Source organism: Cervus canadensis, chromosome 14 (genome assembly GCF_019320065.1).
Source record: "Cervus canadensis isolate Bull #8, Minnesota chromosome 14, ASM1932006v1, whole genome shotgun sequence".
In the NCBI taxonomy this organism is placed as follows: Eukaryota; Metazoa; Chordata; class Mammalia; order Artiodactyla; family Cervidae; genus Cervus; species Cervus canadensis.
In genome coordinates this window covers 44,492,904-44,781,261 of record NC_057399.1, presented here as the reverse complement: position 1 = coordinate 44,781,261, position 288,358 = coordinate 44,492,904, and the positions used below count along the sequence as shown (strand labels likewise).

The window sequence follows — 288,358 nt, the reverse complement described above, 5'->3', positions numbered from 1 at the left end:
GGAAAGGGCATTTTTTAAAAAAGACAGGCCAAACTCCTTGGCCAAATTTGGATTATGCGCTCAATAAAATCATCAGCAAGTCTAAGTGGAAATAGACATCGTGGCAATCAATTAATCTGGAGTTAGATGAGGTGAATACATAATGTCACTGAACAAGTATCTCTTGAAGCCTGAAGTACATACTCCGCTGTGATTTCTAAATATATTTTATTTGAACCATGTAGAGATGGAAACAGATTTCCCAGGTTAATTAACCACCCAGATAATGTGACCACTAAAAATTCAGCAAGGCTTAGGCAGCATTAAAAGAAGTACAGAAACTTGAAAGAGGAAGGTGATGTCACTGCACCTTCTAGCGCTGTGGGTGCCACACCGCATCAGAAAAGGGAGGAGCAATAACCTGGTGCATGTTCAAAGAAGATGCAAAACCCTGTCACACAGAGATTGTTCAGGAAGGGGACAACTGGGGGGGACAGGGAAGGTCAAGGGGCAAAGGGACACAATACCTCTTCTTGTTTTGTTCTGTTTTTTCAATTTGAAAATCAGTTATGTGGTTTGACTTGTTTGTATAGAAGTTTCAGGACAAATAACTGAATTTAAGCAGCAAAAAGTTCCTTGAACATTAGGTAAGAATTAGGTGCCCTGAGTTTCTTCCCTCGGTGAGGATGGATGGCCTATTGACAGTGCTATGTGGAGGGATTTGAACAGTGGATAAAACTGGATCCAGATGAGAGGGACATTTACAGCTCAGCACTAGAGACAGCCAGATTTGGGGGCCTCACCACTTATTTCATATGACCCTGAACACTCTAACCTCTCTGAGCTTCATTGCTTTACTAGGAAATGGAGATAAGAGTGCCTGTTCCGTAAAAGTGTTTTGAAATATAAACACATGAATGCATATAGAGACCTTCACATGCTGAGTGCGTACACAGTGTTTAATAAATGGCATCTATTCTTATAGTTAGTCATGAGTGTTAGGCATTTTATTACCCCGATAGTCAACTTTCCAAATTCTCTAGATTCAAGGAACTTCCCTATAATATTACACTTCCAACCACAATGAGACCGACAACTGATACCCTAATTCATGCTCTGGGATCTAGCTTGGAGGTGAGAAGCAGTAAGAAAGCAGTAAATGATGAAAGAGGAGAAAGAAATTAACCTGGAGCCACATGTTCACAGCCAGAATCAAAGCAGGGTGGGACCCATGAAATCAGGCCATGAATTTACAGGGAGTTCACTAGACTTTGACTTTTATGTGATTATTTTTTTGTTTGGCTTTTGTAGGAATAAAATATCTGTTGAATAACAAATAGGGGTTTTCCTGAAAGCTGATGCTTGTGGTGATTTTACTCAGTGACAGGGAGATTCGTGGGGAAACAGTGGTTAAAAAAGGGAAGTATGTGTTTACAGTTGTGCAATGAGTATACTAGACATATAAGCAACACCCTTCACACGATCCTCAGATCCAGGCTCAGATCCAGCCTTGCATCTGTTTGCAAGGAGATATAACCCACACATACCGGCACTTAATAGTCCTTTCTTGTCTACTCTTCCTCCAAGTTCTGTTCCCCCAAACCTGAGTAAAATAAATAAAATAAAATAAAGGACAACACGGGCTTTCCCTTGAGCAAGGACTCTGACTTTAGGACCAGGTGAGTGCACTGTAGTCCCAATTGGTTTACTTAAATAACTGGTTTGACTTGAACAAGTGACTTAATGTGTCAGTGTTCTAACTCACATGGCAAATGGAGTAACCTAGCCCTGATTGATCTTCAAGAGGTTCTCCCATCCTAATGATCACTTACTCTCTAAAGCAGAGAGAAACAGCCTTCTCTGAAGTCTAGTTACCTGGCCCATGAATCACAATTCACTTGAAAGCATCCAGATATTTACAATGTTAGAGGAAGTGGAAGAAGTCCTGGAAATAAAATAGCCTTGACTTTTCAGTTTATAAATGAGGAGACTCGGAATGACAAAGATGTTTTAGCAGAGAGAGACAGCCAATTAGATAATCAGGCCAATACTGACTCAAACTCCAGTAAATATGATTCTAGCTGTAGATTTTTCACAGAATCCCTTTATCAAGTGGTGGTGGTGGTTTAGTCGCTAAATCATGTCCAACTCTTGCAATCCCATGGACTATAGCCCGCCAGTCTCCTCTGTCCATGATATCTCCAAGCAAGAATACTGGAGTGGGTTGCCATTTCCTTCTCCATTATCAAGTGGAGAAAATTCTTTTCCATTTCTAGTTTATCAAGAGTTTTTATCATGAATGGGCATTAGATTTTATCAAATTTGTTTTGTGCATCTATAAAGATGATCGTAGAGGTTTTGTCCTTTACTTATATCATCCTATTAATGTGATATTGCATCAGTTTTGAGAAAATTAACCAACTCTGTATTCCTGGGAGAAATCCTCCTTGGTCATGGAGTATAATTTTTATATATAGATGAATGCATTTTGCTAATATTTTGTTGAGAATTTTTATATCTAAACTCATAAAGAATATTGACCTATAGTTTTTTGGTGATGTCTTTGTCTGACTTTGGTATTAGAGCAATATTAGTTTTATGGAATTAGTTGAAAAGTGGAAGACTTTGTGGAAAACTTTTTGAAGAATCAGTATTATTTTTCCATCGAATGTTTTATACAATTTACTAGTGAAGATATCTGGTCTAGACTTTTCTTTGAGAGAATATTTTCAATTACTAATCCAATTCTTTATTTGTTATGGGTCTATTCAGATTTTAGTTTCTCCTTAAGTCAGTTTCATTCATTTGTGTCTTTGTATGAACCTTCTTAATTTAATCAAAATTGTCTTATTTGTTAGCATAAAGTTTTTTCATAGTATGCCTTTGTAGTCCTCTTAATTTCTATAAGGTTGGTAGTGATGTCTCCTTTTTCATTTCTGACTTTGATAATTTGTTTCTTCTCTGATTTTTATTTGCTTTGGTCAGACTAAATCAGGTTTCTCAATCTCAGTGCTATTGATATTTGGGCCCAATAATTTTTATTATGGAGGGGGCTGTCATGTATCATAGGATGTTTAGCAGAATCTCTGGCCTCTACCTCTAGATGGCAATAGAGCCCACACCCCCTCCCCAGCCCACCCCCCTCCCCCAACCCCAGCCCCAAGGTATGACAATTAAAGCTATCTCTAGACATTGAAAAGTGTACCCTGATGCGCAAAATTATCCCTGGTTTAGAACCACTGGTCTAGATAAAGTTTTAATTTTATTGATCTTGTCAAATAATCAACTTTTTTTTTTTCATTAATTTTGTCTTTTTTTTTTTTTGGTTTGGTTTTCATTTCACTGACGTCTGCTCTAATCTTAAACATCGTATCTTCTACTTGCTTTGGGTTTAATTTACTCTTTTTTTCTAGTTTCTTAAAATAGCAACTAAGCTATTAATTTGGGGATACATGAGGTAATTTTAAGACAGATTATATTTTGGACAACTTGGATTTTAAAAAATGTAGCCTCTTAACTAGAAGAACTGTTGGTATATTAATAAACAGAAACTGTAAATAAGAGCTTTTCCCCAGTCCTAAATCTTGCCTTCTCTAAGCAAAATATTATGGAAAATAAACTTAGATGTGAGGCATTTCCAGTCAGCTTTTTTATCTAATAGTACTGGTTTCTCTAAATGACATGGTTTGTCAGTTTTTCTTAAAACTTCTTTTTCACCTCCCATCTACATCTTGACCCTTTTTAACTCACTCATGTTGATTAGCTAATGTGATTGAACAATTGCTGTTCCTTATATAAGAGAATTTTATCTTTTCTAAGTGCTATAAATAATGAATAGTATATGTAAGTAAGGAATAAACAGTGATTAGTAATGTAACTACTATCATAGAAGATACAGGCAATGAAGGAAGTACCTTTTGGAGTAATTAGACTTTAAAACAAGGACATTTTCAATCATGCAAGGGCAGAGAAGACAGAATGAGGCACACTAGAAAGGAAAACTCAGTTTAGTGGCCAGACTGATGGTCAACTTCCATTCCAAGAGCAAGTGCTAAAACTAGGATGGAGTTACTGCCAGGAGCTAAAGGGAGAGAGGGCATTTGAGCCAAACCATGGCAACTAAACTTAGTCAATGAGCACCAAGGTCAAAGCAGAGCTGACAACAGGAAAATGGATAAAGATGAGAAGCAGGAAAGAATGTGACAAAATAAAGAAAGCCTTGAGTGGAGAAGATTTCCAGTTAGTTTGCAGGTTGCCATTCCAGGTTCTCCAGGCATGGAGGGTGTGTCAGTGGACCGGTAGGCTCATAGGTAAAAGGAAAGCTGCGTCAACTGGCAGCCCGCTCCGTCTGTGTGCTACGCACAGGCGGCCGGTGCTGCGCTCTGTCTATTTGTGAGGCACGGGCTTGGTCTAAAGGCCAGGTGGGAGGAAGGCAGCGCGGCTCCACATTGATCCCACTACCTCTCCCTCTCCCAATCTCTATCCTTGACACAGTCCTTTTACCAGTCCCAATTCATCTTCTTTCATCTTCACCCTTTTAGTCCTTCTCCCTTGGTCCAGACCCAGCTTCTCTCTTACCCATGCTAACTTCAGGGCCTCAGGAAACATTCTTTCTCTACCTCAAACTCTGCTGATTTTACACGAAATATAAATTCTTCTTGTGGTGCCCTGCTGTTTACAGTCCAAAAACATATTGTAGCATTACCGAGTCACATAACTTGGAAAATGTTGAAACAGGAAAACCTGGGCTGCAGCTGAGATCGTGTGGGTACCTTTGCTCTGGGCTATGAGACATGTCTATGAGCGTGAAAATAGAGGAATGTCAGCAGAAAGAGATTTAAAGGAAAGAGAGAAGGGAACCTAGAAGGTCCAACCTTGTGATAGGAGCTAACATGGATTATCTGATCTAAATTTTGCAATTCTGTAAATGAGATCTCATATTCCTTATTCCACAGAGGGAGAAAGTGAGGCTCACAGACCCTAAAGAACCTGCTTACTACGGGTATGTGGCAAAACTGGGATTCCAACCCCAGGCTGAATTACCCCAAAGTTTTCCTCTGACACCACACTGCTTCACATACCACTCAACAGGGAACATTATGGTTACCTTAGTAACCTCTGTGGTCAGTTTTCCTTTGTCTCACAGTGGTCCTTAGAGTAGAAAATTCCTGAAGAATGGCAGCTTGAATATGCTCTGACTCCCTTCGCTCCAGTCCAGCTCCTTCTCCTGGATTAAACACTGCCATGGCTGCAGTTGACCATGATCAAAGCGGAGATCACTTTGTGTGCAGGACTTTTTCCACCGAAGCAAGGTGAGAACCTGGACATAGCAATAGAGACCTTAAGTTCAAAGATTAGAATATTGTGGATCCATGAAGAGAACTTAGTCCCCTGAGATCTGTGGAACCCCCACCTCTCACCCAACAATACTACCAAGGGAATAACAACTAGGCCTGGATCTGGATGTCTGGGCTCCTTGCCTCTGAAATGCTTAACAGGAGCTAAAAGGGGGATTTTCTTCTTTTTTGCTCCTAGTGTGGGAGAATTCAGGGAGACTAAGAAACAGAATGACTTCTTCCTGACACTGACACTTTGGAAGAGGATGATAAAGTGCCTGTTGTCCTACCACTGTCCTATCACTGAGCAGAGACCATCAAGCTTTCCATCACTCATGGGACAGTCCTACTTCAGGTCCATCAGCAGCTGAACCTGAGCCTAAGTGAGCAAACCATCAAATCAATGAACAATTATGTGTAATAATGTCTGGCAGTTAGAGAGAGGAGAACAAGCAGAACCATTCTGAATAGGCCCTAGTGAAACAAAGCTGCTGAAGGAGACTAACAAAAAACTGAACAGGAAAAACAGTACTAAAGGTATTCAAGGCTAATACAGAGACGTTTGTCAGTACTAAAAAAAAGTGAGTAAGAATTAACAAACTCAATAAATGAACTGACAAAAGAATCATTATGAGATTCAAATCATAAGCCAGACAAATGGAAGAAATATTTCAGTGAGCTGAGCAACAGTACAAAAGATAAAAGCCATGAGGTAAATGATAAAAGGTTTGGAGAAAATACTGAGGCAACTGGAAAAACAAATCTGTCTCACAAAAGGAAAAAAAGATGAGAGAGAGGTGAGGCCATCATTAAACATAATTAAATAATAGAAGCACATATTTCTGAGCTAAAAGATGATTTGTGTCTGCAAAGTAAAAGGGTTCACATAATTATATGTTTAAAATATAAATTAAAGCAATGAATTGTGTGGTTATATACACATTAAAGTAGAATTTCATGCAACAGCACAAAGGAAAGAAAACGTACAGGGGAGTATGCTGTCAAGGGTCTTAAGTTGTATATGAAGTAGTATACTGGTTTTTTTTTCATTTATTTTTATTAGTTGGAGGCTAATTACTTTATAATATTGTAGTGGTTTTTGCCATACATTGACATGAATCAGCCATGGATTTACATGTGTTCCCCATTCTGATCCCCCCTCCCACCTCCCTCTCCATCCCAGCCCTCTGGGTCTTCCCAGTGCACCAGCCCTGAGCACTTGTCTCATGCATCCAACCTGGACTGGCAATCTGTTTCACCCTTGATAGTATACTTGTTTCAATGCTATTCTCTCAGATCATCCCACCCTCGCCTTCTCTCACAGAGTCCAAAAGTCTGTTCTGTACATCTGTGTCTCTTTTTCTGTTTTGCATATAGGGTTATCGTTACCATCTTTCTAAATTCCATATATATGCGTTAGTATACTGTGTCAGTGTTTATCTTTCTGGCTTACTTCACTTTGTATAATGGGCTCCAGTTTCATCCATCTCATTAGAACCGATTCAGATGAATTCTTTTTAATGGCTGAGTAATATTCCATTGTGTACCACAGCTTTCTTATCCATTCATCTGCTGATGGGCATCAAGGTTGCTTCCATGTCCTGGCTATTATAAACAGTGCTGCGATGAACATTGGGGTACACGTGTCTCTTTCAGATCTGGTTTCCTTGGTGTGTATGCCCAGGAGTGGGATTGCTGGGTCATATGGCAGTTCTATTTCCAGTTTTTTAAGGAACCTCCACACTGTTCTCCATAGTGGCTGTACTAGTTTGCATTCCCACCAACAGTGTAAGAGGGTTCCCTTTTCTCCACACCCTCTCCAGCATTTATTGCTTGTAGACTTTTGGATAGCAGCTATCCTGACTGGTGTGTAGTGGTACCTCATGTGGTTTTGATTTGCATTTCTCTGATAATGAGTGATGTTGAGCATCTTTTCATGTGTTTGTTAGCCATCTGTATTTCTTCTTTGGAGAAATGTCTGTTTAGATCTTTGGCCCATTTTTTGATTGGGTTGAAGTGGTATACTTATTAACTCATGGTAGAGTGCAATTAGTTAAGAATGAACACTTTAATCCTGGAAGCAACCACTAAAAAATAGAGCAAAGAAGTATGACTAAAACCAGTTGAGTATACAGAAATAAACATTAAGCTATATATTCAGTTAAAGAAAATTAAACCAAAAACAGATAGGACAAATAAATAGCAAAACAGTAGGCTCCAACCAAACTGAGTCAATAATTACATTAAATGTAACTGAACTAAATAATTTTTAAAAGTGATTGTCATACTGATGTTCAAAAAAAAAAAAAAAAAAAAAAGGAAAAACAACTATACGCTGTTCACAAGAAATGCACACTAAATATAAATCCACAGATAGGTTAAAAGCTAGAGGATGAAAAAAGATATACTATGCAATCATTATTTATATATTGTTTAAAGGTTAGAGTCATTATATGAATATCAAATTAGACTTCAAGACAAAGTGCATTGTCAGAGATAAAGGGACACATAAAAGGGTCAAATAATTAAGAAACATAAACATCCTAAATATGCATGCATGAGATAACAGTTCTAAATTGTATGATGCAAAATCTGACAGAACTAAAGAAAAAAAAATCTGCAATTAGACTTAGAGATCTTCATACTCCTGATAGAAGAGGTAGACAAAAAATCAGTATGGATAGAGTGTACGATATTCATGTGTAGGCTGACTATCACTGGGGGTCCCTCAAACCCTTTCAGAAAGTCTATAAACTCAAAACTGATTTTATAGAAATACTAAGAGGTTACGTGCCTTGTACTCTGACTCTACACTAGAATAAAGCACAGGTGAGCATCTTCACAATCAGACCAAATTTCTTGGATGGGATATAGAAAGTACTAATGCCACAAGAACAGAATGCACAAAGCTAATTACCAAAATGTAAAGCCTTCGCCAAAATTAAAAACTACTACTGGCACAAACAAAAGTTGATCAATTATTTTAGTGGAAAAATAATTTAAATAGATCCTTCACAAAAGCAGATATACAACTGAATAAGAAGCATATTAAATGGTAAACACCATTAGTCATCAGGGAAATGCAAATATAAATGCTAATGAAATACCATCTCACTACAATGACTGAAATGAAAACATCTGACAACATCAAATGTTGGCAAGGATGTGGAGCAACCGGAATCCTCACAGACCACTGGTTGGAGTACAAAATCATACAAACACCTTAAAAAACAAATTGGCAGCTTCTTAGAAAGTCAAACATGTACCAGTTCACATCATCATGAATGCATCCCAAAGCATTGTGATAAGCAAAAAGCCAAACACAGAAGAGTATATTCTGTTATTTCTATTACTTTTAGAAGTTCTATAAAAGGTAAAAATTATGGTATCTCTGGTATATTTTAGTTTTATAAATTATATTTCAATAACAAATTAAAAGGAAAATCATTTCACTATCTTCACCATACAAAAACCCCCAGATAGTACAATCTATAAATTGACTAATCCAGGCATTCATGGATTACACTAGATCAACTCTTCCTCAATTTGGAATTCCATCTCCTTCTTCAGACTCTTAAACCTACGGGAGATTTGATTGCCTTTATGAGGTATGAGGACTGATTGAATCCACCAGGGTCAATTTTTACATTAGAAAGTGAGTGAAGTCGCTCAGTCGTGTCTGACTCTTTGTGATCCTGTGGACTGTAGCCCACCAGGTTTCTCTGTCCATGGGATTCTCCAGGCAAGAATACTGGAGTGGGTTGCCAGTTCCTTCTCCAGGGGATCTTCCCGACCCAGGGTTCGAACCCAGGTCTTCCGCATTGCAGGCAGACGCTTTAACCTACACATTAGTAAATTTAGTTGTCTCACTTTTTAAGAAGTTCTCATATTTTTCCTTGTAGTCTAATGGGTCATCTTGCACACACTCTAGATATGTGTCTGTCACTTACAACATCACTGGTTTAAGTCCTTTGCATCATGATTTTCTGCCACTTGAAGCTGAAAGAATCTTAACTGATAAATCTTGACATTGAAGAAGCAGCCAGATTGTGAAGGTGCTTCTATCATGCTAAGGAAATAAGACTTCATCCTGCTGACAGTGAGCAGGTTCCAAAGTCTTTCAGAAAGGAGAGGGAAGTACCTAATAGTGTTGTGCAGAGACTAAAGGCAAGGCAATCATTTTTAAGTCCTAGAAGAGGAATATGGCCTGAATCAAGGCAGTGACAATGGAATGGAGATGAGGAGATGGAATTAACAGGCTTAGCAAGAAGAATCCAAAGATGTTCAGGTGCAAACATTGACAGGTCTTGGTAGTGAATCCGATATGGGAAGTGAGAGCATAAGAGCCATCATGAATGATACGCAGATTCCCAGCTCAGGCAGTTCATTATGGGACAGAACCTTCACTAAGGAGGAACCCCAGGAGGTAGAAATGATGACAATGATTCCAGCTTTGGGCATCTCAAATCTGAGGTGCCCCAGAGATATCCACTGAGCCATTGGGACTACAGTTCTGATGCTCAGCAAGGAAATCCTGGTTATTGAGTTGCCCCTTAGGTATCCTCTCGAGGCCGAGGCCCTTGTCTTAATGGCCACAGTATTGCAGCCCTTCCTTAGCACACACTGGTGTCTGCAAAAAAGCCCCATATTTACCCCCAGTGTCATTGCTGGTCTCTCCCTGCTCCTCACTATACTTGAGGAGAGCTGACGTAGATGGCATCTCCCTCTCCTGCTCCCATTTATTCTGTCTCTGGGTTTGATGTCACCCCTACTTCCAGTGGGAGGGCCCTAATGAAGCCTTCAAGTCTGCAGGCCTGGTGACTGACTTTCCGTTTTCTTCATCAAGAGCACAGACCTGCATCCATTCAACATTTACTGACCTTTGCAGCATGCCATGCTTTGTGCTAGAGATGAGATACACAGAAATGTAAAAGCATGATTTCTGCCCTCAAGGAGCTTGCTATGAGGAGACAGACATATACAACTATAACGTGATACAGTGATTAGATTGACCTGTGTATGGTTAAAATTCAGGAGGGCTTGAAAGAAGGGAGAGTGAGTCAGGCTGTAGAAATCGAGAAGGTATCCAAGGGGTGACAGCCTTTGGCCTGACACTGAAGAGTGTATAAGAATCAGCTAGATGCAGCAAGATGCAGCAGATACTCTAAACAAAAGGTCTGTGTGAAAACCCGAGGTGTGAGAGAGCCTGGTGTTGAAGAGCAAGTGGTTGCAGACAGCTCAACATGACTGGACAGGAATGGGCAGGGATAGGAATGTTAGAGGTGGGTCTGGAGGGAGAGAAAGTGATCTGCAGAGCAAGTGCTAAACTAATCCTAGCGTGGTGTTTAAAGCTTCACAGGGCAGTAGGCACAGGCTTTCTCTCATTTGGATTCTCTCCTATAGGAGAAGCTCATTAAGAGTCTGGAGTGGGAGAAACACAGCTTTGTCAGCGTCATCATGAGGTGATGGAGGAGGACACTTTGCTGGCCAGTTGGGGTATTTGCAGCTAGAGCAAAACAGGTTGTGCATTCAAGGTGGGGCATTCCTGGGAGAGTCTAGAAAAGTGGTAACCAGAATTGGGCCCAGATACCAGTACCAGCTTGGGCTCGAGATGGCCAGACTGCCTCAGTGCAGTACCAGGGTTCAGGTTGAGGTGAGGCCATCAGACCCAGATCCCAAGCCTTGGCCCAACTGTGGTTTCTGCCTGGAATAGGCCTAATTAACTCTAGTGGATATGGCAAGGTGACTAGGGTCCCATGGGAAGCAGTAGTCACAGCAAGAGCCAGGGGACCAGCAGGAATCAGACAGGCAGAGAAACTTTGGCTTCCAGCATTGAAGCAGCAGTTACAATGGCCATAAGATGGGGGGTGAATATAGGACAGAGAGAGGGTCAAGAGTGATGGCCCAGGACCCAGCTCCTCCCATTTACATGCAAAAGGCACAGCCTTGACCCAGCAGCACCCATAAACACATCCTGTCGCTTTCTGGAATAGTTTATTGGCTAGGAGTGTTTTTATGACCTTAGACTTTGATTTTTACCTGATGTGTTGGTGGGGCTCGGTAGAAATTTATTAATAGTCTCATGCATGTTTTTGAGTGCTAAGTTGCTTCAGCCTTGTCCAACTCTGTCCAGAGTAGCCTGCCAGGCTCCTCTGTCCATGGGATTCTCCAGGTGTCCATGGGATTCTCCAGGCAAGAATACTGGAGTGAATTGCCACGCCCTCCTCTAGGGGATCTTCCCGATCCAGGGATCAAAACCGTGTCTCTTATGTTCCTGCATTGGCAGGTGGGTTCTTTATCACTAGCTGGCTACCCACTTCAGTATTCTTGGCTGGAGAATTCCAGTGACAGAGGAGCCTGACAGGCTACAATCCATGGGGTCACACAGAGTTGGACACATTTGAGCAACTAACCCTTCACTTCAACAAATCCATCAAAATAACATTTCACAGAATTTAAGAGACCACACATTGTAAGAAGCACCATTATTTAACCTATTACTAATAATGTGAAATATTGCTGATTAATTATAAGATAACAACCAATTTTAAGGCATGTTGTTGGCATTAATCTTGTTGTCAAGTATTTTCTGTTCTCCCCCATTCCGAATAAATGAGAGGACAACACTTTCTGGTAGCTTTGTTATTGGTGAAGTCACATGAGTAATTCTGGGCTAATGAGTTGTGAGTGGAAGTGACTGACTAATTACTTGCAAGTTTGAGACCTTCTAGGCAACTTTTTCTAACCTGTGCAAAGTTATCACGTGGGTTAGAGGCAGCAGTGGACATGGTACACAAATGCTCGACACTAAGATCACATTGAAATCAAGCCCTGAGTTGGAAGTTAGCTCTGACAAGTCTTCTTTGTGCTTCTGCTTCCCTGACATTTGAAAAGGTTATGGTTTCTGAGATTAATGAAAACTACTATCACCCTGGGAAGACATTTCAGGATATACTACTGGCATCAACTAACACACATGTCTAAACAAAGACATGTGTTTTCAAATGAAATGATAACAAATCACAACTTTAAGACACAACAAAAATGCCAGATTTGACCAGGGAAAACTTTCAGGACTGAGATAATGAAATGTATACATTACATTTTTTACTTTTCCTATTCACCATCATTTGCTGTATTTGGTCTTCTTTTGGAGGGTTGATATTTAGAGCATTTGGGAATTCATATGGAGAGTAAATGCTTTGACTGGGTCCTAACTCAGTTTTGAGACACCCAAGATGAGAAAGAGAAAAGGATTTATGGACTTTAGTCCCAAGAAGTAAAGAGGCATAAAAGGCAAAGACAGTACCTGAACCTTCTCAGATAAATGTTGGGAAATACAGACCAGGGAACAGGCTACAGATTCACAAACCATGTTCAGAAAGGTTGAACTCTACCCACACTTGCCAATCTTGTTTCTTCACATCTGTGTCCCTATTTGAAGAAGATTAGGAAGGTCTTTGCACTTGTTGATGGACAGAACTTACAGAACTTTCCTGATTTCAAAGGCCTTGATCCATTCTATCCATAAGAATATTTAAGTTTGGGAGCTTATGTATTGAAATTTCCTAGTTTGGGGTTCATGGTTGCTATAGAAATTGACTGGACAGATAGAAATTCTGAGGGGCTTGCATCCTAATTTATAGCCACTAGAAGAGATGTTACTAAGGAAATGACAACAGGCAGGTAGAATCTGCTTCCTGGAAAGCAGAAGGCAGCACAAGAACTAACCTGGAAGTGGAAAAGTGAACCATGAGTCTTCCAGTAGAAAGGCCTAGCAAGTTTCATAGAAGTGAAAAGATGAAAATAGTGCTTATAAAAGTGTCATTTGGGATATCATGGTAGAAATAAGCAAACTAAGCACCAGATCTGAAATTCCAAATACCATTCTCCACTAAAAGGGATCAGGGTTCTTTGAAAAATAGTTGATTTTAGGGGTAGGGCTCAGAAAGTACAAGAGAAACATGGAGCATCTTGCTGTACCTGAAAGTGGAGATGTGCTACAAGAATACGGGGACAAGTCAAAAGGATAAGGAGTCAGCTTAAAGGGACTCAATCTGGGACAATTTGAGCCTCAAAATACATACTGATAGTACAGATTATAACCCATGGAATGAAATAAGAATCCATGTAACCTGTACTTATGCAAATACATAAATAAACAATGACAAAGAATAATAATCTCTTCCTTAGATTAGAATGGCACCTAATAGATATGGAAAAAATGATGGAAATAAATATGGAAAGAGAAGTGAAACTAGAAAATAATTAGCATTGGGCACAACCAAGAATCACCATGATACTAAAACCAGTGAGTGAAAGTTTGATAAGAAACACAATTGTTATGTAGTCTAGAAGTATCTCTCACAAGACCCTTACTAACAAATGGAAAAAAAATTTACTTTACAGTATAAAAATATCACAGACACCACTTTCTCCAACTGCTCAGTTGTAACCTATAATGGGCAATAGGTATCATTTGCCTTTTGAGATAATGTATTAAGAAAAACATATTATTTCTGTAGCATGCTTTCTGAAAATGTATAAACTGAATCTAATCACAGGAAACATGAGATAAACCAGAAATTAAAGACATTCTACAAATCAACCGTCCAGTAATCTTCCAAAATGTCTAGGTCGTAAAAAGGCTGAGGAAATTGAAGGATATTATAGAGATGTGCTACCTAAATGCATCATGTGATCCTAAACTGGATCTTATACCAGACAAATACATTTTTCTTTTGCTATAAAGCACATTAGTGTGACAATTGATGGATTGTGAATGTAGATTAGATAACAGCTATATGAATGTTAATTTCCTGGTTTTGATGAGTGTACTATAGTTATGTAAAAGAATATCCTTCTTTCAAAAATACACCTTGAAGAATTAGGCATAAAGAGGCCTTTGTACTTTCAAATGATTCTGAAAGAAAATGATAAATCAAACTGATAAAACATTAACATGCTGAGAATCTGGGTGAAGGGTATATAGGGATTCTTTGCAATTTTTTTTTTTTTTTTTTGCAATATAGGAATCCTTTACAAAATTTATGCAATCTTTCTACATGTCTGAAATTATTTCCCCCAATTTTTTTTTCAAAGAATGAATGAATAGAATAGAATATTACAGAATAGAATGTTTAAGGGAGTTTCTACAGAAAAAGAAAAAGTGTTGCATGGAGTATCATAGAGGAGACGCAAGGAGGGCTGGGGGCAGGGAGACCTTTCTACACACGCACCTAGTTTAGGTCCAGAGCCACCTTTCCTATTTCCTAATATCGGATTCCACGATGTTCAGGTTCTCCAGCTCACACAGGAGCCTACGTGCTTAACATCAAGGTAGCTCTTCAGATAGGACACCTGGAATCATCTCTGAGCATCCCGAGATTAGATCACCTGAAGGACAACACCTACCTCTAACTAGAGACACGTTATACTGCTGATTGTGTCCATACTGTCTTCCATCTACAGTCTTTGCCCCACCTCTGAGCACCTAACCAAAGTTTTACAAGGTTTCAATACGGCCAACACACAATCTCCTCTGAGTTTTAATCATATACTATTTGAGTTCATATTTAATCATAAATCAATGAAGGAAAGAATCCCAAATTCAGAGAAACTGCATGCTATATTGAGAAAAGTGTAGAACGTGGAGTCTTGCCTTTATTACTAACCAGCTATAGGTGAGCCTGGGTGAATTACTTCTATAGTCCTCACCCATAAAACTGGAAATATGAATTAAACCTTCTTAACAGTGGTCTTCTCCACTTCTAAAAAAGATTATAGCTATTTAAGAAAAGGTCCTTCTAAATCTGATAGTTTTCATACCCATAAGAATGAACTTTTCCTCCTGAATTAAGAAGTTAAGATCTTACACTTGATTCTCAAGGTTGACCTAGGTTTGAGTTGATAGCATTGACTTTGCTTTACCCAAGAAGATTACAGCTAAGAGGTAGCACTGCTACACCCAAGTTCTATTTTATATCAACCTTTGCCAACTATGCTATGTTTAGCTTAAACTATTTCTGGATGCACAACAGTTAATCACCTTTTCAAGTGAAAAATTGCAAGAGGAAACAAAAAAAAAACCACCCCAAAAAAATCCTATAATCTCTCCTAAATACCCTAACTCTTCTCCTGGATGCCTGGACCCCCGCCCTTCATCTCCAAGGTTTCTCTGTAATCACTGTAACAGAAGGCACATAAGCTGTCCCCATGTCTGTTGTATTCAGGGATCTATTTCCTTCGGGCCTGGCTCAGATTCAGCAGCTCTGAGTCAACAAGGAGCTGGTAAAGAGAGAGTCTCACTGTGCCAGGCCTTGCATAAGAGCAGGACTCAGGCAAACCCACCGGACACTCGTTCTCCAGGCTCTGTCCTCCCGCTCGGGCTGCCCATCTGTGCCAAAAGTGAAGTCGCTCAGTCGTGTCCGACTCTTTGCGACCCCGTGGACTGTAGCCTGCCAGGCTCCTCTGTCCGTGGGGTTTTCCAGGCAAGAATACTGGAGTGGGTTGCCATTTCCTTGTCCACATCTGTGCTAAAGTCTTTGCTAAAGGCAAAGAAGGCTTTTCCCCAAAGTCCCAAATTTCCAGAACACAGTCTCTCCTACGAGTGAACACTAAGCACGACTCCATGTACTTTTTCAGAGTTTGCTCTGATGTGATTGTTCCTTTTCCCAAAGCAAAAATAATCCAAGTAAGAGAGAGAGAGTTATGCTAAATTTCCCTTGTGGGGCCAGACAAGGGAATACAATGGGGGCCTTATATCCTGGAGGAATGCAAGGAATCCCGAAGATGGGCAAAGGCCTCCTGAGCCGAGCACGTTTATAACAGGAGGTATATGAGCACTGAGCTCGGACTGTGTCCAGTTGGAGCAGGAGGATAAACTGGCTCTGAGACCTAAAGGGGTCCCTGAAGTCATGGAATTTCTGTGAAAAAAAAGCAGGCAAAAGATATTTTAATTCTCCTTAGATGCCAACTTTGTAAAATTATAAAAATAAAGTAGGAAAAATGTCAAACATACAAAAAGTGAAAAGATTAGTACAATAAACATCCATAATATCTTAACTGTATTTGTTTTCTTATACTTGGATATGTTTCCACTATACATATATGTGTGCATGTATATATACATGCACATATGCAAAAGGCTGAAGTATTTTAGAGGAATCACACACTTCAAGATATTTTACTTCTAAATATGTAAGTTTTTATAGTCCCCAAATAAGAACATTTTACAGTTTACAGGAATAACATTGCTATTCTTAAAAGTAACAATAACTCTATAATCTCATGTAATACCCTGTCTCCAGTAAATGGTCCCAGTGGTACCAGAAATGTATTTCATGGTTGATTTCTTCAAAATAGTATATAACCAGACCAGGCCAACTATCTGGTTGGCTGTAACATTTTGTATTTATATAATGGTTTCCTCATGGTGTCATTTAAATTATTTCTCTAGCCCTTGTGGTTTTTTTCTTTTTCTTTTCTTTCTTTTAACAGTGGAAGTTAAATCTAAAGACTTGATTAGCTTCAGGCTTAAGATTTTGGGTAAGAAATTTTCACAGGTGATGCTGTATAGTTCATATTGCAACATTTCAGGAGGAACATAATGTCTAGTTGTACTATTAGGGAGAGTAAATTTCAGCATTCAGCACAAAAAAATAACAGTTTTGCTATAATGCTACTTATACATATATCCTTAAAAATCACCATGTTAAGCAAAATTACACAGTAAAAACCACAAGGCTTGTGGAGGAAATGGAAATATGGGTACAACATTCAAAAACTTTGTTGGTGACACATAACAGAAAAAAAGATAGGACTCTATTAAAAAATGGTAGCAGTTTTATACATGTGAAATGGTTAAGAAATACATAAATACTACAACAAATATGACACTTAATAAACTATCTGAAGCTTGCTTGTGGAAGTGGGCATCAGAAAAGTTACAGCTCAAGAGTTATAAAGTGATGGAGGTAGAGGTACCTAAAATTGAACAGGAAGATCCAATACCAGATGTAGACAGCTGCGGTTCATCACACATGTGGTGAAATAAGGTAGCTGGTATACGTCTGAGATGTGCACAGGTGTGCATTTTGTGTATTTCTAGGTGACTGGTTCAACTGAGTTCAACATTCACCTGTTTCTTGTGCAGAGAATCATGCACAAGTAAGTGCGAAGGTGTGCCACACTCAGGGTTCCATAGTTCACCAACTGCATTGGAAAGAATTCACGTTTCAAAGCAAATGTTATCAAAATTGAATGTATTAGCAATTTACATCTTCTCTGTTTCCCTGATCAGTCTTGCTAAAGTTTCATCAATTTTGTTGACATTTTCATAGAAAGAGCTGCTGATTTCAATAATTTTTTATTCATCTGTTCTCTAATTCATCTAGTGTGCTCTTTGTCAACTCCCTCATTCTAGCTGAATACATCTTTAGGTGCTCTGTTGCGTCGGACTCTGCGACCCCATGGACTGTAGCCCACCAGGCTCCTCTATCCATGGGGCTTTTAACAGGATACTGGAATGGGTTGTCATTTCCTCTAGTTACTCTGAGTTTAATTTGGCCTTCTTTTTCTAGCTTCTAAGGTGGAGGTTTAGATCACCAATTATAGACCACTTTTATTTTCCAATACAACTTTTCAGCTTTATATATTTCTTGCTAAATACTACTTTATCTGCATCACACAAATTCTGATAAATCACATTTCATCATTACGCTAGAAATATTTTCCAAGATTTCCACATCTGCAAATATAAAGTAGACATACTTTGCTCTATCTTTTCTATTAAGTACAGCTGAAAGTCTGGGACACTTTGTTATAAAAGAAACGCAAGAAGACTCTGAAAGGTGAAGGGCAAAAGGCCAACAGGCTAGGGACCTTGAGACTTGTCTAACGACAGGGTAGAAGGGGCACTGTCAGTGGGAGTCACCCCACATCTAGAGTCATTAGAGGCCAACTGTAAACCTAGAGTTCCAACCCCACCGGTCAGCAACAAGTCATCAAGTCATGCCTCCCTTCTCTAAGCAGGGATAAGTGATAAAAGAGGGGATCTTGGAATGTCAGGAAGAGAGAAAGAACAATGAGAAGAGCAGAAATAGGAGTAAAGAAGGCTTACTTTTCCTCTCGAGTTTTTAAAATTGTATTTGACATTTGAAGCAAAAATTACCCTATTTGGTTCTCAATATACGTAAAGGAACTTTTAAAATAGTTAAGATAGTTATATTAATATAAATGAAAGAGAGCAAAAGGATATAAAGTGAGAGAAGATTTCTATACTTCATTCTAAATGGTAAATTGTTAACACTAGCAGACTATGCATCATACATATGAGATAGATATATATATAATCTATATATATAGAGTATATATAATACCTTAAACAATTGACTTGAAAGTTATATAAAATACTATGATTAATAAGTAAAAATGATAAATAAAAATGGAAGTCTAAAAATTGTTAAAATAACCCACAGAGAAGCAGAAAGAAAAAAATAGAGAAGCTGAAATTAGGAAGAACAGACAAAAAACAAAAAATAAATGGAAGACTTAAGGCCTAACATTAGCTAAATAAGTTATCTAAACACTCAATTAAAAAACTGACTAGTAGAGTGGATTTTTTAAAATGGATAAATTTTAAGGATTCTTTATATGCCATCTGGATAAACAAAACCAAAGCACTTGGCCTAATTGGTCCTCTAATAGCTAACTCTTTTCACGATCTGTCACCTAAGCCACAGCCAGGTGCTCTTTGAATTAATTCAAATATCACAGCTCCTATGAGACACATGCTGCCATTTTACAATGTTCAAAAGTAAACCAATGGTGTAGGCCTATTTACAACAGCTCTAAATAATATATATGAAGAGAAAAATCACGCTGGACCCAAATACAAAATATGCTTATAAAAATAAAAAATTTTCAGCTAGGGCTTCCCTGGTGGCTCAGTGTTAAATAATGTTCCTGCAATGCAGGAGATGCAGGAAATGCTGGTTCAATCCTGGGTCAGGAAGATCCCCTGGAGGAGGAAATGGCACCCCACTCCCAGTATTCTTGCTGGGAAAATGCCATGGACAGAGAAGCTTGGCAGGCTACAGGCCATGGGGTCACAAAGATTCGGACATGACTGAAGCAACAGAGCATGTTGTTTTATTATGTATCATGAATGTATTAAGTAACTGCTCTTTTTCTCTAATCATGGTTGGAGAACATAGCAAGTAATATTTCAATCTTGAAACGTATGTCCTAGCAAATAGTCTATTTTGGTGGAAGTCCTACATGCACTGGGAATGAACATGCCTTCTGCAGATGTTGCATGTAGTATTCTGACAGTGTTAGGTCAAGGTGTTGTTCCCATCTTAATCTGTCCCAAATTTGACAAATATTCTATCAATTACTGAGAAAAGAAAATCTCTAATGATAACTGCTGATATTTCCATTTCTCTTTTTATTTCATGTATTTTGAAATTATTGAATATGTACACATTTATGATTGTTTTATATTCTTAATGAATTAATCTTTTTATCAAGTGTTCCTCTTTATCTCTGTTAATCTGTTTGCTTGATGTCTACTTTATTCAATATTAAAAATCTGTACCACCTTTCTTACACTTCTGTTTGTAGGAAATGACTTTTCCTTTGATTTTAGTTTTATCTATTGGTTTCCTTACATTAAACTGTATCTCCTGTAATCAACATATAGTTGAAATGATTTTTATCCATTCTGACAATCTCTGAATTTTAATTACAGTGTTTAGCTCATGTACATTTAATATAATCACTGGTACAGTTGACCATAAGTTTATTAACTTGCTGCTATCTAAAAAGATGTTTTCATTTTTCTATTTTTAATTTTCTACCTTCTTTTGAGTTAAATAGTTTTAAGTAATCTTTTTGAACTCCTCTATAAATCTTTTAGTATACCTTTCTATAAGTTTTTATTTATGTATTTTTAAGTGTTCACTCTAGACATGATAAACATTTTTAACTTATAAGAGTTTACTTTGAAATAATATAAGCAGTCCCCACTTTCTATGGCAGTGTACAACTGTAAAAATGATCCTGTAAGCTGAAACTGCAAAGCAATTTTAATAATCAATGGGGAAAATTACAGTTGTTCTGTGACCTTTAAAAATTTTATCAAAATATAAAAAACTCTCCCACTGTTGATTATAAATGGATAGGGAAATGGAAAGAAATGGTAAAACTAATGTTTATTTAGTACACTGTAATTTAGAATATTAGGAACATTGAACATAAACATGTTTTATTTGTTCATTAAAAAACCCTGCCAAGAACAATTTAAACAGTGTTTGCCTTCTCCTTTTCATCACATACTTTATGATATAGAGCAAGCAGTGTTTACGTGTTGACAAACTGTGACACTCCTTTCTGTGTTAGGATCCACTGCCAATATTATATCCTTTGTACTTGCAAATGTCATTAACAATCTCTGAGAGTTTCTCTATTAAGAAATTATTTGCCAGGTACCCCTACTTCCTCTGGGGTACCTTCATCCCTTTTGTCACTTTCTTTAATTTAGATACATAATTTCACCTTCCCTAAGTTTCTTCAGCTGCATATTTAGAATCTTTCAAACAGCAGCCCTATCAACATTTCCATAGTCAGCAATACTTCCGTAACTCCACTTAAGTTTGACCCAAATTTCACTTCCAGGGTTATCACTTTCATTTCCTCTTTGCACATTTATTCTTTGTTGGCCAATTCCTTTTTTGATTATTCATTTTTATAAAATGTCATGTCGGTTTATCACTAGTAGACAAGAAGCCCCTTTGCTGACTGTATGAACTAAAAAATGATGTGTATAGACCAATCCCTGGCAGACTTTGAAATAAGTGGCATGCATGATCATGTATGTGTTATTTACATAGTTATTTGTTGGCTGAAGAGTTAGGAGCAAATTTATATTATGCAACACAGTTAGTATAACATGGTAATGGAATTTGAATCATATTTTTTGTGGCACTGGTGTTATTTAACTAATAAGTTCACGCATCGTGGAGCCATGCACAGGGAAGGCTGCCACTACTTCACATAAGAACCTTGATATGGACCTTCTTCTCATTCAACCCTGAATTCACTGAGCTATTCCAGAGATTGGCTTGCCTTGACATCTACATAAAGAAATCTGTCTACAATCTCTTTCAGTGTTATCACTTAGGCGTGGAAGTTTTTATTTTAACAGAATCCCAATATGGACAATTAAACCGCCAATTTCACTGTAATTTCATGTTCTCTTTAGCAATAGATAACTTTCTAAGTAGGCTCAAAATTGTGGTATGTAGTGTTAGTCAATTTAGAATTGTTTTTTTAAAAAAATAGCAAATGTACTTTGAGCACCTGTTTGTGTAGCCATTAACCTCTTGGAGATCTTAAAGAGCTATATATTTTATGGTCCCCGGGTCTGAGGAACCAGATTAACAGACCTCAAAAGATGACTAAGTACATAAAGGGAGAAACAGATTCTGTAAGTATTCAGATATTGGAGAGGACTTTGCTTAATCATATATTCAGTGGTCTCATGAAAGATAAGAAATATGAGAAGAGTTGCAATTTAAAAAAAGAACATAGAGAAAATCACCTAAATTATGAGCATAAACAAAACACCTATCTGAAGAGGGGGCATGGCATGGCACAGTGCAATTCTCAATCTTGGCTGACCGTCAGAAAGACCTGGTAACTCTGAACAACGTAGATTGTTAAGGGCCCACCAGAAAGCTCCCCAGATGTTTCCAATGATGAGCCAGGTGTGGGTAGCTGCAGTAAAAACAAGTTTAACACGTGTTCACTGCTTCAATAACTGTGAAGCAACATTTGGCTGTTTCCATATAATCATTTGATTCCTATAAAGCAGATTTAGTCCAAAGACTACAAAGTCCATCATGAATATAACACTAACTTTGTTTATAATTGATTAGAAGATTCACTTCTCCATGTATAGAAAAGTGAGCCCAGGGACAACACCATGTTTATGAAAAAGCCTGATAGGAAGATATACACAAAAAAATATTTTCGGTTTGTTTCCAGATGGCAGCTTTTGCTTCCTTTTTTGTTGCCATTAGCTCTTTCCACCCTGGAAAGCCCTCTGGAATTCCTAGGGTGTGGGCTGATTCAACAGGCTTCTTCAGGCGAATGGGGAACTCTTGCTTAGAAAACTTCCCTCGGCATTCAGCAACTTCTCTTCCTTGAAATACTTTTCCTTGAGCTTGCTCTTCCTCCCCCGTAAGGGTGAGTCTCAGAGACCCTAGATTTCAGTGTGGGGAGAAAAGGAGCCTAGGAAGCCTCCCCTTCTGCTGTGGAACAGGACCTTAGGCCAACACACTTCCAGTGAGAGAGACACTCAGGCCACCAGCTGCCCAAGCTCAACACCAGGTCAGGACCCAACCAGCCCTTTGCTTGTCCTCACAGTCTTCCCCCTCAGGTTCCAAGGGGCCTGGAGGTTGGGACAAGATAGGTTCAGAACTTCCTAGGTTGCCTAATGACCTATAAATCTCCTTCTACAAGATGCATGAGAAGAAAACTGAATCTACAGAATTCCCTGTATTCATGATGTTCTTACAATCCAACTGTATAGCAACCCTTGAAACTTTTCAGAGTGAAGGGGAAAATTTTCGCTTGCTCTCTATTTTTCTACTAAAATATTTTAAATTGCACAAGGGAGAAGGGGAAGGGGAGACAATAACTGAGTTATTTATTTAGCACACATGTGACTCGAACCTCACAACACATTGGATAACTTGATTACATTTCATCTTATTATCCAAAACGTGTTAAATCTAACAATGATTGCCAGAAAGCTGGAAATGCTCTTAATAAGACAGAAAGGTAAGTGGGTTTTCCCTCTGTGGTTTATAGACCATGGTTTATAAAGTGAGGCATTCCTCAAACCTCATCCCAGTGAAAAGGGGCATATTTTAGTCTTGTCAGAATTCTTATGGGAACTCTTACAAAATCTTACAGGAATTCTTACAATCACCAGGTGGTGCTTGAGAACAAACAAGGTCAAAACCAAAATCTTTGGGTCTTTAACCAATGGGAAATTTATAAGCATCTGCTGTGCCTCTGGTATATTACTAAACCCTGAAAGGTTACAGAATGTAAACACATCTTGATTCTCAAGGTGTCTTGCTTGAGACATATATTCACGATTTTGTTGAGACAAAGGATCTTAAGGAGTCCCTGGCACATAGCAAGCCCCTAACCAAGAGGAGCTTGGTGATTAACCTCTGCGCTGGAACAGAGGCACGGGAGGCTATAAAAGCTGCTCCCGCAGCGCTGGAAGAGCCTGTCACAGGGACGCTGTGTAAGATCTCACAGATGCGGTGTTCTGAGGCGAAATTTAGAGGGTCAGCCAAAGTCTCCAGGGGGAAAGAACATTCCAAGCAGAAGGAATAGCAAGGACAAAAGCAAAGGCTTACATGTGCATTCTTACTAAAGGAACCTGAGTGTGGCCAATGCCAATAGAACATAGGGTTGAAAAGATGGGGTAGGGGAAGATGCGGATGAGAAGATCAATTGGGCCAAATTATGAAGGGCTGGAAGTTCAGGATTTATTCTGTAGATAATGGGGGGCAAAGTGTGGATGGGGAGAGAGATTAGACCAAACTTGTGATTTAGAATAATCATTTTGGGGATAAAGCAGGAAATGCAATTAGGAGGCTGGTGATATGGGAATCCCAGGCGGCTCAGCAGTGAAGAATAAAGCTGCCAACACACAAGACAGGAGACACACGTTTGATCTGTGGGTCAGGAAGATCCCCTGGAGGAGGAAATGGCACACTCCAGCATTCTTGCCTCGAGAATCCCAAGGACAGAGGAGCCTGGCAGGCTATGGTCCATGGGGTCGCGAAGAGTTGGACATAACTGAGTGACTGAGGAAGGATGGATGAATATGGGAAAGGGGGAAGACATGATGAGGGGACCTAACATAAGCAGTGAGCTCCAGAGAAGGTGGCAGGGAGATGTAGAGAACGGACATGTGAACATGGGCGGTGGGGGATGCAGAGCGTAGGACAAACTGGGAGATTAGGATTGACACATATAGCCTACTATGTGTTAACATGTCCTGAGAGTGGTTTTCCTGGTGGCTCAGATGGTAAAGTATCTGCCTGCAATGTGGGAGACCTGGGTTGGATCCCTGAGCCGGGAAGATCCCCTGGAGAAGGAAATGGCAACCCACTCCAGCACTCTTGCCTGGATAATCTCATGGACAGAGAAGCCTGATAGGTTACAGTCCATGGGGTCGCAAAGGGTTGGACATGACTGAGTGACTTCACTTTTATGAGTAACATAGCTAGTGGGAATCTGCTGTATAAACTGAGAGCTCACCTTGATGCTCCAGATGACTTAGTGGGTTGGATGGGGGGCGAGGTTTGGAGGAAAATCTAAGAGGAAGGGGATATATATATTTACATACAGCTGATTCATTTTGTTGTTCAGCAGAAACCAATAAAACATTGTAAAGAAACTATACTCCAATAAAAAAACAGGCTTTTTCATTATGAATTACTGCACTATTATTTTTTCCAAGTTATAGGGTATAGTTTTAAATGAGGTTCATTTCTACAAACTGAGCGCTCTTTGAAAAAAAAGACGACTGGGTTTTCCTCTCCATTCCTACCAGCTCTGTATGTACCCAGAGAGACCTAACCCACTAGACTCTCGCAAGCACCACCTGGTGGCTGCTCTCTGAATTACAGGCACAGAGCCAGAAGTATTAAAATCAGCCCTGAACAGGATTTCCCAAACTGACTTGTGCGTGCATGTGTGCTAAGTCACTTCAGTCATGTCCAACTCTTTGCAACTCCATATACTGTAGCCGGCCAGGCTCCTCTTTTCATGGGATTCTTCAGGCAAGAATACTGGAGTGGGTTGCCATTTCCTTCTCTAGGGAACCGTCCCCACCCAGTAATGGAACCTGCACCTCCTGCATTGGCAGGTGGATTCCTTACCACTAGCGCTACCTGGGAAGCCCAAAATAATGACAAATACCACACTGAGGTTTCATTGCACTTTTTCAGAGATGACATAAAAATGTTATTTCTTGGGTTATGAGTAGGAACATTTAAAGGTGGCTTGCTTCAGCTAACAAAAATGAAAGGCTTCATTCTAGATAAAAGAGCAGAAAGAAGATTGGGGGAAAACAGAGGCCACAAAGGGAAAAACCCTCAATACTCATGATACATCTTGCAGATCATCCAAACCTGACTGACAGACTGCCATCAATCATACATAGAACAATGAAGGAAGCTACTACGCTGAGGTCCTGTTACTTGAAATCAGAAATCCTCACTGTTTACAGCAGCATAAACAATAGCTGTCCAGTGCTAGGTTGGCATTAGGAATACAAGAGTTTAAGATGGTTGATGACTATCTGGCTTATATTTAAATCCATCCTCAGAAAAAACTAAAGGGGGGGTGGGGGAAGGGAAACGAGACCCTGGATTTGGCCACTCTCTCTTTTACACATGCTTCATATAATTGATCCATTGCAAACCTCAGGAACTCTGTCTTTAAAGTCTTTCAAATATAGCCTAATTTGACCATTACATACCACCTCTGTTGTCACCACCGAGGTCTTGCCACCAGCATCTCTTGCCTGGACCCTACATTAACCCTCAGGCTGGTCTCCTCACTTCCACTACTGAACATCCTTCTCATGGTTTCTCTAACTCCTTACCAGGCCCCCCAGTTCTCCCTGCCTGACCCCTGCTACCTCCCCAATCTCATCTCCCACCACCACCCTCTCAGAGCCCTGTTCCTGCTCCTCTGGCTTCTTTCACCCATTTCAGCACACCAGGCACTCTCCTGCTTTGGGGTCTCTGCCCTTGCTGAACTCTCTGCCTGGAATGTTCTTTCCTCTACTGCACATACCTAAAGCAAAACCCTCTATTTTTTTGTCTTGGGATATTTCCTTACATTTTATTATATATATTTAAATTTAATGCTATATCCCTCCCTGGAATCTAACCTCCATGATGTCAAGGATTTAATCTGTTTCATTTATTGCTATTGTCCAGTGATGAGAATAGTGTTGGTACATGGTAGGCTCTCAAATTACTTATTAAATGCGTGAAAGACTTACCGAATGAATGAATGATATGTTGCCGTCACTTCCTAACCCAGGCTCATCCCCCCTCCATTCCTGAAATAATATTCACTTGTAGTCTCACAGCTCATCAAAACACCCAGCCAACCTGGCTAAGTGATTTCCCTCAGAGTGAGGGGCAGAGCTGGATTTGGGGCTGTGAAAGGTTAGTACATTTTCAAGACACCAGATTATGCTCTTCAGACCACTTCAGCTACTGTCAAGAACTCAGCAGCTGCACCCACTCTGCCTACCGAGGGGAATTTAGAGGGTGCATGGATTTCACAATAAACCTCAGACGATTAAGTGAAGGTGTGCCATCACTTTAAATGAACTCGATATATTCATACAAACAAGATCTAGCTTTAAATAACTAATGCATGATTTCAGTCTTTTGATTAAGGAGACTTAAAATTAGTATCTCTATGGGGGAAAATGAAAAAAAAAAAGCAAGCTTAAGCCTGGAAGAATCAAATTACCGCCAAGGGGCACTCTAGTCAAAGGCCAGAGCGCCCTCTGCTGGCTCTGGCAGCTAACAAAACTATGGGGAAAAAGTCTCCAAAAGGAAGCAGCTTAATATTCAAATCCATAAATGGGATTATTACAAAATATTTCAGTCTCTTCAAAGAAAACAGACTGTGGCTATAATAGGGGGAAATATGTAGTCCCAACTTTCAAGACAGTTTAAGATTTCCATGAGGAACAGAAATTTGGAATTAGAGTAGGATAAGTAACGTAATTTAGAACACACAGTGGACGTATAACCCAGCAGGCAGGGGGGTGGAGTGGTGCCTGAGCGGAGGATTGTAAAAGGAGGAAGAGGCAACCGGGTGAAGGGAGCGATGTGTACACGTGTACACGAGGAGTCAGATCCAGGTGATGGATCCCTAAGTGTAGAGGCATGGAGGTGAGAGAACATGCCCAAGGGCTCGAGGAGTTGAAAGTTGTGACAACTGCTCTGTCTTTTAATTGAAGTGCAGTTGATTTACAATCATGTGTTAGTTTCAAGTACACAGCATAGTGGCTCAGGATTTTGCAGATTATACTCTATTATAGGTTTTTACAAGATAGTGGATATAATTCTCTGGGCTATACAGTATATCCTTGCTGCATGGTGGTCTGTATCTATTAATCCATGTATTTCTATACACTAATAATGAAATTTCAGGAAGAGACAGTTAAAAAAAATTTTTTAATTCCTAGGAGTTGAAAGACCTATACTCTAGAAAATATAAAACCCTGATGAAGGAAATTTAATATGATTTTTAAAAATGGAAAGATAACCCATGCTCTTGGATTGGAAGGGTTACTAAATTGTTAACATAGCCATACTACCCAAAGCAACCTGCAAATTTAATGCAATCCCTATCAAAATACCCATGACATTTTTCACAGAATTAGAACAAATAATCCTAAAATTTATATAGAAGCTCAAAAGACCTCACATTAAAAATGGCTCTTGGTTGACTATGCATCAGCCATTGACAGATCTGTTTTCCTTTGCAGGTCTGTTTTCATTTTGGTGGCAGGAAGTACCAGTTACCAACTTTCCTAACTGCTCTTCTGGCTGGAGATGGCCACTCGACCCAGTCCTGGCTGATGAGATGTAAAGGACATGTGCGGGCAGATGGCTAGGAGGTAACTGCCTTCATGATAAGGGAGGAGACACCCAGATAGCCCCCCACTCTCAATGTGCTTGTGGAAGCTGTCAGGTAAGGATGTGGTCCTTGCAGCTTCTGCAGCTATCTGGTGGCCACAGGTGGAGACGATGACCCCACAGTGAGGGTGACCATCCCTGACGACAGGACAGAGCTGCTGAATCACCCCTGAGAACACACGTTGCTGATTCCTCACTATGAAGGAGAGAAGAACCCTTAGGGCTTAAGCCACTGCTGGTTACATATTCTGCTGTTTCTAACCAAAGAATGCTCATCGAAAACACTTATATTATTATAATATTGAAAATACTTAATTATTGAAAACACATATTATTATATAGTTGAAAACACATTATATTACATGATATGAGAAATAATGGAAGATTTTAATAAGACTGTAACAAAGAATTTCGCACTTCAGAAACATGAGGCTGATAACTATCAGAGAACAACAGAAAGGGCAAGATGAGAAACCAAAGGGCAGTTAGGGTACTTGTAAAAGCTCGAGTGTGGATGAGGGGCAGGGAGAGGCAGAGATGAGGCCCTGACCTCTGAACTAAGAATGGAACAGAAGGGAAGTATTTTAAAAAAATGTATTTAGAAAGCAAAATGGACAGGATTTGGTCAGTTATGGGGGAAGTCGGAAGATGAGCTGAAAGGAGAAGTCAGGAGCGAATTCCAAGTTTGGGGCTTGGATAATAAATAGGTGGGTCACTCCTAGATATGCAGAATTTCAGAGAAGGAGCAGGTCAAGGATGGGGAGGAAATGATGAATTCTTTTTGGCTGGGTTTTGGGAGCCAAGTGAAATCCAGGGAGCAGTTGAATTTTATATCTGGAGTTCAGATGATCTAGATTTAAGATAGAGATTTTCAACATATCTACAAGGACATGGTAACTGAAGCCATGGAAACAGATGTAGTCAAGGAGCATATTTAGAGTGAAGGAGACAGGAGGAGAGGGCCTTGTGATGGCCAATGTTCAGAGACAGATAGGAATGAAAGCTCCATTGACTCTAAGAAATGGCAAGGGGAGAAAGCAAAGAGAATGAAGCCTTTCCAATGGCAAAGAAACAAGGTTTTCAGTGGGAAACATCCTCCTTCAGAGGAGATGAGTGAAATGACACCCTTGCGGACCTTAACCAGAGTGGTCTTGTGGAGCACTGCAGCCAGATTCGGTGATGTTGAAGAGGTGACATGGATATGACCCAAGCAGATGTCCTTTCAGGGAAGAAGCCTGTGAAAAGGAGGAGAGAGGAAGAGAATAATCAGGGAAGGCTTGGGGCATAGGGAAAGGTATCTCTTCAAGATGGCAGTGGGCGGGGGCTGGGGGTTGGGAGGATTTTGAATGTGTTTCCATATTTAGGGGAGGGTCCCAGCAGAGGAGGTGAGCAGAGGTATAAGAGAGGGGGTTGAGGGGATAATTGAAGAGGTGAGGACCTTAGGTTTCTGGGGAGACTGGGAAGCATAAACTTGCAAACCAAGTCAGATCACAGTTCAAATTAACACTTTGATGGAAACTTCAATCCCAGTTAGTAACAGAACCCTTCTCCCTCCCCAAATCATGCAAGGGCCCTAGTATTAGGACATCTAGGAGCTACTCTGGCTGCTGACCACACTGGTTGGCACAGAGCACAGAGATGCTTACCCTTCAAGCCTGCAGGGCCCAACCTGTTTTGAGGGAGACTGTGAGCCCACAGGCCTGGGGGTCAGCATCCTTAGATTTATCATACAGACAACCCAGCAGTCCCCAGGGCTCTGCCACTGACTCCTCATTACTGGTGGGAATCCTCCTTTTCTTTCTGCCTTTAGGCTCCTCCTGATCTGTGGGAAATTATTCCCCTCTCTTCTTGCCTTTATGGGCCATCCCTTCTCTACCTGCCCTCTCTTCCATAAACTTGGGTGTTTATAGAAAACAGGGATTCCAGCTACCTTTCTAATTCCATTTGCCACAAAGCATTCCTGAAACAGGAGGCTGTGGGTTGAGGATGAGTCAGGAACACAGGACAAGCACAAATTAATATCACAATAAATTATTTTGTCATAGAGATAGAATCCAAAATTAGTGTTGAAAAATGCATCAATCCTTCACAAGAGGAGAAAATCTCTTCCACTGGCTATTGCTAACGCCATCAGTTATGAGAGGGCAGGAATTTAATGATTTTTCCTGCTGAACAGAAAGGATTCTATTAAAAATGACAGATATGGCACAGAGGAGGGACAGGTACCCCGAGGACTGGGGTACAAGTCCAAAACCGCTGTTGAGGAAGGGGAGCGGCAACACAGAAGTATTGCTAGGCAATGGTAAGTCCTTGGCTAGGGTTAGAAAACACACTCTGTCATGGCATATGTCTGCATCGCTGTGGGGCTCCCTCCAGTGTGCGTGGCGGCCCCGGGCAGGGAAGACAGTATACAGCTGCATCACGGGATGGAACGGGGTGCTGCCAGAGACGTGGCAGAAGGACAAACAGACAAAGCAGACAAGGGTACTGGCTTGAGGCCGGTTAGAGTGGGGACCATGGAATGTCGGTCAGGAATAGACTCCGCCAGTTCAAGATCTTTGAGGCAGAGTGCTATTTTGGGTGGTGGTCATGGAGTAGAAGTGAAGATCACTGGAGGTGAAAATACCAAGGAACTAAGAGGATAGGAAGATGAATTGGCTATTCCTGCAGATAGCGGGGGAAAAACAAAACAAAACAGGATGACCAGGAGACAATGAAAAGTCTCTGAGCCACCTGTTAAAATCATCAGTGAATGTGGTGGGTGGTGAGTGATAGAAGGGAACAGTGGACATGGAGAGAGGCAGCAGACACAGGAGCCTCACGTCTCGTGGGAGGGTTGGTTATGAGAGCACAGAAGAGCGTGGCTGGGAAGCCCCAGGAAACGTGGAGGACGCTGACCTTACTTCTCTCAGGAAGCAGTTATCAGCACTGCCTCTCACCCAGGGAGTGTCTTCAGATGATTTCAGGATCACGTCCCAGAGATTCTGATCAGGACTCTGGTCTAGCCCAACACATCTTTCTAGATGAGGAATCAAGGTCCAGGAAGAACAAACTGATGTGCAAGTTCTCATCATCTAGACCCTACCCAGTAGCCTTTCCACTATGCCTCCCTGATGCTCAAATCAAGCTCCCTTGTTTTAGAGTTGCCCAACACTTAGTGAAGGAGAGATGGGGGGAGAAGAGAGAGGAAAGAGAAGAAGGATGGGGGAGGAGGGAAAGGGGTAGACAAAGAAAGAGAAGGAGACATTCCCACTCCTTTCAGAAAGTTACTCAGTTACAAATTGTGATCACCAGTAATTACAGCCTGCCGGCAGGAGGGCTAGCTTTCTGGATGACACAGGTCTAGAAAGGAAATTTGATCTCATGGTAATTGTCAGTGAGGCTGAACTCAGAGCTGGGATTCTCCCGTGGCTCTCCCAGCACCCAGAGGGTGAGCTGCCAGATACAGTGGGGCCATGAGGACTCTGCAGAGGCAGGACAGGTTCCAATTTCTATTGTCCTGAAGCCCACCCTTGTTTTATAGGGCTTTTTAAGGATGATGTCCCCTCCTCTCAAACACAGCTGTTACATGGGAAATAAAATCCTCAGAGGCTGAAACAATCCCAAGGACAAAAGGGTCCTTTAAGAGGTTCGGACTGTCTGCAGCTCAAATTCTAGCTCTGCTACTCGCCCTTGTATGATCTTAGGGAAATTATTAAATCTCTGTACCTCTGTTTCCACATTCATAGCATGAGGATTCCTAATGGTTATCTTATCAGATCATTGTAAGGACTTCCGTGAAATAATCCAAGTAAAATGTACAGCACAGTTTCTGGCACACAATGTGAACTCAGCATAACTCGATTCCTCTGCACCTCAATTTCCTCTGCTGTAAGGTGGGGATTGTTATGGACTGAATATGTTTCCTCCCAAAATCCACAGGTTGAAATCTGAACTTTCAGTGTGCTAGGGTTAGGAGGTGGGGCTTTGGGGTGATTAGATCATGAAGGTGGAGCCCTCTTAAATGGGATTACTGCCTTTATAAAGCAAACTCCAGAGAACTTTCTTGCCCCTTCTGCCCTGAGGACACAGTGAGAAGATATCCATCTAGGAACCAAGAAACAGCCTCTTACCAGACACCACATCTGCTGGTGCTTTGGTCTTGGACTTCTCAGCCTCCAGAACTGTGAGAAAGAAATGTTTTTTGTTTAAGCTGCTCAGTCTGTTGCATTTTTGTTATAGCAGCCTGAATGGACAGACAGGGATCAACAACAGCCCTTACCTAATTGGGTCATTATAAGGAAGTGTGAGAAACCATCCATGTAAAATATTTAGCACTGTTCCTGGCATATAACATGCACTCAATCAATGTTGGGTATAATTCATTTATCTGCCCAGAAATTCTGCTCTCACATATGCTTGTCTAATTGTGTCATTTTTTGGGGGGGCCCAAATAAGCTCCCTCTCCTCCATAAATTGATGTAAGGAAAAGATGAAAGGTCTGTGCTTGCTCAGAAGTAAAGCAGTGTAGCCAAGCTCCTCAGTAAAAATACCATAGGAATATGCTTTCTCCATAGGGCACTAGCTAGGCACTTAAGAGTTGCATTATTAATGTTGGCTGGACTTAGGATGTACACTATCTCAGGGTCTGATCATCAGTTAAATTTATTCACTCCAAATCCTTAGTCTGACATTGGTGATCACCCCAAACATGCAACTGTAATCTAACATTCTCACCCAGAAGCCAAACAGTTCTATGAATTGGATGTTCCTTCTGAAAAGTCCACTGTCCATCCTCGGGTCCGAAGCATGAAGTGAATCATTTTTGAAAAGCAGAGTCAATGGCCTTCTTAAGACGTGTGGATGAGGGCCACTCAAAGTCTTCACGCACCTAAAGCATGAGGCCTAGAATTCCCCCAGCTACAGATTCCAGAACTCTCTAGTTGACTTGCATCAGAAAACACATAAAATGCCATATTTCAAAGATAAAAGGGGAGGTGGTGGTGTGAACTCACTCATAAAGGGGAGTGTGGCTCTTTACACAACTTGAACAGCCTCCAGCCATGTCAGGGGAAGGGAACTTGACCAGTGGAAAGGTGCATTCCAGACCTCCTGCAGGAACAGCCGGCAGCCCCAAGGTGGAAATAACGGCAACAGGCTGTTAGAGCACAGCTAGCTGCACGTTACCACCACCAACTAGCTGAAGTCAGACTAAGCGCCCTGAGATAGCTTTCTGCCCAGCTCAGCCATGCAAACAAGAAAACCACGCAGCTGGGCTGATACAGTCTATTCAGTCTGTGTGATAGCTTTCATGCTAGCTGGCATCCAGTATTGCTTGGGTGAGTGTTTAACCATTGTTAAATAAATAAACCCAAGCTGCCAGTCCTCCTGAGACCTATTACATAGGGCTGCCCATGTGTAAAGCAGCTTGCTCGCACAAATCAATGTCTGCAATTTGAAGCATCTGGCCCAGTGACTTCAATTTTAGGCTTATATCTGAAACCACTGTTTGATTTCTCTGTTCATTTAGCACATCTCACCCAGTTGGCAGTCCCAGGGGCCACTCATCACACCTTGGTTTCAGCCCTTCTAGAGGATAATCTCTAAAAAGCCCCTGAAGGCCTTCTTTAAATGATTAGGGATCATTTCACAAAAGTATTTAAACATACCCTTGTTGTCAAACATATTCTCTGTGATGTTAATTTTGTGTGTCAACTTGACTGTGGCCACCAGGCCAGATGAAATAGTATTTCTGGGTGTGTGTCATCAGCATTTGAATGTGCGGATTCCTTACAATAGCTAGCCCTCCCCGGTGTAGGTCCAGTTTAGTTCAGTCGCTCAGTCATGTCCGACTCTCTGTGACCCCATGAATCTCAGCACGCCAGGCCTCCCTGTCCATCACCAACTCCCGGGGTTTACTCAAACTCATGCCCATCGAGTCGGTGATGCCATCCAGCCATCTCATCCTCTGTTGTCCCCTTCTCCTCCTGCCCCCAATCCCTCCCAGCATCAGGGTCTTTTCCAATGAGTCACTCTTCACATGAGGTGGCCAAAGTATTGGAGTTTCAGCTTCAGCATCAGTCCTTCCAATGAACACCCAGGACTGATCTCCTTTAGGATGGACTGGTTGGATCTCCTTGCAGTCCAAGGGACTCTCAAGAGTCTTCTCCAACACCACAGTTCAAAAGCATCAATTTTTCATGCTCAGCTTTCTTCACAGTCCAACTCTCACATTCATACATGACCACTGGAAAAACCATAGCCTTGACCAGATGGACCTTTGTTGGCAAAGTAATGTCTCTGCTTTTTAATATACGCTGTTCCCTAGGTTTGGCATAACTTTCCTGTCCAAGTGAGTATAGCATCTTTTAATTTCAGCTGACTGCAAATCACCATCTGCAGTGATTTTGGGGAGCCCCCAAGCAAAGTCCAGCCACTGTGTTTTCTTACTATTTCCCGCCATCTATTTCCCAATGAAGTAATGGACCAGAATGCATGATTTGAGTTTCTGAATGTTGAGCTTTACGCCAACTTTTTCAGTCTCCTCTTTTTCACTTTCATCAAGAGGCTCTTTAGTTCTTCACTTTCTGCCATCAGGGTGGTGTTATCTGCATATCTGAGGTTATTGATATTTCTCTCGGCCATCCTGGTTCTAGCCTGTGCTTCCTCCACCCCAGCATTTCTCATGATGTACTCTGCATATAGGATAAATAAGCAGCGGGTGACAATAACAGCACTTGAATGTTACTCCTTTTGCCTATTTGACCACGTCTGTTGATCCTGTCCAGGTTCTTAACTGTTGCTTCGCTGACCTGCATAATAGAATTTTCTCAAGAGAACGGTCAGGTGGTCTGGTATTCCGATCTCTTTTCAACGAATTTTCCACAGTTTACTGTGATCCACACAGTCAAAGGCTTTGGCGTAGTCAATAAAGCAGAAATAGATGTTTTTCTGGAACTCTCTTGCTTTTTCAATGATCCAGCGCATGTTGGCAATTTGATCTCTGGTTCCTCTGTCTTTTCTAAAACCGGCTTGAACATCTGGAAGTTATGGTTCACGTATTGCTGAAGCCTGGCTTGGAGAATTTTGAGCATTGCTTTACTAGCATGTGAGATGAGTGCAATTGTGCGGTAGTTTGAGCTTTCTTTGGGATTGGAATGAAAAGTGACCTTTTCCAGTCCTGTGGCCACTGCTGAGTTTTCCAAATTTGCTGGCATATTGAGTCAGGCACTTTCACAGCATCATCTTTCAGGATTTGAAATAGCTCAACTGGAATTCCATCACATCCACTAGCTTTGTTCATAGTGATGCTTTCTAAGGCCCACTTGACTTCACATTCCAGGATGTCTGTCTCTAGGTGAGTGATCACACCATTGTGATTATCTGGGTCACGAAGATCTTTTTTGTACAGTTCTTCTGTGTATCCTTGCCACCTCTTCTTAATATCTTCTGCTTCTGTTAGGTCCATACCATTTCTGTCCTTTATCGAGCCCATCTTTGAGTGAAATGTTCCCTTGGTATCTCTAATTTTCTTAAGCGATCTCTAGTCTTTCCCATTCTGTTGTTTTCCTCTATTTCTTTGCATTGATCGCTGAGGAAGTCTTTCTTATCTCTCCTGGCTATTCTTTGGAACTCTGCATTCAAAAGGGAATATCTTTCCTTTTCTCAGCTTCTTCCTGCCTATCTGCTTAAACTGGAGCTTCCGGCTTCTCCTTCTCTTGGACTGGGGTTTATACCATCAGCTTCCCTGTTTCTCAGGCCTTCAGACTTGGACTGGAATTACATCACTGGTTTTCCAGCTGGTGGACTGCAGACCGCAGGGCTTCTCAGCCTTCATAATCATATGAATCATTTCCTCATTAAAAAAATCTTCTTTATATGTATGTATGTACATATGTAGCAACCCACTGCAGTATTCGTGTCTAGAGAATCTCATGGACAGAGGAGCTTGGTGGGCTACAGTCCATAGGGTCACAAAGAGTTGGACATGACTGAAGTGATGGATGGATGGATAGATAAATAGATAGATAGGTAGATAAATTATTGGGTCTATTTTTTTATTTTTCTGGAGAACCTTAATATACTGTCCAAAATTTCTGAAAATCTATAGGGCTTTTTCGTAGAACTAGTAAATTTCTGAGTCTTTATATTACTTAACTAGATCATAATTAAATAACCTTGCCTTCCTGTTAATTTAGAAGATAAAATAACTTCCTAGCACTTCAGCTGTGCTCTTGAGATCTACTGCTCAAAGGAACCAGGGCTTCTTGAAGAAATGGTCAATTCCAGTTTGGGGGCTCAACCTACCAGATGAACCCATATATCTCATTACACAAAAAAACAAGGAAGTTAGCAGAGCCGTTTCTATTAAAAGGACTTAGACACCAACTTAAAGGGATTCACATTGCCAAAATAGGGGCAATTTGAGTATCAATAAGGTTAACTTCCATAGACTGAAACATGTTAAATATATTTAACATGAGTTCATAATGATCCATGAGTTCATAATGATACTTACAAAAAACTATTGGTCACTATTAGAAAGATGTTAATGAATCAACTACTTTGAAAACAGGTAGAGTGAAAAAATCAAGAATTTTTCCTGCCTTTTATGCATAAAGTGTATCACTATGAAAAAAAAATTAGTAGGTAAAAAGAAGTTTCTCTTTATAAAAGTACTCTAGACAATAAGTGAAGAAGGAATGACAGAATTAGAATATCATTACTTTGGAACTTCTATTACTGTATCCACAGAACAATTATCAATGACTGCCAAAATCACAGACGGATAAATGATCAAAGACTAAATGCCTCCTGATGAAACAACACACTACCTAAGAAATAGTCTTGCTAAAACCTCAAGCTTGGATTTGATCAAGTCACTTGTCTAGATCCAAATACCAAATTACTGGAAACATAGAGGACACTCTACAAAATGAATAATCCAGTGTCTTCAACAAATTGCAAAAAAGAAATAGAGAGGAAACCTTCAGTTTAAGTGAATCTTAAGGGACATATCAGCCCCTCTTCTCAATAAAGGAAAGCTATACTGATGTTCCCATGTTTCTTATTGCCTCTGGAATAAACGTGTTCCCTTTTAATCTCAAAGTCTCACATTTTTCCCAGGACCTATAGAAAGGGTCAAGAGCTACAGAAATGCTTGTATTTTGAGCTACTGTTAATCCTTAGGTGCCTCCTATTTCAAAATGCCTGAGATACCACTCTTCAGTGGATCATATAAACTGAAGGCTTGATGTTTACTATCAGACACATGAACTCTACATACACCCTCATATCACACAAAATCTCTGATTCTGGGAAGCTCAACAGGATTGAGAAGATGAAACTGGTGCTAGAATCTGGGCTCCACAGGATTTGCCAAGAAAGGAAATCTTACTTAAGGCAGTTGTCCAAAGTATGAAGAATGGAAGAAGACATCTGTGCCACAATTCTGCAGGGGCAGACAGGAGTCCGGGGATCAGATTTAAACATTAAATCTAAGGGTGAGATGATGAGAGGTATTAAGCCAAGAGCCAGACACCACTTGGGAACTAGACTGGAGGGAAGAGGAGAAAAGCACAGCTGAGAGTGCCTGAGATTCTATATAAAGGGCAAGGAACATTGACTGACTTCTTTTTGTCTAGTATTCCTCCTTTAATTAGAAGTTGTTTCTTCTCCAGCCCAAAGTCCTGACTCTCCTACTCCATAACGCAAGGCAATAACCAAGGCTAGGATTCTCATGGGATATTATCCAACTAACAATAGAGACTGGACCATTGTGACTGGTCCAAGGATGGACACAGAGCGAGGCAGGGCCACGTGGAGTTCTCCCATGAGATTTTTGTATTTAAATATGAGAGATAAAGTGCTCTGTTTTCTGTAAGGACGAAGACAAGGATGTGTCAGCAATCATTTCCCCCATGACATACAGCAAAGAGTTGTCTGTGGTAGAAGAGAATGAAGCCAATAAATTATTTGGAAACAAGAAGAGATGAGGGGGGAAGAATGATGTGATCAGTCCCAATGATGTTGCTTGGGCCCCTAGATCTAGTCTTGCCTGTAGTGAGTGCCATCCTTGAGCCTACTGATTATATGTGCTAATTCATTCCTTTGTTTTTCTTTTGGTGCATATTAGGTTACTGTCACTTGCAATGAAGACTTTCACCTCTACAACACATAGAACAAATATGGATTGTCCAACCTGCTCAGCCTCCATTTACCCAGTTTGCTACTTTCATTAAAGACACATTGACTCCAACCTTACAAGCTCCTGCTCACTCCCTGGCATGAACGATAAAATGGTCTCCTAGTGAATGGATTTGAATTATTCTATGCTGAATATAATGTCTAAATAACCAAAGACATAAACTATTATTTTTAATGTTACAAATGTTCATTGAAAAGAGGCATGTAAACAATTTGGAGAGTACAACTCATTTTCCCACTGACTTTAGTTACCATTTCAAAACTGTATTTCACAGAAGATGACTTCAGTGCAAGAGTCAGAACTGATTTTAGCCCAGGAACCTTGGTTTGGTTTTGTTAAACCACACATCACGCCCACTTTGTGTCACTCTGTTTTAAACACTTCATGTCTGTTAACTCATTTAATCCTCAACAACCTACCACAACAATGAAGGAGGTATTATTTTATTGTCATTTTACAAAGAAATGGAGGCACAGAGGGTCTGAGTAGGCTAATCAACCTAACAAAATGAGCAAATGGAGAGGGCCGTGCGTTTTCAATTTGGGGACATATGTCCCTCATCCACAAAACACAAGCTATGTGAAATGCTGTGTCCTAAGGTACCAGGAGAGGGTGGGCTTTGGACTCAGAAAAAACTGAGTTAGAATTCTTGAGTCTCAGTTTCATCATATGTAGACCTGGCTGGCAATGCTTTTCTCTTGGGTTTGTTGTGTGGATTAAATGAGATAGTATATGTCAGGAGCTGTGAGAAACCCTTGAAAAAACCCCTTCCTCTTGTGAATTAGAAGAGATTGACAGACTATTTGGACTTTTGAACAAGATACTTGAAGCATGTGAGTCTGTTCCTAGGAAACAGGCCACTCATGTGCAGCAATGAAAGAAAAAAAAAAATGTTTAAAAGTCCCTCTTTGACTAGAAATCATGCTCGCTTGATTTTTATATTTCTATAAAAGCACAGGGAGATATTTGCCACAAATGAGGTAAGAGAGTTGCAATCAGATATCACCGCGGGCCTGTATTTTCTACTCTGAGGAAAAATAATAAAAATATGTCAGAACATGTATCCCCCGCCCCCAGGGAACACTCACCCGGTGGTCACCACAGAGGCTTGGCTGGGCACACAGACAAAGGCCCACCGAGCATCTCCAGGGGAGCCAAGCCAGCTCTGGGGGCAGAACTGTGGAGACAACTGAGATTTTCTGCCTTCCACAGGGGCTGCGGTCAACAAGGTTAGAATCTAAATAGCGTTTGGCCCTGCATGGATAGTTACATAGGAGAACGTGGAACCTTCTCATTTCAGCTCAGGGACTTGATATTTCCATCTTTGTGTGAATAAAACAATCAAGAGTAGGAATTCCGGGATCAACACGGCGGCATGAGATAGAAATTTCCACTTCTCCTCCAGGCTGTCATACAAGATTAATGGAAACAGGAGCAGTGTGAGTAATGACATTTTGAGCAGAATTAGGAGGGGTATAGTCCTCAGCCTCAAAAAACATCCAAGGGTCATCCAAAATAACCAGATCGGGTGAGGAGCTATTAAGGAAGAAGCTGTGCAGTGTGATACGCTCAATAAGCTGGTTCAGGGACTCAAAAGAAGCCAGTGAGAATATACTTCCCCCAGGTAAGAGGCTTATCCCAATGCGATAGATACACACCCCATGAATATAGCAAAAGCTGTAAAACCTGGAGAGAGAAGGGCAGAAACTGGCTGAGTAGAAGCTGCGTGGGGTGGAGGGTGGGTATAGTGTGCTCTTCAGAACCCTCTAGGCTCTACTTCCTCCTGCAGCCGAAGCTGCAGCATCCACTCCCGTGCAAACCTTGACTGGTTTTGCACAGATGCAGAGACAGAGCGCCTTGCCTCGGGTTAAGGAGGCTTACTTCTCTCCCTGGGAATCCACTCTCGAATTTAGCCATGAGAAACCCAGGAGTGTAGGGAATAGGAGCCAACAGATCAATGCCTACCCCTTTCATCCCCCAAGAGAATATTTCTCCTGGATCAAACACTAATTGCAAAGCAGTAGAGTACCTCCAAAAATGTATCTTTTGTTTGGCCTTTTTCCTAGTTTCCTGCTTCCTGGAATCACAGCCCCCTCCAAGTCCACCCGCAGGGAAGGCTTTGTTTCAGTCTCTGGATATCTGGGTACCAGGCTGAGAAAGTCAGTATCAGAAGAGGCCCTGGAAAAGCAAACTCTCTGAGTAGGATTTGGCAGTTGATTGCTTACCCGTGCGTCAGATGGCAAGGACCTCATCTATGGTGACCATTTGAGTGACAAAGCGTCACAACTCTTACCTTGGGGTGACAGGATTAAGTACTGGTGGAAGATGAAGAGAGCTTGAACAGCACAGGAAAACGGTAATTAAATGACAATTGTGATGTTCACTGCTTTGGTAACTGTGAGAATATCTTAGGGAAGAAGAAAGCTAGCTACAGGTCAACCAAGCATAAACTGTGAAAAACAGAGGGCCTTGAGGGAAGCCCGTATGAGACCTTTATCTCATAAGGCAACTGCACGGCAGACTGTACCAGAAATCAACTCAAAATCTGCCAAGGAGGCAAAGCTACGAAGAAAACTTATTATGCAGTCCTGACAGTTCCCTTCTGTCACAGCCAGGAAGAGTGGGACCCTGAGGATGGAGTCGTGGAGGTGGACCAGGGTCAGAATTCTGAACTCCCAGGTTCCCTAAATCACCCCATCTAAGAGAGGGCCACCCTCCCTTCACTTTGGCAGAGGAGGGCCACCTCCCCTCCCAGGAGCCCCCGCCAAGACTCCACCTGAGGCTGCTGATCCTCACTGCTTCCAGGCTAGTGAAAAGCATCGGAGCTCAGCACACCCAGAACTCAGAAATGCAGCCCCCACTCCCGGGGAGAAAGTGTCCACAGTGAAGGAAGAGGAGGCTGGTGTGAACTGGCGGAAACTACAGGAAGTCTCGAAGGGACTGGATCTCCTGTGTCCTGAACTGGGATGGGTGTGCAGGATGTAAGGTCAGCGGGGGGAGGGGGCAGGCATTGGGAGGACTCTCTTGTGACCCTGCACTCAGCACCTTGAGCCATCCTAGCTGGTCGCTGAGGAAGTGCTAGAAGCTTGGTAGGTGATGGTCGAAGGTAAGTGAGGTGAGAAGCCAGAGCTGTCAGGCAGAGTATTACGGAAGAGATGACAAGATTCACAGAGGTGAGCAAGTTAGACAGGATATTTTCCAGATGGATAGCTGACTATGCCAGTATCATTTATCAATTAAACCATTATCTATTCCACTTAACTAAAAAGTCTCCATTTTTATACTTTAAAACAACTCTACTCACAAATTAAAGGTTGCCTAGATGTGGGTGTAGAAGCAGAATTGACTGCAAATGAGAACAAACAATCTTTCTGGGGTGATGGAAATGTTCTAAAACTAGATTGCAGTGACGGCACACAATTCTATAAGTTTACTCAAAATCCTCAAACTGCGTATCTCAAATAGGTAAATTTTATGGTATATAAATTACATCTCAGTAAATCTGCTTTCAAAATTACTCCAAGTATATTGATTAGACTTGGTAACTTTTGTTATTGTCTCTGGACATGGCATTTCTTGAAGACTGTTGTTCAAGGTGAAATACTATGACCTACAACTTATTTTCAGCTTAGCTTCAGAAACCTGGGTTTGGGGAAAGGGTGGGCGGGTGGAGACCACAATTTCATTCCTATACTGCAAACACACATCATTGTAAATTGCCCATCATTGTGTTTTAACTGGACAATTACACCGTGTGATCCACAACCAAGCTTTCTATGACAAGAGCAGGATCTCAGTTCTCTACTTGAACACTGCCCATTATTTCATTGGGTATCAATTTGATACTGAGATATGCTAAAAATGACTAATTGATTCAAAGGGCAATAGCTTAAGCATCATGCCACTGGGATGAGACAGATCTTAACATTTGTTTATACATCATGATTATGAAACAAAAATTTTGTCAGATTTTTATCTGATTAAAAACATTTTTTTTTGGCCAGCAGAGGGCAATCTAGTTCTCATGAAATGGGGGAAAATGAGAAGAACAAAAGTGGGGGGCGGCGGGGGGAAGAACATAAACAAATATATAATAATCAGATTACATTAGCATCTAAGTGATTGGGTTGCTTAAAACATTCAGTCTAGGTTTCCTCAGACTCATGAACCACTTTCGTCCTTCCCATTCTCTGCCGTCCTCCTTCCATCTGCATTTCCTACATAATAAATTCAGATGCATTTATTTTCTAAACAGGAAAATTAAGGCAAGAGAAAGGCTGTGTCACCATTCCTGCCAGGGGTTAGCCTGTGCATTTTGCAATACTTTTAACCATCTCTTTTCACGGGAAACACTGGCACTACATGGGAGAGGAAGCCGCTTCGTCCTTTCCCCTTCTTAGTTGCCAACACGCGTCTATTAAGGAATCCTCTTCCACGGTATTCACAAGCCTGAGGATCCCCAAGCCTGAACCGGGGTCCCTCCATGTGCCCTGAAGACTGCCCGCAGAAGCCATGGGGGGTGGGACAGGGTGCCCGTCATAGCTGCAGGTACTGGGCCCCACTCTCGAAAACACAGAGTCTCAGGCATCGGGACCTGCCTTTGGCACCTCTGCCTGTTCCTGATAGGAATGCAAGTGTGATTGTTGATCTAAGGAAGAAAAGCAAGGGATCTGACATCAGCCCCATCCGAGGCATTCAAGTCTCACTTCAGACGTGCCTCTCTCCAAGCCCCTCACAAGATGTGCAGTGAGCAGTAAAGCAGGAGGAATGTCCAAAAAAGAAGGTGGGGATCTTACATGAGCACAGACACAGGCCTAGGATGTCTGTCCTGCCATCAACACATGTAGGGGAAACGGGGAGACACTGGGTTTGCAGGATCTCTCTGAGTGAGGAGGAAACACGGGTATCAAAGGTTACGTCTTCTGGCAGCGTAACTGTCTTTCAAAAAGCAAAGCGAACACAGAAAATAAGAAAAAGTCAGCAAACAGCTGGCCATGTATTTCAAACATTTTTATAGAGACTACTGCTTCCCCAATCTGAGAATCACTGGAAATTATTTGCTAAAAATACTAACAAGGAACCTCCATACTGTTGAAAAACTAAAAATAGAACTACCACATGCCCCAGCAATCCCATTTCTGGGCATAACCCCAGAGAAAACCATAATTCAAAATACCATATGCACCCCAATGTTTACAGCTGCCAAGACCTGGTAGCACTCGAAATGCCTATTGATAGAGGAATGGATAAAGAAAATGTGGTTCATATATACAGTGGAATATTATTCAGTTGTAAAAAGGATTGAAACTGGGTTATTTGTAGAAATGTGGATAGACCTAGAGAGTCACATAAGGTGAAGTAAATCTCAGAAAGAGAAAAACAAATATTGTATATTAATGTGTATATGTGGAATCTAGAAACACTGTATAGATGATATTATCTGCAAATCAGAGACACAAATATAGAGAACAAATATAGGGATACCAAGTGGGAAAGGGGATGTGAAAGGAATAAGAGATTAGGATTAACATATATACTACTGATACTTTGTATAAAACAGGTAACTAATGAGAACCTACTGTATAGCCCAGGGAACTCTAGTCAATGTTCTGTGGTGAGCTAAATGGGAAGGAAATCCAAAAAAGAGGAGCTATGTGTATACATGTAGCTGATACACTTTACACCAGAAACTAACGCAACATTGTAAAGCAACTATACTCCAATAAAAATTAATTAAAAGGAATAATTGACAAAACTGTCAATTAAACAAACATCCATATAAACAAAGATGGTTAAGGTATATAGTATCAATGGAAGTAACAATCTACAATAGGAAAAAAAATTAAAATAAAAATACTGACAGAGTTCCCAGGGCCTGTTTAATCAACCACCTATCCCACAAATGATTTGGGATTTCTCAGGTCTACAACCAAACGCCTGGACATCCCCCAAGCTATCCTTCTCCACAGAAAGTTCTACTCAGTGTGTGAGCACAGAGAACAATTTAGCTGGGGACAATAACTGATTGCTGCATCTATGTCTTGCCATCTTTCATGACACCAAGGCCTGGGCCTAAATATTAGGAAGCAGCCGACTCTGCCTAAGAAGTGTATCTCATAGAGCAATACTACTCCGAGTGTGGTCCAGGACCGGGACACACAGCATTTTGGAATCTATTGGAAATGCACACTCTCCACCACCCCAGACCTACTGGGTCAGACTCTCTGGGGGTGGGGCCCAGGCATCTGTCTGAACAAGCTCCAGGGGATCTTCATGTATGTTCCAGTTTTAGAGGCACTGTAGTTCAGATTGCTTCCTAAACTTTCCTGATGTTATATATACTTTTCCAGGTCCCTCAACAGGCAATTCTGGTTAAGAGCAGCTGAAAAGAGAACCTGGGAATTTATGCAAGTACCCCCACATGACTCTTAGCATCAGGTGAGTTTAGGAGGCTCCCACCGGGACCTCCCTGATTTCTTCAATTTTATGAGCCCTGATGGGGGAAGATGCTTTGCTGAGAGATGCTGGTAAGAATCACTGGTGGAGCTTTTTAAAAATACAGTTTCTATGGACTTTCCCCCAAGTCTAGTCAATCACTGTCTTCTGGGACGGGTCGTAGAGCAGTAAATGATGTGTCTTGTTCTACTGGAGTAAGTGACTTACATGAAGAAACAGTGGCTTTTCAGTGGGGATGGCCCTGTGCCCAGGGATGCTGGGTCCCAGGGCTCCAGCTTGGGATTCTCAGCAATGACTCAGAGCCGAGCTCAGGCAGAGAGGGCTGGAGCTGTGCTTTCCAGCAGACTACAAAGGCTTGGGCGAAAGAAGCTGGCAGCAGCCGCAGCACCTAGGCTGAGAACCAGAGGCTCTTCCCACAGACAGAACCGAGAGTGCACTGCCTGCCAATTCTGATGGGAGCAGAATGAGAGCCATACTTAATTGGGTTTAGAAAAATCAAGCAATGTGGTGTGTTCTTTTTTTTTTTTTTTTACCAGTCACACACAGAAAGATTTTAAGGAAACTGAAACACTAGCATGGAAATAAAGTGTGAAAACAGTGCTTTTAAAACTTCTCTCTTTACTTTCTTCACTTCCTATGTCTGACATCCCATAAGATCTGCCCTTTATAAGACCTGATAGTTGCTTTATTTCACCATCAAGAAGCTCACTATTTCTTTGTCTTGCTACTAAGATATTTCATAGTGTTGGTAAATTCTTTTTTTTTTTTTTTCAAATTCTTTTTCTTTGTTAAGCTTTAAATACCAGTGAACCTGAGACACTACGCTAGGTAAACAGTCAACCCATTTAAAAAGCTATCTTTCTTCCAATGTCTAACCCCAAAGAGCCAAGTGTTTTAGGTTTAACACCTTAGTCTTCAATTGAAATCACATCTATTGACCTTAACCAAGTGCTCAATACAGGGCAATAAATAATGGTGTTTCCCATCTCTTTCCCTTTCAATTACAAGCATCATCTGATAAAAGTGCTGAGTGTGTTTGATTCCCTGGTGAGGAAAGGATGATACAGGAAACAAACACAGCTGTAAATACACCTCTCTTTTTATTGCTTAAAAGGCTCCTAAAAGACTATAATCACGGTAGCCTCTGCCAGGTGAAGAAATCTACATTTTGCCTGCCTGGAATATAAAGAAAGGACAATTCTTAAAAGATTCTTTCAGATTTCATGAACGCTGAGAACATTTTCAGATGACATCCAAAAGCAGATATGAGATCACACTTGACAGGGAGACCAAGATCAAGAACCGAGATTCCAGAAAGAGCTCCAAATACCTTCGAATTTTCCTGATATTCACTTGATTCTCCACCCCTCTATAGTGAACCATTTTGCTATTTCTCATCTGAAGGGACTTACCCAAATCCTGGCCTAGGGACATATGGATGCATAATCACAGAGGGTAGTACAACAAAAGTCCAGGGCTCCTTCTGAGAAAGTGAGATGTTGCTCTCCATTCTTTTGCATCAAAAGTTAACAACATGCCTCACTCCCATCAAGAATCACAGCTCTAGTTTTTTAAGGAATTTACATACTGTGCTCCCTAATGGCTATATCAATTTACATTCCCACCAAATAAAACTACCATATGCCCTAACAATCCCACTACTTGGCACATACCCTGAGGAAGCCATAATTGAAGAAGACACATGTACCCCAATATTCACTGCAACACTATTTACAATACCTAGGACATGGAAGCAACCTAGATGTCCATAGACAGATGAACAGATAGAGAAGCTGTGGTACATATACACAATGGGATATTCAGTTCAGCTCAGTTCAGTTCAGTCCAGTTCAGTTCAGTCACTCAGTCGTGTCCGACTCTCTGTGACCCCATGAATCTCAGCACGCCAGGCCTCCTTGTTCATCACCAACTACCAGAGTTTACTCAAACTCATGTCCATCGAGTCGGTGATGTCATCCAGCCATCTCATCCTCTGTCGTCCCTTTCTCCTCCTGCCCCCAATTCCTCTCAGCATCAGGGTCTTTTCCATTGAGTCAACTCTTCACATGAGGTGGCCAAAGTACTGGAGTTTCCGCTTCAGCATCAGTCCTTCCAATGAACATCCAGGACTTATCTCCTTTAGGATGGACTGGTTGGATCTCCTTGCAGTCCAAGGGACTCTCAAGAGTCGTCTCCAACACCACAGTTCAAAAGCAGCAATTTTTCGGTGCTCAGCTTTCTTCACAGTCCAACTCTCACATCCATACATGACCACTGGAAAAACCATAGCCTTGACCAGACGGACCTTTGTTGGCAAAGTAATGTCTCTGCTTTTTAATACGCTATCTAGGTTGGTCATAACTTTCCTTCCAAGGAGCAAGCGTCTTTTAATTTCATGGCTGCAGTTACCATCTGCAGTGATTTTGGAGCCCCCCAAAATAAAGTCTGACACTGTTTCCACTGTCTCCCCATCTATTTCCCATGAGGTGATGGGTTCAGATGCCATGATGTTAGTTTTCTGAATGTTGAGCTTTAAGCGAACTTTTTCACTCTCCTCTTTCACTTTCATCAAGAGGCTTTTTGGTTCCTCTTCACTTTCTGCCATATTGGTGGTGTCATCTGCATATCTGAGGTGATTGATATTTCTCCCAGCAATCTTGATTCCAGTTTGTGCTTCCTCCAGCCCAGCATTTCTCATGATGTACTCTGCATATAAGTTAAATAAGCAGGGTGACAATATACAGCCTTGATGTACTCCTTTTCCTATTTGGAACCAGTCAGGTTCCATGTTGTTGGACATGTTGTTCCATGTTCAGTTCTAACTGTTGCTTCCTGACCTGCATACAGGTTTCTCAAGAGACAGGTCAGGTGGTCTGGTATTCCCATCTCTTTCAGAATTTTCCAGAGTTCGTTGTGGTCCACACAGTCAAAGGCTTTGGCATAGTCAATAAAGCGAAATAGATGTTTTTCTGGAACTCTCTTGCTTTTTTGATGATCCAGTGGGTGTTAGCAATTTGATCTCTAGTTCCTCTGTCTTTTCTAAAACCAGCTTGAACATCTGGAAGTTCACGGTTCACGTATTGCTTAAGCCTGGCTTGGAGAATTTTGAGCATTACTTTACTAGCGTGTGAAATGAGTGCAGTTGTGCGGTAGTTTGAGCATTCTTTGGGATTGCCTTTCTTAGGGATTGGAATGAAAACTGATCTTTTCCAGTCCTGTGGCCACTGCTGAGTTTTCCAAATTTGCTGGCATATTGAGTGCAGCATTTTCACAGCATCATCTTTCAGGATTTGAAATAGCTCAACTGGAATTCCATCACATCCACTAGCTTTGTTCATAGTGATGCTTTCTAAGGCTCACTTGACTTCACATTCCAGATGTCTGGCTCTAGGTGAGTGATCACACCATTGTGATTATCTGGGTTGCGAAGATCTTTTTTGTACAATTCTTCTGTGTATTCTTGCCACCTCTTCTTAATATCTTCTGCTTCTGTTAGGTCCATACCATTTCTGTCCTTTATCGAACCCACCTTTGCCTGAAATGTTCCCTTGGTATCTCTAATTTTCTTGAAGAGATGTCTAGTCTTTCCCATTCTGTTGTTTTCCCCCATTTCTTTGCATTGATCGCTGAGGAAGGCTTTCTTATTCTCCTGGCTATTCTTTGGAACTCTGCATTCAAATGGGAATATCTTTCCTTTTCTCCTTTGCTTTTTGCTTCTCTTCTTTTCACAGCTATTTGTAAGGCCTCCTCAGACAATCATTTTGCCTTTTTGCATTTCCTTTCCATGGGGATGGTCTTGATCCCTGTCTCCTGTACAATGTCACGAACCTCCGTCCATAGTTCATCAGGCTGTCTGTCTATCAGATCTAGTCCCTTAAATCTATTTCTCACTTCCACTATATAGTCATAACAGATTTGATTTAGGTCATACCTCAATCAGTCTAGTGGTTTTCCCTACTTTCTTCAGTTTAAGTCTGAATTTGGCAATAAGGAGCTCATGATCTGAGCCACAGTCAGCTCCTGGTCTTGTTTTTGCTGACTGTATAGAGCTTTTCCATCTTTGGCTGCAAAGAATATAATCAATCTGATTTCGGTGTGGACCATCTGGTGATGTCCATGTGTAGAGTCTTCTCTTGTGTTGTTGGAAGAGGGTGTTTGCTATGACCAGTGCGTTCCCTTGGCAAAACTCTATTAGCCTTTGCCCTGCTTCATTCCGTACTCCAAGGCCAAATTTGCCTGTTACTCCAGGTGTTTCTTGACTTCCTACTTTTGCATTCCAGTCCCCTATAATGAAAAGGACATCTTTTTTGGGTATTAGTTCTAAAAGGTCTTGTATGTCTTCATAGAACTGTTCAACTTCAGCTTCTTCAGCGTTACTGGTTTGGGCATAGGCTTGGATTACTGTGATATTGAATGGTTTGCCTTGGAAATGAAGAGAGATCATTCTGTCATTTTTGAGATTGCATCCAAGTACTGCATTTCAGACTCTTTTGTTGACCATGATGGCTACTCCATTTCTTCTAAGGGATTTCTGCCCACAGTAGTAGATATAATGGTCATCTGAGTTAAATTCACCCATTCTAGTCCATTTTAGTTCGCTGATTCCTAGAATGTCAACATTCACTCTTGCCATCTCCTGTTTGGCCACTTCCAATTTGCCTTGATTCATGGACCTAACATTCCAGGTTCCTATGCAATATTGCTCTTTACAGCATCAGACCTTGCTTCTATCACCAGTCCCATCCACAACTGGGTATTGTTTTTGCTTTGGCTCCATCTCTTCATTCTTTCTGGAGTTATTTCTCCAATGATCCAATGGGATATTACTCAGCCATAAAAAGGAACACATTTGAGTCAGTTCTAATGAGGGGGATGAACCTAGAACCTATTATACAGAGTGAAGTCGGAGAGAGAAAAACTAATATCATATATTAATGCATATATATGGAATCTAGAAAGATGGTATTGATGAACCTATTTGTACCACAGCAATGGAAATGCAGACATAGAGAAGAGACTTGTGGACACAGTGGGGGAAGAGGAGGGTGGGATGAATTTAGAGAGCAGCATTGAAACATATATTGAAGTGAAGTGAAGTGAAGTCGCTCAGCCGTGTCTGACTCTTTGCGACCCCGTGGACTGTAGCCTACCAAGCTCCTCCGTCCATGGGATTCTCCAGGCAAGAATACTGGAGTGGGTTGCCATTTATATGTAAAATAGGTAGCCAGTGGGAATTTGCTCTATGACACAGGGAGCTCAAACCTGGTGCTCTGTGACAATCCAGAGGGTGGGATGGGGTGAGAGATGGGAGGGAGTTTCACAAGGGAGGGGACATACATATACCAATGGCTGATTCATGCTGAGGTATGGCAGAAACCAACACAATATTGTGAAGCAATTATTCTCCAATTAAAAATAAATTTAAAATTTTTAAAGAAAAAAAAAGAATCATAGATCTTCCTGACACAAGTGGGAGGTCACCATCTCTTAGGCACACATAAGAGGTGAGAGACATTCAACAGCCTGACCCTTAAGTGGTTAGCTTTCATTGGATCCTTTCAAAAATGGCTTTGTTCTTTTCCTTGGCATTGACTTTAATATGGGGACTTGTAACAGGTCCCAACAGGTGGATCTAGAAATTGCTGGTAGCCACCTCTCCATGGAGCCCAGTAAGTCTTCACCAATTTCCACACAGTGTTCCTAATGGAAGCTTCAGGATGTCTCTTTCTTTAGCATTAAGTCCTTCCTGTCACCATCACCACCCCCCATGGAATGAAAGGCAGTCTGCAAAGTTTTTAACTTTATAATCATAAACCTACTTTTATTACTGAGGGATGACTTTCTTAAGTGGAGTTGATTTATAATGTGTTAGTTTTCTTTACCCATTCATCTCTTGATGGACACTTAGATTGCTTCCATCTCTTGGGCTATTGTAAATAGTGCTACTATGAACATCGGCAAACTTTCAATATCACAGTAATCCAAGTCTATGCCCCAACCACTAACACCAAAGAAACCAAAGTTGAATGGTTCTAGGAAGACCGACAAGACCTTCTAGAACTAACACCAAAAAAAAAAGATGTCTTTTTCATCATAGGGGACTACAATGCAAAAGTAGGAAGTCAAGAGATACCTAGAATAACAGGCAAGTTTGGCCTTGGAATACAAAATGAAGCAGGGCAAAGGCTAATAGAGTTTTGCCAAGGGAACGCAATGGTCATAGCAAACACCCTCTTTCAACAATACAAGAGAAGACTCTACATATGGACATCACCAGACGGTCAATACCAAAATCAGATTGATTATATTCTTTGCAGCCAAAGATGGAGAAGCTCTACACAGTCGGCAAAAACAAGACCAGGAGCTGAGTGTAGCTCAGATCATGAACTCCTTATTGCAAAATTCAGACTTAAATTGAAGAAAGTAAGGAAAACCACTAGACCATTCAGGTATGACCTAAATCAAATCCCTTATAATTATACAGTGGAAGTGACAAATAGATTCAAGGGATTAGATCTGATAGACAGAGTGCCTGAAGAACTATGGACAGAGGTTCGTGGCATTGTACAGAAGGCGGTGATCAAAACAATCTGAATGCAACATTCCAAAGAATAGCAAGGAGAGATAAGAAAGCCTTCCTAAGTCATAAATGCAAAGATATAGAGGAAAACAACAGAATGGGAATGCTAGAGATCTCTTCAAGAAAATTAGAGATACCAAGGGAACATTTCATGCAACGATGGGCACAATAAAGGACAGATTGGTATGGACCTAACAGAAGCAGAAGATATTAAGAAGAGGTGGCAAGAATACACAGAAGAACTATTCAAAAAAGGTCTTAATGACCCAGATAACCACAATGGTGTGATCACTCACCTAGAGCCAGACATCCTAGAGTGTGAAGTCAAGTGGGCCTTAGGAAGTATCACAATGAACAAAGCTAGTGGAGGTGATGGAATTCCAGGTGAGCTATTTAAAATCCTAAAAGATGATGCTGTGAAAGTGCTGCACTCAATATGCCAGCAAATTTGGAAAACTCAGCAGTGGCCAGTTTTCCAAGGTGGTAAAGGTCAGTTTTCATTCCAGTCCCAAAGAAAGCCATTGCCAAAGAATCTTCAAACTACTGCACAATTGCACTCATCTCACACACTAGCAAAGAAATGCTCAAAATTCTCCAAGTTAGCTTCAACAGTACCTGAACCAAGAACTTCCAGATGTTCAAGCTAGATTTAGAAAAGGCAGAGGAACCAGAGATCAAATTGCCAACATCCATTGGATCATAGAAAAAGCAAGAGAATTTCAGAAAAACATATACTTCTGCTTCAATGACTACAGCAAAGCCTTTGACTGTGTGGATCACAACAAACTGGAAAATTCTTAAAGGGATGGGACTACTAGACCACTTTACCTGCCTCCTGAGAAACCTGTATGCAGGTCAAGGAGCACCAGTTAGAACCAGACATGGAACAACAGACGGGTTCCAAATTGGGAAAGGAATACATCAAAGCTGTATATTTTCACCTTGCTTATTTAACTTATATGCAGAGTACATCATGCGAAATGCCAGACTGGATAAAGCACAAGCTTGAAGATTGCTGGGAAAATATCAATAACCTCAGATATGCAGATGACACCATCTTTATGGCAGAAAGCAAAGAGGAATTAAAGAGCTGCTTGATAAAATTGAAAGATGAGAGTGAAAAAGCTGGCTTAAAACTCAGCATTCAAAAAACTAAGATCATAGCATCTGATCCCGTCACTTCATGGCAAATAGAAAGGGAAACAATGCAAACAGTGACATATTTATTTTTGAGGGGCTCCAAGATCACTGCAGGTGGTGATTGTAGCCACGAAATGAAAAGATGCTTGCTCCTTGGAAGAAAAGCTATGACCAACCTAGATAGCATATTAAAAAGCACAGACATTACTGACAAAGATCTGTATAGTCAAAGTTATGATTTTTCCACTAGTCATGTATGGATGTGAGAGTTGGAGCATAAAGAAAGCTGAGTGCCAAAGAACTGAAGCTTTGACGGTGTTGGAGAAGACTCTTGAGAGTCCCTTGGATTGTAAGGAGATCAAACCAGTCAATCCTAAAGGAAAACAGTCCTGAATATTCATTGAAAGGACTGATGTTGAAACTGAAGCTCCAATACTTTGGCCACCTTGTACAAAGAACTGCCTCATTAGAAAAGACCCTGAAGCTGGGAAAGACTGAAGGTAGGAGAAGAAGAGGATGACAGAGAATGAGAAGGTTGTATGGCATCACTGACTCGATGGACATGAGTTTGAGCAAGCTCCAGGAGTTGGTGATGGACAGGGAAGCCTGGTGTGAGGCGGTACATGGGGTCACAAACAGTCACACATGACTGAGCAACTGAAATGACTGACTGACTGATGAACATTGGGGTGTATGTGTCTTTTCAAATTAGTCTTCATCTTCTCTGCATATATGCCTAGGATTGGGACTTCTGGATCATATGCTAACTCTTTAGCTTTTTTAGCTTTTGAGGAATCTCCATGTTGTTCTCCATGTCTCAACTAATTTATATTCCCATCAGCAACTTAGAAGTGTTTCCTTTTCTCCACACCCTCTCCAGCATTTAGTGTCTGGAGACATTTTGATGATGGCCATTCTGATTGGTGTGAGGTGATGCCTCACTGGAGCATTGATTTTCATTTCTCTGATAATCAGCAATTCGGTTCTTAATCTGGTTAATAAGATGGTCTTCAAATGAGTCTTAAAAAGTGCCCACATGGTTTGATTTAGAACTCTAGAAGCTGTCTTGAAAAGAGCCTTGGGATAATCTTAATATCCTAAACCATTGCTAAATGGATACAGAATAAGAGTTGACAAATTCCAGGGTGTATGTTATATACTATAAACAGTGTAAGGGAAACTTCAATTCTCAGTCATGCCATTCTTATTGTTCACTTTTTTTTAGCAAAGAAAAACTAAAGGAAAATACTTTCCCAGGAAGTTTTCTCTTTAGAACTTATGAGACATATTACAAAAAAACCAAAATGACACAACTGCCTCATAATTTGTCATATTGGTTCAGTTTAGTTTCGTCCTGCTTCTCTTTCCACCTCAGACAGTTCATTCTATGATTAGACTTAGGAAAACACATATATGGGGGTAGATTCAACTTCTCAATGGTGGTCCACAAAGTTGCCTGCTGTTTTCTGTATGTAAAGTTTTATTAAAAGGAATTTATTATTCTTCAATAAAAATAAGGAATTCAGATAGTTCCAAATCTGGTAAGTGTATTGTTAATGATCTCCAAAAGACTCCCTTAAACATTGAGTTCTTCCTGGAAGCTGTGGTTTTTAGTTTAATTTGACATTAAAGCATTATGAGATTACTCTATGTGGTGCTGGGTCTTGCTGTTAGTTTCCCTTTGATGTTACAGAACTACTACGACACAGGCACAGTCATATTGGTACGTGTAGCATTAAAGACAACAGAAAGCTTTGCTGGTTCAAATATTGCTTGAATATAATAGGCTTCTTTCTGAACTTGCTCTTCTGTAGGGATCATCTATTGTCCTGTCACTGTATCAACATCACACTTTCTTAATTACTGTAACTTCATGTTTTATATCGAGAAAAAGTCCTCCATCTTTATTGCTCTTCTTTAGGAAGAAATATACACTTGCATTTTCACATAACTTTTATGATATGCTTGTCAATTTTCAAATACACACAAAAAACTTCCTGAGATTTTGGTTGAAATTGTGCTAAGCCTATAGGTCAATCTGAGTAGAAATAACATATTTACAGCATTGAGTTTTCCAATCCATAAATATCTCTTCACTCACTTAGGGTCTTCTTTATTTTTTCTCAAACATGTTTCATAAATTTCTACCTAGAGTTCTTACATAATTCTTATAAGATTTATATCTATGGACTTAAATTTTTAAGCCTTTGTAAATAACATATATTTTAATTAATTTTTTCTAATTGACCATTACTGGTATATTAAATTTTTGGATATTGATTATACTTCCAGTAATCCTATTAAATTTACTTATTGAGTCTAATAGTTCACCTGTGATTCCTCTGGATTTTCTCCATTCACAATAAAGTCATTGGTAAATTTCTTTAAATTGGTTTGAAGAATTGATCTGTAATACTCTAACTCACAGGGTGAAAAAAATATTTCAGTTAGAGAAATTGATATATAATATATATGTAGTAGTGTATCTTCTGTAAATCTTTAGGAGTTAGATTAAAACTATTTGCTTTATATTAGAACATTTGCATTATTGCCCTCAGCATGGAAGAATACAAGGACACCCAGTACACAAAGAACATGTTTATTTTCTCAGGAGCTCAGGTAATGCATATTCTGTATGCACTGCTCCCCTCCTCCCACACCACACCCCCAATATACACCCCAAGGGAAAAGAATGCTGGCTTTTGGCCAATCTGTATTTCCATGTCCATTCCTTTCTCTTCAAGCATGAAAGAAAACAAAAGACTGATTGAAATGATATATTTTATTTGCTCCTCTGAACATTATATTCTTCTCATGATATCAACATGATGCTATCTTATTTAACTTTTATAGAAGTCCTTTTCTTCCTACTTTCTTATCCTTTTTTTTTCAAATCTCCTCCTTCCTGGGGTTACCAAGAAGTTACCAGTGTCCAAGCTAACTCCTTCTTGATAATGGAACTTGCCCTGCTTACAGAGAAGTAGGTCTGAGGTTGGAACCAGGTCTGCTTTGGCTGTGGCAGAAGGCAATGAAGACTAGTCCACCCACTGCTGGACCCAGACAACTAACACAAAATAAAGCACCAGAGCCTTTGGTTCTGTCTTCAGCAATATTTATTGGAAACAGCAACGCTTCCTGTGGGAAGACTTTATACATTAAGCAGTAAGATTTGCCTTTCACTCCACATGATCCACAACCGCAGGTGGCACATCCGAAGCAGCACATTAAACCTCTGAAAGAATCTGTACAGCTAGATAAATAGAACTCTGGATACCTAACAAGACTTTAGTGACTGATACAAAAAAAAAAACAACAACAACTCATAAGCATACGCATAGCACTGTACACACAAAATGAAGAGGAGATAGAAGAGACAGAAACAAATGTCGTTACTGAACTATGAAAGAGTCTTGCATATGCAGCCACACATCTTAAACTGCTAAGCACAAAAATCATCTTTATTTGGTCCTCATTGAGGGCAGAATATGCACAAACGATGTTCAAAGAACACAAGGTGAAAGTGGAATGGGAAGATAGTTACTGTTTCTTGGTCTGTGAACTAGTCGGGAAATGGTTTCGAGTGCTCTTCTTCTTGTGTTTCTGTACCAAATGGATTCATGAAACATGTAATTCATAAACAGAACTGAAGTGAAGACATCTGTTCCCCCTTCCGTGTACCTTCAGAAATGCCCTGTATACATATCTGGTTTCTGTACAGCAAGAAAGGAAAGCTTGGAGACCAGGTCCTTTCCAACTCCTCATAGCAGAGAACCTCTTCAGCTCCTCCCACAACATGATGACCATCTTACTTAGAGATAAAATGGGAATCACCCTCTGGCTTTAACAGCAGGGAGGGAAGAAAACCAGCTGAGCCTCAGAAATAGGCATAAGCAGGGGAACAAAGGAGACTTTTCAGAGAAGGCTTTGAACCCACACTCAACACTTTCTATGAGAGCGTCCAGGGATTCACTCATTCAGACAAGAAGATAATTTGCTGGTGAGGGAGACTTTCTTGGACAGTTCTGTGACTCACACGTTTGGGAGGGGTTGATGTGAAAACAAGAACTTTCTCTTCTACTTAAACGGAGAACCTGAGACCTTGAGATGGCCCACCAGTGATAGATAATATCTTCAGTAGGATGGTGGATCTGTGATGTGGCGCATGGTCAAATTCTCAGAGGCCACAGCCTCCTGAGAACTGTGTAAACAGCAGTTCTGTGACTACTGGCTGGTCTCAAATGGTACTGGAAAAGCACACGCCATGCCCACCAGGCTAAGAAGATACCATCCATCACCATGACTCCTGTGGGGTCACACAAGCCAACCAAACGTACTCAGCGGGGCTTGACGACTTGGACCACTGCAGCCTGCACTTGGGATGTATTGTAAGCGGCATTACCAAAGCAGTGGTTAAACCTAACTATCTGGGACAAGAAGAGGTGAGGCAGCCAGCGTTAACATCCTAGTGGGGCAGAGCAACCAGAATCTCCACATAGTTGATGGGGAAGAAGCCTGACTGGCCGTGGAGCATGCCCTCATACCAGTTCTCATCAATCTGGTTAGTGAGTGTGATGACATCACCCTCTTTAAAACCCAGCTCCCCTTCATTCTCAGGTTCAAAGTCGTATAGAGCTCGGCAGCAGGGCTGATCCATTGGGGCACCTGGGGGGAAGAGCAGGAGAGAAGAACACAGAGAGACAAGGGGAATTTAACACACGCGACTACTGCCTGCCGCACCTGCCTGCCTGGCTGCCCCCCGGGTTCCTCCCTCACTCCTCTTCCTGCTGAAGCGTCCTCCTGGCACTGGTCCCCAGTGTCTGCTGCATGGCACCTTGCTCTCTGCCAGTCTTCAGAAGTTTTCTCACGTTTCTGGGAGTTGCTGAATTCCTGTTTCTTTTTCCAGTATTAAAATTTGGTCACATCTATTCTTTTGATACATACAACACAGTTCATCGAGGCTGGCCTTCCTAACAATGTGCAGAGATGGAAGACCCAATGACTTAAGGAGTCTTAGTGAGATTTGGACTTCCCAAGTGGCACTAGTGGTAAAGAACCCACCTGCCAATGCAGGAGACCTAAGAGACAAGGGTTCGATCTTTGGGTCGGAAAGGTCCCCAGGAGGGGGGCATGGCAACCCTCTCCAGTATTTTTGCCTGGGAAATCCCGTGAACAGAGGAGCCTAGTGAGCTACGGTCCATAGGGTTGCAAAGAGTCAGACACAACTCAAGTGACTTAGCATAGCACAGTGAGATTTCGGTTCATCATGGAGCATGGCCGAAATTCTTTCCACACTAGCACTTTACGATCTCTGCCTATATGAAATAGTACAGTTCATTACATGGACAATGTTTTGCAGCATCAGAATAACAGTGCAGTTCACACTTCTTAAAGACCTCAGTCTCTGGAAGTTGCTATAATATAGCGAAAAACAAGACAGTATAAAACATTGTGTTCAAGTTCTTACTCTCTGTGACCTTGCATAAGGCACTTCAGTCTCAGTTTCTTTGTCTAAAATTGGAATGAACAGTTAGAACTTATTTCATGGTACTACTGTGACTATTAAATGAGATTATATAAAAGTCATATAATTATACCTGTGCATTAATATACAGCATATATGACTATGATGTGTGTCCATCAGAGCTATGGCATAGAAAAAAACATATTTTATTTTGATTTAAATAATGATGGATGGGCCCATATCTTAAAAGAGATCTATATTAAATCAGTAAGCATACTGACAGAGTAGGCATACACATATACTAATAAACTCAGAGAAGTGCATGCAGATCTGTGCCACCTAGATGGCTTTGAAGGGGAACAATAACATTTATTTATTTTTACTTAGAGAAAGCAAGTGAATGAGTCTCCGAGAGAAAAGTGGAATATGTGATTGGTTTCTGAGCACCAGAGAACAGGTTACCTATAACTTACATGACTAGTTCTTGTAACCGGCTAACTTCTAAAAACCACGCTGCCATCCACACCTGGAGTGCTCTGGGCAGCAGAGCTCAGCCCAAGGGGCAGAGAGCTCCCGCCAGCATCACACTCCTCATTTCTTCCCTCTGTCATCTCCTGAGGACACCTGTGTTTCCTCCCATCGAACACTCAGCATTGGGGATGCAGGAAACACAGAAGAAAGCTGCATATCCTTACAGTCCACATCTAGTATCAGACAGTTCCTCTTCTTCAACCAAGCAGATCACTAAGGCTGAACATATCGCAAGCACAGGCTCTTATCCGATCTGCGTGTAGCGGGTGGACAGCAGTGGTGTCAGCTAAAAGGATGCATTACTGGGTATACACCAATATCCTTGATAAAAAATAAGTTTTCACTTTTATCGTTCCAACCTGTTACCACAGCACAGTGAACTGGCTGGAGGTTAGGGAGAGGAGGAAAGTCGAGCAGCTACTGAGACTCAGAATATGTTCATCTGCAAATATATTCACCCACATGTTTCTTTGATCCCAGAAATCCAACAGTTTCCTAGAGCTGCTGTCTGTGGGTTATAAGTGAGTGTATGTGGGCACTCACTGTCCAGGGGCATTCACTTTTATGCAGGCAAGATTCACAGAAGCAGAAAAACAGGTGGAAAAAACCCCATGACATCCCTACAATGAAACTGACATATTAAGGTGACTTTAAGACCACAAAGTCAGGTCCAAATCAAATGTGTTTGCTGCAGCAGGTAAGTGTGGGCTGATGGTGGACAGTGAGAGAAAAAGGGACTTACAGAGAAAGTTTAATAGAGGAGAGAGAGTACAAGAGAGGAAGCGAGAGTCAATGAGACAAGAAGGAACTCCGTTAAGTTTCTGTCTGACAACACCATTCTGTAAGAAATATATTACTGTGTATTCCTCACGTAGCCAGACTGAACCACTCCTAGAATTTCTGAAGTGTGTCAACTGGGGGTGCCCAAGGCCTACAGAATGGGTTCTGCAGCTATCAGCTCCTTACCTGCAGGTTTGGGGGTGCCTGTGTGGGAGAGGCCCCCATTGGGCTGAGTGCTGTCCCCAGTAGAAAACTCCAGGCTCATTCGAGGTTTAGGCTGATACTCCCTTCTTGGCTGGGATGAAGCTTGTCTTATTCTGCATTAAAAAGAAAAGGGGATGCAGCCAATTAAGACGCAAAAAGAAAAGCCATAAAATCCAGAAAATACTTAGGTTACCCACCAATCTACCATTGTGGAATATGAGAAAGGATCCTTAGTTTTCTTTTCTGTGTCTTTCTCCATGTTTTATGCCAAAGTCACACTCTCTATGGTTGTACCCTCACTGTCTTCATTCTTCCTCTCACTTTCTCCCTCATTTACTCAGAGCTCACTTTGTAAGGATGCACTGTGTTAGGTGCCAGGAACACAAAGACCAATAAGTCACAGGTCTTACCCTCAAGCTTATGGTCTGGTGGGAAGACAGAACATAAACAACTGATTACTGTAAACTGTAGTAAACACTATTATGGAGATCTGCATAAAATGTTATAGGAACACAGAGGTGGAGCTGGGGGTGAGGAGTCTACCTGTCCATGGAGAAGTCAGAGAGGGTTTGAGGAGAAAAGTAAAAGATGGTTAGCAGTCATTTCTAGATGAATAGCTGTTCCCAGAAGACAGTTATTCCCTGCTGAACTTGAGAATGTGTGGAGGGAGGAGAGGAGGAAATACGGTATAGTCTGGGTACAGCACAGAGGAAGGAGAAAGAATCCAAGGGAGACAGGAGGAAGTGGGAAAGGTACAGGCAGCAAACCTGCACACCCCGAAGTGTTTTCCACAGCGCCAGATGTTCACTAAGCAAAGTGCATGGCCAGTCTGCAAGTGTGGGGGGAGTTTAGGGTATGGCAATTGTAGACTGACAGTGGCTCTGAACATAGTTCAGAGGGAAAAAAGAAAAGTGGCCTTCATGCTCAGCAGATGTCACAAAGATACATCATGTTTCTTTAGTGTGATGAAATGCATGGTTTTCAACCCTCCTAGAGGCTTCAGAGCATTACACATGTTTCCACGAGGGTTCACTGTCCAAACACTAGTCAAGGAAGACACTGAGGAGAGGAAGAGGCTGGCCACATGGGAACAGGCTGAGGCAGTTTCTCATAACACAGCCCCTATACCTGCAGGAGGCCCTGTGCATGTATAGCCATATCAGCTCTGAGAGCCTAATCTGGCCATAAGCTGAGAATAAAATCTCGAGGCAATCCTTTGCTGTGCATACATTCAGCTCAAATAAAATAACACATAAGACACAGCGCAGGGCCACCACACACAGCTGGGCAGGCTGTGCCCCACAGCCCCAATAACTAAAGCACCCAGCCAGGCTAGGGGCCCATCTGAGCAGGCGGGCCAGGCATGAGTAATCAGCCCCTCCGAGGGACCGCGTCACCACTTAGAGAAACACCAAGTGTGAAATGACGCAGGCTCTTCAAGAGGTTGTGCTTACACGGGAGCCCCGGTGGTACCGCGGCATGACCCTGAGCCCAGGTCTGTGGTCTGTTAGGTGAGGTTAACAACGCTTGGTTTACGGGGCTGTTACGTGATTGATGATGATCTGCCTTCAGTACCCACGGCACAGCTGGCCAGCAAATCACATCCATTATCATTAGTAGCCTCCTGGGGGTCCCATCACAGTATTACCTAAGTATTGATTGCTCATACAACACATGACAATTGTCGTTTAGTCACTAAGTTGTGTCCAACTCTTCAGTGACCCCGTGGACTGCAGCTCACCAGGCTCCTCTGTCCACAGGATTTCCCAGGCAACAATACTGGAGTGGGTTGCCATTTCTTTTTCCAGGGGATCTTCCTGACCCAGAGATCAAACCTACGTCTCCTGCATTGGCAGGTAGATTCCTCACCACTGAGCCACCAGGGAAGCCCAAACACAACATTAGGAAGGAATGAAGCAAAGTGAAGGAAATGAAGGAAATCAGAGCCTAAGATAGTATAAAATCAAAACAAATGATTCACAAGTTGCTTATGTAGGATCAGTAGGAATGCTGAGGGAAGATTTTCTCCTAATGTATTCTAATATTTCCACTTCTTTATACACCATTTCATAGCAAGAAAATGGAAATGGAAAATGCAGGGAGCTGTACAATACCTTTCCTCCAGTCTGACAGTGACCTGCTGCAGGATCTGGACTGCCTGCTTATGGTATTCCAGCTGGGCTTGGACGAGCGCAGACAGCTGGCTCACCTGCTCGATCTGCAGATCAATGGGGGAATCACATCTTAGTTATCAGGTTACAGTCCTTAATCATCTGCTACTGCTCAGTCCAAATGACACAGCTACCCCTGACACACAGCCCAGTGCTCAGCGGTGCCCATGAATGTGCAGTGAGCCAGGCTAACTGATAGTTTTGCAGGTAACAAATTGATTAAAGATAAGAAAGCATCCCTGTGCTTGGAAACTCTAGTTCTAGGAGAAGAAACATTAGTTAGAATCCTCCCAGAGATCACAAAGCTCTCATTAAACAGTCTCATGCTTAGCCACAACCTTCTGATTAGGATTTAGCTTCCTTGATTGATTTTCTATAGGACAAAAGATGCATTGACAAGAACATTCTTTGCTCTCTATACTTCTTATGCTAAGTCAGTATCAGTGCTGTTAATAAAAATGTAAATATTGATTTCTCATATGAGGCACTATGGGAGACAGTGTAGTTTGACAGAAAATCTTTTGTTCTCTCTGACCCTCATTTGTAATGTAAAAGGGTTGGGTTAAGTGACACCTTGGGCTCTCTCCACCTCTAATATTCTGAGCATCCTTGGCTACTCTTCATGTTGTGTCTTATGATGTGATCCAGTTGAACAGCGGCCTCTGAGTGAATAGAGGCAATGCTACCCCATGAGTATTGGAGTGGGGCTGGGTCCTTGGTGAAGAGAAGGAACGCTGTGACTCAGGTCACCCTCTTCCTCATGGTGTTCCTCCTCAGTAGGTAGATGGACACATTGTTTTACATAATCACAAACTAGCAATGTTTCTGGAGAGTTTGGAAGTCTGGATATGTTCAACATGCCTTCCCTGTCACCAGTCAAGGGGGGTGGCAAGTACCTAAAGGTTCTGTAAACATCTTGGCAGAAGCTGGTGAGCAACTGATGGGGCTAGAGGTGAAGATGAGCAAGGACAGAAAATCTGGTTAACAGGTCTTATGACATGAGTGGTTAGAAAGCAACTTTTAAAGCCATGAAAAATAATTCAGCACTCTGGAAATGTGAAGGCAACTTTTAAACTATCTCACCTATGTCCCAAATGTAGTATCTATGTGACAATCTTCAACCTTAATTGTAATTACCTTTGGAAAGAAAAGGTTGACTTTACCTCAAAATATATACCATCTTAACCATACAGAAAGCTGAGCAATGAAGAATCAATGCCTTTGAACTGTGGTGTTGGAGAAGACTCTTGAGAGTCCCTTGGACTGCAAGGAGATCCAACCAGTCCATCTTAAAGGAAATCAATCCTGAATATTCATTGGAAGGACTGATGCTGAAGCTGAAGCTCCAATACTTTGGCCACCTGATGTGAAGAACTGACTCACTGAAATAAGACCCTGATGCTGGGAAAGACTGAAGGCAGAAGGGGAAGGGGATGACAGAGGATGAGATGGTTGGATGGCATCACTGACTCGATGGACATGAGTTTGAGCAAGCTCCAGGAGATGGTGATGGGATGGGGAAGCCTGGTATGTTGTGGTCCATGGGGTCGCAAAGGGTTGGACATGACTGAGTGACTGAACTGAACTTAACATATATTGGACACATACTTACTGACTACATTGACTGATTTTCTTATTTAATCTGAAATCAATTTGCCTTACATTTCACATTTCAACAGAATATTTGTTTAAACTATTGGACTTATATAGGTCATCAGAAAGTGAAAGTCACTCAGTTGTGTCTGACTCTTTGTGATGTCATAGACTGTAGCTGGCCACACTCCTCTGTCATGGGATTCACCAGGCAAGAATACTGGAGTGGGTAGCCATTCCCTTCTCCAGGGGCTCTTCCCAACCCAGGGATTGAACCCAGGTCTCCAGCATTGCAGGCAGATTCTTTACCATCTGAGCCACCAGGGAAGCCCAGGTCATCAGAAACATTCTTTATCTCCCTACTATTTATAATAGTTTAAGATTATTAGCAGACAAAAATCTAGTTACACCAAATGTTTTATTGTGCTGTCAACTGTGTGTGTGTGTGTGTGTGTGTGTGTGTGTGTGTGTGTGCGCTCATTTGTATCTGACTCTTTGCTACCACATGGACTGGAGCCTGCCAGCTCCTCTGTCCATAGAATTTTTCTATGCAAGAATACTGGAATGTGTTGCCATATCCTACTGCACGGTCTCTTCCTGACCCAGGGATTGAACCCGAGTCTTGTGTCTCCCTCACTGGGAGGTGGATTCTTTATCACTAGTACCATCTGGGAAGCTCACAGCAAACTACAGGAATATAGAAACAGCTTTACAGTTTCTCAGTCTACTTTGTAATTTTAAATTATTCTTAAAAATAACCACCTACTGAAGCTTTCATCACATAGTACTATCAGTCATTCACATTTTAAATTATATAACCCTTTAACACATTAATCCTGTTCCTCAAAGGTGAAGTTAAATTAAAAACCACAGGAGAGTCACTTACATCCATCTCTAAGAGATTGAACATGCTTGACTCAGCAATTTCCTTAGACTCATCAAATTTCTCCAGAGCTTGACGTAACTCTTCATCAGGAATCTTGCCTTGTCGTTTCTTCTTGTAATCAAAGTCCAGGCGTCGACCCTCCAACTTCTTTAGATGATGCTGAAAAAAATCAAGGGCAGAAATGTGCTTTGAAGGGACCTATGGAAAAGGACTATTTACAGCTCACTTCCCCACCATGCCTATTTGCTTCCAAAATAAGGCAGGCTAAGTTCTAAAACATCACATCACCAGAGAAATAAAGAAACACACATCAATGGGGGCAAATGCTTCTAAAGGCTAAGACATTTATGTTTGGGAAACACCTTTAAAAATAATTAATAGCAAGAAAGAAATTGTGGAAAATACTGATGCCCTTTACTGTCTGCCCCTGCTGGGTCAAAGCTAAGGTGGAATGTATGCCTCTCCGCCCTATGACTAGGTGTGGAAGCTAGGAAGGTGTGTACACACCCTACAGGTTTAAAAAGCACAGGCATAGGGGGCTCACAAGTCTCCATCTTCAAGGAAATGGTATCTCGTGGGAAGGCAGAGGAAAAATGGTTTCCTTGAAGTGAGAAGGAAAAGTATTCTTCCTTTTCATATCATAGAACATTAGTGCTGGAAGGGATTTATTTTTGAGGTAATCCAGTCTATAAGAATCACCTTAAGATGCTTACTAAAACTACCGATTCTTGATCACCTGAATTAGAATATCCAGGGCTGGGGCCTAGGCAATTCAGTCTCAGCACTTACCCTAGCAGACTGATGCAGCTTTAGGAGAATCATGGATTAATTTCAGTCTCCCATCTGACAGATGATGACACTGAGTCCGAAGACCTAACTTCAAAGGGACCTTCGTTAGGACCTAACCCCCAACACTGCACAGCAATTCCTCTTTGCATCACCCCTGGATGCACACATGCCAGGTGTGGGACTGCCCAGCCTTACCCCAAAGCCTCCAGTAACCAATTAGCAAAGTAGTTTCACAAAGCCACAAAGTATTTTTTTTCCTATGAGCTGCAGTGTCCCACTACTAATGGGTGGGAAAAAATGTGCTGGATTTCTCTTGACCCTGGGTGTTCAGGGAGTGAGAGGGAAGGAAGTAAAAATGAAATTGGGAGTGGGGAAGAAATGACAAGGAGGGAGGAAGAATATCCTTGACTGTCCTGCCACCGCACACCCTGCCTCCAGCCCATGCCCTGTCCAAACTAAGTGCTTGTTCCTTTGGAGGGAATATCCTTTTAAAATGTCTGGACCTGCAGTCAGCTGCAAGACAGAGCCCTGGAATCGGAGAGACATGTTAGGTTTGGAGTGAATCTGCCACCTAGCAATAGCGTGACAGGGTTGAAGATTTAAGCTAGAGATTGCAGAGACTTCATTTATCTGAAAATCAAATTTCAGACAAGTTAAACAGATATCTGTTGAAAGAATGAATGAGCAAACATTACACACCTAGTTAGAGGTTAAAGCCAGTTAAACATTATTTATTTGGAAAAACTAAACTGTTCTACATGTTTTAGAAAGGATAGTTGGGTATTCTTCCTCAAGTCTAACAACCATTATGAAAACACAAGTTCATAGAGTAAAAGAACTATGTATACAAGCTAACAACTGGTACGGCTGGTATTTTAGAGGGTGAAATCATCTCAGAAAACAGAGAATAATTAATAAAATTGTGTAGTCAGGGAAAGAATATCCTTCTGGAGAAAAATGCTTGAAAAACTTGAAAACTGAACATGGAGAAATTAAATGTAATACTCATGAGTGGCACAGTCATAATAGTGGGGCAAAAAGTACTACATTAATCATTTATCTTGATTTTTCATGCTGGATTTTTTGCAGTTCACATGCTCAGTGTTGACAACATGCATGGTAAGTTTTAAAAAATGTTTCCTAAAGGAAAAGGGGACTTGCATCTGTACAATTCCAATATCCAGTTCCCAAATAACTAGTAGCAGGTACCTGAATTTCCCTCAGATCTTTGTCATGAAGATTCTGAAGGGGGTCAATGAAGTTCTGCTTCACTTCCATGTCCAAGGAGTCCTTTACCTCCGAGAGTTCCCTCATGGCCTCTCCCACCTCACCAAGCGCTGGGCCTGCAAGGTAATAAGGAAGCCCTTGAACATTAAAGAACAAAGATGAAATGCAATTGCAATAACAGGGCTCATCACAGACCAAACCCAGGAACAGCTGCCTGTCTTCTGAAGACAACCAAGACAAGAGACAGAACATAATGCCCTCTGGAGATCAGTGTATCTTCCATCTGAGACAGCTCATCAAAGTTCACTGAGTACAGCAGACTCAGTGCCCCTGGGGGTGGGGGCTGGCATTCCTCACTATAGATCACATAAAATTTTGCCTTTCCTTTGAAAAGGAATTGGAAGCTCCCTACCCTCCTTTGGAGGAGCCTCTTGACGAAAGTGAAAGAGGAGAGTGAAAAAGTTGGCTTAAAGCTCAACATTCAGAAAACTAAGATCATGGCATCTGGTCCCATCACTTCATGGCAAATAGACGAGGAAACAGTGGAAACAGTGGCTGATTTTATTTTTTGGGCTCCAAAATCACTGCAGATGGTGATTGCAGCCATGAAATTAAAAGATGCTTACTCCTTGGAAGGAAAATTATGACCAACCTCGACAGCATATTAAAAAGCAGAGACATTACTTTGCCAACAAAGGTCCATCTAGTCAAGGCTATGGTTTTTCCAGTGGTCATGTATGGATGTGAGAGTTGGACTATAAAGAAAGCTGAGCGCCAAAGAATTGATGCTTTTGAACTGTGGTGTTGGAGAAGACTCTTGAGAGTCCCTTTGACTGCAAGGAGATCCAACCAGTCCATCCTAAAGGAGATCAGTCCTGGGTGTTCATTGGAAGGACTGATGTTGAAGCTGAAACTCCAGTACTTTGGCCACCTGATGCGAAGAGCTGACTCATTGGAAAAGACCCTGATGCTGGGAAAGACTGAGGGCAGGAGGAGAAGGGGACAACAGATGACGAGATGGTTAGATGGCATCACTGACTCAATGGACATGGGTTTGGGTAAACTCCAGGAGTTGGTGATGACAGGGAGGCCTGGTGTGCTGCAGTCCATGGGGTCGCAAAGAGTCAGACACAACTGAGTGGCTGAACTGAACCCTCCTTTATAAGTACTTGTGCATGTGTGCTAAGTCACTTCAGTCGTGTCTGACTTTGTGACCCTATGGACTGCAGCCTGCCAGACTCCTTTGTCCATGGGATTTTCCAGGCAAGAATACCAGAGTAGGTTGCCATGCCCTCCTTCAGGGGATCTTCCTGACCCAGGGATCGAGCTCAGGTCTTATGTCTCCTGCATTGACAGGTGGCTTCTTTACCACTAGTGCCACCTGGGAAGCCCTCAATAAGTACTTGTGTGTGTGCATGCTAAGTCGATTCAGTTGTGTCCAACTCTTTGTAACCCCATGGACTGTAGCCTGCCAGGCTCCTATGTCTTTGGGATTCTCCTGGCAAGAATACTGTAGTGGGTTGTCATGCCCTCCTCAAGGGATCTTCCTGACCCAGGGATCAAACCCATGTCTCTTACATCTCCTGCATTTGCAGGTGGGTTCTTTACCACTAGCGCCTTCTTTATTTTTATCTATTTATTTATTTTTGGCCACACTGCGTGGAGCGTGGGACCTTAGTTCCCTGATCAGGGATCAAACCCATGACCCCTACAGTGGAAGCGCTGAATTCTTAACCACTGGACGGCCAGGGAAGTCCCAAGTACTCGCTATCCCCTAGAGGAGATCTGTTTAAGGTCAATGTATTCAGCAAAAACTTGGAAGGGAGAGCAGGGCTCAATCAGGAAGGACAGTCATTTGCTGTGACCTCACATTGTGAAGGAGTAAAAACAGAAGGTGGTTAGTATGGCAGCTGAGGGTCCAAGGAGAGTGAGATAAAGGAATTCAGTAGGGGGTGTCACATTAGGTACCCTATACAGGTGAGCAGAAGCTAAGAAAAAGCTTGTGGAGTGGGGTGTTGACCCATGCTGAGTGTGACAGTTCCCTCTGCCCCAACGCTCAGTCACCACCAGACACACACAGTGGTAGATATCCAGGCATCTGGCTGTGTCTACCAGCTACGGTAATGATGGGATCTCGTGAGGGAGAAAGAAAATGAATAAAATTTCTAAGACAAATGACACTAAAAATGACAAAACAACTCTGAAAACAAATATGGGGCCCATGTGTATAAGACCCAAAACTGAGAATCAAAATATAAAATGGTCTTAATTATTTCTTGCAGGGTTTTTTTTTTTTTTTCCCAGTGGCACTAAGATCCCCAGGACAAACGAAAACAGAAAATGTGAGGAAGCACATGTTACCAAAGTTGCAGTCATCTCCAAGCTCTCTTCCAAACTTGAGCATGGCCTCTGCCAGCAGTGCCTCTGCCTGGGGGTAACCTGGCCCTTTCTCCTGGCCGCGGATTTTTGACATGGTGTTGATCATGCTGAGTTTGGCTCTGGAAGCTGCAGGCAAAGAAATAAGAGACTTTCAAAGTAGGCAGTGTGATATAGGAAAAACAGGGCTAGGTAGAGAATCAGGCCTTGAGCAGACTCTAAACCAGTTCAGCTACTGAAAATTGTACCTTCACCAATGTCTTCATCTGTAATATGTGCAGGTTGGTCCACAGATAAAACACAAGCATGCCCTTTTCATCACTAAACTCTCCCTTTCTTTCAGAATCTCATGAGGAACTGAACAGGAAAGGCGAAGCTCCCCAGGCGAAGGTCCCACCTTTGTGTCCTCCTGCCCATCTTCCCATGTCCTGTCCTCACTGCTGTGGCCATGCACTTCTTCTGTGGACCTGGGAAAGCACTTAGAAACCATGGGATTATGTGACCTCTAAGTTCTAGGACTCTACTTTTATATTTCAATTCTAGGAGCCTATGGACTGAAGGAAGAAATTCATTGCTAATTCTTGCAACATGGGCCTTCTGCCATGTTTCACTTCAGTTCAGTTCAGTTCAGTCACTCAGTTGTGTCCAACTCTTTGCGACCCCGTGAATCGCAGCCCTCCAGGCCTCCCTGTCCATCACCAACTCCTGGAATTTACTCAAACGCATGTCCATCAAGTCAGTGATGCCATCCAGCCATCTCATCCTCTGTCGTCCCCTTCTCCGCCTGCCCCCAATGTTTCACTTAGACCATGTATAAAATAGAACTATTTGCAAAATCACTTCTTTACTAAGATTCTGACAGTAAACAGACCCATGAAGAACAGAAATATTGTGTTCATTAAAAATACTTAAGTACTTCACTTGAACATAACTGCTTCGGAAAATGAGTTTTGTGCCACAAAGACAGCATTTCAATTTCTTTTTTGCTTTTATTTTTATAGGAGAAGATGCCTAGAAGGTAAATCCAGTTTTCATGGAAGAAACAGCTTTATTAGGACACTGTTAGACCCACTGATTAACTTGATGCTATGGTTTCTCAGGTTCATTATCAGAGTTGGGACTGTATATTAATGTAGGATTCCATCTGCAGGGCAACTCCTTACAGAATCCCAGCTAATGCATACACTTCAGTATTTAGTGGCTGACGTTTCATCTTGAACATTAGGTTCAAATAGGGTTTTATTTAAACTTTGTGTTTCAAAGGTTGAATCTGGAGACAAGGACAATTTTTACGAGAGGATCCCCTTCTAAGCCTGAGCCAGGGATATTGTAATGAACAAGACACCTATGGTCTCTACCTTAACAAAGCTTACAAGGTAGCACCTATTTTAAAAGCAATTAGAGTGAAGTGTGTATACCAAGTGTCATGCAGGGAGATTACAGCAAGTCACAAAAATATAGCAACACCCTAGTTTGTATGGGTGGGCCCTGCAAAGGCGGCTTTGGGAGAGAAGCATCTTTAAACTTTCAGTCACATAATGATTAGCTATTAGTCCTGCTAATAGCAATATGCAAAGCCTGGTGGTACCTGGCTGGAAAAATATAAGAATATAAAATTCACATTTTCTTTACTCCTCATAGAAAAGTGTATCATACATAGTTTTAAAAATTGAAAATGGCATATGAAGACACATTTTTGGGGGGAATAATATCATTAGAGTTTATATTCAAAGATTTTTCTACAATAAGCTGTATTTGAAATCCAGGAAAGACAGAGTCCCTGACAACGTACTCATAGTATAGTGAGACATCAGATACATAACAGTGGCAGCAAATATGATAAAAGCACTACACACAAGGTATCAGGGGAACACAGAGAAGTAATAACAGCAGCACAAATAAAACTGAACTAAGCAGACGTCAGACAGTAAGAGGGAGCAAATGAATAGAAGGAAAGAAGATAAATGGAGATCAAGCAAACAGAGTAATGAAACCACACATGGTGGTTAATCCTTTCAAATCCTGTTTTGACCATTTTACACTCTAAAGATTTATTCCTTTTAGGAAAGCTGGTTACTGATTTGTGCTTATATCTTGGTTCTGCTGAGAGCTGTCTTCTGGTAAGTAATTACCTGAAGTAATTGTAATAGTTAAATATACTGTGGCTGATTTCCAGATTCATCATTTTGAATGTTGTTCAACTGTGAAGAACTTTATTCTTCCACTAAGTACTTAAGAACATCTTAAATATGTTCTATATTTTCATGCGAAGGGGGAAGAAAACCATATTCTATTAGTTTATCTGTTTCTTCAAATTAAAATATTTACCTAGTGATTCATATATTTGGAGAAATGGGCTTTTAAATTTATTCACAACTATTAAGTATTTTTAAGGCTCTTGGATTAGTAAGCTTATGTGTTCTTTAAAAACATCATCAGATCTCTAAACTAACTTTTTTTTTTTTTGCTTCACAAATTTGTGTGTCATCCTTGCATAGGGGCTGTGATAATCTTCTCTGTGTTGTTCCATTTTTAGTACCTATGCTACCAAAGTGAGCACTAAATTAACCATTTTTAAGTGTTAACATAAGTGTTTTTAAGTGATTTTTAAAAGCAGTACTTTAAGAAACAGGGAGGAAGCCTGGAAATTACAAATTGAAGAAACTAAAATTCCTATAATCTCAGTCTAGATAGCATCACCAAATTCGATCTGCTCCTAGGCACCTTTCTCTTGTTTTCTAGAGGGACCTAAATCCTTTTCTTCATATTATCTTTATGTTTGCCATACCTTTAGTTTTTCTTTCAAATCGTTACAATCTCTGTAACTAGGCCCCCATCTTTACTCTCCCACCTTCACTATTCTAGTTCAAGTTGCCCCCACTAAGTTTATTACAGAAACAGCTTCCAAAAAGCAACTTCTCCCCTGGCCCATGAGAGCAGGATACTGGTATGTTGCTCTGCATATCTCCTAGACAGGATTAGCGTAAAGCTGTACATGCAGTAGATGTGTAACCCTGACTGCTGAAAAAGAATAAATGTATAAACAGACTATCTTGGAAATTCATAGATGATCACGACAGTGCTTTTCATAAGCAGATGCTGCTCACCGCAAACAGAGAAAGCCTGTGCACAGAAATGAAGACCCAGCACAGTCAAAAAGAACTAAATAAAGTTATTTTTAAAAGCTTTAAAAAACTATTTTATATTTTAATAATATGAGCATATATTACTTCCATTATGAAGAACTAAATTTAACATAGTTCCCACTTCCTTTTCCAGCAGGAGACCTAATTTAGTCGTGGAACTGGATAAACAATACTCACAGTATCTTCATAGTCCGGGCACTGCTCTAACCTCGTGGGTCTTTCCACTAAAAAGTTCTACTGAAAACTATATTCAGTGGTGCAAACAGAATTGGCTAGGAAGAGAGAAGCTCATGAGGATTAACAGGTGAAATGCCATCAAGAAAAAAACCATCAGAGACAAGGTCTCAGTGAGTCCACATGGAGGTGATTTCTGGAAGGAAAGACATCGGGTCAACTCAAACAGCAGGAAGTGACATCAGGGTGATCAAAAAAGGCTGATGCATCCCCAGACGGCTTCCACTGCTTGGTCTTCTGCTAAGAAAGGGGGAGGGGAAGGCAGTTTCTCTTTTGTCCTCAAAAATCCAGATTATCTTTTCAGGAAGAGAAACAGGGGCAGCCAAAGCTCGATCAAATCAGCTCCTGACTCTAAAGCATCATCTGCAGCATCCCTTGACGTGCTTTTTAATTCTGGGCACAGCCGACGGGAAGCCAAAGCTCTGCTGAGAGTGAAACAGAAGCTCTCGTCACGCTACCAGATGGACTTATTCTCCTCTGACCTAAAAGTGGTGTCCCTGTGAGTCACTGCTTGGTCTCTCCTAAGTAACTAGCATGGTAACTAGCATGGAATGTGGAAAAACCAGAACTTCTGCTAAATCTAAATTTTAAAAATTCATCTATTAATTCAAATGAACAGAAAAACCAACCATTAGAGCTTGTCTCTCATGAAAAGCAGCATAGGACATTAAAATACACATTAGTTTTGGCTCATTCAAACAAAGGAAAAAAATCCAGGCTTCAAATCTTGCTAGATATGTATCCCTGAGCATCAATTCTTTCTGAAGGCAGTTATCAGGGTTCAGTGATAAACAGCCAAAAAAGTAACCAGCCACACACACACACACACCATAGGCGAAGGCACCCCTTTCTACCTTCCATGTTCTCTTTCTGGGTGTGTGTGTGTGTGTGTGTGTGGAGTGTCCCACCACCAACCTGGGTGTAGGGGAAATTATATTTCCCAGAGCCCCTTCCCTGCATGTTTCCAAGCTAGAGCTGCTCCAGAGTGAGGCCATACGAGATCTGGGAAGCAAAAGTGAAGCGGCAGCCATGCACTCGAGCCTAGGATGAACCCAGGTTCCAGTGTGTCCTCGAGGTCATACTCTGTGCCTAGCTCTTCTTCTCGAATGTTGATTCTGGTAACCAAGAGTGCCCCCAGGCCCACCACAAGATTGTGCTGCCAACTCACAGAGGGGGTGACCTTAAAGAGCCAACCAGCTTCCACAGCTTTCCTTCCATGCCAGCTGCCCTTTGCAGTGCCGCTTCCAGAGCTGGGCCTGCCCACCCTCCAGATCCCCACAAGTTTGTTTACTAGTCAGGGGTGCTCAGTGAACTTTCTCTGATCCTTAACCCCACTTTTTTGATCTTTACTTACCCAGCTCTTTCTACAACTATATAAGCTCTAGTTCCTTTAATAAATCTCTTAGTCCATAGTATCCATTATGGCTTTGCTTCCCTTACTGAATTCTGACCAATGCAGTGGCTGATGGTCTAATATCTAAACTAACAAAAATTTATGATCATTCCTTGATAGAGCCCTGAAAATAAGTCAATAAAAATGACCATAAATATTTCAATTCTGCAACTCTGTTTTCAGGACAGACATAAAAGAAAACAGCTCTAAGTGGGAGTTAGCTGCTAAAACTGGGAAGAACTTTTCCAGTAGTCATGTATGGATGTGAGAGTTGGACTATAAAGAAAGCTGAGTGCCAAAGAATTGATGCTTTTGAACTGTGGTGTTGGAGAAGACTCTTAAGAGTCCCTTGGACCGCAAGGAGATCCAACCAGTCCATCCTAAAGGAGATCAGTCCTGGGTGTTCATTGGAAGGACTGATGTTGAAGCTGAAACTCCAATCCTTTGGCCACCTCATGCGAAGAGCTGACTCATTTGAAAAGACTGTGATGCTGGGAAAGATTGAGAGCAGGAGGAGAAGGGGATGACAGAGGATGAGATGGTTGGATGGCATCACTGACCCAATGGACATGAGTTTGGGTGAACTCCGGGAGTTGGTGATGGACAGGGAGGCCTGGCGTGCTGCGGTTCACGGGGTTGCAAAGAGTTGGACACGACTGAGTGACTGAACTGAACTGAAGTGGGAAGAACACCAGAAAGGACAGCTGGTTTAATAAGGTGGGATTAAGCCATAGACTTTGATGTCAGATTGTCTGAGTCCAAATCCTGGCTATATTTCTTGCCGGATGATTTGGGCCTCATTTTACTCATCGGTAAAACAGTACTTCCCCCTTATTGGGTTAGGATGATGTAAGGATTAGATGATATATTGTATGTCACAATATTGGTACATGATAAATATTCAATAAATGTTGCCTATTTTTATGAATATCAGACATGCCAGTAAGTTCCCTGTGGTATTTTGTGTGAGTTACTTTACCTCTCAGTTCTTCACTGATAAAAAGGTGAAAAAAAGGAGACAGAACTATACAGAAACTCTGAGATCTGAAAAGATGATTTGGGAGAGCAGGTCATGCTGATGGCAATCTGGCTGATGTTTCCCTTGTATACAACCAGACTTTAAGATTTCCAAGGCTGCTGGGTCTTTTCATGTCTCCTGACTCCATTCTTTAAAGTGCAGAAGGGTGGGACCTCATTTCCTATTCCCTCTTATTATTAAAACCGGGTCTCAGGAAGCAAATCATCTCTCAACTACACCATGAAATGCTGCTTTATGGGAAAATGGTAAGAAGCTGATCATACAATCTCCTGAAATCAAGACAGAGGCTCTCCTTTTTTCCAACAAAAGAGGGTTCCTATGCTAAAGTATAAGCCCTAAGGGGATAAAAAAAGATCAATAAAAATCAATACATAGGGGAACTGGAAACAATTATGTATCCCCCATTACAGAAAAATTATGAATTTGTACCCTCTGAGTGAAGTGAAAATGAAACTCGCTCAGTCATGTCCGACTCTTTGCGACCCCATGGAATTCTCCAGGCCAGAATACTGGAGTGGGTAGCCTTTCTGTTCTCTAGGGGATCTTCCTGACCCAGGAATCAAACCAGGGTCTCCTGCAATGCAGACGGATTCTTTACCAACTGAGCTATCAGGGAAGCCCTGATTGAAGAGGTATTTCCTAAAAATCAGCTTTCTAAAGATTTTTTTTCACTAATTAAATGAACAAAACATTGTCTGAATGTTTCACTAATTAAATGAACAAAACATTGTCTGAATGTTTCACTAATTAAATGAACAAAACATTGTCTGAATGTTTCACTAATTAAATGAACAAAACAATGTCTGAACAGGACTATGACAGAGAGACTCTAAGAGAAATAAGGTCCAGTCTCTGTCCTCAATGAGCTTATTGTCTAGTTGGAGAGTGAGAGCACGCTCTGCTCACTGTGATCCGAGGCAGATTCAGGGCATACTGTGAGTGAAGTTATAACGTATTCACATCACGGAATAGAGCAATGAACTCTGCTAGAAGGCTAAGGCCGGGAAGACTTGGGAAACAGGTGACACTCCACCTGGGTTTCTGGAGGACTGAGCTGTAAAGGCAGTGGGGTGGGAATAGGTGCTCTAGGCATCTGGAGAGTGTGAGCAAAGGCATATGGAAATACCTGGCACATCTGGAAACTCCAAAGTGTCTGTGGCTGAGGTGCAAGGTCAAAGAGAACAAGGTCAGTAGGAACCAGGTAGTGAAGGGCCCTGAATTGCAAGCTAAGGAGCTGAGATTCTCCTATTGAAGGTTGCTCACAGAGAGTTATTTAACATCTAGACATTCAAAAGGGCTTTAATTCAAATTAAATTAAGTTTAGATTTGGGGGAAAAGATTCCCATCATCATTGTAGGAAAAGAGGGATGTGGGAAGGGGTCTTCCCCAAATGGGAAGCCACTGGAAGCTGGGAGACCGATGAGAACACTGTAATTTAACAGATGAGTCCTAAGGAAACAGAGGGGAGAAGAGAAATGAACTTTAGAGTCCTGTGGTGAGTAGCACTAACAGGACCAGGTGACCGATTAAGTGTGAAGAGGAAGAAGAGGGGCATTTAGGCTGGTGTTAGGGCAAAGGATGGCTGCCCATTAGAATTGCCTGAGGAGGTTTTTAAACTATTGATTCCATCAAAGGAGGTACTGGGTCAACTAGATTCCATAAGAAAAAAACGTGACTCTTAACTCCACCTCACACTATACGTAAAATTAATTCTAAGTGGATTGCAGATCTAATTATGGACACCAACACAGTACTACCTTTAGAAAATGATATAGAAGAACACATCCCTGACCTGTAGAGTACATAAAGATGTCTTAAAACAGGACACAAAAACACTCTGTCATAAAGAAAAGTATTTCTAAATTGGACTATGTTAAAATTGAGTACTACTATCCAAAAGAAATCATCATAAAGAATTAAAAGGCAACCAAAAAAAATGAGTTAAGATACTCACAATACACATATTCAAAATAGGAGTTGTATCCAAAACATTAAAAGGAAAAAACCTCCTATAAATCATTAAGAAAAAGATAATCCAGTTTTTTAAATGGGCAAGAAGTTCGAACAGACAGTTCACAAAAGAAGATATTCAAATATCTAATAAGCATCTGAAAGGGGCTCAACTTCATTATTCTGACAATGCAAATAAAACCACATTGAAACATACCCACAGTAATGGTGAAAGCAGAAAAAAAGAAAAAACTAAAAAAATATCAAGTGTTCAGAAGATGTAGAACAACCGGAACTCTTTAAGTTTTGCTGATGGGAGTAAGAATTGGGAGAACATTTTGGAAAACAACTTAGCAATATCTAACTGCGAAAGCTGAAAAGACACCCTATGCCCCGGCAATTCTACTTATAGGCATATATCCGTCAGAAATGTGTATAAGGGACATGTACAAAAATGGGCTATTCAAAATAGCCAAAAATAGGAACACCCAAATGCGTATCAGTGAGAAAACAGATAAATAAACTGTGCTCTATTTTCACAATGGAACAGCAACAAGAATGAAAGAACTACACCTATATACAGCAAAGACAAATATAAAGTTGAGCAAAAGGAGCCAGATCTGCAGAGTACATGCTCCATGATTCCATTTAAGCAACACTCTAAAACTGAAAGAACTGTCTGGCATTAGAAGTCAGGGCAGCTCGCATCCGGACAGGCACTCGTGGGAGGCCAGCAGTGTGCAGTTTCTTAGACTAGGTACCTTTACATGATGGTATCAGTTTGCAATAATTCACTGGGCCATATACTCAGGATCTGAGCACTATACTTTCTTATATTGTAGACCAATAAAAAGCTCAGGGGGAAAAAAAAAAAACCTTGATGTCTGTGTCCTACTCCCAGATTTCTGAGTAACTGGTCTAACCATCTATAGTTTTTAAAATCCCTTAGGTGATTCTAACATACACCAGGTTTGAGAATACACTGCATTCCAATCTCTAGACTGAATACCTGGCTAGGGGATGATAAAAATTTGACATGATTTTTGGGGAGATTTGGGGGGAGATGTATAGAGGTGCTTCAATTTCAGCAAATACAAAGTCTAACAGAATATCCACAAGATTGGACTAAACATACAACTAAATACATGGGTCTTAAGCCCAAAAGGATCAAGGATCTACCTCAGAGAGGGCAACGTACAGTTTGACTTCCCTGGTGGCTCAGATGGTAAAGTGTCTGCCTACAATGCGGGAGACCCAGGTTCAATCCCTGTGTTGGGAAGATCTCCTGGAGAAGGAAATGGCAACCCACTCCAGTATTCTTGCCTGGAAAATCCCATGGACGGAGGAACCTGGTAGGCTACAGTCCATGCGGTCCCAAAGAGTTGGACACAACTGAGCGACTTCACTTAAGCCCAAAAGATGTTAGATTATCTGAAATACCTGGAATCTTTTTTTTTTCTTTTCCAGTTTTACTGAGATATAGTTGGCCTATAATGCTGAATAGGTTCAAGGTATACAACATAATAATTTGATATATGCGTATATCATGAAATGATCACTACAGGAATATGAATCCTCACACAGTTACAAATTTTTTCTTCTTACAAGAACTTTAAGGACACTATACTCTCTTAGCAACTTTAAATATGGTATTGAAATACAGAATTCAAATCATGTGGTACTGTTAACTATGGTTATCAAGCTACACATTGCATCCTTAGGACTTACTTATAACCAAAAGTTTGTACCTTGGCCAGGTTAAATCCCTGGGTCAGGAAGATCCCCTGGAGAAGGGAATAGCAACCCACTCCAGAATTCTTGACTAGAGAATCCCATGGATAGAGGAGCCTGGCAGGCTACAGTCGTGGGGTTGCTAAAGTGTTGGACATGACTGAGTGACTAATACTTTTTTCCCACCTCCAACCTCTGGCAACAATCTGATCTCTGTTTTTATGAGTCTGGTTTCTTTAGATTTCACATGTAAGTAAGATCATACAATTTTTTTAGTATGTATACATACATTCATAACATGGAATATTATTCAGTCATAATAAAGAAGGAAACACCTGGAATCTTGAAGGCTAGGCCATTAGATAAAAGAGAGAAGGGGAAGAAAATTCCCCCAAAATCAATATTAAACAAAATTCTACAAGTTTTCTTTTTCATCTGGTTTTATATTTGGTAGGTGAGAGTATCAAATATATTTGGTAGGTAGCTTTAATTAGAGTCACCAGGAGCTTTACCTAAACAATTGAAACTTAATCTTCACAATCATCGCCAGCCTGTGGGTCTCACTGCATCATTCCCATTGTGGAGACAGGACTGAGCTGCATGCACAAGGTGAGGATGTAGAGACTCAGGGAGACAGGAAAATCTGCCCAAGTTCTCCTATAGACAGAATTTAGACTCCTTTGAGGAGCCGGAAATAACCCCCAACTTCTTTCTAAACTGCTGAGAGAACCATCATTGAAGCAAATCGTGACACGGCCCTCCTGGCATGCTGCACTTACTCCTTTAATATCCTCCTAATTGGGCTCCAAAATCACTGCAGATGGTGACTGCAGCCAGGAAATTAAAGGACGCTTGCTCTTTGGGAGAAAATCTATGACCAACCTAGACAGCATATTAAAAAGCAGAGACATTACTTTACCAACAAAGGTCCATCTAGTCAAAGCTATGGTTTTTCCAGTAGTCATGTATGGATGTGAGAGTTGAACTATAAAGAAAGCTGACTGCCGGCTGGAAAAGACTCTTGAGAGTCCCTTGGATGGCAAGGAGATCAAATCAGTCAACCCTAAAGGAAATCAGTCCTGAATATTCATTGCAAGGACTGATACTGCAGCTGAAGCTCCAATACTTTGGCCACCTGATGTGAAGAACCACCTCATTGAAAAAGACCCTGATGCTGGGAAAGATTGAAGGCAGGAGGAGAAGGGGATGACAGAGGATGAGATGGTTGGATGTCATCACCAACGTGATGGACATGAGGTTTGGGTGAACTCCGGGAGTTGGTGATGGACAGGGAAGCCTGGCATGCTGCAGTCCACGGGGTTGCAAAGAGTCGGACACGAGTAAGCGACTGAACTGAATGACCACTATGCCAGGGGACACCTTATCAAGTCACATGTGACAAATTGTGTAGTTGAGCTCAGGAAGACCCCTGCCCAGCGAGTGCTGCAGAGTCTTTGGAGCAATCTGAAAGATGTATCTTATCACTGTTGGTATTATTTTCTGAGGGCTTTTATAACAAAGCTATCATAAACTGGGTGACTTCAAACAGTCTAATTTTCTCACAATTACTGAAGCTTCTTCCCTACACTGACCCTATCCATCTCCCATTTGGCTGTTCCTCAGTTGCATCCTTTATAATAAATGGGTAAACATTAAACAAGTATTTTTCTGAGTTCCAGGAGTCATTCTAGCAAATTAGCAAGCCCCCAGAGGTGGTCAGAAGCACCAGAGGCTCAGGCTTGGGACTGGCATCTGAAATGGGGCCCTTGTGGGAGGACTGAGTCCTTAGCTTATCTGATGCCAACTCCAGATGGACAGTGTCGGAACTGAGTTGAACTGTCGGATCCCGGGTAGTCAGAGAATTGACTGGTGTGGGGAAAAAAACATAGACATACACATCTAGTGTCAGAAGTGTCTGCAGGCAGAGTATAGAGAAAACACAGTAGTTTTCCTTTTACAGCTCTGAAACAGCATGCAGCACACTCATATGAGTGAGCACTGAGGTTCTGACAGGTATTAAACCTTGCAGAGATTGCTTTTCTAGAAAGGTTTCGTGGAATGTCAGGACAAGTGGACCCCAAGCTTGTGAGGACAAGAAAATGTGGTGTGTTCTAAGGGGTTTGGTCCCAAAGAAAGAGATGGCAGAAGATGAAGTGCTCTTTTACCTAGAAGAAAAAAAAGAAAGAGTCCTGATGTCGGGTGCTCTTTTTAGTTTCATTATCTAGGACTGAGCTACTGAACTGAACTAAACTGAACTTAGGATTCAAAATCAAGGTTTACAGCAAGTAGGATTTCTGTAGCTCTGGAAATAAGCAGTCTCTGAAACAGGGAGGGGAATGAAGAGCCCCAGCACAAACGTAAGCAGAGGTAAGGGGCGGAAGGCAAGCAGGGTGGTGAACACGAGTGTTCACTGCAGGGGACAGGGATGAGGGCGGAGTCTGCACCTCATCTTTCTCCTCCCACCAACTGATCATGTCAGGAGCGTTTACAAAGAGACCTTTCATAAATCATAAAAAGTACAACCTGCTTTAAACTGCTGTAGAATGCTCTCAAGAGTAGCTTCTGTCTCTCTTCAACTGGGATATTCCAGATAAGAAAACATATTGACAGGGTGTCTGTCACAACAGGGAAGAAGAAAAGCCACCCCCACCCTGGCTGGTGTTGATGAAGGCAGCTGACACACTCAGGCAGATGTGGCCACAAAATTCCAAGTCACATCCTTGTCTTCTGACTGAGAGGGGAAACCTAATGGATTTAGCATCCATCAGGGAATAAATTTTCTGGAAGACTATCACTTCTTTAAAGGACAGACTTCCTTTCTCATCTCTTACCTACATTACAGAAAACAAATCAAGCTGCCTCAAAGAGCAGAGAGTTTTATCAGACAAATGCTTAATGATTTGTACTAGTCTTCATAAATGCTACCATCTGTTCTGAAAATTTAGAAAAATCCCTGAAATATCTTTGAATAACTGAAGATCATGATGACATTTCATCCCATAGCTATCATTTCAGTAATATCTCCTATGTGTAATTCACATACATAATCTCTTTAATCCTCCCCCAAACACGAGAGACAGCTTTGGCTTCTCTCAGTTTCCAGATAAGGAAAACGAAGCAGAAAGAAATGATGCAGTCGCCCAAGGACACGAAGCAACAAGAAGCTGAGGAAAAACCGAACCCCAGCTGTGTCTCAAAAGCCAAATGTCCTCCCACAATGCCACTCCGACTCTGGCTGCTCTATTACTTCTTCATTAAAATAGGTCAAATTAAGACATGTCAGCAGCAAGATGCAGAGCTCCAGCTATATTTACACTTGTTAGGTGTTTGAAAATGCAGAGGTGAGGGAGTGTGATACCTGCTGTGATTCAGGAAGTAAGATGAGCAGTGCCCCAGAGTGAAGAGACTGGAGATCTCTCCACCTGCATGACCTTGGATGAGCCACCTAAACTTTGGACCTCTGCTTCCTCACCTTGAACCTGAGAAGACTGGATTACCTGATTTTCATAATGCCTTTCAGATCTAACAATCTCTTTTACATGCCCTCGAATCCACTAGGATAAGTGAAACAGGTCACTTGTAAATAAGTACATGGTATCTATCCCAGTGTACACAGAGCCTTAATGTAAAATTTCAAAACCAAAGAAACTCGTCCTTTGCAAAACCATTGCTGAGATCAAAACCAGTAAGTCTTACTTTAAACCTCCAACATAAAGATTTTACCTTTGTTCTATTTTTAACCCCTTCTTTACTCTGTTTTTGTTTCTACAAGAATGAAGAAAATAGCCAGACTCTTTCCTAATGATCTGGTTTATGTGTATGGGTCTTAAGGTTATTTACTCTCCCTTATTGTAGAAAGTTAATAAATTTTATTATGGAAATTAATTACTAAATACAACAGATATTGTGAATGAACACTGGTAAAATTGAGAGAACCAAAGTGATATATTTAGATGTGCAAATACAGCCTCTTTTGGAAGATAAAAAAATTGAACCTGCATTTTCCTGTGATGAAATCTATTACCACTGCCTACTAATTAGTGCAAGGACATGTGTTGTCAAAGGAATACAGGGACAGGGTTCAGACCCCAGCTCTTCTGAGAAGAGCAGGCTGACCTCACCCTCACCGTGGCTGGGTAAAGCAAGAGATACTAATACTTACTGACAGAAGTGCAGTGATGGTGAAAGGAGGTGCTACATGTAATCAGAGCAGGCACGCAGCTCAGTGTTCGTTCCTCTGTTCCCTCTCCCCACTTTGGGTGGGGGAAAAAATGCAGATGATGACCACTGCATGAAATGGTCCACCAAGAGGAAAAATCTATTTACCTCATTATTATTTATCAAAGCTCAATGATATCTTTAGTTGGAACAAAAAGTTAAGTCTGAATTATATCAACGACATTTGTAAAGTCTTTTAGAGAGATTACAATTGGAATATGAACATCAACCCCCAAATCACACTAAGTTAGATTTGGGACTTAATACTTGCAATGAAATGTAAGTAATAAGTAACACTTTAGCATATATTTCACGTTAGCAACCTGTGATGACTGTGTATAATGGCTTAGTTTTTCCAGATGAAATCTCAGAATATCTGCATGTCTGAGATGAACCCTCTGATGCTCCCTGCCCCGTGAGCAATGTGTTCCCCAGTCTTGCACACTAACAATTATTAAAGGGGCGAAAGATTTATATGGTAATTAGGACTTAGGCAAATATCTTCAAACATTTGCAGTTTTTTTTTTTTTGGAGTTAAGTGTTAGAAGGTATTGAGGAAAGGAAAGAGCATGTTTTTTCTACTGATTTATACAAATATGCAGCTGTACCAGGGAAGCATGCTACTCTCAACCCAAATAATAGTATTTATAAAACACTTCTTTCCATGGTAGCAAAGCTCTTGGTTTGCCCCTGCAGAGTGGGAAGCAGCAGGGAGGTGTTTTAAGACAGAGCTGTGCTATGCAGTCAGCATCCCTAAGAACCCATGAGATGGGACAGCAAACATCGCCCACCTCCACACTGGGTGTTAGAAGGCACCAGCAGAGGTCTCACAGCGTGCCCTGGGAAGGCAGGCAATTACATCCCAGGAGCAGAGAATGGTTCCTGCTATTCGAAAAGCACACAACCCTTTGTGGACTAGCATCATGAGCCTCCGCTTCATCAGGTTTTCAGAGCAGACAGAACTAAGAGATTGCTGTGGGGAGGGTCTTGCAGTGGGACTTTCCCCTGGAGGGCTTATCTGTGGAGGAATTGCTGGGTAAGCACCTGAGATACCCTGAGGCAGGGTGGCAGGCCACTGGGAAGAGGAGAGTGACATTTCTTGAGCCCTTACAAAGTTCCAGGCACTGTGCCAAGTGCTCTTCACTGTGACATGTTTCAAAGAGATCTTAGTCTCAGCACCAAGTGGACTTGTCCTACCACTCCCTGAGAGGTTCAGGGGATGCCATGCTAAGCTGAAAAGATTTGACAGGTTTTCCCCATCTACTTCCTGCTTCCAGGTAAAAGAGCCAAAAATGATAAAGTCAAATGGCCTTTTGATTCCAGCAGACAGTGATACGCTTGAAATAGGAGCTCTGGCTGGGGAACAAATAGCCATATTGTATTAATTTTCCACTGTGTAACAAGATTCCACAAAGTTAGTGACTGCAAGCCACAGATTTATGACCTCACAGTTTCTGCAGGTTAGACGTCCAGGCACAACTTAACTGAGGCCTCTGTTCAGGGTCTCACAAGGCGACATTCAATTCAAAGTATTGGCAGGCTGCCTTGTTTATCAGGAAACATCAGTAGGGATGAGTCTGCTCCCTGGCTCCCTCGGGTGGCTGATAAAATTTTACTTCTCTGTGGTAGTTTTGACTGATGGCCCTGGCTTCTTACTAGCTGTTGGCCCTTAGATCCTAGAGGCCACCCCTGACACTCAGCCCCCTCCTAAGACAGTCACAACATGGCAGCTTGCTTCTCATAGACCAACAGGAGGATCCGTCTCACTCTAGTCTGCTAAGAAAGTTTTATATAATGTGATCTTGGGAGTAACAGCCCACAGTTTCGCCATATAATGGAACCTAATCAAGGGAGTTGTGAGTGGTAACCCCATTACATTTGCCATATTCTATTAGTTAGAAGGAAGTCATCAAGATCCCACCTATACTCAAAAAGAAGAGATTACCAAGGATGAAATCATTAGGGGCCACTCTAAAGTGTGGGCTTCAGAAGGTAGCCCAGAAGGTAAAGAAACCACCTGCAATGTGGGAGACCTGGATTTGATCCCTGGTTTGGAAAGAACCCCTAGAGAAGGATACAGGCTGCCTACTCCAGTATTCTGGCCTGGAGAAGTCCATGGACTGTATAGTCCATGGGCTTACAAACAGTCAGACACAACTGAGTGACTTTCACTTTCAGTTTTCTAGAGTGTTTTCTACACACACGGCAAGACTGAATGTGGCTTCATATTTTGTAGCATATGACAAGGAAGACAAAATGGACTAAGGAGACAGTCATATGTGAATATGAATTCTGGTTCCTTTGCTGCAAGACTTTGGACAAATTATTTAATTTCTCTTGAAGCTTCAATTTTCTAATCTGAAAATAGGGACAACTATTATCTATGTAAATATGAATGTGCTGTCAATAGCTTTTTTCAGCTATTGTTTAATAGTTTAAATAATGTTCAATCTCTTAAATTTGAGATTATATGCACTTTTGTACTTTTTCTAAAGCAACTGTGAACTGTGAAATGCATTAACTGTGCATGACACCAAGTAGGTATTATATATACAGAGTAACAGGCTCTGATTCCAGCCTGTTCAGGTCTGCAGACCATGACTCCATCTGAAAGTTTAACTACTCCTATAGATGAAGCTTCAATATAATTGACATGATTTGATTCTCTCATTCAGCAAATTAAGCACCTAATAAGCACTACTATGCTAGGTGCTAGGTATTATCTATCTACCTATCTATACACACACACACACATGCAAAAACAGACATACTTCTGTCTTTGATGAGTTTATGGTACATTGAGAGAGAAACAGCATTCATTCAATAAATAATTAAGGCACTATTTGTATATTAGGGATAATAAACAGGACAAAGTCCTTACTCTTATGGAGATTATATTCTACAGAAATGTGGGTGATCAGTGGATTTTTTTTTAAAGGTAAAAATAGAGGACAATTTAAAATCATGATAGAATATTAGAACGGGATCTGAGAGTAACCAGGAAGGGCTATTTCAAATAGAGTGGCCAGAGAAGGACTGCATAGGGAGGTGGAGTGACAAGAAAGAACAGCTATAATAGGGGCCAGGAGAAGAGTGTTTCAGGCAGAGGAACTTCCTGTGAAAAGGCCCTGAGGCAGGAACGAGCAGAGCACGGCTGAGGAACAGCAACAAATCAGTAAGAGTGGACATCAACCCAGGCTCAGGGGCAGAGCAAGAGCTAAGGCCCCACAGCCAAGAAGTCTCTTCTCAGCTCGATGGGAGGCCACTGCAGGATAACAAGTAGAGGAACCACAGACATGATTGACACCTGGAATGGAATGAACTGGCTGCTATGTGGGAAGTGTAAGACAAGGGAGTAAGAATGAAGGTTGTCAGGATACTGAACAAATGAAAACTTGTAAATATTTTGATAAGAACAATAAACAATAAGAACCAGCTTTCTGACTACAACGTACAAGCAACAATCCTACACTCAGGCCACCTGAATTTTAGTTGCAGAGATAAGTCACACCTTACCAAGTAAATATAGAATAAAAGTTTAAATAGTAACAAGGGCCTTGAAAGAAAATAAAACAGGGAAAAGTGGCTGAGAATGAAAATGTTTTAGACAAGATGGTTGGAAAAGCCACACAAATAAGGTGATATCTGAGCAGAAACCTGAGTGAAGACTTTGGGAAGACCTGGAGACAAGAGATTCAGGCAGGAGGTCTGGCGCAATCCCAGGAATGAGGGTGCTAAGTGTGTGTGAGGAGCAGTGCAAAGGCTGGGGACGGTGATATGGATGGACTAAACAGAAACTGGTAGGATTACAGGAAAGGAAGTCAGATCATCGGATCCTCTAACCTACCATGAGGTTAGAGGATCATGTTATTCTATGTTGTCTATGCTATCTTTCCATGTTATTCTCAACGGGGAACCACTGGAGAGATTTGTGGAGGGGACTCAAGTGAAGGTGTCATGACAACACTGGAGTGGACCTGATTCAGACAGGGGACTCAGGGAATGCCTCTAGAGGAGGGATTTTTAAGCTGAGGGAGGAAGGGTGACTAAGAAGATAGGGGTCACACACGTGGCAGGTGGGGCATTCCAGGAAGAGGAAATAGCCAGTGCCAAGTAATCTTTTGTAATCTGTCCTTATGCATTTTCATTATTTTTCAGTGTCAGGATTTAGAAAAACTAAAACTCTGGCTATGAGACTCAGTATAGACTCTTTATTCTTTAAGTGGAAGATGAATATATTCATTTGTGCACTTATTCAACAGACATGTTGAGGGCAAACAACACAGCAGGCACATGCCAGGAGCCCTGAAAGACAAAATGATGAACATGACTTGGGTCCTGTCCTCCACAAAATACAGCAAATTCAATGTGTACTGCAGCCAAGCATTCGAAGGCATGCCTGCCAAACAATACATGTACTGATTTTCAGCTCTACTGCATAATCACTGTATTTATGCATCTTTGGAAGGAGATGACTAAGAGGGTAGCCCATGGGGAAGAAATACAATAATTTGATGTAATAGCTTTCCAGGGATTAATCAGATATTTTTAAATTAATAGAGGTAACTTTTATTTCTACAGGCAACATTCCACAAATGAGGTTTGAAATTATTATTAAGAAGTTCTGAATAGACATTTAATGACTCTGACTTAATGTCCCAACTTCAGGCATGTGGAGAACCCTAGAACGTATAGGCACTCACAGGAAAAGCACTTCTCTAGAGAACCAAATCTCAATGGGGCATGATATTTTTCATGTTTCAACTGCTTTTAATCTACACATCTTGGAAGTTTGTACAGCATGATGACATCAGGGTCAGAATAACCTTTCAGTGCAAACTAAAAAGGTCTTCTGTCATCACCACTCTGCTAAGGTTGTGAAGGAAACACGAGAAATCCGCATGCCTACTGTTTTATGTCATGGGAAGTTCTCCACTACAGTCCCAGAAAATGGATTCGCAGAAAGCTGAGAAAAAATGAACATCAAATCAAAGATATCCTGATCCAAAGTCAAGAGTCTATTTGTCTTGAAAAAAGCAACCGTCAATATACATTAACCAAGAAACGAAATGTCAAACACATATCAAAGTAGAATAGAGAGTTTGAATGGTGAACTATCTAGTCCTGTGCCGACCACTATTGAACCACTGGACACACTGGGCTGCTGAGCTCTGACCTGTTGTTGCTGTTCAGTCGCTCAGTTGTGTCTGACTCTTTGTGATCCCATGGATGGTAGCACACCAGCCTTCCCTATCCTTCACCATCTCCCGGAGCTTGGTCAGTCTCATGTCCATTGAGTCGGTGATGCCATCCAGCCATCTGGTCCTGTTGTCCCCTTCTCCTTTTGCCTTCAATCTTCCCCAGTATCAGGGTCTTTTAGAATGTCGGATCTTTACATCAGGTGGTCAAAGTATTGGAGCTTCAGCTTCAGCATCAGTCCTTCCAATAAATATTCAGGATCGAATTTCTTTAGAATTGACTGGTTTGATTTCCTTGCTGTCCAAGGGACTCTTCAGAGTCTTCTCCAACACCACAGTTCAAAAGCATCAGTTCTTTGGTGCTCAGCCTTCTTTATGGTCCAACTCTAACACCCATATATGACTACTGGAAAAACCCCCATAGTTTTGAACCTATGGACCTTTGTCAGAAAAGTAATGTCTCTGCTTTTTAATATGCTGTCTAGGTTGGTCATAGCTTTTCTTCCAAGGAGCAAGTATCTTTTCATTTTATGGCTGAAGTCACCATCTGCAGTGATTTTGGAGCCCAAGAAAATAAAGTCTCTCACTGTTTCCATTGTTTCCCCATCTATTTGCCATGAAGTGATGGGACTGGATGCCATGATCTTAGGTTTTTGAATGTTGAGTTTTAAGCCAACTTTTTCACTCTCTTCTTTCACCTTCCTCAAGAGGCTCTTTAATTCCTCTTCACTTTCTTCCATAAGGGTGGTATCATCTGCATATCTGAGGTTATTGATATTTCTCCTGGCAATCTTCATTCCAACTTATGCTTCATCCAGCCTGGCATTTCACATGATGCACACTGCATATAAGTTAAACAAGCAGGGTGATAGTATATAGCCTTGACATACACCTTTCTCAATTTGGAACCAGTCCACTGTTCCATGTCTGGTTCTATCTGTTGCTTCTTAACCTGCCTACAGGTTTCTCAGGAGACAGGTAATGTGGTCTGGCATCCCCATCTCTTTAAGAATTTTCCACAGTTTGTTGTGATCCACACATTCAAAGGCTTTAGTGTAGTCAATGAAGCAGAAGATGTTTTTCTGGAATTCTCTTGCTTTTTCTATGATCCAACAGATGTTGGCAATTTGACATGTGGCTAGTCCAAAAGGAGGGGCTTCCCAGTTGGCTCAGTGGTAGAGAATCTACCTGCCAATGTAGGAGACGCAAAAGACATGGGTTCGATCCCTGGGTTGGGAAGATCCCCTGGAGAAGGAAATGACAACCCATTCCTGTATTCTTGCCTAGAGAATCCCCATGGGCAGAAGAGCCTGGTGGGCTACAGTCCATGGGGTCACAAACAGCTGGACACAACTAAGTGACTGAGCACAGTCCAAAAGGGTATGTTCAGTATGTGTAAAACATATACCAAATTTCAAGACTTAGTATAAGGAAAAAAAGTAAAATTTTCCAATGATTTTTAATATTGGTTAAAATTTTGGATATACAAGATTAAATAAAGTATCATTAAAATCAATTTTACCTTTCTTTTTTACTTTTTTAATATGACTACTTAAAAAAATACGACTACTAGAAAATTCAGATTACACATGTGGCTTGCATCTTATTTCTACTGGACATTGCTGATTTAGCATGCCTGCCACAGGTATCAGAATACTCACCTAAGAAAATGGGTTTATATCTTCTCTGATGATCCATATGCTTAGGTATCATGAGACTAGGGCCTCACAGCCAGTAGACATTCACAGGACTTTTTGAGTTCAAATTACTTCTTATCTAAGCAGGTTGGGAATCTGTACTGGCTTACACTGTTCCTGTCAAGAGTAATTTCACAGTCCAAGCTGGAAGACTTCACAGCTCTCTGTTCTATGTCCTTTAAGCCCTGCAGACCTGTGACCCTACTCGCTTGTCCTTACCTCATCAGTTAGCTAGATTTCCAGAAGCGGTTAGCTGTGAAGGCCTCTGGGAAGCTCTCCTCAGAGTGTATGTACCTTGTGCTATTAAGACTGTGAGTCTCAGCAGGCAGGGGCCCAAATGTGGTTCTGTTCTCTACCCCCACTACATCGAGAATTGCATAGGTTTCTGTAAAAAAAGTAAATGCATTTGATAAACTTGTTGGTTATATGAGTAGAGGTGATGGTCTAGGGAAAGGAGTTTTTCTTTCTCCCCTTTGTATTACAGCAGTTTTATCACATTAACCATTGGCTATCAGCTGTGCTCCATGATTCATCTGTTCAAATATTCCAGTGTCAGGGGCTGCCTGGAACAGAGCTGGGTTCTGGGGATATGGGCAGGGAGGCAGGGGTGCGGGGTGGGGGGAGCGAGAGGTGGGAATAAGGCAGGCAGAGTGTTGTCCTTACTGGGGAGGACAAACCAAAGCACACATACACCACACAATGACAGTAAGTGTGGTATGTGTCACCAGGGAAAAGCAGTGGGGATCATGAGAGGGTCATTGACCTGGGGAGCTAATGTAGTCAGATGTCCAGGAAGACTTCTAAATGACCCTCTTGCCAAACCTGAGGGGCCTGTTTGCTTGGCAAGGTGGAGGAGAAAGGGGAGGCTGATTTAAGGTGGAGGAGAAAGGGGAGGGCCCTTTAAGCTTTGTTTAAAAAAAAATGATAAAGCACACAAAAAAGTCAGACCTGACAGAGTAGGAAAACAAAAACAAACTCCTAAAGGCAGAGAAAAGCCATCAAACGATTTTGTGCAAGACAATGACATGAGCAGATCTGCCTTTTAAAATATCACTCTGGAGGTGGTCAAGAGCAGATGGGGGGCCTACACAGAGCACAGCTACAGATGCACAAGAAGAAACCCACTCTCTTTGGTCATCGTGTCAGCAGGAACTAAGTTTCGAGTCTGTAACAGATGTGTATGCCCATAACCACAAGATCTGGAAGCCAGAATGCATTCTAGAGTATGAATCTAATACAAGATACTCTCAAAATACCCTTAAAGCATTACTTTCCACAGATGGGCCTGTGAAGGTAAACCTGTTACTTTGCATAAGCCTCTATCCTGACCCCAACCTAATCGTTCTTATTTAAGACCAGAAGCCAGTGATCCACATGGGATCCAGTGACCCAATTTCTGGGCTCACAGAGAGGCTGAGTGATCAAAGCATTCATTCAACAGCACAATTTTGGGAATGTTCTGCTCTTCTGTGCCCAAGGACTAGGGACCTCTGGTGCTAGCTGCATTCTTGTGTCCTCTTTGCAAGGACACTGGGTCTGAACAAGTGTACTAGATCAGCCCTCTTGTCCAGGAGCTCCAGCTAAGGTCTGCTCTCAGGGCAAGAAATTCATGGAGGCGCTAAGTCATATCTCTTATAAGCCAATTAAACACATCAAATTCTAATTTTTTTAATCTTTTTTTTTAAATCAAATTCTATAGAATGGGCATATGGAATTTTGTTTTGTTCTGGACCCTTTTATTTATTTATTTAATTATTATTTTTTCTTCATTTATTTTTATTAGTTGGAGGCTAATTACTTTACAATATTGTAGTGGGTTTTGTCATACATTGACATGAATCAGCCATGGTTTTACATGTATTCCCCATCCCGATCCTCCCTCCCACCTCCCTCTCTTCCCGCTCCCTCTGGGTCTTCCCAGTGCACCAGGCCCGAGCACTTGTCTCATGCATCCAACCTGGGCTGGTGATCTGTTTTACTATAGATATATACGTGTTTCGATGTTGTTCTCTCGAAACATCCCACCCTCGCCTTCTCCCACAGAGTCCAAAAGTCTGTTCTGTACATCTGTGTCTCTTTTTCTGTTTTGCATATTGGGTTATCATTACCATCTTTCTAAATCCCATATATATGTGTTAGTATGCTGTAATGGTCTTTATCTTTCTGGCTTACTTCACTCTGTATAATGGGCTCCAGTTTCATCCATCTCATTAGAACTGATTCAAATGAATTCTTTTTAATGGCTGAGTAATATTCCATGGTGTATATGTACCACAGCTTCCTTATCCATTCGTCTGCTGATGGGCATCTAGGTTGCTTCCATGTCCTGGCTATTATAAACAGTGCTGTGATGAACACTGGGGTGCACGTGTCTCTTTCAGATCTGGTTCTGGACCCTTTTAGATGACACTATACCAACTTGTGATTTCCTGGTGATGACCTTAATTGTCCTTCTTGGTGTCAGATGTTCATTCCATTCTTAAATAGCCATAAAATCAATATGTTGGTAGGTAATAAGCACATTCAAGATTCTGTTAAAAATAAATCATTTCTAAAAATTCACATCTCCCCCAATTACCTCTTCCTGTTATCTTTTTTATTAAAATAAAAATAAGCCTCAACCCTACAGTATGTTCCCTTTCTGGATTTCTGTCATATCCACTTAACTAAAAGACCCTCTGCATCTAAACAAAGAACTCATTCTTCTCAGAAGCATGGCAGTGCAATGGAAAGTTCCTGGGCTCAGGGAGAAGTCAGACCTGGGTTCCAGCCCTGGTTACATCCCTTCTTGGGTGTGTGACTTTGGTAAAGTTTCTTAAGTTCTCTGACCCTGCTTTTTCCTGAAGAAAGTTGGGCTAGCCTACTAAATCAGTTTTCTAGGTCTGCCATAACAAAGTGCCCCAAACTGTGTGGCTTAAAATGACAGAAATTTACTTTGTCACAGTCCAAAAAGCTTGAAATCAAGGTGTGAGCATGGCTGGTTCTTTCAGAGGCTTTCTGGGGGACTCCTTCCTCACCACTGCCAACTCTGGTGGCTCCTGACATCACTCAATGCTCTTGACCTCTGTCTTCATAGGGCCTTCGACCTTGTGTCTCTCTGTGTTTTCTCTTCTTCTTATAAGGACAGCAGTTGTTGGATTTAGGGCTCACTATAACTCAAGAATGAGTTCATCTCAAGATCACTAACTGATTCGATCTCAAGATACGCTATTTTCAAATAAAGTCACATTTGGAGATTCTGGGTTGCCTTGGATTTAGACGAACATCCTATTCAATACAGCACATCTCCCTACACTGAATTCCACTATACCCAGGAAAACAGACTAAGGATCTGTTTTCACGGATATTTAGCCTCTTTCTTACAATATGAATTGTTCAACTGTGTTTGTTTTTTATATCAGAAAATTACAGAGAAGACAATGTATATAACTAGCAACATACTGAAAATGCACTAATGCTGAATAAATACTATATTTTCCCTCCTCTTGCTTATATTTAATCTTAGTCCAACAATAGTAAGATCAAGTAATCTTAGCGCCATTTATGTGTAAATCCTGGGAAATGAGTGAACACTTTGAGGTCCTATTCAAAGATAAAGACAAAAAATGCCCTGCACTAAACAATGACTTCTATGGTAAGACAGGGCAAGTAATTCCCATTTCAGAACTGACCTACACCACAACTGTTTAAATCTAAGGAACATGTGACATCTAAGGGAGTCCCTGCAACTCTGTGGAATACAGAGGGCATGACAAAGGCTCCAGGTGAAAATGAGAAACTTCATTTTTGTTATTCATGACCTAATTTGCCAACCATCTGGTCCACTATCTGTTAAACATCATAGCTTTTCATTTACTTCTATATTTTCATGGCTTTTCATTTACTTCTGTATTTTTCCTTCTCAAATAATCTCATCTCTGATATAGTTTAAAAACCAGTGAGAATGTTATTCCCATAATTTGTTCATGTTCAAAACACTGAAAGCTGAGTGAAAGCTGCAGGCAGTAGCAAGAGGTGGTAGAGAGCCCGTCAGCACTGACTGTACTGGTCCACCTCTGCTTATTTCAGGTGGTTCCTTTTCTTTTCTCTCACCCACTAGGACTCAGTATCCAGACACTGGGTCTGACAGTGCCTGGACCACCTCCCTTAGCACCACCGAAAACATAGAAATTTCAACCTGAAACTCCCAAAGAAACGAGTTTCAGGATAAGCAGTTTTCCCGATATTCATACATTTCATTTAAATATATTCAACCTTGCTTCAAGTTTCTATACTCTGCAGTTAGGAACTGCTTTACAGGAGGAATGGCAAGGAGGTCTATCATATAAAGCCACTTGGCTCTGTTACACCATGTACTCTGGGAGATCACCCCATGTCTGCCTGGATCTTGTTTTCAAGATATAGCTCCAATATCTCTATTATAATTCCTTTCTCTTACAAGTGTAACAGGTTAGCAAGAACAAAAGCTGATTGACAAAGTGCTTGGAGAAAAATTGGGGCAAAGAATAGCCCTCCACAGACTTCAGTGGTGTATATGAAAAAAAGTTCAATTTTCCTACTTTTTCACACCATTGGTACCTTACTATGTTTCATCTGAAAATTTTCCCTAAAATTCTTCCTTACAATCCCTTTCACATGAAAGTTCAGTTATTACTAGCTTGCAGCTAGTAATGTGCCTGACATCATGTGCCTGCCACCCACACTGTCCACACAACACTGTTTGTTAATTACACTCTAGTCAGATAAATTATCACAGAAGCTTCCAGTTACTTCAGTGTGAGCCTTAAAAAGTCCTCCCTCCCCAGTCAAATGTTCCACCTGAAGACACTGGACCTCCAGAAGGGAGGATCGAGCATGCAGAAGTGTACCAAACGTAGCATGTGTACCAAAGAGTAACTAGAAGTTCCCTGGAGGGATGCCATGAATGTATAAAATGACCCCTTACCTGGATTGGGTTGAAGGTACTCAATTGTTTTCGTCATTATTTCCATCACAGCCCTGCTGGTGACATCCACTTTCTGAAATGACAAAACAAATTTCTAAATCAAGCAAATTATTAGCTTTAGAAACAAAGTTTTTGCTTCAGCATATACACAACCACTGATGGTTCAACAGAGCAATGATGAGTCCTGTGGTGGAAAGTGAGGGGCTCACAGAGCTGTCAGAAAAAGTCAGACCACTGGCTTGCATTCAGCTGTGTTCCATCAAGATTTGGAAAGCCCATTGAGTCAGAGAGGAAGCTGGAAAACATGTTTCAAAATATACTTCATTATCTCCTGGTAAAATCAGGTGAATACAGCCACCTTTCACTGTACATTGTCTGAGGTGGTCACTGAGAATGATTCACTATTCACTTGGTGCAGGAAACCCCACAGAATCTTGCTCATCCGGAGGTTCAAATCTTTAAGAATACTGCTGAAGCTGGCCAGGCCATGGAGGGTATGCATATCCAAACAGCCACCAAGTCTCTGAAGGATGTCACTTTACAGAAGTAATGCATGTCATTCCATCATTACAATGCTGGAGTTGGCTGATGTGTCCAGGCCAAAGAGTGGGGCTGGACATGGGCCATCACCCCAAATACAGTGATTTTTTTGCCTCACCTTTCTAAACATTCAGGGAGCAATGTTACTCCCTGTTAAGGGTTTTGACGTAGAGTCTCTGGCACTGAGCACATCCCAGGTGAAGCGAAGATGGGGCCTGGACTTTCAGAGTTCATGGATAGATTAATCCCTACATAAGACCTCCCTGCCATACTGAGATGACCCCTACTGAAAAAGAGCAAATTGCTCCTCAACCTGAAGAGGAGGTTACAGAAAAGGAAAAAATGGACCAGAAGAAACTGAAGAAAAAAAAAAAAAAAACACATGACCCAGGAATAAATTCAGCATAAAATAAACATAAATTTAAAAAAAATAAGGTCGATAGTACTCTCTTATGACCCTTTGTATTTCTGTTGTCTGTTATGATTTCTCCATTTTCATTTCTAATTTTGTTGATTTGACTCTTCTCCTTTTTTTTTTTTTCTTTGATGAGTCTGGCTAATAGTTTGTCTATTTTATTTATCGTTGCAAAGAAGCAGCTTTTAGTTTTGTTGATTTTTGCTATAGTCTTCTTTGTTTCTTTTTCACTTATTTCTGCTCTGATTTTTATGATTTCTTTCCTTCTGCTAACTTTGGGGGTCTTCATTTCTTTTTTTTGTAGTTGCTTTAGGTGTAAAGTTAGGTAATTTATTTGATTTTTCTCTTCTTTCTTGAGGTAAGTTGTATTGCTATGAACCTTCCTCTTAGCACTTTTACTGAATCCCATATATTTTGGGCTGTTGTGTTTTCATTTTCATTTGTTTCTATGCATATTTTTATTTCCTTTTTGACTATATGATAATAAAATGAACAACTTGGAAGAAATGGATAAATTCTTAGAAAAGTATAACCTTCCAAAACTGAACCAGGAAGAAATAGAGAATCTTAACAGACCCACCACAGGCACAGAAATTGAAACTATAATCAAAATCTTCCAACAAACAAAAGGCCAGGACCAGATGGCTTCACAGGCGAATTCTACCAAAAATTTAGAGAAGAGCTAACACCTATCCTACACAAACTCTTCCAGAAAATTGCAGAGGAAAGTAAACTGCCAAATTCACTCTATGAGGCCACTATTACCCTAATACCATAACCAGACAAAGATGCCACAAAAAAAGAAAACTACAGGCCAATATCACTGATGAACATAGATGCAAAAATCCTCAACAAAATTCTAACAACAGAATCTAACAGCATATTAACATCATCATATATCATGACCAAGTGGGCTTTATCCCAGGGATGCAAGGATTCTTCACTCTTCACAATTCAATCAATTTAATATACTGCAGTAACAAACTGAAAGATAAAAACCATATAATTATTTCAATAGATTCAGAGAAAGCCTTTGACAAAATTCAACATCCATTTATGATAAAAACTCTCCATAAAGCAGGCATAGAAGGAACATACCTCAACATAATACAAACCATATATGATAAACCCACAACAAAGATCATCCTCAATGGTGAAAAATTGAAAGCATTCCCCCTAAAGTCAGGAGCAAGACAAGGCTGCCTACTCTCACCACTACTATTCAACATAGTTTTGGAAGTTTTAGCCATAGCAATCAGAGAAGAAAAAGAAATAAAAGGAATCCAGATTGGAAAAGAGGAAGTAAAACTCTCACTGATTGCAGATGATATAATCCTCTACACAGAAAACCCTAAAGACACCACCAGAAAATTACTAGAGCTAATCAATGAATATAGTAAAGTTGCAGGATATAAAATTAATACACAGAAATCCCTTGCATTCCTATACACTAACAATGAGAAAACAGAAATAGAAATTAAGGAAACAATCCCATTCACCATTGCAATGAAAAGAATAAAATTCTTAGGAATAAATATACCTAAAGAAACAAAAGATCTATATATAGAAAACTATAAAACACTGATGAAAGGAAACAAAGATGACACACATAGATGGAGAAATACCATGTTCATGGATCAGAAGAATCAATATAGTGAAAATGAGTATACCACCCAAAGCAATCTATAGATTTAATGCAATCCCTATCAAGCTACCAATGGTATTTTTCAGAGAACTAGAACAAATAATTTGTTTGTATGGAAATACAAAAAAACCTCGAATAGCCAAAGCCATCTTAAGAAAGAAGAATGGAACTGTAGGAATCAACCTGCCTGACTTCAGACTATACTACAAAGCCACAGTCATCAAGACAGTATGGTACTGGCACAATGACAGAAATATAGATCAATGGAACAGAACAGAAAGCCCAGAGATAAATCCACACACCTATGGACACCTTGTCTTTGACAAAGGAGACAAAAATATACAATGGAGAAAAGACAATCTCTTTAACAAGTGGTGCTGGGAAAACTGGTCAACCACTTATAAAAGAATGAAACTAGAACACCTTCTAACACCATAAACAAAAGTGAAGGAGAACTAAAGAGGCTCTTGATGAAAGTGTAAGAGGAGAGTGAAAAAGTTGGCTTAAAACTCAACATTCAGAAAACTAAGATCATGGCATCTGGTCCCATCACTTCATGGCAAATAGATGGGGAAACAATGGAAACAGTGACAGACTTTACTTTTTTGGGCTCCAAAATCACTGCAGATGGTGACTGCAGCCATGAAATTAAAAGACGCTTGTTCCTTAGAAGAAAGGCTATGACCAGCCTAGACAACTTATTAAAAAGCAGAGACGTTACTTTGCCAACAAAGGTCCATATAGTCAAAACTATGGTTTTCCCAATAGTCAAGTATGGAAGTTAGAGTTGGACTATAAAGAAAGCTGAGTGCCAAAGAATTAATGCTTTTGAACTGTAGTGTTGGAGAAGACTCTTGAGAGTCCCTTGGACTGCAAAGAGATCCAACCAGTCCATCCTAAAGGATATCAGTCTTGAATATTCTTTGGAAGGACTGACACTGAAGCTGAAACTCCAATACTGTGACCACCTCACGCAAAGAACTGACATTTGAAAAGACCCTGATGCTGGGAAAGATTGAAGGTGGGAGGAAAAGGGGATGACAGAGGATAAGATGGTTGGATGGCATCACCAGCTTGATGGACATGAATGTGAGTAAGCTCCAGGAGTTGATGATGGACAGGGAAGCCTGGCATGATGCAGTCCATGGGGTCAGAAAGAGTTGGACATGACTGAGCAACTGAACTTAACTGAACACAAAAATAAACTCAAAATGGATTAAAGATCTACATGTAAGACCAGAAACTATAAAACTCCTAGAGGAAAACATAGGCAAAACACCCTCTGACATAAATCACAGCAAAATCCTCTATGACCCACCTCCCAGAGTGATGAAAATAAAAGCAAAAATAAACAAATGGGACCTAAGTAAACGTAAAAGCTTTGGCACAATGAAGGAAACCATAAGCAGGTGAAAAGATAGCCTTCAGAATGGGAGGAAATAATAGCAAATGAAGCAACTGATAAAGAATCAAAAATATACAAGCAGCTCATGCAGCTCAATACCAGAAAAATAAATGATCCAATCACAAAATGGGCCAAAGAACTAAGCAGACATTTCTCCAAAGAAGACATACAGATGGCTAACAAACACATGAAAAGATGCTCAACATCACTCATTATCAGAGAAATGCAAATCAAAACCACAATGAGGTACCATCTCACGCTGGTCAGAATGGCTGCTATCAAAATGTATACAAAAAATAAATGCTGGAGAGGGTGTAGAGAAAAGGGAACCCTCTTACACTGTTGGTGGGAATGCAGACTAGTACAGCCACTATGGAGAATAGTGTGGAGATTCCTTAAAAAATTGGAAATAGAACTGCCATATGACCCAGCAATCCCACTGCTGGGCATACACACTGAGGAAACCAGAATTGAGAGACACATGTACCCCAGTGTTCATTGCAGCACTGTTTATAATAGTCAGGACATGGAAGCAACCTAGATGGCCACCAGCAGATGAATGGATAAGAAAGTTGTGGTACATATATACAATGGAACATTACTCAGCTATTAAAAAGAATACATTTGAGTCACTTCTAATGAGGTGGATAAAACTGGAGCCTATTATACAGAGTGAAGTAAGTCAGAAAGAAAAACACCAATACAATGTATTAATGCATGTATATGGAATTTAGAAAGATGGTAATGATGACCCTATATGCAAGACAGCAAAAGAGACACAGATATAAAGAACAGACTTTAGGACTCAGTGGGAGATGGAGAGTGTGGGATGATTTGAGAGAATAGCATTGAAACATGTATATTACCATATGTGAACCAGATGACCAGTCCAGATTCAACACATAAAACAGAGCACTCAAAGCCAGTGCACTGGGACAACCCAGAGGGATGGGATGGGGAGGGAGGTGGGAGGGGTTTTCAGAATGGGGGGACACATGGCTGATTCATGTTAATGTATGGCAAAAACCACCACAATATTGTAAAGTAATTAACCTCCAATTAAAGTAAATTAATTTAAAAAATAAATAAAAAATGGGGAAAAAAAGGTTGAATTATGAATCCTACTTTTTCCCAGAGGCATTCACTGGATGTCAACAGAGGGCTAGGCATGGTGGCAGGTTTCACTGCTCTAAAGAAAGAAACGTGAAACATCGACTATTTGTTCGAGTAAGAGAAGGAAAGTTTTTATTTAACTTCCAAGAACACTGCAAGTTCTTGAACTTTGGGTTAATTGTAAATGAAAACCTTGGTCCTACAGTCCATCCTTGGGAAATTCTGAACTGTCAGTATTTGTACTCAGCACTTTTCCCCACATGGAGAGCCAGTGCAGGGAGGCCCTCTTTACACTCCTCCATGAAATTCTTTTCTTATCAACTCGCATGGTTCAGTCTACAAGGTAAATGACTACTGAAAATTAGTGCATCCTTCTATCCAAGCTAAGTACATAGAATACGTTAAGTATGAATGAAAGGAATTGATTTTTTGATGGTAGAATATCAGGTTATCAATTAAGTTCATGAGAACTTCACTGTTTTGAGTTCAAGGGCTCCGTCCTCAATTCAAAATTTTTCCATAACTTACTATATCTATAAAGTCAGCCTTTCATGGGTAGGGTAAAGCCTCCTTCTCTTTTATAATCAGAAACCAAACCATAACCAGAAGATTTTATTTTTCAGCTTTGTTTTTCAATATACAATCATTTCCACTTCAGTGGTAGTCAGATTACTGTGTTTTAAAGAGTTTGTAACTACTGGGATTAAGAGAGGAAAACAACTTTTTCTTATGCCATCATCATGGTATCAAATTACCATAAAAAACACTCCTATTTTAGAGATGCCTGTCCACGTGTGTATTATGTACCACATCCTTCTGGCTAACTTGAGTTTTTAACACATCTTAGATTTGAGTATGTGGCTAAGTAGTATTTTACTCTGCAGTAAGTAGTGGTTCCCTGGAATTGTACAGTGCAAGACTTGTGTGGCTGTACACGGAGGTCTTGGAAATATTACCAACCAACCACTATGCACTCAACGTCATGAAAATGAAGTCAAAGGGTGTGTTCAGGAAAAAAAAAAAAAAAAAAAAAAACAGGCTGAAAGTCTAGGTTACATGTGTGACAGGATGAAAACACATATTTTCTGCTGGCTATATGGCAGAGCTTAAGGCATCTGATGGTAAATGTATTCAAATGACCTGTGTGGTTATGATGGGAATGCAAAGAGTTCCAAAGGTTAAGGTTTCTAAGGAAGAGTGTCAGAAGGACTGAACTGGCCAATTGTTTTCTTGAAAGTGAAAGCATAGGCACATATTCCTCTGTCTTTTTATTTCAGTCTTCTCAATACAAAGATTTTAACAACTCTCAATACATAGGAGGTTCCTCCTCCACTATCCAGCCTTGTGATTAACAATTGTGGGTAGGGAGAGAAAGAACTCCCTCAACCCTCTTACTCACTATCACATTTTCTTTCTTCATGCTGAGACAAAGGTTGGAAAACTATGGCCAGCAGGCCAAATCTGGGCCGCTGTCAAATTTTTTTTTACATGGTTGGAACTATTCAAAAGAAGACTATTTTGCTGCATATAATAACTATGTGAAATTCAAATTTAAGTGTCCTTGAGTAAATTTTATTGGAATGCAGCCATGCTCCTTCATTTAAGCACCGTCAGTGGTTGCTTTTGCTCTTCAGCAGCAGAGGTGAGGAACCATAAAAGAGACCACAAATGCCCTCTGGCTCACAAAGCCCAATGTATGTACAGAAAATGTTTGCTGCTCCTGTGCTGAGGTTCTATTGTACTTTCACAAAGGCTGCCATGCTGAATCTATGGATGCCCATCATTCCACCAGCTGCCTCAGTCTTCAGAGACAAGATACAAGAGAACTGAAAAGCACCAGATTGACTAGAACGGGGCCTTTGTTTTGAGGCGCCTGAACATAACCTTACCTCACTGGAAAAGGAACAGTCTGTGTTTCCTGAACACAAGTGGCTGCATAGGTGAAAAATGCAGCATTTTTTGCAGACTAACAAAAGGACTGAAAGATCTGACTTCACACCATCAGACAATATTATACCAGATTATACAACATTATACCAGATGATGGCAGAGGGGACACAGTAGCAGAATTTAAGGACAAAAAAATGGACACCTTAAAATGGAACACAGTTTCTGGGCCTAGTGATCAATACTATATAGATAAATTAGGCATCCACTTGGACATAGGGCAAGTTACAGTGTTTACACAAAAGAAATGTTAAAATATCATATGAAACATGAAAGTGTTTCAAATTCTTAATTTTTCTGTCACTGAAGTTAAGAAAATATACCTATTAAGAACGTACACACACCCACTTAAAGTACTGAGGACCTGAAGGAGAACATGTCACTAAATAAGCCATAGAGATCTGATGAAAACAGCATCCTGGGAAAGTTTGTCTGGCAGTGAGATGCAGGCTGGTCCAATAGGGGTGTTTTAATAGTTCCCTCCTGACTTGGAAGAATCAGTGTACCTTCCCCAGACTGCTGTACTTTACAGCAGTTACCTTATGTATTTGGAAAGCCTGGTTAATAAACTGTGTGCTGACAACAAAAATAAACAACGCACTAGGCCAAGGTTGCCCCAAAGTATTTTTTTTTTTTTTTTGCTAATCTTCTTAGGCATTTACCTTTAATGAACATTAGCTTGGGAATATGTGGAAAACACTTAACTGAGAAGAAGCTAAGTTTCAAGATAAGCAGAAAAATATCTTTAAAGCTCATCATGTTTGGGGCTCCCGTCCATCCTATAATTCTATACCAGGGAATGAGTGTCTCAGTACAGTAACCCACATCTTCTCCTTTAACACCACAATGAAGACATTCACATACATGACAGGTACACTCAGGGATGTGTAAAGCCCTAAGCATGCTTGCTGGGACTCTATTCCTTTCCCTTCCATTTGAGATCTATCACTGGAATCCAAGTAAGAAGGACGTTATTAAAAATGACACTATTGGTGGTAGTTTAGTCCCTAAGTCATGTCCAACTCTTGTAACCCAATGGACCATAGCCCACCAGGCTTCTCTGTCCACGGGATTTCCCAGGCAAGAATACTGGTGTGGGTTACCATTTCCTTCTCCAGAGGATCTTCCTGACCCAGGGATCAAACCTGGGTCTCCTGCATTGCAGGCAGTCTCCTGTATTGCAGGCAGATCCTTTAACAACTGAGCCACCAAGGGGCCCGACATGACACTATTATGACAAATTACTTGCCACAACAGTCAAAGGAGATGACAACTAGTGTGCTCCATACAGAATACGGGAACTCTGGGTTTAGCCTCTGTTTAAACATGGGCAGTGATGGAGAACTCAGTAATTCCCAAGGCTCTTTTTTATTTAAAAAGTTCTGACAGCAGTAAGTTCTTTCTTCTGTTGAGCCTGAATCTGTTTTGCTATAGCTTCTACTCATCAACGCTAGTCTACCACGTGGGGTTTAATAGAAGGATCTAGCCCCTCTCCACCCAATAACTAATTATGTATGGAGATAATGGCCATGGACCTTCTCCTGTAGAGCACCTCCACAGCCTGCTCTGCAAACAATACACTCTCCGCTCTCATAAGGAATGACAATCGCTCCCTTCTTCCCCAAATCTGCTTGTCTTCAAACTTGAGGCTGCCCTTAAATGTATGGCTGACAGAGTCCCTTTGCTGTTGACCTAAAACTATCACAATATTGTTAATTGGCTATACTCCAATGTAAGGGCTTCACCAGTGGCTCAGCAGTAAAGAATCCGCCTGAGATGCAGAAGATGCCATGGGTTCAATCCCTTGGTTAGGAAGATCCCTGGGAGGAGGGCATGGCAACCCACTCCAGTATTCTTGCTTTGGAGAATCCCATGGACAGAGGAGCTGGCAGGCTACAGTCCACAGGGCTGCACAGAGTCAGACATGACTGAAGTGACTGAGCATGCACTCCAATATAAAATAAAAAGTTTAAAAAAAACTTGAGGCTGACCCTTCAGATAAATTCCATTGTTGTTAAAATGGTCTATAGCAATGCTTTCAACTTGAGGACTCCTGGTTTTGATAGCTTTATCTTAGCCCCCAAGATGGTGGCTACACTTTGTCTTGGGATCCCAGACAAGCCCCCAAGATGATAGTGATAGCTATATCTTGTCCTAGGATCCTGGATGAGCCCCAAAGATGATGGTTTATGGTGAATGGTGCTTCCAGATTCGTGGTCTCCAAAGAAGATTTAACTCCAGGACCAAAGACAGTCTCAGTCACTCAGAGCTTTGTGTAGATTTTTATTTAAAGTGAAAGTGACAGAAAAGCTTCTGACATAGACATCAGAAGGGGGTAGGAGAGTACCTGCCTTGCTAGTTTAAACAGAACACTATATACTTTTCTGCTAGCTGCTGAGAATAGAAAAAAATACTTCAAGGCTGTGAAAATTTTGCCCATACCCTTTCCCATAATATACATCTTGGGATGACATCGGCACAAGATTAGCCAGAAGGAACAGGTTATCCCAGACCTTCTCCCATAACATACATTCTGGGCTCAAAAAAACCATGTCCTTGAGCAAGAGATACTGCTGGCTAAGAGGCCTATGTGTCTAAGGCAAAAGAATGTGAAAAAGAAAGAATGTTCACCTCCTTCTGAAAGGGAGCTTAGGTTTGGACTCCTTATCACCCTGCCTAACTCTCTGTTTCAACAGCAGGGATTTCCTATGATACTTTTCAGGCTGCAAAAGGAGACTGTATTCCTTGGCTTGGACTTCTACATAACTCATGTACACAGAAACAAGAGAAAATTTTGGAATTTAGCTCAGGTGCCCTCTCCTCTAGAAACATTCCACTGATCTACCCATTCTGAGTTAGGTCTTCCATGAAAATACTTCCCAAAACACCAAGCACCATGTCATGTAAGACACTCATCTCTGTGCCTATTTCTTCTATCAAAACTGAAAGCTCCTTGAAGGAAGGAACTGCACCTTAATCATCTTTGTATTCCTGGTGTCCAGCAGGATGCCTGTCACATGGAAGCATTTATAATTATTTCATGTGATTTAATGAACAGTCATACACATACATACAGAATCACTGCAGCAACTGATGTAAATCTGTGAGGAAACCAGAGGTCCCTTAAATTCCAGTACTTTCTCTTGTTAGGGGAAGCACATTGACTGAAACCACTCACCCTGGCCAGGCACCATAGTAACCATCTGCATGAGTTATTTTGCGACAGGAGGTCCTCTGTAAGGAACACAGATCTAACAAGCCACCTCCAACCAGAAGAATTTGGGAAAGATCAAAAGGTGGTCCTACCACCTCCCAGAATCCTTCTTGCTGGCATCCATCTTGGCTGAGCAATGCAGGCACCACCAGGAAGGACCCTGAGTCAGAATGATTAGCAAAAGATAATCTGAAAGCTAAACTCATCACCATAAAACCTGACATTGCGAGCCATGTGGCAGAGCAGTTCTCCTGGGTTCCCTAACCCTACTTCTGTCTGCCCGAGCACCCCTTCCCAATAAAGTCTCTTGCTTTGTCAGTTTGTGTGTCTCCTCGGACAATTCACTTCCAAGTGTTAGACAAGAGCCCACTCTTGGGCCTTGGAAAGCATTCCCCTTCCTGCAACACTCTTGCCAAAAAATCTGAAGCTTTTCAAAGAAAAATATCCACACAATGTCTGAGGAAGCTTGTAAGCAGCAGATCCTATTGAAAACTAACAAAGAAACAATTCCATGTGAGGCCACTACGAAGAGGACAGAATAAGTGATAGCAGGGTTCCTGCAGAGACAATACAATGGAAGAATTCCACCTAATCAGCTCCTTGAGGGGAAGGCTACAAGGGCTAAGAAGTACACAGGAAATTTTACTGCATCTCAGCAGGAGAGTGATCAGGGTGGCTTTTTTTTTTTATTAACTTATTTTAATTGGAGGCTAATTACTTTACAATATTGTAGTGGTTTTGCCATACATTGACATGATTCAGCCATGGGTGTACATGTGTTCCCCATCCTGAACCCCCCTCCCACCTCCCTCCCATCCCTCTGGGTCATCCCAGTGTACCAGCCCTGAGTGTCCTGTCTCATGCATCAAACCTGGACTGGCGATCTGTTTCACATATGATAATATACATGTTTCAGTGTTAGTCTCTCAAATCATCCCACCCTCACCTTCTCCCACAGAGTCCAAAAGACTGTTCTATACATCTGTGTCTCTTTTGCTGTCTTGCATATAGGGTCATCGTTACCATCTTTCTAAATTCCATATATATACATGTTAATATACTGTATTGGTGTTTTTTCTCTCTGACTTACTTCACTCTGTAAAATAGGCTCCAGTTTCATCCACCTCATTAGAACTGATTCAAATGCATTCTTTTTAATGGCTGAGTAATATTCCATTGTGTATATGAACCACAGCTTTCTTATCCATTCGTATGCTGATAGACATCTAGGTTGCTTCCATGTCCTGGCTACTGTAAACAGTGCTGCGATGAACACTGGGGTACACGTGTCTCTTTCCATTCTGGTTTCCTTGGTGTGTATGCCCAGGAGTGGGATTGCTGGGAAACTAGGAATACCCACTTCTCTTTCCAGTAGTCTTGCTTGATGAAAACCTCTATCTATCTCATTTTGTTGTCTAATTGCACCCCTGAGAACACAGCTGAACAAAGGTTCTCTATTCTAAATGCTTGATGATCAGAAAACCAACCGTGGAGAGGTGATTCTTCTGCAGGCTTGGGAACACCGAGTAAAAATCTTTCTGTGAGTAATAAGCACATTAACAGAAGGCACAGTTTGGGAGTCTAAATCCAAAGCATGTGTTTTCCAATTACCACGTAAGTCTCTACCTTTAATGTGAATTTTAACATGAGTGGAGAGTGCAAAACTTGGCACCAAACCACAGATAAGGCAAAAAATAAGTGGAATAAAGTGGAATTAAATAATTTCCACACCTCACTGAAATCTAAGTCTCCCAATTTACCTAGTTATAAGTCCAAATACAAAACCACAGGTGTGTTCTTCAATCAACAAAACTTCATTACAGGAATATTTAGATTTTGAAATAAAAACTTCAGAAATTCATTATTTTCTGGGAAATAGGAGAAATAAGTGTTACCTGGTGGCTCAAACAGTAAAGAATCTACCTGCAATGCAGGAGATCTGGGTTCAATCCCTGGGTTGGGAAGATCCCCTGGAGAAGGAAATGGCAACCCCCTCCAATATTCTTGCCTGGAAAATTCCATAGACAGGGAAGCCTGGTGGGCTACAGTCCATGGGGTCGCAAAGAGTCGGTCACAACTGAGCGACTAACTTTCCTTTTTCAGACTCAGAGGGACATCTGTGGGTCTTTGTCTGAAGTAGAATATTTCTAAGATGTTCTTTTATTTCAGTTACTTTGCAAGATTGGTATGGATTCAAAGCCTTAATTAGTTGTTCAGTTATAAAGTCTATTCTTCGAATTTCTTCTTGATTTTAGTCTCATTTTTAAGAAACAGAAAGTTAGTTTGTCTCAGCTTTGGCAGTGGGCTACCGAGCTTATTGCCTTATGTCCTGGCAGAGGCTGAAAGCAGGACTCCAATTCTGATTCCTTAGTCCTAAATTCCTAAATATAATACCTGCCTAACCTGTCATTAATGACAGGGTTCTGAGCAAGTGGCATATTATACATTCCCTCTGGGGTGGGGTGGGGGATGTAGGGAGACATCAAAGGATAAGAGGGATGAAGGAAGACTGTATATAGACAAGATTGGTGCAAATTAACGGACCTAAGGGGCTGCTCATAAAGAGAGTTACAGAACTCCAATACAAATGGGGAAGGAGGAGTCAAAGCCAAGTTATTCTGAGCGGGTGTGTCAGATTCTAGGGCCCCAGATGCTGTAAAAGAAGGAAGGGTAGAATTCTGTTTCAAAAACTGTAAACAGCAGTGGCTACTGGCTTTGGCTGAAGGTCAGGTGGTATTTCAAACCATCTGGAGATGAGAAATAAGAGACCAATGCAGACTTCAGTTCAATGGAAGCAAGTGGCTGTCAGGCATTCAGTGTAAGAGACTGGCTTCCCAGACTTCAGGTCAGGACTCAGGACTCTCATATTAAATCTCCTATCAGTGAGGGTCCTTATTCTATCAGTGAAGTCCACCTCAAAAACTTGGACAGAAATACCAGCTAGATAAACAATGAATAGTCTGTTTCACAAGACTCTGGTCACTGGGCAACTCATCTATTCTTCAGGAACTCCAACGTGTCTGGTCCTCTCTTGCTTGCTGTTTCCTTTACTAGAAACACATTAGGCTCTGCTTATTCTTGCTTATTTTTTATATCCTCACTTAAATATCAGGAAAGTCTTCCCTGGCCACCCTATGTGGGTGAGTTTCCTCCATTCCAAGCTTCTCTAGTGCCATGTTTCATTACCCTTGCCACCCTGGACAATTACTATTGTCTAAAGTCTGTTTTCCCCACTAGATTATGAATTTAATTCAGTCAGGAACCTTATCTACCCTATTTACTAATGTATCCCATAAGCCTGCCTCAAAGGAGGTACAAAACAAAAATTTGCTTTATTCATCAATGAACTCTTCAGAACAAAAACTGAAAAAGACAGTGCAGAAAGCATCTAGGAATCTTCTGCTTGATCCTTCATGCAGAAAGCAAAAATATTAATAGCAAAACTGAGGTAGCCCACTGGAACTGATATAGACTAAATAAAAACTGTGGTTTCTGGGTATCAGGAGCTTTTGACATTCTCTCTGTTCAAGTACATGGTTTGGATTCCCAGATCCTTCACTCATTCACAATTTAACATCTAAAATAATTAATTGAATGATGTAATATCCATTCTCCATCATAAGCCTATGTATCTCTTTCAATGAACAGTCTCAAAATGAAAGAAAAGAAAAAGGGAAAATATGGCATCTGTCACAAGAAAAATGAAAAGGCGTGTTTTGTCCACCACCTCCACTCCCACTTGTTGAGAATCTGCTCTTTTAAGGAAGACTGTTACATGATTTATATTATTTTTAATCGTTAATAAATCTCTGAAGAATGAACTTGTATTCTCCTTCTACATTTATGAGAATACAGAGGCCCAGAGCAATACCCTGACTTGTGTAACAAGCAGTGCAGGTGGAACTCAGGCCAAGAGCAGACAGGCTCAAAATTACATTCACTGCACCCGCTGACTCTTGCTGGCATAGTCCCCTCAGGGAAGTTCTCAAAAGCTAGAGAGTGACTCAAACTCTCCCCAGAACATCTGATACATCATTCCCAACCTTCTCTTCTTTTTATACCAGCCCAGTCCAATTCAAACACCAGCTCCAAATTGTCCTTATTTGGAAAAGTGATGATAAAATCCTTTATGACATTTCACCTTCATGGAGGCTTTGTTCTTAGGATAGTAAAAAATAAAAAAAGGCACTTTACATTTTCTGTTTTACAATATACATTAAAAAGAGAGTACGTTTAAGAGTAACTTTTGCTTTCTCAGGGACCAGTGGAGAACAGCTTCCCCTTTCTTTTCTCCCTTCTCCACTTAGTATGCTGGGAGACTTTATGTCAAGGGAACTCTAAGTGATAAAGACTCACCCTCTCCATCTCTTTGAAGTCATCATCTAGCTTGGTTCCTTCAGCTCCTCCAACCTTCTCACTCACTTTCTGTAAAAAATAACCAAAAAAAAAAAAAAAGTAATTATTATAAATAAATTTTCTTTTAAAAATATGTGTCACAAGTTTTAAGTGCTTTGACAAATATCATCTAATATAACATCACAACTATTCTCCGACATGGGTAGGCAGCTCCATTTTCACAGGAGGTAACTGTGTAATAAAGGATATGAATAATTTACCAAAATCCATGCATCTGGTAGATACTGAAGCAAGAATTCAAAGCTGTGTCTTCTAATTTCAACTCTAGTGCTCTTTCTATTATATAAATCATCATACAACTATCGAATCACTAACATTTTCCTTTTGAAAGTTCCAAGGGACAAAAGCATCATACAATAATCATTTCCCTCTGATAATGGATCTAAAATGCTACCTAGGTAGAAAATTACTGCATCTTCAACCTATTCTTCAATGGGCTGTTGAACAGATAATCACAAGCATCTATCAAACTGGTATGAAAAATATCAGCCTAACTGATCTTCAGATAAAAGGACTTAAGTAGTTATCTTATAAATCTCCCTGTAGCTGTCCATATCCTTATAAACACAAGATAAATTGTGTGTACAGATGTTGAGGGTATTTCTTTGCTACCCAGTCAATTCCCATTATCACACATTCTATATTCATCAGTTCACATATGCAAATGTACATTTTCTACTTGTAGGATTCATGCTCATTAAAAAATTAGATATCCTATTCTGTTTTGAAATAAAGATCAAATTAAGCCTAATAAAAATTACAAAGGAATCACAAGAAAAAATACTTGCATTAAAAACAGGATATATTAAATGTTAATGACACCAGGATGTCATTCCTCTTAAAATAACTGTAAAGGTAGTTAGATGCTTTTTACTAAGATGTCACTGTGCTACATAAAGTTATCAGATACACATACTGAAGTATAAGTTTTCATTTCCTTTAATAGCCATTGTGTTGAGGGTCTTTGCAAAAGATCGCCACCATGGTCAGACCTGCAGCAACCTTAGTAACAACTGGGTCATCCAAGTAAGCTTGGTTTACCTCCTTCTAAAAGGGCCCTGGGATACACGGCTCCACTTTCTGACCTTGGAAGCTCTGATATCCCCTTACTGAGGGCTGAGGTATAGTGCTTACATTCCCTTTCTCTCACTCCTGTGTTCTGCCACCAGGAAGAGCTTTAGAAGAGATCACTCTTGGAGAAATCAAGAGTCTGAATTCTTTCACCACTCTGGCCCAGATTTCACCTCATCAGCAGTAACGGAAGGAATATGCTGTGATGAAAGGTCATGGCATGGACTGCCGTGGTACACAGTGTTGTTATGCAAATTAAATGGTATAAAATATAAAAACTCCTGTCTGAACCTTTAAGACATGCAATATATCCTAATTTACTTCTCTCACCAATAAACTGCATCTGCTGGGCTTCTCTGGTCTGCTTAAAAATCCTGGTCTTTTCTATCAGTTTATTTAACTGCTATTTAATACCTTAAGAAGAATCTAGCAATTTTCAGAAAACTGAGACTTGCATAAATAAACTTTTTTATGAGGCTTGCATAAATTTTAAAAAATTACCTGGAAGGCAATTTCCCCAAGTAAGCCCTAGGTGGCTTTGCATTCACACCACAGTACTGAAGAGCTGTCCGTGGTGCTGGCCATTTCTGCCTAAAGTTCTTTAGATCCAAATGGTCAGATGGCCAGAGTTCAATTCACCGTTTCAACCCTCAGTCCTTGACATCAGCCCTCTCACTTAACTTGTTTCCTAAGTGATGGTGGCTATCAATTATTTCAACAGTCTGCACAGATCTAGGCTTTGTGTTGCATCATTATCAACCAAATAAAAGCCCGTATCAACTGATCTGGCACGGCAGTCAGTTTTTGCCTACTTTCTTAAAGATGTTACCAAGCCAGAGAGAGATGGAAAGGTTTTGGAATTCCTAGTGGAATTCCAAGTGTCAATAACTTAACCTGCATGTTCAAGTTTAAGTCATAGAAAATTAGGAATAGAAGGGAACTTAAAGGTTATTATTATCAAATTTTTCCTATCAGCAAACAAATTTTACTCTGATTTTTACACTGATTACCTCCCTTTCACTTTGCTCAGTGATGGCAATTTCAGCTCATATTTAAGCCCCTCTTGGGTCTTATTCTTGACCCAAGAATGTGGTTATCTGTTAAATTTGGGCTGGGAAACTCTATAATCTTGTTGAATTCCTATGCAATAAAGAAATATAAGCCTCATACTCCCAACTCAACTGTCTCAGTTCTACCTGACTGTCTGCTATGTCAGGCCCAAGGCCCCACTTTGGTTAAAAAGAATCATTATAGATATATTCCTCCCATGATCCATGAATGAGATGTTTAATTTTCATTTGCAAAACTGTCACAAAAACCAAGTAGCTGAAAAATGTCTCCATTTATAGTAACATTAGAAAATCCTGGTAACCTTGGTTAATCACATTTTTACCATATATAAGCAATAAAATAGGACCTTCATCAAAACCACAAGAGCTTATATTATACTTTCAACCCATACTGCTCAACTGAAAGTAATTTTAATTTCCTCCTTTTTTATATCCATCAATAGGTTAGCATCAGAGTGGCTCACTATATTATAGGAATACCAAATGGGATCACAATGGCCATTAGTAATTCAGACTAGTCCTGGTAATTCACACGAAGCACAACTCATCAGTCCATTGACTTTAACTATGTGGCTTAAATACTCTGTGTATGTGTGCATGTGTGTGTGTGAGAGAGAGAGAGAGAAAGATTGTGTGTGAGAGAGAGAGAGATGGTGGGGAGAGAGAGGGATGAGGAGAGAAAGGGAGGGGAGGGGGGCAGACAGAGAGGAAGGAAGAAAGAGAAAATATGAATCTATTCTCCACAAAAGCTGACATTTGAGCTTCTCTAAGAGAAACTGTTCACCAAATATATTGAATGAGGCTAACAGATACTGGTCTTGGTCTGATTGTTTGGTTGATATAAATTTCCTATCTGATTTGATTCATGGCAAAAGAAAGAATATTCAAAAGGACATCTACATTGTTCTCTGGGCTATTTTTTTCCCAAGTCACAAAGGATCTAAATATACCAAGGCACTGAATTAAACAATGTGCTAAATAACCATCTTCTCATTCCTTGCTGCTGCTAAGTCACTTCAGTCATATCCGACTCTGTGCGACCCCGTAGACGTCAGCCCACCAGGCTCCCCCATCCCTGGGATTCTCCAGGCAAGAACACTGGAGTGGGTTGCCATTTCCTTCTCCAATGTGTGAAAGTGAAAAGTGAAAGTGAAGTTGCTCGGTTGTGTCTGACTCTAAGCGACCCCATGGACTGCAGCCTACCAAGCTCCTCCATCCATGGGATTTTCTAGGCAAGAGTACTGGAGTGGGGTGCCATTGCCTTCTCTGTTCTCGTTCCTTAGGAGTATGCCAAATATTTTCTCCTCCTGTTCTTTAAATAACATTACTAAAACATCTATCACTTTTGTGTATGTGATTCAGGTGAGGAAGACAGGATCCCTGAGCTCATCTGGTCAACAATGAGTTTTGTTTTTCTTGGTGGTGGTTTAGTCACTAAGTCATGTCCGACTCTTGCAACCCCATGGACTATAGCCCACCAGCCTCCTCTGCCCACAGGATTTCCCACACAAAAATACTGGAGTGGGTTGCCATTTCTTTCTCCGGGTGATATTCCCAATCCAGGGATCAAACCTGGGTATTCTATATTGCAGGCAGCCAGTGAGATACTAATATAGCTCTTGTTTTCCTTACCTAGTATCATTTATTTAAGAATAGTTTTGCTCTACTATATTCTAGTGAGGTGGTTCCTAAAACCAAGATTTCATATTATTGAATATTTTCCAATGTTGTTTAGTATACTTTAGCTAGTGTACTCACTTTTTGAGAAATTGATCCCCTATTTAAATAAACATTAGCAAAAGTTATTTGAATCAAACAAAACAGTATAAATGAGTCAATATGCCCACCTGTACCACCTAAAAACAATTCTCCTGTTCAAAATCTTCCAGTGTACTCACCTAGTACAGTACTGAGAACTTTGCTTCTGATCTTATTTTCTATTACACTCTCCATATATATTCCAACCAAACCAAAAAATCTCATCTTCCTCTATTTTATTCTTCATTGTATTCACCACAAGATATACTCAGTAAAGATTTGTGGACTGAACTACAGTGCAATTTTGTAAATGTTAATGTTAAAAAGACTGAAAGGACACATAAAGTAAGGCAAACAGGACTGACCATTTCACTCAGGGATGGTTTTTCAAAAGGCACAACTCTTCAAAGAAAGAAAATAAAAAATATAATCAACTCACATTTTAAATTAAAAGTCTTAATTCTGAGTCTGCAGTCGTGTTGCCTCACGCTATTTTTTTTTTTTATATGCCAAATAAGAAAAATAAGGGAACCAGCAGCAGGAGGCAGCTTAAATAAATGACCACTGTTCTCAGCCCAAAGGATGAGGATGCTTCAGGCTCTCCAACAATGACTCATCCTCCCCTGCATGGAAGTGTCACCTCTAGGTAAAAGACACTCCACCCTCTAGCTGCAGCTCTGATACTTCCCTATATTGCACTTCAATCAAACACTGAATATCCAACTACCTTATCTCCAACTGCCTTTTATAAAGGTCTCCTTGAAAATCACATCATCAGTGAAATTCAATAGACTTAAAGACCAAATTCATTCATATTCCACACACCTGCAAAGTTATTTACTGTCTGATGTCCCTATTTTTGTTTAGCTTTGTCTCATTATTCATTATACAAAGCCAGATTTTCTTACCAGTCACCAAGTATGCTGCGTTAATTCCTTTTGCCTTGTACCTGGACCTATTTTATTTCTCTTTTCTAATTTTTAAATCCGGCCAGTTACCTGAGATGCTAATCCAACTTTCACCTTCTCCATCTTCATCTTGAATGCCCACCCTAGATGGAAGTTACTAGATTTCCACTGCACTCTTACAAAACACACCACCTGTTAGACTCCCTGGAACTAGCTACTTGATGAGTAAAACTGCTGAGAACTTTTGCTTATCTGATTATAAAATTCAAAGGTGGGAATCATATCACATGCAACTTTGTCTGAGAACCTTTGTAGTACCTAACACACTGCACAGCAGAAAATCATCAGTTGAAACAAAAATGTGTCTCAATGAATGATTCTAAGAGCAAAATAAATCAGAGGAGGACCCTTAATTACGAGTGAGCACTGGTTCTTTATCTCATTTCTGAGAGTTTTATCTCCCCTGTAAAATGTCATAACTTTTTTTCTGTGGACAATAAGTAAAAATGCAGCAAACTCAAAATACTGCTTTCCCAATATTTATAGAAAGATGTCACCTATGAAAGAAAGAAAGTGAAGTCGCTCAGTCGTGTCCAACTCTTTGTGACCCCCTGGACTGTAGCCTACCAGGCTCCTCCATCCATGGGATTCTCCAGGCAAGAATACTGGAGTGAGTTGCCATTTCCTTCTCCAGGGGATCTTCCCGACCCAGAGATTGAACCCCGGTCTTCCGCACTGCAGGCAGACTTTACCCTCTGAGCCACCAGGGAAGTCAAATAAAAGAAGTCCATACTCTAACTCTATGAAAGTTCTTTATTATTCATTAGTTAGGTACTAAAATTAAAATGATAATACTTGACAACATACCTAATATTCAGAAGGAAACAGAAAAGTCAAAATCACAGCAATATTATCTTGGTATTTGGCTAAAAAGAAGTAGATCTAGCTTTTCCAGATGGTGGTGTTGCCTTGTATGAAAGGGAGGATGGATGTACTTTATGGGATAAAGGTTTCACACTAGTTTTTCTCAGCTGTCATTAAATTGGAATGCTTAAATGCCATGATGTTTTGAAAGTGAATTTCAAAAACTATATATTATTTTTCTCAATCAGAAATTTCATATTTTCTTGAAAATGAGTAAAGGCATTTTCATCTATCTAAACTAAGTTAATTGAACTAACTGCGCTAATTCTATTTCTCACTATATTGAAGAAAAATAAAAAGGTGTGTCAACTACAAACTGGTGTTTGCCAAGGGCATTTGCCATCTGTCTCCATGGGGATTGAATCCCGTGCTGCTGCAGCTGCTGACCTTCGACACGCCTGTGTCGAAGTTCAGGGTAGAGAATGAGTCACTCTGTGCTTCAGTGAAACCTGTAGAACGGGTCTTAAGATATTTTCAGGAACTGATTGCAGGATCCCAATCCTTGTATCTCCTCAGATCTAGAAAGCACTAAATCCCTTTATGGTGACATCAGCTCCTCAGGAGTAACAGAAAACCTCTTGTAAAGTAAGTGCTTAATTGCAATGAACACCCCCTTCACCAAAATCACATATTGACCTTCCCTCACCATGTGGAGCAGCTTCTCAGAGCTCTCTCAGGTCTGTGTCCTGGGCTGCAGTCCTCATTCTGCCCCATATAAAACCTGACTGCACCTGCCACGTCGTGCATCTTTCTTTGGTCGATGGGTTCCTCTCATAGTTATACCCCCTGCCCCAAGAATTCAACAGAATGAGGAATGCTTTTCTTTGAATATCTGGAGCCAAAAACTTTAGAATGAGTTAGAAGAACTAAGCACTTGGCCCCTTTCCCAACTTTCAGCCTATCTTGCTTTTTGTCAAATACTATATAGAAAATGCAGAAACTGATTTGCATGATGTTCTAAGCCTCTGGTGTGGTTCACTTGGGTTAAGAGTAGTAAGTTTCTAAGCTCTGTTGCACCAAATTGAGAACTTCCCATGTACTATGTGGCTAATTACTTACACACACACACCTCAAAGGGAAATGGTAGTATTTATAATAGACATATTATGCAAATTTCAGTTCCTCCCTGGAAAGACAGTTTATACTATCACCTATAGCTGCATTCACAAGTGATCCTATTTCTGTCTTCTAGAAAAAAAAAAGAAAATTAAGTACATAAAATGTACATAATAAAAACCAATAACCACTTCTCTATTTTTCATTCATCCAAAGAATCTAGTTCCTCATCAGATAAGGGGTAATTTAGTAAGGGGGAAATTCACAGAATTTGAAAATATATCCATAAAGTTTCCCATCCCTGGCAATAGGAAAAAAATCATGCATTTTCATAGTCTACAGCAATAAGCCACCAAAACTGAGCAAAATGTAAAAAGACAGAGTCTGCTAAAAATAGACTCCAAGACTTAGGGCTAGAATTATGTCATATACTATTTTTTTAAAGTTCTATTTAAAGCTCAGTTATAAAATCCCTTGAGAAAAAAGCAGAACTTAGAAAGAAAAAAAAATACCAGTAATTCATTTGGGATTTCAGTACCCTCTAATGAATGGCCTAAAACCTAAAGCCCTATGACTCAGCTGATAAGGCAAGGGAAAGTAGCCCTAGGTCTTCCATTGTTAAGACCAACTGTTGGGAAGCTCTTTACTTTTTTGTAAACTGAAACCACAAACTTCTCTGGGTCTCTGTTTCCTCATCCACAAATTGGGGTAGGGTGTGGTGGGTGAGATAACCAGGAAAGTTCTAAGGTGTCTTTCTATTTAAAATTTGATGTCTACATCTAGTATGGTTAATCTGATGAATCAATTAAGCTAGGCTACAGTACCCCATGCTAGCAAGGTAACGGTCAAAATCCTTCAAGCTAGTAGCTCAGTCAGTAAAAAATCTGCCTGAAATGCAGGAGACCCAGGTTCAATTCCTGGGTGGGAATGATACCCTGGAGAAGGAAATGGTGACCCACTCCAGTATTCTTGCCTGGAGAATCCCATGGACAGAGGAGCCTGGCAGGCTACAGTCCATGGGGTCGCAAAAGTCAGAGATGACTTAGCGACTAAACCAACACCAGGCTTCAAAAGTATATGAACTGAGAACTTCCACATGTACAAGCTGGATTTAGAAAAGGCGAGGAACCAGAGATCAAATTGCCAACATCCCTTGGATCAGAGAATTCCAGAAAAATATCTACTTCTGCTTCATTGATTATGCTAAGGCTCTTGATTGTGTGGATCACAACAAACTGGGAAATTCTTAAAGAGATGGGAATACCTGACTACGTGACCTGCCTCCTGAGAAACCTGTATGCAAGTCTAGAAGCAACAGTTAGAAGTGGACAAGGAATAACTTACTGGTTCAAAGTTGGGAAAGGAGTACTTCAAGGCTGTATATTGTCACCCTGTTTATTTAACTTCTATGCAGAGTACATCACGCAAAATGCCAGGCTGGATGAAGCAAAAGCTGGAATCAAGACTGTCAGGAGAAAGACAGAGATGACACCACCCTAGTGGCAGAAAGCGAAAAGGAACAAAAGAGCTTCTTGATGAAGGTGAAAGAGGAGAGTGAAAAAGCTGGCTTATAACTCAACATTCAAACAACTAAGATCACAGCATCCAATCCCATGACTTCATGGCAAATAGATGGGAAAACAATGAAAACAGTGACTGATATTATTTTCCTGGACTCCAAAATCACTGCAGATGGTGACTGCAGCCATGAAATTAAAAGATGCTTGCTCCTTAGAAGAAAAACTATGACAAACCTATGCAGAGTATTAAAAAGCAGAGAGATCACTTTGCCAACAAAGGTCCATATAGTCAAAGCTATGGTTTATCCAGTAGTTGTGTACAGATGTGAGAGTGGGGCCATAAAGAAGGCTGGGCACCAAAGAATTGATGCTTTCAAAATAAGGTACTGGAGAAGACTTTTGAGAGTCCCTTGAACTGCAAGGAGATCAAACCAGTCAATCCTAAAGGAAATCAACCCTGAATATCCATTGGAAAGACTGATGCTAAAGCTGACGCTCCAATACTTTGGTCACCTGATGCAAAGGGCCAACTTATTGGAAAAGACCCTGATGCTGGGAAAGATTGAGGTCTGGAGGAGAAGGGGGTGACAGAGGATGATGAGATGGTTAGAAGTCATCACCAACTCAACGGACATGAGTTTGAGTAAACTCCAGGAGAGAGTGAAGGACAGGGAAACCTGGTGTGCTGCAGTCCATGGGGTTGCAAAGAGTTGGACACAACTGAGCAACTGAACACCAACAACTGTACTCAGTTATTCAATCAAACACTAACCTAGGTCTTGCTGCACATACTGTATCTGGCTCTCTATGACCAATCTGGACTGTGGCCCACCAGGCTCCTCTGTTTGCGCAGTTTCCTAGGCGAGAATACTGGAGTGGGTTGCCATTTCTTCCTCCAGGGGATCTTCCTGAACCAGGGATCGAAGCTGCATTTCCTGCATTGGTAGGCAGATTCTTTACCACTGAGCCACCTGGAAAGCCCCAGGATAGTCTATAGATTTATGGTTAATTCCACAATCAGTTGAGCTTAAGTAAACACAATTGTCCTTGAAAATGTGGCAGGGTTGCATCAGACCAACTGAAAGGCCTTAAAAACAATACTGAGGTTTCCTTGAGGAAGAAAAAATTCTGTCTCCATATCCTACTGGGTCTCTTTCTCTGAAGAGCCCTAACTGATGCAATTTCTGCCTGCTGGAGTGCTGTTTATAGTACAACAAAGGTAGATAACAATTAGAAAAGGAAGGGAAAGAGAAAATACCATGAAAACTGTCTGAAAACAAAATGCTATGGAACTCTTCCCCTCTTGACCTCACATTCTCAAACTGGGGTTATTTTGATGCAAATCTCCTTCTAAAATTAAAAAGAAATCATCTTTGGTAGGAGTTGCCCATTAAAGTAGAGTAACTGATAGTCCCTGGGTCTCAGCTGCAGGGCAGGCAACTGAGGATATGCTCCATTTCTCTCACTAATGCTTGGACAGCCTTCATCCATCCACTCAAGGTAAGTTCCTCAGCTTTGCAGAAAGCAAATATCAGGGACAAGCTGCAAGCCAATGGGTACTTGAAGACACTTGAGAGACTTCCTGTAAGTATGCCACACGTCAATTCATTCAGTTCTCCATGCAGCATTTTATGTCACCAAGTGTGGCACCTGAGCTTTGTCCTGAAATAAATGCTCCTCTTTTCCTAAAGCCAAAGGAAGCTGGCACCATGCTGTTAGCTGCAATAATAAATCATAAGCTATAACTTAAGTAACAGTAAGGAGAAGATACGAAGAGGCTGCAGAGATAGTCATGAATGTGGATGGACCACCTCTTGGCATTCAATGAAGAAATACTAGACCAACCATCTTATATAGAAAATCACTGGCCTGCTAATGTGTGGGTGTGCTCAGTCATGTCAGACTCTTTGCAAAACCCACCAGGCTCCTCTGTCCATGGAATTTTCCAGGCAAAAATACTGGAGTGGGTTGCCCTTTCCTCCTCCAGGGGATCTTCTTAACCCAGGGATTGAACCCGTGTCTCTTGTGTCTCCTGCACTGGCAGGCAGATTCTTTACCACTGTGCCAGCTAATAGAGGAATTCCACTGGGAACAAAGAATAACCACATAAAACTCAGAAAGATGGATCCCTCTCTGAGATATCAACTTTGGTAACTCATGCTGCAGAAATTCCATCATCTGAACCCAAAATGTTAACAGCACCTTAATGTCAAGGCAGATACAGATATAGATTTCATTTACAATCTGGGCAGAATTTCCTGAGTGCTAAGCAGCCTGTCACTGCCTGAGAAGACTATGCCCTGATAGATGCACACTCTGCTTCCACCCTGAGCTTCAAGTTCTGCTGCCTGCACTGCAGGCGAATCTCTGGAGACTCACACTTTGCCAGCTCATGCTGAAGTCAGAGAAGCAGAAGCGGAGGAGGCTCCCCACCCCCAACCATACAGATTCCTGGTTTGCTTTTTACTCGTTATTTCTAGTATTAGAATTTTGAGTTCTAGTAAATTCTAGTATTAGAATTTAGCCCCTGCAAGGGACATTTCACAGACAAGGCTGATGCAATAGTTAGAGCATGTATTCAAAGTAATGTCACTGCATTCCACATCTGAAAGCTAACCTGACACCTTGTTTCCCAGTACACTTTCAAGGTGGAAAAGAAGCTACTCACTTTATTGTCCCATTTCCTACTGTCTCAGTCAATTCTGCACCAATAGTTATACTCTACACTTTCATATACATATACATATATAACATAAATACACACATATATACATATATACACATATACATATATAACATACATACACATAAACATACTTATATACTTATATAAACACACAGATACATATATGCATGTGTATATATAAGAGTATATATATATATATATATATATATACATACTACATGATAAATAATAGAGAAATATTTGGCATTTCTACAGGCTTAGAGCTGCTCAAAGTTGTATACCAAATTGAGGACATGCTCTAAATACATTTCAGCACTCCAAACTGGCACTAATAGCTTTCTTTCCTTTCAAGTTTCTGCCCAGTGCTTTTCAATCATGTGGGAGACTTGCTCTTCAATGAGCTGACTGCTTGCAAAGCTCTAATAAAAATATGCCAAAAAATGAACTGTGGAAAATTCTGAAAGAGATGGGCATAGCAGACCACCTGACCTGCCTCCTGAGAAACATGTATGCAGGTCAGGAAGCAACAGTTAGAACTGAATATGGAACAACAGACTGGTTCCAAATAGGAAAAGGAGTACGTCAAGGCTGTATATTGTCACCCTGCTTATTTAACTTATATGCAGAGTACATCATGAGAAATGCTGGGCTGGAGGAAGCACAAGCTGGAATCAAGATTGTCGGGAGAAATAATAACCTCTGATGCGAAGAGCTGACTCATTGGAAAAGACCCTGATGCTGGGAAAGATTGAGGGCAGGAGGAGAAGGGGACAACAGAGGATGAGATGGCTGGATGGCATCATCAACTAGATGGACATGGGTTTGGGTGGACTCTAGGAGTTGGTGATGGACAGGGAGGCCTGGCATGCTGTGGTTCATGGGGTCGCAAAGAGTTGGACATGACTGAGCAACTGAACTGAAAACTAAGGAAAGGACACAGGAAAGGATACTGTTTTTTTAAATTTTTCTCAGGCTCACTAAAGTGCTAAAGTCAGCTAGTGAGTAGTAGGTGGTGTACACAGAGCCTCCGAGAAGCTGCCCTCTTATTTGTTCAATTTGGACATGAAAGAAAAGATGGAGGAATATTTGGAAGGGGCAGACTCTTGAGAAGAGGCTGGCACCTCTTTTCATAACAAAAAAAGGTGAAGTCAAATATGTGTCAAGACAGGGGCCCAAGGGTAATTGTTCTGAAGTCACTTTCCTTAAGCTCTGGAGTATAGGGAAAAGAAAATTGAATTAAAATTTTTAACAACTTTAATGACACAAAGATCACTCATTTAAAGTACACAATTCAATGACTTTTAGCATATTTACAGAGTTGTGTGACCATCACCATAATCTGATCAATAAATCAAGAACAGTTTCATGATACCAAAAAGAAACCTGGTATCCATCAGCAGTCACCCCCTAATCCTCTCCCCGCCACTCCATTTAATGCTCCCTCACCCTGGCAGCCACTAATCTACTTTCTGTCTGTATGGATATGTCTATTTTGGATATTTCATATAAATGGAATATCAATTATGTGGTCTTTTGTTTCTGGCTTCTTTCAGTTATCATGTTATCAAGGTTCATCCATGTTGGGGCATGTATTAGTACTTCCTTTTGTGGTTGAGTAATATTTCACTGTATGAATATACCATATTGTCTTTGTCCATCCATAAAGTAATGGACAGTTTGTGTTATTTTCCTAGATTGGGCAAATCATTATACTTCTCAAGTTTTCTGACATAGGGATAGTTCAAAGCCACCTCACAGGGCAGTTATGAAGATTATAGAAGATAACTAAGTGTTTTGCAGACTATAAAGCACTTCATCAATGCAAAGGATTAATGTTGTTACTCTGTAAGCACCACCACATGATCCTGTTACTTAAGAGTAACATGGGGACACCAAACATGGTGACCATAAGGTGGAGCCTTCCAAAATGCTTCTACCCAAGATTAACTTGTCCTAGAAGGAAGACATAAACACTTTCCAATATCCAGGCCAAGTAACAATTTGAGGGCTGTTAATATATACAGCATCATTCCAGAAGAGGATCTTCGAAGAGCAAAATGGTGTGCCTGTGGGCACACATTACTAATTAAAGGCAAACTGGAGATTTTCATTTCGGAATGCAATGCTATTCTGAGAAACCATTTCTCAGAAGTGACCTCAAGTTTTCTGTATCAAATCAGCACACATCACCATTCTGCGTTACAGCTGATCATGGAGTTAGCAAGAAGAGGTTAAACAGGAGAATGTGAGAGGAAAGTTAACACATTCATGAGCCCATGAAGTATACTTTTTGTTTTGGGGGTATGGAGCTTTTTGGGGAAAATGACAAGTTCCAATTCTAATTTGGGGTGCTACTGTAGGAAAGAGGGAGTCTGGTCACCCTTCAGAGGGAAGCACTGTGGAGTAAACTTACGTTTCTGACAGGACTACATCATCCCTCGGGTACCAGCGTGTGCTGGAGGGTAGGAAGAGGAGCAGGGAAGGGAAGCACTGAGAATGTGAGGATGAGAGGAACACGTGTGTTATGGTAAGACAGCCAGGACATTCCAGAAACAGGACTGAAACTCAGGTTCCCTGATTCCCACATCAATAAAAATCCTGTTTTCAAGAGGGGGTCTACTTGGGTTAGCTTTAATCAATAGATGCCAATCTGTAGCACTGGAGGATGGTAAACATACAAAAATCCTTTAAAATATTTAACTTGTTTTCCATAACTGTTTTTATTGTTAGAAGTCATTGTTAAGCATTTTCTAAGTAACTAAAAAGAATTGATTAATATCAATTAGGCTTTACTGTCCTTCAATAATAAATTCATAACTCCTTTCTTTTGCCTAAGGACTCGCTGTGATCAAATCATCACTAGATCAACGCTACCTTCCCCTTGTTACAGTTATAGTTCAGTCCTTCAGTTGTGTGCAACTCTTTGTGACCCCATGGACTGCAGCCTGCCAGGATTCCCTGTCCATTACCAACACCCAGAGCCTACTAAAATGCATGTCCATTTAAAGGGTGATGCCATCCAACCATCTCATCCTCTGTCATCCCCCTCTCCTCCTGCCTTCAATCTTTCCCAGAAACAGGGTCTTTTCAAATGAGTCAGTTCTTTGCACCAGAGGGCCAAAGTATGGAGTTTCAGCTTCAGGATCAGTCCTTCCAATGAACATTCAGGATTGATTTCTTTTAGGATGGACTGGTTGGATCTCCTTGCTGTCCAAGGGACTCTCAAGAGTCTTCTCCAACACCACACTTCAAAAGCATCAATTCTTCGGCACTCAGCTTTCTTTATAGTCCAACTCTCATATCCATACACGACTACTGGAAAAACCATAGCTTGACTAGACAGACCTTTGTTGGCAAAGTAATGTCTATGCTTTTTAATATGCTGTCTAGGTTGGTCATAGCTTTTCTTCTAAGGAGCAAGTGTCTTTTAATTTCATGGTTGTAGTCACTATCTACAGTGATTTTGGAGCCCCCCCAAAATAGTCCGTCACTATTTCCATTGTTTCCCCATCTATTTGCCATGAAGTGATGGGACCAGATGCCATGATTTTAGTTTACTGAATGTTGAATTTTAAACCAACTTTTTTCACTTTCCTCTTTCACTTTCATCAAGAATCGCTTTAGTTCTTCTTCACTTTCTGCCATAAGAGTGGTGTCATCTACATATTTGAGGTTATTCTCCAGGCAATCTTGATTCCAGCTTGTGCTTCATACAGCCTGGCATTTCTCATGATGTACTCTGCATATAAGTTAAATAAGCAGGGTGACAATATACAGCCTTGATGTACTCCTTTTCCTATTTGGAACCAGTCTGTTGTTCCATGTCCACTTCTAACTGTTGCTTTCTGACCTGCATACAGGTTTCTCAAGAGGCAGGTCAGGTGGTCTGGTAGGCCCATCTCTTTAAGAAATTTCCACAGTTTATTGTGATCCACATAGTCAAAGGCTTTGGCATAGTCAGTAAAGCAGAAATAGATGTTTTTCTGGAACTCTCTTGCTTTTTCAATGATCCAGCAGATGTTGGCAATTTGATCTCTGGTTCCTCTGCCTTTTCTAAAACCAGCTTGAACATCTGGAAGTTCACAGTTCACGTATTGCTGAAGCCCGGCTTGGAGAATTTTGAGCATTACTTTGCTAGTGTGTGAGATGAGTGCAATTGTGCGGTAGTTTGAGCATTCTTTAGCATTGCCTTTCTTTGGGATTGGAATGAAAACTGACCTTTTCCACTGGTGAGTTTTCCAAATGTGCTGGCATATTGAGTGCAGGACTTTCACAGCATCATCTTTCAGGATTTGAAATAGCTCAACTGGAATTCCATCACCTCCACTAGCTTTGTTCATAGTGATGCTTTCTAAGGCTCACTTGACTTCTCATTCCAGGATGTCTGGCTCTAGGTTGGTGATAACCACACCATTGTGGTTATCTGGGTCATGAAGATCTTTTTGTATAGTTCTTCCATGTATTCTTGCCACCTTTTCTTAATATATTCTGCTTCTGTTAGGTCCATAACAATCTTTTCTTTATTGTGCCCATCTTTGCATGAAATGTTCCCTTGGTATCTCTAATTTTCTTGAATAGATCTCTAGTCTTTCCCATCTTATTGTTTTCCTCTATTTCTTTGTATTGATCACTGAGGAAGGCTTTCTTATCTCTCCTTGCTATTCTTTGGAACTCTGCATTCAGATGGGTATATCTTTTCTTTTTTCCTTTGCCTTTCACTTCTCTTCTTTTCACAGCTATTTGTAAGGCCTCCTCAGACAACCATTTTGCCTTTCTGCATTTCTTGGGAATGGTCTTGATCACTGTCTCCTGTACAATGTCACAAACCTCTGTCCATAGTTCTTCAGGCACTCTGTTTATCAGATCTAATCCCTTGAATCTATTTCTCACTTCCACTGTAAAGTCCTAAGGGATTTGATTTAGGTCATACATGAATGGTCTAGTGGTTTTCCCTACTTTCTTCAATTTAAGTCTGAATTTGGCAATAAGGAGTTCATGATCTGAGCCACAGTCAGCTCCTGGTCTTGTGTTTGCCGACTGTATAGAGCTTCTCCATCTTTGGCTGCAAAGAATATAGTCCATATGATTTCGGTATTGACCACCAGGTGATGTCCATGTGTAGAGTCATCTCCTGTGTTGTTGGAAGAGGGTGTTTGCTGTGACCAGTGCGTTCTCTCGGCAAAACTCTGTTAGCCTTTGCCCTGCTTTGTTCTGTGCTCCCACAGCTCCTGGTGAAAATGAGCGAGACCCTGTGGGGCCTTCCCAGGGACAGACAGCCCCCACTTTTTGTATCCTACACCTGCCTCTTGTTTGTAAAAACTTTCTCCTAGGCTTTCCCGGAGTTCCAAAGAATAAATATAATCATAAAAGTGAGAAAACGCAGAAACAAAGGAAGACAGTCAAGCAAGACTAAATAACAGTGGGTTAGTCATAAAACAAACTCAAGGACCTTTGGTTCCTCCTAAGAGCTATAGGTAATATCCTGGGCCATATGCTTGAATGGCTCTGTAGACCCTAAAATCTCCGCCAGGTGGAAGAAGCTAACTGCTTGATGACCATGCACATACAGCCCCCAGACCAGCCGAGGTCTGAGTATAGTGCTGACCCCTGTGTCCTCATGTGTTTATTAGCTCACCACCCAGCAGTCAGAGAACTGTGTGCTAGCCAATCATGGACCCCCTGACCCACTTCCTCACGATGTCTTTAAAAACCCTTCTCTTAGAGCCATGGGGGAATTTGGGTCCTTTGACCATACGCTGCCCACTCTCCTTGCCTGGCCCTGCAGTAAACACTCTTTCCTTCACCACAACCTGTTGTCAGCACTGGTTGTGTGCACATTGGGTGAGTGGATCCAAGTTTGGTTCAGTAACACTGGGTCAAACTCTATTCAGCACTTGTTAGGTTTTATTTTGTATTACCATCATCTACTTGAACACATCTCTAACAGATGTTCCCGGAAAGCAGTGATCTTGGTTTTGAGTGCCCAGAGCTGGTCTGGCACATGACTGGCCTACAAAATATAAGCAGGTGAAAAGGCAGTACACCAAGCTATACACAAGTTTGGTCTCATTTTTTTTTCCTATTTCATTTCTATTTGCTATCACTTCCTTGAACAATCACTGCATTTATCTTTTCTTCTTTCCTTCAAAATATCTCTCTATTGATGGTGATGGCAAACGTGGATATTGTCACAGGATAATTAGCAACAGTTCTGGAAACAATTTCCAACAGTAGTACCATTAACAGTTTTTTTTTTTAAATGATTATTAAGATACTACGCTGGTATGACTATTGATAAGGATACAATGAAAATTTTTTAAAAATCTACAAATGATAAATGCTGGAGAGGGTGTGGAGAAAAGGGAACCCTCCTACATCATCGGTGGGAATGTAAGCTGGTACAGCCACCATGGAAAACAATATGGAAGTTTCTTAACAAATTAAAAATAGACCTACCATATGATACAGCAATCCCACTCCCAGGCATACATCTAGAGAAAATCACAATTTGAAAAGACACATGCACCCCAACGTTCACTGCAACACTGTTTACAATAGTCAGGACATGGAAGCAACTTAAATGGGCATCAATAAAAGAATGGATAAAGAAGATGTGGTACAAATACACAAAGGAATATTACTCAGCCATAAAAAGAATGAAATAATGTCATCTGCAGCAACATAGATGGATCTAGAGATTCTCATGCTGAATGAAGCAAGTCAGACATAGAAAGACAAAAATCATATGATATCACTCATATGTGGGATCTTAAAAAGGGCTGCAAATGAACTTACCTACAAAACAGAAACAGAGTTACAAATGTAGAAGAGAAACTTATGGTTACAGGGGTGGGGGGGGGGATAAACCGGAAGAGTGGATTCACAGACACACACTACTAACCAATAAGGGCCTGCTGCAGAGCCCAGGGAACTCCATTCAGTACCCTGTAGTGGTCCGTGCGGGGAAAGAACCTAAAAAGGAGTGGACATGTGTGTATCCATAGCTGGGTCACTTTGCTGTACACCTTAAACTAACACAACATTGCAAATCAGCTATATCCCAATAAAACCTTAAAAAAAGAATATAATGAAAATAAGACAGTAGGATGAAAGCAAGGATGAAGTAGGATGAAAGTTGGACTACTCAACAGCCATTTGAAACACTAGGGATTAGACAAAACAGTCAAAGGTGGTTCCTTTTTAATATGCTTGTTGCCTACCACAACATCTCCTCCACCACCACCACCACCACCATGTTAGAACCTGGCTACTTTCCAATCTCTATTGTTCATTCATTTGGGAAATATTTACTGAATTCTTTTTATATGTCAGGCATTCAAGAGACCAGGAGGAGGATGGGCAAGGGCCCTAGGGTATATTGGGTAAGCATGGCTCCTCCAAGAGCCCAGCATGAAATATTAGAAGGGAAAGAGGATTAGAAAGGGAAAGAGAAAGCACCCAAGATGAAATTGGAGATGCTGGAAGTGAGAGAGTCAGTTCCTAGGTAGGTTGATAAGAAGTCCAGGGTTCCTGAGGAGGAGAAAGGGGGTCGGAGCCCTCAAGAAGGAGAAAGGTGTCTGGGGCTCTCAAGGAGAAAAGGAACAATGTTGTTTTCTATATTGCTTTGTCTTCATCAATATAACAATGTATCTTGCTCGAGGACATGTTTCTCCTTAACAAGAACCTTCTGATTAATCTTGTCATGGTAAAATGTATATTATGGGAGTGGGTCTAGTAAGATCTTTCTATTGTTTGTTCTAATATTGTTAATTTAAGATGTACTTTGTGGGAGTGGGTCTGAAAAAAATACATAAGGCCTTGATAAGGCTAGCCAGTGGGGCACTCTCCGCCCCCCTTCTGATGTCTACGTGAGAAGCTTTCTCTGTTCATTTTCTTTCACAAAACTCTGCTACACAAAAGCTCTTGAGTGATCAAGCCTGGTCCCTGGTCCCGAAGCTAAATCTTCTTCGGAGATCACGAATCCAACATCATTCACCGTAAGCTATCAGAAGGAGGCAGACACTGCAAGCCCTTCTGAAAATATGAGAGTCTTCATCAGAAGAGCAATGAGGGTAGAATGAGAGGATATATGATTTTAAAACCTCATGCTAGGTAAACTAACTGCAAAGTCACTCAGCCAAATAAGAGGTCACAAAAGGATGGTGCTTTAGGAACAGGTTTCATCCCTACTGGGAGGGCTACACATTTTGCTTTCATTTGCAAGACCACAAAATCGTGATTGTCACAAGTCTGGCATGCACAGGAGAACATATGGCTTCTTTCTGAAAGAAGTCTTGCCTGCATCAAGTCCCAGATTTGCTAATAAAAACATCCTGCTCTGTAAGGAGGCTTACAGAATACAATTTGGGTTTGTTGTTATTGTCCTTTTGTTTTCGTTTTGGTTTTCCTTTTCTACATAGGACATGAAAACTCACAGTGGGATTTAATTTTCCGGAACCTAAAAAAAATATTCCCAATGAATTGTTATATAGTTTTCTGTAAACTGTGTTTCTCTGCAGTGAATTACCGTCTACTCTTACATAATATTTCCTAACTTAGAGCATGCTCAACCCGTCATTTAGAGCTCAGATGAGTATCTTTAATGCAGCAGAAGGTTTTTGATATCACTACTGGAGGAGAAAATTATACTGTTAAGTAGTTTTTGTAAAAAAAAAAACTGAAGGGGAAGTCTCAATTCAATTCCTCTGGTGCACATTCTCTACTAAATATAGGTGCCTTTCTTTTATTCACATAAGGAATTAATTTCACTCAAAAAGGTATGATGAACATATCACGGTAGAAGCTGGATTTTAAGCACTATAAGAAACAGTTCTCAAAGAGAAATTAAATTAAAAGAGGAAGACTATTTTCATGAAGAAATCTGGCACATGATTTCAAACACCAAAATGTAAATACCCATCTACACATGACTCAGCTGTTAAAAAGCTAACCTTTTCTCCTATTTGTTATGGATACATACAAATATGTAAAATGTAAAAATAAAATCAAAGCTCCTTTTTTGCCCCTTCTGCCCTCCCCTCTGCTTCCCCCCTCCCTCCACCTCCCGCACAGCACCTCCCTCCTTTCCAGAGGCAGTTTTGTTCTTTTCTTGCCCACATGTCTGTCTTAGTTTGGATCTTCCCAAAACAGAGTCTGGGTCATGGATGAAGTGGCAGCAGTTTATGTGGATGGTGGTCCCAGGGAACAGGATGAGGGAGCAGGAAGACTAGGGCAGAGAAAGGCAAGGCCATGCAGAGTGTGTGCTGGAGCTGGTTACCACATTAGGTAATACGGCTTGCCCCTGTAGGGGTCCCTGTGAGGAACCATGTGGAACATACCTCAGTGCAGGAAGTCCCCTGTACTTAACACATATTGCTATAGGTAGAGGCAGACAATTCATTTTAACTGCTGTACTGTGTCCCACTGTAAGACTATATCAAAATTTATTTTTTCAGTGATATATACTTGGGTGGTTTTCTGTTTCACACTATTACAAACAGTGCAGCAACAAGCATCCCTCTGTGAGTGTCTCTTGGTGCATAAGTAAGAGTTTTCTCCAGGATATATGCCCGGAAGTGAAACCACTGTCATAGGTATGCATAAATACAAGAATCTTCAGCATATTTCATTACTGCCACGTTACTCTCCCAAGCAGCTGGACCAACTGATGGCGCCACCATCGGTGTACTGTCTGCATATCTTCCTCAATATTCAGTTCTGCCACACTTCTTAATCTTTGCAAATCTGACGGTTACGAATGTATATTGCAATATTGTCTTAATTTCCATATTCCTGATGACTAGAAAACCTGAACATCCTTTCGCACTAACTGATCTTCTGGGATACCTATTCTATGGGCTGCCTGTGCATATCATATGCCTATTTTTTTGTTGTGGTTGATACTGATATTTGCCTTGCAATTTTTCTTACTCATGCATCATGTGGTAGTTCTTTACACCCCTTCCATTTTTAAAGTTCTGGCTGTCTATGACTGGCCTAGGTCAGCAGAGTAAGCACCTCCATACCCAGCAGAGGCCCCAAGTACCCAAAAGCCCCACTGTATATATCATCCATTCTGAGTAAAAACAAACACATCATTTGAAAAAATCTGGTATTCATCCGCTCATCCATCCAGGGACATCTACTGCGTACTTACTATGAAGTGACAGTCATGGAATTAGCAACAGGGACATAAAGATATAAGAAACCACAACCTAAGAGGCTCATCCAACTGCAATGGATTAATCACCAGACAAGCTAAATGTCACTTAGCCTGGAGCACAGCCTTGAAAAATCAGGAAAAAAGAGCGTGATGGAATGAATGGTGATGTATCTGAGTAGATATGGTGAAAATGGGGGTTCCCTCTCTTCCCAAATCCTGGTCTAGGGCTATGGTTTCATCCAAGAGGCACAGGCTATGCTGCCAGCACCTCTCATTCCTCCACCCCCAACCCTGTCATGAAGAAGCACAAATCTGGGCAGGTGTTGCTGAGAGGACCACATCTCCTTCCCTGACTCCCTTTCCACTTGCAGGGCAGGGCTTGGTCCCAGGAGCACCAGGTTGAGAATGCTAGGACTCCAACCATCAAGTGAGCAATCCTAGCTCACTCATCAGGCAAAGATTCCACACTGAGAGAAATAAGCTAAGAGACCACTCGGCGCCTGCTTGCTGAGACAGGTTGTCACTTGGGGAGAAGTGAGCTACTCTCCCGACCCAGAGCTCTGATGTAATGGTGCAGAGGTTCAGCCCAGGAGAAGAGGCAGGCCCTAATGAAAAAGAGCTCCACCATGCTGCCCAGATCAACTGGTTTTACTTGGGACATAGTAGGGAGATGTTTGGGGCTTCCCAGCTGGCTCAGCGGCAAAGAACACACCTGCCAACACAGGAGATGCAGGTTCGATCCCTGGGTTGGAAAGAGGCCCTGGAGAACAAAATGGCAACCTACTCTAGTATTCTTGCCTCAGAAATCCCATGGGCAGAGGAGCCTGGAGAGCTACAGTCCATGGGGCCTGAAAGAGTAGGACACAACTTAGCAACTAAACACCACCAACAAGGGAGAAGTTCATGCCTAAGGGCATTGTCAAAAACCATGAGAATTTTGGTGGCAAACAAATAATTACCTGGGCTAGTAGCTTCATGATGTAAGTACTATGATGGACCATATGTATCATAAAATCATAGACTAATCAAAATTTAACAAAGCTTAAGAGACAGACAATCAAGAAGAATGTTCCTAGGATCACAGTCATCCCTGAGGGTTCTAAAGATTAAAGGCATATCCTAGGCTACACCCTAGGAGTAACCAGAGTTACTGGTGAGAGCAACAACCTTTCACTGGGGAAGACATGAAAATCTCCCAAGTCATATGCAAATCCATCAGTAAAATTAGAAGCCTACCTGACTCAAAAGACTTAAGTGCAAACTTTAACCAAAATACTGGCTAAACCATAAGTCACTCTAGCCTAAGAGGAAGAGGAATAAAATGATATTCATTCCTCATGGTCTGGAAGACTGTGCCGAGCCAGGGGTGAACCTTCCCTGGAGAGATGGAGAAAAGACCTCTGAAACACTAGACTCTGGTTAAAGGTGGGGGGGAACTGTAAAGTCCCTGAAGTGTGAAAGCAGTCTACAAACCACACACACATCTAAGTAGCTAAGGCATAGCATGGTATAGATGTGCTCAGTCACTCAGTCGTGTCCGACTCTTTGCAACCCCATGGGCTGTAGCCCACCAGGCTCCTGTCCATGGACTCTTTCAGGCAAAAATGCTAGATGCTATTTTCTCCTTCAGGGAATCTTCCCGATCCAGGAACCAAACCCACGTCTCCTATGTCTCCGGCATTGGCAGGTGGATTCTTTCCCAACTGAGCCACTAGGGACCCTGAACACTAGAGTGGGTTGCTGTTCCCTCCTTCAGGAAATCTTCCCAACCTGGGCAATGAACAGGTGTCTCCTGTGTCTCTGCATTGGCAGGCGGATTCTTTATCACTGAGCCACCTGAGAAGCCCCAGCCAAGGCAACTTAAGCACAAACTTTGATCAATCAATAATTTATAAAGACACACCAAAAACTCCTAAGAAGTCAGGTCAAAAATAAAAACAAGAAAAAAAAAAATCTAAGCAAGAAAATTATAGTGTGGGAAAAACAGATTTCCCAGATTTAGTCCAGCCAAGTCATTAAACAGATAAACAAATGACTGACCAAACAGCAACCTCAATAAACTTTCTTCAAAAAGGAAGTGGAAAGAGATGTCAGTATTCAGAGGTGCTACAATATCTTACCTAAAATATGCAGTTTTCAACAAAAAAATTGAGACACCCCAAAAAACAGAAAAAAGAAAACCCAGAAAAGTATAACCCATACACAAGAAAAAAGACAATAGAAGCTTATAGGTGCCCAGAGTTATATTTAATAAGACTTGAAAATAGTATATTTTCAATATAATAAATATTATAAATATGTTCAAAGAACAAAAGGAAACCATGTTTACAGAAGTGAAGGAAGATATGATGACAGTGTCTTATCAAATAGGAATATCAATAAAAAGATAGAAAATTCAGAAAAGAACCAAATGGAAATAATAGAGTTAAAAAGTATAGCTACTGAAATGATGAATTTAGTAGAGTGGTTCAGCAGATTTGAACTGACAGAAGGAAACTTGTTAATAGATGAATAGAGACTATGTAATCCAAAGAGCAGAAAGAAAAAAGAAGAAAAAAAAATTTGAAAAGATCTTCAGAAAGGTGGGAGACCATTAACTATAGGACATGCACATACCAAAAGTATGAGAAGAAAGGGAGAGAGGATGGAACAGAAATATATTCAAGGAAATAATGGCTGAAAATGTTCCAAATTTGACTTTTTAAAAAATACACTAATCTATACTTCTAAGAAGCTCCATGAACTCCAAATAAGATGAATTCAAAGAGAACCACACCCAAACTCATCAAACTGCTGAAAGCCAAAGATAAACTGTTGAAATCAACAAGAGAAAAACAACCTGCTCCATTATGGAACCACAATAAAACTGACAGTTGATTCTCATCAAAAGCAATGGAGGCCAGAGCAATGAAAGAAAAATAAGGAAAAGACATATAAGTTTTAATTGCGAGACAGAGAAAGTCCCAGAAAATACATTTGAGGAGGGTCTTCATAAAAAGCAGAAATGCTCAGGCCAAGAGAGGAAGAATTATCTCAGGAAGGTAATGCTGAGAGAAAATACGCAGAAAATATGGATCTCATCTGTTAAAAGGTCTTACCTAAAAACCTACCTTTTCATTAAAGTCAGATTTTAAAAAATCTCTCATCTACATGATTTGAAGTTTGTGAGAAGCTAACAGCTCTTTCGTCTCACAGATGACTGAGAAACCAGATCTGTCAGTGAGGCATTAAGAATTTAAACTGATGCATGAAACACATATAAACTCACTTGTTAATATTCAGAAAGAACTGACTAAATTATTAACTGCTTATAAATATGACATGCGGGTGATGTTAAAGGCAAAAGTGGGTGAGAATAATTACATCAAACAACCAATTTACTCATTCAATTTTTTAATTAAAAATTTATGATTTCAATGCTTGTAAAAACAGTGGACATTCTGGAGAAACACTAGAAGGCTTCTCGAACACTGATTACTGGTGCTACAAAAGAAGTAAGAGATATACAAGGTGAGAGTTTGAGGGTACACTATAAAAACTTCAGAAACAATGCAAATGAAATCCACAAAGACCTATTTACACCACAGCAGTAAGCATGCTTCACCTCCAGAAAACACTGCAGTGAGCTTCTTTTCTTTTCTTTTGCTGCTTTCATATATTTTAAATGTGCTTTTACTGTAGAGTACTGCTTACTTTTTACAATTGAAGCAAATTTACTAATCAGGTACTGGGTGATTCAGATAAAGACATCTCTGAGAGAAAGGGGCATGGGGCACCATGAAGCTGAGATAATGAGCTAGCTCAGAGAACTAGCTGATTATATTTAGAGTGTCCTGGATACACCTACACCTGCTACTTTCTACTGGAAGCCTGGTTGTTATACTCAGATTTGGACATGAATTACAGAAGAAAACGGCTAATTTGCCAAGAAAATAAGCGGCGGTGGTAGCGGGAAGAGAAGTGACCCAGAAGTGTGTAAACCCTGATGAGCCATTTGGTAACAGAGCGAACTTTTGTAAACTGATACTTTATGGCACACTCAAAAGCCCAATAGTTAAAATTACAAATCTAAAACAAAACAGAAATATTTCCAAAAGGAAATGAATGCTCATGGTGGCACGGAGAGAATGTTTTCTCCTGACTAATGGATATTAGCTATATTCAGTCAGTTCTTGTCCAGCACAGGGAGGATTTGTTGTTGTTCTGTCGCTAAGACATGTCCAACTCTCTGCAACTCCATGGACTACAATACGCCAGGCTTCCCGGTCCTTCATTATCTCCTGGAGTTTGCTCAGATTCATGTCCGTGAGTCAGCGATGCTATCTAACCATCTCATCCTTTGTCACCCTCTTCTCCTCTTGCCCTCAATCTTTCCCAGCATCAGGGTTTTTCCAATGAGTCAGCTCTTCACATCAGGTAGCCAAAGTGTTAGAGCTTCAGCCTCAGTCCTTTCAATGAATACTCACAGTTGATTTCCTTTAGGATTGACTGGTTTGATCTCCTTGCTGACCAAGGGACTCTCGAATCTTTTCCAGCACCACAATTCTGAAGCATCCATTCTTCAGAGCTCAGCCTTCTTTATGGTCCAACTCTCACATCGCACCTGACTACTGGAAAAACTGTAGCTCCGACTACAAGGACTTTTGTTGGCAAAGTGATGCCTCTGCTTTTTAATAAGCTGTGTGGGTTTGTCATAGCTTTTCTTCAAAGGAGCAAGTGTCTTCTAAATTCATGGTTGCAGTCACCATCCTCTGTGATTTTGGAGCCCAAAGAAATAAAATCTGTCACTGCTTCTACTTTTCCCCCTTCTATTTGTCATCAAGTGATGGGACCAGATGCCATGACCTTAGTTTTTTTAAAGTTGAGTCTTAAGCCAGCTTTTTCACTCTGCTCTTTCACCCTCATCAAGAGGGTCTTTAGTTCCTCTTCAATTTCTGCCATTAGAGTGGTATCATCTGCATATCTGAGACTGTTGACATTTCTCTGGAGAATCTTGATTTCAACTTGTGATTCACTCACTCGGCATTTCACATGTGTACTTGGCATAGAAGTTAAATAAGTAGGGTGACAATATATAGCCTCGTCATACTCCTTTCCCAATTTGGAACCAGTCTGTTGTTCCATGTTCAGTTCTAACTGTTGCTTCTTGACCCACATATGAAATTCTCAGGAGACAGGTAAGGTGATTTGGTATACCCGTATCTTTAAGAATTTTCCACAGTTTGTTGTGATCCACCATGGGGTAGCAAAGAGTCAGACACAACTGAGCAGAGAGAGGGGGCTCCTATACTTTGGGCCAATACAAGGAGGGTAACAGCCACATACCTATGAGAACCTTTAACCTGGCAGGAAAAACTGTCATAAGTTTAAAAGTGGATACTAAACAGGCTCACTAAATAGAAGATTTTCATCATCACATTTGCCGTGTTTTGGCATGTACAGATGAGGTCTGGGGTTAACTTAAATAGAGAGAAGAAGCCTGAAAAGCCACACTTTCTCAGTTCCAATTCCCTCAATTTCTGATTATGCCATCTTGGGCACAAATTGCACTATCTCAACACTCTCAGATTGCTCATCTTAAAAGAGTCTACAGATTGCACTTCCAAGTAGATACGGACACTGGGAGAAAGTGAATCCTTACCTATACTTATGAATATTCTACACATATCTGGGGCTGCATCTCATTTGACCAGATATAAGTAAGAGCTTCACAAAGAACCCCAAGCAGACCATCACTTCACATGTTCTTTTTTTTTTCCTTTTGACAGGGCTAGGAACTCTGGTCCACCCTAATCAGAGCATTTTAAAATAACTATGAACAAAGTGTGTATACTTCCCAGTGCTTTTTCTGGTTGCTGCCTTTACTGATTCCCTCTCTTGATGGGTTCACTGCATCAGTAACTAGAGTATCAATGATGCACCAATGTGGTAAGGTCTGCTAACTTCCAGAGTGCTGTTCACCATCCCTATTCAACAGACCTTCAACCTTCATACTGTAGACTTTCAAAGTACATAAAAATTTGCTTTGTCTTTTCCCATTTAAGTGTGAATTATGGTTTAGTAATTTGAAATATCCCCTCTATGGCTGTGTTTAAGGGTTCATGTCCTCCGTAGGATGATCGTAAAGGGCCTCCCAGGTGGCTCAGTGGTAAAGAACCCACCTGCCAAGCAGGAGACCCAGGTTTGATCCCTGAGTCAGAAAGATCTCCTGGAGGAGGAAATGGCAACCCACTCCAGTATCCTGGCCTGGGAAATCCCAAGGACAGAAGAGCCTAGTGGGCTACAGTGCATGAGGTCACAATGAATTGGACACAACTTGGACTAAACCACCACAGTATAAAGATTAAATAAACTAATATGTGTGAAGGCAGTTTGAACAGTGCCTGGCACTCAGGAGTGCTTTAAGTGTTGGTTAAAACTGTAATCATATTGCTATTTTACTACTAATGCAGACCGGCAGAGTGAAGACTCTCTCGCCCTACGTAACTCAGCCTACAGAGTGCATTATCTCCCTCCTAAGAGATCTGGGATCACACAGGCAGGAGGCCTGAGCATTACTACTGATATCACTACTGGGTTATCTGTAGAGCAGTCCCTGTTTCATTGTCCTTATTTTCCTAGTAGTAGGCAAAGCCACAGACACATACTGAGGAGTATGCAAGTGCATACATGTGTGATCACACATGAAAATACATTTTTTTCTTTACTTGAGTGACAATGGTACTGGGAAATTTAAGAAAAACTTTCCCAAGAAGTTAAACAGACTGGTTAAGTAAAATATGGTACCTTCATTTTTAGTGGAATACACAGCAACCATTTATAATGATAGAAAAAAAAATCATATTACATTGCAAAATAAAAACAAGACGAGACAGGCTTGGACTTCCCTGGTGGCTCAGTGGTAAAGAATCTGCTTGCCAATGCAGGGGACACATTTGGTCCCTGATTTGGGACGATCCCACATGCCCTAGAGGAACTAAGTCCATGAGCCACAACTACTGAGCCTGCGCTCTAGAGTCAGAGAGTTGCAACTACTGAGCCTACATGCTGCAACTACTGAAGCCCTTGTGCCCTAGAGCCTGTGCTCCACAACCAACGAAAACCCAGCACAGCCAAAAATAAAGTAAATTTTAAAAAAAGACAGGCTTAAAAAAGTATAAATCCTAATTCTTAAAATATACATAGAGAAAAAGACTGGATGAAAATACTAAGTCCTCAATATATCAAATACTATTTTCTAGTGAGAGAATGATAGATTTTTCTTCTTTTCTTTGTTAATACTTTTCATAATGAATATATATTACTTTTATAACCCTAAAAAAAAAAGACCCTGAAATTGTCAAGTTCTGTGTAGCTATATAATTCACTAAGTCAAATAAGGGGTTGGAAGGGTCTGCATCAAGGGTCCTAAAGCATATAGTCAGTCTAACCAAACTGACAGTCTCGGGCAGTTGAACAGAGGTGCAGAATCCAAGCAAGTCAGCAAGGAAAAGAAGAGCTACAGGATTCACAAAGGAGTAGTAATGGGACCTGAGATATAGACCTTGTTATGTTACCAGTTTGACCTTCCAACAAAGCTTCCTTCCTCTAACTTGCTAAAGCTGTATCCTGATCAATAACACAGTGCCACTCCATACTATCAAAATGCTTCTTCCAGAAGACAATGCAGCAATTACGGTAGCAAACATCCATTGAATACATTGGCCACATTTTGGCGGCTCCCGTATGAAGGGGTCATGCTACAAAAGGACACCATGACTCATAAATTAAGAACTACCAGTTTAGATGGCTCTATACCTTTAATTCCTGATCCCCAAAACCATTGGGCTTTTCTTAAAAAAAGTTAAATTTAGAAAATTGAGTATAAGTCCTTTGTTTTATTTTCTCACATTTCCTCATATCTAACTTTACCTCAAATATCAAAAAAATGTTAGAAAGTCAACTTCTTATTTCTTTTTCCTCACCCCATTGCAGAGAGATGGAAGACCATGAAGCTAACTCATTTTCAGGTTATCCTCTGTATCATCTTGGTACCAGGTTAATTTCTTTGTGAGAAGGGAATGATAATTTTAGAGCCAAGCAGAGTAAATGAAAACATCTTTCCTCTTATCAATAAACTACAAATTAGTATCTACCATGTCAATGATTACTTGGTTTGTTTTAGACAACCACAACTTTACAAACAGAATACTCAACATATTAAAAATAAATGGAAGTTTTTGTAAATAAGTAACAAATAAAAGTAATTCTACTTATTTAAAAATATATATGGTTTATAGTTTATTGTATACAGGTGGAATAAGAAATGAGGTGTATCAAGGACTCTCAACTAATACCATACTTTGAATATCAGTAATCACAAGGGCATTAAAATTTTCAAACATACTGGGAAAGACTTGCATCTGACTCTAAAAACTTAACTTATATTTGTTCTTTCTTCATATTTATAATTTGTCCCATGAGGCTACAGTCATCTATTACATTCTCCAGGCAAGAATATTGGAGAGGTCTGCCATTCCTTCTCCAGCGATCTTCCCAGGGATCCACTGTGTCTCCTGTATCAGCAGGCGGGTTCTTTTCTGTTAACACCACCTGGGAAGCCCAGCCTAGAAATAATTGACTCACATATAGAATGCTTTAAGTTTTAGCATTTGGCATCTTATTTAGTTAGAGTTGCTACTTTGGGAAACATATTTAATACTAAAATAGAATAAAGTAATATTTCCTATGATTGTGAGAAGGCACTTAATTTCCAATCAGTTTCCCCAACAATCCTGCAGAACAGGTAGGTTGATTTATCCAAATTATACTCACTAAGCTTAAAAGTAACCCATTCTAAGTCATGCAGCTACTAAACCAGGATCTACTGACATCTTAAGGCTACACTGAAGATTCATTGAGAATGGAAATTATCTATCTCACCTTTTTGACTCTTCATGATATAAATTCTGATAAAGAGTAGACCCTCAGAAGTTGTGAAGGCAAGAACAAACACAGAGACAGAGGCAGGACAAGATTTACTGCCCTCATATCACAAGCTCACTCCACCACCAATGTTTCTCAAAGCAGGACACATCTGTTCCAGAATTATCCAGGAACTATCTTTGGGCACACTGTAGCAGTTCTCACCTCCCCCAAAACCCATAAAATGGCTAAATCAGAGTGTCTGAAGTGAGGTCTGGGAATTTGTATTTTAAGTCCCCCAGTGTAAGAAATGCTGCCATATTGTGGCAAACTCTAAACTCAGCATCATGTCACATCATCACACAGTTCTTCCTCTTACTTCCATTTGTTATATTATTGGCAAAGTAAAGAGATGCTTGAAATGTCACGACGAGAGGCTCCAACACCCTGTGAGGGAGGCACAGAGTGACCTAGAACTGCAAAATCATGATATCCAAATTTGCCACTGCTTTCTTCTGAAAGTTGCTTTCTGTTTCTCCATATGGCAAAAGCTGAAGTATTATCATCACCATCTGGAGTTTTAAACAATAAAGCATTAGTAGAGGTTTACAGTCCCCCTAACTTATAACATCTGAATTCACATAAAAATTCACTGAAAATAATTGTCTTTTACAAGCCCTGAACCCAAACAATGTGCAAGAGCAAGAGGAAAAATAAACTTACTGGCTTATTTCTACCCCCTGTGAGCACCATCACATATCCAAACTCATTAATTATGTACAGCCCAGAGGTTTCAAACAGAATTTTCAAACTTAAATGGTCAGAGACATAGCAGGCTTCAGAAAAAATAATGGGGACAGATCAGCTGTCCGTACAATCTTTGACTACCACTAATAATAATACCAAACACACATATAGTCTTTTATAGTGTATAGACTACACTTCCAATATCGTAATTAATTTGATCTTCTCTATAGTCCTGTGAAGGGCCTGGCACACTGCTATTAAGAGGCCTTTTTAGCTCTCTGCTGCATCATTTGACTTTTCTTCCCTGGTGAGTTTCTGGGAGGCAGAGAGAGTATACCCTCTTCTGTATCCTTAGCATCTAGCAGGTGTCTCACTCACTAAAGAAGGCACTCATAGATACAGGAATCCTCTTTGCAACTATATTCTAGAAATAGGGCAACTGAGGTTCAGAGAGATCAAGATATTTACCCTAGAGAGATGACCCAGGAAGAAAGCAGGCAATTGGCCCTGAAATGTGAGGGGGACTGTGTGGAAACAGGATTAATTTCACATGACTTCATTGGACAAATCTAGACAAATCTAAATCTTCCACCTAGAATTGTCCAATTAAAATTTCACATGACTTCATGTGAAAATTTGAAGAGAGATAGGGAGAAAGATTTTAGCTCATGTAGATAAGAAGCTTCTAACCATGGGAAACATCTAAACAGGAAATGTGTTCTTTAAAAAGGAGAGTTGCCCAACATGGGACAGTATAGGAGAGACTACAGAAAGGGTTTTACACATCAGTTGGAGGATCAGCCACATGACCTGTAGAGTCCTGTCCAACCAGAAGACTCCAGGAGTCTATTCCTTGGGAAAACTTATACATCTGGTCACTGATGTGACCAGAAACATCTCACAGCCTTATATCACTGCACCCAATGGACCACAAGGGATACCTTTGAAGAACATTCAGCTAGCAGGTTCTGACAATTCAAAAGTATCTTATCAGACTTAGCTCCAGAGCTAGATGGAGTAAGAAATGATTTATCCCTCTGTCTGCAAACAATTAACCAGCCATCTATGATATGTATGTTTGCCCATGTGCATGTGTGTGCATGTGTGTAAGAAACAACAGTTTTCAAGACTAGGCATCAGGAAATGAGACACTGATCCCTGATAAGCAGGAAACAAATGGGATGAGCCCTGCAATTACCGCAACTTACTGCTTTGAGAAGGAGACAAAATAAAGCACTTGTATCTATAATATATAACCAATTATCAGAACTTAATAAGAAAATAAACAACCCAACAAATGAGAAAAAAAGATGTGAAAAAGATGTGAAAAGATCATCAAAGAAAATACAGGAATGGCAAATAAACACACTAAAAGATACTTAGCATTATTAGTCATTCAGCTTCAGTTCAGTCACTCAGTCCTGTCCAACTCTTTGTGACCCCATGAATCGCAGCACGCCAGGCCTCCCTGTCCATCACCAACTCTCAGAGTCCACTCAAACTCATGTCCATTGAGTCGGTGATGCCATCCAGCCATCTCATCTTCTGCCATCCCCTTCTCCTCCTGCCCTCAATCCTTCCCAGCATCAGGGTCTTTTCCAATGAGTCAGCTCTTCGCATCAGGTGGCCAAAGGATTGGAGCTTCAGCTTCAACATCAGTCCTTCCAATGAACATCCAGGACTGATCTCCTTTAGGATGGACTGGTTGGATCTCCTTGCAGTCCAAGGGACTCTCAAGAGTCTTCTCCAACACCACACTTCAAAAGCATCAATTTTTCAGCGCTCAGCTTTCTTTATAGTCCAACTCTCACATCCACACATGACCACTGGAAAAACCATAGCCTTGACTAGATGGACCTTTGTTGGCAAAGTAATGTCTCTGCTTTTTAATATGCTATCTAGGTTGGTCATAACTTTCCTTCCAAGGAGTAAGCGTCTTTTATTATGGCTGCAATCACCATCTGTAGTGATTTTGGAGCCCAAAAACATAAAGTCTGACACTGTTTCCACTGTTTCCCCATTTATTTCCCATGAAATAATGGGACCAGATGCCATGATCTTAGTTTTCTGAATGTTGAGCTTTAAAACAACTTTTTCACTCTCCCCTTTCACTTTCATCAAGAGGCTCTTTAGTTCCTCTTCACTTTCTGCCATAAGAGTGGTGTCATCTGCATACCTGAGGTTACTGATATTTCTCCCAGCAATCTTGATTCCAGCTTGTGCTTCATCCAGGCCAGCGTTTCTCATGATGTACTCTGCATATAAGTTAAATAAGCAGGGTGACAATATACAGACTTGATGTACTCCTTTCCCTATTTGGAAGCAGTCTGTTGTTCCATGTACAGTTTTAACTGTTGCTTCCTGACCTGCATATAGGTTTCTCAAGAGGCAGGTCAGGTGGTCTGGTATGCCCATCTCTTTCAGAATTTTCCACAGTTTATTGTGATCTACACAGTCAAAGGCTTTGGCATAGTCAATAAAACAGAAATAGATGTTTTTCTGGAACTCTCTTGCGTTTTTGATGATCCAGCGGATGTTGGCAATTTGAACTCTGGTTCCTCTGCCTTTTCTAAAACCAGCATTAGTCATTAGGGAAACACAAATTAAAACCACAATTAAATACCACTCCACACCTATTAGAGTGGCTAAAATTAAAAAGCCTGTCATACCAAGTGTTGGTGGAGTATGTGGAGCAACAGAATCTCTCATATACTGCTGCTTAGATGTAAAATGGAACAGATACTTTGTAAACAGTCTGGGAGTTTCCTGAAAACCTAAGCATAAAATTTCTATATGATTCAGCCATTCCACTCCTGGACTTACCCAAGAGAAAAGTAATATGCCTGTTCATGTAAGACTTACACATGAATATCTTAGAAGCTTTATGTGTAATATCCCCAAACTGGCAGTTACCCAAATATCCATCAACAGATGCATATGTGTAAAACTGTGGTATATCCATAAAATGAAATACTATTTGGCAATATAAACAGATGAACTATTCATATTATAAATATGGATAAATCCCCAAATAAATATGCTGATTGAAATAGATAAAAAGTATATATACTGTATAATCATATTTATATACAATTTTAGAAAATGCAAACTAATCTATAGCAAGTCAAAGAACATCCTTGGTTGTCTACAAACATAGAACCAGAGGTGCAAGGGAGAATATATGGAAGAGAAAATTTGGAAGGTGATGGATATACTCATGTTCTATATGCCATGAATGGCTTCATAATGTATATGCCTAAGTCAAACCTTTGCAAACTGTACACTTTAAACAGCTGCAGTCATTGTATGTCAACTGTACCTCAATAAAGCTGTTAAAAATAAGATATCTCATCAAAGAACTAAGATCAATATGCTATATCCTATCCTCTTACTGCTTCAAATAAAGTAGGAGTAGTAATAATAACAGCAAAAGCAGCAACAGCAGCTAATATTTGAGGAGGTACTGTGCATCAGGCACCCTTTGAAGCACTTTACATGAGTTATCAAATGTATTTCTCAGGACTGCCCTGTTGTTTTATGAAGCAGATGCTATTATCACATGGCAGAGATGACAACTGGCTTATTTCACTTAGCATAGTAACTTCAAGGTTCATCCATGTTGTGACATGTGTCAAGATATCCTCCCTTTTCAGGGCTGAGTAAAATTCTATTATATCTATTAATATATGCATTTAATCTATCCATCTGTCCATGGACCTCTGGGTGGTTTCTACCTTTTGGCTACTGTGAATTATACTGCTGTGAATAATGGTGTACCCGACTTTCAGTTCTTTTGGCAATTTACTCAGAAGAGATTTGCTGGATCATATGGCAATTATGTCTTTAATTTTTTGAGGAATCGCCTTACCCTCTCTTAAGTTGCAATTCAAAGAAGAACTTCCTAGAAAGCAAATCTGACTATGCCACTCATAGGCTTAAAATTCATTAATGGTTCCCTTACTGAGTTTATCGCGAAATTCAGATTCCTTAACATGGTGGGTCCTTCCCAGGTAATTTCATCTTACTCTAAGACCCCCTATCCCAAGGACTTCTCTCCTTCCTCTAAGGTTTCAAAGCACGCTATATTGGGTTGGTTAAAAAGTGCATTCATGTTTTTCCATAAGATCATCTGAAAAAATCTGAATGAACTTTTTGACCAACCCAATACATAGAGTATTTCTATTAGCACTTCCCTCAACTCTATTATTAATGGTTCCACATTGCTCAGGAGGCTGTAAGCTACTTGATAACAAGATTTCACAATTTTATTCATCTTTGTATTTTCACTACCCTTCCACAGTGCCTACAATATAATAGAAACTTGATACAAGTATTTGAATGAATGCCAGCTCAGCAGCCCAAAGAATAAAAAAAAAAACAAAAAAAAACTGCCATTTTGTGAAGTAAACAATGTAACAGAAGAGACAGCTTATAGGTTAAACATGTGTGTGTGTGTGTGTGTATAATGCAACAGGTTAGACACACATACATGCATGTGGATTGAGAAAACCTCTTTTCTTTACAGGAAACATGTAGTCATTCACATGTCACTTTCATTTTCATTCCTAAGTTCCTTATGCTGCAGTCTGGAGGCCCTTTTAAGCACACTGCAGGGAAAAGAGGCCAACAACACCCAGCCTCCCCTGAATGACAGACACAGTGCCAGAACAGGCTAATATCTAGGGTGTCTCTCTGCTAAGGAGTGTCATCCATCTACGTGTGGGCTGGGCCTTTGATTTTATGAACACGCCACACAAGAAATGTGTTCTCACACCTGGGACTAGGAATCTGGTATGACTTCTTGATTAAAGGTTTAATAAGCTTCTGCTTTACGCTCATACACAGAGCAAAAATGATTTCACTGCCTAATGATAATATATTACAAGAGTACTTCAGCATGCAGCTAAACCTGATAAAGATTGTGGATAATGGTTTTCCTGAAACATCCATTCAAAGTAAGATAAATGACAGTTTCAAACTGTGCACACTAGATGACGAAGGGATTTTTTTCTTTAATTCTGTCAGTCTCTCTGATAAAGAAAAATATCCTATTTTCCACAAAGATTCTGGTTTTCCACACTGCACTGCCACGGAGGGGGGGTGTGGAAACTGTCTCAGACCACATTACTGGGCTTTCAATTGATGAGCTGGATCTGAAAGGGGAATGGTGCTCTCAGCCCACGCCAGGTCACTGTACTTCTCTCACAAGATATATGTAAATGAAACAAGCTTCTTCCAGGCCAAAGCCATGCTCCATCGACCCTAACTAAATGAGCAAGCCTTGGGAAAAATTTCAGCGTGCACTATTAGGAACATTACAGGTCAGCAGAATCTCTGGACTAAACACTTCACCTATACTAGAAATAAGTGTTTTGATAGCAGTAAGAATCATGGCATAAATAGATAAAAGTATATGGAGGCCACAGAAGCTATTTCTGAATATGGAGAAAAATTATAGCCTGGTCAGTTAGGCCTCAGAATTAAAGAAAATATACTGGTGCCAGAAGTGGAATTCTTACATAAACTTAAAAAGCCTAAAATTCAGTTTTCCAATTCCAGTGAAGGCTAAGATCTATAGTAACCAAGAACCTCAAATGCACTTCAAATTTCCTTAGACCTATATCTTGTAATCAGGTTGGATTTGCATAGCCTAATTTCTTAAATGGGGCCATGCAGACAGCCTTTAAATAGCACTATTAAAACCGAACTCAGAAGTGGATCTCCTTCAACTTAGCAAATTGGAAGCACAACAAAGGATATGTACTATGTGAGCTCCATGAGGTAAGAAAGTGTTCTGTTAAAGCCACCAGAGAGACCTGATAACTGTGCTTCTGGTTAAGGAAATTTAATTTATAAGTACATTGTAATACAACCATATATATTTGCTAACTGTACACTTGATGAAGTTCTAAGAAACTCAAGATCTAACAGGGTCCATCCTTAAATTTTACATGTTTAAAAGCCCAAGTGAAAAAAAAAAAAAAAAGCCCAAGTAAGAATATTTTCCAAATGAAATTCTACTCCAGGATTCCTAAATTACTCAAGACAGAGTTTATCTATAAAGAAGTATCTGTTATGAACTAGGACTAAGAAGGGTCAAGCTCAAAAAATCAAATATATGAAATATGACAATCGATTAAGCTAAAGCAAAATTTAGCATCACCAACTATGAAAAACAAACTGAAGTGTAAGGGAAAAATAGTATAGAAAAAATAAAAGAAAGAAGAAAGGTTAGAGGTGGTGGTAAGAATGTTAAGAAGCAGGCACAGCAAACAGAACAAAGATGAACAGGAGGGGAAAGATAGCCGACATGACAACAAGAATAATCCAGAATCTAGGAGCAGATCATTCTTGACCATCTCAAAGGCCCTGCGGGCAGCCCTGAATCACAGGACATTCAGAATGGAGATGCCCAGAGATAATGATCTGCTGAATGATCTTTGAACACTCTATTTAAAGGGGGCAGCACACATAAAGTCCACATGCTTCCAAAAGGGCAAATGTGAAAATATGCAGGTGTCCCCTTGTATGTGGAATGTAAAGAGTGTGATGGGTAGATATGAGATCAAGTGTGTCTACCGGGTTACCTTATTACCTGTTTGTGCAGGGACAGGATTTCAATTATCAACAGCAAGTGGAAAAGACTTACGTATAGGCTGTACTTTATGTCTTAGGGGTAAGGAGTTAGGGTTAAGCTGGAGCAGCTGTAAAGGTTTGATGCCAATGATAACTCTCACTCTGCTCTGTCTGAAAGGTAAGTATATGTTCTCCAGAAGGTGAACAAGTTTTCCACATCAGTGGAGGACTGAAATGAAACATGTAAATTTAATCTGAGCTTCTGTTTCTAAACACACTAAGTCACAAATGAGATTGTGTAGCATAAACTCAATATAACACAATAAGAAACAGGTCTATCAGAGAGAATGCTATAAGGTGCCACCAAACCAATGTTTTGTCTGCATCTGTTCTCCAATTACACAGCTTTCATATACACAAAGGACAATAAACAGCCCTAGAGAGATGAGATCTGAAATTAAATACCCCTAGAAGATAGGTACTGAGATTACAAACACGTTTTGCATAGACCCAAGAGGCAGACTCAGAAGCAAGAGAACTAGAAGATACCTTCAGCTCAGCTTCCAAGTATATACTGAATAATGTGATTGACAGGCCAAGAACAATTGTTATTGTGATCTCACTGAATTCTCCTAACAGCCTAATGAGGAAACTGAGAATCAGAGAAGTGAGGGTTTTGCCTCACTTGCACATGTATTGCAATCAGGACACAGAGATCTACCAAAAGCGAAGGTTCTTTCTGTTATTCTAGCTGCACTTCAAAGCTGGTCTTCAGGCTGAGTCAAACAGTCGGCTGACTACTGGTCAGCAGTGTAGGGGCTTTGTAAATTAAATGGCTATACACAGATGTTGCCTGAAAGTTTCTTGTCATCATTAGTTCAGTTCAATTCAGTTGCTCAGTCATGTCCAATTCTTTGAGACCCATGGACTGCAGCATGCCAGGCTTCCCAGTCATCCATCATCTCCCGGAGCTTGCTCAAACTCATATCAATTGAGTCGGTGATGATATCCAACCATCTCATCCTCTGTCATCCCCTTCTCTGCCTCCCTTCAATCTTTCCCAGCCTCAGGGTCTTTTCTAGTGAGTCAGTTCTTCGTATCAGGTGGCCAAAGTATTGGAGTTTGAACTTCAGCCTCAGCCCTTTCGATGAATATTCAGGACTGTTTTCCTTTAGGATTGACTGGTTTGATCTCCTCACAATCCAAGGGACTCTCAAGAGTCTTCTCCAACACCACAGTTCAAAAGCATCAATTCCTCACTGCTCAACTTTCTTTATGGTCCAACTCTCATAGCCATACAATGGAAAAACCACAGCTTTGACTATATGGACATTTGTCGGTAAAGTAATGTCTCTGCTTTTTAATATGCTATCTAGGTTGATCGTAGCTTTTCTTCCAAGGAGCAAGCGTCCCTTAACTTCATGGCTGAAGTTTCACCATCTGCAGTGATTTTGGAGCCCAAGAAAATGAAGTCTGTCACTGTTTCCATTGTTTCCCCATCTATTTGCCACGAAGTGGGACCAGATGCCATGATCTTCGTTTTTTGAATGTTGAGTTTTAAGCCAGCTTTTTCACTCTCACTTTCATGAAAAGGCTCTTTAGTCCTCCTTTCTTTCTGCCATAAGGATGGTGTCATCTGCATATCTGAAGTTATTTATATATCTCCTGGCAAGCTTGATTCCAGCTTGTGCTTCATTCAGCCTGGCATTTCACGTGATGTACTCTGCATATAATTTAAATAAGCAGGGTGACAATATATAGGCTTGATGTACCCCTTTCCCAGTTTGGAACCAGTCATTGTTTCATGTCCAGTTGTAACTGCTGCTTCTTGACCTGCATACAGATTTCTCAGGAGGTAGGTAAGGTGGTCTGGTATTCCCTTCTCTTTAAGAATTTTCCACAGTTTGTTGTGATCCACACAGTCAAAGGCTTTGGCGCAGTCAATGAAGCAAAAGTAGATGGTTTTTGGAATTCTCTTGCTTTTTCTACGATCCAGCAGATGTTGGCAATTTGATCTCTGGTTCCTCTGTCTTTTCTAAATCCAGCTTGAACGTCTGTAAGTTCTTAGTTCACGTACTGCTGAAATCTCTCTTGGAGAATTCTGAGCACTTCTTTGCTAGGGTATGAGATGAGTGCAATTGTGTGGTATTCTGAACATTCTTTGGCATTGCCTTTCTTTGGGATTGGAATGAAAGCTGACCTTTTCCAATCCTGTGGCCACTGCTGAGTTTTCCAAATTTGCTGGCTTATTGAGCGCAGCACAGCATCATCTCTTAGGATTTTAAATAGCTCAGCTGGAATTCCATCACCTTCACTAGCTTTGTCCTTAGTGATACTTCCTAGGCCCACTTGACTTCACACTCCAGGATGTCTGGCTCTAGGTGAGTGATCACACCATCATGGCTATCTGGGTCATGATGAGATGTTACAGTTCTCTTACCAAAGCACACGGCTTCAATTTTCTTTCAACACTTACTATTTTACTGGTTTACTGAAACCCAGTAGGGTTGAAGTAAAACCCTACTACAGCTTTCTCCTGCCTTCTCTGGCCTGTAATTAAATTTCTCCCATGTGGGAAGAAGGATCTTTTTTGTGCGGCATTATTTGTTTTAATAGTTTAAGATTAGCCTTAGACATCAGGAAGAGAAGGACAAATGAGGAAGAGCCAAGTAATCTGAGCTGCCTACCTATGATACAGCGGAAGCTGGGAGGGCGGAAAAATGCAAGGCCTCCTTCACATAATATAATGAGAATGAAGACATAAACAGTATGGACCATATAACCGAACACATGAAAGATTAAACACACATTCATTTTTATGACAGAGAGATAAATGACCATGAAAGTTTACCAGCATAAGAAAAGATAAGAGGAAAATAAAGTGAGCTGTGGGTTTTGTTTTTTTTTTTTTTTAGGAACAGTGATTACTCCGCTGCATCTGGCAGCAATTTAGAGCATAGGAAAGTTCATGAAAAAGTACTAGCATCACAGGCAATGCAGAGAAAAAAATTTAAAGTAAGAGGCCATAAAAATACATTCGTGTCTATCTGCCCTACTGAAAACTTCAGCACACATTCTAAGGAATTAAAGATAACTAATTTAAAAGTGTGAAAAGAAGTGTGATTCTATAGAAAGGGCATGGGCACAGGGGTTGGGAGACCTGGGGTCCAGACCTTACTAAGTGGCCCTGAGTGAGTCCTTAGCTACTCCAGGATAAAGAGGTGTTCTTTCTCAAAAAATACAATTATAAGTTTTACTTCAAAACTGAAATTTGCAAACTGGATGAAACTGACACATGTTATTCCAAACAGTCACGCCCATTTTAAAAGTCAAATTTGTTATTATGAGGATGCATGGTTGGATGGCATCACCAATCCAATGAACATGAACTTGGGCAAACTCTCTGAGATGGTAAGAGACAAGAGAGTCTGGCGTGCAGCAGTTCATGGGGTTGCGAAGAGTCAGTCATGACTTGGCGACTGAACAACAGTCAAGATTCGACCTTGATCAATTTCACAATTAGCTGGCCTTACAACACCTTAAATATCTTTATGAAAAGAGGTTTACTTAATCTAGTTGCTAAAAAAAAAAAAAAAAGAATTATGAGCTACAAAATCCTTAGAGAGTTTTCTCTACCCATAGAATGTAGCTGAATTTCATGAGGCCAAGGGTCAGAAATTCTGGCTCACAGCTTTGTGATGATCCAGCTAGTGATCCAGGCTACCTCCACATTTTTTCTGGGTTGAGTCTTCTTTCAAGAACTTGAGGTTCCTACCCATGCCTAATCTATACACATCTTGAAGGATTTAGAAGAGACTGATGAGTTGTCTTCTGTCCCAGGCCTAAATGATTTCTAAGAGGAGGATAAAGCAACTGGCTTCATCCAGGTCAGAGCAGGAGCCAGGATTAACAAAAGGTTAATCAAGTGACATAACCAGCTAACTGCAAGGCATTAACAGATTCAAGAGCATTTGGAACACTGCAAGGGGGAAGTGTCTAAATTTAGTTTAATAGGATTTTCTGTAGCATATTCACTCTTTTTATTTTTATCTACTTTTTATTTTTTCTAATATTTTCAATATTAGAAATATCAATAACCTCAGTTATGCAGATGATACCATCCTTATGGCAGAAAGCAAAGAACTAAAGAGCCTCTTGATGAAAGTGAAAGGGGCGAGTAAAAAGTTGGCTTAAAACTCAACATTCAGAAAACTAAGATTGTGGCATCCAGTGGCAAATAGATGGGGAGACAATAGAAACAGTGACAGACTTTATTTTCTTGGCATCACTTCATGGCAAATAGATGGGGAGACAATAGAAACAGTGACAGACTTTATTTTCTTGGGCTCGAAAATCACTGCAGATGGTGACTGTAGCCCTGAAATTAGAAGACACTTGCTCCTTGGAAGAAAAGCTATGACCAACATAGACAGCATATTAAAAAGCAGAGACATTACTTTACCGACAAATGTCCATATAGTCAAAGCTGTGGTTTTTCCATTGTATGGCTATGAGAGTTGGACCATAAAAAAAGTTGAGCAGTGAAGAATTGATGCTTTTGAACTGTGGTGTTGGAGAAGAGTCTTGAGAGTCCCTTGGATTGTGAGGAGATCAAACCAGTCAATCCTAAAGAATATTCATTGGAAGAACTGATGCTGAAGCTGAAACTCCAATACTTTGGCCACCTGATACGAAGAACTGACTCACTAGAAAAGACCTGATGCTGGGAAAGACTGAAGGCAGGAGGAGAAGGGGATGACAGAGGATGAGATGGTTGGATGTCATCACTGACTCAATGGACATGAGTTTGAATAAGCTCTGCGAGTTGGTGATGGACAGGGAAGTCTGGCATGCTGCAGTCCATGGGGTCCCAAAGAGTTGGACACGACTGAGCGAATGAACTGAACTGAACTAAATATTTTCAAAGTCACAGAATGTGTCACATGTGTGTGTATACACATGCACACACTCACACACACACATATATATGGGTATTACTACATATATATGTAGTATGGGTATATGATATGTAGTATATGGTTATTACTACAAGAAGATTCATTTTCCTACTCCTTAAATATAATCATGAATATTAAGGAATCACTAATTTTTTGTTGTGATAGTGGTATCTTAAGGTGTTTTTTTAAAAAGCCTTTTATATACATATACATATATGTACATATATATGCATATATACATATATACACAGGTATTTTGTGGATGAGATGATATGATAGCAAAAATTAACTTGAAAGTAAACAAGATTAGACATGAGTTGATAAGGCTGAAATTAAGGGATGGGAACATAAGAGTTTATGTTGTTGTTTTTTTTCCCCTTATTTTTCCATTTGTTTAAAGTTCTCCATGACTCTGCATGGGAGCTTTTTCTATGCACCATGATTTCTTTTTATGTAGATATATATGTTGCTTCTTTCTTTTATAGTTTCTAGGTTTGAAGTCATAACTAGAAAGGCTTTCACCATACCAAAATTATTCTTTAAATTCCTCCATCGCTTCCTCTGGTACTTTTATGGTTTCATTTATAAGCATTTAAATCTTTATTCTATTAAGTATTTGCCCTGGTGTAAGATACGAGCTATCTCCAACCTTTTACCAAGAGAAAAACAAATGTTATTTGTCCCAATAACATTTACTGGATTATCTATCCTGTCTTCACTGTTCTAAAACGCCACCTGTATGTTATATTAAATTTCTATATACTCAGGGTCATTAGTCTATTGATCTGTTTTCTGATTAACACACTATGAAGATAACACACTACTCTAAATAATAAAGATTTTAAAATGTGTTTTAGTATCTGTCAGGGCTAGCTACCTTATGATCCTTCTTTATATTTTCTCAAGCTATACTTGATTATATCCCCATAAAATACATAATAATTTTACAACAGCAGTTTTTTACAAGTATCTCATTACATTTATAGTTTAATTGCAGTAAAGCTGATACCTTTATGATGCTGAATTATCTCATCCAAAAAAGAACAAGGTGTGCCTTTCTATTTCAATGCCTTCTTCTAAAAGGAAGAATCTTACTATTATAATTTATTTTTTAAGATAAAAAATTTATTCCTAATCATTTTATCATTTTTTGTGCTACCGCAAATGAGGTCATTTCTTCCACTCTGTTTTCTAAACTGGTGGTTGTTTTTATTTATGTAAGCTGTTTCTTTATATTAATATTTCTGTACATTAAAATGAATATGCTTATTGTTTGTCATGTTATTCTACTTGATCCCATAAAACTTTCTAGGTGTATAGTCATATCATCTGATAATCATGATGATTTACTGTCTCTTCCAATTTCTATACCTCCGCTCTTTTTTCCTTGTTGAACAGTGTTAATGACAAAGTACTTCCAGAATGAAGTTAAGCAGCAGTCTTATTCCTGACTCTAATGTGAGTATTTTAAAATTTTGGCATGGCGGTGGTTTGGTGAGACTTGAGGCAGATTAAGGAAGCGTCAATCTGTTCTGATGAGGAATTACTGGAATGAACGCTCAGTTCTGTCGAATGCCTTTAACACTTCTGAAAATAATTATATATATCTCCTTACACCCAATACAGCAAGATGTGTTAGCAGCCTCCCTAACAGTAAGCCTTCATTGCGCTTGAGTAAGACCCTGGAATCGGCTTCCCAGGTGGCGCAGTGGTAAAGAATCTGCCTGGCAATGCAGGAGATGCAGAAACATGGGTTTGATCCCTGGGACAGGAAGCTCCCCTGGAGAAGGAAAAGGCAAGCCACTGCAGTATTCTTGCATGAAAAATTACATGGACAGAGGAGCCTCATGAGCTACAGTCCGTGGGGTCACAAAGGGTTGAACATGACTGAGGGACTGAGCATAAATCCCTCAAATAAGACCAACTGGGTTTCTCCCCCAACATTTTATTATTTAAAAAACTTAAAAATAACAGTGCAAAGATAATATATATACACATATATATATGTATAAAATCTTAGTTTTTTAAGTTAATAATTTTGTATATTTGTTCTAAATATGTGCATACATATTATAATACTTCCCAGGTAGCTCAGTGGTAAAGAATTTGTCTGCAAATACAGGAGACACAGGAGACGTAGGTTCAATTCCTGGGTAGGGAAGATTCCCCCGGAGGAGAAAATGGCAACCCACTCCAGTATTCATGCCTGAAAAACTCCATGGACAGAAGAACTTGGTGGGCTACAGTTCGTGGGGTTGCAAAGAGTTGGACATGACTGAGCTACTGCATGCACACAGACACATACATATTATATACGTGTGTGTGTGTTTTTTTTACTTAACCATGTGAAAGCAAATTCCAACTTCAGACAATTTATCCCCAAATATTTCATTAAGCATCTCCTAAGAATAAGCACACTGTCTCAAATAACCATATGCCAATACTATGGTTTAAAAAGTAATTTCCTAGTATCATCCATATTGTATCTACAGTGATTTACTTAGGTATCTTCAGAACATCTTTTAAACTCACTTTGCCAAAACACCAATCATGGTTCATGAATGACATTTAGTTTTTACATCCTTCTAGTCTTTCAATTCTTAAATGTTTCCTGTGCCTCTCCTTTTTTTTCCTATACTACACCAATTTTTCTTTTTTTTTTTTTTTAACAGACCAGGCCAACTGTTTTGGAGAATGTTACAAACTTCAGATTCATCAAATTGTTTTCTGATGGCATCACTTGTTTCTTTGTGTCTGTATTTCCTGAAATCTCAAAGTTAGGTGCAAAGCCTTAAATAGATTCAGGTTAATTATTTTTCTTAAGACTGCTTCTTAGCTGAGGATACGTGCTTCATATTATGTCACATCAGAAGGCATACATGTCAGATTGTTCCACTATTATCAGTACCCAGTTTGATCAGTTGGTTGTTCTATGACAAAAATAAATTTCCACCTTCTCAATTAGGAAGCATTTTGTCTCATGACAACTTCAGTTCAGTTCAGTTCAGTTACTCAGTCGTGTCCAACTCTTTGCGACCCCATGAATCACAGCATGCCAGGCCTCCCTGTCCATCACCAACTCCCGGAGTTTGCTCAAACTCATGTCCATCGAGTCGGTGATGCCATCCAGCCATCTCATCCTCTGTCGTCCCCTTCTCCTCCTGCCCCCAATCCCTCCCAGTATCAGGGTCTTTTCCAATGAGTCAACTCTTCACATGAGGTGGCCAAAGTACTGGAGTTTCAGCTTCAGCATCAGTCCTTCCAATGAACACCCAGGACTGATCTCCTTTAGGATGGACTGGTTGGATTTCCTTGCAGTCCAAGAGACTCTCAAGAGTCTTCTCCAACACCACAGTTCAAAAGCATCAATTTTTCGGCGCTCAGCTTAGTACCATATAAACATACTAATGACTCTAAAATCATTTAGTGGTTCTTATCAAAATCATTTTTTAAATTGAAAGTTACAGAATTGAGATTTTCTAACTCTACCATTCCTTATACATTTACTAGGTGTCATTCTTCTGTAAAAAGCAAGCCATTTTTTGTTTCATTTAGTTCTTTGATTTCTACCCTCAATTTAAATTTGTCTGATAAGTAGTTCAAAATCCTGCTTTTTAAAATTTTGGTCTGCTTTTACTTGGTATATGATCACAGAAGTAATCAAATTAAAATGAGGTCACAGTGGATTAGGATGGACCTTAACCCAATATTACTGATGGTTTAATAAAAAGAGAAGAGGCTAGGAAACAGACACACAGGGAAAATACACTTTAATGACAGGGGTGGAGAGGGAGTGATGTGTCTACAAGACAAGGAACACCAAGGATGCCAGCAGCACCAGAAGCTAGGAGAAATGTGGAACCTATTCTCCCCTGGAGTCTTCAGACAGAGCGTGGCACTGCCAACACCTTGATTTTGGAAGTCTAGTCTCCAGAACTATGAGAGAAAATTTTTCTATTGTTTCAATCCACCTAGTTTGTGACTGTTAGAGCAGCCCTAAGATACACATAGGTTTGGTCTTAATTCTGTCATACCTTAGGTAATATTTTGCTTTTAAGTACTTTTTTTCCCCCTACATTTGGATATTTTCCTTTGCATTGTCAGGACATGTATACGTGAATTTTAAAATTACCTGAGTGTCCCAAGTTTATGAAAGGGTGACTCGCTTCCAACTTTTCTCCTCAAAGAGAAGAAAAACCTCGAGCCCTACCATCCTGCCCCACCTCCTATGGTCTGACCCCCTCCCGTACCCCAGCTTCTTCCAGGACAAGTTCAGGCTTCAGTTCCTGCTTCATTTTTGGTCCCTGATATTTCCTTCACTTTCTGGTTTTCCCTAATACTCCTTAAAATGTATAATTATTATATTTCACTTACCATTTCTAGATTTTATAGCAAGATACATTTTTTTTTTCAGGTTTTCTGACCTTATTCCTCTCGGAAGACTCTATGGACAGGTTTTTCCTATGTACATACTGGATTCATTCAGACCTCAGAGGCAGACTTCCTTGCTGGATTGGAGACTCCGTTTTCACCGCCTCCCTCCCCTGTTTCTGTGAGTCCACTTGAAGGGGAGGGGTTATGAAATGATGGAAGGTTACAGCTCATTTTACCACGAGCAACAAAGGTCCAGCAGGAGAGGGCAGGCACACCGCACATGAACGCGATGAGACAGCTGAAACGCCATCCATCTCTTTAAGGCAAGCCTTCGAGATGAGCTCATCTGCCACTCTGCTGGATATGGTTCTAATATTAAAAACCATTTGCCTAGCATCTTTACACCATATGTTTAAGTCCTCAGAGTTTGATTCAAAATATCAGAATAAGTGTTTTCTTTAGTCTGTGGAACATCTAGGAAACCATATGGCCTTATTGCTGACAAAATTTTAACATGGGCCTTTAACATTTAGGAGAACCTTCAAAACAAAGTGCAGAATACAAGAAATTTTCCAAAGAAGGGTAAGATAAAGGGAAAAGACAAAAAAAATTTAATGGCAAGTGAATCTGGCTAAAGAACAAAAGGTAGAAAATAATTGGTAATCTTCAAAAAAGCAACAAAGACAGAAATGAGTACTGGCTAACCCAACCTAACCTAACCATCAGGAAACCACAGAAAAAGAGCACCAAGGGAGAGAGTTCTAACAGCTTCACAGTTCTGTTGAGTTTTCAGCTCACAGCTGGGTTTCAGGATATTGCTTCAGGAAATTTTAATTGGAGTTCCTGAACTTAAAATTTATTCTACTGGGAAAATCATATCTATATGGAAAAACACAATAAAAAATCATAAATGCCCAGCAGGTTGAGAGAAATCTTGCCACATCTTCAAATACGATGAAAGAACGTGAGATAAACAGCCCATCCCCTCATTCCAAATGGGTTGAAACAATCAATTCAAAACAAATTAATTTTTAAGAAAATGAAAGAAAAACAGTAAGTCCCTAACAGATGGATCCTGAACACACAGAGGAGCTCAAGTTCTCTAAATATAATTTTGCCTGTGTGTGGGGCCATATGTTCTCCTTTGGAGACTGTGGTAGCCAGAACTATTTTCTTCTTTCACAGAAATCACCAGCAAGTGTGACAAAGCAGGGCACTCTCATGCACTCTCACTGGGAGTGTAAATTGTTCCATCTATTATGGGATGCAAATTTACAAGATGGGTCAAAATTTAACAGGTGTATTTTTTGATCCAGCAACGTGATCCCTGGGTGTTAAGTCTAAAGAAACAACTGAATAGGGTATTTATTGTCACATAATGGTGACAAATACTGACAATCACCTAAACACTCACTATTAGATGACTGGCTAAACAAATGATGGTACATTCCATGTAATACATAAAATGGATGGGACACTGAACCAGTGAGCTGCCCTTGTTTAAACAGTCACATGGTCTTTCCTGGGAGTTTAGGACAACACAGTGACTTAAGCAAGCACTGCTGGTCAGACTAGTGGAGCCAATGTTCAGCATAGCAGGAGGGCTGATAGGCAGGAAGATCTGTAGGAGACAGACTAAAGCTTTTCCTGCTTGTAAGCCAATCTCAGTGAATTTCCTCTTTGAACTATGTAAACATGGAGTGGAGAGGACAGGAGAGGACATCCCTAGAGGGTAATACTGACATTCTTGTCAATCTGGCAAGTATATATTTCTGTGGGTTTTTATACAGTTTGGATAAACATAAAATGTGACCATTTGTTTCCTTCACCTTGAAAGGTATGAAACAGTTTAGGCTGGTTGCACAGAAGTCTAATAATATCTTCACCAAATGACTGACAGTGAATCCATCAGGGTTATATAGATGGAAGTATTCCAGAGAATTTTGGCTTTTTATCCCACATGACATCTGTAATTTTATTTTTTACAGTTTGCCTATCCTATACCTTCAGGAAAAGGATAAAAATTGAAAGAAAAAAATTGATGAACTATCTAACTTCAAGGTCAGAAACATCTTCCATGTACTTGTGACCTACACAGAACAGGAGCTTAAAGTTCAATTTGGTCCAACTCTACGCATGCAAAAACAATGCCAGGGATCTTGTTAAATGACCTGCCCAGCATCATTTTATTCATCTAGTTTCATCTTTTATTTCCTTTTCATCTTTGTCAGTTATTTAATATTGAGTCGGCCAAAAAGGTCGTTGAAAACCTGAACAAACATTTTGGCCAGCTCAATACTTGTCAACTCTGGCCAATGAAATTTTACCTCTTGATACTATCTCATACTACTTTAGTTTACCTGAAGCCTGGGATTCAGAACCATTCCAATACAAACATACTCACACGGATGAAAAATAAAAACAAAAACTTCCCAAGGAGTTTCTGCTGGTTCTCACCCATTCGTGAAGACTTCTCAGATATTGATTTATCTATTCTGTTCTCCTTCTGTCTCCTTCTCTCTCTTACACACACCCATACACACACACACACACACACACACACTCGCCATTGAGCACAAGAGTCCTCGCTTTCATTAACCCCCTAGAACTGTACACCATAAAGCTTCTTCAACAACCACACTGCATTCCCCCAGAGATTTCCCCACATCCCCACATAACCATTGTTAAGTATTCTAACTGAAGGCTCAGCGACCACAAGGGCTTGCTTCTCTGTCCAACATAAAAGGTAAAGGGGTATAAAGCACAGAATGGGGCTGCTTTTCAGTCCAATTCCGTTTCTACATGGACCAAAAATAGACACTGGTTTAAACAAAATTCAAAAATGCCACCAGCTACATTTTACTTTCCTGGGGTCACTGGTACAGAAAAGCTTATGTATTTGTATAGTCCAGGACTTATTGGACCAAGTCTGGAAAGCTATCTCAAAGCTGATGTGAGGAGCAGTCATCATTAACCACATGTCTTGGATTATTCCATGAGGCAGAAATTGAGAGTCAGACAGTACCATGCTTTATTAGACAAGACAATGGAATCTTGGGAGGTTAAGATTTTGACCAAAGCCATAAGTGAATATCTGTATCTGGAGTTGGGTCCAGGTCTCCAAGTCTTCCTAACCAGGAGTCTATTAAAGTACATAATATTCATCTTTAAGTTCTTCCAGGATCCTCTAGAGAAGTACCTGGTCAAATATATCTAAGTTCTGATGACAGAATCCTACACACCACAAGATTAGATGTGTAAGATTAGGTGTGAACAAGATTAGGGGTAAATAAGAGTAAGTACAGAAAGACAGAATGCAGAGGATGAATATGCTTTTCAAATTCTAATAGCCCATTTTCAGATCTTGGAGATTCAATGTCAATCTGTTATTTCTTTTTCCTTTCAAGCAACATCACAACAACAGAGCAAATGAGAAGATAAGAAGAATGCAGGAGAAGCCACCTAGGCCACATAGGAAGGAGGTAAGGCTTACAACACCTAGCAGCTTCTGCATCTGCAAAACTGTGGGATGTTCAAACCCTTCTTGATTCATTTCAAGCTCAGCAGTCAAAAAGGCTGTTTGAGAAGCAACGATGGGGATTCCTTGATGAAATTATTAATAGAATGTATGCACTAGGGGATTTCTAATGAAGTTGCTAATATAAGAATTGCTTATGCCAGATGACTAAAAATGTTGCTTTGATTTCCTCAGGTTATGGTATGAACACGAACGCTGGGACTGGCTACTACACTGATGGAGTTTATATAGAAATTCATCTGAGGATGAGTCCAAGCTGAAAATGGAAAGCCAGCTATGAACATAAAAGACAGCGGACGGTCTATGCAGCTGTTGGCAGTGTATCTGCCCACCTCTTGGTCCTCACATCCCAGTTTCCACATCCCAGGTGAACTCTAGTACCCATGTGGGGTCAAGGTTTCAACTAGACTTAGTTCACTCCCAAGCAGTACATCCCTTCATATATATATGTGATTATTTATATATATATATATATAACAATATATATATATACACATATATACATAACTATATATATATACACATATATACATATACATATGTATATAAAATATGTACACATATATATGCATATATATAATTATTTATGGGGGCTTCCCTGGTGGCTCAGATGGCAAAAAATCTGCCTTCAATGCAGGAGACCTGGGTTCAATCCCCAGGTTGGGAAGATCCCCTTGAGAAGGAAATGGTAACCCACTCCAGTATTCTTGCTCGGAGAATTCAATGGACAGAGGAGCCTGGCGGGCTACAGTCCATGGGGTCACAGAATTGGACACAACTGAGCAACTAACAACATGATTATTTATATATTTACATAATACATATTTTTTTTAATCGGTTATTGTATCTATAAGAGACACTAAAGTTTCTGTAATGCTCAGCCTCTCAAAACCACCCTACAATAAGCACAAGTTCAAGAAAGGAAAGGAAGGTAAGAGGATCACAGAGACACCATGCAAAGATATGTATGGAGCTCAATTTAAGCTTTCATACCCACACAAAAAATGTGAAGGCTAAGAACCAAAAAAGGCAAGCAAGGGCCTGCATCCCTGAGAGTCAAAGGTAATACATGCAAGCATTCTTTCTTTTTCTTTTTGTTTACAAAACTATTTTCTTTACAGTCAACTTCAGGGGACAAACATAAGTCTGAAATCCTCATTATAAAATACAAGTGCAACAGCAATTTGTGGTTAAAATATCCTTCTTTGAAAGTTATCCTCTTTAAAGTTATCCTCTTTAAAAGGAAAAAAAAAAAAAGGTATCTTCATGCCAGTAATATGGGCCTCCTGAGTCCTCCAGCCACCCCTAATTAGGATGGCACACTTCAGAACTGAGAGGGTTTGGGGATTACACAGAGCCTCCTTGAATCAAAAGGCTAAACAAGGAAGACCACAACACAGCTTGGACTGGGCTTGCCTCCTCCTCATCTAGGGTTCCTCCACCCCAACCCCCAGTCAACGCCAAGCTGCCTTTTAAAAATGCAACATCAATACTAAAGGCCTCTATTACTTATGAAGGTCATTCTAAGAAATGACCCTGATATTCCCCGCCAATTCCCTCAGATAATTTATTTACTCAGCAGCAATGTAGAAACAGACATAGAGAATAGACTTATGGACTATTCTTATGGGGAGAGGGGAGGAGAAGGTGAGATGCGTGGGAAGAGTAACATGGAAACTTACATTACCACGTGTAAAATAGATAGCCAACGGGAATTTGCTGTCTGGCTCAGGAAACTCAAACAGGGGCTCTGTATCAACCCAGAGGCGTGGGATGGGGAGGGAGATGGGAGGGAGCTTCAAAAGGGAGGGGATATATGTATACCTATGGCTGATTCATGTTGAGGTTTGACAGAAAACAGCAAAATTCTGTAAAGTAATATCCTTCAATAAAAAAATAAATTTTAAAAAATGCCACCCCCAATTTGAGAGACATCAAGATAGGTTGCTTTTCACAATGCTTCCATTAAAAAACAAAACAACAACAACAAAAAAAACCTCGAATAGCTTTTTCTTTGCTTATTCCTGCCAAGAAGAAATTCTCTCTCCTAGCTCTCTGAACAAAGGCCAACCTGATGGAAAAGGGACTGTGATTATGTAACTGCCATTTGACCCACCACTACCACCACCACCACCTAGAGCATCAGTACAGAAAGAGCTTTTCACAGAGAAGGTCAAAGACTCCTGGTGAGCACCCAGGGAGTTCGGATACCTCCTGGCTATAGAAAGTTTCCATCTGTTGGAGTATATTGAGACCTAAGCAATCACATTTCTTTCACTGACACTAAAAACCTTACTGACTTAGTGAAAATAATCCAATTACTCTGTTTGTGTGCAGAGGAGAGGAGACAGGTAAAGTTTCTGAACTCTTGGAAATAAATACTTCCAATATTTACTGACACCTCAGGCATCTGATCTGCTGTGTATCAAGCAGAAACAAGCTTCCAAGGCCGCTGAATTTCTTTCCCATCCTTCATCATGTGCCTGTCACCATTTGGAGGCAGAGGGATTGCATTTCATTAAGAGAAAATGAAAAGAGCTTGATAAAATGGTGAGCTGAGAGATACCACTGAACATTCCAGAGTTTTCACTCACTGAATAAAGCCATAAAAAACAGCCAGGGGAGAAAATAAGATGATATTCTGTATGACCTGTTTTTGTTTTATTTTGTTTTTTGCCTCTTTCCCTGTATCAGTCTCTGGCTATTTTTCTAATTTTTTCTTATTTGTTTATTGTATAGTACTACAATTGTTATTGGGTTTCCTCAAAATTCAGCATTATGATTGTTGTGAAAGATATCACTGAAGGGCTGCCTCCCTTACTCCATTCCCTATCACCAAAAAAAGAAAAAAAAAGCTCTATCTGCAAAACCGTTAGTGGGATCTATGAACACAAAGTTTGGTGTTTAACTCAATTATTTTAATACCTCAGAGCACCTCTTCAGGAAATTCCTCACCCCCATTTTAATGGCACACAGAAATCTAAAGAGACTATGCTCACTTTACCTAGATATGGATATTTTCATTTCTACCTGTCAAGCACTTAAAATATTCACACTCCTAAATATTTGCTTTTTCCTTTGTTGGTTTCAGCTCTACTGTCTCGGCTGACAGAAAGAAAAAAAAAAGTGACATTTTATAAACTGAACTCTGAAGGTTAATTGATAGTTAATACTGTTAAGCTGGTAGAGATGTGCCCAGCATATAGCAAATCCAGGACTATGGTACAAAAAGCAACAGTTGTTTTTAGAATAGAGCACTTGAGAAATTCCCTAGAGAAAAAAAAAAAGAAAGAAGAACTAATGTTTTCTTATTAGCATAAAAACGGGCAGGCAGCAAGACTTTTGGTACATTCCAACATCAGCTCCTGTCTCCAAATTCCTCACGGTGATTGATTTTTCTTTTCTGAATAATATGGAAGTTTCCAACTAGCTAAAAGAGAAAACCACTGCCGAAGAAAATCCTGAAGAGTAGTAGGTATGGAAGAAAGTAGTAACATGAAAGCTAACATATATGTCACGTAACTTCAGGCCATTAATACACATTCTAAATTTCCATTATACATTCAGTAATAAATTCTTCTATCAAAAAGAATTATCATAAAAATTTCCACCAAGGTATCAGTGGCTAATGTTACTCCAAACATACTGATGTTCAGTGTCTATCCTGAGAGCCAAATGAGACCCCTTTCTCATCAATGACTCCTCCATGCATTTTACTCACTTCCTGCTAGTTCATCCACCAGGGAATGCATCGATTTCTTTTCTTAGCAACTTCAGTTCTTACAAAGCAATGTTAGAGAAAAAATTATAAATTTTCACATGGCAATTTTGCTGCCCTCTTATACATCTATGGAAAAGCTTTTGTACAAAACAGTAGAATAAAAAACAACCTCTCATTTTCTTGTTTCTTTGAAGAACCTCTATACCACTCACATTCTACCAAGCAAAATAAAAACAAAAATATCAGCTTCATTGCCATTTTACAAAGAAGGAATGACACCTTCTAAAAAGTAAAAATTCTGTATTTAGTTCAATTCTTTGTGTGTGTGTGTGTGTGTATCTAATGCAACCAAAAGTATATCCATTAGGTTTCTTACTGTTGGGATTTCTGTTCCAGGAACCAGAGTTCAGGTTCTTGCCAAAGGACAACAGATTGCCAGCAATCAAAAAACTCAAAAGAGGACACCAATTCATTGTACAAACATCACTTTTTCCTTGCTAATGGAGACATCCAGCAAATTTACAAAACTCATTATCAACACTAGTATACATGTAAGGTCCCAAGTGGCGAAGACTTAAAAAAAAAAACTTTTTAATATTAATGGACAATATGGTGACATGGTTCAAAAAGTACCAAAAGTATTTTAAGTCCTCATGAACATCAATACAAAAATCCTCAAATGTATCAGCAAATTGAATCTAGCAATATATAAAAACTATATATACATATACACATAGCCAAAGGTGATTTAGCTTAGGTACACAAAGCTAGTTCAACATTCAAAAATCAATTAATGTAATATATCATATCAACAAGCTAAAGACAAAAGAAATCACATGGCCGTATCAACAGATGCATAAAAATGATTTAACAAAAAGCAACACCCACTGAAAACTCAGCAGGCTGGGAATGGAGAGGGACTTCCTCAACTGGATAAAACATATTTACAGAAAAACCTACAGTTAACATATTTAAGGGAAGAAACTAGAAGCGTTTCCACTAAAATTTACTGCAAAGCAAGGATGTGTCCATTTACCACTCCTTTTCAACAATGTACAGGTAGTCCTAGCTAATTCAAAAAGACCCCCACTCCCCACCCAAAAAAGAAAATAAAACGTACACAGATCAGGAAGGAAAAATAAATAAAACTGCCTTTGGTTGCAAATGACATGATTGTCTCGGTAGAAACTCTGAAAGAATCAACAAAGAAAATTACTGGAACTAAAAAGCAGTTACACCAAGGTTGCAGGATACCAGGTTATTACACAGAAATCAATTGCTTTCCTATTTACCCGCAATAAACAACTGGATTTTAAAATTAAAAACACAAAGCCTCTTATATCAGCCCACCCAAAAAAGAAATAGTAAGTATTAATTATAACAAAAATATGTAGAAAATATTTATGAGGAAAACTACAAAACTGTGATGAAAGAAACCAAGAAGAACTAAATAAATGAATGAAAGTGAAAGTGAAGTCGCTCAGTCGTGTCCGACTCTTTGTGACCCCAAGGACTGTAGCCCACCAGGCTCCTCCGTCCATGGGATTCTCCAGGCAAGAATACTGGCGTAGGTTGCCATTTCCTTCTCCAGGGGATCTTCCCAACCCAGGGATCAAACCCGGGTCTCCCACATTACAGGCAGACGCTTTAACCTCTGAGCCACCAGGGAAACTCCAATAAATGAATAGATATTCCTAAATAATGAAGACTCAATACTGTCAAAATGTCATTTCTCCCCAATTTGATTGACAGATTCAGTCCAATCAAAATTCCAGGAAGATATTTTGTGGAAATCAACAAATTGGCTCCAAAGTTTAAATGAAAAGGCAAAAGACCAAAATAGCTAAGCCAATGTTGAAGAAGAAAAGCAAAGAGGATGGACACCACTCACTGGCAAGACTTACTATGAAGTTAAACAACACAGTGTGGTACTGGAGAAAGAATAAATGAGGATCAATGGAACAAAATTGATGGCCCAGAAAAGGACCCATGTAAGTATAATCACCTAATGTTTGACAAAAGAATCAAGACAATGAAATGGAGTAAAGAAAGTCTTTTCTGCAAATGGGGAGGAAACAATGAGACATACACAAGCAAAAAATAAATAATAGTAATAACCTAAACACAGATCTTACACCTTGCACAAAAATCACCTCCAACAAATCAGAGACCTGAATACAAAATGTGAAAACCATAATATTCCTAGATGAAAACAAAGGAGAAATTCTAGATAAACATGAGTATGGCAATGGCTTTTTCATATTAGTTGTTTTGAGACATCGGATACAGGACTGTCAGTGTGATGAACTGTTAACCTTAGATAAGGAACTCGGTAATGTCTGCGGGCAGACTTCACTAAGACAGAGGAGCAAACACAGAGGTCGGACCCCCTGGAGCCTAACTGTTAACACCCTACTGATGGACTCCTTACAGAGACCCCTGAGCCCAGGGCGGTGGAGGCTCTTTGCTGGAAGACAAAACTCCACGCTGCCGAGAGCTGCTCCAGGGGCGCTGCCAGCAGCTCAGTCAGAGCGGAAGGCAACTTCCCACTCACAGGTGTCAAGAGACCCACTGCTGGACGAGGGATCCATGTTCATGCTGAGATGCCTGCTTCCCAGACTTCTTGGAGATGTTCATCACTCTCTTTTCTATTTTCATCGCTTGACTAACTTGTGTGGTAACTGTGTGGAACAAACTACTTGATTCTTGAATTGCATATTGGCTCCATTTCCTCAGGCTCCAATCCCGTGATTCTTACCCAGCCTCACTGCAGCAACAGAACCACTTACCCCTCTTCTGACAGAAAACTAATCACAACAGGAGAGCTCTGCACCTTGCGTTCTTCCACATCAGTACACAACAAGCCCCCTCTGCTTTTTTCCAACACTGGCACAGTGATCCATGATTAATGTACCACCATTACCTAGCCCCTATTAATATACCTGTGTATACATGGTCTCTCTCCAATACTCTGCCATTTCAAGAATGTAACTCTGCACAAATCATTTCACATGTAAGCAAGTATATCTCAGAAAAATTATCAGAAATTGACTGCATTTATAATTTTGACACATATTTCCTAACTGGGCCATTTCTTCTAATGACTAAAATACCTCCCCTCCTCAGTATATGTTAGTCGCTCAGTCATGTTGACTCTTTGCAACCCCATGCACTGTAGCCCACCAGGCTCCTCTGTCCATGGAATTCTTCAGGCAAGAATACTGGAGTGGGCTGTCGTGCCCTCCTCCAGGGGATCTTCCCAACCCAGGTACTGAACCTGCGTCTCTTATGTCTCCTGCACTGGCAAGCAGGTTCTTTACCATTAGCGCCACATGGGAATCCCCCCTCTTCAGTACATATCCTTAAAGATTATCAGGCAATTTATATGGATTATGTAGTATTTTATAATAACTGTCAAAAGCATTTAAAATCATTAATTTTAAAGTCAAAATCAAATATTGACAAAATGACAAATGATGATCAAGGAAAAATGTCTAACATTTGAGAATGGAAAAAAATATAATCCATTAAGTTACTAGAATAGCATGTTTGTTTTTTTAATAAAATACCAACTATGTCATTGTAAAATCTTCTGTAACTACAATTCCCGTCAATTTTTGTCTGGACACAAAAACAGCAGATTTGACCCCATGGACTATACAGTCCATGGAATTCTCCAGGCCAGAACACTGGAGTGGGTAGCCTTTCCCTTCTCCAGGGAATCTTCCTAACCCAGGAATCAAACTGGAGTCTCCTGTATTACAGGCAGATTCTTTACCAACTGAGCTATGAGGGAAGCCCCAAGAGGAAAGCAGGTCAGTTTATTTGTAGGTTTAAACAAATTCATGTTTCACATGTTCAATAAATTAAATACTTTTGCTTTTTACATGTAGAAATCATATGCAAACAAACAGAAAAACAAGCTTAAACTGACAAAAACTAATTATAGAAGGGACTCACTTGTAGATTACCCTGAAAAATCAAAGTTACTAAGAAATGCACTAAGTACTCACATTTCTCTAAGCAATGTACTGTGCTGGCCAAAATGTTTATTTGGGTTTTTCTGTAACATTTTATGGAAAAACCCAAGCAAGCTTTTTTTTGGCCAACCCAATACTACTAACCAATTGTGTATTATCTGTCCAAGAAGTAAATAAAATATCTTTAATGTTTTTATTGATAATGATGGTAATTTTTCTGATTGATAAGGTAAAGCACTAATGGACTAAGGGTTAGGAAGGAAGTAAAAGGTCAGTTCAGGTCTCAAAAGAAAGGTTCAAAACTGGTAAAAATCTATAAAGCAACAACTAGAACAACAAATAAAGACAACTGAAAAAATACCTGGACATGATTCCACTGGCAAAGAGCTCAACAATCCATAGCTCTACTCAATGGAGTGTGTACAGCAGAACAATTAATATGAAGTTGCAAAACTACTGGGGAAGAAAGGGGAGCAGCATGGATCTTAGGCCACATTATAAAGAACTTTAAGGCATTCTCCTGGAACTTGCCTCTTCTCAAAATCATCACCTCCAGTGCCTAAGTCCTGAGTTCTGTTTTCTTCACGGCTTTTGCTCAGCATTCAGAAGCACCTAGAACACAGCAGGTGCTCACAGCATAACTGCTGAATGAACAATGGCATCTTCTTAGGACAGTCAGACTGCCCACTGCAGCACCCTCGCAGATCTTTCCCCATAAGCCTTATTCCTTCTGTGTTCTCCCTCATCAGAGCCATACTCTTTCACTGTCCAGTCAATGCAAACAATAAATCTGAACAACTCATGCAAAAATGCAAACGACTACCAGCAGTTTAAAGTCTTGTCCCTATAAACCCATATAAGGATACCTGTCAATTCTAGAAAATAAAATCCAAAGGCTGATAATTCAAGTACCTAGGAGGAAACTGTAGGGGCTTAAAGGCAAAAAAAAAAAAAAAAATGTGCATTTTGACTTACCTCCCCAAGAGCCTTCAATCTTGTCTTAAAGAAGATAGACTATAATTAGATTCTTTTTTTTTTTTTTTCACTTTTCAATTTTTTTTTTTTAATTTAATTTTATTTTTTTTTTTTATTCTTTGAATCAGCCATGGATTTACATGTATTCCCAATCCCGATCCCCCCTCCCACCTTAAGTTCCAGATCTATTTTGCCAGAAGTTACCAGAGGAAGATAGTCTCACCATTAATTAAATGAGAATGGAAGCAATGAGAGATGTGACAGAAGGAAAAGGGATTTTGTTCCTTTGCTAAAAATGTGAGGAGAGGAGAAACTGCTTTCGTTTCAAGGTCACATTTGCCATCTCTGTATTCTGTATAAAGAATCCAGTCCATGAAAAAATAAGAACTGAGACCATAAATTGGGAATAAACACTTCAACAAAGACATCATCCAGAAAAGAAATTAGCTGAACAGAATCAATGGCTTTGCCACAAGCATAATTCCCTGTTTAAAAAAAAAAAAATACCATTATGTTCAACTGAACCAGCTTTTTATAATTGCAAAAAATCATTCTGAACCAACCTTGACACATAACAGTCATAAAAACAGTCTTAAAACAGTCATGACTTTAATTACAAAGACTTTCTTAGTTCAAAGGATCACTTAAGAAACCGTTCTTTAAAATTCCTGAGTCCAAAGGTTATAAAACACACAGTCCGGAATGAGACTCCTAAGGAAATTCTTTCCAAAGCAGAGGAGATAAATGCACAAAAGTCTTAATCATTTGGTCACCACGCTCTTAAAAAAAGAACTTATTTCTTGGCAGAGTAAGGTGAAAACAAAAATATAAATGTTACAAATATAAATATCAGAAATCTAGCATGCGGTACCTACAAGGGACAGATCTATCACTGACTTAACCAGCACGCTAAGACTCTGGTTATGAGCTACTGCAAAAGTCTCCACTCCTCAAGACAAGTTCCTTTCTCCATAGGAGGAGCTTATTTAAAAGCATAGTGTTTACCACTGCTCTGGGAGCGAGTTTTGGGAGGCTACAACACAGGAGTCTGCTTGCAGCTAATCATTATGCCTACAGTTCATTCATGGACACTCTACCAAGTGGACAGGCGACCCTGGCTTAAACTTCATGAACAAATGACCAGGCTTCCCACAGGTGTAATAATTCAACTATATGCAGACCACCTATTTGCATCTTAAGTTCTTCAAAGTCTTTGTATTTTATTCAGTTAAGTGTACTCAGTGCCTGGCACTTGACCTGTCATTCTTAATAAAAGTCAGGGGCTAAGAAGGAAGTGGGGAGGGAGTCCATCTCTGACCAGGCAGACTGTCTCCTGCAAGCCACAGGATACATTCACAGTGTTCACTTTCCTCCCCAGACAGATGCCCTGACACCTGTCGTGAGCTTCAGCTGGCCACAGGAGCCAGGCACCTCATAACCACAGTAACTGGCAAGATGAGCTGGCAACCTACAGGGTTTCTACAAACCAGGGCCTTGGTAAAAAATTAAAATGATGTTTCCGATTCTAAAGAGCACATATGATGCAGCAGAAACCAAGACCAAAGAGAAAGAGGTCAAAATCCAGGGAGCTGAAGCATGCAGAAGTTCATATTACATCTTACATCACAGCAAGGAGATAAGCTGTCACATCCCCAAGCAAAGCAGATGTGTCTAACTTCTTCTGCAGTGCCTGCGGCATCCCACTGGGCAATGCTGAAAGCAGTTATAAGACAGATGCAAAGCAGACACAAATATTTATCCCATAAATAGCTACTGAGCAGTAATTTCCTGCCAGGCACCAAGCTAGATACCATGGGAATAGGAGATACATCAGAGACAGACGACTGCTGCAGTGTAGCAATTTAGGAGAGAAATGATGTCTTGTACATACAAAACCATAATGCGCAGCAGAGCACAATTTTTATGAGAGGCACGGGGAATATAGTGCATGCATTAACAGAAAAGGAAAGAGTAGAATTAGAGAATTCCTTCATTTACTCGATATTTACTAGATGCCTACTTACCATGTACCAAGCGCTGGTCTAGTATTAACTATAGACGCAGGACTAAGTATGGCCAACCAAGTTCCTGACCTAATGTGACCTAAGGTCTGGTGGGGTGGATAGAAAAGCTTACAGATAAATCACTTCAGGAAACACTGAGTACCATGAAGAAAAAGAACACGGCTTTTGAGAGTACAGACTGCACCTTTAAGTAGGATGGTCAGGTGAGGGCTTTCTAATGACATGATATTTGCCAAAAGACCAGAATCCAGAGAATAGTATACGTGAAAATGTGTGTGGGGGGGGGGGGGTGCGGGGAGGGGGAGATTCCAGGTAGAGGAAATGCCCAGTGAAAGGTTCTACCGCAGGAAGAATCTTGAGGTGTTCAGGAAAGGCCAACAAGGCCAGTGCCCCTGGAGCAGCGCTAAAGAGGGCAGGGCTAACACTGGGAACTGAGGAGAGAAGGCCAGATCAGGCTCCAAGGCTGTGGTCAGGAAAGGCTGAGGGAGGGTCCAGGGTGCCTCCTGTTTGTCTCCTGTTACTTATACCTTATATTAGCATGCTGCCTTTGTTACAATTAATAAGACAATACTGATACATTATTATTAATTAAGTGCATAGTATATTCAGATTTCCTTCCTTTTGAAATGTAGTAACTCTTCTTTCCCTTCTAGGATCCCATCCAGGACACCACATAACCACATGTTTTCATGTCCCTATAGGCTCCCCTTGGCTGTGACAGTTTCTCAGACTTTTCTTTGGTTTTGATGATCTTGACAGCCTTAAGGATTGCTGGTCAGGAATATGACAGAATGCCCCTCTACTGGACGTTTTTCTTATAATCAGCCTGCATTGTGGATTTCCCACAGAGGTTAACTGCCATTTTCATCATAACACATCAAAGGCACATATTATTAACATAACTTGATACTGTGAATAGGAACCAATCGCCCAGCTCAGACCGTGTTTGTCAGGTTTCCCCACAGCCCTCTGTCATACTGCTGGGTTTGGAAGGAAGGCTGAGTAGCCCATACTTAAGGAGTGAGGAGTTACATGCCCTCTCCTTTAGAGGAGAGAACATAGATTATTTGGAAGTCTTCAGCATGAGATATTTGTCTCTTTTCCTCCATGTATTAATTTATTCCATTATTAACTTATATTAGTATGAACTCATGAATTATTTATTAAATTTGGGTTATGATCCAATACAGGGATTCCCAAGTGGCACCAGTGGTAAAGAACCCACCCGCCAATGCAGGAGATGAAAGAGACCTAGGTTTGATCCTCTGGAGGAGGGCATGGCAACCCACTCCAGTATTCTTGCATGGAGAATCCGATGGTCAGAGAAGCTTGGTGGGCCAAAGTCCACAGGGTAGCAAAGAGTCAGACATGACTGAGCGACTTAGCACACCACAGCATGACATCATCCAAGACTATTTTATTTCCCTCAAATTATTCTATCCTTGGCTATCTCTTAGAACTGATCCAACCCAGATGGCTTTTGCAGGAACATATCATTTTCCATTTAATACCAAGTTTCCTTTATTCTAGAGTTATGAGACCTTCTGGTAACACAACATATCACAGGAAAGGATATAGCAGGTGTAGAAATAACGTGTGATTTTGTTTTTGTTTTAGGTAAGTTGAGAGAGAACAATACAAAGAGAGTAAAGAAAAAGAGAACAGAAGCATGAATTGATAATATCACACGGGTGACACTCAGCGTCACTGTCCCTACCATGCTCATGTGCGTGCTCGGTCATGTCTGACCCTTGGCAACCCCATGGCCTGCAGCCTGCAGGCTCCTCTGTCCATGGGATTTCCCAGGCAAGAAAACTGGAGCAGGTTGAGATTTCCTTCTCCAGGGGATTTTCACCACCCAGGGATCAAACCTGTGTCTCCTGCGTTGGCAGGTAGATTCTTTACCACTGAGCCAGCAGGCTTCCAGTCCTATGATTACACAGAGACACGTTTTGCCACTTACCTCTCCTTCCTTATGTTTAAGAGTAATAAAGCATTTACAAAAAATAATTTGTGGTACTTTCTATAATAAGCTTCTTTTTTGGTTGTTGTTGTTCATTTTAATGTAGCTACTTTTAGATTCCTCAGCTTGTAAAAGCAGAGGTGGCTAAAAGATTTGGTATGAGTTGTATAAAATAATAACTCATTCACTTAATACATTAAGGGAAACTCTGTAGACCCCAAAATAAGTGCTTGGTGGAAGGTTAGAAACTGCTGAAGGCTAATTGATACTATTTCAAAACATTCACTAGACATAGCAACATTGAAATATCACCTGCAGGATGTCAGAGCACTGCATCACTGGAAAATGATCCAATCCATGTTGAATGCATAAAGGCCAAACATAAAGTAAAGCCAAGATTATTTAGTGAATGTGAACATGGAGATGAGCAAAAAAGAAAACAATGAACAGATTCCAAAGTTTGCACAAGTGAGCACAGATGTAGCTTTTCAGGAATCAAAAAAAAAAAAAAAAAAGCTTTTGACATCTTCAGAGAACAAGTCAGAATATAACTATGGGTACTTTGAAGCCAAAAGCTCATGCTCACCCCTGCAGAAATTCCTAAGTTTACAGGGTGCCTGAAGGCAAATGAAGATGCGGGTGGCCTCTCGGAATGCTTTTCATGGGGCACTGGCCTGTGACCTCTCTAAGCGGCCCTGGTGCTGCAACAGCTTCCGTCAGTCACTTCAGGAAGGAACCAAGACAGAGAAGTTAGGATATTGGGCACACCACGTGGAAAATCCAGTAAGAGAACTCAGGGAGAAGCGGGAAGGCAGAAAGAGAGGAAGACGACGGAGAGGCAACCAGGAAAGGTGGGAGAGCGAGTTGGGGAAGCCCGTTATGTCTTAGACCTACTTAGCCACAGTCTCACTGTGGATGCAGGCGGAATCATCATTCTCATTTTAAGAGGACAAACCTGAGTCGTGAAAATGATATTGAGACTATGCAGGAAGATGTCATTTTTAGAGATGCATAATTATTTATTAAGGAAGAAAATGCAATGAGGCCTGTGATATGCTTCTTAAATTTTTGGCAATAATAATTCTAAATACTTAATTATTTTTAGAGTAAAGTTAGGACAGGATAGAAAAAGGAGAGGGAGAGATACCAGAGATTAAGATGAGGAATTAACTTCAAGGATTTATGGATTTATATCTTTCATATAGAACACAGGGCACAGTGAACTGAACAGTGTCCACAATCCCTACACTACAATGTATTTCTCTGCCTTCTTCTAACCTAACCTTCTCCCTTTCCTCATGTCCAACTCCCTATGGTATATATACACACAGCTTCTAAGTACTCTGGGAAAAACCTTCCATGAAATAAACTCAATATGCAACTAAAAGCCTTAGGATTTTTACTGGGTTTTACTGGTCATCTGTGAAGCCAATCCAATACACAACTAAAACTTTAGATTTTTAGCAGGTATTACAGTATAAACAAATAACAGTGCTAGGCAGAGCATTTATACCCTTAAAGCACCTGTATCTACTTTCTGTCTCTTGTAGCAAAGAATTTTGAAATCCCAGGGAAGAAAATAACCTCTATACAACTTAGAGAACTCTGTAATTAGCTCATTCCTTCAGATAGATACTGACATTATCCAAATGCTTATAATATTCACATGTAGGGCTTATTTCCTCAGCTTTGAAAGAGGACTCAACCAAATTTGCAAGGTGGAGAGCTTGAATTCATTCACTCTTTGAAACAAGGTCATAATGGTTGCTAAAAGCCCAAGTCAGGGAATTCCCTAGCAGTTCAGCAGTTAGGACTCTGTTTCCACTGCAGGGGATACAGGTTTGGTCCCCGACTGGTAAACTAAGATACCCAGCATGGTGCAGCCAAAATAACCTTCAAGTCAGCCAACAATATCTTATTATAAATCACATGTAACTGCACAGGCAATGCTATTTTAGCTATCAGTTCACATCACTATTTCTATCTCAGGAAAGATATTCAGAGTGGTAGGTAGACAGCCATATATTATATTGTTCTCTTACTTCTTTGTATACTTGAAATATTTCTTAATTGAAAAAAAGATAATTCACTCGCTAAGTATTTACTGAAAGGCTGCCAATACCAATCTGGTATTCACTATGAAACAGTGTTTATTATGCTCTTCCTAAATGCAAGGGGAAAAGAATTACTTAACTAAAGTAAAATGTACAAGATGTAAATCATGTAAGATAACTACCATGGAAGTAAGAGAATGTGAAAAAATAATTCAAAAAGTAGAGCAGTCAATTCTAACAAAGAATACTCTGTTAATGGTTAAAAAAAAAAGGTCACAAATTCCTCCCTGAACACACATTACTCTGCAATGTGACATGGCTGCTATTCCCCAGTTTTCCCCATGCCTTCGAAGACGTGGGCTGGCCTGACAACTGCAGTCAGTCAGTTCAGTTGCTCAGTCATGTCTGACCCCTGACGACTTGCTCTAACCTAAAACTGGACAGAGGGACTACCATGTGACTTACACACCTTCAGCTTCCCCTCACTTTGCTGCGGTCCTGAGACCACCATGTAAAGAAGCCTGGGCCATCTCTTCTGAGGACGAGCGACAGGCAGAGCTGACAGCTAACACCAAACTGTCAGATAAGTGTATGAGCTCATTCCAAACCACCCAGCCCTAGTTAAACCATCAAATGAACGAAGATACCTGAGTAACCCCAGACGAGACCAAAAAAAGAAACATCGAATCAAGCCCAGCCCGTTTAGGTGTCCAAAGTTTTCTAAGAAAATAATGAATAAATACAATGTTTGTTGTTTTAAGCATTAAAATTTTGGAGTGTTTTGGAATGCAGCGATCGACACCCTAAATAAATGCCCAAAGATGTCAGGACGCCAAATTGTCACTGAAAAGACAAAGATCCTCCTTGCTACCACTGTGAAGTTAATTCAGCACATCTTCACAAGAGGATGTGAATCAGTCTGTAATGATTTCAGAAGCTTTATTAGGTAAGGGGAATATAAGAAGAAATAAAACAAAGAGCTTCCATTGAAGGAACTTAAAGATGAATTCAACAAAGTGAACAAGATTCTACTATAGAGACATGCATAGCGTGCCCTGTGGAGACCTTAGAGAAAAATCAACAGACAATCTGAGATGATAGTAGCTGAGTTAGCCGGAGAAATCAAGGAAGGCATCCTGGAGGAGCCACAGCAAAGTCTTAAAAGCAAAAGTATTACAAGGGGTTTAAAAGGTCAGTAAGAAAAGCCTGCATGATCACAAGTGAGGATGTGTGAAGCATCATGGTATCCAGAGAACTGAGAGCAGTTCTGAACTGCTGCATTCTGAAGGATGTGTGGAGAATGGCAAGATATTTAGCTGGAGAGGCAGGCAAGAGTGAAATCACAGTGGGCTATAAGGAGTTTCGGCTTTATCCCACTGGTGACCAAGCATCATCCAGGTGTTCAAAGGGCAGTACTGGTCAGAATTCTGTTTCTAAACGATTACGGTTGCAGTATATAAGATACAGAAGATTGAGAGGGCCACACCCAGTGACAGGTAGAACAGTCAAGGTCAAGGTGAGAGACTATAGGAGAAGAGAGGGTAGACTTATTGGGGAGAAGTATTGATAAAGAGTTGGCAGGCTATGGCAAATGACTGGATGTAAAGGGTAATAAGGAGAGATTAAAAAGCACAATTATATTCCCAGGTATCACCTCCAAACAGAACAGAGCAGAACAGGCACAGTAGTATTCTCTGGAGAAGAAGGTAGGTAAGAGATAAATTCCTTCTTGGACATTTTGAGTTTGACTCACAGTTAAGATGTCCAGCACGTACTAGAATATACAAGTCTAAATTCTCTATAAAGTAAAACTGGAGGCACATACTTGGAAATCATGTGTTTAAGTACTAGAATTAAAACCATAAGCATAGATGAAATCAACTAAGAAAAGCTTCTAGAGTGACAAGAGAGATATCAGAGGGAGAATTAGAAGTGAAAGTTATTACAGGGTTTGATGAATGTAAGGCTTATCATTCTTTGCATCGTTTATTAAATGATCATTCCTTAGGCCCTCTATATGAAGGATGTGAAGGGAAAGAGTCCAAGGCTCTGTTGCAGTTCATTCACCTCCTGATGAGTTAAGAGCTCAGGATTCCCACAGTTATGAAATCAAAGCTTGAAAACTAAATGCCTACTTAAGTCCACCAAATCTGCAAGATCCACATATATGCCAGAATTGTATGTGGGTTCCTCTCCTTGGAGAATTAGCCATCCTTTTCACTAACCTGACCATAACGAGCCCAATAGAATTCAGCAGACTACAATGGCTGTTTTCATCTCTGTTCAATCAATTATTTACACTTCAGGAAACTGAACATTAAGCAAGTGGTACATGGATCTGATATTATGTGTTCAGTTGCTTAGAAACCAATATTTCTCAGATTTTCCTTCTCTGCTCCCAGTTTTAACTATTGCCAAACCAATTTCCATGTATTACCTTCACAGTAAAATTAAAAAGTCAGTATCTACATTTTTACATATTTTTAAATAACTATTTCACATGGCAGAGTAGATTCAGGGCAAAATAAAACATCAGATTATAGAGGTCAGTTTCCTATTAGGTCTCTTGTGACATACTAGGCTCTGAAATTAGTCCATGAATACCTTCAAGTCAATTTTATACTGATTTAAATTAATTGGTGTAATTTCATTTGAGTAAAGATACAGGTACAATCTTTGATGAGGTAACAGTTATTAGGAGGAAAGATAAATACCTAAAGAAATAGTGTTTCAACAAACAGCCACATTTATCTCAAGGTAAGGACGATGTCACTGTCAGTTATAAAGGCTATTATTAAGCTCATGAAATTAAACATCAGCTTTAACTTTCAGCTCCACTACAATAAAAGTCAATTATGTGCAGAAAGAGGCACAGAACTGCTAAGGTTATCAAAAAGTCCTAAAGTCAAGGACTTGACTTTTTTTTAATGAATAATCTTAGAAAATATAATTAACTTGTCTTAAGTAACATTCTTCAATATGTAAGATAGAAGCCCTTTCACTTTCTAGCAAATATAGCTCAAAATCAATACATCTTATTAATAAACATATGATTCAATAAATGGATGACTTAAAGCTGGACTCTTCCATTCCTTTCAGTACCAAGATTTAAAGATCTGTTAGATATCTTGTCTTTTCAGCAATACAGACATGATGACTTCTCTTCCATACAATCACTCAATTAATGTGAATCACAAGATCTAACAACCTCCTTCAGATACTCCACAAATCACTCTAGTAATACAAACTACTAGCTTTTAAAATGGTCCCCAGATCAGCAGCATTAGCATCATCTGAGATTATAGAAGTGCAAATAACCTGGCCCCACCCTAGGGCTACTGAATCAGAAACTCTGGGGGTGAGGCCCCAAGTTTGTTCCAGGGATTCTGATGCCCTCTCAAGTTTGAGAACCACTCAAAGTACATAGAAGTCCTACTGCTTTGAGTAGATAAAAGAGGAATAAAACCTGATTCTGTCACTTTATTTTCCAAGCTAAATTGGACCGCAAATAGCACTGAAGTTGGGAAAACAGGGCATGCTACTTGATGGCTCATTTACAATTCAAAAGGCAGGTTAAATTAGACAAAATCACGTCATGGATATAAAACAACTGTTTCTCCACATTCAAGCTAGAAAATCACTGGAAAAGAAAAGTTACCATGAGGTATTAGCCAAGACTGTGCAGAAGGCCCTCTCATACCTTTCTGTTAGGAATGAAAACTGGGATAGCCAGGGGGAATTTGGCAATACTTAACAAAATTACTTATGTATTTACCTTTAACCTACCAACCTCACTTCCCAGAATCTACTCTACATATGCACCTCTAACGTTATGAAAATATATATACATAAAGTTATCCACTGCAGCATTGGTTCTCATTGCAAAATACTAGAAACAACCAAAATTCAAATATTTAGGAAACTGGCTGAATAAATTATGTGATATCCAGACGAACAATACTGAAAGTGAAAGAGTGAAAATGTTAGTCACTCAGTCATGTCCAACTCTTTGCAATCTCATGGATTGTAGACCACCAGGCTTCTCTGTCCATGGGACTTTCCAGGCAAGAATACTGGAGTGGGTTGCCATTTCCTCCTCTAGGGATCAAACCCAGATCTCCTGCATTGGCAGGCAGACTCTTTATCCTCTGAGCCACCAGGGAAGCATTTATGCTGCTGCAAAAGAAGAATGAGGAGGGTGCCTAAGAACTGGTATGTAATGACCCAGAATATATTTTTCAGTAAAAAAAGCAAAGTTCACAAATATATACCATATATCACCTTGTGTGCATGAAAGAATGGGAAAATATATGTGCATATTCTTGCAAAAGGAAATAAAAGAAAGATAAACCAGAATCTAATGGCACTTGTAGTTACTTACAGGTACTAGGAACTAGGATGTGAACAGGGTGAAAAGAATTGGAGCTGTGACACTTCTGAGTACATCCTGCACTTCTGAATCCATCTTAGTATTTGACATATTCAAGTAAATAAAATCAGCAAGCATGAGTAGAGGGATCCTAAAATGGAATACAACAGAAACATATGACCCAATGGTATTTCAAATAAAGAACATAATTACACTGAATAAAGGAAAAAGGAATAAGCCCAAGTAACTTTTGAATGTGGTACTTTCACTACATACCTTCAGTCTAAAGATAAAATGAACCTTTAACAAATACTGAACTCTAGTGAGTATTTTTTTTTCCATGGTAGTACAAGTTAGAAATTCTAAAAAAATAAAAATATTTAGGCTTCCCTGGTGGCTCAAATGTTAAAGAATCTGCCTACAAGCAGAAAACCTGGGTTCAATCCCTGGGTCAAGAAGTTCCCCTGAGAAGGGAATAGCAACCCAATCCAGTCATTTTGCCCGGAGAATTCCATGGACAGAGGAACCCGGCGTCCACTGGGTCACAAAGAGTCGGACACAACTGATCGACTAACACTTTCACTTTTCACAGAATAGAAATTTTAAAAATCCTTTTTTTAAGGATTGAGCAAGTAAGTAGGTGCCCAATATGCTACTGGAGATCAGTGGAGAAATAACTCCAGGAAGAATGAAGGGATAGAACCAAAGCAAAAACAACATCCAGTTGTGAATGTGACTGGTGATAGAAGCAAGGTCCAAAGCTGTAAAGAGCAATACTGCATAGGAACCTGGAATGTTAGGTCTATGAATCAAGGCAAATTGGAATTGGTCAAACAAGAGATGGCAAGAGTGAACGTCAACATTCTAGGAATCAGTGAACTGAGATCGACTGGAATGGGTGAATTTAACTCAGATGACCATTATATCTACTACTGTGGGCAGGAATCCCTTAGAAGAAATGGAGTAGCCATCATAGTCAACGAAAGAGTCCCAAATGAAGTACTTGGATGCAATCTCAAAAACAACAGAATGATCTCTTTTCATTTCTAAGGCAAACCATTCAATATCATGGTAATCCAAGTCTATGCCCTGACCAGTAATGCTGAAGAAGCTGAAGCTGAACAGTTCTATGAAAAACTACAGGACCTTTTAGAACTAACATCCAAAAAAGATGTCCTTTTCATTGTATGCAAAAGTAGGAAGTCAAGAAACACCTGGAGTAATAGGCATATTTGGCCTTAGAGTATAGAATGAAGCAGGGCAAAGGCTACCAGAGTTCTGCCAAGAGAACACACTGGTCATAGCAAACACCAACAAGAGAAGATTCTACACATGGACATCACCAAATGGTCAACACCAAAATCACATTGATTATATCCTTTGCAGCCAAAGATGGAGACGCTCTATACAGTCCACAGAAACAAGACTGGGAGCTGACTGTGGCTCAGAGCATGAACTCCTTATTGCCAAATTCAGACTTAAATTGAAGAAAGTGGGGAAAACTACTAAAAAATTCAGTTATGACTTAAACCGAATCCCTTATGATTATACAGTGGAAGTGAGAAATAGATTTAAGGGATTAGATCTGATAGACAGAGTGCCTGATGAACTATGGACGGAGGTTCGTGACACTGTACAGGAGACAGGGATCAAGACCATCCTCAAGAAAAAGAAATGCAAAAAAGCAAAATGGCTGTCTGAGGAGCCCTTACAAATAGCAGTGAGAAGAAAAGCGAAAAGCAAAGGAGAAAAGGAAAGATATTCCCATTTGAATGCAGAGTTCCAAAGAATAGCAAGGAGAGATAAGAAAGCCTTCCTCAGTGATCAATACAAAGAAATAGAGGAAAACAACAGAATGGGAAAGACTAGAGATCTCTTCAAGAAAATTAGAGATACCACAGGAACATTTCATGCAAAGATTGTCACAATAAACAACAGAAATGGCATGGACCTAACAGAAGCAGAAGATACTAAGATGTGGCAATAATACACAGAGGAACTGTACAAAAAAGATCTTCATGACCCAGATAATCATGATGGTGTGATCACTCACCTAGAGCCAGATATCCTGGAATGTGAAGTCAAGTGGGCCTTAGGAAGCATCACTATGAACAAAGCTAGTGGAGGTGATGGAATTCCAGTTGAGCTATTTCAAATCCTAAAGTGATGTTTGTGAAAGTGCTGCACTCAATATGCCAGCAACTTTGGAAAACTCACAGTGGCCACAGGACTGGAAAAGGTCAGTTTTCATTCCAATCCCAAAGAAAGGCAATGCCAAAGAATGCTCAAACTACTGCACAATTGCACTCATCTCACACGTTAGTAAAGTAATGCTCAAAATTCTCCAAGCCAGGCTTCAGCAATATGTGAACCGTGAACTTCCAGATGTTCAAGCTGGTTTTAGAAAAGGCAGAGGAACCGGAGATCAAACTGCCAACATCCGCTGGATCATCAAAAAAGCAAGAGAGTTCCAGAAAAACATCTATTTCTGCTTTATTGACTATGCCAAAGCCTTTGACTGTGTGGATCACAATAAACTGTGGAAATTCTGAAAGAGATGGGAATACCAGACCACCTGACCTGCCTCTTGAGAAACCTGTATGCAGGTCAGGAAGCAACAGTTAGAACTGGACATGGAACAACAGACTGGTTCCAAATAGGAAAAGGGTTATGTCAAGGCTGTATATTGTCACCCTGCTTATTTAACTTATATGCAGAGTACATCATGAGAAACGCTGGGCTGGAAGAAGCACAAGCTGGAATCAAGATTGCCAGGAGAAATATCAATAACCTCAGATATGCAGATGACACCACCCTTATGGCAGAAAGTGAAGAAGAACTAAAGAGCCTCTTGATGAAAGTGAAAGAGGAGAGTGAAAAAGTTAGCTTAAAGCTCAACATTCAGAAAACTAAGATCATGGCATCTGGTCCCATCACTTCATGGCAAATAGATGGGGAAACAATGGAAACAGTGGCTGACTTTAATTTTGGCGGCTCAAAAATCACTGCAGATGGTGACTGCAGCCATGAAATTAAAAGACTCTTACTCCTTGGAAGGAAAGTTATGACCAACCTAGACAGCATATTAAAAAACAGAGACATTACTTTACCAACAAAGGTCCATCTAGTCAAGGCTATGGATTTTCCAGTGGTCATGTATGGATGTGAGAGTTGGACTGTGAAGAAAACTGAGCACTGGAGGATTGACGCTTTTGAACTGTGGTGTTAGAGAAGACTCTTGAAGAGTCCCTTGGACTGCAAGAAGATCCAACCAGTCCATCCTAAAGGAGATCAGTCCTGGGTGTTCATTGGAAGGACTGACATTGAAGCTGAAACTCCAATACTTTGGCCACCTGATGTGAAGAACTGACTCATTGGAAAAGACCCTGATGCTGGGAAAGATTGAGGGTGGGAGGAGAAGAGGATGACAGAGGATAAGATGGTTGGAAGGCATCACTGACTCAAAAGACATGAGTTTGGGTAGACTCCGGCAGTTGGTGATCGACAGGGAGAGCTGGCCTGCTGTGGTTCATGGGGTCGCAAAGAGTCGGACATGACTGAGCGACTGAACTGAACTGACGTAAGTAGGTATATTGAGAATACTGGAAGCCAGGTTTTTCACAGTTAGTGATTGAGTTATAAATACACAAAGGACAAATGCCAGAAAGAATTCTGTGGCACTGTACTGAAAGTGATGTTTCCAGTAAGAATTCATGGTTTTTGATGGATGGATGGATGGATGGACAGATAGCTGCATGTGTATATCCCATGTATATATGTATACACACATTATATGTAATATATCTGTCCATAGATTCTTTTTCTTTCTTTCCAGCCTTGAGCTCCAAGAGGGCCTAAAAGTTATGACACCCTGGTAGCAGTGAACACACCGAGCACCAAGATCTAAATATCATTCTCCCATAAAATGAAGTAGACTTCCTTGGTGAGTTGGCTGATTACAGGACTGAAGTAGAGAAGGGAAAAAACTATCTTCGAACTTTATGCTATGCATGAAAGTTAGAAAATAACTCAAATTATGATGAGGGCATGTCAAAAGGCTAAGATCCAGGTTGAAGGAGCTCCCTTTGGCCAAATTTGGGAGAATTTGAGCACAAAAGTCAATATTGGTATTAGCAGTTTACAAACCGTTGACTAAGAATCCATGAGCTCATAAAATACAAGTGAATAAGTAAATGAATAAATAAACAAGCAAAAATATATCCTTTATAAATACAATATGAAGAAATATCAGACAAATCTAAATTTAGGTACATTCTAAAGAATAATTTGCCTGTACTCTTCAAAAATACCAAGGTCATGAAAAACAAGTAAGGATGAAAAATGGTTCCAAATTAAAAGAAACTAAAGAGACAAAACAATTAAATACTATTCATACAAATGGATCCTGAATCCAATATTAGGGGAAATGCTATAAAAGTCATTATTGGGACAATAGATAAAATTTTATATGTATTCATTCATATCAGTGTACTAAGGTTATGTTAGAAAATGTGTTTGTTCTTAGGATGTATGTATTGAAATACACAAGAGTTAGTCTACAGCTAACTCAAACAGTTCAGAAAAAAAACAGTATATATACAAGAGGAAAGAACTAACGATAAAGCCAATATAGCACATGGTTAAACTTTTGTGAGTTGGTAAAATGTGTGTATAGTAGGTTTTTAAGCTAATCACTGAATGTTTCTGTAAGTTTGACATCATTTTAAAATAAGAAGTTACTCAAAAGCTATCAATTTCTTTAAAATATAATTATAGCAAAGAAAGAGAAACATTTGTTTTTCAAGCAGAGAAAATCTTAAACCTCACTCTGTGTTTTGAATCATTCTCCCCCTGAAATGTCACTGTTCTCTAGAGAGTTGAGAGAATTAAAGGGAAAAGAAGATGGATTAGGAAAGAAATGTTATGCATGGAAGTAGCCGAAAATATTTCTTGCCTCTTCCCAAAAAGCACTTTTGAATTTTCTATACAATCACAGAGTCAGTCATTTTACCTATCTTTGCCAATTAAGTTTGTTTCTCATATATTTGACATTAATATACTTCCATATATAATGTGTATATGGAATATATTTCCATATAACTAAGATCATGGCATCCAGTCCCATCACTTTGTGGCAAATAGATGGGGAAACAGAGGAAACAGTGATAGACTTTATTTTCTTGTACTCCAAAATCACTGCAGATGGTGACTTCAGCCGTGAAATTAAAAGACGCTTACTCCTTGGAAGAAAAGCTATGACCAACATAGACAGCATATTAAAAAGCAGAGACATTACTTTGCCAACAAAGGTCCATCTAGTCAAAGCTATGGCTTTTCCAGTAGTCATGTATGGATGTGAGAGTTGGACTATAAAGAAAGTTGAGCACCAAAGAATTGATGCTTTTGAACTGTGGTGTTGGAGAAGACTCTTGAGAGTCCCTTGAATTGCAAGGAGATCCAACCAGTCCATCCTAAAGGAGATCAGTCCTGAATATTCATTGGAAGCACTGATGCTGAAGCTGAAACTCCAATACTTTGAGACCACCTGATGCAAAGAACTGACTCACTGGAAAAGACCCTGATGCTGGGAAAGATTGAAGGTGGGAGGAGAAGGGGACAACACAGGATGAGATGGTTGGATGGCATCACTGACTCGATGAACATGAGTTTGAGTAAGCTCCTGGAGTTGGTGATGGACAGGGAAGCCTGGCGTGCTGCAGTCCATGGGGTCGCAAAGAGTCAGACACGACTGAGCGACTGAATGGAACTGAACTGAATATATAATGTATTTAAATGCAAAACTTTCCTGAGCCTTGAACTCCCTCAGGATCATGAGAGTTCAAACTCATTATAATTTCCTTTTTTAAAGCACAAAAAACTAAAGCCAAGACATATAATATTGTGTATACATCTCAGGATCAATAATGCAAGGCAAGCCAAGAACCGAAAATTCCATGAGTCTGAGCCAATTTCCACATCACAATTGCCTTGATTTGACATGTTTTCCATCACACATTTCTAGATACTACCTATGGCAAGAGAAATTGTAATAGGAAGCCCACTTTGCTAACATGTTCATGGGAATTCATGTTTACTTATAAGAGATTAGAAAAAAAACAATATCAGTGTTTTAACCAGAGATTTAATAACAGTGTTCCCAATGGCTACTCCTTAACTGCTACCAACTTCATTTAGGCAAATTCAATGGAAGCTTTTTCATATGAATACAGGAAGGCTAAAACTAAAGACCATTTGCAAAGGACTTTTTGTTTTTACTGATAGCCATAACTTCTGTTTCAGAATTTTTCTCCCTTAGCACTCTTTCATTTAAAACTGCAACAGGTGGTGACTATAGCCAAGAGATGTTGGTTGGTAGAGTGTCTGTTTCTATATCTGAAAAAAAGTTCATTTCATAAGTAAAATGGTGAGTCTTTAATGCATGCTATTCCAATAGATATTTTTCAGTTTCGTCAGACAGGCTTATTTTTGCTTTTGCTTTGTAAACTGTTTTCATCTTCTAACTGAAGTTAAGCCACTGGGAGCAATTTCACTTTAATCACAGATGCATTAACAGTAAGTCTGCAGTGCCAAGGCATGGATTAAATCATCTCACAGTAGATTTATATCAGCCTTCACATCTCTATGATGGATCACTCACCAGAACCATTAATGAGAATATAATTAACAAGTAACTACAAAATGTCAGATTGCAGTCACATAACAACAACAAATCCATCTTTATGAACTTACTGCTCGTGTTTTTTGATATCAGAATCCCTATTTCCTTGATTCACAACTTTGCTAAAAGCCAAATTTATCTTTTGTAAAATGAATTGGAGCATATAGGTTAAAATTAAAGCCTAATAGAAATAAAATGCATGACATTCCAAACCTTTAGAAGGGAAATCATGAAAAAATTTAATCCATATAATAAATAGAGAAAGTGAAGTTGCTCAGTCATGTCCAACTCTTTGCAACCCCATGGACTGTAGCCCTACCAGGCTCCTCCATCCGTGGGATTTTCCAGGCAAGAATACTGGAGTGGGTTGCCATTTCCTTCTCCAGGAGATCTTCCTGACCCAGGGATTGAACCTGGATCTCCTGCATCGTAGAAGCAATAAAAAAGAAAAAGCATTAGCACATAGTAAAGAGAAAAATCAAAAGTAAATAGAATATGGAGGAAACAAACTGAGGAAATAAATCTCAATATAACAGCCATCACAGTTGATGCATCTGTCCTATACAAAAATCACCAGCTAACAGATCAATTCTCAGTTGGATTTTTTTTTTAATTCCAGCAATATGCCATTTAAAAGAGATCCATCTGACAGCATGTATACTATCTATGATGAAACAGATCACCAGCCCAGGTGGGATGCATGAGACAAGTGCTCGGGCCTGGTGCACTGGGAAGACCCAGAGGAATCGGGTGGAGAGGGAGGTGGGAGGGGGGATCGGGATGGGGAATACGTGTAAATCTATGGCTGATTCATATCAATGTATGACAAAACCCACTGAAATGTTGTGAAGTAATTAGCCTCCAACTAATAAAAAAAATAAAAATTAAAAAAAAAGAGATCCATCTGAAATATAATTGCATTGCTCTGGTATGGTTATCACTAAATGCTGATATTTCAGCAATCACATCTATGTGTCTTTTTTGACACCAAGAAATACTTAGCTGCTTTGGTTTCCCTTAATTCCAGTGTGGAATAAGCAACCAAAGAAGTTGACAACTTTCTCCATAAAATGAGGCACAGAGAGACAAAACGTAACTGTCAAGAATGACTGCTTTGTTATAAAGCCTGTGGCTATTTTTTGTCACCTAACATATTAACTCCTTTCTTTCACATTAAAATATATCCTCCCCAAGAAGTTTATTCAGAAAGGATTTGATCAAAGAACAGAAAGCATATAATTTTACATGTGCTACTGTGAAACGTGAAGACATGTTAATTGTACGTACTAAAGGAGCATGCTGCAGTCCATGGGGTCGCAAAGACTCAGACATGACTGAGCAACTGAACAACAACAAATGTGTCCAAAAAAGAGGGCCAAATATTTGAACATCTGACCAACAACCACTAAAAGCAAGAAAAATAACTTACCCAGTTCATTTTATAGAGAGGAAACTGGAAGTTCTGGCATTCAAGTTTGCTCAACAACCATGAGGAGGAAAAAGACGTGATAGTCTTTCTATAAATCTAGAGAGCTAATGGTGACAGGTTCAGATACTAAATTCATGGGAAGCCGTAAGATGAGAACAATTCCCTTGTATGGTATCAAAAACCCTACCCTTGTGGTTTCTTTGCATTTGTTCAGCGAGGCAACCACTGTTTCCTATTAGGCAGCTTTGCAAATATCTGGAGACCTAATATTATGTAGGCACTGCAGATGGTGACTGCAGCCATGAAATTAAAAGACACTTGCTCCTTGGAAAGAAAGCTATGACAAACCTAGACAGTGTATCAAAAAGCAGAGCATCACTTTGCTCACAAAGATTCATATAGTCAAAGCTATGGTTTTTCCAGTAGTCACGTACGGCTGTGAGAGCTGAACCATAAAGAAAGTTGAGCATCTTAAGAATTGATGCTTTCGAACTGTGGTGCAGGAGAAGACTCTTGAGAGCCCCTTGGACAGCAAGGTGATCAAACTAGTCAATCCTAAAGGAAATCGACCTTGAATATTCATTGGAAGGACTGATGCTGAAGCTGAAACTCCAATACTTTGGCTACCTCATGCGAAGAGTTGACTCATTGGAAAAGAGCCTGATGCTAGGAGGGATTGGGGGCAGGAAGAGAAGGGGATGACAGAGGATGAGATGGCTGGATGGCATCACCGACTCAATGGGCATGAGTTTGAGTAAACTCTGGGAGTTGGTGATGGACAGGGAGGCCTGGCGTGCTGTGATTCATGGGGTCGCAAAGAGTCGGACACAACTGAGTGACTGAACTGAACTGAACTGAACTCACTGGAAAAGACCCTGATGCTGGGAAAGATTGAAGGCAGAGGAGAACGGGCATCAGAGGATGAAATGGTTAGATAGCATCACCAGCTCAATGGACATGAACTTGAGCAAACTCCATGAGATAGTGGAGGACACGGAAACCTGGGATGCTGCAGTCCATGAGGTTACAAAGAGTAGGACAAGACTTAATGACTGAACCACAACAACAAAGCCTTCTCTTCTATGAGGTGTACTATACTCACTACTCTGGGCACACGAGGGCCAGCACTTTACAAAAAATCATCTCACTATGGAGGCTACAACATCAGACTCTCAGCAAGTGATACAATTAGATAGAAAACTAGCAGAGATAGAGAACTGAACAACACATCAACCACCAAGATCTAATTGACCTTTAGAGAACACACCACACAACAACAGCAGAATACACACTCTTATCAAGCACCCAAGGTATATTCAGCAAGACACATCACATCCTGGGTCATAAAACAAACCTCAACAGGTTGAAAAGAACTGAAATTATCCAGACTATATTCTCCCAACATGATGGTATCAAACTAGAAACCAGTAGCTGAAAGACAGTAAGAAAATCATCTCATTGTAACCATCCCAAAGTATCTTTTAGAAAAGTGCTCCAAAACACACTTTTACACTTAATGAGAGTGAGGCTCAAAGAAGCTATGTTACCTATGTAAGGCCATAAGCATGAAGTATGAAAGTCAAAAATTTTATTCAAGAATATCTGACTCCAAAGGCTATAGTTTTCACAATACTATGTTACCTCTTAACAAGCAGAGCTTACAATTCAGTAATTGCCAAACTTGATCATACCCTCTCATGTTAGTTTTTTTAAAAGCATGTAATCCAAATGTTTTTTATTCATGTATTATAGTCCTACTCTCTAAGTCCACATACAAAAAGTAGATATTTTGAAAAGATACTTGTCTAAATAGAAATGAATAGAGGTTCTAATATTTTATTTGTATAACACAGTGATGGTCATGGTATCCCTCAAGATTTAGCATTCCATCTAAACCCTACCTCTTTTCCACCTGCTTTTAAGGTATTCTCTTCCCCATCTTTACCCTTGCCGTTCATTTTTCACCAGATTATACCACTGCCCATTTATCCTTGTTCAATTACAGTCCACTGCTCCATTCTATAAAGATATCTTTCCATCCTGGGTCTGTGTTCCATCATTGACTGTCACTCCCAGCTTCACATGAGCTGCTATACTGATGGACCTGCCCTCATCAGCTTTAGCCAATCAAGAATAGAAATTTCCACAGTACAGGGCCTATTCTTCAGCTTGTCAGACTGGGATTACCAACTATGTTGAACATCATTTTCCAGCTACTTTTAATTTCACTTGATTATTCTCACAAACTATACTTCACCATTTTCTTTATAGGATATCATACAAGATTTTTTCAAACACCCTGTGGAATTTTAAGTGTGGTATATACCACTTTTCAGAAGTTCACTACTGGAAGAAACCTTGAGAGCCAACCAGTCCAAAGGTTTCAGTTTACTTGCGAGAACACTGTGATTCAGAGAAGTCAAGTGGTTCTTTCAGGTGACCCAGGCAACTGAGATAGATTCTAGTTCAGGGCTGAAATCACATGGTTTAAACCTGGGCTATCACTACATCATCAGTGGCCTAATAGAGAAAAAGGGAAACACTGATGGAACATGTGATAAATGCCAACTGTTACACTCGATGCTACATACTGTCTAACCAAAACCTCCATTTACTGGCAAGACAGTAAATGCCTACACAATCAGCTAGACAGTGTAAGTGAATGAGAAGGGAAGGTATAAATCAGCTGGAAGCAGTGGTCCCACCCAAAGGGCCCACAGCTTAAGCAGCCAGTCAGAGACACAAGGACAAGAATGCCAGATCTGATTTCTTCTGATGCTTACATGTCAGCAGCTATTTCAAATGTGACAAGTTCTGGTCAAAGAAACCATCTCCAAATGGCAAACCACTCAATGTATGCCAGGCATTGTGCAAACCTCCTCTCACTATGTTCTTTCCACAAACAGGGCTCTAATGGACGAGGCACTTGTAGCTCAGAGAGATTAAATAAGGTTGCCGACATAACTAAGAATACCAGACCACCAGACCTGCCTCTTGAGAAATCTGTATGCAGGTCAGGAAGCAACAGTTAAAACTGGACATGGAACAACAGACTGGTTCCAAATGGGAAAAGAAGTACGTCAAGGCTGTATATTGTCACCTTGATTATTTAACTTATATGCAGAGTACATCATGAGAAACGCTGGGCTGGAGGAAGCATAAGCTGGAATCAAGATTGCCAGGAGAAATATCAATCACCTCAGATATGCAGATAACACCACCCTTATGGCAGAAAGCAAAGAAGAACTAAAGAGCCTCTTGATGAAAGTGAAAGAGGAGAGTGAAAAAGTTCGCTTAAAGCTCAACATTCAAAAAACTAAGATCACGGCATCTGGTCCCATCACTTCATGGCAAATAGATGGGGAAACAGAGGAAACAGTGGCATACTTTATTTTGGGGGGCTCCAAGATCACTGCAGATGGTGACTGCAGCCATGAAATTAGAAGTCACTTACTCTTTGGAAGGAAAGTTATGACCAACCTAGACAGCATATTAAAAAGCAGAGACATTATTTTGCCAACAAAGGTCCGTCTAGTCAAGGCTATGGTTTTTCCAGTAGTCATGTATGGATGTGAGAGTTGGACTATAAAGAAAGCTGAGCACTGAAGAATTGATGCTTTTGAACTGTGGTGTTGGAGAAGACTCTTGAGAGTCCCTTAGCCTGCAAGGAGATCCAACCAGTCCATCCTAAAGGAGATCAGTCCTGGGTGTTCATTGGAAGGACTGATGTTGAAGCTGAAACTCCAATACATTGGCCACCTGATGAGAAGAACTGACTCATTTGAAAAGACCCTGATGCTGGGAAAAATTGAGGGCAGGAAGAGAAGGGGACGACAGAGGATGAGATGGCTGGATGGCATCACTGACTCAATGGGCATGAGTTTTGGTAAACTCTGGGAGTTGGTGATGGACAGGTAGGCCTGGCGTGCTGTGGTTCATGGGGTCACAAATAGTCAGACACAACTGAGTGACTGAACTGAACTGAACATACCTAAGAAATGGCAGTCATATTTCAAGCCTGTTTAATAAACACCTCCACAATACTGCCTCATTTGATCCCTGTAGCCACCTCAGAACAGTTATCATTCTCCATGTCTGCAGACTGGGGCAAGCAAGTCAGAGACTAGTAGATTCTCACCCGACATACCAAAAAATCAGTTCTATGTCTTCCAGTTTTAGTAGGGATGAAGGACTCTTAAGCACTGAATATTAAACTAGAAGGTATTTCTTGACTTCGGCTTTTTATTTAGCTTGGAGGTCACGGTCCAGATTCTTGTGCCTCTAAAGTAAGCCAATTTTAACTTTTATCAAACAAATAACACTAAATTTGAATTATATCTGATAACATAATCATAAACCCTGAGAGTACACTTATTTCTGTATTTTAGCACCAGTTTCTAACTTGAATACAAGAGGACATGTAAATACAATATTCTGTATAACTAGGACTAGTTCTCTCCCTGAATCTAAATGTTAGAGTCCAAAGATGAACTATTCTATTTTCTGAACCTCTACTCATTCATAAACCTCTCTCCAGCCCAGAGGCATACAGAATGTGTTGGTGTGAAAATGTACACACACACACCACACTTACTTCAGGGGCTAACAGGAACTCCAGGGATAACTACCCTGGTGGCTCAGTGGTAAAGAATCTGCCTGCAATGCAGGAAGCGCAGGGGAGACATGGGTTCGATCCCTGGGTCGGGAAGATCCTTTGGAGTAAGAAATGGCAACCTGCTCCTGTATTCTTGGCTGGGAAATTTCACAGACAGAGCAGTCTAGTGGGCTACAGTTCATGGATGGGATCACAAAGAGTCAGACATGACTGAGCATGCATGAGCACTCCATTCCACTCTCCACACCTACCAGGCATCTCAAAAATAGATGTAATGGTTCCCACCCTACAGCTGCAGCATCTACTGCTAATCCTGCACGTGGGGCTGAGAGTCATCCCAGGAACACACATTAGAGGACCAAAGAGAAGGAAGCATTGTCTGGGGAAGGGATCAGAGCCAAACAGGGCCTTCCTTCATAATTTAGGATCACAATGTATATACAGGGAGGTGCTCCTGCCCTCTCCCCTTTCCCTTCTTCCCTGCAACTGTATATTCCCTCCCTAGGACCCTCTTCTACCTCCAGTTAATTCCCTAGGAACTACCACTAACAAGATAATTTCCATCATCTTTTCTCTGTCTCTCATGAAAAGTCACTTGAGCTTTTGTTTGGCTTTATTCTTACTCAAAGGAAGATAATCTCATGTCTGATTTCCTATTTAATCAGTTACTTCTTAGGAATATTTGCATTTTCAGCAGGAGCTCCCAGAGATGGGAAGACTTAATTTAAAGGACTCGTTTCTCTTGGTAGGTTTTCTAGTCCTTTGGTAGGGCAAGGGGTGTTGATGTCAAGGTACAGCTTGGAGGACTTCAGTCACATTAATGCAGCTTCAAGCAACCTTCAAATAAATAACCAGTATTTTTTTAAACATTTGCTATGGGGCATATCTCACAATGTTCATAAATGATTTAGATGAGGTTATACATTAAAATGCCTAACACTGTGGATGGTATAAATAGTAAACATTTAATAAGCAATGTTGTTTGGTACTATTTTTTATTAATTGTTATTATAAGCCCATTTTCTTTCACACATCCAGTGTGATGATCCAGTGAAATTCAGATGAAATAAAACTTTTGTTAGACATCCCAAGGTGGTGGTGGGGGGAATTAAAACATGCCACAAAAAGAAATCAGACAAAGAGGAAGCATTATAATTAGCTACTGAAAAAAGAAAAGGTATCAGAAATGGCTACTCACCTTGCTGTGGTTGTCTGAACAAAATAAACGTAGATTTTACTTTTTTCCTAGAAAAGGAAAAAGTATCCAAAGGAAACTGACTTCAAACATCAACGCTACACAGCCCTCACAAAAAAAGGAAAGGGTTTTTTTCCCTTATAAGTGGCCTACTGAAGGGATAGCACCAGACACTCCAGACTAAGGTTTTTCATTAACAATTTATAAATGACTGTTAAAAGGGCAGCATCTTAACCACTCTTCATTAAACCAACTTTCCGCAGCCAGAGTAGACTACATGGTATGAATACCAGAAAGAGGCACTTCCCGACAACTCGGCCTCAAGAGCGAGACTACGGGAAGCACCTCTTACATCCTACCTGGAGTTAGTTAATCCAATTCTGGATGCTCATCTGTAACAGCAGTCCAACAGCACACAGTTTTTATTAAGCCATTAAAATCACGTGGAATCTCCATGTTGAGAGCACTATAAAATGAGCATGCTGAAAATCTTTCATTATAATCACTGAGGGGTAGGGTCAACCTCTTCTGTTCCTAGAATAATAATTAAAATCATATCCAATTTCTACTGTGTGCTGGACACTGTCTTGGGGCTTTACATATTGTGACTCATTTAACACTTACAAGTACCCTACATCAAAGAAACTATTATTATCCCCTTTTGCACACAATAAATACAAACTATAGGGAAATTAAGTAATTAGTTCAAGTCACTATGTGAGGGCCAAGAATGTTAGCTAACAGCATGTGTAGGCTGCTTCCCTGTTCACAAAGCACATTAGCTCTCTGGTCCTTATAACTGTTTTCTAAGGCAGGTATTTTTACTTCTGTTCCTAATCCATAGATGAAGAAACCACCTAGAGTGGCAAATAGCTTGCCTAAAGGCACAAGTAGAGGCGCTAACATCAGATACCAAGTCAACCACAATAGCCTACCCAGGCATGCCGTGTGAGGACCTCCTGCCAGAGATCTCACCTCTGAATGGGATGACATTGGGGGACTTTGAGGGCCATCTGCCCCTTACATCTCTCTGCTTTCCTGCCCCCAATTCTCCAGCTGGTCACATGTACATACCTTTATCACAGTGTTACTATATTTTATTAAAATGGCCTATTCATACATTTTTGTCTCCGATAAGACAAGAAGCACCTGGAAGGCAGGATTATGTGTTATTCATCACATAATATACTCATTGTCAACATAAAGTGGCTGGCAATTGTAGGCACTAAAAAAAGCTGAACTGAAATACAAATTCAGTGTGCTTAAATTTATTAGATTATATTTCTCTTTGAGGTAAATGACTAACCTTTATTTCATGGCCATTCCCTAGGAACAGTCACATTTTGCTTATGTAACTCCATGGCTGATTCATGTCAATGTATGACAAAACCCACTACAATATTGTAAAATAATTAGCCTCCAACTAATAAAAATAAATGAAAAAAAAAGAAATAACCTAAAAAATAAAATAAAACACCTTATGTCTATACTACCATGAGTGAGTGAGAGAGGGAAGTTGCTCAGTCGTGTCTGACTCTTTGTGACCCTGTGGACTGTAGCCTACCAGGCTCCTCTGTCCATGGGATTCTCCAGGCAAGAATACTGGAGTGGGTTGCCATTTCCTTCTCCACTATACTACCATAGAATACTTCAATTATGTAGCACCTGACAATGTTCTTCATTAAATGAAATCATCTTTTCAATCTATACCATGAATTAATAAATGAACTACTTTTTTATCCCATTTTCCTAACCTCAACTGTGTACTACTTAGCTTGGCAGGCAATCATGTATATTTTTTAAGCAAACATGAGAATACCCATTGAAAATATTTTTATGATAAGCATTAAAGATGCTCAAACATGTTCCTCAAGATGCATGAATGTAATTTAAGTAGCTATTTATTATTTATTTATTATTTCTTCTTTGCATGTCGGAGAGTAAGTTGAAAGATACCAATCACAGGCACATACTTTAACAATTTACTATTTATTATTGAGTATCTGTGATATTATAAATATAACATAATTTTCACCAATGTACAGTAGGCAAGATTATCTATGTTACTTATAATCTACACAGAAATGGCATGGAATTATTTTTCTGAATTGTGGAATTCTTGAGATTCAAGATTCAAGAATAGCTAAAACCTCAACTTTCAATAAACTATTTTATAACTTTCAATAAATGGACTATTTTATACTGTATCTACTGATTTTATGATATACTGGTCAGTTAGTTAATCCTCTGAGAAAACATTACATTTTAAATAATATTAAAATTTCCTCTAGAATATCCATTCATGGTTAACTTTCTTAGCACAAACCTGTCCATCAAAATAACTAAAACTGGAAACACTCCTGTAGAAATGACTGAGATAATATCGTGCACAGCTTCAACAACACAACTCAAATAGAAAAGAAATTCAGTATTGTCTGTTTGGTAACAGAAGTAATCTTTAGAAAACCAATCTAAGGACTGAGTTCTAGGCTAGTCTTCCACTTCCAAAAGTCAAACTCTGCTTCCCCGTACACAGCCACCTAATCATTCTGCTTAAAGAGCTGTGGGGAGGAAGGAAGAGGGCACTGCAGTCTCCTCTGCATTTCTCCTCCAAATCCTCATCCCACTTTTTCATCTGAACGCCTCAGATTTTCTCTTTCATACATCACCGTGTCTAATGTTTATCACATATTCCATTTGGGACAAAGAAAAATCCCAGCAGCTCTGAGATCAGTTGGCACTGTATCACTAGCCAGCACCAACATTCCTTAAAAGCAAAACCAGGTTAATGAATGACCATAAAAGTCAAATGACTGAAGCCTCCGGGTAGAACACAAGAATTGTTTTTATAAAGAACCTAAGTTTTAAACTTATCTTTGAGGCATTTTTGACGTTTTTAATCTGAAAGTAGAACTTGGTCACAGATATTATCTAATCCATTCAGAAAGACAAATGATGAAACATCACTGGGCACTAGTTTTACAATAAATTGTAGTCTTCTGGAACTAGATTGATTTTCTTTTTTCCCCTTTACAGCTTTCCCACTCATGAACCCTGGCTCAAATCCTCATAGAGCTCCAGAGCATTTCCACAGAAGAAGGAAAATGCATGCTGATCCAGTTCCTCTCTTCCCCACTGCCCTCTGCTGAGGGATTTTTCACAGAAAGGCAAAGAATTGTTTGATGTCTGAACATCTGCTGAACACTGAACCATGGTTTCTTCCTGGACCTGTTTAATCTCACTGCAGACCTCCCATCACATTCTCAGGGAGCAGCATGTCTCTGTCTTTAAAAGGAACAATTTAGATGGAAAATGTCCTCATGTTACCACACCCAGTTATTTTTCTTTTTTTTACTATTACCTCATTTTCTCTACATATTATACTCTTAAAGTTGCAATAGGGCGTTACACTTCTGTCACAAAACAATGTGTTCTTTTATCTTTCATTCACTATTTCTTGTTTACATTAACTTACTGGTTAATATAGTCAGTGGTGATTAAATTCACTTTTACCCAGAACTTCATTTGTATAAAGGTTCTCTTTAAACATTTTCTTATGAGATTCCTGAACATTTCTGGACAGGGCATACATCACTTTCATCACTAAATTCTGTTGACTGAGCACTTATCTACTCTTTTGGACTAGTGTTACACAGGCATACTGTCTCAGCGACGGGAGCCCTCCTATTAACAAACCAAAACACTCACTGCCTAGCATAAACGCAAGATTCTTATTTACTGCCACACATTCAAAGACTGCTCATCCACTCACTTGGATAACAAAACTTCAGTGAACAAACAGGAAAGACTACAAGAGTCACCCTTCTCTCTTGGAGTGCAGTTACTCAGGGGAAATGGCCCAGAAACCCATCAGAGAAATAACATTATAATCACCAGAGTAAGGAGACTTTACAAATGATATAAGAAAACAACAACCCAGAGAAGGAAAGTTTAATTCCTTAGCAGGGATCAGAGGGTGGCAGAGGGGAGCAGCCAGGGAAGTATCTATCACCTTTTCCAGTCTGTTTGTTTTAATAAATTTTTATTGGTGTATAGTTTCTTTACAATGTTGTGTTAGTTTCCACTGTCTAGCAAAATGAATCGCCTTTATACAGATCCTCCCCCTTTTGGACTTCCTTCCCATTCAAGTCACTACAATGCCTTAGTAGGGTTCCCTGAGCAATACAGTGCCTTCTCACTGGCTATCTATTTTATACATAGTATCAACAGTGCATAAGTGTCAATTCCCAACCTCCCCCAGTCCCAAGTCCCTTGGGATCTATATATGTGTTGTCTGTGTCTCTATTTCTGCTTTGCTTGCAAAGCAACCCGGTTTTCTTTTGACTGAGAAAAGGATTCTCATTTGTCAATTTCTTGCCCTCCCACCACCTGCCAGCTCTCTCCTCGGCTTGACACCTTCTAGCATCTCATTACTAATTAGATCAAGGAAAAGTCAAAGTTTAAAATGTAGACTGAAAATGACAGAAGCCTGGTTATGTAAATATACTGTACAACTGTTTTACTCAGGGTTAAAAAATTTTTTCTAGTCATTTCTTTTTTTATGAAGTTGATGTTTTCTACCCACTTGAAGCTATCACGTACCCTCCATGTTAGCCTCTTATGAAGTCTCCATGAACATTCACCAGCAAAACCTAACTCTAAACAAGGTATCCCATAAGGTCCCACAACTCTTGCTTCAGAGAGTCTTAAATTCTCACTTAGAAAAAGGCTTTTCTTTCCTTTTTTTTCCATCAAAGCTTTCTCATCTCAAGAAGACATCATCACCAAGACAGGGGATGATCTCAGGGTAATTAAATGAGTCAGTGAGTCCAGAGAAGATTTTAAGGCAGCTGAGGAACACAAGCACTAGGAATGGAAAACAACCATCTACATTGTGTAAAGCAGGTCACGAGACTCTCTAGATGAGAATCAAAAGAGTACAGAAACGTAAATGGATGGGGGAAATAGTTGAAATGGTAACAGTTAAGAATTTCCAAGAATTGTTGAATTACAGGGGCCAGGTATGTGGTCAGGCTGGGATTGTTTTGTATGTCATGTGATAAATTACAACGTCCCCAATTTCTTGAGCGTCACACTGACTGTTCTTTCCTTCTTGGCTCAGAACCATAACATGGCAGTGAAACCCACCTGAGCTCTCAGCAGGAAGGGATCAGATGTGTGCAGAAGGTCTACTGACCTGGGGGGGTCCAAGCCCTGTGGAGGCTCAGCCCAAGCCTTGGTAAAAGGTCAGGGAAACACCCTTGTGGAGGGAGGGCCATGCAGAAATGGTTGGCCATGTCGTTAGGCCAAGCCTGAGCCCCAAACGGCTGGATTTTCACAACTCTGACCTGGGCACCACTTGCCAGGAGCTATCACCAAGACGTGACGACAGGGCCCTCAAAGCAGTGGACCTGGAAGTGGGGAGAGGGGCTGGGCCTGTTAAATGGGCATTTTAAAAGATACTCTGCACTGGAGAGAAGCCCCTACTGGCCCTGCTCCTCTAGTCATGAGCTGTCCAGAAAAGAGTCTGTCTGAATACTCTTTGGGTGTCTTCTTTAGAATGTAGAACCTGAAACTTCCCTGGTGGTCCAGTGGTTAAGAATCTGTTTTCCAATGCAAAGGGATGCAAGTGTGATCCCTGGTTGGGAACAAAGATCCCATATTCCACAGGGCCACTCAGCCCACGTGCCACAATTGGAGAGAAACCTGCGGGCAGCAAGTAGGGAGCCGGCACACCGCAGCGAACGGCCTGTGTGCCCCAACTAAGACCCAATGCAGCCAAAAGAATAAAGAACTGATTTTTGAAACGCAGAACCTAAGTGGGTGCTTTTAAAGCTCTTGAGGTTGTACGTCAAGGAGAAGCTTTGGCAGCTCTTGACAACCTAAGTGGGTACCATTCACAGTGCTGAGTTTTGTCTTTGGGGGCTTCAGAAAGTGAAATATCAAGAAAGGTTCAATCAAGAGGGCTGAATGTGGCCCAGGCTAGGAGACAACAAAGCCAACCTGAACTCCTGTCCACCCAGCTGAGAGGAAGAAAAGCGCTAAAGAGAGTGGGAAGCAGCCAAACCTCTGACGGAGGGAGCGAGTGGAGAGTGCCCTTGTTAACAATACCAAAAACAAGAAAAAACAACCAGACTTGGTACAACAAGGAGGGTGCTGCTGGGAGGACAGCAGGGGGTCAGTCCCTCAGGGGCTGCCAGCACGGTCTCCCCTGTTCACCCCTGAACGGAGACGACCGAACACCATACACCTGACACCACTTGTGTATTCTTGTGCGACTCCTTCCAAATGTTACAACCGACTGCTATCATGAATACACAAATTCATTTTAAAGCAAAACGAAAGAAAAGAATTTCCAAGAACTGAGAAGTGTGGGGAGAGGGGGATAAATAAAACACCCAGTTGAAAGAGTTTCCAGTGGAAGGTAGAAAATAAAAGGAATGTAAGAAAGCAAGCAGGCAAGCAAAAAACAAGCACAATGAAGATAAAAGACAATATCAGATGGCATATATAAGCCTGATGGAATAGTAATAAAGAAAATGGATGAAACAATGCCAAAAACACTCTCAGACTGAATTTTTTAAAAACCATGACTCAAAGAGTCATGATAGATAAAATGTAAGTATACGAATTAAGGGTAACACATAGACCCAGGTGGCACAGTGGTAAAAATCCACCTGCCGCTATAAGAGACATGGGTTAGATCCCTGGGTAGTGAAGATCCGCCTTGAAAAGGAAATGGCAACACACTGCAGTATTCTTGCCTGGAAAATCCCATGGACAAAGGAGCCTGCAGTCTATGGGGTCGCAAAGTTGGACACAACTGAGTGACTGAGCACACACATAGAACTTTCGAAATACACAGTGTTCTTTTTAATCAAGCACTCATAGAATATTCACACAAATTGACCAATTCATGAACAACAATGGAATCCTCAAAAAATTACCAAAACGTCCATCAGATTATATTATAAAATAATAAGTAGAAACAAATAATAAAATGATATGCTATCTATCTGAAACATACATAAAAGTAATAATGTGATTTCAAGAAGAAACAATGAGAACTAAGCATCCTTAAAGCATAACAACAAGGGAAGAACTCATGCCAAAATCTGTGAACTGTGCCTAAAACAGTAATAGCAGGAAACTCTGAGCCAATAAGTGAATTCATTAAGGAAGACAAAGCCAAGAGAATAAAGCCAAAAATGAGAAGGCAGTGAATAAAGATTATGGGCAGAAGTCAATGAACTAGAAGAAGTTTCCAAAAAATAAATAAAAGAGATTAAGAAGTAACCAAGTGTTGTTTTTTTTTTTGTCTTTTTTTTTTTAAAAAAGCTAATAATTTAGAATATCTTTAGGCAAGGCTTACAAGAGAGAAGCAATGAAATGGCAAAATTCCCTCCTTCACTCCATTAAAAAAAAAAAAAGGCAAAATCCGGGGAGTTTACAGGAGGAATAAAAATAGATGGGATTCTTAAGTATTACAGCAAATTCCCATAGGCTATCTATTTTACACACGGTCATGTAAGTTCCCGTTACTCTCTCAAACCTGAGCTCCGTAACAACCTAGAGGGGTCGGGTGGGGAGCGAGTTTCAAGAGGGAGAGGACATTGCATCCCTAAGGCTGATTCATGTTGATGTACAGCAGAAACCCACACAATTCTGTAAAGTACTTATCCTTCAATTAAACAAATAAATAAATTTAAAATTTTTTAAAAAGTAAAGGAAAAATAGAGGGAAAATAACTATTAAAACAATGAGTAAGGGAACAGAAAAAAATATCATGTGAAACACTTTTTAAAAGAAACAAAAGCTGAAAGAATTCATCACTCACAGACTACTAAAAATAAAGAGGGATGATAAAGTAATGGAAAACTAATGGGAGAGTTTTTGCAAAACTGTCAAGTACAAAACCAATATACATAGAACCAATAATATTTCTTATCACTGTAATAATCTATTTGAAAATAGAACAACAAACAACATGCAACAACAAAAGCAATATATCTAGAAATTAACCTAACAAAGGTTGCACAAGATTTTCAAGGAGAAAATGTTAAAATCTTAAAGCATATTTTAAAATCTCCATATAAATAGGAAGAAAAGATACTCATGGGCAGAATGAGTTTCTCCAAGATCAACTTATACCATCAGTGCATTTCATACAAAATCTCATCAGGAATTTGAGGAAACTTGACAAATTAATTCTAAAAACATACATGGAGAAAAAAAGAAAATTAATAGCTAAGACATTTTATGGAAGAAAATAAAGCAAAAGCTGAAGAGGCTTACCCTGCCAGATATTAAAATTAATCATATCATAGTAATTGAGAACAGTAAAAACTGGTGAAAAAGAATCAAGAAGCAAAGTCAAGAAACAGAACATGTGTTCTTTCTATCTTTATGATACACACAGGCGCACACACACATACACACACAGAGGGAAAGAAGAAAGAGAGAAAGAAGAGAAGAGAAGAAAAGAAAGAAAGAGAAAAAGAAAGAAGAAGAAAGAGAAAGAAAGAAAGAAGAGTCAGAGAAAAGTTCTGGGGTCAGTGACTGGGTGTCAGAATTCAGGTCTGGGGAAATTCAGTGGTTCTGTAATTAGGATATCAGGGTGATCAGTGAAGAGAAGGAAACCCTGTATTCCATAGAATAAGAAACACACTTTCACAGTTCCACAGCAGAGTAAAGCCCACCATGGTCTAAAACAAAGAATTACTATGAGCAATCTCATGTATTTTATATGTTCCAAATAGGACCAGATTCTATATTGCACTAAGATGTGCTTTACCCTTATTATTTACCTACAGTCTTACAAAAAATATGTTTCAGTTAGTTAACTGAAAACATGATGTGGATATCATGTGGATATTACATCAAATTCACTTCAACCATGGATTTCCAGGGATGCAGAACCCAGAAATACGGAGGGTGGACCATAACAGACTTCAGCTTCAATGGACTTTGGCATACACGGAGGTCCTAGAACTAATCCCCCATGGACAGTAGGGGATGACCACAGCATGATGATTAAGGCTTGGGGAACACACAAACCAGAGACCATGTTCTGTGTACTTCAGATGATTACAAAAATGGCATTTATTCTTAGTTTAGGTAAAATCCTGGCAGAATCCCATCTTATTTTATATAGGTACACATGTGCAATTTTTCATTCCATAACTGAGTTGAGAATCTGAATGAAAATTACATCATCTTAACTGTTGTTTTTAGTTAAAGTTATAATCAGAGCTGGTATGAAGTCAGCTCTACTCTCTCCAGGGAAGATGTCATTGTCATGTATATTAGAAATGTGTGGGACTCAGAAACTGAACATGAAGGCTTTTCTTTTAGATTAAGTTAAAGTATGAGTCATTCCTCATTTTTTTCTGGGTAGAACATCTGGATTTGTTAAATACCATTTTGGTACAAACTTGTCAAAACTGTTAACTGTGATTTTTCTTCCTTATTTCTTTGTTATAACAAATGTATAACAAATTGGTTTGAAATGTTTATCTGTTCAAAATTTATGCAAAGAAGAAAAAGCACCTACATTCCTTTAAGAAAAACAATGTATTTTCTATCCAAAATAACTTAAAACATTCATTATTTTCTGCATGACTATAATAATACCTTATTTAGGTTTTTATTAAAAGAAAATTGCACTGCCTCATTGAGCTGTCTAATTAAGCAAACTCACCTGTGTTAATTAATTGGCATAGAGAAAACAAAATAAAGTTTTATGACATCCTCCCTGCCCTTTTAAAGTGTCATATCATTTGGTGACACAGATTTATCTTTATCATACCATTATTATCTCTTTCATCTAAATCATACTGAAAACACAGACCTTTTGACCAAATCAGAATACAGTATTTGTGAGGTGAGAAGAGTTGTTAAATTCAAAATATAGCTGTATTTCTGCCTTTTAAAAACATACACTGTACACCCCAATGTTCATTACAGCACTATTTACAATAGCTAAGACATGGAAGCATCCAAAATATCCACTGACAGATGAACGGGTAAAGAAGATGTGGTGCATATACAATGGAGTATTACTCAGCCATAAGAAGGAATGAAATAATGTAATTTACAGCAATGTAGATGGACCTACAGATTATCACAGTAAGTGAAGTCAGACAGAGAAAGATGAAAATCGTGGAATCTAAAAATGATACAAACGAACTTATTTACAAAACAGAAAAAGACTTACAAACTTAGAAAACAAGCTTATGTTTATCAAAGGGGAAAGAGGAGGAGCTAAATTAGGAATTTGGGAATAACATAAATACACTACTATATCTAAAATAGATAAACAACAAGGATCTACTATATATCATAGGGAACTCTACTCAATATTTTGTAATTACCTATATGGGAAACAAATCTAGATTTCATATATATACATGGGCTTCCCTAGAGGCTCAGCTGGTAAAAAATCTGCCTGCAGTGTGGCAGACCTGGGTTTGATTCTTGGATTGGAAAGATCCCCTGGAGAAGGGAATAGCTATCCACTCCAGTATTCTTGCCTGGAGAATTTCATCGACAGAGGAGCCCAGCAGGGGTCTCCTGACCTGGGGCCTGCTGACAGAGGACTCCTGGGAGAAGAGTCCATGGGGTCACAAAGAGTTGGACACAACTGAGTGACTAACACTTTCTTTCACTTTCACATATATATATATGTGCGTATATGTGTGTGTGTGTGTATACATGCTTTGCTGTACACTTGAAACTAATACAACATTGTAAATAAACTATCCTTCAATAAAAAAGTAAAATTTTTTTAAAAATGTATACTGTAGAACCTTATAATGGATGCTTGAGTTAAGAGAAAAGGGCATAAAAGGCCACATTAACAGATTTACTTTTATACACACACACTCACACTGAATATCACACAGGAAAAGCATTTATACTCAGAATAAAATAATATACTTGATGAAGTAGTGCTTTTTCTATCTGCATCTCATTGTAGTAATTTGAAAAGAAAATTGATTGTTGATGTGGTGAACAGTCCACAGCACTCTGCTTCTGGGCTCTCAATTGTAACCTATATTGTCAGCTTTCTCCAGGAGTTGTCTTCATCATTTCCACCTCGATGAACCAAACTATCATGGAAAAGTCTTTAGAATACATCATATATACCAAAAGACAAACTTGAGACAGAGTCTGAGATCTGAAAACACAGTAATTTAGAACTCTTAAGAGTCCCTTGGACTGCAAGGAGATCCAACCAGTCCATCCTAAAGGAAATCAGTCCTGAATATTCATTGCAAGGACTGATGATGAAGCTGAAACTCCAATACTTCGGCCATCTGTTGAGAAGAACTAACTCATTTGAAAAGACCCTGATGCTGGGAATGATTGAAGGTGGGAGGAGAAGGGGATGACAGAGGATGAGATGGTTGGATGGCATCACCGACTCAATGGACATGAGTTTGAGTAGGCTCCAGGAGTTGATGATGGACAGGGAGGGCTGGTGTGCTGCAGTCCATGGGGTCGCAAAGAGTCGGACACAACTGAGTGACTGAACAGAACTGAAGAAGCTACTTGAAAGAAACCAATGGTTCATTTTCTGAGCAGCTTTGATTCTATCAAAGCACCATCTAAGTACATTTTGGAAAATGAATGTATAAATGATAATGATAATAAGAAAATAACCCCAGGGAACTCTCCTTCTTAAGTGTCTAAATCATTAACTTACTAATGCTAAAGAAAAATGCTGCATATTTTTGAGCAAGTTAAATTGACACACTGGCTTTCCAAAAAAAGGATAGAGCCAAACTTCTTTGCCTGACATTCATCTTTAATATTCTGACCCCAAAGTACCTTTGCTAGCTAGCTTCCTATCTTCCTAGGCCAAGCTGACTACTTAGCAGTCCTCAATCCCATCTCAGGGCTTTGTACATGCATTTCCCTAATCTTGGTCATGATTTTTTCCACCAACCACTGATCTCCATATATAGAGACACTGTCAATTTCTAAGGTCCAATTCAAAGGGTGTCTCTTAGAGCCTTTGAGTAGTTAGATGCCATATTCTGTGCTAAGGATTTCACATACATTTTATTTATCTAAATCTTTACAATCATAATAGCTACTACCATTATGTACTTACAATGTGATACCAAGTGTTTTTTAGCATGACTGTATTTATCCCTCATGACAAACTAGTTTGTTATCCCCATTCTACAGATGTAGAAGGTGAGGCTTCAAATGTTAATCATGGGAGTTAAGAACACTAGCTCTGTGGTCTGAATTGGCAGCCCAGTGTCACCATTTGCATTTTCCTAAAGCAGCAGTTTTCTCAGATGTTAAAGTGTGTGTGTGTTTGTGTGTGTATCTAACAAGAGCTCTTTCACAGAATCTGTTGTACGCACTAAATGAAATCACCCACATGGAGCATTTAGCACAGCATCTGGCAGACAACAAGGTCCTGCTATTATTCGCTTTAGTCTTCGCCCACAATATATAGTATAATGTTTTTGCACATTGCAGTCACAAAAAATATATTTATAATTAGAGAATACTCCATCTTTTCTTAAATTTCTTTTGCAAGTCAATTTAGAGAAGCAGTTTGTGCCTTGTTAATTTCATTGCTGGAAAACAAGAATCTGAGTTCAAAAGGTTTATGCACCCTTTGCTCCCAGCTGTTACCAGAAGCCTCACACTGTAAGAGCAGTAGGGAGACAGCAACTGAGCTAAACTTCAGATAACCGGAAAAGCTATTTGCTTGAACACACTACAGGCTGTCCGAAGGTAAAAATACAATATTCAACTCAAGTACAGTGTGCACACCATTAGAAAACTGATAAAAGAATCAGCATCTACCCACCAAACAGGGCTCCTTCTAAAAGTTTAAAGATGTTTTTTACAAATGAACTCATCCAGGTAAAAATCAAACAAAATTTTTCAATTTTGTTATAATTGTATCCACAGGCATTGCCAGTACTTTACTTAGAATTTATACAGCAATTTAGGGAAAGACAGGCTTTTCTATATTTACACTCTTCCTTGAAATTAATTTTAAAAATTGAAATTTTATGCTATTATGCTACATTAGGCAACACAATGAAGGAAAAAATATTCTCTTAGGCCTTAATGATGTGTTAAAACTGATCTGAATATTTTTATAATATAACCCTCATTTTAAGGACACAATAATAATAAGTAAATGGATAAATAAAACAGTCACAGTAAATAAACATTTTAAGTAAACCTTTTAGAACATTCCCGGGCCTTAGCGCTGAGAAAACTGGGCCAAGTGTCCTGGGGAGGCACAAGAAAGCCACTGGCCGTGTGCTGAGACCGTGCCCTGGTCACAGACAGTCCTGTCATAGCTGACAGCTGGTCGCAGTTCACCTTCACAACAGCCCTGAAAGGGCTAGGCCTATTTCACAGGTAGGAAAACAGGTTGAGAAAGATCCTTTTAAAATGCAAATATTACTGGCTTTCTTTAATATGGGGTTGGCCAAAAAGTTCATTCGGGTTTTTCCATACCATCTCACAGAAAATTCCACAAACTTTTTGGCCAACCCAACAATATAATACACAGGGTCTCCAGTAAAGAACAGATTATGTGTCCCATAAATCTGTCTAGTCTTTTTAATAGTGAGTGGGAAAAAATGCTCTTGGGAAAAAAGGTAATAAAGGGCCAGTAAATTGAATTAATATGGTTTAAAAAAATACAGAATACGAAAGGGAGAAGTAACCTTTCAAGTTCTTCACTCACATAATGACTAGTAAAAGAACGAGTATAAATGTTTAGAAGAATAACCCTTTACTACCATACTTAATTAAGAAACACTGCAGAATGCTTCACTGGCAGAAGCAAGCAAGATTAAACTGGCAAGGGCTATATACATTTTAAATGTTTCCACTTTATGACACAAAATTCATAATTCCACAATTAATTAAAACTAAGATAATAAATTACAGTAATATTCACTCACTGTAGAGTGTGACAAATTTTGTAATTATATACAATCTTGTAACCTTCAATGCCTCCATTCACATATCACAATCCCATCACTCTGAAATGCTTTCTGGTACTCTTTGCAATAAATATGCACAGACAACTTTCAGCACAGGCAATCACTGATCTACTTGCTATCACTGGTTTTTTCCTATTACAAAATGTCATATAAATGATATCAGACAGGATTTATTCTTTTGAGTTTGACCTCTCTCACTTAGCATAATTTTTTAAGATTCATCAAAAGTCACAAAAAACCTCGAATAGCCAAAGTAATCTTGAAAAAGAAGAATGGAACTGGAGGAATCAACCTGCCTGACTTCAGACTCTACTACAAAGCCACAGTCATCAAGACAGTGTGGTACTGGCACAAAGACAGAAATATAGATCAATGGAACAGAATAGAAAGCCCAGAGATAAATCCACGAACCTATGGACACCTTATCTTTGACAAAGGAGGCAAGAATATACAATGGAGAAAAGACAACCTCTTTTACAAGTGGTGCTGGGAAAACTGGTCAACCACTTGCAAAAGAATGAAACTAGAACACTTTCTAACACCATACACAAAAATAAACTCAAAATGGATTAAAGATCTAAATGTAAGACCAGAAACTATAAAACTCCTAGAGGAGAACATAGGCAAAACACTCTCCGACATAAATCACAGCAAGATCCTCTATGACCCACCTCCCAGAATATTGGAAATAAAAGCAAAACTAAACAAATGGGACCTAATGAAACTTAAAAGCTTTTGCACTACAAAGGAAACTATAAGTAAGGTGAAAAGACAGCCCTCAGATTGGGAGAAAATAATAGCAAATGAAGAAACAGACAAAGGATTAATCTCAAAAATATACAAGCAACTCCTGCAGCTCAATTCCAGAAAAATAAATGACCCAATCAAAAAATGGGCCAAAGAACTAAACAGACATTTCTCCAAAGAAGACATACAGATGGCTAACAAACACATGAAAAGATGCTCAACATCACTCATTATCAGAGAAATGCAAATCAAAACCACAATGAGGTACCATTACACACCAGTCAGGATGGCTGCTATCCAAAAGTCTACAAGCAATAAATGCTGGAGAGGGTGTGGAGAAAAGGGAACCCTCTTACACTGTTGGTGGGAATGCAAACTAGTACAGCCACTATGGAAACAGTGTGGAGATTTCCTTAAAAAACTGGAAATAGAACTGCCATATGACCCAGCAATCCCACTTCTGGGCATACACACTGAGGAAACCAGATCTGAAAGAGACACGTGCACCCCAATGTTCATTGCAGCACTGTTTATAATAGCCAGGACATGGAAGCAACCTAGATGCCCATCAGCAGATGAATGGATAAGGAAGCTGTGGTACATATACACCATGGAATTTTACTCAGCCGTCAAAAAGAATTCATTTGAACCAGTCCTAATGAGATGGATGAAACTGGAGCCCCTTATACAGAGTGAAGTAAGCCAGAAAGATAAAGAACATTACAGCATACTAACACATATATATGGAATTTAGAAAGATGGTAACGATAACCCTATATATGCAAAACAGAAAAAGAGACACAGAAATACAGAACAGACTTTTGAACTCTGTGGGAGAAGGTGAGGGTGGGATGTTTCAAAAGAACAGCATGTATACTATCTATGGTGAAACAGATCACCAGCCCAGGTGGGATGCATGAGACAAGTGCTCGGGCCTGGTGCACTGGGAAGACCCAGAGGAATCGGGTGGAGAGGGAGGTGGGAGGCGGGGATCGGGATGGGGAATAAGTGTAAATCTATGGCTGATTCATATCAATGTATGACAAAACCCACTGAAATGTTGTGAAGTAATTAGCCTCCAACTAATAAAAAAAAAAAAAAAAAAAAAAAAGTCAACATGTATCTGTATGTATTAATGCTTTGTTCCTTTTTTAGTTGTATTCCAGAGTACAGATATGCTGCATTGAGGTTTTGTCTGGTTTGGGACTGTTATGAATAACATTGCTATGAACATTTACATAAAAGTCATATGGACACATGTTTTCATTTCTCTTTGACAAATATCAAACTGTTGGACTGCTAAGTGAAATGGCAAATTTAGGTTAAACTTTAAAAGATACTGCCATACTGTTTTCAAGTTTGGATTCCCACCAGCAACATACAAAGATTCCAGGGATTCCACATTCTCATCAATATTTGGCATTGCCAGTCTTTTTAACTTCAGTCATTCTCATGGGTATGTGGTAGTATCTCACTGTGGTTTTAATATGCAGTTTTCTGACAACTAGTGATGCTGAGCATCTTTTCTTGTGTTTACTATTAATGTACCTTTTTATGACATGTTTATGCAAATATTTTGCCCAAAATTTTAACTGGGAGGTCTGCTTTTACTATTACAAGAGTTTTTTATACGTTCTGAACAAAAGCCCTTTATCAGATTTATGTTTTACAAATATTTTCTGCCAGATGATGGCTTGCTTTTTTATCCCCAGATGTTCTCTGAAAGGTAGTAGGGTTTTGAATTTTGATAAAGTCCATTTTACCAATTTTTTTCTTTGTACTTCAGGCTTTTTGTATCCTCTTGAAGAAATCTTAGATTAGAGATGCAATCCAATGCCACAAGAGAAAATGGCAACGGTCTCACTCTAATCCTGACAATTCAGAATTCACAAATTCATTCAGCATACCTTTATAGAGCAACTGCAACATAAACTACACTTGTCTAGTACACTCTCCGGCCGAAAGTCACCTCCTACCTAGTCAGTGTTTTAACATACCGCAGGACTTAATAACTGCAAAATTAGACTTTATTCTTACCTACGGAATAAGAATAATTAAAATTCACACATGTGTCAGCCCACAGCATAGGTTATCTTGTATAATCATCATTGAAAACCCTAGGAGATAGATACTGTCACCATCTCTGTTTTCACCAAGTGCTTAAGAACGTGGGCACTACACTGCATGTGTTCAAATTCCAGCTCCACCATTACCTTGTTAAGTGATCTTGAAGCCATCTAACCTCTCTGCACCTCCATTTCCTCACCTATAATGCAGACAAAAATAATAACACCTGTCTCAAAGGACCACTATACATAACATAATATGAAAAAAGCACTTATTTAGTTCAGTGCCCAGTATACAGTAAGTACTACGTAAGTGTATGTTCTACCCACATTTACTATACAGATGGATCAAAGGGATGAGACACAGAAATGTATGTATCTGAGGGCAAAAAGGTATTAGCAGCTCTCAAGGTGTGATCCTTAGACCAGCAGCATCAACCTCACCCAGGAACTTGCTTGAAATGAAAATTCTCAATCCTGCTTGAATCAGAAACTCTGGAGGTGGAGCCCAGCAATGCAGTTCTGATAAACCCCAGTGACTCTGATGTCCATTAACATCTGCAAACCAGGGAAATGAGAGAAGTCAGACCCATCGCACAGAGGGGTTTACCTACAGGCTGATGGGGAGGGGTGGATGGAAGGACCACTCTACTGCAGAAAGGAGGTCCATCAACCTGCTGAGGTTGGTTTAAAAGGCTGAGGTGACCACAGTGGGGGCTGGTGGTTCAGGCAGAGCCCACAAGGCAAAGAGACCTTGTTCTGTAGACCTCCCAGTACCCCAAAGAAGAGATATAGTGGCCCTGTCTCATTCTAAGTCTCAGCTCATGTCATCTTCTCAAAGGACCCTTCACGCACCGTCGTGTCCAAAATAGTCTCCATCAGCTCAACTTCTCCCCCTTATCATTTGGTTTTCTGTGTGGCATTTTTCACAACTAACTATGCCTTCACTGGCTTGTTGCCTTTTTTGTCTGTCTCTACCATCCAAAGAATTGATGCTTTTGAATTGTGGTGCTGGAGAAGACTCTTCAGAGTACCTGAGACAGCAAGGAGATCAAATCAGTCAATCCTCAAGGAAATCAACCCTGAATATTCATTTTAAGGACTGATGCTGAACCTGAAGCTTCAATACTTTGGCCACCTGATGCAAAGAGTCAATTCACTGGAAAAGACCCTGAAGCTGGGAAAGATTGAGGGCAGGAAGAGAAGGGGGCGACAGAGGATGAGATGGTGGGATGGCATCACTGACTCAATGGACATGAGTCTGAGCAAACTCTGGGAGATAGTGAAGGACAGGGAAGCCTGGTGTGCTGCAGTCCATGGGGTCAGAATGAGTCAGACACAACTGAGCGGCTGAACAACAACAGTAATAAAAGATACCATTAGGATAGGGAACTAACCCATTTTGTTCATTTTTCATATGTCTAGCTCTCAGCTTCAGGCCTAAAACGCAGCAAACACTCAATAAAATATTTGTACAATGGATGAGTAAATAAAAGAACATCCAATAACATAATGACTTTTTTGATACTGACTTGAAAAATTTGCTGGGGATTGAGAAAGTAGTTATGGGCTTCTCTGGGACATCTTGAAAAACACCAGTCCTGTAAAAGCAGTGTTTTAAGATCCTAAAGGTGAGTATTACGGAGGAGTGAAAACCAAGTAATGACGTGAGTAACAACTACTTTCTGGCCACCTGCTGGTACCACAGGCACTGTGCTGGGTACTTAATTGCATTCTCCAACTCCCTCAGAAAAGCACTGAGGTTGTTCTGAGCACAGTAACAATGACTTCTGAGGTTATTTCCCCACCTTAATTGATAAGGAACCTCAGGCTCAGGAAAAAAGAAAACATTTGTCTATGGGTGCACAGCTAGTGAGTGGACAAGACAGGATTCAAAATCACACGTCTGTATCCAAAAAGCGTGTTGTTTCCACTATCTCTTTGTCCTTACAAAGAACAGTGTGGAATGCCATCTTTTACATGAACTCATTCCTTCAGAGATGTTACAACACAGCCCCTGACTTTAAGAGCTCACAACTAAGTGAGGAACACTGACACACCAACAGATAATAGTGAAACAAGTGCTACAAGGGAGGTGGGACCAGGGGTTCGTGGGAGTTCAGAAGGGGTTCCCAGAGTTCCAAACCAACTCTCAGTTAAGACCAGGGATTTGAGAAAGTTTTTTCTGGCTCTAAATCTGATGGCCATATCCTAACCAATCTCCATTTACCAGCAACACTTTCTCAAGTAGTAATCTGCAGTAATAAAATACGTAGCAAAACAGTGAGATGATCTTAAATGCTAGCCTAAAAATGTAACATAAGTTGAATTAACCACCAAGGGTTTATCCTCCTGTCCAAAAAAAATGCCACAATTTACTGCAAGCTGTGCCCAACAACATCAGTTCTTCTCAGAAGACACACCAATTTAGCAAGAAATAGTGCATGTATTAAGTCTGTCTTCTGATTCTTTTTCCTTCCAGGCAATCAGCACATTAGACCAGGTAGTCTACTAAAAGCAAAATGAAGGAAATTTAGCAGTAACAACATATTCACATGTATGAAATGATCAAGGACCTCCTTTTTGCTCAAGTGTTCAACATGCCAAATTAGTTACTATGAATTTAAACCCACAAAGAACTTCAAGCAAAATAAGCAGTACAGACAATTGATTTAACCGCAAAGAGAGACAATGGGCCTTAATTGTGATTTTTGTCTTTAAAGACAATGCCAAGGATAAGGTAACTAGTGCCAGTTCAGTGGACACAAGAGAAATAATATTTGAATTAAATGTCTACTTTAAACTGTTTTCCAGCATAAGTTAAATATTTGACTTGATGTGAAGGTTATTAACTCTATGGCTAAAAACTTGCACAATGGGAAAATAATCTTCCTGGATGAAAAGAAGTATCTGATTTCCTCTAACATTATAAAAACAGCTAAACTGCCACAAGCTGTACCCTGACATAATTCCACCAGTGAAGAAGGTCGTTTTTCAGAGTTACGGTTGACATACAGAATGGAATAATGGATCTGGGCTATAACATGTTATTGTACATCACAAGGTTTCCTTACACAAATAGTTTCGCTGAAAGGAAAATACAACATGTTTGGAAAGACAGAAGGAGTCTTGGCATGGGATAAAATTCAGGGAATTCTAGGTAGGTTAGGAAGGTTGTTCACAATATGCATAATCCATCCATTTTTGAACACTTCTATGCTGCCCACAATGGCAAGTTTCATACTAGAATCCAGAAATACAATGATAAAATGTAGTTTAGACTTCTCAGTCCAAGGTCATCTTGTACTAGACACTTCTTTTTGAAGATTCACTGTTGCTCAAAAATGCCACCATTAATACTTCACACACAAGCACCTGCACATGTGTACACACACACATGCACACACACACATACACACATGCACAAGACCCAACATCACTTAGGATTCCGTGAAAAGCACAGCAAGACGACAAGAGACAACCAAACACTGCTAAAGAAGCAAAGCTTTGGCATCACTGTGCTTGAATGCCTGTGGAGGTCATGTGCCCGCCTAGACCTTAGCCACTGCATTCAGGACTTCTGGTTTACTTGCTGCAAGCACCTGGCTGATCCATGGCAGCTAGAGGAAGTAGCAACCTTCATCCTCTCACAGCCTCCAGTGATACTCCTCCACTGGAGTCCAGAACAACTAAGAAATCTCCAGAAAGCCTTAAGGGAACCACTCATTTTTCTCCCTTGTTCCTGAACCCCAATGGGCACCACAGCTGACTCCAAGAAACATTCTAAGAAGATTAAGTCAAACCATCCAATTTCCCTGATATGTATTCTTCACAGCAGACACCTGCCTTTTCAACTTGACTAGGTGGTCTGTGAAGACACAAACTCTGCATCCCCAGCCCCTAGAAGGCAAATGCTCAGTACATTTTAGGGATGTGCTGCTTCTGTTTAGTTGCTAAGTCATGTCCAACTCTTTGTGACTCCATGGACTCGAGCCCACCAGGCTCTGCTGTCCATGGGATTTCCCAGGCAAGAATACTGGAGTGGTCTGCGATTCCCTTCTCCAGGAGATCTTCCCAACCCAATGATTGAACCCAGATATCCTGCCTGGCAGGCAGATTCTTTAGAGCTGAGCCACAGGATTCTGAATTAAACTGAGTTCCTAAAAATGAAGCAGTCCAATGCCAGGCTTTATGGCTCAGGGCTGGGTGCTCATCTCACCACCTCTTTTTTCACTTCATCCTAATTAGAGATATTCTGATAAGTACTTGCATTGGACCCTGTGCTGCCCTGCAGATGCTTTCATCACATCATGACATAAAAGGATGCTAATCCTTCTCCGTTCAAGACCGTGCTGCAAGCTCCATGAGGCAGAAAGTACACCTGCATAGCCTAGTTCTATAGTTCCCTTGCCACAAGAGTGTCAAGCACTTACTTTGGGCTCAATATTTATTGGCAAACTGAGGTGTCCAAAGATGTCGTCTCTGCTCATCCACAGGAGACAGAAAGAGACACTGAACAAACTGTGGACCAACCAAGTCAAAGACTAAGAGAAGAGAGAATGGCCAAGCTCAGTTAACCTTAATTTTTTGCCTTAAAAGAACACCTTGAAACACTTAAGAGACTTTCCCAAATAACAATAACAGCAGTATCAAGACATGAAACTAACTGTCTACCAAGTGCCAATCAGCCCATTACTTTGCTAAGTATAGGTAAAATGGGGGGGGGGGGGATTTATTTCAGAGGTGATGGAAACACCCCATTTATAGAGATTTTTACTTCCTTAAATGGCCAGCACCTTTCATTTCATCATCAAAGAACATTTCAACTCTGAAATTATGGGTTATTTTGTGTTCTTTATGATTTTCTGGGTTTTTGTTTTTCTTTTTCTTTTCCTTATTTTCCACAATGGAAAGGATAAAAAAGCTGACATAAAAATCTCAGAATATTAGGATACCTTAGCATCTTAGAATATTTATCATTATCTTTATATCATCATCATCATCATAACTATAGTAGAGTACCATGCTGGGCTCAGGGCTTCACTAGCATTAACCAACATAATCTTCACAATATCCCTGAGTGGTGGGCACTGTCAGGGTCTCCACTGTGCAGACGATAACCTCTCGTAGAGAGCCGAGTCACAAAGTTGGCCAGAGTCAAACTCAAGCAGCCGGAGTCTGGGATCAGCATCTTTATAGTTACGCTCCATGGCTTCCTACATGGTGTGCACAACTGAGCTCAGAGTTTCTGTGAGCCCGAGACAAAACCGGCCATGAGAGATGTGCATTACAGCGATGAAGGGAGGGCAGAAAGGGGCGGCCAAACGGTACTGAAGGCACGCCTGGATACTTAAATCCTTCCCTTTAGCCTCCTACAGGGATTAGGATAGCAAGAAATTTTTCTGCTAAAGATACACTTCCTCCCTAGAGAGATCTTAACACATACTCACACAGACATACAGCAAAAGGAGCACAGTATTCATTTCAGTTCCAGAAGATACACAGACAAAAGCATGCTGTTTTCAAGCTCTATTTCCCAGTAGCTTAACCAGAAAAATCAAATCTTCCTCATTCAACTTCATTTCACAGATTTGAGGATCCTACATGTCTAAATTGAAAAAAAACAAAAATAAATAACTTTAAAATTCTACTGAAAATCTGCTAAAATACTAAAGAACATGTTGGTGGGAAGGAGGGAGGAGGGGAAGCCCCTTAATCTCACCATATCCTGTTAAAACTATTCATATTTTCTTATATTATTCAGAATATATGCACAAATTTTAGGATCCTTGCACAATATCTAGACTATTTTGTATTTTGCTTTTACATTTAGTACATCCTAAACAGCTATCCAGTCACTTGCATGGTCTCTCAAAACAATCTTTAAGGTCACTGGCAGCAGTGCAAAGCAGTAGATTCTCATGTCATAGATGTCCATCAATGGACAGGGTTCACAGGGACCACAAGAGCTATCTACCCCACTCCTGCCAGGCAGGGTTAGCACCCATATTACCAGAGACTCCTGTTCTATTGGCCTTCTCATATGCCTGGGTCACCAAAGTTAGCTTCCTAGATTGCCCAGTTCCACCCCTGAGGACACACTCACTGGAGAGGCAAGGACTACACCAGAAGGCTTGCAAGACTCTGTTGATAGAAAGAGAAAGGCAGTGCTCCAAAGACCAATGAGGTGGCTCGGGAGAGGGAAAGCATGAGACTAGCAAGCTCTAAGTGGTGACTGGCTAGCAATGGAAGCTTTTGTGCAGGTCTCTAACTTCTTTGTCCTCAAGCTAATATCCTCTCATTTTATTGAAACCTTTTCCAGGAATGAGCGTGAAGGACTAGAACACCACAGTTAGCTACCATTTGATAAAAATACTGGACCAACCTAATTTAACTAGCAGAAGCCCCTGAGAGACTCCCTTTCAGGCAGACCCCAGATAAGAGGCATACATTAAGTGCACAAAATCTTCAGAATGCATTCAAACATAAACAGCTTCAATTATTTGACCCCTGTATGCACTCAACTTAAAACCTTACCCACCACTCATGACCTAGAGGGTTGGAAAAAGAAAAACTTCTTCTAAAAAGTGTAAAACAGACTATTATTTCAGGACCATGAAAGTATATTTGACCCAGAAATTCCAAATTTAAAATCCAACTTTAATTTTTAAAGTAATCCTTAAAAGGAAAATACTACAGGCAAAAATACTTTTCCAACAATATTGTCTACAGTGTCAAAAAACTGGATACAATATTCTAATTCTTAACAATATGAGAATGGTTACAGTAAATCAACTGGATAACCCATTATATAGCCATTTCAGTAATATCTGTGCAATAAATGGAAAAACTAAAAAAAAGATCATATATAAATAGCAGATAAAAAACAAAAGTACCAAATAAGTGATGTATAGCTCTACGAACAAAAACAAAAACATGCAAAACTAAAAACAGTTGAGCTAGAGGCAGTGAATTTTTTCTATTATAACATTTTCCTTGCTGCTTCAGATGTTTTGTTTTTACAGTGAAAGACCTATTTGTTTCTAATATTTTATTTTTTATTTGATGCTAAGTTTTGATCCATTTTTAAAGTTCTCTCCCCATGCAAAGACAATTTTAAGCCAGCTTTAGAGAAAATGACATTTGCTAATTAGTGTTATGCTAACCTTTTCACTGATCCCTTTTCCCATAAATTTATAGATGAAATAATGATGCATATGGTTAAGAAAGTCCTTAAGCTTTATTAAAATCTTTCTAAAAATATCCCTTTAAAATAAAATGTTCAACCTAAAAAGAAAATGCTTTTGCCAAGAAAATTAATATTTAAATATGCCTAGAAAGAAATTAACAGATAATTTTCAAATCTAAAGCAAAGTATTGATGTTTTAGGTCAACTTCCAAAATGTAAAGATGAGCATAAGGAGAAGTCCTAAAGCCTTCAATAAGCCAACTTACCTACTTTTCAAAGTATGTCTTCCAGGTATATCATTGGGATATAAAAAAGCTCATTTTCAGAAAAAGTATGGAAAATTATAAAATGTTCGCAGAAGTCAGTGAAAAGTGGGTTAGAATAAAGGGTGTTTTAAAGCCCCACAAACCCCAAGATCCTATGCTTTGGGTGGTATTCTGAACGTGTAACCCTCATGCTTTCAGAGCACCCACTACCAGCACTGTAACCCAGCCCAGGTGACATGAATATCCAGCGTGGTGGGTCATATTTTCCATCTATGGAGATCCTAGATACCTTGTTTGGTGGGTTTACATCATAATAAACCCAGAAAGGAATAGCAAGAGAAGGGGCAGCGTGAAAGAGTTAGAACAGCCAAGGCTCACCAAATACACCCCATGCCAACATGAACATAAGACCTGAACAAGAGGGTATTAGAACACATAAGCTGCTGTTTTCATTTTAATTATGTTATAAAGGCAAAAAAGTACCTCCCTAAACACTCCTCTCTCAACACACCCCAAGATACACAGTAGTCAATAAAGGTTTACTGAATTGGACACACTCAAGCAATCATTCTTTATCATAATCTTTCCCAAGGAAAGATAGAAGATTCTAGTGCTTAATAATCACACACTGGAATGTCCTAATGAAATACATTCTTTTCAGCAAAAGAGACATATAATCTATTCCAGTGGTCTTTTAACCCTGGATACAAGCCCCAATCAGTAAAAATTCAGCATGCGGGCCTCCTCTGATATTTTTATTTAGAAATGATATGGATCCTACATTAATTTAAAATATGAAAACAACTTTTATTTGAGGAAAATGTAGAAGTATAAGTTCTAATATTTTTTCCTACATCTCCACATACCATCTTACACAACCAGCATGAAACCACCCATTCTATTTCCATATTTGCAACACCAACATTTGGTGAATTGTGCGAAACATGTGTGTTACACTCAAACTACAACTAGCATAATTTCTTGGATGACTTACAAGACACTGGTAATCGGAAGCATTCAGTCAGTATTAGGTAATCTACTTCAACGCCTGGCTACTATAACCCTCTCACTTTACTAATGAGCAAAAAAGGCAAAGACACAACCAGTGGTCTCCCCCAACCAACGTCACACAAACCATGCGTGGCACGACCAGGACTATGTTATGGCCACTATTCCCAGAGGCCTCATGTGCAGAGACTCCGGATTCTCTTCACTCCTTCTTCACACAAGCAGGGCTTCCTGTCCCAGTCATCACTGCACTGCAACCTGAGAGGGAATCTGGTCAACACAGTCCAAGGGATGCCACAGCAGAGAAACCCACCACTAGCAGTTTTCAGGGAACTGGTGAAACAGTAGCTCATCTTGGGAAGACAAACAGTTTACCTAAAATCTAAGTTCAACCTGATATTCATAGTCTTTCTATAGGAAATTAATCAAACTAGAGAATACATTCTCAATAAATCTAGGAAAGGGAGGATAGAGGAGGAAATTTTTTTCAAAAGGAAGATATTGGGAATAGATTGCAAATGTAAAGAAATCTAAAATGTTGCAAGTGTGATCTTAGTTAAATTTAAAATTTAAATTTTTCTATTTAGGGAAAATAGTCTCTCATCCAGAATCTGTTAGAGCTGAAAGAGGTATTCAAGATCATTTGTAATACGAAACTCTCATTTTAGACATGAGAAAACTGAGACTCTGGAGACTAGGGGAAAAAATTTCATCTTAGAAGACTAGAAAAATATTTCACACAAACATTGATTATATGAAGGAGGTGACTGTGAATTCTACAGGGAATAAAGATGGATAGCATCCATCTCCCTCTCTGAAAAATGAATTACTACATTTTTTGTTTTATTTTCTAAAACAAAATGTACTGCCAAAACAGAATTATTTAGAAGAAATGTGACAACAGTGAAGAGTCTGCTATGCTCACACTATTAGCTATTAACTTTGTGTGTTTCAGCTCTTTAGGTGGGTTTTATTGGCAGAAAAGTTCCTAAGAATTAAGAAAGTTAGAGATGAGTTCAATTCCTCCTCTCATACACCCCTCTAGAAAATCACCAACTCTATGCTGTTACTCAAACTCAAGCTATACTATCAAGCAATAGCAGCATTCACAGCTTCTGGATACTACTTATTGCTACCAAAGGTCACATATTAAATCAACTGCTACTTACCTTTCCTTTCCATTATTCTGATTGGATCTATCTGCTGAATACCTAAATTCCTCAACAATTCAAGGGCCCTAATCCTCTATCATCATGATGAGAAAGGGGCCAAGACTGAGGAAATTCCTGATGCAGCCTTGCCTTGACCATAAAGAGCAGGCAGAGACCTGACCTCAGAACCAAAATCCCCTTCCCATCCCCCAGATGCCATTTGGGCTTTGGAAGCCCCTCAGGCTACATCATCTTTATAAAGTGAAGTAAGGAAATAGGCGGTTTCCAGATTAGCAGTGATTAGCAGTAATTAGCAGGAGCTTCTGCAATCAGCGCATCTTTGGCCTTGCGGAGGCTCCAGTTTTAGTGATGTTATGTAAAAACCACAAAGCTCTAAGACAATAAGAAAAAGCAAGGAGCTAGAGCATGCATGTGCCTTTCATTTCTTACTCACCCACCACATCCTGCCCTTGAACTGGTCCACTTGATAGCCTTCTTAACACTGAAACCCTAAGCAAATGTTCTCCTACAAGTTTCTTACCATGGACTGGTGTGCTTCTGAACACAAGGCCAAAGACATTTGTGCACAAGCAAGCACAGATAACTGCTCAGTATGCATAGATAGACTGTTTGGGGAAGACTGTTGTGAAACAAAAGATGGTAGGTTAGAAACTGATTATCAATGAAAAAATTACTTCCATCACCTTGTTATCAGCACCATTCATTCAATAAATATTGCACGGCCTTCAATATAAACGGACTGGTAAAGGAATTTTATAGCTTTCCAATAAACTACATATTCACTATTCACCCATTCATGCATTGATTCATTAGCTCAAAAAATAATCATGGAACTCCAGTTATGTTAGACCCAGAGAATATGAACAAAAATAGAGACTCAATTTCCAAAGACAGTGATTCTGAGGCCAATTTAAATTTGAAAGAATCACTTGGGAAGTTGTCTTAAAAAATTAGGATTTTTTTTTTTCTTATTGCAAGAGACATGGATCCAGTAAGAATGGGATGTGAACAGGGAACCATACTTTTAACAAGAACATCCAAGTAATTCTATTGCAGGTGAACTGGGAACCAGTGATCTAAGAGAGGTTAGAATATATACAGAAAGACATACTCAAGGAATTATCCAAGAGTCCAAATGAGTATCGGTGAACAGGACTATGGACTTCACTGAACTGAGAAACTGGATTACAGGTGTATGCAGAAGATGGGCCTTACAGTGGCATCACAAACATCACAGAACATCACAACATCACAAAACATGAAACCTGGGTAAATGGGAAAGAAATTGGTGTAAGGCAAGGTGAAACTGCTCTTTGAATACAGAACAAGAGAATCCATTTGACAGGGCAAGGATGTAGTGCCAGACTGCCAAAAATCAATTTCTTGATTCTTTAAATCTGATTTATCCCCAAACTATTCTACAGAACTACCCAAGCTACACAGTTCTGTTGTTGTTTAGTTGCTAAGTCGTGTCCTACTCTTTTGCAACCCCACAGACTGTAGCCTGCCAAGCTCCTCAGGCCATGGGATTTCCTAGGCAAGAATACAGGAGTGGGTGGCCATTTCCTTCTCCAGGACATAGTTCTAAAGGATATAATATCATAATTTTAGGAAGGAGACTTACAAACACTGTATTTCATTTCTATCATGCAGTTATAAAAATAATTTATTGAAATGAAAACATATGGGAGTTTAAGAAACCCCTTATTAAATAGCTGCACAATCTGAGGGCCACAATGGCTTTGTGATGCAGAACCAATCACACATGTCAGGAAAAAGGCAGAACTGAGGCTAGAGTCCAGGTCTCCTGACCCCCAGGAAACCCTAACACCATACTATCCACAGGTCCTGAAAGTCAACCTCCTAGTTTACCTCTAAATTATCTGTAAAGGCCCATTTCCTGAACTCTACTACAATTTCATACAGCTTGGACAGAAGGTGTTGAGGGGGGAAAAGGCAATTTCATTTTCTAGAAATTAATTAAAACATAGATTTCTATAAACAGCTGGTATTCCATATCACCTTATGCTGTGCTTGGGCGAGCGTTACTGCTAAAAATATTAAAGCTGCTCTGGTGGAATTGGATCCAAGATCGATTCTTAGCTGGCAACCTAGACAAATCCCCACTTTACATTGAAGATCTGTAAAAAGGTAGCTGGCAGGACTTCATCCATTAATAGTTAGTCCCTAATGTGCAGTTCTCCCTTTAGCTAGACAAACTTACCCAGAATTTTTGCTGGAAATTAAAGCTCCCCACTAAAAACATCCTCCAAACGAGTCACTGACTTTTCCAGCTTCGCATATATGCAGTTACTCTTTTTCTCACTTCCAAGTCTTAAAATCAGAGTCAAGAAGGCTGAAGTCACCGAGGCACGCTTCTTCTCATTAGGTGAGACCCTGACTTGTGCCTACTTACACACATAGATTAATACACACACACCCTATAATAGTTATCTGGCCATCTCCAGAGCTAGATATATATTTTTAAGCCTGGCGTGGTGTTTGAGAAATAGATTAATGCTCCTACTCTACCTCCTGCCAATCTAAAGATTCTGTTTGGGTAAGGGGCACTCAGGGATGTGAGGCGGCAGGGAAGGGATTTGCACTCTCTCACAGGGCCCACGTCCCAGGGCTTGACTGGTGCTTGACCATGGTAAGTGCTTGACCTTTTTCGGCTCATTTGCACAACCACACATGATACTGAATGATGGAATCATATTCAAAAGAGGAAACTGAGGCTCACGGAGCTTAGGCAACTTTCTCACGCCATGTGGTCAGTCTCTGATATTCAGTGATTTGCACTTTGTACTGCAGAAACACTCCTCAGAGGGACAGTGCTCCTCTGACAAAAGGGAGCTTACAGTGATTGCATCTTTTGTATATTCATCTCCACAACCAGCCTCGTGATGGCTGGAAAGAAGGAAGAAATGTCAGGTGTAGAAAGGTTAAAATACAGCAGAGGAGAGGCTAAAGGCCAAATTTCACAGAGCACCACCGTGTGAGTGGCTCACTGCTGCTGAGTCACTAGAAAACAACAACAACAACAACGGTCCCCGTGGTTCATGTACAAAGCGCCACACGGCCGCTCTGGATGCCAGGTGTCTCTTCAGCTGAGGCCATCTGGAGCCTCCATCTCAGGAGCTTTACCTGGGTTTAATCTTTTGTTTACGTGATCATCACAGCAGACGAAGGGTATGGTAGGATGACAAATACCTTTACCTTCTCAGAGCACTACCAGAGCACAGCCACCACAATGTGGTTTTTTTTTTTTTTTTCAGCTGATGATATTCATCGCATTACAAACAAATTCAGTTCAGTTCAGTAGCTCGGTGATGTCTGACCCTGCAACCCCATGGACTGCAGCATGCCAGGCTTTTCTGTCCGTCACCAATTCCCAGAGCTTGCTTAAACTCATGTCCATCAAGTCTGTGATTCCATCCTCATCTCATCCTGCCATTCCCTCTCCTCCTGCCTTCAACCTTGCTCAGCATCAGGGTTTTTTCCAATGAGTCAGTTCTTCACATCAGGTGGCCAAAGTAATGGAGCCTCAGCTTCAGCATCAGTCCTTCCAGTGAACATTCAGAGCTGATTTCCTTTAGGATGGACTGGTTAGATCTCATTGCAGTCCAAGCGACTCTCAAGAGTCTTCTCCAACACCCCAGTTCAAAAGCATTAATTCTTTGGTGCTCAGCTTTCTTTATAGTCCAACTCTCACATCCATACATGATTACCATCTCACACCATCCATATTGGAAAAACCATATCTTTGACTATACAGACCTTTGTCAGTAAAGTAATGTCTCTGCTTTTTAAAATGCTGTCTATGTTGGTCATAACTTATCTTCCAAGGAGCAAGCGTCTTTTAATTTCATGGCTGCAGTCACTATCTGCAGTGATTTTAGAGCCCAAGAAAATAAAATCTGTCACTGCTCCCATTGTTTCTCCATCTATTTGCCATGAAGCGATAGGACTGGATGCCATGATCTTCATTTTTTTAGTTTTAAGCCAGTTTTTTCACTCTCCTCTTTCATTTTCATCAAGAGTCTCTTTAGTTCCTCTTCACTTTCTGCCATAAGGGTGGTGTCACTGCATATCTGAGATTATTGATATTTCTCCCAGCAATCTTGATTCCAGCTTGTGCTTCATCCAGTCCAGTATTTCACATGATGTTCTCTGCATATAAGTTAAATAAGTAGGGTGACAATACACAGCCTTGATGTACTCCTTTCCCAATCTGGAACCAGTCCATTGTTCCATGTCTGGTTCTAACTGTTGCTTCCTGACCTGCACGCAGGTTTCTCAGGACGCAGGTCAGGTGGCCTGGTATTCTCTTCTCTTTAACAATTCTCCACAGTTGCTGTGATCCACACAGTCAAAGGCTTTAGTGCAGTCAATGAAGCAGAAATAGATGTATTTCTTGGACTTTCTTGCTCTTTCTATGATCCAGTGCATGTTATAATTTGATCTCTGGTTCCTCGGCCTTTTCAAACTCCAGCATGAACATCTGGAAGCTCTCAGTTCACATACTGTTGAAGCCTAGCTTAGAGAATTTTGAGCATTACTTTGCTAGCATGTGAGATGAGTGCAATTATGCAGTAGTTTAAACATTCTTTGGCATTGCCTTTCTTTGGGATTGGAATGAAAACTTTTCCAGTCCTGTGGCCACTGCTGAGTTTTCCAAAGTTGCTAGCATATTGAGTGCAGCACTTCCACAGCATCACCTTTTAGGATTTTAAATAGCTCAGCTGGAATTCCATCACCTCTACTAGCTTTGTTAGCAGTGACGCTTCCAAAGGCCACTTGAAGGCATTCAAGGATGCCTGACTCTAGGTAAGTGATCACACCTTTGTGGTTTCTGGGTCATTGAGATCTTTTTTGTATAGTTCTTCTGTGTATTTCTGCTCCTCTTCTTAATATCTTCTGCTTCTGTTAGGTCCATACTGTTTCTGTCCTTTAGTGTGCCCAACTTTACATGAAATGTTCCCTTCATAGCTCTCATTTTCTTGAAGACATCTCTAGAGTTCCCCGTTCTATTGTTTTCCTCTATATCTTTGCATTGATCACTTTGGAAGTCTTTCTTATATATCCTTGCTATTCTTTGGAACTCTGCATTCAGATGGATATATCTTTCCTTTTCTCCTTTGCCTTTCACTTCTCTTCTTTTCTCAGTTATTTGTAAGGACTCCTCAGACAACCATGTTGCCTTTTTGCACTTCTTCTTGGGGATGGTTTTGATCACCACCTCCTGCACAATGTTATGAAGTTCCATCCATAGTTCTTCAGGCAACCTGTCTATAAGATCTAATTCCTGAATCTATTTGTCACATCCACTGTATAATCATAAGGGATTTGATTTAGGTCATACCCGAATGGTCTAGTGGTTTTCTCTACTTTCTTCAATGTAAGTCTGAATTTTGCAATAAGGAGTTCATGATCTGAGCCACAGTTGGCTACTGGTCTTGTTTTTTGCTGCCTGTATACAGCTGTCTAAGTTCTCACACTGTTGCAAAAGTTCTAGGGCCCACAACAAATTTCCCAACCTGGGGACCCAGCAAAGGGACTGAGAACCCCCAGGGAATTTGAGTTTGAAGGCCAGCTGGATCTATTACAGAACTTCCACAGGACTGGGGAAACATACTCTTGGTGGGTACAAACAAAACAAAACAAAACATACAAATCACACTCCCAGAATTAAAAACCCTGCGCTTCACATTTATGTTTTTTCATGCCATTGCAACTATATTAAAAACACCTTATAATAATGATTGCTTTATTTCTAATTTTAAAATTCAGATAATGGATGGTGTCTGCTTGCTAACATGTTACTTGTGTTACTTTTCTCTTTCTGGCAAAATCACTGCAGGCAAGAAGGCCACAGCTTCTGGTCTTTGAGAAGAGCTTTCAGCTGGGCCACGAATGAGGACTCCAGCAAAGTGGCCGGGGAAAGGGCTCCTTCTGAGAGCTCTGCTACTCTTCCCCACGAGAAAGTCAGCCTTCTGCCTCTCGCAGTGAGCTTGGCCGCAGAGGACCCCAGGACTGTCTGTACTGTGGGTGTCATCTCACCGGGGGTGCTCAGACAGTGACAAGCAGTGCTTTCGTTCCCCGAGTGTACTAGAAGAAGAGTGGCTTTAGAATCTGGCAAAAATGGCTGATAGTCCCAGTCCCTCTACTCAACAGCTTGAAAGTGGTATTGAATGTTTCCCATCTCCCTCACAGGAGAATCTTGAGATTAAATGAGGGGAGGTGCACACAACAGGCAGTCCAGGGCCTGACAGTGAGTCCAGGAGAGAGTCATCCCGGCTCAGAGTGAGGGGAGTTGGGCAGGGCAAGGCCACAACGCTGTAGTGAGAAGAGGCCAAGGCCTCTCTTGCAGAGCAGGCCTCCTCTCCCTGCACTCTTCCAGAAATTAAAGGGCTCGGAAACATGAGGGGCATGACGGGCAAAGCCAAGGGAAGGTGGGAAAGGCATATTGGAGGCCATGCATTGGAGAGGGGCTGTCAAACACCTGCAAGAATCTTGCAGAAAAACATATTCATGCACACATGTAACATTCTGCACTTCATCTCAGGTGATCCCCAGACTCCCCAAGAACTCCTGATTTGATGGCCTTCAATTTACTGGTGAAGGGTAGCTGGTATGTGTCTTGAAATAACTGCACTAGATTGCCAGTGTTTTACTCTTTAAAAAAAAATAATAATAATAATTACTGCCATTTGAAAAAAAAATGCAAGCTCATGAGCCTTTAACAAAATAATGAAAACAAAACTGGAGCAGGAAATACAAGAGATAAGAACACAACCGAACTACAGCCATTCTGAAGCTACACCTCAGGCTCAGATCCCAGGTGAAGCTTCGAGAAGGAACAGCTCTGTGGTTCTCTAACCTCAGGCTACCCCCTCAATATCACTCTAGTGTTCCCAAATCCAGCCCCAGGCCAGAGGAAATCTGGAGAAACTCATGTGGGGTGAGATCCTCCTGACATATGGTACCAGGCAGAGGTCAGACCCCATCCCAGACTGCACCTGCTGAAGCAGACAAACACGACTCCCACGGGCTTCCATCTGCTGTGTGCTGTGGCCGGGGAGACCTCTCCCACCCCTGAAGAGAGCCCATCAGCTCAGATACGGAGGACCAGGTGCAGAAGTCAAAAAAAACCAAGGAGAAAAGAACAGCTTCTCTGCTGTGCTTCATCAACCACTGAGCAGTGAGACCGAACTTGTGCTCTTTTCTCTAATTGCCTTGGGGGTAACCCTGAAGTGTGGACATACTGCCTGGGTCTGGATCTCCGTGAGGACACAGAGTGACCTTGAGCTTTCTTTCACTTTTATAATTCTTCACAAATTATATCTTCGATATATGATGTTCCACACAGGAAGCTGATTAAGGAGGACGACATCTACCCTACACCCTATCCCTACCAATTCCCACACCTTAGACCATTTCTAGAGGGCTCACTTACCTTCTTCAGTCTTTGAATTTCCAAGACCAAGGTGAAGGAGTGTGGAACTGAGAGATGGAAAAGCTAGACTGAAGTCCTGGTCCTTCCACTTACTAGCTGCTTCCCCTTTGGAAACTTACTCTCTGCCTAGCTCCCTCACACGTGTGTGTGTGTGTGTGTGTGTGTAGCTGCTTCCCCTTTGGAAACTTACTCTCTGCCTAGCTCCCTCACGTGTGTGTGTGTGTGTGTGTGTGTGTGTGATTACCACACAAGGCTCCTGTTGAGAGGCTCCCATGAGGGGACAGGGAGGCATACGTTTTAAATAGCTCCAAACAGTCAGAAGCCATTGGCTATACTGGTGGAAATGAGGAGGGGTGGACTATAAAAGGACCATGTGTCCCCCCAGCCCTGCAGTTAGGATTCGGCTCACTCTACACAGTAGGACAAGGTGGGGCTCCCAGACAGGACCCAGGCAACAACAGCCGACATGGACAAAAGCGTGTGCAGACCACCACTGCTGAGAGAGCCAGAAAGCCGTCCCCTCCCCTCCTCTGCGGTCCATCCACACTCAGTGATCTAGTGTGAAAGGGCAGTCTATAGAGCATGGTGACGAAGGGACCCCTAAAGCTACAGGTAAGAGAGGGGACCAGTATACTCATGGCACGTTCATTAAAATGCAGGACAGACCCTTTCCAGAAAGGTATGGCCAGAGGCAAAGGGACTCCATCTGTCAGGCTAACTCCAACCAAGGCTTACAACTAAATACAAAAACAATCTTCATCCCAGACGTACTCTGGATATATATTCTTCATTTAACAATGGAAAATCAACGCTGCCCTTCTTCACTACCACAGGATTTCTACTTGATCCAAAATTTATCAACCAAGAAATTGGCAGTTTCCAAAGCCTGGGCCCAGCACCTCAGGCAGCAGAGAGGATCACTGAAAACATGCACCTTCAGTTGCTGTATCCTTTCTCTACTTAAAGACACTGGGGTCCTCAAAGAAATGGCTGATTTCAGAGGTCGGGTAGAGTAGGGACAAGATGATCCTGGAACTTGTCTTTATGCCAGAAAGTAATAAAAGTTCTCAAAAAAAAAAAATGATGGGCATAAAAGCCAGCCTGAAGGGGCTCCCACTGGACAAGTTGGGGACAATTCAAGCACCAGATAATTGAATTCAATTGTGACTTACAAAGAATTGGAAAATAGAATTCACGAGTCTATATCAATAACTGATTGAGCGTTAGAAAGAAGGCAGAAAGACAAGAAGGAAGGAAAGGATACTTGCCTATAGTAGAATGCTAAAAGCTGACTGGTAAATATTGAAGGAGTATTGAATTGGAATTTCATGATTTTGTACTTATCATAGAAAAGATTGGATCTAGTAAGAATCAACAATGGATGCTAAACACTGAATGGATTTTGATGAGAAGCAGGATATTTTCATGATCTTAAAATGTCTCCTCATAGATTCATTTTCCCTCTTCTGCAACTAGTAAGCAAACAGTAATGATACAGTCAAGACACTGGACCACACCTTGGCAAAGTGATCAAAGTTATCTCTACCAACAGGACTTATTCATCTCCAGTTGTGACATCCTGAGACGGATACAACATCATCTCTGCAATATTCCAACTGAGACTGTATAACCAGAATCCATCCCCGAGGAAACATCAAACAACTCCAAACTTAAGACCATTCTATTTTTTTTAAGAGTGGAGGGGTATACTCTTAAAAACTGTAAATGTCACAAAAGATAAAACAAGGCTGTGGCGGTGTCTCAGATAAAACAAAGCTAATGAATGAAATAAATGGAATGATCTGAGCATAGACTAGATCCTGTATTGGAGCAAAAAATATCATAAAAGATACTTCCTCAGGAAACAAAGGCCCAGCACTGCACCAGAAAACCAAAGGTATTACTCCATTTGAACTAACATTCTTTTATATTTCAGGTAGTCATGTACAGATGTGTGTGTTGAACCATAAAGAATGCTGAAGGCAAAAAACTGATGTTTTTGAACTCTGGTGCTGGAAAAGACTCTTGAGAGTCCCTTGGACCGCAAGGAGATCAAACCAGTCAATCTTAAAGGAAATCAACCCTGAATATTCATTGGAAGGACTGATGCTGAAGCTGAGGCTCCAATACTTCGGCCACCTGATGCGAAGAGCCAACTTAACTGGAAAAGACCCTGAAGTTGGGAAAGATAGAAGGCAGGAGGAGAAGGGAGTGACAGAGGATGAGATGGTTTGATGGCATCACCAACTCAATGAGCAAACTCGGGGTGATGGTGAAGGACAAGGAAGCCTGGCATGCTGCAGTCCATGGGTCTCAAAGAGTCGGACACAACTGAGTGACTGAACAACAACAAATTTTTAGTTGGCACATCACATTTTTGGGGGTGGGGGGGAGTCTTTGTAGAGGGATAAAAAATTAAAATTGAGAACACCTATGATAAAACATCAGAGAAGGCAATGGCACCCCACTCCAGTACTATTGCCTGGAAAATCCCATGGATGGAGGAGCCAGGTAGGCTGCAGTCCATGGGGTCGCTAAGAGTCAGACATGACTGAGTGACTGCACTTTCATTCTTCACTTTCATGCATTGGAAAACGAAATGGCAACCCACTTCAGTATTCTTGCCTGGAGAACCCCAGGGACAGGGGAGCCTGGTGGGCTGCCGTCTATGGGGTCACACAGAGTCGGACACGACTGAAGTGACTTAGCAGCATGATAAAACATAGACATCCCATAGTTAGAGGTTGAATCTGGAAACGAGATTTTTAACTCACAGGTGGTCTGGGTACTCTAGTCCAAACATCCTTATTCCTATGGGAACACTTTTAATCAAGCTACTTCCTAAGAGATTCCCGCCCTCTTAAGAAAACTACTGAAATTACTTCCCTGCTTCTGACAGATCCCTGACGAAGAACTGGAAGCTATCCTCCCATTTGGACAGTGCAGATGGCTTATTTGCATATTATAATTCTCCCAGTTGATGACTGTTTGGGGGGGATATGGGAAGAAGCAGATGGGTGGGCAAACTTCTTTTTTTTTAATGTGTCACTCTGGCAAGTAACCAGGCTAATAAGTAATCCCTAAATAGTAAACTCACCAAAACTCATATGTGAATTCATTAAAAGGTTACAAGGAGGCCAGTTTATAAATACAGAAAATTCCAAAATGACAAATAGCCTGATTCTAGTTTCCCCAAAATATCATTTGAAAATAATCAAAAGAAGCTAAACGTCATAGCTCTGGAGGCAGGTATTCATGATTTTTAAAAAATGCATAAAGTAGGAACATTGGTGATGGACAAATGATAGAAATTAAAGGTTGGAAAGTAAAGTTTTTACTGAGCAAAGTGGAAAATAAAGTACAAAACTAAGGCCACTACTGGCATAATTTCAGTCAACAAGTTTTCTTGATTTGCCCAAAGTAAGCAGATAATATAGTAAAATTTGTCTTTGTCATGAATTATCCATGTAATGGTTTAATTCTCCACTTATCACACACAGAGACAGGCAAAATGCAAGCTGAAGACCAGGCATGTTTTGCTGAATTCCAGGTCTTTATGCCATCATCAGCCAGACATCAGCAGACAATCTCAAATGACTTTAAATATCATCCTGCCAACAACACTTTAGACAGAGGTAAAGAACAATGATGATAATCTCCACATCCTTCAGATGAGCTATGTAAAAATTCTTGGGAATATGTGAATCAGATCCTGATCAAAATGAAATAAAGACAATACACAAAAGTCTCGTGTGATTGTGATTAGGGCATATGCTATACAAAGTAGGAAAAAATCGAATCAACAGTCAACTCACTGGCTGATCAAGAGGTACATCCTGCACATATTTGGTGGATGTAAATTAGCACAAGAAAGTAATTTTACAATATGTACTCACGTCCAAAAGTTCCCATGCTGATCAATCTTCAGAGAAATAATCCTGAATGATGGAAGTGTCCTATGCACAGACACACACTATAAAATTATTTACAACTTATCTAAAAAAAATGGCAATAATCTATCCCTTCACAAATTGTTGTTTATAGAAATAATGGTACAACCACATTATAAAGCTGTCTATAAGCATTAAAATGAGTTTTTTAAAGGGCATTAAAATGACACAATAAAATGTTTACATTTTTGATACATAAAAACAAACGCCATCAACCAAAACTTTGTTGACGTCTGTAAAAGCTGTAAAACCTTCTCTTAAAGTATACATTGTAAATATTTAATGAAAAATTACTTTCTGATAAGTAAGGTATCTGGGCATCAAACCTAACAACTCTCAAGTATTTTGGAGATAATATCCTTCTGGGCATCTCCATCTTTCAAACCCCTGCAATATAACCAATTCAAAACTAGTCATCTCTACCTCCTCCTAAACATACTCCTCTTCTTACCCTGGTCTTCCCCAACCTACTGATGGTACCACCACACAGCAAATCTCTCAGGACAGAAAACCTAGGCTTGGCCCTCTTCCTTCACATCCAATCTGATGAATTTACCAAGTCTGACGAGCTGCATCTTGAAAAACTCCTTCTTTCTGATCTTTCCATTTCTCTCCAACCCCACTGCTGGATCAATCAGCTAATGCCACCATTTTTTCAGGTCCAGATTACTGCACCAACCTTCTATGTCTGCCCCCAAAACTTGTAGACTCAGGCTTTGCCTAGGGTCAGATCTTAGCTCACCACTTAGTAGTTGTATGTCTGGAATGATGTTACTTAGCTTCCCTGTGCTTCAGTGTCATCAGTTAACTGGAGACAACAATAGTACCTGCCTCATAGAGCAGTGAGAGTTAAATAAGTTAATATATGTAAGCAGTTAGGACAGTGCCTGATACCTAAGAAGCACTACAAGTATTTGCTCTTATTGTTATTCCTTTTTCCTCACCGCATCCCAGCACAAAGAGCAGTGTTTGATACAGAGCAAATGCTCTGTGAACACTTAGTGAGTGGCTATTTTAGTCATACGCTGATCATATACCAGATAAGATTTGAACCAAAATATTCCTCAATGTTATATATCCTAATTTCTGCCAACACTTTGTAATAATTTGAAATGGAGCCTCAGTTAACTTCGGGGATCAACCTGAAAAGAAAATGGCTATACATTTTAATTTCTTTGAAATCTTAAGTTTTAAATTCAGTTGTTCCAACTACTTGAGTGTTTTTTCTTGGGAAATTTTTAACTGGTATCCTGAAAATTTTTTTAAATTATACTAAATGCCCAGCCATCTGTCCCATCTTCTCAGAAAGCACCAAGATACTACATCTCAGAATAAGAAATGAGAAAAATAAATTTAACACTCAATGCTGATGAGCGTGAAAGATTAGTGGGAGTATAAACTAGAATATTTTGTGGCATATATGAAGTGTTTGTAAAAAGTTACACACTCTGGCTAAGGATTTCCTTTAAAAATATTCCCTAAAGAAATAACCAGAGATGTGAACAAATATTTAAAGATAAACATGTTTGTGTCAATATTCTATTGTGAAAAATTGAAAACAGTCTAAATGCCCAGCAATAGAAGGCTGTTTAAATAAATTTAGGGTCACTCAACTGTCCTCTCTAGCTCTTCTGACTATGGATGATTTGTTTCTTTATTACTGAGTTCAAAAAGGCTCAACTCTGCCATTTACTAGGTATGGGATCTTGGGCAAGTTACTATGCCATGGTTTCTTCACTTGTACACATAAACAACAGAATTCTGAAAACTGAATTAGTTAATTCATGTAAATTGAGAATAGCCCCTGCCACATAGTAAGCACTGAACAGGTGGTTAATAAAATTATTTCCTTTTTGTACTTATCAAATTCTTCACAATGATCCTATGTCATTTTTGAAGTAAAAAAAAAAAAATCAATAAATATCCACTACTAGTTCTTAATTTCTTAGAAGAAACCAAATTAGACAAAAATTCAGTTCAAAATATATAAATCTAAAGTCCTTTACCAGAAATCTTTGGGGCTTGAAGTGTTTTCAAGTGCAGACTTTTTCATATTTTAGAAAGATGATACAGTGTGCATGCAACACCCGATATAAAGCCCCCAGCAAGGTGTGGACCAGCACCCTACTATCAAAACTCTAACATTCACACAAAGTCAAGAAAATCAAGACAAAAAGTCAGTGTGGGTGAGATTTTACTGCTAAATAAATTATGCAGAAACTTTACATTTTCAGAGCTTTTTACCTAGTAGAACAGTGAATAAAGAGTCCTGAATCTATACTTTCAAATGCTACCATCACGGCAGCAACAGTCCAAAAAGGCACATGACTGATTTATCTAGAGCAGATTTATCCACGGAGCGCTGCTCATGTTTTGGGCTGCATAATTTTCTGTTGTGGTGTTTTGTCTGTATAACTGTAGACTGTTTAGCAGCAGCCCTGGTCACTACTAGATGCCAACAGCATTTCCTAGTCATAACAACCGAAACCGTCTCCAGACTTTACCAAATCCCCCTGGGGGTGGGGACGGGGGCTAAAAGCATGCCTCCTTGAGAATCAGGGCCCTAGAGGAAACCCCCCCCCTTTCCTCTCCATATTCCACAGTAGAAACTCCAGATTCCAAGTTCTGCTGCAGTGCTGCTTATTTGATTAAGTCTCACCACTCTCCTTCACCCACTGCTACACCCCAAACCCCAGCCAAAATGAATTTTTTGCTTTTGTCTCCAAGTAGAAAATGATTTCACAGCTCAAGGCTTTAGTGCACACTGAGCTCCCCCCAGAACCCTTGATCCCACCTGCCTTCATGCCCAAGAACAGAAGGTGGTCCTGACATACAGCTTTTCCAAGAAGGCATTTCTCACATTCGGCACTCTGGTGAGAGATGAGTAAACTACAGGTGTCAAGAAACGTGACTACAAAGGCAAGCAATTTGTCAGCTGAAGTATCGATTGTTTAGCTAGTTTTCACAAGCTAAGAAACTGGAAGACAGGGAGGAATCACACAGGTCAACATTTCCCAAACTGGTTTCTCCCAGAAACTGTTTTGACAGATGTTAATATGCATATTGATATTTGTGATGCTCAAATAAGTTTGAAAAATTGTCTTTGCTCTTTTTTTCATTGTTGTTAGCACCATGTGATCACTTTAACTCTTTACTAATTTCTTTATGAAGCTCCAAGAGAAAACAGAGAACAATGCACTTCCCAAGCCTATCTGAACATTAAATACTGCTTTTCCTTATACTCCAAAAATGTTTACTTCCCTGAAGAGGGTTCCGAGCATCACCAGACTGGGAAAAAATGACAGAGTCCCAACTTCCAGAGACAATTATAAAACCATCATTCAGCTATTGGTTTCCACTTCCTTCTACACATATGTACCTAAGTTAACAATTTCATAAGTTACAGCATTATTCCAAAGATCAAACTGAAGACATTCACCAAAAGTACAAAGATTAAGTGATGGCATAATTCTAGTACAACAGAACAGTAATATTTTGTATCATGCTGACTACATTATATACTCACACAAAAGAATAAATTTAAAAATGGCTAGTCTAATTTTACCAGTCCTTTTAGAACAGAAATTAAAGAAGTTATTAAAACTGCAAACACCACTAGTAAAGAGGCAAAAAAAGAAACAATCTCTCACTGAAAGGATTCTAAAGGCAGATACTTTCTTGTTTTTAAAATAAAGGAGAAAATGCTTTTTGATAGAGTAGTAACGATATTTCATTTCCCTTCATGACTTCCTCAAGATTCATCATCTAGTTATTCACTTTGCTCTATCATTTATGTGTAGCCTCCTCCAACCCCCAGGCCCTCAGCCCCCTCCCTCCTGCACACACTTCACACCAAGAGAAATAAAACCACCACCTCCACAAAAAAATACAACAGCTTCTTTTATTAGCTTAGTGCACATGGAACTCATTTTGGCAGATTTCTGCTTGTTGATTCCAATTTTTAAAAGGTATCACTACAACAAATTAACTACAGTTGAACTTGTACCCATATACTGTTTCCCCCCCAACAGAACAAAATGCTGCTGCTGGCTTTCTGAAAAATGGATCACTGATTCACTGAGAATATCCTAGAAAGTCATCACACCTCTTTGCTAGCCCTGTGTTTCTTTGTAACTTTCTGCTACTGAATAAAGGCCTCATTAATTAAGGAGGCCCAATGAAGGCAGAATACGAATGTATCAGAATCTCAATTCCCATAAATACCTTTGTAGGTCCACTGAACATACATTTTAACTTTCTTTTTTTTAATTTATTTTTAATTGAAGGATAATTGCTTTACAGTACTGTGTTGGTTTCTACCAAACACATATTTCAATTTTCTTATTCACAGAACTACAACCTGCCATACAGTAGAGAAAGCAAAATGGTGCAAAACTATTTTTAAAGGACTACTAGAACAAATTATTAATTTATTAAAATGATTATGTTCCATTTGACTGAGTTCTACAAGGTTCATGTTAAAATTTTTCTATAGAAAAAAATATAGAATTATTTTAATAAGGATCTCTTCATAATATGGTAAGTTTTTTTTTAACTTAACTTTTGCTCTAATTTTTTTTTTACAATAATCATGTATTAATAGAGGAGAATTAAAAATAAGGCATTATAGGGGAAATTTTGAAGATGAAAAGATTACATTTTTCAAAAGGCCAAATTTATTCATAGAAAATGAAGTGGTCAATTACATGGCTTTATTTGAGAACTGTCAAAAAGTTCCCGAAAACACTTCCTACAAAACAGACTTTGGGAGGTCATAGTCTCAACCCATTAGAGGGTACTCACCAGAAGTCAACCTCAGATTCACCAAACTGTGTAAGAAACAGTAAGTTGCTACTAGTGACTTAGCAACTGTGAGCAGGTAGCATGCAGCCAAAGTATCTGGTGTAGCTGGGAGGGGCCGCAAGGTCAGAGGACCCTCAGAGCAGGGAGGCTTGGGCATTCTCAGATGGACTTAATGGGGAGCTTGCCCTCATGAGGGGCTGTCTCTGACAGGTGGGCACCTCTGTGGATCCTTGGAGGCCAGGGAAGCTTTCCTGCATCCCAGAAATGCTGCTTATAGTTATCTGGATGCAGGGAAATTTGAATCTTAACTTTTCTGGGCCTCAGATTTTGCATTTATAAAGAAACAGTGGTAATAACCACAATAACAATAGCAATACATAGATCACAAGGTTGCTCCAGTATTGGTTGCCAGCCCCCTTCCCCAGTTTGACCTACTACCAAAAACAAAACAAAACAAAACAAAAAACCAACAACATAGCTCTCCTGTGCCAATTCCGAGGCCACTGAAGATACTGACACAGATCATTAGTGGGCTAGCCCAGCTTGCTCCCTGAAATCGAGCCAAATCAATTTCCCTGACATTAGGGCTCAATCCAATCTTTCCTGTCTCTTCCAACAGAGCAATCTGCTTAACCCAGTCATGTTAATTTCCAAGACTAAGTGAGGAAAGGATTTTTATCTTTTTTTCTTTTCTTGGAAACATGCATTTTTAGCATCACACACACACATACGTGCACACAACAGCAACTTTGTTGGGGTGCTGATGAAGAACACAATGCTTAAGATTTACTGAGAGTGATCAGTGTTGAAAAGAAACAGTAGTCAGGTTAAAGAAAGAAACTTACTTCCCAAAGAGATCTGTTAAGAAAGTATGTCCCCAAAAGTTGAAAAGATAAATGGCATTTTGCCCAGAGTCTTCTCAAATGGAGCCAAATAATTGAGTCTACCCAACAAAGGAGAGGGAGAAAGCGTATAAAGGAAGCACAAAACCCTTTAGAAAGTGACCACACAAAATCTCCAAGACTGTCAGTCATTTGATTTACCAGGCAGCCAGCCAAATAAGGCGCTGGTACTGTAGCGGCATTAAGATGAGCTTAGTGAGGGAGGCGAGCAGAGGGAAAAGGAGAGCTTCTCACACTGCTAAAATCAGAGTAAGCATCTCCACACGACTGAAGAAGGTCATCAGAGCAGTGACATGCTCAAAACACTTGTGTGCAGGTATGAAAACATCTTGCAGTCATTCTTCTCCTGGTCATCACACATAACAACGCATTCTGAACTTATCTACAGGCAGCCCAAAGGCCAAGCAGACATCTTCCTCAATCAGTAAAGTATTCTGCATGATAGATTTCTTAGGAGATCTTTAAACATCTGAATAAAATGAATTTATCCTTTAAAGAGGAGAATGAAAAAGTTGGCTTAAAGCTCAACATTCAGAAAACGAAGATCAAGGCATCTGGTGCCATCACTTCATGGCAGGTAGATGGGGAAACAGTGGAAACAGTGGCTGACTTTATTTTTTTGGGCTCCAAAATCACTGCAAATGGTGATTGCAGCCATGAAATTAATAAAAGATGCTTATTCCTTGGAAGGAAAGTTATGACCAACCTAGACAGCATATTAAAAAGCAGAGACATTACTTTGCCAACAAAGGTCCATCTAGTCAAAGCTATGGTTTTTCCAGTAGTCATGTATGGAGGTGAGAGATGGACTATAAAGAAGGCTGAGCACCAAAGAACTGATGCTTTTGAACTATGGTGTTGGAGAAGACTCTTGAGAGTCCCTTGGCCTGCAAGGAGATCCAACCAGTCGATCCTAAAGGAAATCAGTCCTGAATATTCATTGGAAGCACTGATGCTGCAGCTGAAACTCCAATACTTTGGCACCTGATGCGAAGAACTGACTCATTAGAAAAGATCCTGATGCTGGGAAAGATTACAGGTGGGAGGAGGAGGGGACAACAGAGGATGAGATGGTTGGATGGCATCACTGACTCAATGGACTGGAGTCTGAATAAACTCTGGGAGCTGGTGATGGGGGAAGCCTGACATGCCGCAGTCCATGAGGCTGCAAAGAGTCAGACACGACTGAGCGACTGAACTGAACTGGTCATACATTTAAAAAAAAAAAAATCTGCCCTCAAAATTACTTTTACCTGGTAAGCAAGCATCAGCTGTTTTTAAGCAGGGAAACAAATTCAAGTGCTTGCTCAGTGTCACTCAGTAAGTGTTGCTCAGTCCTGGGTGTTTATTGGAAGGACTGATGTTGAAGCTGAAACTCCAATCCTTTGGCCCCCTGATGCGAAGAGCTGACTCACTGGAAAAGACCCTGATGCTAGGAAAGATTGAGGGCAGGAGGAGAAGGGGATGACAGAAGATGAGATGGTTGGATGGCATTATCGACTCGATGGACCTGGGTTTGGGTGGACTCTGGGAGTTGGTGATGGACAGAGAGGCCTGGTGTGCTGTGCTTCATGGGGTCGCAAAGAGTCAGACACGACTGAGCGACTGAACTGAACTGAAATGATGGATAAAAATGCCAGATCTTAGCAGAGACAACAAAAGGAAGAATGTTCTCTTCCTCTGGTAAGCTTAAAATTACTGAACATTCAGAACAGCAGGGAACAGACTGCTTGGGGGAGGGACAATTGTGGTTTCTTGCCAAAAATATAGCTATTGTTGTTATTTATCTGAACACAATATTTTGTCATTTTAATGTTCACCAACATCAGCTGGGTATTTTGTAAAGACAGGCAGAGTTTTCAGCAAAGCATGGATGGCATACCACTGCTTTCATGGAAAAAGTAAATGAAAATTAAGGAATCAAAACTCATAAAGAAAATGGAAAATAATACTTTATTCTTTTCAACTGAAAGCAAGTAACAATGCTCCTAGTATTTCGCTGTCACACACTTCTCAGACCCTAGAGCATGGGGCATTAGAAAGCAACACCTGCACTAAGAAATTACTCGTTGACTCTTACCATACAGTGAAAAAGCTGTCTCAGCTTCATCAAGACAAAGAAAAAGGGCAGCATGTCCCTATCCCTGTTCAAAATAAACTTACAAAAGTAAAATGGCAGTAAAAGAAAGAAATGAAGTATTGAGACCTGCTACAACATGGGTGAAGCTTGAAAACATCATGCGAGGTGAGAAAATTCAGACACAAAGGACCACATTTTGTATGAGTTCTTGCTAATGTACAGAATAGGCAAATCTGATCCATAAAGGCTGAAGTACATTAGTGATTGTCAGGGGCTTCTGGGAAGGCAGGTGGACTTTGGGGGGAAGTGGTCAGTGTATGTTAATCGGTACAGAGTTTTTTAGGTGATGAACAAATTTTAAATTGATTGTGTTTATAACTGCACATGTCAGTAGATACACTAAAAACCACCCAATTGTATCCTTTAAATGAGCAAATCACATAGTCTGTGAGTTACATCTCATTAAATTTGTTTTTAAAAGTTGCGTAAGATAAATACACTCTCACATTTACACACATACACAAAATGAAGTATCTCAGTGACACACACACTCACACTCCGCCTCCTCACTTTAGTCTCAACTGGAGGGTCTCTTGTCCTCCGTATTCTAGAGCTGGTGCTCTGCAAACTTAAGGTACACGAGAAGCACCGCAGACCTTGTGAAAGGTCAGGTTATGATTCCTCGGTCTGGAGTAGAAACCTGAGGTTCTACATTTCTAGCAAGCTCCCAGGTGTGGTAACATTAAGCAGGTCATGTCTTTTCCACATCACAGATGTGGTACCACGTATATGGACTCATAACATACTAAAACTCTGAGCGCTGACAAGAGCTACTGCCCCAAGTCCTGTCACCAGCCACACCCAGGGACATCCCAGGCCGCGTGTGTCCTCCCTGCCCCTCCCAGCTCAGGACTACACAGGAAGGCTGAGAGGCGATGCCTCCACTGAACTCTTGGACTTCTTTACACACGGACGGGTCACGCACTTGCCTTCTATGCCAGCTTTGCTACTAACAGGCCTTCCCCCAGCATCCCCACCTCTGAGACAACTTCCTTGTATGTATAACTGGACCTAATACCACTACCTGAGGATGTCACAGAGTTCTTCCCAGATTGAGATAAGAAAATGCTTGCAGAAGGAACCTGAAGAACCATAAAGTATTATATTACTATATGATAGGGAGAAGTGTTGAGATAGGCAAGTTCTCATCCTGATTCCCCTGATGGACTCGAAAGACAAGAGAAGTGGATTGGACTCTGGCGGTGGGCAATTCCTGCTGCCTCTTCCTTGAAGCACTGAAGACAGAAGCCAAGGCAACGCCCTCTTTTACCCCTTCAAAGCAGCTTAGCAAGGGGAGCGCTGATTCCCAGAGCAGGAAGGCTTCAGCGACCAGAGTAAGCCAGACATGTTCTGAGAGGCAGTAAAGCCTTAGTCCATGCCTTTGGGATCCACCAACTTCCTGGGAGAAATATCACTGTGAGTACAAGAACTCAATAATGGGGAACTTGGGTTATTAGTCATAGAGTTTCAAGTGTGATGTCCCACCCTCAATTCATGTACATCTCACACCCACCACTGCAGCGCCATGAAAATTCAGCATCTCTGATTCTGCTGTAGCCAGAAGACACTGAAGCCAATAAAGTTCTAAATGAACTTTCCTTCCTATTAAATTGTAGTGCCCTGAAGATAAGAGAAAACTTGTCTTACTACAGAATATATTTTAGTTTTACATGATCAATTTCAACCAAGAGAAAAAATGAAAAAAGAAACCAAAATGTACCCTATTGTGGACCCATATTTACCCCATAAAAATGAATCTTGCTTTCATAATCATGAAAGTACTCAAGAAATATAGAATTTATGATGTATTTCTCTAAAAACAGCTTCAAGAACAAGTTTAGAAGACTTGTAAAAAGAGAGTCATCCACTAACTTATGACAAGACTGTCTTAAAATCAGATGAAATTATTTTACCTGTGTTATTTCTTTATAGCAAAATAATTGTTAAACTTTATGAAACAAAAGACTAATAAAGCATACCTTACTGTTTGCAAGTTACATTCATATGCTATGTCTACATTATAAAACCAAAAGCTAAAGTTATTCACACCTTTCATAAAATGAAATCTGCTACAACGATTAAGTACCGTCTTAGAGAAACAGGGTAGGGGGAGGGGGGAGCGTCCCTGATGGCTCAGATTGTAAAGAATCTGACTGCAATGCAGCAGACCTGGGTTCAATCCCTGGGTTTGGAAGATCCCCTGGAGAAGGGGATGGCAACCCACTCCAGTATTCATGCCTGGAGAATTCCATGGACAGAAGAGCCTGGTGGGTCACAGTCCATGGGGTTGCAAAGAGTAGAGAAACGGGGAAAAACTAATTGCTGATTCAAAAAAAGATGCATCATTAAAAAGAAATGAGAGCTTTATTTAACACCCTGGCATTATTAACAACTTTCCTTTATCCAGACAGTAATGTTTTAACTGTGTAAGAAGTCTAGGACCTAAAGAAAAAGATCAGTTAAGATAAATTATTCATTGAAAATGTGTTCCTATAACATTAAAAAGGCCTCTTTTTAAAAGGGTCATTTCCCCATTCTATTACAATTCTCCTGTGAATCACATAAATAGCTAATAGGAAAATACAATCTAAGCTTTTATTAAAAAAAAAAAAAGAACTTTAGAAAATTCACTAGAGTTCTTAGAATAGCTTTGCTTTAAAAATTTCTATAAAATTTGTGCTGCCCTCCCAAAGGGGGAAGAAATCTAAACATTGTTCACCCATCACAATGTTTACATCCTCTTTTTTAAGTATATATTTTAACAGTGCAAAGGTCTCCCTAAGTTCCCACTTCAGAGTACATTCACCCCATTAAAGTGATTGCAGTCATTTCAAAGTTTTCAAACACTGAAGCCAATCTCACCATCAGACATCCACTTTTATGTGTGTCTCACCCTATATCATCAACTCCCTGAGAACAGAAACAACTTTAGTTCTCTTAATGCTCGAGCAGCCAGAACAAACTGCAAACAGAATCAAGAGCCCTCCACAGTCTCGTGGTTTCCTCTGCTCTCACACAGGACTGCTTTCTCTCAGAAAGCTCATTTGTTATCACTTCCATAAATCAAGTGATCAATGAAAAGGATGAAAAGAAAGAAAACTATCATCCGCTGTACACCAAACCCCTATGTGTATTTCAGCATTTAATCCTTCCAGTACCCTGAGGAAGCTCAACCTTGAGAAGGCAGAACTTGCCCACAGTTGCCAAGCTTCAATAAGACGGGGCCTCAAACCAAATCCATGCCCAGAGAGTCAACACTGCATAACACACTGACCAATTTAGGAAAAATCTGAATAGTACAAGGGTTCCACCCTAACTTAGCAAGTAAGTACTTACTGGCATCAGAAAGTACTCTTGTCAGTGGCCTGGAGATCTCAGGCCAGCAAAACAGCGCTTTGAGAAGCCCAAGTACGATGCATCTTGCTGTAGCTTTTCAGAGCCTCCCACCCACCAATGAGCCAGGCAGGGATGAGCTGGGGAGCCCAAGCCCTTCTCAGGGGCAGCTCACAGAGTTCAGCTGTAGCTCTGTAAGGTCATCTCTGTAACTTTAGTGAACGAAGTGTTTCCCCCACATTCTCAAACATTCTCCCCAACCATCTTTCACGTACATGTCCAGGGTTGCACACTAAAGATTGATAAACTTGTTATGGTACAAAGATCTCTATTTATGACCCGCAGATGCTTTTTAGACCTTTAATTATGTGTCCTTCTAAAGATCAGTCATGGAAAGCTCCCCTCCCCAAGGCTCCAGCTGCCCCTTGAGGCTGCCCCCCGGGAGGCTCTCCACCTCACAACAGCCCCCCCCACCAGGCAGGCTTTGCACTACCTGCCTGGCTACTGCAGGCATTAAAGTTATAATCGTCCCTACCTGTCAGAGTTTCATAGGTACAGAGACCATGACCCTAAAAGTGGTCAATCGATCTTCTTGAACACAAGGTTGGGCATCTTTGCTTCTTCAGATTCAACCCTCCTTCACAAAATTCTAGAAAAAATTTCTCCTAAACTACTTAATTGGTTCTTGGGCTGCACACCCCTGACTGCCTGGATCAAAACTATAATTCTCTCTCATATAAGTTGTGATTTTCAGGAAGCTATTATCACTCTGCATGTCACGGCCATACCTATAAATGGAGGTACCATTAGAAACTCTTTCAATAGGCTATGAGAGTTATTGTTCATTAAGTGTTGAACAATGTTGATCACCAGCACTGTCACCTGCTGGACCAAAGCCCACTGAGGGCAAGACCACGTCTTCATCAGCTCTGCACCCTCCATGACCCCAACAATGTGATGCAGACAAAGGACGCTTGCATCAGTTCACCACTATGGATAAGGACAGTGAAAAAATAGGTCACCTTTACATGTCTGTGGGTCACCCAGATCTCCATTCACCAAAACAGAACAAATATACTAATAATGCATTATTTTTGAAATTATTATGAAGTACAGAATTTTAAGTGTCTTGTATTCACTGGGAGTGGTTAGATTATTTTTTCCACTTTTGTGTAACTGAAAATAATTCATGTTTTGATCCGCTTAATTTCAACCTCAAGATCCAGCTGACAACTCCTGTGCTTTGAGCCTTGAGTAATTTTATTTTCTGTCTCAAAATGTCTGTGTAAGACAAGATAGTGAAGAATCAAGAAACCATGAGCAACTCTGAAACTTCAGGGCTCTGTTCTGAACAATACTTTCCTAGGGAATGTCAAAGCAGCTCAAAATACCACTGTGCTTCATCCATCAACAAACTGTCATGTCTTTTGATAAATTATGAGTCAAAAGAAAAATACTTGTCTCTTCCAACCTGGATAGATGAGAACCGGATGAGGGAGAACCTAATATGTTTACTAATGTTTCCTTTAACAGGTTTTTCTACTAAGATCTAACCATAAAGAAGGCCACTTTCAAATTAAAAAAAAAAAAAGATTTTATTTCTAAGTACGTAATTTCCTCAGTTGTTTATACACAAGTGCATCCCAGCCCTCCACACACAAGTATTCTGCTTTAATTTCAACAGATGAGCTAGAGGGAAAGAAAAATCTTGAATTTCTCCAGGGTGAAAAACATTTCACATCATCAACACACCCAGCACTGAGTACAGACATTTGGGACAGAAAAGTGTTCAACAAAAAATAAAATGAATTTTATTTAATTCATGAGTCTAAATAATCAGTTTGTGGTGATATCACATTTCACACAATTATTTTCATGTACTTTCAATAGAGGCAATTCTACTATGGGCTGGAAGAAACACAAGACAACTCTTGGAGACTGCTGGAAGTTTTAACTATTCAATTTTGAAAAGGAAGATCGTATTATGCACACACCAGAATATGATGTAAACATATCCAGACTATTCAGAGTAAGCCTGTAAAAAATACTCTGGAAAAGAACTCTATGATTTGGGCTTCCCTGGTGGCTCAGTTCTATAGTAGAAAAGTAGAGAGTATATGAAATACGGTGAGGTACGGAAAGATGCATGGCTCAGACTGTAAAGAATCTGCCTGCAATGCAGGAGACCTTGGTTTGATCCCTGGGTCAGGAAGATCCCCTGGAGAAGGGAATGGAAATCCACTCCAGTATTCTTGCCTGGAGAGGAGCCTGGTGGACTATAGTCCAGGGAGTCGCAAAGAGTTGGAGAGGACTGAGTGACTAACATGTTCACGTTATGATTTATTTCACTTAATCATTCAGCTAAATGTGTCATTGTTTTAAAGAGACACAGTAAAACAGTCCTTTCCCTGGCATGCAAACTCGCTTCCTCTCTATCTGTAAGAGGAAGGAGAAAGGCCAGCAGCTGGTGCAGGGGCTCCTCTGAAGCTCTGTGGGTTTGTCCTTCCAACTTTCACATGAACTCGTGCGAAATCACAGCAAGGCCCCATTTTCAACCGCTGACGCTCTGTCTCTAAGCTGCCATTTCACAACCAGAGAAGAAGCTGCCTAGACAAGAAGTGAGGCTGGTCAAAATACACCTTGAATTCCATACATTTACCTACCTACTGCGGTAGCGTCCTGCATTGAGGTACAGAGAGCGCCGAACACTGAACTCCTTCACTCCTTCAGTCACTGTGTGCAGACTCTAGGGGCTCAGCCCCCCCACGGCAAGCTCATTTCACTCCTCTTTACAGCTCCAGCCTCTTACCCCCGGGGAGGCACACAGACACTCAGTACCTGTTTGTGACACGAATCTGCCTTGAACACAAACGACCCTGCTAACAATCTTAATTTCAGATGAAGTCCTCCACCATAAGCTGGTGGAAGAGCTAACAAGAGCTGACAAGTTGGTAGTGAGGGGATCCTCAGCATCTCGGTCAGAGACAAAGTACTTGTGAGATAACCCTAACCTCTGTCCAGCCTTGAACTAGGCCGAGTCCTACCTGCAGGCCTTGGGCCAACATCCAGGGACAGCCCACCCAGAGGAGCCAAGGAGCCCCCCGTTAGGAGGCCCCGGAAAGCAGGCCTGTGAGAACACACCTCAGCCTGGGGCCTGGACGAGACTGAGCCCGTGCGCCCCCAGCACCACGCCCAGGCCAGGGCTGCAGAGCTGCAGCTGCAAGGCCGCTGCCTGCGCTGACCTCCCCTTCACCATCATGACCGACCCAAGCTCTGCCGGGCTCCTCACTCTCTTCATCACAGCCACACCACGACAGGCGTTTCACCCGCCCCGGTGCACAGGGTTCACAAGGACACAATAAGCAGTTCGGCTCAGGGCAGGGAGCTAAGAAGTGATTACTGCTGAGCCTCAATCCCACCGCCTCGCTCTCCAAATCCTCTGCAGAAACTATGAACAGCAACAGGATGAGAACGATAATGATAATTTTAAACAGCTAACATTTATTTGTCACTTATTGTATGCAAAAACATAGTGCTAAGTGTTGAGTGCTAACAAGCCCATGGGACACTACTGTGACTCCCACTTGACAGATTCAGAAACAGGATGGGAGCGCTGAACCTGTGCCTGTGGGAATGCAGGCTAAGCAGCAGAGGCAGGGCCCCCAGCCCGCCTCTTAACACTCTCTGCTGCCTCCAGAAACCTGGGTGAGCCAGAGGTTGGAGGACTACACCCACCAATGAAGCAGGTAAATCCCTTCACTGGAGAGCCAACTTTCTCACCTGAAAAATGAGTGTCAGAGCTGATGGGGTCTAAGGTACGTTCCAGCTGGTAGTTCTGCTCACTAATCATAGGACCGAGAGAACCAACCCAACTGTATCCCCAAAAAAGGGATTTAAAAAAGAGAAAAATATAATAATCAACTGTCTTGCTACCACTGCTGGTAATCCTTCTTTCTCAAATTAATAACATTCGGTATTTTTACATGGCTATAGGGCTTCCCTGGTGGCTCAGATGGTAAAGGATCTGCCTGCAATGCAGGAGACTTGGGTTCGATTCCTGGTTCAGGAAGATCCCCTGGAAAAGGGAATGGCTACCCAGTCCAGTATTCTTGCCTGGAGAATCCCATGGACAGAGGAGCCTGCTGGGCTACAGTCCATGGGGTCGCAGAGTCAGACACAACCGAGCAGCTAGCACACTTGACACTGCTGTGTCCCTGTGGGACCAGGCTACTCCTAAAAAGGGGTCAGGTCTCACCTGAAGGGCAAGATCCACCACTCTGACAGTCTTCATCAGACCAGCCAGTCTCTAGGAGGCAAGGGTGAAAGAGAGAAGCAGCTGGTGACCTCACCAGCAGAAGCCACTACAAACACTTGGAAAGAGGGAAGCCAAAGTTGCATAAAAATGTTTTGGATGAAATGCACCAAATAAGAGATAGCTCTGTATGCTTCACCTCACCTGGCCATAAAATTAACTGACGTCAACTCTGACCTACCACAAACTCCCTAAGTATAACAAAACGAGTTCAGGTAAGAGCAATTAAACCAATACCACTGAGCAGGGTTTTGAGGTAAACAAGCTAAAGTAATGTCCTTACATATGACAGTGCATCTTGGGGGAGAAAAATGGGCTTAAGTGCAGTCTGCCCTCCAGATCCACGGATGCAGAGCCTGTGAATGTGGAGAACCAGCTGCACGGGGCATTTTGTATAAGGGACATGAGCATCCATGGATTCTGGTATCTGAATGTGTGTCGGCGGCAGGGGGCAGGGGGGACAGGGGTCCTGGAACTAACGCCCTCCAATGCCAAGGGATGACCGCAGTGTGTCAGAAGCCAAGCCTCAGGGCAAGAGAGAGGAAGGGCAGACCCAGCTTGTTAAATAATACACTGAGAGCAAACTCAAAGGTTACTGCTGCTGCCGCTGCTAAGTCACTTCAGTTGTGTCCGACTCTGTGAGACCCCATAGACGGCAGCCCACCAGGCTCCGCTGTCCCTGGGATTCTCCAGGCAAGGACACTGAAGTGGGTTGCCATTTCCTTCTCCAATGCATGAAAGTGAAAAGCGAAAGTGAAGTTGCTCAGTCATGTCCGACTCTTAGCGACCCCAAGGACTGTAGCCTACCAGCTCCTCCATCCATGGGATTCTCCAGGCAAGAATACTGGAGTGTTTTGCCATTAGCAATATTTTTTAAAAAAACAAGCTATCCCATTTTAAGTCATGGTCCCATGAATTAAGATCATTTCTGTCTCCAGCTATCCTGATTCTGATGAAGGGTGCTGGGGCATCAAGAGCATTCCACCTCACATCCAGAGGAGAAATCAAGGATATCTGACTGTCATTCTTCAGTCTCCTCCTCTTAAGTCCTCCCACCAATAAACAGAGTTCTGCAGTTTTTATATAAAGAATGCCAATTTGGTTTTCAAAAAGATGTGAGAGAGTCTGGGAAGGAAGAGTTGGGTTTCATCAAGATAAGCCAGAAGGCGTTCTCGGATGCCCTTAAAATGGTAAGGTCTCAGTTTCACATATGTCAAATGATCTGTAAAACTCCCAGCTTAAAAACACAATTCACAGTTCCCAAGCCTGAGCATTTCTCTTAACTACTTGAACCAGAGCTACTTATAACCATTTGAGAGAATCAAACCTACTACAGACAGATGCCCACAATGACATTCTTCCCCACTATGGACACTTCCAAATTCTAGAATTCAGCAGTCACCCAATAAACTCAAACAATCTAAGGAAAACTACTTCTGGCTCTACTTGAGCATTCCAAAGTACATGAAAATTAACACTGTGATTTCACCAACTCACTGGATTTCTCCTCTGTGTTCATTTATTTTTTAATTTACTTACTGTCATGGTTTAGTTTTATATACCACTTGACTTTTCTGAGGCTACTGTGGGAAAAAGACTTGATTTCTGTAGCAACTAAAAGACACTTTACAAGAGACAGATAAAGGAAATACTATCCATCTAGCCCTCAGACAAAATAATCACATTCCTTTCGATCCTACAGAACCGAACATATACATAGACATGTGCATGCTAAGTCGCCTCAGTCTTGTCCAACTCTTTTCTATGTAGCCCACCAGGCTCCTCTATCCATGAGACTGTCCAGGCAAGAATACTGGATGGGTTGCCATCCAGGGGATCTTCCCGACCCAGCGATCGAACCCAGGTCTCTTATGTCTCCTGCACTGGCATGCAGGTCCTTTACCGCTAATGCCACCCGGGAAGCCCAAACACACAGACACGCATATGTACAAGCAAGTATGTGCAGTTAAAACCAGCATTTCATCCTTTAAAGAAAAACAGCCAGCCACAGAGGGAAACATGAGCTATTAATTACACTCAACCATTTCATGGAAAGTAGTGAGCTACTTCTAAGTCTAAAAATATCCTCTGAACATTAAACCCTATGTTTATTTTTTCCACCTTTCACCCATTTTGCTATATGCCCTTCGGTAATAGACTGGCTCAGATTAAAGAATATGATCTCACTTAAGACTCCATGAGTTTCACAAATCAAATGAAAACCACCTAACAGGACCTAAATGGGATGAAGATGCTGAGCAGTGTAATAAAGGTGAAGATACGACAACATGCAGAAAGAAAAGCTCAGGTGATGCATCTATAAGACGGTTTAAAGTGCTGAGGGACACATTGATTAAGGGGGAGGGGGACAAGAATCAAAGTGTCTATCACAGAGGTAAAGAAAAAGAAAAAAATTGAATGGAGCTGTTACCTACTGCAGCTCCAACAACATATTACAATTTCCATATCCTAAACCCTAAATTCACACGGCATTTTTCACCTACACAGACAACTTATCCCATTCTTTCCTATGCTCTGCCTTCCAGTGTTCCCTCACTGTACAACGGGTGAAGATTATCTGAAAAATCTCCAACGTGTCCACACATTGTAGATCATCATAAAAACCATTTTTGAAAGTCCATTCCCCACAAAATCAAAAACAGTGATACTCACCAAACCAGGTAAGAGTGCTGAATATCAAATGCTGCTTAAGGATCTGAAATCAGTCTAACACTCGTCACTAAAGAATAGATATCTTATAATAGGACAGAAACAGCACCCTGTAGATTTATCATTAGCAAAATTATGCAGCTAGATTATTCCTGTCTACAGTGTGTGTAGGGCTGCTACATAATTAATGTTTTATTAAACTGTTCTCTGAAGATCTGAGAAAAGATCAGAATCTGAACGAACTGTGCTATTTAATATTATCTCTGAGGGAGGTGTGCATGGGGTGGTTTGTTTGAAATTCGCCCTTCAACATTATACTCTTATCTTTGATGCTGGTGGTTTCTTTTTTTCCCCTCCTTTGTCTTAGTTACTCCACCTTTTAAGGCTAAATAACATAGCACATTTAATTAAAAACAGAGAGTTTAGGAACAGTGATGCTTAAAAAGCTGTTTCCATTAAACATTTGTCCAATTCATCCAGGAAGGCTTTGTGCTGTCAAATAAACTCCAGTATTCATGCAATTTTAATGAAAATGCTTCTGAACCCCATTTCCTTCTTTGGTTTTTACTTTCTGTTCAGTATCCTGAATATTTCAAACCTCCCTAATACATTGGCTAAGAAGAACAAAGTAGGAATAGCATTTATAGGAACCAAAAGAACAAGTATTATAAGAGTTTAAATACTATGGTTACCAAAGGGGAAAGGAGGTAGAGGGATAAATTAGGAGTTTGGGATTGATATATACATACCGCTACATATAAAACAGGGCTTCCCTGGTGGCCCAGATGGTAAAGGATCTGCCTGCAATGCAGGAGACCCAGGTTCAATCCCTGAGTCAAGAAGATCCCCTGGAGAACGGAATGGCTACCCACTCCAGTATTCTTGCCTGGGAAAACCCAAGAACAGAGGAGCCTGGTGGGCTACAGTCCATGGGGTCACAAAGAGTCAGACACATGAGCAACTAACACTTTCACATGTAAAACAGATAACCAACAAGGACCTCCTGAATAGCACAGAGAGTTCTCCAGTTCAAGAGAACCCATATTTTCCTTTTGTGTTTGTGAAAGTCACTCAGTCGTGTCTGACTCTTTGCAACCCCATGGACTATACAGTTCATGGAATTCTCCAGGCCAGAATACTAGAGTGGTTAGCCTTTCCCTTCTCCAGGGGATCTTCCCAACCCAGGGATCAAACCCAGGTCTCCCTCATTGCAGGCGGATTCTTTACCAGCTGAGCCACCAGGGAAGCCCTATTTTGCTTTTACCACTTAATATTCTTTTACCTTTATACATTCCAATCACCTACAATCTATTTCAGTATAAATGTGATTAAAGGATCCAGTGTTCCAAATGGATAGATAACTATCCAAACACCATTTACTGAATAACCCATTGTTTTCTCTATCAATTTGAAAAACTGCCTTTCTCATATACCAAATTACCACAGTACACATTTACCACTTATCACCGAACTTTCTATCCCACTCCACCAACGGAATAAATCAAATGTTAAGTGACTGATTTAAAGTCGATTCTAGCATCCAAAGGATGGATTGCCTCTGGCAAATTCTGCCTTCACCATTAATAGCTGTGTTACTATTTCTGTTCATTTTTATTTATTTTTACTGAGGTATTGCTAATGTACAATATTATATGTTTCATGTGTATAGTATAGTGATTCACAATTTAAAGGTTATATTTTATTTATAGTTCTTATCAAATATTGGCCGTACTCCCATGTTGTACTATATACCCTGGTAGCTTATTTATATTTTAAATATACAGTTTTTACCTCTTAATCCTCTACCCCTATCTTTCCCCTCCCTCCTTTCCTCTCCCCATTAGTAACCACTAGTAGTTTGTGCTCTATATCTGTGAGTCTGATTCTTTTTTGTTATATTCACTAGTTTGTTTTATTTTTTTGATTCCACATCTAAGTGATAGTATAGAGTATTTATTTGTCTTTCTCTGCCTGACTTATTTCACTTCATAGCTATGTTACTTTGGAGAAGACACTTAACCTCTCTGTGCCTTAGTTTCCTCATCAGTAAAATGGGCATAACAGTACCTACCTCATAGGTTTTTAAAATGAGGTTAAGCTAAATGATAAGCACTATTTTTATGTTACTTATCCTTATCATCAAAAGTCACCAAAGTCACCCTCAAAAGTCAGCAAAGAGAAATCTGGTCCCTGCCTTCAGGAATTTAGAGACCAATGAAGGAGATAAATATTTTACCAAAGGGCCACAAAATTAACACACAATGATAAATCACAGTAAACAGACTAGAGGAGAATCTCATCCAATCTAGCAGATCATGGAAGGGGCCTCCAAGAAGTAACATTCGAATTAAGGGCCAAGGGATGAGTAAGGGTGAAGAGTCCCCAGGGTGACAGGAGGTGGGCCGCATGGCCTGGCTGCACAGCCCCACATCCGCCTATGGCACCGGCAGCTTCACAAAGGGCTGGTTTCTTCCCAACTTCAACTTCTCAGTTTAAATTCCTGTCCTCAGAGAGACACTCTATGATCACTCACTTCTGAAAAGCTAGAGATACCGTCTTTGATAAGAAAGCTGATGCTGTAAATCACAGAATACGATCTTATTTTTCAACAGAAATTACTCCAGCTAGAGATGCTCCAAGATCTTGGCTTCAGTCAAAGACAAGCAGCATTTATCCTCAGGGCGATCCTTTCTGAATTAACACATACAGGTGCAGATGAAACCATCATCGCCTCTTTGTGTGCAAATCCGGTTCCTTTCTCACACTTGGAGTTGTCTCCACTAGAAGAGCTTCCCTTGCGGTCCCTAATGAGCACCACAAACCTTCCTGCAGGCTGAAGAGAGCAGGGTCTCTCTCCACAACACCATGTCAAGTATGAACCCACCCCGTCGCCCACCCCATCATAGCACCCGAGCGTTTCTTCTTTGCATTTGTGACCATGTGTAAGTATATATTTGCATGATTATCAGTCTGTCTCCCACATTACACTGCCAGTTCCATGAAGGCAGGAAATGAGTATTTTATTCAACTCTCTACATTCAGGACTCAGCACAGACCTGGCAGGTAATCAATTCAAGGCCGACTGTTTGTGAGACAGATGGATGACCAGAGCGTGGTGTGGGCGGACACCGCAAGACAGATGGATGACCACAGAACGGTGTGAGCGGACACTGCCACTCAGCTAGGGGGGACAGGCAAGGAACAGCTCAGGCAAGCCCTGCAGCTCATGATTTAGGATTTTAGTCTCTGCAACCAGAAGTCATCGGAAGGTTTCAAGCACAGATGTGCCAAGGATATATGTAGCTTTGATCTCCCTGGCTAAAACGTGACCTGACTGGAGGCAGGAAAGATGTCAGGTCACAGGTTGAACCAGGATGGTGGGGGTAGGGGGTGTGGACTGTCTGAGCAACGCCCACAGCATTTCAAAATGGACATTCCAGGGACTTCCCTGGCAGTCCAGTGGTTAAGATTCCATGCTTCCACTGTAGGGGGCTTAGGTCTGATGCCCCAGGGAACTGGGATCCCACATGCCAAGGGAGCAGCCATTGCCGGTGTTTGATGGGGAGAGGTTTGGCATCAGAAAAGAGAATTCCATGTGATTACTAACCTCGATACAAACGTGAGACTGTACAATGTAGGAAGAAGGCATTGTAATCAAGAAGCCTATAACAGCAAATGGGAGTATGGACTAAAGTCTGTTTCCCTTAGAGGAGTCCCAGTTCTAAGCAACTGCACTCACGCAAGGCACAAGCATTGTCAACTGTGAAAAGACAGCTCCCATGTATTAAATAATCAAATATTAAATCAGAACCACACAGCTTAGTGGCTAAAGGCCTTTGCACTGCCATATTTGCACCATGGTTTATTAAATAAATAAATAATACACAATGTTACAAAGAAAAACTTTACAAGCTTAATCCTCAATGCTCCTAGTGAAAAAGCTTTAGTCGCTCAGCGGTGTCAGACCTTTTGTGACCCCATAGATTGTAGGCCACCAGGCTCCTCTGTCCATGGAACTCTCCAGGCAAGAATACTGGAGTGGGTTGTCATTCCCCTCTCCAGGGGATCTTCCCAACCCAGGGATCTAACTGGGGTCTCCTGCCTTGCGGACAGATTCTTTACCTTCTGAACCACCAGGGAAGCCCTCAATCCTAACATTTCTGAAAAACCTATGACTACTTATTTTTAAGTTCTTTCTAACGTGAGAAGGGAATGGGTTTCTGTATTTGCAAAGGGCTTTTCGGCAGGGGCAAGCCATCTATCCACAGCCCTTTGAGAACATCACACTCCCGTACTGCTCCTCTCCCTGCTGATCCCTCAGCTTCCATGAACACACACAGCACTGCTGTTAGTGGTTTAGGCACAAACGTCCTGCTGATTGGCTGGAAGGATGCATCACAAACTGGGGCCACACTCTCCTAGTACCATCACCTTTGGAGAAACTACAGGCAAGGTACTCAGACTCCGTTTTCTCATATGTTATTATAAATGGTTCAGCATCAACATGCCTTCTCCGTAGAGAGGTGTTACAATAGTAAAATAAGTATATACACACTACAAAATGTTAAGGTGTCACTCCATATGCATCAACAAAGAGGAAAAAAGTTAATGTGAGTTTCCCAGGATGGATGTCAGAAAATCATGTATCTGAATAGTTTACTCACGAGACAAATCATAATGATCTAATTAATTGACACATTAAATAAAGACCTTTCATTTGGTAGAAGGGATTATTGAAAAGACTCTAACACTTATTTCAAAATACAGACGATGCTTCCACTTAAGAAATCACATATCAAAACCAAACTTTAGAAACTTCTGAAGGAGAACTATTATTTCATATATGGGTAATCTGCAACAAATCTTTTTTTAATTTTCTTTTTCCAAAAAGAGAAATGAATGAAGGGAAAAAGGAAAGAATAGAAGGGGTGCAGAAAGGAAACAGGCAGGAGGATTAGTAAATCAGCTATTCACAGTCATACCCTGCTTTAAGAATTCCAAACATTTCACGATGGTTAGGCTCAGGAAATTTCTGCTACAGAAACATGCTTAATTTTGTTTCCAATATTTCTTAAGCTTATTTGGTCTCAGTAGGTATGTTTCTCCCATGTTCTATGTATTAACAGAAGATTCTTTGGACACAGCAGTCCTAAAAAATGAGGAGCTGGTTATGGGTTTTTGAGTTTTTTAATTGTAATGTCTATGCCCCTCCTCAGATCTATTTCAGATTCACACGAAGTAGGAGCTAGGTGTGACTGACGCAGCCAGGTTTAGGAGCCACTGCAATAGTGTAAGTGGGCTTAAACTACTTGCAGAGATGCTAGGCTGGGGTGATAAATCACTACTAAATGAAGCATGAGTCAAAGATAAGTCATATTCAGAAGTATAAAGAAAGTCAAATAATTTAATCTACAGAAACAGAATTGCACACCTTTTCCCAGTCCATGGGTACTCTGTAAACCAAGACTTTAGGATTCCAACAGTCCACTCAGGAATAAGAGACTAATGTACTGATACAAATAAGAATGCATCTTGCATTAAAAGTTTTAAAATCAAGATAATTCATTGAGTATCTTGTTAAAGCATATTTTAATATCCTGCTCTAAAAAAAATTTACAACTCAAATAGATTCACACCTCATCTTCCACCAGTAATGCCCAATTATAAGAGAAATGTCCTCCAGAACTCTTCCACTCTTCAGAGAAACACCTAAAAAGGGCACACACAGTGCAGAATGTATAGATAATGAAGTTCTATTATGCCACGTATACCGTAACTCAAAACTCACTCTTATGCAGGGATATGTTTAATGTTCAAGTCTAAAAATACTTATGAAGACCAAATCTGAAGTTCTGCAGCAAGTAAAGCATCAATTTAGTAAATGCAGAATGACTGTGCCAGAAAATAATATTTCTTGAGGCAGAGTCTTCAACTCTTATTTCTCAACTTACAAACTAATATTGATTCCAGAAATTTAAAACAATTCTGCAAAGGCTGGAAAAACAAGCTTTAATCCAGAAATGACTTCACAGCCTATCTGTCTCAGAGCTTGAAGCACTTTTCATTGAATCCGTTAAAGAGTGCCAGGCCCCAGAGAAAGCCAAACCACCCAGAAAGTCACATTTGTGCCCAATCAGCAGCAACCTCCAGTGCCCCAGTTGATCCTGCCAGGCAAAGCCTCTCTGGGAGGAAGCTGAAAGTGGCCTGCCCACCTCATTTCTTAGGCTGTGTTTTCTGGTCATGGCTCTTCCATTCTGTTCTATTTTGCTGGAGTGGAAAGAAGGAGATATTATTTTTCTTTTTATGTATGCCTTCTTAAACTCTGCATTTTCTATCTTCAACAGAAGCCCATGAAAGAAATGTTAATAGAACTGTATATTCATGTTCAATGAAGATCGCTCAGGATGTCTACCTCCTTTGAATGTCTCTACCACGCTTCATTCTTCTTTGCTGGATGCACTGCATACAGGCCTTCTGCTGAGAAGCTAAGAAGTGACAGACGCCCAGGAGATCCCCAGAAGAGGGGCTGCAGGGTGAGGCTGGTCAGTGTGCACCATGACCGAGAGCAGGCTGCAGAAGCGGTAGGGGAAGCACGCAGACTGAAGCCGCCCACCCCGGCCAGGCACATGGTAACCATGTGCATGAGCTGTTTTATGACAGGAGATCCTGATAAGGAATACGGAACTAATAAGCCACCACCAACAGGAAGAGTTCGGGAAAGGTCTGAAAGGAAACACCGTGTGTCCGTCCACTTCCCAGAATCCCTCTCGCTAGGATCCGTCTTGGCTGAGCGATGTGTGCGCCACCAGGAAGGACTCTGAATTAGAAGGATTGGCCAAAGACCACCTGGAAACGAATCCCATCACCATAAAACCCAAGACTGCGAGCCAGTGGCAGAGCAGGTCTCCTGCGTTCCCTTACCCTCCTGCTCTCCACCCGGGTGCCCTTCCCAATAAAATCTCTGGCTTTGTCAGCACATGTGTCTCCTCGGACAATTCATTCCCGAGTGTTAGACAAGAGCCCAGTTTCGGGCCCTGGAAGGGGTCCCCCTTCCTGCAACAGAAGCACTTTTATACTAGACATGTCCCACCTGCCCTCCTTCCTGTTACGCAAAACAGTCAAAGCCATGGCATTGTCTTTCCTGAGGATAAGACTAGGGATCTGGGGTGGGGGGAAGTCATTAAGAAATGGCAGCAAATGTCATTAGCAGCCTCCTTATCCATGAGGCCTCTACACTTCTTGGAGAAACAGGAAAAGCAGCCATGCATTCAGAAGAAACCCAAGCAGCACGATTTAGTTTAGGACTCTGTGGAGGGTGAAGCAGGTGCTCTAATGCTCTTAAGCTAAACAGAGCAAACCTGCATTGACTGATGGTTCCCAGCTAGGAAACTGGGTTTGCTCCCCTGATGACTTGTAAGATTCTTCTATTCCTTGTTTTTAAGTTAACCTGAGGAAGTGGGGATGGGAATAAGAAGTAAGGATGATGGAGTGGAAAGAAAATTCACTGATATATAAAACTTCCTTGGTGGCTCAGTGGTTAAGAATCTGCCTGCAATGCAGGAGAGCCGGGCTCGATCCCTGGGTGGGGAAGATCCCCTGGAGAAGGGAATAGAAACCCACTCCAGTATTCTTGCCTGGAGAATTCCATGGACAGAGGAGCCTGTCAGGCTGTAGTCCACAGGATTGCAAGAATTGGACATGACTGAGTGACTAAGCCACCACAACCAAAATCTAATTACAAAAGACAAACACAAAGACAAACTGCTCCTCGATAAGACCAACTGACCAGTAAAAATCACTGTTTAAATGTTAATTTTAAAAATAATCTTACAGCATTATAGCAAAGTGCCTGGCATATTAATTCTCAGAGTATTTTATTTATTATTGCAGCTCTTTTTCCCAACATTAGACGACTGCATATCTGTTTTACATCCTATTCTTCTTTCTTAGCAATCATCATAAATACCTCCCTATACTGATAAATACCCACCTATGGACACAATGGCTATAGATACTTTGTGATACAGACAATTTACTTCTCTATCCCCTATCACTTGATATTTAGGTTCTTTCCAACTTTTCACTACAATAACTACAAAGGTGTACTAAGGTGCACACAACTGTTCCAAGCTCATACATTTCTGTATATAGAGTCCTAAAAATAGAAATACAAGGAAGGAAACTGCTGACATCTAGCCTCCCACCACTAAAAGAGAGCCCACACACTTACACCTTTGCTGACTCAGAATGTTATCAGCCCTTTTAATCCATGCTGATGTAAACAACGGTAAGTGTCATAAACTGCTGTTTGATTTCCATGACTTTTGTATCTGTATCCTGGCCACTTGCAATCCTTTCCTATACCATCAGTTCTCTGTTATCACAGATGCAGAACCTGCAGATATGGAAGACAAACTATACTTCACCATTTATATAAGGGACTTGAGCTTCCATGGATTTTAGTATCTGTAGAGGTCCTGGTACGAATTTCCTGTGGATAAGAAGGGAAAGCTGTATTGCTTTTCCATATTTGTTTCTATTTTTCTATTAAAGTGTTCATCTTTATCTTACTGATTATTAAATATTTTCATATATCTCTTAGTTTGACATTTAAGGCTGGCATTGGGCTCATAATTGAGATTTATTGGCAGTTATCAGCTCTGAAACTAGGCAGCCTGGACAAAAATCCTAACTCTGCCACCAAAGCCGTGTAACCTTGGGCGACTTATTGAACTACTCTGTGCTTTAGTTTCCTCATCTGTGAAATGGTTATAATAATGTTCTTATGGGGCTGGTTTGGGTAGTTAATGAGTTAACTTCCATGGTAGCCATTTTTATAATTAAAGAAGTTTATTTTTAATTTATAATTTTATAAAAGCATATTTTAACTTTTAAATTAACTCTTAAAATATGTGATGTGTCTTTAAGCAGAAATGAATTTAAAAATACATATACAAAATAACCCCTTTTAAACATATATGTGCTAAGTCAATTCAATTGTGTCTGACTTCAATTGTGTTTGGCTCTTTGTGACCCTATGATTGTAGCCCTCCAGGCTCTTCTGTCCATGGGATTCTCCAAGCAAGAATACTGGAGTAGGTCGCCATCTCCCTCTCCATTAATCATATATAAATATGGATAAAAAGAAAAGAAACAGGAAGGATGCATTCATTCAACAAGCATGTACTGAATGCCCACTAAGGGACAGGCATTGGGGAAACAGTGAAGAAGACCCACCCAGGGGGATATCAACAAGGAAGTAAACCAATAAGCAGGGCAGTGGCCAAGGCCTGTACTTAAGAGACACACTAGCCAGGCAGTTTTCATCACACATGGCAGGGCATTTAACCCAGGCCAAACGAGGGAAGGATATCTAAGAAATTACCAAGCTGAGACTGGAAACAGAAGCAGTGATTCGTCAACTATAAAGTGGAACAGAGGGGAGGGGAATTTCCACAAAGAGGCCAGCACAGTGTGAAGGGTGTGTGCAGTACAGAGAGAACAGGTAAAAGCCAATCACACACTTAAAGAGCTGTGAGAAATGATACCAGGTGGGTAAAACACCTCAGACCACACTCCAAACTTTCTCATGGGACTGAGAAGGGCTTTATGTTGGGAGCCATAAGGATCACTGATGAGTTTTAAGTGGGGGGGCAAAGTTAGAGTTGTTCTTTATAAAGATGATGAATAGCTCCATTCAGACATGAATCAGAGGGGAACAAGACAAGCAGCCTGAATGTCAGAACCTATATTCATGTCCATCTTGCCTCAGCTGTGGAACTTAGGAATTGGGAGATGTGGGGGCTGAGATGAAATTAAGTGACTAGCAATTTGTCCAGTGTCTAAAAGGTCCTCAGAATGGGAAAACCAGGAGGACAGCTGAAGTTTCCGAGCTCCTAAACCCTGGCCCCTACTGATCATGTTCCACACTAATGATGGCCAGTCTTTCACCACTTTCTGAATGATTTCAAGAGTTCCTCCTGAAGCATTCCTCTGCCTCCCTTCTGAACATTAAGCACAGATGACTCACTGCTGCTCTAAACAAACGACTTCCCTTTTATGATACATGATCAAATCACATCATGGGTGGAAAATTCCCTGAAGGTCAGAAAAGAGTCAACCATTTATGCAGTGAAATTTGGGAGGGGGCAAGTTTTAAACAACACAGTTGGTGCAGACTTGTGTCCTCAATAACAGATTCCTTCAATGAAGATGTCATCTGCTTTAGTCTTCTTACAATGGTTCTGAAGGAAAAAGCCTTCAGTGTGTTGTTAGGATATTTACTGCTAGCCTAATATTTGTTAATTTCCTGTTTTAACAAAAGCAGAATAAACTTCAAGCTCACAGATTTACTCAAGCAAGAAGAGTATGTAGGACTTAACTCTCTTTTTTGTGTGGTAGTTTCCTATATCTCTATTTACCATAATGTGGCTTTTCCATCTATCAAAGTGATATGACTCATTTTTAAATTAAAGTCAGTAAACTAAAGATGAATGAAGATGCCCAAAAGTCATGAAGATAAAAATGAATGTCAAGTATGGGGAATAGTCAAATTACTCTGCAATAACCCATGGAAAAAGCCTACAGAAGTCAGAAGAGTCTATAGAAATTCATCTGAATCATTCCTGGCAGCAATCAGCAGACAGCAATAATTTAAATTTATAAAGGGCAAGCAAATACACATCACATGATATCAGCATAACTCATTGCTTCATATAAGTAGAGTAACAGTAATCATATTTAGACAAATGCACTGATACAGAGATTTGATAAGTTTTCTGCTTAGAACATATTCTTTCATATAAGGTGATTTATGGTTAATATGTACCTAAAAGATTTAAATGCACATATCCTGAGACATAGAAAGTAGCTGAAAGAGCTTGTAAAAAATGAATTAAATGTATCTTAATTATCACAAAATACCTGCCAACCAATTTAAATTTTGTAAACTATAAGTTTTTCTAGCTTCTGTTGGAGCTAAGAAAAAGGAGTTTTCCATGTCTGTATCAAAAAAGTTAGAGAAGAAATAGATGATGAGTATTATAAGCTTCTCTCTGGAAATTCTGGTTTGGATTTATGGTAAAAGTAAGGGCCAAAAAAAGTAGGAAATCTAAAGAACTTGGATTTGTGAACTTCAAAAGGGCCAAAGATGCACAGAGAGTAAGGGATGCCATGGACAGAAGAGCGCTAAATGAAAAACATACTTGCTTGTTAAACTTAATTAAAAAGTGGAGTAGGAGACAGTACTCAAGTGAAATGTTGAGCATGAAGAAGTAGAATAGAATCTCTGGATAAGAAGATATTAATTTGCATGAGTAAAATCTTGGTAACAGTAATGAACAGAACATCTCCAGAAAGCACTTCAGTCAGTCAGTCTGCAGACATGATAGCGGCCAGGCAGAGCCAAAGGTTTGGGTTTGCAATGCCTCTTGCCCAGAAGTAGCCACTTGAGCAGTTTAAGGACTAAAATAAACATGGCCAGCATTCACGCAACGTAAAGAAGCACCCCTGTCACTTCAGTGAGCAGCTGTAAATGCAGGGAATGACAAAGGTGAAAGCTGGACAATTAGAGAATGGTGATTACCCACTCTGCAATCAATTCCTACAGAATACATCACCTTTAGGTTACTTCACTCAGACGCAAAGAGCGTCTGACTTCTCTCTCCTGGACCAAGCTGTCCAATGACACCAAGTCCTCACGGGACACCTTAGGGTGCAAGACCTCACCCTTTCCAATAGATGTCTGGCACTGTCCGCCTACTACACCTAGAAAACCACTCAGGGCTTTGGGTCCCCGAGTCACGCCAAAGAGCGTGAAGCAAACACATCACTGACGAACAACACAAAGCATGCCACAGGCATCTGGAACTCTCAACAACCACTTAATGAGCAACTTCAAACTACCATGTGGCTGTCTAATGCGCCCGAACAAGATAAGGGCATTTCCCTGTATCTATACTGGCATCAGCCTTCCACAAGCAGACAGACAGATGATGAACAGTCAAGCACTCTGCTCCCACTGGTAAAGATTCCCTGATGCCTTATTGGCAACTGACAATTCAAAAAACTCTTCAATGTTCTACAGCTTCTCCATTCCAAAGTTAACGAAACTGTCACTGTGCTACCAGACTACCAAGTAAGAGGATGCTCAGAAAGTAATTAACAGCCTCAAGACTGATCAGGGACTACAAAAAGAAAATTGTGTTTCACCAGAGAAAAATATCAATAACTAAACATAGGGGGGAAACTGTAAAATATAGCACATATTAAAAGAGGCTCATGTAATAAGAAAATCTTGACAGCAAATGAGACTTAAATATTTATGTGTCAGTGTTTACATTGTATGTGTATGTGCATGTCCGTATATACAATCATAAGCACACATACAGATAAATGTGTTACTAACACCCACTTCTACATTCTAGGTACACAGAGAGACCACAGTTCCCAGAGTCCTCCCTTCTTCCCTTGCATTGAGGCATTCCAAGTTTTGGCCAGGTTACAAGTTCCAGCCAACTGAAGACAAACATAAGTGATTATTCCTTCTACTAGTTTTCTGTTGTTGGATAACAAATTACCACAAACTTAACAGTTGAAAACAACAGCTATTTGTTAGCTCAGACTTCTACAGGTTGGGCCAGCTTGCCTGGGTTCCCTGCTTAGAGTCTCATGAGCCCACAGGGTATCTGTCAGCTAGACTGGGCTCCTCTCTGCAGACTCTGGGAAGAAGTCTCCCATTCGCATCGTTGGCAGAATTCAGTCCTTCAGGGCTGTGGACCTTAGAAGGTCCCTGTTTCCTTGCTGGCTGCCATCCAAGAGCTTCTCTCTGCTCCTAGAGAGTAAATACACTCCTTCTCACAAGGCCCCTTCATCTTTAAATAGCAACAGTAGGGCCAGTCCTTTCTGACCTCCTCTTCTGCCACTAGCTCCCCCCCCCCCCAAAAAAATGCTCTTCTTTTAAAGGGCTCATGGGATTAGATTAATCCCAACTGTGTAATCTCCCTTTTGCCATATAAAGGAATAATCTCAGGAGACATCTTTCCATAGTGACAGGCTGACCTACACGCAACGGGGAGGGGCCTGTACTAGAGGGAGGGTCACTGAAGGTCTTAACATTCTGCCAACCACACTCCTCTTCCAGGTTTGGCCCGTGAATATCTCCATGCTTGTTCCAACACACTCTTTCCCTTTGGCAACCTTGAAAATTATGTGTTAAAGATGGCAGAACTCTATCTTGGATTCCTGAAGCATATAACAGGAGATAAGAATAAAAAGAGCTTTGAGGAGCAAAGATCCATTAAGACATGCTGGTTAAACCACAGCATCAGAGCATCTTTCAAAGTGCAGACAACAAAAACCAAATGTACTGGTTGAAACTGAGATCTAACAAAGATTGAATGGATCCAATGGATAAGAGAAAGATTCCATGTGGTAACTGGCAGATGGAATGACAAGAAGAAAACTGATGAGAAGCCTTCAGAGGTTTGCAGAAATGTCACCAGTCAAATCAGCCATAAGCAGTTCATAGTTAAAAGCCTGGGACTGTAAAGTGACAACCAAATTTAAATAAACAGGAAGCCAACTAAAGAATCTATGCAGCATCTAGAGGCCACACTCCTTGTCACTCTCTTTAAATTTGGCCAAATGAGAGGCAGAACAAGAGAGTTCTTCCCAGATTGCAGAAACAGGGTGAAGCCCAGGATCGTCCTCTACTGTAGGGGCTGGGCCCTGCACGAGGCTTACTCGGCAGGCGGCACCACTGTCATGGAGCACAAAGGCCATGATCCCCATTCTTCCCTTTTCCAAGTGGGAGTGTTCACTGTGGATGATGCTTCTTGTACATGAAAAAGCAAGGCAAACCATATCTGCCTACCTTGACACTAAGATATCACTTCAACTGCTCCAATGTTCATACATTCAGTTTGAATTATGAGAAAGATACTTCTGTTTCTATCAGATACCATAATTCAGAAGAGGCTAGACAATCAGCTCAGTTCAGTTCAGTCGCTCAGTCATCTTTGCCCCCCATGAACAGCATCAGGCCAGGCCTCCCTGTTCATCACCAACTGCCAGAGTTTACCCAAACTCATGTCCATTGAGTCGGTGATGACATCCAACTATCTCATCCTAAGTCGTCCCCTTCTCCTCCTGCCCGCAATCTCTCCCAGCATCAGGGTCTTTTCCAATAAGTCAGCTCTTCACATCAGGTGGCCAAAGGATTGGAGTTTCAGCTTCAACATCAGTCCTTCCAATGAATACCCAGGACTGATCTCCTTTAGGATGGACTGGTTGGATCTCCTTGCAGTCCACGGGACTCGCAAGAATCTTCTCCAACACCACAGTTCAAAAGCATCAATTCTTTGGTTCTCAGCTTTCTTTATAGTCCAACTCTCACATCCATACATGACTATGGGAAAAACCATAGCCTTGACTAGATGGACCTTTGCTGACAAAGTAATGTCTCTGCTTTTTAATATATGGTGTAGGTTGGTCATAACTTTCCTTCCAAGGAGTAAGCAAACTTTTAATTTAATGGCTGCAATCACTATCTGCAGTGATCTTGGAACCCCAAAAATTAAGTCAGCCACTGTTTCTACTATTTCCCCATCTATTTGCCATGAAGTGATGGGACTGGATGCCATGATCTTAGTTTTCTGAATGTTGAGCTTTAAGCCAACTTTTTCACTCTCCTCTTTCACTTTCATCAAGAGGCTCTTTAGTTCTTCTTCACTTTCTGCCATAAAGGTGGTGTCATCTGCATATCTGAGATTATTGACATTTCTCCCAGCAATCTTGATTCCAGCTTGTGCTTCCTGCAGCCCAGCATTTCTCATGATGTACTCTGCCGCTGCTGCTAAGTCGCTTCAGTTGTGTCCGACTCTGCATATAAGTTAAATAAGCAGGGTGACAATATACAGCCTTGACGTACTCCTTTCCCTATTTGGAACCAGTCTGTTGTTCCATGTCCACTTCTAACTGCTGCTTCCTGACCTGCATACAGGTTTCTCAAGAAGCAGGTCAGGTATTCTGGTATTCCCATCTCTTTCAGAATTTTCCACAATTTTTTGTGATCCACACAGTCGAAGGCTTTGGCGTAGTCAATAAAGCAAAAATAGATGTTTTTCTGGAACTCTCTTGCTTTTTCGATGATCCAGCAGATGTTGGCAATTTGATCTCTGGTTCCTCTGCCTTTTCTAAAACCAGCTTGAACATCTGTAAGTTCATGGTTCACGTATTGCTGAAACCTGGCTTGGAGAATTTTGAGCATTACTTTACTAGCGTGTGAGATGAGTACAATTGTGCGGTAGTTTGAGCATTCTTTGGCATTGCCTTTCTTTGGGAATGGAATGAAAACTGACCTTTTCCAGACTTGTGGCCACTGCTGAGTTTTCCAAATTTGCTAGTATATTGAGTGCATCACTTTCACAGCATCATCTTTTAGGACTTGAAATAGCTCAACTGTAATTCTATCACCTCCACTAGCTTTGTCCGTAGTGATACTTCCTAAGGCCCACTTGACTTCACATTCCAGGATGTCTGGCTCTAGGTGAGTGTGAGTGATCACACCATCATGATTATCTGGGTCGTGAAGATCTTTTTTGTACAGTTCTTCTGTGTATTCTTGCCACCTCTTCTTAATATCTTCTGCTTCTGTTAGGTCCATACCATTTCTGTCCTTTATTGAGCCCATCCTTCTGAGCAAATCTCCTAGGAGCTGAATGGTTCCAAAGAATGAAGGATAGCTTCTCCACAGTCATCATACCACATGTAATTGGCGGAGAGAGGTTAGAGCAAAGCAAGGAAGAGATAATTTCCGAATTTAGCTGTACTAGATGTAAAATCTTCATAAATAGTAAAGTTATTTCCCAAAGCATCAGACTCAGCTGAGGTTTTCATATCATTTGAATATATTTTGTTGATAGTCTGCAGGAACACTTGGCAGGGTCTCACAACATAAAATGCCTCACTAAGTATTTTAAAAGTTGTGGCTACACATATTTCTCTTCTTAGTCTTTATTATCCATCATAGACCATATAAATCACTCTTAAACTTTGGGCTCCAAACTGATTAGGGAAGTAAAGAAAATCTAAACCACAAACACACACCAAAAAAAAAAATAGAGGTTGCACTGTAAAATTTTTAAAACTTCATATTTTGCTTCCTGCTCCCTCACTACCCCCACACACTCAAGCTGTGAGCACCCCACCCAGGTGACTAAGTGCACCCATGTGATAAGGTGGGCCTGACCACAAGGTCCTTTCTCTGCCTGTGACCCAGTAACATTCTCATGCATCAAGGAGAGTCCCTCATGCCTTTTCTTGTGTATTCCATCCTGACCTTCCATAAAGGTGCTTGTCCATCTTGTCCATGGGTCTCCTCTCTTGGCTCCCCACCTGCTGGGCTGAACCCACTTTCCTGGTCCCCCGCCCATGTGGCCCCCTCTCAGTTTGCAGTTATTCTCTCTCTCCAGGACCTGTGAGTATAGTAAACTTTGTTTTCCTAAACCTCCTTGTTCTCTACTTAAGTTCACACTCAACTGACAATCACATAAAAAAAATATAGGACAAGGGCACAAAGGATTAAAAGAACAGAAAAGAGGAAAAAGGAAAGCCACAGACATCCTTTGATTTCCTTCCCCCTATTCTCTTGCCTATCTGGCCATCTGAAGGACTGCTCATCCCCAGGAAAGCCCCACCACTCTAAACCCTGGAGCTGCTCTTGAACTCACCTCACAGTTCTCATTATTCACTTATCAACAGTCTTCCCTTCTGCTTACTTCCTCAGACTGCCCACTCATAAGAAAGCCCAGGGCTCCAGACACCTTCATGCAGCACAAGGGCTCTGCAGAATGGACTCCTCTCTGCCAGCGGAAGCAGCCCAATATAAAGTCCTCCCTCCAAAATCACATTTCTTCTCAAAACAGTCACCACCTTACCCAACCAAGTCTTACCATTTTCAAGGGTATTTATAATTAATTTGGAAGGTACTTTAAATTTTCCAAGTAGATTGAAACCAAAATTCATATAAACTCAATTTAAAACATTCAGGAATCACTGTGGGGTGGCGGGAGCCCTTGCATAAATATAACCATGTCAAAAACAAACACTTTTATCACAAAGAATTTCAGGAGCTTCCCTGGTGGCTCAGTGGCAAAGAATCCACCTGCCAATGCAGGAGACTCAGGTTCCATCCCTGGTCCAGAAAGATACTACAGGCTGCCTGGGAACCACAACTACTGAGCCCACATGCCCCATCTACTGAAGTCCAGCACCGGAGAGCCCATGCTCCACAAGAGAAACCATGGCAATAAGAAGGCTGCACTCTGCAACTAGAGAGTAGCCTCCAATCACTGCAGCTAGAGATAGCCCTCACACAGCAACAAAGACGCAGCACAGCCAAAAATAAAAATAAATAAAATTATTTTTAAAAAAGAAGAAGAATCTCAGTCTCAAGCAAAATTATTCTCAGTCAACACACTCAAATACTCAACAGGTCCATTTGCCAAGTGTATCAATAGTCACGTATGGTTGTGAGGGTTGGACCATAAAGAAGGCTGAGGGCCGAAGAACTGATGTTTTCAAATCATGGTGCTGGAGAAGACTCCTGAGAGTCCCTTGGACAGCAAGAAGAGCAAAGCAGTCAATCCTAAAGGAAATCAACCTTGAATATTCATTGGAAGGACTGATGCTGAAGCTCCAATACTTTAGCCCCCTGATGGGAAGAGCCAACTCATTGGAAAAGACGGAGTGTAGGCAATAGGAGAAGGAGATGGCAGAGGATGAGATGATTAGATATTAACAGCACCACCAACTCAAAGGACATGAACTTGAGCAAACCCCGGGAGATAGTAGAGGACAGAGGAGCCTGGCGTGCTGCAGTCCACAGGGTTGAAAAGAGTTAGACACAACTTAGTAACTGAACATCAACAACTACAAAAAACAATCAGGAAGTTAGAGCTCCCTAACAACATTTTAAAAAACATGGTTCAAGTTATCTTAATTATAAAAGCATGGCCCTCTCACAAACATCCCATTCAATTCTGACATCTCTAGAAATATATTTTAAAAAATATATGCTTGAGCCTAAAATTCACTAAGAGAAATCTACCTTTTGATCAGACATTCTAAAGCCCAGTAATAAATAAATAAATAAATGGAGGAAGGTATTATAAGAACCACTTCATTCTCTCCTGATGACATGATCAATTTCTTACAATGTATGTTTTATTCTGGGAGGAAGAAAGTTAGGGACTAGGAATCCTTTTGAAGAAAGTTAGGGACTAGGAATTCCTTTAAAAAGCTGGTAGTAGGCTAAGGACAATCTCCCGCAGAAAAATGCACACATAAAATGTGGCATAATTTCAGGAAATAAACAGGCCCTCTGCAGTCTATTATGGACACCAGGCTAAGAAACTGACAGGATGCAGGAATAGAGATGAGCCATACTTGAGATTTCAAAAGCAGCAGAGATTTTACAGCTTACAGCAGGCAATTAAGCAACTGAGAGCCTCACTCAGATAAAATCATAGCTAATTAATTAAATACCTTAACCAGGTTTAAAGTATTTTTAAGTTTTAAGGAGCAGCAGAGGATGAGATGATTAGACAGCATCACCGATTTAATGGACCTGAATTTGAGCAAACTCAGAGATAGTGAAGGACAAGGGAGCTTGGAGGGCTGCACTCCGTGGCGTTGCAAAATCTCAGACACAACTTAGTGACTGAACAACAACCAGTTTTAAATCTTGCTGAATCAACAAATGCATAAACAGATTCATGTAACATTCTCCAGAGAAAACATCTATATAAAACACAGCATTTTAAATGTGATGAAGCCATGAAGAAATGAGTTAAAACAGAAAGACACAAAAGACCAATGTAATTAAATGTTTCCAGCTAAAGAATCTGAATGTGACAATAATTACTACCAGGCTAAATCATATGTAATTAACACAGGCTAATCAAATATGTTTTATCCTTTTGAAATATGCTAGGTATGTATACTAACCAAACTCATTGAAAAGAAGCCAGTGTTACTCAGTCAATTGTGTCCAACTTGTTGCAACCCCATGGACTGTAGCCCACCAGGCTCCTCTGTTCACGGAATTCTCCAGACAAGAATATTGGAGTGGATTGTCATTTCCTTCTCCAGGGGATCTTTCCAATCCAGGGATCAAATCCGGGTCTCCCACATTGTGGGCAGAGTTTTTACCCTGTGAGCCACCAGCGAAACCCAAAAAGAAGAAAGCATCTCATTTTGGGCTTCCCTGGTGGCTCAGTCAGTAAAGAATTTGCTTGCAATGCAGGAGACCCAGGTTCAATTCCTGGGTTTGGAAGATCCCCCCAGAGAAGGAAAGGGCAACCCACTCCAGTATTTTTGCTTAGGAAATTCCATGGACAGAGAAGCCTGGCAGGCTACATACAGTCCATGGGGTCACAAGAGTAGGACACAACTTAGTGACTAAACCAGCACCAACCACCATATCTCTTTTTATGCAATAAAAAGTCATTATTTACAGAGTGAGCTGTCCTTTTACATTGAATCAAATACAATGTTTAGAAGAAAACTGAATACTTTAGGAAAATAAGGACTTGTTATGGACTATTTATGACCACCCCCAAAATTCATATGTTAAAGTCCTATCCCCCAGTATCTCTAAGTGTGACCTGATTTAGAAATAAGGTCATGCAAGTGTAATTACTTAAGATGAGGTCATATCCATCAAGTAGGTTGGACTTCCAATCCACCCTATTGTCCTGGTGTCCACAAAAGGGGGAAATTTGGAAACAGGCATGATGACCACAATGTGAACATGAAGGTACAGATCAGGGTGATGTCTACAAATCAAGAAAGGCCAAAGACTGCCAGCAAACCACCAGAAACTGAAAGGCCTGGGACAGATTCTTGCATAGTACTTTCAGAAGAAGTAAGCCGGACTGACACCTGACCCCTTATCTTCAGAAGTGTGAGAAAATACATTTATGTTGTTTAAGGCACTCAGTTTGTGATACTTTGTTGCAAAATGACACCTTGTCTTCAAAAGGGTGAGACAACAAATTTATGTTGTTAAAGACACTCAGATACTGATAACTTTGTTGTTGATACAAAGTGACACTTAGTTGCAACCTACCAAACTAATACAGAGGCCTAAAATTATACTCTGAAGAACCTTCACTGTGCAGCAAGATATGTCCCTACCAAATGATTGATAATGTTTTTTTAAAAAAAAAAAAAGCACAGATTTTGTAAGAACAGCATGTTAATTGGAACTGGAGAGCTATTTTTACCTAATCTGCTGCTGGTTTAAACCAACAAATGGGGGGGGAGGGGGAGAAATAGCATTACTCTTGCTAGAATGAAATTTCAATATGCATAAAACTCACAAAAGTAGAATAATGAATGCTTATTTGCCCTATTTTATAGTTTTAGAAAGGTGTATCTTATTTATTCTAATTGCATGATAAATTATATCTTTATGAGCAATTAAATAATAAAGCATATTCAAGTTAAAAAGATGATCAATTTTTGCTATTTTAACATGTTCTCAAGCTTAAAGGATTTTCCCCTTTAATAAAATTTATTTGGCAAAAGCATTTTTTAACCTTTAAAGAACAGAGATGAAAATAATTGTCAGCAACAAGGCAGAAGTAGTCACGTCCAAACCAAGAAAACAGTGGTGACACATCTAATCAGATTTCCAATCAGTGGGTAAACACTGAAAATTATACTGCTTTATTAATGCAAATATCATCCCTCACAAACACAAGCAAAAAGCTCGATTTCACAGAAACAAGAGAAATGTTCCTGAAGTGGAGCCTTTCACTTATAAACACAGTGTATCTAATCTAGCATATCCATTCTCAAAAGGAAGTAATTCTAGGTCTAAAGTTTCCTCTGTAGAGAAGATCAGGTACATGGAATGTATGGTGGGGGAGGAGAGTGGGGAAGGCATGGCTTTAAAAGTAGGACATGGCTATTTCCCTTAATATCTTTGTCACATGTAAACATTAGCACTGGCTTTAAAAGCCCTTGAAAATGCCCATACGTGCTCAGGAAGAAAAACATTTGCCTTGGGCTTTCTCAGACTGTGCTACATTAGGTTATAGACAAGGGACTGCATGTCACTTCACCTTTAAAATGAAAGCCTTTCCAGTAAAAAAAGAAAGCAAGAAACAAAAAGAAAGAAAATGACACAGTGATTCTGGGTCTTGATTCAGTGTGGTACATACTAATCTCATCTCATTATGAACAGACCTCCTCCGAGGCTCTAAGAAGTTCCTTCATATCACAATTCAAGTTTTTATTCTGAATTTCAGAGTTGCACATAACTTAGCTAAAATGGAGTGGCTTGATTATTCTTGTTGTTGTTGTTAAGGCAGCAGAGCTAGAAATCCTAGATGCTAGGATTTCCTCATGTCTCATTATTATTAATATAGGTCAGTATTTTATGCTAATAAAAATTATTTTTAATAATAATTTATTGAACACTTTCTATGTGTGTTCTACAAACTCATTTGACCCTATATCAATTCTAAGAAATGGTTCTTTTCCATATTCTAGCAAGGGCAGATTCAAAAGTTAAATAACTTGCGGAAGGTCGCAGACAGCAGAGATGGGTCAATCTTTAGCCTTTCCCACTCCAAAGTCAAGGTTCTTAACTGCCTTTTAGGGCACCAAGGTTTATAAATGAAGTCTTCAGCATCAAAGTGGAAAAAAGGTGTTGTGCTGGTCAGTTTGGTGCTGGAGGCAAGGGGGATCGGGGTGCTTTATAGAAATGACAAGTACCGGAAATAAAAACGGTTAGGGACATCAAGGAAGTCCTGCCTGATAATTTATAGATAGCATATATGCTGCTTCTGTAACCCTGAAGGAATGTGAAGTATACAGCTATTAGAAACCTTCCAAATTACATCAATAATGCACTTTACTTGCAAATATTTCTGGCACAGAGGTCTCAGAAAGATCCAAGGTGATAAAGCAAAAATACATTAACGGTATTTTTTTTACCAAAATAGTCTTAGTTCTCTCCATTTCTCAAGTTGACAAATATAACGGGTTCTATAAAGGCAAGTCTGTGATGACAGAGATGGCACATGGGCACACAGAGGATGCATTTCACACTGTGTCTGTCACCGTAACTTAACCAAAATTCTGTAAAACATAACCCTCACCTTCTCTGGAGGTGGTTTACAATAGAACTGTTATTGTGGCAGCCTTGGAAAACCTCACTAGATCTGAGATTCTAAAAAATGATGAGAAAGCTCGATATTAATTATGGGCAAATCTATGAAAAAATATTTAAGGCTAAATTAGGAGAAATACTTAAAGAAAGCAACAAAGTTCTTAGCTTAAGACCTTTTAAACTAGAACTGTTTCAGAGGGTTAAAAACAAAAACAAAAACAAAAAAACAGTAACCATACTCATTATATAAGAAATAGGTCACATTATAAGTATATTCTTATTTTTCCTGTCTGACTTTTCAACTCAGCCCAGTGAGACTTAAATGATTAGAATCTAAATTAAGTTTTATTATAATCACAGCTTATTAACCCCATAAAGATGGGCACATCCAAAACATAAAGGGCTCACTAAAAATAATACGTTGAAATACATGATGATTTGGTAATGTTAAGGCTGCAAAACCCATGGGAAATTAAAGGCAAGCAGACTGCTGTCGGTAGAGGCTTGGTCTCAAAGGAGTTTCACGACCGAGTTCTCCAAGGAAAAGTTAATGCATGAGCTTTCCATTAGGAAGCCCCAACCTCCCATTCCTCGGGAGCCCGCGGACTCTGTGGAAGGAGGGATTCCGAGACCACAGGCGAGGAGCGCAGACCGCGGGCATCTCCGCAGCCACCCCGAGGGAGGGCCACCTCTCGTGCCAGCACATCCCGGGACAGCCGGGCGCACCGACACCGCAAGGTCACCAGGGAAGAGGCGACTTTACATAATCTCCCGCCGCGCCGCCCGGGCAGCCGGGCCCCCTCCCTGCGGCGCCCGCGCTGGGCCATGCGGGGGCGTCGCTCTGAGCGAGGCGGCTGGACGCCCGGGACCGGTGCAAGCCCGCAGCGCCGCCCGCAGCCAGGGGTGGAGGACGGAGCCCCGGGATGCCCGGGTCGCTGCCGCGGAGGGCGGGGCGGGCGATGCGGGGCGAGGCCGGGGGAGGCTCGGCGCGGGCCGGGGTCCCCAGGCTCCCGGCCGGCTGCCGGCGCCCAGCGCCCCCCGCGGCTCCTCCCGGGCCCGCCCCCGCGGCGCACCTGTCTGGTGCCTTACCTGAGTGGCTTTGTGGAACTGCTTCTTGAGCCCGGCCACCGACATGGTGCTGGAGGACGCGCGGGCGGCTGCGGCGCAGGGATCGGGCGGCGGCGGAGCCGGGCGGGAGGACCGAGCGGAGCGGCGCGCTGGCCAGGCCGCCGCTCGTCGTGCCGCCGCCGGGGCTGTGGGCGCGGGGGCGCGGAGCTGCGCGGGACGCGGGCTCGTGCGGAGAGACACCCTGACGTCAGGGGCGGGGGCTGCAGGCTCTTAAAGGGGACGCGGGAAGCCCCGCCCCGGGCGCGGGGTTGGTGCGGCAGGTGCTGCGGCACGCGCTACCTGGGCGCTCGCACCGGCCGGCAGCGAGTGCAGAGGGCCCAGGGCGTTCTGCAGCCCGGGAGTGTCCGCGTGCCCCGCGGACTGCGCAGCGGTGGCTGCAGGTTGGCAACCCAGGCTCCCGCAAGACTCAGGTGATTGGCTTGGCTTCCAGGTAGCCGCAGAGGCGCTGCCTAAGCCAACCCTCCTGCCCTTTGAGCTTGCCCTCTTTGCAGCCTGGAAAGGAGTGGTATTCTCTCTGGGGTAATGAATAAGTCATTGCTCCTTGCTTGCTTGGTCACAGAAAACATTTCACTGTCCTGGTTTCACTATCCCTTAAGCCTCCTCAACGTTGGGGAAAGCCACCAGGGCTGGGGTTTTTTTGTTTTTCGTGTTTGTTTTTCTTTTTTCTAGATCTGACACAATTTGATGACTTAAAAAGAAGATGAAAAAGATGTTAAACCTTAAAGCTGGTCAGGTAAATAGAATTGAAGTAGGATATTATTACAGTAATAACACTTAATCTTCTGTTTACAGTTATAAAAACATATGACTATGACATTCCTTTATGACAGTAGATTTAGGATTTAATCTAAAATAAGCACTGGGACTTCCCACTCATCCAGTGGCCGAGAATCTGTCTTCCAATGCAGGGGACACAGGTTCAGGGAACTAAGATCCCACATGTCAGCAGGCAACTAAGCCCAAGCACTGCAACTACTGAGTCCCCCAGCAGCAATGAAGACCTATGGCAGCCAAATAAGTAAATATATATTTTAAATTAATTAAATAAGTATTATATAATATAAAAAAGCATGAATCAAAGTTGTACAAATACTGCATATGTAACAACGTATACATGATTGGGCTAAAGCAAAACCATTGTAACTTGACAAATATTGTTTCACTTATACGAGTTACCTAGAATAGTTAAATTCATAGTCAGAGAGTACATTGGTAGGTGTCAGGGGCCGGGAGTGGGAGGGTGGAGGGAATCAGGAGTTAGTGTTTAATGGGGACAGAGTTTCAGTTTAGGAAGGTGACACCTTGGGAGATGAATGATGAGAGTTACACAACCATGTGAATGTACCTAGTGCCACTGAACTGTACAGTTAGACATGGTTAAAATAGTATGTTTTATATTATGTGACTTTCACCAAATTAAAAAAAATTTTAAACTCTGCTGTAACTAGATGAATTGGTAGAGCAGCATTAGTTGGCTTCTGTATTCTGGTCATTAACCACTTGATCTGCTTTTTCTAGGACTAAGAAGCACATAGGGAAGAACTTGAATTGTGTCCCCATGTGGGAACCAAAAGCTATAAGGAGAAAAAGCCAGAATGGCAGAAGCCAAGGTGAGAGACACTGCCAAGAATGAGTAAGAAACAGCACGGCAGAATAGGAGTACTGAGGATGCCTGGCATTATCTCTTCAACCCCTGCCACCTGGGAGGAACCACAGACCCCGCCCGCACCCTTCCAGCCAGGCCGCTTGGGCACAGTGCGAACAGATGATATAAGATGATCTTGTACATCAGCTGATCTACCAATCACAGCCCTTGATAATGTGAATTGAAACTCATAAAGGCAGACTCAAGCAGTTAGTGGCAGGTCGCAGAGCAACAAGAGCACATGAACTCCTGATCTCAGGCTGCCAAGTGAAACAGGCAAAAGGAGCAGATCTCCAAAGTGAGAGTCATTCCTGATGTTTAGGTACCTTTCAGATACAAGGTGGAATTGCATTTTCCAAATCCCTTGTGGTTAAGTGGGGGTGCTGTGACAAGTTTTAACTAGTGGATTAGAGAGGACAGTAACTGTCACCTCTTGGTAGAGAATTTAGCGGTTGGAACAAGATGCTACAAAGCCCTTTCCCCTCCCTAAGAGTATCTCAGGTGGTTGTGGTCTGTCAACCAGAATCCAGAGTGTGGACGAAGCAGGGCCAGGTCTCAAAAGACATTTAGCATGAGTGAGGAATAACCTGAGTCATTCCGATTCACTGAGTCTAGGGTGGTTACTGCGACAAAATCAGTCTGCCCTCACTAGTGCACAAAAGAGAAAATGCTTTCCCGTTTCTCAGAAGAAGATGGGAGACTTTCTATTTCCTGCCATGTGTATTTTAGTTTTTGTCATTAGATGTCCATTAAGTGGCCTGTATGTTCTTACAAAAGCCTCACTGAAGTTTGGGGAGGTGTGTTCTCTTCTTTGCAGCCTCACTGAAGCAGTGGGCAGACTCAGCTCCGAGGCCTGAGGGTCAGAAGGAAGGGTGACTCCAGGCACTGACCCTACCCTGACCTCTGACCCTGTGTTTTCCTTACCAGTTAGAGATAGTTCTCCAGTAGTCATGCACGGATGTGAGAGTTGGACTATAAAGAAAGCTGAGCGCTGAAGATGCTATTGATGCTTTTGAACTGTGGTGTTGGAGAAGACTCTTGAGAGTCCCCTGGACTGTAAGGAGATCCAACCAGTCCATCCTAAAGGAGATCAGTCCCGGGTGTTCATTGGAAGGACTGATTTTGAAGCTGAAACTCCAATCCTTTGGCCACCTCATGCAAAGAGTTGACTCATTGGAAAAGACCCTGATGCTGGGAGAGATTGAGGGCAGGAGAAGGGGACTATGGAGGATGAGATGGTTGGATGGCATCACCAACTCAATGCACGTGAGTTTGAGTAAGCCCCGGGAGTTGGTGATGGACAGGGAAGCCTGGTGTGCTGTGGTTCACGGGGTTGCAAAGAGTCAGACAGGACTGAGCGACTGAACTGAACTAGAGATAGTTCACAGTTAGCTCTGGGGAGCCACAGGAAATTCTAAAGGAATGTCAGAGCAAGAGGCAGTCCATGTTTCACAAGAACATCAGGCAGGGAAAGATGAAAGTCCTGCTGATAGTTAAGTGGGGCTACTGATCATCAGCACCGAGGACAAACCAATAATGTGAGGTCAATCAGGTCCCAGCAGTGGTTTGCCTAGGGCACATTTACTCTTGTCTGTAAGGCCCACCATGTTGATCTCCAGATTCTTTTTTTTTTTTAATTTATTTATTTTTATTTTTTAATACATTTATTTTTAATTGGAGGATGATTGCTTTATAATATTGTGTTGGTTTCTGCCATACATCAACATGAATCAGCCATAGGTATACATATATCCCCTCCCTCTTGAACCTCCCTCCCACCTCTCACACCATCCCACCCTTCTAGATCATCACAGAGCACTGGATTTGAGCTCTATGCGTCATAGAGCAAATTTCCACTGGCTATCTAATGATACACATGGTAATGTATATGTTTCCATGCTACACTCTTATTTGGTCCCACCCTCTCCTTCCTCCCCCCGCCCCGCCCCCTGTGTCCGCAAGTCTGTTATCTATGCCTTGATGCTAGGAAACTCTGAAGGAGTTTGGACTCACTGCAGGACTAGGTGGAGCTCTAGGCTAGAGAGATAAGATTTCCAGTGTTACAATGGCTGCTTTTGTACTCTAGCAGTTGATGAAGCTGGTATGCACAAACACACACTCGTGAAAAGGCTGCCATAACATGCTCACTACAGTTGTGCTGCCAGAGCCGTTCTCAGACTCTGGAGCATCAGAATCCCCTGAAGGATCTGTTAAAGCACACACTGCTGAACCACCTCCCAATTTCTGATTCACTAGGACTGGGTGGGGCCTGAGAGTGTGCATTTCTAACAAGTCCCCAGGTGATGCTAACATTCTGGTCTGGGGACCTGGGGACCACACTTTGAAAGGAGAAATAGTGCATGAATGATATGATGGAATTATTGCTGACCATGAATTTCCTGCCCTGCGCTGGAGTAGAGATGTTAGGAATGAACTTTCTCCTCCATTCTTCCAATTTTTATAATGTTTTCCCATTACTTGTATAATACATGTATTTTATAGTTGATTTTTCCTTCCTGGTTCCTGATTTGAGCAATGGAACATGTTCAGAAAAGGATAGGCCTCGGTTGAAGGTGCTAAGAGAGTGAGAGAGAGTAATTCATCTACAAAAAGGAAAGGCCTAGGGATGTGTGAGTTCTTGTCTCTAAATGTGAACAGTGTGAAGGGGGCCCTGAAAAAGCTCCCCCCCAACCCGCCCCAGAACTCTGAGTACATGACAGAATCCTAAATGTAACAAAACCAAGTCTCTCTCATTGCCTTCATCCACCAACTCAGAATGCTGATCCTGCTGTCCTTCAAAGGAACTACTGTGCGGGGAAGGACTTTAAATCATTCTGAAACCACAGTTAACTCCCCCAGATACCCTCTGGGGTTCAGGTAAAGCCAGGATTTCTATTGAAGCCACAGCTTATTCCCATAAAGACCTTTAAGATGTTTTCAAAGAGATTTGTTGCGTTCCTTCCAGCAGGCACATACAGGAGGCATGGGGGGTGAATATAGTGTGAACTACCAAGACACAGACTATACATTGCCCCCAAGGAATTTCCACACCAGCAATTGGGGAAACTTACAGACGTTTCCTGTGACATGAAGGTAGCGGAGAAAATGCACCAGACATTGAAAAAAATTCAAACCTGGGTGCCCTCTTTGGTTGCAAAGAAGCCCTGACAGGCTTTATGGAGAAATGCAGAAACACAGTGCAAGAAAGGGGAATCAAAGGTCAGTGAGGAAGAACTTTGTTTTACAAAAGATTATTGTAATTCAACATGCTGCCCTCTCATCTCTTGAGATCAAATCAAAGTAAAATAGTAAATAAACCTAAATCTGCTTTGCAAAGTTCCAATTAAAAGAAACCCCACACAACCTCACCTCACTAATTGGGCAGGAAATTCATGGTCAGCAATAATTCCATCATATCACTCATGCACTATTTCTCCTTGCTTTATGCCAAGGCTTCTGGCAAATACCAGGCCTCTAGTTTGCACAGAGCTGCTGAACCCTGACCCCCTTCAGAGGGCGTCTCATTAGGAGCAGGCAGAGGACAAGCAGCGCTCCTCATCCTTTGCCCTTCAGCCCTGATGCCACTCCTCTGGCCCAGGCCAGGATAAATTGCTCCTGACTTTACCTTTATGTATAAGCTCAAGAAGCACAAGAAACAGAGCAAAGCAAAGGCATTAAATTCCAGCTGCTTGTCTAACGGAAGGGCAAACCGAAACAATGAAAGGAAGTGATGTAATCATTATTACTCTTTCTACTCCAGCCTCTGGCCTCAGTTTCAGCCAGAGACTCCCATCAGTATTGATAAATATAGATGGGGATGAAATATAGATGGGGGTGAATTGCTTATCACTGTCACTGACGCTGTGTTCGTATGACACTGGGTCTGATGTCCAACAATACTCACCCAGCAGCCTTGTATTAAAGCCTGGGTTGTGCAGGACGCAGACAGTTGTTCTGGCGTAGATGGCACTTAACGTGAGAATTTGTGCCTTTGGATGCTGCCAGTAGCACTGGGCCCCCAGCCAGTATCAACGGGGCTATTGAGCCCTTTCCCAGAGGAGGGAAATCAAATGAAGGCCACATTCATCTCCCTGCTTTCACCCTACCACCCACACCCCACCAGATACACTTTCGCCTCTTGGAGGTGGAAGGTGTGGGTCTCTCTCTCTCTCCCCTCCAAGCTTTGCTTCTCTCCCACACAGCCCTCCCCCCTTCAAAGCACAGGCACCTCTCCCCGCAAAACTTTTCTCTTCATTTAGTAAACCCTATAAACTCAATCACAAGAGGAGGAGGAGGGGACTTCACCAAGTATGTGACTCATGTTAGGCTCTTACATCTGGGTCTCTATTTATTACTTGCAACCCATTTTGAAAAGCTTCCAATTTCCCTAGCAAAATCTGGCCATCTCCAATGCCATTTCCAGAGTCTTTCTTTTGAGGTCTTTCCCCATCCTTCTAACCCTGTATCTTCTGTTCATTTGTCACACCTCAAAGCCCTAATTGGGCATCTCTGCCATGAACTTGGTGTAACATGTTTTACATACTGATATGTAGTGCTGGATTCTTAACTCTTTGAGCTCGGGGCCTTATCTTTTACAACTCTATGCAGAAAATGTAAACATTAGATATGGTCTGATGGCAATTTGAAAATCCAAATGAAATTTTTAAAGCTAAATCCAGCAGAGGTCCAGAAAGCCTGGAAATAGCTCGCTTCTCCCCCACTAAGCAGACTGAAGGCCTCAGCTGCTGCTCCCTTGCTGTATCTGAGCCTGAATCTCCAGGTTACTGTAATTTTGAGAGTTCTCAATGACTTTCCCATTGTTGTTCTTGTTGTTCAGCCACTACGTCATGTCCAACTCTTCGTGACCCATGGACTGTAGCACTCTAGGTTTCCCTGTCTTTCACTGTCTCCCAGAGTTTGCTCAAACTCATGTCCATTGAACTGGTGATGCCATCCAACCATCTCATCCTCTGCTGTCCCCTTCTCCTTTTGCCTTCAATCTTTCCCAGCATCAGGGTCTTCCCCAATGAGTCTGCTCTTCGCATCAGGTGGCCAGAATTATTACAGCTTCAGCTTCAGTATCAGTCCTTCCAATGAATATTCAGGGTTGATTTCCTTTAGGATTGACTAGTTTGATATCCTTCCAGTCCAAGGGACTCTCAAGAGTATTCTACAGCACCACAGTTCAAAAGCATCGATTCTTTGGCACTTAGCCTTCTTTATGGTCCAACTCTCACATCTGTACATGACTATTGAAAAAACCCTAGCTTTGAGTATATGGACCTTTGTCAACAAAGTGATGTCTCTGATTTTTAATATGCTGTCTAGGCTTGTCATAGCTTTCCTTCCAAGGAGAAAGTGTCTCTCAATTTCATGGCTGCAGTCACCAGCTGCAGTGATTCTGGAGCCCAAGAAAAGAAAATCTGTCACTGTTTCCACTTTTATCCCCTCTATTTGCCATGAAGTGAGGGGATCAGATGCCATGATCTTAGTTTTTTTAATGTTGAGTTTCAGGTCAGCTTATCCACTCTCCTCTTTCATCCTCATCAAGAGGCTCTTTATTTCCCCTTCACTTTCTGCCATTAAAGTGGTATCATCTGCGTATCTGAGGTCATTGATATTTCTCCCAGCCATCTTGTTCCCACTTGGGATTTATCCAGCCTGGCATTTCACATGATGTACTCTCCATATAAGTTAAGTAAGCAGGGCAACAATATACAGCCTTGTTGTACTCCTTTCCCAATTTGGAACCAATCAGCTGTTCCATTTGTTCTGACTGTTGCTTCTTGACCTGCACACAGGTTTCTCAGAGACAGGTAAGGTGGTCTGGTATTCCTATCTCCTTAAGCATTTTCCACAGTTTGTGGTGATTCACACAGTCAAAACATTTAGTGTAGTCAATGAAACAGAAGTAGATGTTTTTCTGGAATTCCCGTGCTTTCTCCATGATCCAAATGTTGTTGATCTATGGTTCCTCTGCCTTTTCTAAACCCAGCTTGTACATCTGGGTACATAAATAAGTAAATAAATTGCTCTTGACACAGTCAACCAATATTGCTTTCTGTTATTTGCAATCAGCAAACTCCAAGTGATACACATCCCTCTCCCCTTCAACCCTTGCAATAATGTTCTAATCTCCATTCTTGTTCAGTTCTAGCAACACAAACACAGCAATTTAGACAACTATGGTAACTGCTTAGCACTGCGTTAGCTTCCTTCTCAGACAACGGTGGACAGATTGAGTGACAAGGAATATAGTCCTTCAGCAAGTGGCAAGTCTCCCTCTAAGACGCTGACATTCTGATTTTCAAATCAAATCTTCTGTTTATTTGATTAGTACGTGTCAGGCCTGCCAGGGTCTGAACCTTTCAAGCCCCTGGGAACTGGCAGCTGAATGCTGGTAAATAAATGCCAAGCAGCTGCACTCAGAGACAGCAGTGCCCACTCCTGGAGTTAGAACAACTGTAATTAAGGGCAAATTGTTAGGGCATCAGTACCATTGGCTTATTTATTCTGTTCCTGGATGGACATTATCATTAGAGATTCTGAAGGCATGTTGTTAGCCCTGAATGTAAGCTCTGGCTAGTCAGCCTGTTAAAGCGTGGTGTTAAAGAGGCCAAGTTCTATTGCTATTTCAGTAGCCAGTTAGCCATGCAGAGAGAAGTTATTCCTTACTATAGTGTGCATTCCACCCTGCCATCTCAAGGCTGCATTCTCTTGATTACAGAAAAGCCAAGGTGAGAGAAAAGACATAACTTTAGTTCAGCAAGAACCTGTCAACAAAACTAAGAACTTGGAGTACAACCTACTAATATTCTTTCTATCAGCATCAGCTGTATATACTTTAAAAAATGCTATATTCTACTTTATATTTTTAATGGACAGTTTATACATAGGTCATTTATCTTTGATTTGGGGGGACTTATTTTTCCCCTTTAAAAATTATTGATGATTTTACTTAATTTCACAGCTTGTATTTTCTCTGGCCCACACATATAAAGCTTCCTTCAGTGACAAAGAATCAAATATAAAGCACTATTTTGAAAAAGCCTCTCAAACATTTAAGTTAACACAAATACATCACCCTCTCAAGAATACCAGTTTTTTTCTCAAGCTCCAGTCACAGGAAATTTGTCAAGTAGGGAATTCTTTAGAACAAAGATAATGGAAAGTTTCCTGTGAATAGAGCTGAATAAAATAGTGAGAACTTTTGACAGCAATTCTTAAGATGTCTTTAATTTGGGGGGACCTCTCTGGTGGCCTAACGGTTGAGAATTCACCTTTCAACGCAGGAGATGTGCTTTATAACTGGTGGGTTCGAACCCTGGTCGGGGAACTAAGATCCCATATGCCGTGGGGCAACTAAGATCATGAGCTCCAACTGGAGAGTCCACACACTGTAACAAAGACCTGGTGCAGCCAAAAAAAACAGATGTCCTTAATATTGAAGGGGCAGTACAGGAGGAAGGAAAGCCCGTTCCAGCCATCAAGCACAGGACCAATGAACACATACAACAGAGAGGAAATGGCAGTTGAGAGTCACAGTGGAGACATAAAGAGTCCTTGAGCCCAGCCACTAGAGGATGCAGCAGGGAAGGGAAGAAAGCCCAAACACAAAGGTTGAGGAATACCTCTTCCCCAAGACAGAATAGTGGTAAGAGGGGTGGAGGGATGAAGCCAGGAACAGTGAAGCAGGAGAGTAATCAATGGCATCAAGACCGATGCTGCTTAGGCTGTGAACGTGTGGCACCGGGGGCCTTATGACACCTGGCCCCTCCTCCGGTCTCCAGCCTCAGGTGCCCAGCCGGGCTCCTGCTCCCTAAAGCCCTTAATCCCCATGCTTAAACGTCCCTCGCTGGGCACTCCCCACTCTGACCAGGCCTTTGCAGGCATCCCTCTGTCTGCCGGGAATAGTTTTCTACTATACTTCTTTCTATAGAAGACTAGAAATTCAGAACTACTCTGTAATTTTGGATAGCCCTGTGGGCTCACAGATCTTCCTAAAGAAAACCTAGAGATGTTTGTAAACCACTTATCTTATGAGCACTTCTGACCTTTAAGCATTAAACCATCAGGGGGAGAGATGGAAGTGGTGATTCAGTATTCACCAGCTCACCCCTCAGCCTTCTGGAAGGACTGTTAGTCTGTGGGTGTGCCTTACACTTCAGCAACTGCTGTTTAAGAATTCTGCTAGTCAGAAAATGATAGAGCACTCAAACCTACACTGTATTATGTAATTCTTTTAAACACAAGTACACACTGAGAAATCTACACTAGAAAATATTTTTTTTTAAAGTTTCCATTTTTTCCATGAATGCAATTAGCCTGAGATATGCAGATGAGACCACTCTAATGGCGGAAAGTGAACAGGAACTAAAGAGCATCTTGATGAGGATGAAAGAGGAGAGTGAAAAAGCTGGCTTGAAACTCAACATTCAAAAACAGTGTTAATATTATTTGGCATTAAAGAGATGAAGTGCTGATACATGCCATGATATGGATAAGCCTTGAAAATATTATGCTCAATGAAATATGCCAGTCACAAAGGACTACCTATGGTATAACTCCACTTACATAAAATATCAAAAATAGGCAAAACTATAAAGACAGGAAGTAGATTAGTGGTTACCTTGGGCTGGGAAGGATAGAGAGTTTGGGGCTGATGGCTAGAAAGAGGGGTTTTATTTGGGGATAATGAAAAGTTCTAAAATAGGTGGTGGTGAAGGATGCACAGCCGGTTCCAGGCCTGGATTTGCCACGTGTCGTTATCTGATTACCTCTGCCACTACAATGCTCTCTGAAAACACCATCAGCTGCTTCCCCAAATTCCTTTCTTTGTCCAGTTCTCAACTCCAAATAAGACTTTCCTCAGCTCCCAGCCTTTTCTTTCCTTTCACTGTGCTTCTCTGACTGCCCCTATCCGTCTCTCTTTTCCAGAATCCGGCTCGTGTTTCTGTGCACATTCTCTGATTCTACAAACACAGACATCTAGGAACTAGCTGGCACAGACAGAAGTCCTTTTAAAGAGGACAGGAAACAAGCAGGCAAGGAAAATCCCCTCTGGCTAGCGAAGCACAGGAAGGTTATGATGGCAGTGATTTCTGTTCACGCCATCACAGTCCAGCTTTCAAATGGGAGTCCCAAGGCTCATCTCATTCTTTTTGCCTCTTTCCTCCCCTCCCACTGCAGCTGCTGTCCGTGGGAATCAGCATGCTTTATGATGACAAAAAAATTCCTTCCCTGATCAGCTCAGCTGGGGATAGCCCATCTTCTCTGGTCCAGTAGGGCTTGATTTGAATAACTTAACTCATTCTTGGGGTTCTTAATGTAGCTGGTGGGGAGGGAGGATAAGGTCTGAGTCAAGGTCAAACCACTGATTTTCAAATGATGCTAGTAGGACTCCATCAACAGAAAATAGTTGAGCATCTTTCTGTCTGAGCATGACATTTTTAAGACATTACCTCATTAATTCTCATATAACTATATGTTGAATGGATCTTTTCCCCCATTCTATGAGTGAGGACACTGCAGTTTGGACAGATGGAGTAATTTTGTGGAAATGGTTGGATAGCACCACTGACTCAATGGACATGAATTTGGGCAAACTCCGGGAGATGGTGAGGGACAGGGAAGCCTGGTGTGCTGCAGTTCACGGGGTCACAAAGAGTGGGACAGGACTTGGTAACTGAACAATAACAAAAATTTGGTCAGAGATGGAGCAGAAATTCTTAGCTAGCTCTGTGTGTCTCTCAGGACTCTTCTCCCACCAGCTGTGTTTCTTCTGCCACAGATGATGTCTGCTTCTCCTATGTCTAGGTTAGGGGCTTCTCTTCCTGCGGAGAGAAGAGGACTAAGTACAATCTGGAAAAGAAAATTCTTTCAGGAGCTAAGCTGATTGCGTAAAAGAAGGAAACCTTCTTATGGCCCTGTATAATGAAGACTAGAATTTGAGGTAGGTCAAGTGGAGAGGATCACATGATCTCTAGGGAATCTTTCACTAGATGTTGCTGTTGTTTAGTCGCTAAGTTGTGTACACCTCTTTGTGACCCCATGGACTGTAGCCCATCAGATTCCTCTGTCCATGGGATTTCCCAGGCAAGCACACTGGAGTGGGTTGCCATTTCCTTCTCCAGGGAATCTTCCCGATCTAGGGATCAAACCTGTGTCCCCTGCATTGGCAAGCTGATTCTTTACCACTGAGCCCTTTTACTAAATGGTGCTTCTTAAAGGTAAGCTTTCACATGGTGCAGACAGTTGCTGATGTAGATTAATCTATCCTTTGCATATTCATGCAGTTTTTCCCCACCCCAACCTGTCTACACCAGAGGATAAACCACTTTCAGACTCGTCCTTTTGCCAGCCCAAGTTCCTTGGCCCCAGTTATAGAGGATTCTCCTGCAGGAATTAAATTTTCCTTTCTCTTATTGAACATTTGAACTGCTTTCAGTTTTGGACTATCAAGAACAGTGCTGCTGAGAACATTCTTGTATATGGTACTCTTGCCACACATATGCAAGCACGCTTGTTGGGGATTTACCCAGGAATAGAACTGCTCAGTCACAGGATAGCATATGTTCAATTTTATTATAAAATGCCAAATGAAACAATGATTTCACAAATTTACCCTTTCCCTAGCAGTGTTTGACAGCTTCCTTTGTTCCACATTCTCACAGCTACGTGGCAGTTAGTCTTTTTGGCTAGCTTTTCTAGTAGATATGCAGTTATATCTCAAAATTTTAATTTACATTTCTCTGATTACTAACGTAGTGAGCATCTTTTCATTTTCTTATTGATTATTTGAATATTTTCTTTTGTGAAATAAATACCCACTTAAATCTACTGCCCATAATGGATTGCCTTTTCCTTATTGATTTGCTAACAATCTTGATATATTTTAGAATCAATGCCTGTATCAGTGATGTATGTCACTAATAATGTTTCTATATTCCATTAGTCCATTTGTCTTTGTTCAAGAAGGAGACTGGCCTATAATTTTCCTTTTCCAACATGTCCTTGTCAGGTCTGGATATCAAGGTTATGTTGGGTCTCATAAATTATGTTGGGTGTGTTCTCTTTTGTCCTGTTCTCTAAAAACGTGCATGTGGTATTGAAGATATTCCTTTCTTAAATGATTGGTAAAATTCACTACTAAGGCCATTAAGGTCCAAAGTTTTCCTTATGGGAGATTTTAAATTATAAATTTAACATTTTTTGATATCTGCAGAACTATTTTATTTTCTGTATCAAATTTATTCACTTTTTCCATGGAATTTGTAAGTTTTTTCTAAATTTTTTAATATATTTACATAAAGTTGTTTATTATATTCTCCTATATTTGATGTCTGTAAGTTATAATTATATAGATGTTTCCTTTTTCGCTCCAAAAATTGGTTATTTTTTACTTCACTTTCTTAATCTGTTTCAGCAGGAATTCATTAGTTTTATTAGTTTCTCCAAAGAAGCAATTTTTGGCTTATTGATTTTCTGTATTTTATATTTGCCATTTCATTAATTTCTGTTCTTATCTTTATTCTTTATTTTACTTTAATTTGATATTCTTTTCAGGCTTCTTATGAAAAATGATCAGCTCATTGATTTTTCAGATATCCCTACTGCATTTAGAGCCACAAATTTCCCATTAAGCACAATTTTAGCTGTACACCACAGATTTTAGTATGTAACAATGTATTCTGGTCAAAATATTTTCTAAGTTCTATTATTATTTTTTCCTTGACCCATAAGTTATTTAGAAGTATATTGCTTAATTTCCAAATACATGGCAATTTTATAAAAATCTCTTTATAATTGATTTCTAACTTAATTCCATGGTGAACTTAGAACATACACTGTGTAGTCTGAAACTTTTGAATTTGTTGAGATTTACTTCAGATCCCAGCATACAGTCAAATTTTGTAAACATGCTGTGCATTTTTTTAAATACTACACATTCTGCCATTGCTGAGTATAGTACACAATGTCTATGGGTGGTTTAATAATTATGTTTTTAAATCCTTACGTCTTCATTGATTTTTGTCTATATGTTTATCAATAACTAAAATTGTTGTGTGAAATTTTCCCACTATGAATGGGAATGCACCTCTTTCTTCTTATATTTCTGTCAAATTTTGCCTTATTTACTTTCTTAGCCTCATACAATTTAGCTTTATTATATATTTCTGGTGAGTAAAACCATCTATTAATCATGTCCTTTATTTCAAAAGCTTTTTGATTAAAAATATTTTATCTGATATTAATGTAGATGAAAGATAGATATTATACATTAACTTTCTTTTGGTTAGTCATTATATTTCAACTTTTCTGCATCCCCATGATTTAGGTGTATCTTTTGTGAACCTTACATATATTTTTAACCTAGTCATATAAAACTTTATTAATTTCTTTTAATTCGATCAGTCTGCTTACACTGAGTATAATGTCTGATGTATTTGTTTTAAAACTGTCATCTTACTGTACTGTCTATTTGTTGCACCTGCTTTATCTTCCTCATTCTTGATTTTCTTGTTTGGATTGAGCCAGTATATATTATTCCATTTTTGCCTACTCTTACCCTCAAAATTATAACCCTTTTTGCTGTACTTCTTAGTGACTACCAGTGGGATTGCAACATGCCATTCTGAGTTACTAGAATGTAACGTATTTCAGCACTCTTCCCCCACTAGTGGACAGTGCAAGAACCCCAGAATACTTTAACTCCGTTTACCTGCCTCCTGACATAGGCTTATAAGGTATTTTTATTATTGTTTTACACAGCCAATTGCATTCAGATTTATTCATAAACACCCCTTTCTGTTGCTCTTCCTTTCTTCCTGCTTCTCCCACCTCCCATCTGGGAACATTTTCATTCTGCCTAAAAAATATCCCTTGGTATTTTCTTAAGAAAAGGTATGTTGGTGATGAATCCTCTAAGTGTTTGTTCATCTGAAAATGTCTTCATTTCACTTGCATTCTTTAAGGATGAAAATAGCATTTTAGGTTGGCAGTTATTTTTTTTCAGTACTTCATATATATACTCCATTATTTCGCATACAAAGTCAGTCTGCCATCAAATTGTAACTTGGGGGTAATATGTCTTCACTCCTCCCTACCCCTGGCTGCTTTTAAGATTTTTCTACTTGTCATTTGGTTCCAGCAGTTCAACTGTGGTGTGCATAGCTCTGGATATCTTTTATTTAACCTCTTGGTAGTTTGTAGGACTTCTTGATCTGTGCCTTAATGTTTTTCTTAAGTGTGATAAATTTCTTGGTCATTGTACCTCTAAGGATGAATTCTGCTACACCCTTTCTAGGACTACAACCTCTCATATTCTAGGCCTTTTCACTCTATCCTCTATATATTTTAATCTTCTCCTTTGACCTTTTTCCCCTTTTATCTCTCTATGCTTCATTCTTGCTCATTTTTCTTGGTCAGTTATATTCCTAAGTATGTTCTAATTCTCATTATTTAGATATTTGAGATAGCATATAAAAATACAATGTACTTCTTATGTACTAAGCATTTAAGTCAACGACCTTGGTGAACTCATTTATTAATTGTAATAGTTTGTCTAAAGATTCTCTGGCATTTTTCTGTGAGTACAAACATGTGTTCTGGGAATGGCAATTGTTTCTCCCTTCCTAATTTAGTCTTATTTCTTTTTTATGACTAGGACTGACCTTAGTAAAATGTTGACTAGCAATGGTAATAGGAAGCATCATTTTTATTTTTCCTGAACTCATGGGAGAATTTTCAACATTCCCTCACTAAGTACTACATATGCTTTTATTTTTTGTAGGTAGCTTTTATTATACTTAAGAGATTCCCATGTATTACTAGTTTGGAACACAGTTGAATTCCATCATATATTTTGGCTGTATCTACTGAAATAAACAGACATCTCCCCCTTTATTCTGTAGTGAACTTACACTGGTTTTCAAATACCTAAATAAATTCAGTTTCCTGGGAAATATACAACTTGGTCATACACAAGCACAATATACTTTTTGTGTACTGATGGGTTCAATTTGATAATATTTTACTTAGGATTTTCACAACTATATTCATAAGAGAAGTTGGCCTGTTATTCTCCTTTCTTATAACGATCCTTTTCAAGATTTCGGTTTGATTCTTTCAGACATCTGAAGGCACATGCATTCTAGAACCACTTTAATACTATTTATACTAAAGATAATCCCCAAATGGCAGCAGTTCCTGAGGTTACCAAGCTACATACTTCCTATCAGCCCTTACAACCCTCTGGATGTCAACCCAAAACATGGATTTACCTGCCACCATGACTTCGGCAGGCCTTAGACTTCAACTTTGGTTTGCCTCAACCCTGGAAGTTTTTAAAAGTATCGCTTAGCTCTCAGGCTTCTAGTGGGCTTCCCTAGTGGATAAGGAATCTGCCTGCAATGTGGGAGACTTGGGTTCGATCCCTGGGTTGGGAAGATCCCCTGGAGAAGGGAAAAGCGACCCTCTCCAGTATTCTGGCCTGGAGAATTCCACAGACTTTATAGTCCATGGGGTTGCAAAGAGTCGGATACGACTAGCGACTTTCACTTTTGAGCCTTCTAGCTGCCTTTTCCAGAATTTGCAAAGCTCCTCAAGACAAAGCAGCTCCAAAAACCATGTTTACTACCCAAGATTTCCCTCTTTTTTTTTTTTTTTTTTTTAGATTTCCCTCTTTTTGTGGGATTATGGCTTGGTAATTTTTCATTGCCTTAAGTCCCCAATGCCTTGAAGATGATTTATAAAAATATTTTGTTCAGCATTCCTAGTTGGCCTTAGCAAAAGGTTGACCCAGTTTCTTTGTAAGCCATCACTGGAATCAGATATTCCTGGCTGCCTTTAAATAATGCAGTGATTGTATAAAATAAGGCCTGAAATTCACAGATGGCTACCAAAACACTCATGTCACAAAGAAAGAGCTGCGGGTCTCCTGCATAATGCAAGGGGTAGTAGATTAAAAGCAAAGTTCAAAAAAAAAATGTAATATGCCATCAATGATATGGCTGAATAAGACTTTAACTTATCTGTTGAATAATTTTATTCAGGATAAAACAATTCTCTTAACAGAGAAACCAGGTTCTTTTAATCTCTAGAGAGGAATCAAGAAGTGTGTTTATAGTGCTTAGCAACAGTACTTGAAAATTTTAGAATTTTTTTAAAATAGAAATTTTTAAATTTAAATTTTTTATTTAATTTTATTTTTATTTTATTATTTTTATTTTAATTTTTTAAATTTAATTTTAATTTTATTTTAATTTTATTAAATTTTAAATTTAAATTTTTAAATTTTAAATTTAAAAATACTTAGATTGACACATAGGTAAAATACAGCTAAGATGGAGAACCACTGAATAATTAATTTAGCGACATTAATATCACTAAAATAATCAACCACTTAACTAGTTCCATAGTCATGACTG

At 40.5% G+C, this 288,358-nt stretch overlaps 1 protein-coding gene, 1 long non-coding RNA gene and 1 other non-coding gene across 4 annotated transcripts; all 3 read right to left on the bottom strand.

Moving 5' to 3' along the window:
* Positions 1 to 55,538: 55,538 nt before the first annotated feature.
* Positions 55,539 to 271,472, bottom strand: SH3GL2 (SH3 domain containing GRB2 like 2, endophilin A1). Of its 2 annotated transcripts, none has more exons than XM_043487103.1 (9): positions 271,247 to 271,472; positions 108,648 to 108,716; positions 94,013 to 94,085; positions 68,447 to 68,590; positions 66,068 to 66,201; positions 64,070 to 64,228; positions 61,534 to 61,637; positions 59,402 to 59,532; positions 55,539 to 57,105 (listed from the first exon to the last, which is right to left on the bottom strand). In XM_043487103.1, exons 1-9 carry the CDS (start codon positions 271,289 to 271,291, stop codon positions 56,906 to 56,908), a joined length of 1,059 nt encoding a protein of 352 aa, XP_043343038.1. In that variant the 5' UTR covers positions 271,292 to 271,472; the 3' UTR covers positions 55,539 to 56,905. The 2 variants fall into 2 exon arrangements, with proteins under 2 accessions (XP_043343038.1, XP_043343039.1); XM_043487104.1 differs by lacking the exon at positions 271,247 to 271,472 and adding an exon at positions 178,058 to 178,171.
* LOC122453444 lies at positions 70,915 to 71,021 on the bottom strand. Its single transcript, XR_006273065.1, has one exon. It is a non-coding gene; the product is annotated as a U6 spliceosomal RNA (small nuclear RNA).
* Positions 170,743 to 193,587, bottom strand: LOC122453204. Its single transcript, XR_006272972.1, has 3 exons — positions 193,454 to 193,587; positions 178,028 to 178,033; positions 170,743 to 170,756 (listed from the first exon to the last, which is right to left on the bottom strand). It is a non-coding gene; the product is annotated as an uncharacterized LOC122453204 (long non-coding RNA).
* Positions 271,473 to 288,358: the final 16,886 nt, after the last annotated feature.

Excerpts from the sequence above, each read along its gene's own strand:
- SH3GL2 (XM_043487103.1), bottom strand. The coding sequence starts at position 271,291 with ATGTCGGTGGCCGGGCTCAAGAAGCAGTTCCACAAAGCCACTCAG. Across the intron at positions 61,638-64,069 it reads TCAATCTCTTAGAGATGGAT|ATCGAGCAGGTGAGCCAGCT; the intron begins GTAAGTGACTCT and ends ATTGATCTGCAG. Across the intron at positions 59,533-61,533 it reads ACTGTCAGACTGGAGGAAAG|AATAAGACAAGCTTCATCCC; the intron begins GTATTGTACAGC and ends TTTTTAATGCAG.